Source organism: Gigantopelta aegis, chromosome 4, assembly GCF_016097555.1.
Source record: "Gigantopelta aegis isolate Gae_Host chromosome 4, Gae_host_genome, whole genome shotgun sequence".
NCBI classification, from domain to species: domain Eukaryota; kingdom Metazoa; phylum Mollusca; class Gastropoda; order Neomphalida; family Peltospiridae; genus Gigantopelta; species Gigantopelta aegis.
Genome location: NC_054702.1, coordinates 84,951,199 through 85,239,556, shown reverse-complemented (window position 1 = coordinate 85,239,556; position 288,358 = coordinate 84,951,199). Strand labels below are relative to the sequence as shown.

The window sequence follows — 288,358 nt, the reverse complement described above, 5'->3', positions numbered from 1 at the left end:
ATTTTTTTTTGATTTTTTTTTTTTGATTATCATATGAGAGAGTTGTATAAAACATATCAATGTATTGTGAGACGAAAGTATAATGAATAAAAATCAGAAACGCCTGAACCAGCGGTGGGGTCCAGGCGGATCCCATATGTACGGATTAGTAAGTTCTGGCAACAGTACCGATGAGAAAGAAAGAAATGTTTTATTTAACGACGCACTCAACACATTTTATTTACGGTTATATGGCGTCAGACATATGGTCAAGGACCACACAGATTTGGAGAGGAAACCCGCTGTCGCCACTACATGGGCTACTCTTTCCGATTAGCAGCAAGGGATCTTTTATTTGCGCTTCCTACCGGCAGGATAGCACAAACCATGGCCTTTGTTGAACCAGTTATGGATCACTGGTCGGTGCAAGTGGTTTACACCTACCCATTGAGCCTTGCGGAGCACTCACTCAGGGTTTGGAGTCGGTATCTGAATTAAAAATCCCATGCCTCGACTGGGATCCAAAACCAGTACCTATCAGCCTGTAGACGGCTGGCCTAACCACGATGCCACCGATGCCGGTAGGTACCGATGAGGGTTAAAAATATAAAAAGAGCTTTCATTTATTTAGCTCTAAAACTTCTTGAAAACACCAATATGCTACCCTTTGCGATTAACAGCGTTTATGCACAAATGCCCAGACAGTAGAGCACACATCATTGTCTTTAATATACCAGTCGTGGTGTACTCGTTGGAACGTGAAAAAGTCCAATGAGTCCACCGAGAGGAACAATCCTACAACCCATACTACTGAGCTAGAATTCCAAATCTTAACACTTATCCATAATTATATAAGGATATTCTGGTTTTAACAAAATTGGCATAATATTAAATTTCAAATCAGAAAAATATTGAAATAATAATAGCAAAGACAATATTACTTAAAGGGACATTCCTGAGTTTGCTGCAATTTTTTAAATGTTATCCACTAACAGAGACTTTTTAACAATTATTGTAATTAAATATCAAATATATTTTTCTGCATAAAATATTAGTGGCTGTATATTAAACGTGTTTCTGATCGTTCTAATATTTGAATTAGGTTAAATTTCATTTTATTTCTTAAAATATTTTTTTCGTACGTACGACATTATTTGAAGACAAAATCAGTTTCGGCTTCTTACAAATATTAAGACGACCAGAAACACATTGAATAAACAAGATACTAACTTTCTAAACAAAAAAATATATTTAATATGTAAATTTAATCGTAGAAATATTTTATTAGTCGAAACATCTTACAATCCAGCAAACTCAGGAATGTCCCTTTAAGAGGTGGAATAACATTTGTTTTACATAATTATGGTCTTGTAAAATTTATGCAGTTCACCCCCTTCTTTCCCCTCTCGGTCTGTCTGTCTGTATGTATGTGTGTGTGTCTGTCTCTCTCTCTCTGTCTGTCTGTCTGTCTGTCTCTGTCTCTGTCTCTCTGTGTGTGTGTGAAATTTAAATATGTCGTTGCTTATATATTGCCTAATGTGAACCGAAATGTGTTTGTTAGTAAATAATCTTTTTACTTAAACATTCACTTTACCTAGTATTCCTACAATAACAGAAGACATCAGCAGGTTTATAGTTAAACTATGAAGTGCTCACGGACTTTCGGAAGATGTCAGTTATATATTAATTTGCTTTTCAACGGATAGAGGATAGATAATAGTACGCAATACTCCACCCCGCTTCCGACTCCTGTATAATAGTAATACAGGCCTACTTTAAAAAGATATTTTAATTTGTTAAAATTAACAACGTTTATGTGTCAAACCTATGAAATGTATAACAACTTTAGGGAATCGTATTAAAATACAGTATGACTGTGAATTCGACAGCATTTTCTTCACGAAATATGCATGAATACAGAATACTCTTATAATCACAGTTAGTACTATACTGGCATTTGAAACGGTCGCAAGTGTTTACCATGTGATACGATCGATGATGTAACGTGATGTCAGGCAATTAGTTACGTGATTCTGGTGTCGCATTTAAAATAAATTAATACAATTAACTACAATAATAATAATGATCACCTCATTTCTCTCTCGTGCCAAATAATGGATGACAAATTCCCGCCATATGTCTTCCTCTGACACTGCCTTGTAACCAATCGTCGGTCTCGGAAGTCATGTCGGGTTAAATGTGGTTTTAATAGGAAAACAACAAACTCATTATGACCGAGCTACCGGAGCGTTACGAGATTCAACAGAATACCAAATCGTACCTGGTTGCCCCTGCCAATTAAAAAAAAACCCAGTTTAAAAACCAAAATGTGTCATTTTCAGTTTAAATTTGTCTTCTTTCTTTTGTCTCCCTGGCGTAGCCAGGACTTTTATACTGCGGGGCTCCAACATTGGAAAGGGTAGGTTACATGTGTTATGGTGCCACAGGCAAATTGGGACGATGTTCCAAAAAAAATAGATGAGATTGCACCCATGCACCCCTGCCGTACCCCCCCCCCCCCCTCCCCTCCTACACACACTCGGCTACCCTATTGTTTTGTCTAGATGGAGTGGAAAAAACCTTCAATTGAAGTTCTTTCCTGGGGTTTTTTACTGCCTTCCCCACCGCCAATTATTTTAGGCAAGGATTTTGGGTTGGGTTTTTTTATATGACACAAGACCATTCCGTTGGGATTCAGTGTTAATCGACTACTCCCTGGAATAATACAATTTAGTTTTTAATAATATTCAAGAGATGGATTTATTTACGTCTTCTTGATGTTACCAGAAAGCGAAACCCTCCTTTAAATATTGTGGCTGGATGGTGGAAACTTCAAAACTAATGTCTACGATCCCCATTAAGTTTCACTACGTCGCCAGGTTAGGATATTTAAAATGTTTAAAACTGCGGTTATGCTAAATACATGTATATACTTTCTTTGATAAATTGGCGACCACACATTGTAGAAGTATCATTCTTGTGTCGAAAACGATTAACATAATATTAATAATGTTTGATAACGCATGCTCTTAAATTGTGTAAACTGATAGTATTTTGGGCCAGAGGCCTTTTACTGAATAAACTGTTTGTCTGTTTGTCTGTCTGTCTGTTTGATAAGAGATCAGAATCAAACGAATAAAGTTTTCCTACAAAGAAAACTCTTTTCAACAAGTGAAAATTAAATCAGGATAATTATGCACAGTCATCAAATGCACTGTTATTAGCGGTGCAATGCTTATGTCATGAGCTATAAAACTAGTTAGTGCTTAGTTTGTATTCCACTTCCGGCACCAACCCGGAGCAGTGCACAACTTATTAATGTGTAAAAGCGCTGTATACAATCATGGCTTGTTCTAACCTCCACCCAAACCTCCACCCCAAGTAATTGCTAACCTGTGTACTAGACAGAACACCTTGATTTCATTTGTTTGACACCCAATAGCCGATGTATTTTTCGTACTGGGGTGTCGTTAAACATCTATTCTATTGATTTAAAATTTGAAAATTTCATTTGACCTTATTTCCGTGCTTATATCCGCTGTCCAGGGCACACACCTCAGTTATCTGGGCTGTTTGTCCAGGACAGTGGGTTAGTTGTTAGTTGTTAGTGGTTAGTGGGAGAGAAGAGGATTGGAGCCGGTACCGGGCTGCGAACCCAATACCTACCAGCTTAATGTCTGATGGCTTAACCACGACATACATCGAGTCCGGTAAAAAAAAAAACCCCCACCCACCTTGATTACTGATGTGCACAGATCGGCGCATTTATACTTACATATTTATCAAGCGTTACTAATAAAAGAAAGACATATACATATATATGCATAACTATTTAAATTGTAGCATTAATACAAAACACAATAACGTTAAAGTTTGTTTTGTTTAACAACACCACTAGAGCATTTTGATTTATTAATCATCGGCTATTGGATGTCAAACATATGGTAATTTTGACATATAGTTTTAGAGAGGAAACCCGTTACATTTTTCCATTAGTAGCAAGGGATCTTTTATATGCACTACCCCACAGACAGGATAGCACATACCACGGCCTTTGATATATCAGTCGTGGTGCACTGGCTGGAACGAGAAAACACAATAAAGTGATATTGTGCAAAATTTCAATCTTCGGTAATACATATTTTTTCCCGCTATTTAACTTCAAAAAGGTTGAGGTTTATAAAAAAATATCATCTGATAAATATGATATGAACGTCTTGTGCCATTTAAGTTTAAACTGAATAATCCAGCAACATCATCAACCTTAACTTAAAACATTCACCACATTAAAGCCAACAATGACTACCAATAAGAGACTATTCTAATATGAATGACCGTCACTCTGATACCGCCATTGATTGCCATACACGTGGAAGGTATAAGAAAATATCGCAGTACTTGACATACACATACGACTGTTTTAAAGAAAACCCCTCAATATTGTAATTATTTGTTTTTACGGAAGGAAAATTGATATATCTCACACACATGTATCTGAGGTAACAGCTGATCTCTGAATTCACAAGAATGTAGCTGAGTTCAATGTTAGAACGCTAGTCTGATGTATGATGGGTTGCAAAATCGATCCACTCAATGGAATCTGTCGATTTTCCCCCTTTCCTAACTATAGCCTTTATTATCATCGTGTCTGGGGTCAGGTACTCTTTGATCGCTAAAGGTCCACACACTGCCACCGCAAGTCCAAGTTCTGGTAAATCTATGGAAGGTTCTTATAAAATATTCCTTTCCACTTTCTGGAATAGCATGTGTGGCAACAATGGGTTTCCTCTTTCTCTGTCAGAGAGAAGTAATATAATTGTAGTGGCCCAATAACACCTCCCGATTAATCCCTGTACTTATTTAGGGTCAGAGCGAATACTAGCCAGGATGCAAACCTATCACCCAGCAGACTTAAACTCGATGACTTAAAGGGACATTCCTGAGTTTGCTGCAATTTTAAAGATATTATCGACTAACAGAGACTTTTTGACGATTGTAATTACATATCAAATATATTTTCTGCATAAAATATTGGTGGTTGTCATGGGCGTCATTTGCAAGGAAAAAGTGGGGGGGGGGGGGGACAATTGGGTTCTAACAATATTTCGTGCGACTAATCGCGAGCGCCCTAGGCGTGAAGCGACTCTAGGGGGGTCTGGGGGCTGGTCCCCCCCCCCCCAGAAAATTTTGAAAAATGAAGGTCATTGTGGCTGTCTGAGAACATTATTTAGAGTAAAGTGGGGGGGGGGACATCAGATATTCTGTCCCCCCCACTGCTAAAAGTGGGGGGGGGGGGCATGTCCCCCCTGTCCCCCACCAAATGACGCCCATGGTGGTTGTATATTGAACGTGTTTCTGATCGTTCTAATATTTGTACTTTGTAATTTTATTTCCTAAAAAATATTTTTTCGTACGTATGAAATTATTTGAAGACAAAATCCAGTTTGGGCTTCTTACAAATATTAAGACGACCAGAAACACATTGAATATACAGACACTGATATTCTAAACAAGAAAATATATTTAATATGTAAGTTTAATCGTAGAAATATTTTATTAGTCGGAAACATCTTACAATGCAGCAAACTCGGGAATGTCCCTTTAATAACTGCGCCATCTGGTCTGGTCTTAGGGTTTAACGTGCACATTCAGAGCAAGCTGTTGTAGTGCACGCCTGCCATGGGTGCAGGTTTCCACTTACGCCGGCTCCTTCGTCCAGGACTGGAAAGGGGTTGGGGTGGGTGGGAGAAGGGAGGCATTTGTGGTACTATTGAATTTTGAATGTCCCGTAGGATTAATTGCAATTTTCATGAGGTAATTTAACGCACCATCAAAATATAACCGTGTTTTTACATTTGTTGATTATGACGACGGCTACTCCCCTAGTGATTGTATGTGCTGATGCTGTCGTATTTTTCTCCAAATCAAATTAATGCAAGGGCGTCGTCGGGGGGGGGGGGGGGGGGGGGGTGTGTCAGGGGTTTCGTACGACCCCCCCCCCCCCCCCTTTTTGAGCCAGCATGATTTTTTAAAACCAGAAATGGCAAAAATCTAACATTATTTTTGCACATATCTCGATTTGTGATTTGTATAGGTTAAATTTCGGTCATCAAATAGTTGAATGACTTTTTCTGTTTTATATTGCATTTTGTAATATAATGTACCATTTCCATGTCAAATACTGATCTGTATCCTGAATAAATTGCCTAAAATACCTTAGCAAATGAGCTGTAAATTGCCTTCCAAAACACACTAGAATGCAGCATTTGGCTGCTAGAAAAAAAAAAAAAATTGTGGGGTGTGGGGTGTGGTGGGAATATGCCCCCGGACCCTCCTAGCAGCTTCGGCTGCGAAGCAGCCTCAATTATTTTCGACCCCATTCCCTTCTGAAAAGCTGGCAACGCCCCTGTTAAATGGGAATTATTGTAGTTTTTTAGTTATGGTATTTTACGTCGAATCTAATTCTAAATATAAAACATGACTAATACAGTCTTTATAAGAATTAAGAATTTTAGAGTATACCCAAAATGTTTAGGGAGTTGCAGAGTTTTCGATTTCGACCCGTGACCAATTGCAGCCAACACAGCAGGTCTTCATGGTATGAAATCTCCGAAAAACTGAGGGTGGAGGGAAAGACGAACATATTACACAACATGCACCAACTCACACATGTAGAAGCAGGTGTTTCTTTTATAGCATAGACTCAATTTCCTCTCGTCATTTTAAACATTGTACATATGTAGATCACAAACACAAGAATCAAAGCTTATGGAAACAATCGCATTTTATTCCTGATTATCTGCTGGAAGCATTTACACCGCATGCATATAAATACGTTTTAAAAAACCTCAAACCCCACATTTTATCAATAAAAAAAATAATGCAATCATTAAATCATTTCAGAGATGGTTTTAATGGGGCGCGATCATAGGCCATTAATTGCTGCATTCTCCGTGATATCACTGGCCCGTGACAGTGGATTTACACCCAAGTAATGTTTGTTTACTGCTCGTGCTGGTTGTCGTACATTTCCAGTGTGTGTTAATAAACACGGTGAGTGCATTATCATTCTGACACAAACGCGGCCATGTGATATTATCAACGTATATTATAAACACAAGCCAGCTGACACGACGTGGGTAATGCAGTGGGTGGCATAAGCACCAGATATCTCGATCACAGCCATAGTTAACAATTGCTAAACAGTTATTCCAGGGGAAATGTTACACTTGTTGCGACCAGGTTGGTTGAAAACATAAACGAGGGGGCGGCAACTGCCCCCCCCCTAGTGCTGGAGGAAAACCTCAAATTCGGGCAAAAATTATACAAATATTTGGGGAAAATGTGCTAACCTGATACCTTTTTGCGATGTATTTCCATCATTCTTTCCTCAAAATTAGTTGTAATCCATGTAAAAATGCGTAGTGATTCATTTGCATTTGTATATAGTAACCGGCCTCGGTGGCGTCGTGGTTAGCCATCGGTCTACAGGCTGGTAGGTACTGGGTTCGGATCCCAGTCGAGGCATGGGGTTTTTAATCCAGATACCGACTCTAAACCCTGAGTGAGTGCTCCGCAAGGCTCAGTGGGTAGGTGTAAACCACTTGCACCGACCAGTGATCCATAACTGGTTCAACAAAGGCCATGGTTTATGCTATCCTGCCTGTGGGAAGCGCAAATAAAAGATCCCTTTGCTGCCTGTCGTAAAAGAGTAGCCTATGTGGCGACAGCGGGTTTCCTCTCCAAATCTGTGTGGTCCTTAACCATATGTCTGACGCCATATAACCGTAAATAAAATCTGTCGAATGCGTCGTTAAATAAAACATTTCTTTCTTTCTTTGTATATAGTAATGCTAATATGAGTAAATGTTGCTATCCAGATTCGGGCATTTTGGTAAAATTCGGGGAAAAGCCAGCCTGCCCCCCACACCCAAGTACAAAATGGGAGACCGTACGCCTATGGTTGAAAATCGACATTTTCATAAATTAATTATTTAGTCTTAAAGTAACAACTGTCAGGCCATTCATGTAAAATATGATAAATATAAATCGGCAACGGACTGCATGGGCACTAGTTTTCAAAAGTGATATTAGAAATTAAAACATACACCGTAACAGAAAAACCCGACATGAGAAGCTATTTTAAACTAATTTTATTTAAAATTGAAAAACATAAATATTTACTTTATTATAAAAAGGAGAATTATCTTGTATTTATTTAATAGTAATTTTAAATTTTACAAAATAGACCTCAGCGTAGCCTGTACATTTAATAATTTGTATTACTACATTTTACTTGGAACCAGTTTACTAAAATATACAATACGACTAATTTGACTAATTAATAATAAATTTAGCAATGACATTATATCTATATTATATATACTCTGAACTGAATATTTTATAATTAAAATAAAATAACTTCAAAAACATGAATTGCAATTATGTGTTTTGTTAAGAATTCACGGAGTTATTAATGGAGCCAAAATATTATTGAAATCTGAAGAACATAATTATGCATATTATAACCGTGATTATTTTGAACCATTGGGTTTTGTATAACCGAGTGGTTTAACAATCTGGTTTTAGGACTACTACTTTGCTTTGGAGCTAATTCTGAGTGATATAACTAAGGCGCAAATAGGAGTCAACCTAAAAACAAGAACAAGATATGAGTCACTGTGGGTCCACCATTTATTTCTCAGTCAGATGTGTCTAGATCTGAGCTATACCCAATTAATATGGGACCCGACTCAATTCGGTTACGTATGCATCTAAGTGGATATTTGATTGTTATAGGTTTTAATTGCATACTATTTCTTTATGCCGTAATAATATTGTTAAATCAATTAATATCGCTGTTTAATGTTTATATTCGTGACAACTCTTAAATCATCATAGATAATATGTTAGTTTAAAATGTCTATAGTTTACTAAGACTGTTTGCACGTACTTTCTAATATTATAGGTAACACATAAAATAAAACAGTTGCGAGAACAAATCCGCAGAAACGAAATTTACCAACAGGTTATCTTTTTATGTAATCTCCGATGCCAGTTTCGTTATGGAAGTTCACCCTATTTTTGGATTTTTTTTTAAATACCTGGGGCCTAATTCACAAAGTTCTCTGCTAGACAACAAAGCATCCTCTTTGCAAGTCGTTTAGCATTGCACTGCGAGATCGCAACGTTGCGAGTCTTTAGTGAATTAGGCCCCTGGGATCTATTACTAGTTTAATGAGAATGCAGTTTTCATATTTATTGAAAGAAGTAAACAGTACTGTAAATCCGTCATATTTTGATACATTATTATAGATAAAATATTGTTTAGATTGTAAAACAGTTACGGAAATTGTTTAAATCTGATATATCATATGTAGTGTTGAGCAAATAGAGTATAATATTATTAAAGAGTCTTGAATTGTATTACATTACTAATGAATATTTGGAACTGACATTGCCATGTTTGATTGAAGTAGTTTGTATATTATATATCTTATTTCTGATATAGCAAATTTCCGTTATGGAATTATTTCAATTCTGGTGAGGTCATTGACAAAACAATGTTCATGTTGGAATATTTGCCAGATCATTCAATTTAACTTAAAGGGACATTCCTGAGTTTGCTGCAATTTTAAAGATGTTATCGACTAACAGACACTTTTTAACTATTGTAATTACATATCAAATATATTTTTCTGCATAAAATATTAGTGGCTGTATATTAAACGTATTTCTGATCGTTCTAATATTTGTACTACGTTAAATTTCATTTTATTTCCTAAAAATATTTTTTCGTACGTAAAAAATGATTTGAAGAGAAAATCCAGTTTGGGCTTCTTTCAAATATTAAGAAGACCAGAAACACATTGAATATATAGACACTGATATTGTAAACAAGAAAATATATTTAATATGTAAGTTTAATTGTAGAAATATTTTATTAGTCGGAAACATCTTACAATGCAGCAAACTCGGGAATGTCCCTTTAAATTGTCTCGGTTAACGGCATTGGTATCGGACTATATCTCTTGGTGAGACGTCAGTGTAATGCTTGCAGTTAGGTACAGACAACGTGCACGCCGCTAGCTCTTCCTATGAGCCATATTACACAAGTTTCTATAAATACGTCATTCTTAAATGTACTTTAATTATGATTTTATCCACAAATTCTTGAGAAAAAAAAATATCTAATGGTTATCCTCCGTACGTTTTTGAAAAAGGCATTCCGTGCATTTTGCATGTTAACACCCCCAAATGTAATGAGTACTGGGGTTTTATTTAAATTGTTTAAATATGTCAAACTCGGATCGCCAAGTTTTTATTATAATTATTATAAAGATAATAGTGGGTTTTCGTATATAATCGTGACGCGATCACGTTACACAAGCGTGTTTTATTCGGTACACGTATATCACAAGATGTAACCCCAGTCACAGGCTAACACGTAAAGTTATATTGGTTGTGGCACTTTCATTACAATCTTGGCCAATCTGAGGGCAATAGCACGGGATGAGAAGGTCCACGAATCGTCAACAATGTAAATATATCGAGTTTATCACTGTATACGAGTCGTTTAATACGATTCAGCTCAGATAGGCCGGCTGGTTTATGGTCTCACTTAAAAACTTTTGTTGACTATCTGGCCAGAACATCTGGGAGACACGTTGGTTTTTATCGCCTGTAAGAAGACCGCGGGTCAAAGGTCGACAGATTCCGAAGACTGTCACAGAAACGTAACCGCGGTGGTCGACAACACCTGCAGAGAGAAATTTTAGATCTGACCATACTGTCAGTTATTCTGTAATTCAGGAATGTGATTTTTCAACTTTGACACACACACACACACTGATTTTTCAACTTTGACACACACACACACACACACACACACACACACACACACACACACACACACACACACACACACACACACACATAAATTGGATTTAATCTGAAATGCTAAAAAAAAATTACCTTTAATTAAGTATGGTATAATTTTAAAAACAAATGGGGAAAAAGAACACCCCTCAAAAGAACAAAACAAAAAACAAACAAAACACAACAACCGAACTACATAATCGCTCACGGTCAGTTGAAAATTAATTAATTAATTTACATACTATACGTTCATACACGCATCCTTTTTCCATCCACGGAGCGTGATGTACCTATAGTGTTAAAGTAATCATAAGTCTTGGAAATTGCGAGAACGATTGTTTCGTTCGCGCGTTGTAAAGGGAGTACTAACAAGACAAAAGTCGCAAATAATAATTAGTATTTTAATAAAATATCTAAACCTAAGTATTTGAGGAATTTGAATGTTTTTTTTGGGGTTTTTTTTTTTTAATTTTTTTTTTTTGGGGTTTTTTTTTTTAATTGTTGAAACCAGCAGATAAGAATTCGAGGAATTGCATGTATATATATTCTAAACTTTCTGCTTGGTCTTGCTGAGGAGAAAAAGAACAGGGGCTTGACCCCAAATAAATATCCCTGAACTGAAAGATCGACGTAAGAGGAGTATTAAGGGCTGGACGAATAACTCCCGAAACGGAGAGAAGCACCGAAGCACACACTTCCTTCATGGGTCCTGATACTTTTAAACTCTTGGCCTAATCGTTGCCATCTTGTCATAATTATTATCCCTTGACACCAAAAGCAAGGGTGGTCTTCATAAAACATATTCTTCATAAATCTGCACGACATTCCGTGCACTCATTATCTCCCAGTTGTCTCGGCTTTCTCCGTGTGTTATGTCATTAAAACGGAAATAATTTCTGATAAGCCCAGCTTATTCATTCCGCGTGCACCGTGGAACACCGCACGTAGAACTGTGGGGCTCAAGCTAGCATGGACGACATGGAAACCAATTAGGGTTATAATAAATTTCTCTTGAGCATCATTGCAATGGACCAAGTATAACTGTTCTGCCATTTCCCACCATATTTATAACACATGACAAACATTTAACCGAAGTCCTTAAAGGACGGTTCTGATTTAAATTATATATCCACTATGTTGTCCTTTGCATCACGTATTTTTAAGACCAATTTCTTATATCCATGGCATATAAAGATTTTTTGATGACACTGATCAGATTTCCTCTTTTATCTCTGAAATAGTTGTTAATTTTATTTTGTCTCGAACTTGTTAACTAAAGTCCTGGAAAAACTGACACTGTAGAATATTGTAATAGAATATTAAAACAACGAATACCCGTTGGTGAAAGTTAAGTGTTTTGGGTTTCTTTCTTATGATTATGAACTGGATTCAATTACGGTGCAAGAAACTATTTACCGATTTTGTTCCAATATTTATGTACAAGTGTCAAATCACATGAGACCAGCGATGCTTTGTGTCAATCATCATGGGCAACAGTACAAAACCAGATCATACCACTGTATTTATTAAACATTGATTACTCAATGCTTCAAACCCAGATGATAATTGAATATGATGAGCTCAGTTGATCATATGAGATTACTTAGTTCCATATGATTTATGCACTATCAAATATTTGGTTTCATGTACTTACATGAAGGAATTATATATTTATTAGACACCTAAAATGTTACTTCCATCAATCAAAGTCATTGTAAATATGATTGGAATGCATGCAGCTATTGTGAAGTCTTGCACAGTGAAAGAAAGAAAGAAATGTTTTATTTAACGATGCACTCAACACATTTTATTTATGGTTATATGGCGTCAGACATATGGTTAAGGACCACACAGATTTTGAGAGGAAACCCGCTGTGGCCACTACATGGGCTACTCTTTCCGATTAGCAGCAAGGGATCTTTTATTTCGCTTCCCACAGGCAGGATAGCACAAACCATGGCCTTTGTTGAACCAGTTACAGATCACTGGTCGGTGCAAGTGGTTTACACCTACCCATTGAGCCTTGCGGAGAACTCGCTCAGGGTTTGGAGTCGGTATCTGGATTAACAATCCCATGCCTCGACTGGGATCCGAACCCAGTACCTGCCAGCCTGTAGACCGATGGCCTAACCCCATACAAACTGTATATATGTGTGGTCATTTGAGATTTGAGTCTAGTCTCTTAAATTCTATAGGCATAGTGTGTATGTGTATAATAAATGAATGAATGAATGTTTAACGACACCCCAGCATGAAAAATACATCGGCTATTGGGTGTCAAACTATGGTAATTGCATCAATGATATGAAGATCAATATCAATATAAAAAATTAAAAATTTCAAATAAAACACTAAAGAACTGTAAAAAATATATAAATCACAGGTAAATTTAAAATTTGGCATAAAATTCACCATCTCTTAAAAATTTCAACACAAGTTCAAAATGGAATCGAAATGATTCCATCACACTTCTATATTAGTGTTTCAGATGATTGCTAACATGGGCCATTTATACGGACTCATTCATTTATCTTGAACAAGGATCCTCCACCTCAGTGTGAGCACTGTCATTGTACTCTGACCAGTTGTCAGATTTTGGTGGAATGCATGACATGACCATTTCTACCTTCTTGCACTGGCTATAGGACTGCCACTCTGCCAGGAAATCTTGTCAAGTTAAAAGATAAATTGATTAATAGTATAATAAAAAGAAAGAAATGTTTTATTTAAAAATGCACTCAACACATTTTATTTACGGTTATATGGCGTCAGACATATGGTTAAGGACCACACAGATTTTTGAGAGGAAACCTGCTGTCGCCACTACATGGGCTACTCTTCCGATTAGCAGCAAGGGATCTTTTATTTGCACTTCCCACAGGCAGGATAGCACAAACCATGGCCTTTGTTGAACCAGTTATGGATCACTGATCGGTGCAAGTGGTTTACACCTACCCATTGAGCCTTACGGAGCACTCACTCAGGGTTTGGAGTCGGTATCTGGATTAAAAATCCCATGCCTCGACTGGGATCCGAACCCAGTACCTACTAGCCTGTAGACCGATGGCCTGCCACGACACCGGTAATAGTATAATAAAGTTAGTTTGTTTTGTTTGAGGACACCACTAGAGCACATTGATTTATTAATCATTGGCTATTGGATGTCAATTTGTTATTTTTTGACATATAGTCAAAGATAGGAAACTCTCTTCCTTTTTTCATTAGTAGCAAGGGATCCTTTATAGGGGTGACTATTGTGGTCAGTTTTACTATTGCAATAGTTAAAATACTATTGTGATAGTATTGTAATAGTGATAGTACTATTGCAATAGTATTGTAAGTTCTTAAATTGCTTGATAATAATATGAATAGATATTTCGCAAAACTATTTACCTCAGTCTTCAAATATGTGTGCGTGTGTTGGTTTATGTTTATGTGCATTTGTACATGTGAATGTACGTGTGTATGTATGTACGTATGTCTGTGTTTGTACTTAATTATTTGTAATAATGTCACTAGGTAGTGAAATCATCCGTTGGTCGTAGACTATATTATTGGACTATGCATACTATCAAAACTATCGATAGCTGAGCAAACAATTGCAATAGTTATCGATAGCTGAATTAACTATCAATGCATTGCTATCGAGGAAATGACTATCGCAACATATCGATAGTTCAATGTATTGTTACACCAGTAATCTTTTATATGCACCATCCCACAGACAGGATTGCACATACCATGGTATAGCAATTGTGGAGCACTAACTGAGACGAGAAATAGCCCAATGGGTCCACTAATGGGGATCAATCCCACACAAACTGTGCACCAAGCAAGTGCTTTACCACTGGGCAAGATCCTATCCTATTCCCATATATGTAAATGCATAACAAAACAAATGTTATAATGTCGAAATCCTTTACCACTGGGCAAGATCCTCTCCTATTCCCATATATGTAAATACATAACAAAACAAATGTTATAATGTCGAAATCCTTTATTTGCACGATTCAATCTGCATATAGGTGAGGTCAGTATATTTTTTATTAACTTTTGACAAATAAAACATGGTGGTCTTCAACTGAACATTTGCATAGATGGTGAAGAACTTGCATCTTTCAGACAAAATCATCATATAATATAATCTGAATCTTTTATGATTAACTCAAGATAAATGCACAATTCACAGAGAAGAAATAGTTACAATACAAACAAATGTTGTAAGACAATAAAGATGTAAAAGTTAACACTCTATTAATGTAAGAGCTGGAAAGGGTAAAGACCTGTTAACTCTTTCCAAATGTTTATTACTGAAACAAAAATTAAAACATTCTGGTCTCTGCTTGGTGGGTTATAATAAGCTTGTACCCACAGTTGTTTTTTCACTCAGGGTAAATGTTATTGCTAGATAGGGTACCGTAGGTTTGCAGTGTAAATAGTTTTACAATTTATATGCAACAGTTGATTTTAACAAGTGTTGAGGTGGGATGTGAGTGGGGAAAAGTATGACTTGCTTTCTATACAAGAAGACAACACAACCCACAATACACAGCGCAGAAGGTTTGAAATATTCTGTCTAATAACACATGTATTAGTAAAACCTACAAACTCCAGTCTGGATCCATATATGTTCATGCTTGTTGTTACTGGTAGTGTTACTGTTAGTCATATTAATTAAAAAAATAGGTATATTAATTCAAGTATCACATACTCTCTTATTACGGAATTCTGTACCTAAGAAAATCTAGAAATTAATGGCATTCCAACAACAAATTATAACCTGGCCTAACACTGTATTTCCATGTGAGCTTGGAATGGAAGTAAGAACAGTTACATGAAAATTATTAATTGAGCATCACAGGTACTAAGCAGAATGGATAATCTATTGATTTTAAAGAAAGAAAGAAATATTTTATTCAACGACACACTCAACACATTTTATTTACGGTTATATGGCCTCAAACATATGGTGAAAGACCACACAGATAATGAGAGAGGAAACCTGCTGTCGCCACTTCATGGGCTACTCTTTTCGATTAGCAACAAGGGATTTTTTTATATGAACCATCCCACAGACAGGGTAGTACATACCATGGCCTTTGATATACCAGTCGTGGTGCACTGGCTGGAACGAGAAATAGCCCAATGGCCACACCGCTATTGATTTTAAAGATTAAAAATATTCTCAACGTTGCAGCTTTAGATTATAAAATATTTAGGTTTTATTCAGTGAAAATTGTTTAAAAGCGGAATACCGAAATCTTAAAATTAAAGACAAACTTTTACAATATAATCAACTCAACTTTTCTTCTTTCACATTCTTAAAGATAGCAAAAATATAAATTTATGACTTAACTTTCTAGTAAAACTTGAAGTGTCAATGTCGCCATTCTTTTAAATGTTAACAATAAAAGTAATCAATATGTAACAAAACAAACTTAACAAAGATTCTGAAAACTGTATGCATAGAGCATAACAACAATAAAACTCTGGAATGCATAACACTGAATAAAAACTTTTAAAAGTTAAGTTTTAGTTTCATTAACAAGATGCTGTATTAACGTTTAAAACTTCTATTACACTTCGAACAGTGGGAAATACTTCATTAACTTTTGGGAGACTGGAAACTGACTGACTGCTCCTGAAATAAAGAAAACATTAAAACTAGAAATAATATCAAACCATATACCCAATAAAAACAGTCACATCTTTTAAAAACAACAAACAAGCCAAACAACAGCCCCCCCCCCCAACCCCCCCCCCCAAAAAAAACAGAAGCAATACCACAAGACATTTTTATGTTAATTTAATATGATGAAAAACAGTTTGTTAGTAATGTATTCAACAGCACTACTTCCAGTTTTCAAATTCACAAAAACAGATTCTTCAAAAAATGAATATCGGTTATCAATTATCACCTGACCAAATGACCACACATTCAATACAGTTATTGCATCGAGTTCCAGGTTCTACATGGTTTCCCAGGAGATCATCACCTACTCCTGATGAAGTTGCTACAGCTGTGACCAACATTTGAAGATTATTTTGTAGTTATTTATCACTAATAAATGTAAAAAAATAGCAGAATATGGCACATCTATGATAATGAACCTTTAATGCACTAAAATAAATAAATACTATCTCTCATAGTTTTTTAACATAAAGAAAACAATCAAATTAGTTTTTTTCTCCACTATTGTTGTTTGACTAAAGAAAAACTACCAAAAACAAGATTACCGGTGAGGTTCATGATATGCCCGTCAGGAGTTTGATGGAAAACCATATGATGTTCAGAATATAGACAAATTATTTTATTTATTTGTATCACAGAGACCTAGTAATTGTATGTAACACACCACCATCCCAAGTTCCTAAATGTGAGGTTTGATGGTCATGTATGCATCTGTATGCAAGATATGGTTCAGACAAGGATTTACTGTTATGTGCCGCAGACCATGAAAAGTAGGTCATAGTGACCTAGTAATTGTATGCGACACACCACCATCCCAGGATGTTCCTACATGTGAGGTTTGGTAGTCATGTATGCATCTGTATGCAAGATATGGTCCAGATAAGGATTTACTGTTATGTGCTGCAGACCATGAAAAGTAGGTCACAGTGACCTAGTAATAGTGCGCGACACACCGCCATCCCATGTTGTTCCTACATGTGAGGTTTGATGATCCTGTATGCATCTGTATGTAAGATATGGTCCGGACAAGAAACAGTTAAGAGACTGACGTACAGATGGATGGACAACGCCATACCATATAATATGATCCATCATAGACGGGCGTATAAAAAGAGGCTCACCGTTTTACATTCATCCACTGCTTCGTTACAATGATGAATGCATCAGGAGCTCCAGATAACATAGCTTCAAGTTCTAGCAACTAAAATATAAAACTACATGTAAGTCAAATGTCTTCATGTCATTAAAGAGACTAAAATGAAAATGTCGGATTAAAACTTGTAAGTAACATGAAGTGAAATTCCACCACACTATGGCCTTTGATATACCTCTGTATCACTGTTTTTTAATTTGATGAGTTGCAAGAACAAAATGGCAAAATATCAAAACAAGTTGATTCTTAATAAACCAGATTGTCATATGGTAATTTGTTATGCATTTATAAATTAACTTTGCTTCTCTAGATATAGTCAAAAAATACTTTTAAATCATGCATTTAAAAAACAAATGAAACCACAAATAGTTGGTAACAATTTTAATCTATTTAAAGTAATTTTGAATTTCAATAACATTAATTTTATTATCACTTGTAACATAGTATGAATGTCACCAGGGATAAAAATATACACTATTCTGCTATTCCCCCAAATAGTTATTTTTAAAATGGAACAATGAAACAGTGGTTAAGCCATCAGACTACAGGCTGGTAGGTTCAGGTTTCACAACCCAGTACCGGCTCCAACCCAGAGCGAGTTCTTAAGGGCTCAATGGGTAGGTGTAAGGCCACTACACTCTCTTCTCTTTCAATAATCACTAACTAACTAACAATTAACCCAATTTCCTGGACAGACAGCCCAGATAGCTGATGTGTGTGCCCAGGACAGTATGCTTGAATTTTAATTGGATATAAGCACGAAAATAACTTGAAATGAAAAATGTTCAGTCAGCAAACATTAGGTTTTTTGTTCAGATACCACTTCAAGAAGTCTTATTGAAAGAGACTAGGCAGCATTATTGTAATTCTTTAGAATAGTGGGAAAAAGCATTTATTTGACCCCAAGTGACATGAACTGTTTATAACCATGGGTAAGTAATAAAGAGTATTTACTTTTCCTGTTGGTATTTTGCCAGTCACTTGTCTTCCTAATGACATAACCAGACCTAAAGCCATGGAGTATGCCACAACACTGGAAAACAAAAAGGTGGTGTTTCAGACATTAAAACATATTTTGTTCAAACTTACAATTAACTAAACATGCAAAAGCTTGCTAATATACAGAAACATTATGTGGAGGTAGACAGCGAAAGAAGCTGAAATATAGGAGCTACCAGACTGGGAAAAAATGAGAATGAAGTCAAGGGGGCAGTTGGTTAAAATAATAAAATACAAAATATACAGAAGAATTTAAGAGTTTATTAATCTGATCTTGACTTCTAAAAATAATACAATGGAGGCTAAAATAAGTATCAGTAGTGTTCACAATCAGAAAAATTAAATTAAATGACTTGACTTAATTTCATTCAAGCAATCCCATTAGGTTAACAGCAATAATTTTTGTATCTCCAAGACATTTATGGTAAACAACAGATCAAAATAAACTACTTTTACACATTTCACTTGGATCAAATTATTCATAACTTTGTGAAGAATAATAAACACCCAATTTCATGTACTAAACTGATTGAGCTTCAAATTGAGCCATATTTTCTACATTATATTGCAACGTAAAACAAGTAAAACTACAGCTATGTTGGCAAATTGAAAACAGTAGGGTTGTTCTCTATTCTAATGAAAACATACGGAATGCTTACCTTGATCCTCGTGTGAGTGGCATCAGGTTATACAAGTAGTAAACCAGTGAGAGAATCAAGTTCATTATGGAGTCCACATCCTTAATAAAGAACAGATGAGAATAATGACAAACTGTATTCATTCGTTCAAGAAAGGGTTATGAAATATAATTAAAATAAATTTTGAAAATAAGTTCAAATTATCTTAAACGCGCTCTGTCACGGATGGATGACCTATTACTGACCCAACAAAATAAGTTCAAATTATCTTAAACGTGCTCTGTCACGGATGGTTGACCTATTACTGACCCAACAAAATAAGTTCAAATTATCTTAAACGCGCTCTGTCACGGATGGTTGACCTATTACTGACCCAACAAAATAAGTTCAAATTATCTTAAACGCGCTCTGTCACGGATGGTTGCCCTATTACTGACCCAACAAAATAAGTTCAAATTATCTTAAACGCGCTCTGTCACGGATGGTTGACCCTATTACTGACCCAGCAAAATATTATATGACAATATATACATTTGATTTGTACCTAAAAGTACTTTATTGAACCATCTACATAACCACCATATCACACTTATTTTTGATATTTTATAAAAATAATTGAATTATGGGTACGGTCCATAATTCTGAGAAAAATAACGGCTATTTGGAGACCAGAGGTATGACGTATTATATTGAGTCACGTGACGGGCATTCCCCGAATAACCACAGTGCCAAAATGACTTGCCAAGCTCGTGTAACGAGAACGCTTGACCGACCTCTGCAACGTAGGGTAAATAGAAGAAAAAAAAACACCAATGAAAATAAGTTATTAAAAATTAATAAAAACATGTACTGAATGATATTAAGCTTATACATTGATTTATTTTAGTAACAGAAGCATGTTAAACATCGATAATCCCGACTAGTTAGGCCTTTGCATCTATAGGTAAATTTATCGTTAGTCGTACGCGAAAAACTCTAAACATCTGGATCACAAACACCGTCATTTTCCACCTTGTCAAATTCATTATTATACAAAATATGCCACAACAGCTGACTTGGGATAGGAATTGTTACATTTTTAAAGAATACTCTGAACTAGACAGTGTTTATATACGATGTGACTATATATACAAAGGCCGTGTCTATAGCCTCCACTAACGTGGGCTGGCTATATTCACAGAAAAAATTTATATAGGCGGTAAATAAGTACATGTATTTTATTGATCCATATTTCCGAACCATCTGGAACAGGAGGAATACATACTAAGTACTATACGAACAGTGCATTTTCTGAACAGGGGACAGGGTGGGGGAGTATATGAATTTAGTGGACCCTTTTGTGTACGTTTTCCATAGATATATGAATAGCATCATATTGTCCCTACAGTACTAACAAAAAATTAATTATAATAAATAAATAAATAAATAAATAATAATAACCATAACAATAATAATATGATGTTGAATAAATAAATAAATAAATAAAAATAACAATTACAAATTATCAGCGGCTGAGGTAGATTAACTGAAAGAGAAACTAACTACGGACAGTACACAAACTAACAACAGGGCTTGAACTTAATAATTTTTCACTGATTGCAATTTTGAGGCTGCTTACGTAAATTTTATAAAAAAGTTAATTTTACTGTAAATAAATATGACTAAAAGGTTATTTTGCTGTATTTAGTCACATTTCAAATGCTCAAAATTGCAAGGGCCAATAAAACTCAAAATACATTTTTTTAATAGGCTACTAGTAAAGCTTAGACCACTCCCGGGTCCCCCTCCAAATTTATGTAACGTTTCTGTAAAACCGCCCCCACCCACCCCACCGCGACGTGATTTTACCAACATTATAATACATGTAATAATAATAATAATAATACACAATTACTACTACTACTACTACTACTACTACTACTACTACTACTACTACTACTACTAGTATTATTATTAGCCTACTACTACCTTTTTGGGGTGGAGGGACGGTGTTTTATCTGGAGGAGTTTTGGCTATAAAAATGCAAGATTAACATGCGTGCACACACACACAAATGGCAGGCTGAACTTGTCCCTGCACGTAGAACTGGATTCAACTGGGTTAAGTAATAATTAGCCAACCTTTGGATGACAAAACATGCAACAGTACACTGTTTTTTTACGCTATACATTAAAACCGAAATACCACTTTGCGAACCAGTCACAATAATTTGCACACGTGCCTAATAATAATAATAATAATAATAATAAATGGTGAGTTCATGTTCCAACTGTTTATTATTTTATTTCAGCGTATTTGCAGTTATTCTCGTCATGCAATAATATATTTTTTATAATTTGCCATGTATACTACTCAAAAGAATTTAAGGGTCAAAAATGTATAACCAAATAAGTTTTAGAGTGTATTAGATTGATGATGTAAACTACACCAAATTTTTTATTTATTGTTCCATATTTACAAAAAAACACAAATAAACGTCACTGTATACAAGAAAGTCACATGACATGCTGTCAAAGTTGAAGGTTGTCAAACATGGATTTTACACATTAGAACATTCGTTTAATAGTGTGTGAATCCACCCCTGGCGCGAATACAATCAACACATCGTTGCCTCATGCTGTTGATCAGACGTCTGAAGAACTCTTGGGGAATGGCCTGCCACTCTGCCATAAGAAGTTGACCCAGATCATGAAGGTTGGCCGGAGGGGCATAGTTATCCCGAACTCTCCTGCCTAATTCGTCCCAGGCGTGCTCTATTGGGGCCAAGTCAGGCGAATATGCTGGCCAATCCATCCTGGCGATACCTTGTTCTCTGAGAAAGTCCGTTACCACCCTGGCGCGGTGGGGTCTGGCATTGTCATCCTGCAGAACTGCCCCGCCGCCAATCTGCTGAAGGCCTGGGAGAACCAACGGCCGGATAATCTCATTCAGATAGCGGATTCTATTCAGATTGCCATCCACCACATAGAGGGGGGTCCTGTGGTGGATAGAGATGCCGCCCCACATCATGACGCTGCCACCACCGAACCGGTGACGTTGTCTAACGTTAACGTCAGCGAAGCGCTCCCCAGGACGTCTGTAGACACAAACCCGACCGTCGTTGAACTGGAGACTAAACCTGGACTCATCAGTGAACATCACTCGACCCCACTGAACACGTTGCCACCGCAGATGAAGCGTGCACCAGTGACGTCTGGCCGTTCTGTGACGTGGTAGGAGTGGTGGTCGAACAGCCTGGCGACGACAGCGTAGATTATTGGCTCTCAGATGATTGCGTATGGTTTGATCAGACACTCGAGTTCCAGTCGCAGTCCGCAGATTGTCACGTAATCGGCGTGCAGTGGTTGTGCGTTGACGTAGAGCCATATTGGTGATGTAGCGGTCCTCTCTATTTGTACTGCTTCGGGGTCTTCCCGAACGTGGACGATTTCGAACAGAATTCGTTGCTTGGTACCGTTGCCACAGTCGGCCAACGACACTCTGACTGACACCAAGTCTCAGAGCAACATTTCTTTGCGTATTGCCATCCTGAAGCCAAGCAATAGCCCTTCCTCGATCTTCGATAGTCAGTTGAAGTCGTACCATTGTCAAATTTGGAGTGTGCACCGTACACGAACGCAAGCTCCAGTTATACGGAAATTCAGCATTGGGAACATGGAATACACATGCAAAGCGTGCAAATGAAGCGCTTTGTGAAAAAAGCAAGTTATGGGCACTTAGCAGACCTTTCGCTTTCACCCTAATTTACGTGCAAATGTAAGCATGTTTTCGCCATTAGAACTAGTCGATAGTGTCAATGACAGTGGATTTTAATTCATTTATGGGTTGCTTAGACCCACTTTCGTCAAAATGGAACAATACCATGCGTGACATTATGGTCTAGCTAATATAATTGACATTCAGAAAATAATGTCGAAAATATCGTCTGACCCTTAAATTCTTTTGAGTAGTATATATAGCCGGCCCTCATTTGCCAAGTCTCTATACATGGCGATCGTTTATATAAAATCCACAAATACATTATACGGTTGTCGTATATATAGCCTCATCACTACGAGTCTGTTTTTCCGTATTTGTATGACTTTTTACAAGAAGACTTCCACATTTTAAAAATGAAGTGTGTCGTGGAATTCCCTCGATCGTAGTTCAATTAAAATGTTTTGGATCATACAGTAACTAGGTTTGGTATTCCAAATGAATGTAATTTCCATTTATAATGCATATTTAGAGAAACAAGGCCCATTAAATCTGTAACTGAGCTCCTTTAAAGTTTCCTTTTTCTGAATTAATGAGTGCAAAATTACTGCAAATGAAAATTAATAGAAAGATTAATTTGAAATTTGTTTTGGTGAACCTACTAAATTGTCATAAATTTTATAACGAGCTATAATGAGGTAACTGCAACATTTGTATTGAAAATGAAAGGAAAAAACCTGTTACCTGCTACTCTTATTAGAAATTAGCATAAACAGATAACATACCACATACAGTGGCCTTGGATGTACAAACATTTAAAATGGGAAACAACTCAACAGACTATATTCAGCTTCTCCAAAGTTAGTTTTCTTTAACAACACCTCTAGATTAATTAATCATCGGCTATTGGATGTCAAACATATGGTAATTCTGACATGCTGTCATCAGAAGAAACCTGCTACATTTTTCCTAATGCAACAAAAGGATTTTTTATATGCGCTTTCCCCACAAACAGGAAAGCACATACCATGGTCTTTAACAAGTTGTGGTGCACTGGTTGGAATGAGAGAAAAAATCAGCTGAATTGATCCACCAAGGTGGTTCGATCCTGTGATGCAAGCACCTCAAGTGAGCACTCAACTGAAATGCCTTGGGTGTACAAATGGTGGAGTACTGGTTAGAATGGGAAACAACTCAACAGCCTATATTCAGCTTCTCCAGAACAATGCAACACCAGAATACTAACTGCTATCTTGCTGACCCCTGTACGTCGAATCTCGTCCTGTATCTGATTGAAGATGAAGTCCAGTTCTGAATAATACGTTGTCATCCGCTCTTGAGTATTAGCGATATTCAGGGAAAACACTATCTTACCATTTCTGAAAAAACAAAACCAAGCCAATTGTTTTTTTAATGATATCTGTTCTGAAAACAGGGCTGCAAATGTGTTAAAAAGTTAGAATAATGCAAATTTCAGAGAGCCCAAAAAATTCAATTGATTTTAAAAAGTTTGATAAATAGAGGTTATTACCAGTGTTTTTAAGTATCGTCAATATCATATATTAGGAATAAAACTTGTATTATGCCAGCCTCTGTAAGAATAATACATTATTTTTATTCCTAATATATGATATTTATGATACCAAAACACACGAGGGTAATAATCTCTTTATCATATAATCTCAAGCTTAATGTATGTTTTTGTAAACTGTACACAAAACTTTAATTCCAGTCCGTCATTACTAGATATTCAAATGACGTAAGAATATGTGGCATGGAGTCTCTTTGAATGGAAATAACTTCATACTCTAATGACATCATTTTGGATGTCTTTACATCAAAATAAACTAGTGCATAATGTTTTTTGTTTTCTGAACGCTGGACAGCTTTCAGTGTAAAATTACTATTGAAAAGTTTTTATTTGATGACTATTGATGCATACGTCAATTATGGAGTGTCACCCTAGTACGTTTGCTTAAATGTCAATAAAATTAGTGCCATGACCTCAAATTTTTCAAATTCTTAAAGTATATGATCTGAAAAATATCACATACTTCGACTGCACTGAAAATGTAAGATATTATATGATAAATGTATTTATCATATACTCGCATATCATACAATATTATAAAAATATTGTCTGGGTAAATCGACATGAAAGTCAAACTTGATAAAGCTGTACACAAAATTTCAGCTCAATATCTCAAGGCATTGTAAAACAAGCATTTCTGAGAGTACTGATAAAGCAATACATGTCCCCTGTACAGTGTTATGCCTCTGAAATGATAAAAGGTAATGTGTCCCTTTAAACACATCATTACTAACACTTACAAATCTTCTGTGAGTATAAGCATTGCTCCATCCAGTCGGTCGGTTTCTTTGGCTTTCATTGTACTGGGTACCTGAGTGGCTACTAGGAATCCATGGGGATTAATCTTCCGCTTCTGAAACAATCAGTTACATATGTAAATAAACACCACACCACAATCAATTTTCATTACAGTATTTCGAAAGAAGGAATATTTTAACATATTTTAATTATAATTATATGGTGTCGAATACAGTATTTCATCAAATGCATGACTTTCTATGATACTTTAGTTTGGTATGAGAATTCATGTAATGCTTAAGTTAATTGCTAAGATTCCTAATTTAAAACCATAAAGCTTTAGCTTACCTCACATTGTAAACTGACGGTGAGTGTGTTCTGTATTGTGATTGGTTAATTACATTCTTTTTCCGGGATCAAATGAAAATAACACCTGGAAAGCTATAACATTAGAAAGTAACGTCATTAGAAATTGGAACAGGCCAAGTTGACAGTTCAAGGGCCTACAGTTAGATTGTATACAGGTATTTTTTTCAAGAAATACCAAATATACAGTTTAAGAGTTAGTTTCATAGAAAAATTATTCAGTTTACAATGGACATAACCATATGGAGTTTTTAGATTTGAAGGTGTTATTGTCTATTTGATGCATGCAAAAATGACATTTGCGGGATCAAATAGACAATAACACCTACAAATCTAAAAACTCCATATCATTATCTCCTAAATAGCAGATTTGGACATACCATATAAAACAAGTATTACTGTAACAGAAAACCAGCTACAACCAACAAACATTATTTCATATTTTAGAAAATAATGTAATAATATTTAACTGTAAAACTCCTTACTCTAGCAACAGTCAAGAGATCATCACATGTCTTTGCTTTACCGATGTCTTCCTTTAGGTTGGAGTAGACTACTGCACCATCACTGAATAACAAATTATAAAGCTTTATTATCATGTGCTTAGTTGTCTATCACACTTTAATAATTAAGAAATAATTTTGTCCATTATTTATTTTGAAACAAACCCTGTTTTTTGTTTTTGTAAACAGAAGCTTTTCTACACTATTGTTTTGGATGCATTACATATAAATAGACAAAGATCACCATAACCAGTTTTAATATCTCTAAAAAAAAAACCCATTAATAACACTCATTGCATAAAAGTAAAATAAAATTTAGTGATTGCACAAATTTAGTGTATTTTTTTAAATAATAATTTTAACCTAAAAGCTCAACTTATTACTAGTGCAACCAAACAAATCTGTTCACTCAGTAGTTTCAAAACAACAAATTAAAAAAAAAATCTCTTATTTAATACATACTAACCCTGTATAATGTTCCAGCATTGTTTTAGCTAATTTGAACACAAGATCATAATATGGCATGACTTTTAAATTCATAACAGAACCCCTGAAAAACACAAAAAATACATGACTTAAATTCATAACAGAACATCTGAAAAATAACAAAGGAAGGAAATGTTTTATTTAACGATGCACTCAACACATTTTATTTATAGTTATATGAAAAAGATTTCTAACATAACAATCTGAAACCAATTCTAACCAATGCTAAGATAATAAAAACTATTACTTATTAATAATATTCAAAATCACAAAACTGGTACACTTTTCTTACATATTGTTATAATACATCTGCTCTGAAAGAAAGTGAAAACAAGAAGTTTTTTTGTTAACAATGTTCACCATTAGAGCACATTTATTAATTGTAGGCTTCTGGATGTCAAACATCTGATAATTAATTGAGACATGTAGTCTTTAGAGGAGACTCAAAACATTTCCAGTAGCAGTAAGGAACCTTTTATATGCACTTTCCCCACAGACAAGACAGCACACAAAAAATGTATTCAAATTGAAGGGGCACTGATTACAATAGCAAAAATCACAATTAGTCTTTTGAGGGTGTTTGATTCCATGACACGAACACCTCGGACAAGTGTTCTAGCAAAGTTTGTTTTGCTTAATGACACCACCAGAGCACCAAAAGGGATCGATCCTAGACCGACTCCTACAAGGAAGTAAGGCTACTGACCTGACAAATGTAATATCACTTCTAAAGCCATCAGACAACAAATGATCTGGTAAGGAATCCACCCAAAACAACGGCTGGTCCGGGTCAACAAGTCGGCGATACTGGACTCCAATCCGGTAGACCTCTCTCCAGTTTATCGGTTTATCTGCTTCAATATAGTACATAGTTCAGTTACAATTATTATATTAATATGTTTGTGATCCTTGCCAATCTTCAGATAGTTAAACTGGGATCACATGAATGTACAAACATATCTTGGGCTAGCTCTGGGTAAACTAAGTATAGAAAGTAGAAAATTGGAAACATCTACTTTTATAGCAGTAAAATATCTATTATTACAAGAAATTTATGTGTCAAATTAATATAAAATTCACTAAAAGTTCTTTAAATTCTCAGTTAGCAAACCTGGCGAGTGGTAGAGAAATCCCTGCAATATCATTCCTCCAAAACCAAACAAATATTTTTTTTAATTTTAGCATGCAAGTTCCGATGTATAGTAGAAAAATAGCAATATGTAAATGTATTCACTTAATTTTACAAGTGTTCAATAAATGAATTGATTCTTTTTAACTCTTTTATATTCTGGTATATGTGACAATGCAAATATAGAGATAAACATGAAAAATATTGGCATAAAATATGTTTGTTTGACAGGTAATCATAAAGACATATATATATATATATATGCAAATGCTGTTTACTCACAAATTCTTATTTACCTGTAGGAGTTTTATTTTGTTTAAAACTTTTCCATCTGGCCTGCAAACAAAAAACATACAATGAAAATGATTACTTTGTTTTATGCAAAAAATATTTCAAATACAACATATGATTAATGTTTTAAGAACTCTATTTTTGTTATCCATACTGAATATTTAATTACACATATTTCATTTAGTGATGATTGAAATATTGTGTAATATGATTATCATTAATAAAACAGTTTGATTTGAACACAAACACAAATATATTATGCAAGATGGGTGGAGTCCAACTTAATTTTGCAAATCATTTTTAGTTAGCAGCAGTTAGCAGTAAATGCAAATAGTTTACATATGAAGACATGATAATACACAATATGAAACTTATGCCTGTTACCCAGACCCACGCCGTACCCCCAAAAAGGGTGAAGTGTACAAACAGTACAAAAACTAAGCCAACAGTCTTCTGAGAAAATTATATTTTAACTGCAATTCTATCCACTCAAATTACCTCTAAGTACTGTGCAATGTGTATTGTTGCCAAACCCATGGCTAAATTGAGACGCTTGTTGGAAGTAAACCCATCGGAATTCACTTGTGTTAAGCCGCCCACTTTTTCTGCTTTGCATATAAGAGAACGAACATTGGATGGGTAATCTTGTAAACTCATCATACTGATGTCACTGGAAAAAAACAAAAACCCATATACGAACTAAAACAGAAACAAGGCAATTAAAACAAAGAGTCCACTTAGATCAATGAAAGGTGACTTAGCAATCTAGTAAAGAAATAGTCCAAACCTAAGACTGAAAAGAAACGTTATTAAAGATATCGAGATAAAGGCTATGGTAATTATGACACTTGGTCTAGAGAATGAAAGTAGAAACCAATTTCTGCCATGTAGCTGCAACAGATCTTTTATATGCATTCTTTAACTAACCTAAACTAACATGTTCTTCAGTTTTCTAAACTACCTAAACTAAACTTCAACTGACAGGATGAGGTCGTCCATTGAGGAGGATTGATCTGATGACCTTTAGACCCCAGATCAGTTAGGTATCTCTTTTGATCTAAAATAGAATATTTTTGCATGTGTGATCTAACTTTAATGAGTCATTCAACAAAGTAACATAGCATCTATAGTAAAATCAACGGATATGGAAGGAAGGAATGTTTTACTTAATGATGCACTTAATGATTATATGGTGTTGGACATATGGTTAAGGATTATAATGATAAAGGAAACCCTCTGCTGTCATGCAATGGGCTCTTTTAGATTAGCATTAAGAGCGTTATTTATATGCGGTATCCCACAGACAGGATAGTACATAACACAACCTGTTATACCAGTTGCGGAGCACTGGTTGGAACAAGAAATAGCCCAATGGGCCCACTAATAGGGATCAATCCTAGACCAAACGTGCATCAGGTGAGCACTTCACCACTGGGCTACATCCCACCCCATGCTTAACAGACAAACCTATCTTAACAGCTAGGCATATACGTGACAACTAGTTGAAGACAAACCTATCTTAACAGCTAGGCATATACGTGACAACTAGTTGAAGACAAATCTATCTTAACAGTTAGGCATATACGTGACAACTAGTTGAAGACAAACCTATCTTTAAATCTAGATATATACCCGATATCTGGTTGAAGACAAACCTACCTTAACAGATAGGCATATATGTGACAACTAGTTGAAGACAAACCTATCTTAACAGCTAGGCATATATGTGACAACTAGTTGAAGACAAACCTATCTTAACAGCTAGGCATATACGTGACAACTAGTTGAAGACAAACCTATCTTAACAGCTAGGCATATACGTGACAACTAGTTGAAGACAAACCTATCTTAAAAGCTAGGCATATACGTGACAACTAGTTGAAGACAAATCTATCTTAAAAGCTAGGCATATACGTGACAACTAGTTGAAGACAAACCTATCTTAACAGCTAGGCATATACGTGACAACTAGTTGAAGACAAACCTATCTTAACAGCTAGGCATATACGTGACAACTAGTTGAAGACAAACCTATCTTAAAAGCTAGGCATATACGTGACAACTAGTTGAAGACAAATCTATCTTAAAAGCTAGGCATATACGTGACAACTAGTTGAAGACAAACCTATCTTAACAGCTAGGCATATACGTGACAACTAGTTGAAGACAAACCTATCTTAACAGCTAGGCATATATGTGACAACTAGTTGAAGACAAACCTATCTTTAAATCTAGATATATACCCGATATCTGGTTGAAGACAAACCTATCTTAACAACTAGGCATATACGTGACAACTAGTTGAAGACAAACCTATATTAACAGCTAGGCATATACGTGACAACTAGTTGAAGACAAACCTATCTTAACAGCTAGGCATATACGTGACAACTAGTTGAAGACAAATCTATCTTAACAGCTAGGCGTATACGTGACAACTAGTTGAAGACAAATCTATCTTTAAATCTAGATATATACCCGATATCTGGTTGAAGACCTGGCTGTTCTTGATAGGTGTTCTGCAAAAAGTATAACTATAATTTTAATACATACAAAGACTTTATTGACATTAAAAACATATGTACATAATTCTTATCAATGATTAAAAGTTTCTACACACTAATCTTTCACCGTTTGTTAACAATAATTAATTTAAAAATTTTAAAAACAAAAACCAATACTAAGCATAAAAACATGCCAAAAATCAAGTGACAGGTTTTTTGCAATGAAATAATTTTCAATTAATGACCATATCACATACTAACAACATTTGAGGCAAACATTAACAATGTTTTAATAGATGTAATACACTAACTTTGAACTGAAACTGTAAAGATTTAACCCAGTGATCTTTAAATTCTTCTTTTAGTTCAAAATCTGGTTTCAGCTGATCTAAGGTTAGATCAAGTCTTGCATGCAGATATCGACCATATTCTGTAATAAAAAAACATAAATGGATTCAAAAACAAAACAAAAATGTATATACCCATATTAGAAAAGTTTCCTTTCTTTTTTTCTAAATAAAAGATTTTTTTTTATATAACTAAATATTACCAAAGTCATCACACACAGAAATAAAGCAGAAATCTGCCAGACTGGGGAATCCTCAAGCTTGATTAAAAGAATTCTACTTTCTAAAGAAAATTAAATTATATTAATCATATATAATAAACAAAATAGTTTTGACACTATTATTATTATATTTTTTCACTTAAGTATTAAAAAGGAAAGAAACAAGCTTATAATTTGTCATAATACTGACCTCTTAAATAATGAGCTTTCATAAATTCAGGTGACATTTTCAAAGCTCCTCTGTTGTTAACCATCACCTAAAAACAAAAAATTACTTCAGCTCTTATGTTCTATTATAGGAAACATATTCAAACATCAGTTAAAAGTGACAAGATTTCTCACAAACTGTCATTAAAAGACATACTATGAGAACACACCTTCGACTAAGTGATGATTATGTAGCATAACATAAGAGAATCTAACTATTTTTCTGCAAAATAAAGACTTCTAGTTACTAGATATATTACAATTTCCTGTAAAGTTAACGTAACACATTATATATAACCTTTTGTTTAAATGATCAAAATATGCAAATCTACTGTTATTTCTAATCGCACTAAATTAATTTTATTTCAAACAAATTAGGTATATAACAAACTAGGGGCCGGAGTTTTAAAATATAATTCTAAAGCAAAACACCCAGAACAAATATACATGGGGTTTTTAATCATTAACTTGAAGGATGAAGGAAGAAGGATGCAGTGGTATATATCTGATATAAATAATCAAATTTAATTATTAATTCTACTATCAGATCAGTAAAACAAACCTTTGTTGAAGCTTTGATTCCTTCATAAAACTTTCCCATTGCAAGATACGACAGCCCCTGCATATACTGACAATGAATATTCTCAGAATCAACACTTAAACATTTCTGAAATATAACAAGAAAAAACCCCCAAATATATAGATGACATCATACCAAGACAAAACAAGTGAATGATTAGCTGAGGGCTGTTCTTCCAACAATGATAACAGAAACAGTTTGAAAGTACTTTTGAAAAAAAAAACCCTAGCTATTGTTATCATTTCTAGAGCAATCATAAGTAAGTGATTTATATAAGGAATGTTTGCAATTTTTTGTGAATTTATCAGTGTATAACAGTCACAAACTGTATAAACTTTTGTGGCATAGCAAAGTGATTTTTTTTATACTAAAATGTTTTCTGTTATATATTGAACAATTCACAAAAAAGTACAAACAACTCTTATAATTACAAATAACACAACTTATTATCCACGTAACAAGATATTCAGGGAAATATAACCAGTATGACCCATGTGTGTCATAATGATTTCACATGCACAACAAATGATGTAATTTTGTGAAGCGACGTCATAACTTAACGCAGCTTCCTCAGTGTAAACTATGACATCATTTCGAAAAAAGACGTTTTGTCGTCTCTTTTTAGTTACATTTGAAATGTTTTGACATGATCCTAGCTTGTTATTCATGAAAATAATATTTTGGACAATGTGGATAATTAGGAAAGTATTACACTCGCGTGTGAATCGTACTGATTTTACGAAACTCGTGTCAGGATTCATGTATTACCCTCACTCTCGTTCGGGTAATACAATAATCCCGACACTCGTTTCATAAAATCAGTACGACACACAAGCTCATATAATAATCTCTATTTATTTAGTTACAAATACACATAAATCACTTTCTAACATCCTTTCTGTGGCCTGTTTTCCATGACATCTCACTTGATGGAATGGTGTAATTTTCTGGGTTTTGTGTTTCTGACTGGTGACAGTGCAAAATATGAAATCAAATGAAGTACTACTGAATCAGCTCCATCTATCTAGACCGTGTTAATAAATAGAGGATTCGTCACAAGTATTTTTTAATATGGAAAATATCAACCGAGTCTATGGTAATCGGTATTTGTCGAGGCTCTGCCAAGACAAATACCGATTAACTAGACGAGGTTGATATTTTAAATATTAAAAAACACGAGTAGTGAATTCTATTTATCCTTCTAAAATAACATTTTAAATAAAAATTTTTAGTAAATCACAGTACTAAAGTCGCAGCCATCAATAATATGACATCATTACGATTAGTCTGACGTCACACATTTTAAACAAATCATTGAAAACGTTAAGCCCAGGTACATGGGTCGTTTTGGCTTGTAAGCAAATGACCCATCCACAACAACACATTACCTAGAGATCTTGCAAATTTGCATACCATTATTAACCGGGTTAATAAAGTAAATTATCACATGGGTTTATGACATAGATATCATGGGTAAGTTACAGGATAAATATATTTAACCAGGTTTCAATTAGATTCTCTTACTTGTAGTAAGTGATGACTGATAGTTAATACATGTAGTTTTGTGTAGACAGTGTTAACTCACCTGAAAGTGCGTAAGGGCAGATGCTGGGTCTCCACTATGGTACATCATACCACCAAATAGTTGAAGTGACAGAGGGTGGTTAGGTTTGATATTCAAAGACTGATTAAATCGGTTCCTTGCAGCTTTTAAGTTCCCAAGTTCCCTGAAAAGGCATTGGTTTGAACATTCATACACCAGATGTACATGTATTCTAATAAAAGGAAAATCATAATTATTTTAATGCATGTCCTTCTTCACAAAGTTCTGTAAATAAATTAAATGGTAAAACTGAAGGAATAACATAAATGAATAAAATGTTAGAAAACTTTGATTGTTTTCTTTTTTGTGAATACTTAACGTGTGGCTAAGGAGCTCAAAAGCCACATTAACAACACAAATCTGCTTTAAAAAAAGCTTTATTTTTGTTAGTTCTTGAAATAATGCCAGATACAAGTAAACATTCTAAAAACAATTATAGTTACTTGAAGGCCTGAGCTAAACTGGTACACGCATCAATATGGTCAGGCTGCAGTTTCAAAACTTCCTTGAACACTTCAATAGCATTCTGAAATAGTTCAACATTTACAATATATAATCATGATTCATTTCCTTTCCATCATATAGTCTTTTATTTTAAGTTGGCTTTAATCAATAATCCAGGTCAACTAAAAATACACTGATAGTCATATTGAAAAACCGAAATCCCTTTGTGCTAAAAACAATGGTGACAAGTGTTGTATGTTGTATCAGTGCACTTGAAAATATCTGTTAAAAACGAAAACACACAAGTTGATTACAGCTGCGAGTTATGCATTCATAAATGATATATTGGATAGGAAGGTAAGATCGCATCTTTAAAATACTAATAACTCACTGCAGTCAGTAAATAAAACTCACAAAAAGGCACATTTTAAAAATTAGACTCTCTAGAAGTACAAAACATTTTAAATGGAATACTTCTGTGTTTTTCTTCCCAAACTGCATGTATGACTAGTGTCATATACAATTATACAAAGTAGTCTTTAAACAAACTACACAGCTACTGAACTGTACTTACTCTAACCCTGCCTCTGTAGTAAAGAGCAAGTCCTAGATTAAAGTATGACGCGATATACATCTGACCCTCAGATTCAAGGTTTCTTCGGAAGTCTTTCTCGGCATCAGCATAATTCTAAATGTTAAGAAAACAATATTTAGATTAAAAACAATACCAACTTAACACATATTGTATTCATTTTATATAATACAACAAACTTTACATATTAATTGCAATGTAGTTTAAATTACTTTTTGCAAGACAGCTTATAAACAATTTACACTATTAATCATTTCCTTCTGAACATCCCAACCTGACCGTACACCAATAAGAGTTACAGTTCAACACATCCAAACATGTCATTTATTTTGTATGCATTTAATAAATAACAATATATTACTACCAGAAAATGCTCTTTGCACTATAAAATACACATAACTAATTTTCTAAACTGTAATTTTATTCTAGAAATAAATCAGTTTTAGAAAACCATGTTTAAAATACATTTACAAACAAATAATGAATACCCCTTGCTTTTAATAATAATTTTTAAAAATGCTGTGATTTCAAGATGAATTTACTCTAAAACAAAGAAGACCATTCTGCTTACTTCAAGTAAAAGGTTGACTACTCCCCTCATGAAGTAAAGTTTTTCTGTTGGCCGATGATTAATAGCCACTGTCATGTCATCTAAAGCTTCTGAATAATGACCTAGACCCATGTAAACCTAATAAAAGAAAGAAATCAATTAAATTGTAACTGGAAAACCGGTCAGCAAAATAACATTGTGCAAATGTTTAAACAATTGTGCAGAAATAATTCTCACCTCTGATCTTCTCTCATATGCTTCGTATCTATCTTTGTCCTTTTTAATAGCTTCAGAAAAATCAGCCAAGGCTAAGACAGCATTTTCTGCAAGCTAAATAAGGGAAACAAATCCATAAAATAACTGGCAGTTATAATGAACTAATTTTCACACCTAACTGCATTATTAGGTAATGATATGACATATGATACAGCATGTTAAAATTCACCCACTTGACAAACAACAGCACAATCAATGTTCAATATTTTCAGACATGAAAATGGCATTGGAGCAAAACAAATTTTTAAACATTTGAAAGTTCTTTAAAAAGTTAATGTGAGATTTTCATCAAAGACAAAGACAGAAACAGTTTCAAAATAGAGCTAATTTCCAGTATTATATAAATTCACCAGACCTTCATCTCAGGACCCATGCTTATAAAACTTTTAGCGTTTAGGTCAGGCTAGGTCAGAGTATTTAACATGCACTTTCAGAGCAAGCTGTTGTTGCGCACGCTTGTCCTGGGCACAAGTGCTGGCCTCGGCCGGCTCCTCCGTCCAAGACAGGAAAGGGGTTTAGTGTTTAGATTAAAGACTCTAATATAGCTTGAGACCTTAATGTCATGGCAACACCATCAGGTCTAGCTCTGGGTGAGCAAAACATTTCGCCAAATTATCTTTTAAAAATGCAAAAACAACAGTTATTTTTCAACAAAATACCAATTATTACATGAAATTTTTTCACCAAATTATAATAAAATTTGTAAATTATTCCTAAAATGTGTGAGTTTGGCGAGTGCCAGAGCTAGCTCTGACCACACAAATGTGTGACATTATAAGAGATTTAAATCTAGACTAAAGTTTTGTAAGCAAAGGCCCTAATAGTTTTTACTATATATATTTATGATGACAGGATCAAACACAATCAGCTGAATGGATCCACCAAGGTGATTCAATCCTGTGACAAAAGCACCTGATATGAGCAACTCTGCAATATGGACAGAGTTGACAGGGTATGTGTGAGTTGTTGAGCTCAGTCAGTCGAGTGCTCATAAGAGGTGCTTGCATCGCAGGATCGAACCAGCTCGGTGCATCATTCAGCTGATTGTGTTTATTCCCGTTCCAACCAGTGCACCACAAATAGACAAAGACTGTAGTATGTGCTTTCCTGTCTGTGGGAAAGTGCATATAAAAGATTCCTTTCTGCATTATGAAAAAGGTAGGTTTCCTCTGATGACTATGAATCAGAATTACCAAATTAATCAATGTGCTCCAGTGGTGTCGTTAAACAAAGCAAACTTTATAACTGTCAAGTGTGAAATCTTTCTCACGTGTATCATACCATATTTAGTGTTTACGTTTAAAACATAAATAACAGGGTTCATATACTTTGTTGTCAACCAAATTTCTTGAGTTTCCATTACTTTCAAAAAGGTATTTTCAAGGATACATTTTGGGGAAATTTTCAAGGATTTTTCAGCATAATCTAATAATATCAAAGTATTTTGATGGAAATTGCTAATCTTTCTGTATTATTTTAAATGGAAAAATATTTATTTTTAATTTTTCGTAACTTTCTATCCTCAACTCACAATTCTATGACTTTCCAGGCCTGAAATTGACATTTGCAAATCCCACAACTTTAAAAGGATTTCCATAATCTGTATATAAACTCTGATTAAAACAATAATAAATTGGTAGATGATTTAATCCCACATCTGATTGAGTGAACAAATGGAACATTTAGTTTGGTAGTTTATTCATGAAAATAGCCCCTCTCCTCTGCATCAAAAAAAAAAAAAGAAAGAAAGAAAAAGAGAACCTGTATGCTAAAACGAGAACAATGCTTGTAACCAGTTTTTCATTTATACATCAGTAAAGCTGGCTCCAAATGATATTTACAATACCTACAGCTGAGCAGGCTACATATCCAGCTGTACAATCCCAAATGTAATTAGAGAAACAGATACATGCTCACATTTAAACCTTTCCTTGCATAAGCAACACCTCTTCCATAGTAAGCAGCCACAACGTCCGGATGTTTCTGAAAAACAGTTAACCATTTTAAATCTGGGAAAAAAATTCATCCACCAACTGTTTCAAAACATAGATTTCTTTTCAATTAAGTTTTAACCACCCATGCCACCCATGGAAACTGATATAAACTTACATGTACAAAATCAAAATCGAACATGATTTTCTAGTGCCCTTTGGATATATTTAACAAGAATGATAATGCATATATATCCAATTAAATTAAAGCATATGTAATCTTAGGTATGCACATCTGAGGCCTGTTCAGGAGGGCGAGTGATTGCAGTTGCTCGGTTTACTGGTTTTTGCACCTGGCGTTAAATGAATATGATGTGACAGAAGATGACAGTATCATTCAAATTGTTCACGAGAGCTCAGAGAGAAGTTGATACTTGACATTACACCTGCTTCCCATCAAATTGCACACCCACTTTGGGTTAATCATAGCTATCCATCAGAGACCAATATTGCACAATATATGCCTACCAACCGGTAATACAACAACAATCCTATGTATGATGTTAAATTGATTATTTTACGAGCTCCCCAATAAAACAAATTTCAAATATACACACACCTCAGGAAGAAACCCGACAGCACCCAATGTTCCGGCTAAACACATATTTTTTGGTGAAAGGGCAGAGATTGCACAATATTGATAAATGATTGTACTCTGACAGTTAGAGCATGATAAATGTCCAAATATAAAATGTCCGTCTAGTTCTCTTACTGTCGTACTCAGGCTAGGTTAATCACTATGCAACCAACATGCCAATGCTGCTCCAGTTAAATTAGTACACCCATAACAATTTTACAGCTTATCAAAATAAACAGATATTAATTGTGTAAACTCACCTTTAATATATCTGTGAAAGTACCAATAGCCTTGCTAAATGACCCCAGATTTGTAAGAACAACAGCCAGTGCTATACAAACAAAAAAACCATTAAATGCAATTAATATTTCTTTCTGTAAGTACAGTGCTGCATGTAAGTATAATAATGTTATTTATCATCCATTAAAGGCTTTTGTAGGAGATATCGCTGGCACTATAATTTGCGATATCTCTGCAGGAGATATCGCTTCTTATAATCTTGATTGGTCAAATTTTAATCACAAGACAATGTTTTGTTACGTCACTGTGTTTGTTTCAGCGCTAAACCTACCATTAGTGATGTCACGCCACTGCCGTTCTGCTAGTTAATGAGTCTAGCGCTGACATTCAACCCACATTAGTGACATTGTTTACAACTGTCGCAGATGAAAAGAATGATAATGGATGATAAAAAGAATACCCCCCTCGTGTCTTGTGATATCATAATTTATCAGCACTCGTTGATAAAAGTATAAAATCCTTGGCAAGCCTCGGATTTCATACTTTTATCAACTTGTGCTGATAAATTATGATATCACAGATACTCGGGGAGTATCCTCTATATATTTAAATCAATTTATTAAGGTATAGATAAAAAGCAATTTAAAAGAATTGAATACAGGTATATATATATATATATATATATATATATATATATATATATATATATATATATATATATAAGTATAATTACCAATTTTTTTGTCGATGTGATCTCTCCCTGTTGCCATAGGAACAAGACCCTCATCAACTATCCTATCAGCTAATGCCTAAAAGAAAAAAACAGAAAAAAACAACAACTTAGTTACCAAGACAAATGTACACCCCCAACCCAGTTAATCTGTTACCAGGGCTTCTAGATTATAGTAGCCCCACTCCCATGGCTAGTGATATTCAGTGTTGGGTAGTAAATAATTACTATAACTTAGTAGCCCGACGGCTAGTGGAAACAAAACCTTGTCAAATGCTGCATTTACATATTTTGTAAATGTGAATATCCTGTCCCCTCTTTCCACCCCAATCTAAGGATTTTATGCTCTAGCTCTCTCTTTAGGTGACATATCTGATTATTACTATTAGTAAAATTATATTTATTTAAAGTACGGCTTGTGAATTTTTAATCATGGCTAATACATTTTTAAAATCACTGATACCATGGTTAGTGAATTTTTATAAAATTCTAAAAGCCCTGCTGTTACATGTCACAACTAAAAGTACAAGATTATTTACAATCTAAAGATGTTGTCTAAAAGCCCTGCTGTTACATGTCACAACTAAAAGTACAAGATTATTTACAATCTAAAGATGTTGTCTAAAAGTTGTAATATGTACTAACAGTATCAATTTGAACCCATCAAATTCCAACTTCTTTGAATTAAAAATTTGTGTAACCCATGTATGGGTTAATCAAAAACAAATAGAGGTACATGTAATCAAATTCCTTTTTGCGAAACCTGTTGTTATGTGCCATGTAAATTATGTCTTAGTTTCATGCACAATAGCCAACGCAAAATTCTAGATTTGCATAAGTGATAAGATTTTGTAAAGCATCTGGGTTTTTTTTTTTACCAATTGCAGAAATTTTGAATAATTTGTTTAAAAATATTTTTGAAAAGTGGTTCATATTCCTAATTTATCAGACATAAAATAAAATGGCTACTGAGAGAGTAAGTTACATGTAGTGCTCAGTTTGCATGTACCTGTGGATTTTGACAGGATCCTGTGTCTTCACTCAATGTTGCATCTTCCTCGGAACAGGAATTGACTTCCTTTGAAGCTGCACAAAGACCCACTGGTAAATTATGCTTAGCATCATCTGTAAATACATTCAATTGTTCATTTAAAAAGTATTCTACATCTACAACATCTTTACAAGAATTCTAGTAGAGACCGCACAGGAAGACTGGTAGTGCCACCAGTCCATTTAGTGTTTCTTTGGTGGAAAACCACATGTTCGTTGGCAATAGTTACAACATTTATCTGTAGTACTACAAGAATACCAGTAGTTGTAATTGATACAAAATACATTGAACTAACTGTGTACAAAATACAGAACTCATTTCAGTTGCTAATTTTTATTTTATTCAGTGGAAAAGTCAGAAATTAAAGGAAATTAATTATTGAAAAATAATAGTGTCTATTTTTGTGATACAACTGTTGTTAACTCATTGCTGATTGACTACAACACAAAATTTAGATGTTTAAAATTATCAGATAACTTTAAATTTTTAATCCACAGATAAGTCCATGTTGGTGCATTTTCTGTGGATTCAAAATGGCTGACGTTTGTTTATGTTTTAATTAAGTACTTAATTTCAAGTAACCTATCCATCTGATAAAGTTAACGATCCAAAAATGACCTGTTTTAGCGAAACATGTTGGGTTAGCATACATATTATTTCAATATGAGCTATTTTGTATAGACATTTTTATCTTCAATGTCTAAGATCTACAGTTGACTTCAACTGTACAAGTATATGAAAATGTTGGTAATATCAGTCATTGTATTCTTGGACTGGACCATATACATAACATAATGTATATTATCAGGGGTGGATCCAGGATTTTTTTAGGGAAGGGTGCAAGGTTTAAAAAGTGCAGCTATAGTACTCATAGTGTGGATGCAACATTAACTTGCCTTACATAATAAATTTCTGCCAAAACATCAAGCTAACCAAGATATTACATATCCCCAGTAATTAAAAACAACAAACAATTGTACATATTAAAAACTACACAGTGAATTTTCTGGGCATTTTGAAATTGGAGAGGGGGAGGGGTTACACACCACTAAAACCTTTCCCCTGGAACCATGGTTGATTATTATATATGTATTATGCATATAATGTCAAATTACATTGACTTAATTAATTTAGAAAACTTATTAAAATGGAAATACTGGTCTGAATTCATGTACCAATATACTTGAGGGAAGTGAATGGTCCTTTTTTGGCATTGAAAAAGCATTTGGGGATATTTTAATGACAATTTAATGGAACTATTTATAGGGTAAATGCTAATAAAGGTATTTTAGCCTAAAATAAGGCTTAACTTTAAAAACATTTCACTGTGCCAATTTGTTTAGGTTTTCTGTCAAGTTTTGCTGAACAAAGTTATTTCCCCTTAATAGAAAATTTCCATTTTAAGGAGTTAGGGTCAACTTTATTTAGGTTTTTAAAAATAATTCTTTTAAAGGTATTCCATCAGTACAGCAAAAAATTGTTATGATTCTTGTCATATTTAGAAAGTGTCTGTGGTCCCTAATTCTAGTAAATATTCTGAAGTGTTGAATGTGGGTGCTGTTGGGTTTCATCCTTTAGTTAGTAGTGTAATGAACCATGTTTTTATCCATTTAACTTTTCTGTCCTAGTTTCTTTTTTTAGTTGTAATTTTATTTTGTTATATTCTCTATTTCTTCTGTATTAAGTATACTAATCACTATTTACTAACTGAATAATACTGCTGGGATAAAAACATGGAATTCATTGTTATTAAGATAAAATTTTAAGTAGGGTAATATTTAAAGGTTTTACAGTAATTTAACAGGAAGTAAAATATATTTTTTTATTTGTATTTTCTTTTAATTAATTTTTTTATTTTGTTAAGTGGATACACTACTGTAGTAATAATAGAATATTTTGGTGAATTTTAGGCATAATTGTTATGGGTAATAATTTTTATATGATTGTTTATTTGGGATGAACCAATGAGATACGATTTCGTCCTCGTATTGCCCATGTGGTCAAACTTGGAACTTTACTTTTCTGATGTGTTTTCATAGGGTCAACACTTAAGTTATTATGGTTTGGGTAAATTAATGTTTTAGGGGTGTGTTAAAGCCTAGATTCTAGAGTTTCTTTCTCTCTCTCTCTCTCTCCGTTTCCATATGCTTTATTACTGGCTATGGGGTTAATCGTTGTACATTGTTAGTAAAAGAATTGTTGTCATTTTGTTGGTTGTGCATGGGGGTGCACGTCATTTATTTTTCTTGGAAATATTATTTCTAAACATGCAGACAAATTTTAGTTATTTGTTTTCCGATATATGTTTGTTTGAGGTTTGGGAAGTGTAGTGAACTCCGTGATAATTCGGCTTTCAAACCAATTGTTGAATTTCTAGGTGGGATATTCGCATTTGTAATAGGGGCTGTTGCGGAAATTAATTGTAACATGGAAGAATTGTAGTTTTGGGATTTTGGTGTAAATCATCTTTCAAATCAAATTGATAGTTTCTGATAGGGACTATTTTATTTGTAATAGGAGTTGTAGCCTAAATTACCGATATTATAAGTTTTTCATGTAGACCGGTGTTTTATTTGGTATGGAACTTTCAAATAAGTATATTTGTCGGAAATCTCAGGGTAATATTATTGTATAACTTGTCAAATGTCCACAGTATTTTGTTAAGAGCTCTTTGTCTTTGTGTTGAATAAATGTTTTAAAATTGTTGTGTTTTGGTTAACCTTGTGGCAGGTCGTTAGATTACTGGACAAACCATTATTATAAAATGTATTAAGTTGTAGAACCTTTTGGAAGTCCACAACCGAAAGGGGTGGCCGGACCTGGCGTGGAAATTTATCCTTTTTGTAAACACCGAGTCACATGATTTCAAGTGAACTCAGGGTTTCGTTTCAGTAGTACAATATGCATTACACTGGTGGCACCTAAGTCTGCGCACCTAAGCATTTGTGTTATATTTTAAAGTTAAAATATTTCTTTAAAAATATTTGTTTCACCGCCACAGTACAATGGAACAATAAACGTGTTCCAACTAAAGTTATTTTAATTTTAATGTTTTTTAAACTCAAGTAATGGGCACATCTTTAGTAGGACCCCCTGCATTTACTGGTCTGCATGACGGCACATAAGTCTGCGCAGCAAACAGTAAAACAACCACTTCTGTCGCTAATGTTTACATAAAACAGCAACAAACAATGGATCCGACCTTTGTAATTTCTAAATAACAAACACTTCCTGTTATAGTCGTTTCAGAAACATTTAGATTGTGCAAATGAAATAAATATAAATGGTGTTCCATGTTTAGTTTGGACAACACAAAATGACAATATAAAAAAAGCCAATGTAAACATATTTGATCATTATTCAACAAAAATTGTCTGTTATTAACTGTGTAAATGAGCACAAATAGTGTTTGTTAGACATATAGAACAATCAATGATAATTTTGAAACAGACTATAGCTAAAATAGGTCATGCTGTAAGTACAATCTTCAAAGTCTGTGTGCAGCCATTTTGCATTGTGTCACTCGGAGGGAAATTCAAAGTATTCTTGGATGTTTACGTCAAAAGATAAAATAAGACATTCATTTCATTTATGAATTCATAAATTACAATAAGGTATGTATTGAAGCTTCTGTGTAAATTTATGTAAGTTGATATGCAAGGTTGATCATTACAATGTTGACAGACACGTGTTGACAGGTGATAGAAAAACATGTTGATCGAGGCTGGCAAAAGTATACTTTTAGTGCATTAATTCAGAGTTTTTTGTCAATAAAAGTGTTATCGACCAGTTTTATACATATATTCACAATCAAGATGTGTTGTTTTAGCAACATTTTGTGAATTAAATTAACGTTGTTTGTTTGTTTACAAACATACCCCAACACTTGTTTCAAGACGTAATGTAACGTCATTAACGTGCGCAGACTTTTGTGCCACGCAGACTAAGGTGACATGAGTGTATAAGATATGTATTGAAGTTTCTATGTAAACTTGTGTAAGTTAATATACAAGGTTGATCATTACAGCGGTGACAGACATGTGTTGACAGATTATACAAAAACACGTTGATCGAGGCTAGCAAGAGTATACTTGTAGTACATTAATTCAGTTTTTTCAATCCAATTACCTACCAGTTTTATACATATATTCACAATCAAGATGTGTTGTTTTAACAATTGTTTTATGAATTAAATTAACGTTGTTTGTTTACAAACATACCCCAACACTTGTTTCAAGTTGTAATGTAATGTAATTAACATGTGCAGACTTTTGTGCCGCACAGACTAAGGTGACATGAGTGTAATCGGACTAAATAAATATCAGTTTAATATCCCTTGGAAATTACTGGTACCGGGAATCCAGGTCTATGTTATTTAGGTTTGTTGTTTTTTTGTTTGTATTTTGTATTTTATTATTTATTGTTTGTACTAACCACATTCAGCTACCACTTCTCCAGGAGTTAAAAGCAGACTGAATCTGAGTGGTGACGTTTCCCAGGTTCCGCTACTGGATTTCCAAGCACAGAGCAGACATGGACCTCCTTTCACTGGCTCTATGCGCTTTAGTTCAAACACCTGTCGTCTGCCATCTTCGTTTTCTATTTGAACGTTAGCTATTTCACAAAACTGACTGTCCCCTTGTGAATTAATAAACAAAATGCAAAACGTCAGAAGTGAAAGCACCACCATGGTACTTCGGAGATGTTTACGTCTTCTTTTTTAGAAATGGGACACAAGGGAGATAACTCTAGAAACTGAAGTTGAAACGCAAAGTTACAACGATGTTCCATACATTTTTGTCAGAAATTTTCATATCAACATCAAGTTAAATCAATAAATGGCACAGACCACATATTTAACGACCATACGATGATCTACCAAAATAGGCAAACGTATAATTATTTATTTTAACACCAGATTCTATTTAAAGGAGGGGACAGTTAAGGCATTTGGCCTGGTATGCATATTCGGTATCCGGACAAAATCTCACAGGACAAAATCCTACAGTACAGGGCCGTACCCTGACCAAAATCCATAGGGGGGCACTAAATTTTATAAATAATTTTTAACATACTATAAAGATTAAACATTTCTATGCTATTACTGGATAGATATATATAAAAAAAAAAGGACAATATTCTCAGGGGGGGGGGCAGCTGCCCCCCTGCCCCCCCCCCCCGGAGGGTACGGCCCTGCAGTACGAAATCTACCCGGAAAGAATCCCACAGTACAAAATACCACAGGACATAATCCCACAAAGTGAAAATAGGGACAAATTCCCACACTCAAAAATTAAATTACATAGTAGTTAGTTCTATATTTATTTTCGTGCTTACATCCAATTAAGGTTCAAGTACGCTGTCACGGGCACACAGTTCAGCTTCCTGAGCCGTCTGTCCAGGACAGATAATAATGTTAGTAGAAGAGAGGAAACCCGCTACCGCCACAATGTGGCTACTCTTAGCACAAACCATGGCCTTTGTCAAACCAGTTATGGAACCAATTGCAATTTATATTTCAATGGGCTCCAATTACAAACAAATTTAACTGAGATTGCTTGAGCTGAACATTCCCCTTCCTTAGGAAATCACATAGTTGTAATAAGAGAGCAAGTCTATTGTCTGCTTAATTAGCATCTTGCTTGCCCAGGCGTAATTTGGCATCATCGGGAAGATCAGCGAGCATCTGGGCAAAGAGTTGACCTGGTTTCTCTCTGGTCTGTGCAGCTAAAGATTTCAAGTTTGCCTTGGCCTTGGTCATACAAACACTAGCTGGGTCAGGGTCATGATTGTGGGAAGCACCAAAAACAGGTGTATCCAGGGCCAGAGATGTCTTCAGATTTCCCTTGCAGTGGAGTGAACGGCATTGCACACATGTCCACCATATGTGATTCTTCCTAGTAGATTTTTTGTGTGTACATATAACCATCTAGCAAAATTTTCTGACCGCCCTTGTTACTGGGTATGACCTCCATTGGATGTAAGCACGAAAATAAATATAGAACTAACTACTATGTAATTTAATTTTTGAGTGTGTCCCTATTTTCACTTTGTGGGATTATGTCCTGTGGGATTTTGTACTGTGGGATTTTGTCCTGTGAGATTTTGTCCTGGATTCGCATATTCAACGATATATAATGCACATTACTGCTTAATATCAACAAGTATAATCGTATAGTTAATTAATAAAACAGTTAAATGTGACGGCTATTATATAAAACGGGCGCAGCCATTTTGTACCATCCCATTGAATACGCCCTCTGGTGAGCTGGTGGTTATGTAATACCTAACGTGTCGAACTGAAGAAACAAAACATACCTTATTTTTGCAGATGCATCGCAATGTTCTGTAATAATAGCCATCCCAGTAAGCCAGCAACATATATATATATATATATATATATATATATATATATATATATATATATATATATATTATTTTTCAATACAAAATAAACCACCATGTCAAAGTGTTGAAATAACTGTATTATGTTTTGTACATACATTAACCCATGCACTGAAATAATAATCGGAGTGTTTTCTTGGTTAATTGGTCTTTTCTTTCCGTGACCTGTACCTGTGCTTCCTGATTGGAAGTGTATATTTAGACGGTCCCCAGACATTGTGTCTAGACACACTAAAAAGACGTGCCTCTTTTATTAAGATCACAGGGTATTGTGTGATAACCGCACGGATATCCCTCAAATCGTAATGGACTTATCAGCCTTCCTGCTTTATTACTGTAAGTAATTCTGTAAAACCCTTGATGAAGTAGACTTTCCCATCTAAAATCACAAAACTGACCAATTACGTCGTCCCAAAGAAAAGAAAAGTATCACTTCGGTATCGTGAGTGGTCATTTTTGCTCGAACGTACCCCCCCCCCCCCCCCCCCCCAATTATCAAATAGGACTAATAATATGCATTTAAAAAACATAAAAAAATACTATAACTCCATTTCGTTCTATTGATGCAAATTGAAATATATTTAGTTAAATAGTTTATTATACTATCAAGTCATTTATGTTGTTTTACAAGTCAGGCTGATGAAAGCGAAGCGCCTTGTCGTAAATTAGAGCGTTTGTTTACACTGTGCATAGAGGAGATGGACGAAGCTGATGTCACTTCGCCCCAAGCTATATCACCGGACGTCACAAAAAACGAAACAAAATGGATGCCCCCAGTTAACAGGAATAATCATGTTTTTTTATTAACTCTAAAATTACGCGTTTTTCATTTGTTAAAGTGTCAGTATGTGTTGGTGGTCCGGGTATGTATCTTTCCAACACATAAGGCTCTTGTTTGAGTTGACCCTACCTTTAGGCTAATGGAGTAGGCCTACCGAGGGTAGGCTATATACCGGGGTTATGTTTCCCACCTCCTATTTTAATTTTAGACACAATCTCTTTTCTAAATCAACGTTCCTTCATTTAAAAAATGAGATGATCTTTAAGCTTGATAATGATATATAACTTTATAAACTTAATAAACAACATTATTAGGTACACACGTGTAGTCTACGTATGCGTTGTTAAAATTGTGACGTCATTGGATAAATATACACAACGTCACACGGTTGGAATTTACTGCAATATTTATTTTTACTCTGCAGGCAAAATGAAACGCTAAGTAGTATCAGATACACATGACGGTTGGTTTATAATGCAGAGATCAAGCAGGAATAAACCCATTGCCATTCGTTTATTAATTATGCAAAATTAAGACATCGTAATGGGCATACCACTGAACGATAAAAACCGCACAATATGTGCAGTTGGGTCAGCAGTTGTGAGTCTTTTGTGTACACTCGTATCTATACTGATACTAAGTGTAGGTGCTTTTATTCAAGTGGTTATAGAATCAAAAACTCATTTTATAGAAGGATTGGAGACAACAGTTCTTCCTGCATTTATAATGTTCATAGGAATTTATGGAGTGATTCAAAACTTGATTTGTGCCGTAGTACATTATAAAATCAGGAAGGAGGATCGCCGAGAGCCACTCTCGAAGTTCTTACTAGCAATAGTTATATCTGGTATACTGTTGTGCACGCTATATTTGCTGGTAGGAATCGTGTGTTTTGTCCAGATCGACAGGCTAGATAAAGCGTACGGCAAGGGGATTCTCAATGCGTTAAAAAAATACAAGAAGCACAAAACGATAAAGTATGAAGTCGATATGCTGCAGATTGTCTTCGACTGCTGCGGGAGTAATGACTACCGGGATTGGTTTGGTATCAACTGGATTGACCACAACTACATTGTCAACAAAAAGGGAATACATATGTAAGTTTGCTGATTTAGAGTAAACATTTATCTCGGTTAGTAGTGCTAGAAAGTATATAGCATAAATTAAAGCGGCAGTATCCGGAATATTTTTATTGTTTAAGCATATAGAACAAAAAATCCAATTACGTTTGGTGCATATATATGACACCGCACTTCGCATTGGTTTCACTACGCTGGCTTATCCAGGTCAAAAACAAAGCCAGTATTTTGAAAGTGGGACACTTTTGACGGGCTCGTACCGATCTCGGTTTTCATTGGCTTATCACAAGTATAGAATTCCCCAACGAGAGATCACGTGAGATTTCGCAATTTTTAAACACATTTAACTGTCTTGATTGAGGGGTCGTCTCATATCTCCAAAACATATTTATATCCATAGAGGTGTGGTACAACGCCTTTCCAGGGGTCGGTGGGTGGGGGATTTGCATTGAAATTTTGACAGTGGGCAGCTGTTGGCATACGCGTTACATGTAAGTGGGTGCTACTAATTACGTAACGCTCTAGAGGTAGAGGAAGAGGGTACTGTGTTCGATTTACGTAACATTTTCCAAGACTATATGTTATTTTTATTCATTACTTAGACCTAAAAAGGTGTTTGTTTTTTTTGGAAATGCGCGGTCAGTCTAGGATCGATCCCCATCGGCGGGTATATAAAAGACCATGGTATGTGATATCCTGTCTGTGGGATGGTACATATAAACGATCCCTTGCTAAAAATAAAAAAATAAAAAATGTAGCGGGTTTCCAAGGCGCGTGTGCAGGGATTTCAGCGGGGTTGGGGTTATTGACTGTGTTGAGCGAAGTTTATATGGGGCCATGCTCCCCCCAAAATTACATTTCAATTTTTTTAAAGCTTGGGCAAGTAAGGGTTTCGACCTCCAATACCCTCCCCCTGCACATGCACCCGATTCCTCTCTAAGATTATATGTCAAAATTATCAAATGTTAGACATCCAACAGCAGATGGAAGGAAGGATAGGATATGTTTTATTTAACAACGCACTCAACACATTTTATTTACGGTTGTATGGGGTCGGATGATTATTAAATAAATATGCTTTATCTTTGATGTCGTTAAACACCCTCCCCCCTAACTTTACCCTTTCCAAACGAAATAATATTTATTTGAATTTGTCGATTTTAACACGTAAAATTAAGAAGTGAAAACGTTCATTGTTTACTTAGTATATTTTACTTTAAAAATATATACATGATTAATGTGTTACTAGTATACGAACTAAACTTTGAAAGTTCTACTAACACTTTATAAAATATCAATTCTGAAATAGGAAGGTACGACTGTCGATAATACGTTGTCAAGATCAAACCGGTTTTAACTAAAGACTCTAGTACCGTCTTCTCAACCGAACGTTGTTCGTACAGCGCAAGATTTCTCTTTTAATATTTTGAGACGAACCCTACAATTTGAAATCGGCAAACGCACGTGTTAACTGAAACTGACAACAGGCTGTCGTGTGTGCTATGCCGAGCTATGGCGGCACAGGCGACTAATCAAGCGTATACGTTTGACGATATCCGTTCATAGCGAAAACACTCGATGTTTTTTAAAAGTGTATTTGAGCTTGTATTTTACATTTGTACATGGTGTTATAATATGGTAACCAGAGAATGTAACTTTAATAGGAGGGTTGGGGGCTTAAAATTAGAATTGGGGTAACGGATATTCTCGAACTAGACAAACGGAACACTTTGAAACGGGCTCTAATGAATATTCTTGACAATTGATAATTTATCAAAAGATCACATTGAACGAAATCCCATGTATATGTTTGTTTCTCCATTTGTTCGCATTAAAAAGAAAGAAGTGTTTTATTTAACGACGCACTCAACACATTTTATTTACGGTTATATGGCGTCAGACATATGGTTAAGGACCACACATATTTTGAGAGGAAACCCGCTGTCGCCACTACATGGGCTACTCTTCCGATTGGCAGCAAGGGATCTTTTATTTGCGCTTCCCACAGGCAGGATAGCACAAACCATGGCCTTTGTTGAACCAATTATGGATCACTGGTCGGTGCAAGTGGTTTACACCTACCCATTGAGCCTTGCGGAGCACTCACTCAGGGTTTGGAGTCGGTATCTGGATTAAAAATCCCATGCCTCGACTGGGATCCGAACCCAGTACCTACCAGCCTGTAGACCGATGGCCTGCCACGAGTCACCGAGGCCGGTTTGTTCGCATTAAAGTCTTAAGTAGGGCCATAGGCGTTCTGGCTCCCGTTTTTGTAGGGGGCTTTTGCCCGAATTAAACGAAAATGCTCTAATCTGGATAACAACATTTATTCATATTAGCAGCATTACCAAACAGTTCTATAGAGCTGCAAACGAATCGCCAAACGTTTTGGCACTGGAGGGGGGGGGGGGGGCAGTTGCCCCTCCCATGGCCCCTGTCTCGTACGCTAAGTTATGAGCAGGGCCATAACTAACACAGGTCATAATTTAGAAGTGCCCCATTTTGTCTCTGAAGAAAAGCATAAATTAATATGTCCAAGCAAATTTTTTTTTTTTTTTTTTTTTTTTTTTTTTTTTTTTTTTTTTTTTTTTTTACTGCACCCCTAGATATTTTAAGGTAGGTATCGGCCTTGTTAAGACAAAAAACTTATTTTTGTATATACATTACATTTATAATCTCTAAATACCTATGTAAAATACAAATCATTAGAATGACACACAAAAAAATCATCCACTCTACCTTGTAGGGATTCAAAGATTGGCTACACAAATGATGATGTGCCGTTTAGTTGTTGTAGTGCTACAGCAAATCGCCCGTGCATTCACCACCACGTGCACGACAACCACGTGCATTACAACTACGACTACAAGGTGGAGACGACCATCAACCGGTTGGGGTGCAAACAGGCCCTGACGACGTATTACGGCAATGGTATACTCACCTACGTCGGGATACTCATTTTGTCGTCATCCTTCTTTCAGGTACGTTTAACAGTTGATGAAAATACACAACCAATTCCAAAGAAACCATTCGAATAAGTACTGAAGACTCTCAGGATCGTGTCATCGGACCGCCCCCCCCCCCCCCTCCTGCCACCTACTATAGTCTCCCAGGGGCCCATTCCACGAAGCGATCTTAGCACTAAGATCACCTTAGGTGCATAAAGTACCTTATGCACTTGGATATCTTAGCACTAATATCGCTTCGTGGAACGGGGCCCTGGAAAGAAGTGAGCATCTTTGGCGCTTGGCCTCTCCTCTACTTAGTTCTTAAAAAAACTTACTTTTGACCCCCTCTTTTCAAAATGCATGTATCCACCATACATACTACATTTACGTAACAACATCAAAGGTAGTTCTCGTTGCACAAAAATTAAGCAATATTGAGCTTCGTTCATGTTCATTGTACTTGAATCAACGCTTCAGGGACGCCAAAATATATGTACTTAACCAACATTGTACCAATATTACATTGTAGAGCTTTGTCAGTGTCCCAAAATATAGAAATTTATCTAGTAATCATATCTTGCCAATATATAGAGATTGCAGCATAAATATATGTTTATGGTCCCATTATATCTTGCTTGAGTTTTAGGGCCTTAAGCCATTGGACATAAGACTGGTAAGTACTGGGTTCGCATCCCAATACATACTTCCATCCAGAGCGAGTTTAACGACTCGGTGGATAGGTAGCCACTACACTAAATTCTATCTTACTAACACTAACCACTAACCACCAATCCACTATTAGCTGCGAGGTGTGCCTAGGACAGCGTGATTGAACCTTAATTGGATTTAAGCAGCTTAACCACTGCGCCAGGGTTTTTTTTATTTTCGGGAAAAAAAAAAAAAAAACGGCGCAGTGGTTAAGCCATCAGACTACAGGTTGGTAGGTACAGGGTTCGCAGCCGGTACCGACTACAACCCAGATCGAGTTCTTAAGGGCTCAATGGGTAGGTGTAAGGCCACTACACCCTCTTCTCTTTCTCACTAACCACTAACCAACTAACAACTAACCCACTGTCCTGGATAGAGAGCCCGGATAGCTGAGGTGTGTGCCCAGGACAGCATGCTTGATCCTTAATTGGATATAAGCACGAAAATAAGTTGAAATGAAATTAAAATGAATGAAATAAGAAAAAAAAAATGAATATAACAGACAACACATGTCTCGCAACTATCCGCTTCATTATTAGGCATCACCAAGTAACCCCCTCCCCCACTCACACCCCACCCCAACATAGTACAGATTCATATTTCCCGTTAAGCGATAAGAGTAGCACAATATGTGATATCTGTTAGTGTTTGCCAGGGTGAATAGATAATTTGTTTAGGTGTTGTTGTTGTTTTGGGGCGAGGCGTAGCCCAGTGGTAAAGCGCTCGCTTGATGCGCGGTCGGTTAGGGATCAATCCCCGTCAGTGGGCCCATTGCGCTATTTCTCTCTCCAGCCAGTGCACCACGACTGATACATCAAAGGCTATCATGTCTATGGGATGGTGCATAAAAAAGATCCCTTGCTACTAATCAAAAAGAGTAGCCCATGAAGTGGCGACAGCGGGTTTCCTTCCACAATATCTGTGTGGTCCTTAACCATATGTCCGACGCCATATAACCGTACATAAAATGTGTCGAGTCGTTAAATAAAACATTTCCTTGCTTATATTAAAGTTCAAAATGCTTTTCCATTTTTCTCTTTAAAAGACAAACATAAGTTTTATATGTCCATGAACAGTTTTGAAAAAAATAATTACATTTGTTCCAATTTGCGCTTCATGTTGCAAAAATATTTAATTTCCTGTTGTTTCCAGATATACTACTGTTTTGTAATATTAATAAATGTACATGTATGCTACTACTATAGGTCACTAGTAGGTTCTTTTGAGAACATTTGTGGTAAACATGTATGGTTTCTCCATTATTAAGCCACTGGCGCTTGGTCCAAAGCTATCATCAGATAGAAGATGAAAAATACTATTAAAAATAAAGAAAACAAAGGAAAGGGGAAAAACAGAATTATAGTCCACTTTTTTGTTAGTATGACACAAATGTTTACTTATGGAACTACAGATGTTTAAAAAATATTACCACCATCATCGTTTATATTATTAAAACTATTTCATTATATTTTTTAAGATTCTTATAGTTCTGGTGACACGACTCGTGCAAACGTCGTTATTGACAGCCATACAAGATGGCGACTCGACCGACACAGCTGATGGATACTTGTTCACATCCAAATTTAAACGAGGTACTATATATAAAAATATGTATATTAATGTCAAAAAAACTATCCCAAAAACTTCAACAAAATAAAATTATGCATGCTGTGTATTCAAAATATGCAAATAAGGAAAGGATCAATGTGAATGCTTACATCAGTATGGTTTAGGATATTTATGTGGATGTTAAAAATGGCTGTCCGAAAACGACAGTGCGTTTTGTGCAAAAACGGAAAACATACAATAATGTTGATTTGTTTTAGCCAATTGTACAGCTCATGTAAGCAATGATAATATGTTCCGGACATAAACTATCCCGGCTGCAACGTAATTTCATTATTACCGAAATACACGGTCAGTTTTAGACTTAAACATATTGGAGTACCATATGTAACGTGTAGCCGAACGTAATTCAGGCAGACTTAAAGGGACATTCCTAAGTTTGCTGCACTTTTTAAGCTGTTATCGACTAACAAAGACTTTTTAACGATTGCAATTACATATCAAATATATTTTTCTGCATAAAATATTAGTGGTTTTATATTAAACATGTTCCGGATTGTACTAGGTTAAATTTCATTTTATTTCCTTCTTTTTTTTCAGTTTGGGCTTCTTACAAATATTAAGACGACCAGAAACACATTGAATATATAGACACTGATATTCTAAACCTGAAAATATATTTAATTTGTAAGTTTAATCGTAGAAATATTTTAACATCTAACAATGCAGCAAACTCGGGAATGTCCCTTTTAATATACCACGACACCTACATGCTGATTTATGTAAATAATGAATCAGTTGACTGATTTATATTTTCAGGTAAAAAGGGAAAATCAAGCAAACCTTTGCTTGAAGATAACAGCTCGGGTGAGGACTCTGATGAGGACATGAGCAGAGCGAGAAAGAAGACGAGCATAGTACCTATCTTGCCCGTAGAGCCCATTTACGATGAAATAAATGACGAACCCATATATGCAAATATTGGAGCAGTCAACAAAGCCAGAAGAAATAGCAGTTCAATAAAATCCGAACCCATATACGCAAATGTTGGAGCAATCAACAAAGCAAGAAGAAATAGCGGTTCACTAAAAGACGAACCCATATACGCCAATGTTGGAGCAATCAGCAAAAGTAGAAGAAACAGTGAAGACATCTACGCAAACGCCGAAGCGTTGGGCGAATAGACCATCATTAGACTTACAACAATGAGCGGTACAGGACAACGCTTGATTGCCGCCTAATGAATATTAATCCTCAATCTCGGTCTGAACCACACATCTGATAAGATCGTTAAGTAATGCAACAAAAAAAAAATACAACTACGATTTAATAAACTCGCCAGTGTTCGTTATTAACGCATATCGTCAAGTGCCTTGATGCAAGAACAACAACAATAACAACAACAAAAATCGAATTGCCATCATTCTAGTACATTGATCATCTAACGCACATGTATGCGATACTCTCTAGCCACTACATTATGATTGACAGTGGGTGGATTTTTATATACATGTATAATATAAACCGGTAAAATAAATGTATTTAAACTGTAAAACAAAGTATTCCTAATTTCTCATTACAAACAATTATTATGCAAGGTTCCTTTTATAGCAAATTCGGATGCATATAATATAACGTTATTAACTCACATTATATGCATTACAGTTTGTAGATTCATGTATTTTTTGGTCCAAATGGAAATGATTACAAATTGCTTGTTCTATTATGTAGCCTATGTTTCTAGCAGTAGCAACGGATAAAGGCTGACCACCAACAAACAAATTGAGAAAGTCTATCACTCATATGTCTTAGAAAACTGCCTACGCTTGTCTTCCACTGACGTGTTAAAAGGTCATGTTTAGATTTTGTATAAAGTTGACAGAAATCCTCGTCGTCGGTAAACACTTTCAAAATGGCACTGGGCGTTATCATGGTATGTCTTTGTTCCAGTCTAACAGTATAATTATGCGCGGTGTCGAAGACCTCTGCCAGAAGGTACTCGAGGACACCGCTCAGGTAGATTGCTGCACCAACACTAACATGTTTCCCAGTCCTCTCACGCAGATCCGACAGAACACACTGATGAGGCAGGCATTCCAATGGTGCTTGTGTCCGTTTCAACTTTCTTCGAAGATTTATCTTCTGGTGCTGAGACTTCCTGGGCTTCTCGGGTTGTCTCCTCAACATATTAATTTGATGTAGTATTTAGCTGTTTCCTGTATAACAAATAGAGCATTGTTATGACTGTTTAATAACGAGAAAAGACTTAAACAAAATGAACTAGTAAACTGCAGGGTCACACCCACCTATAACCCTCTGTTACAAACAACGTTTTTCACTCATACAAATATTAATATTTGAATCGTAAAAATAATAAATAAATAAATGAAACATCATTATATTCATTACTGTAATAAACAAATTGTAATATGTTGTTGTTCAATGTAAATGTTGCTCGCAGCTCTTTCGAAAATGCCCCTGCGCGTGCTGTAACCTCATCGTGGTGCAGGGATGTAACATTCTCTTTGAGAATGGCCAATACAGCACAAATTGAAATTTTGAGTAAAAGTCAGTATCTATCTGTGATATTTGTATGTTTGCACAGTTCTTTACACTGTTTTAATTTGGATCTTGAATTTTTGTATTGATGTTGATCATCACTTTATTTGTTTGCATTACCATAGTTCGACACCCAATAGCCGATGTGTTTTTCGTACTGGAGTGTCGTTAAACATTCATTCCATTCTTTAGAAAATGTGTCCTATTTAGTTCAAAGATGCCCTTTATGTTTAGCCGTATAACATCCTATATATTAGTTAATAGTATGGCCTAGTTCTCTTCTTATTTGCCCCTATTTTATTGCGCTAGGTAAATAAATGTCTGCTTTTAAAACATTTACAATTTATTAAATAGAGAATAATACATGAGTGGCCGTTAGATATCATTTATCTTACAACGAGTTGTGTTAAAATGTATCTAACAAGACAAAGCGTGTTTGATGCGGTTTTAAACAACGAATTGTAAGATAAATGGTATCTATCGGCCACTCATATTATATTCTATTTAAACATTTTTCAAATGTCAGTTTGATAAAAAAAAACAAAAAAAAACAAAAACAAACAAACAATGGGCTTATATTGTCGAGCAATGAATAATTATATGAACAAATATTAATCAGTTAACGAGTAATACCGTGGCACAATTCATATTAAGTTATATTAAAACACACATAATTATTAGGTAGTTTAAGAAATGTTAGTTTTCTAGATTGGTAGTTGTAAATGCACATACGTATAATTATGTATAAACAAAATTTATGGGTGGGAGTATATGAAATGTTTTTGTTTTTTAAAACAAAGCTACAATATCTACAAGAATATATAGGGTGGGGGTATATGAAATGTCTTTTTTTAAACAAAGCTACAATATCTACAAGAATATATAGGGTGGGGGTATATGAAATGTCTTTTTTTAAACAAAGCTACAATATCTACAAGAAACTATAGAATTTTATTTAGAAAACTCACCTGAATACATACGTATATCGCCTTGTATCATACTATACAATCTGCTTTTGATACACGATCATCAACCATCTAACTATAAAATAGGCTGTTCACTAATTAATTAGCTGACCATTGGTCAGTTGCTGACAAAGAAGGGCGTACAAGTCCTGACATGTTTGATCATTTCCATGCAAGTCTGACCCAACTGAGCCTGATCTAATTACCCCCATAACCAGTTAGAGTAACTTAAGACTTTAGGGGACAAACGGAAGAATCCAAGCGTGGTCAGGCTACAAAACCAATACAAGATAATGTGACCCAAGGGGCGAGGCGTAGCACAGTGGTACAGCGCTCGCTTGATGCGCGGTCAGTTTGAGATCGATCCCCGTTAGTGGACCCATTGCGCTATTTCTCGCTCCAGCCAGTGCACCACGACTGGTACATCAAAGGCTGTGGTATGTGCTATCCTGCATATGGGATGGTGCATATAAAATATCCCTTGCTGCTAATCGAAAAGAGTAGCCCATGAATTGGCGACAGCGGGTTTCCTCTCTCAATATCTGTGTGGTCAGTAACCATATGTCTGACACACTATAACCATACATAAAATGTGTTGAGTGCGTCATTAAATAAAACATTTCCTTCCTTCTAACAGCAATACTAAAGCGGCAGCAACAGCAATAATTGTTATTGCTGAAAAAAAAGTATGTATGAATATATGTGATTGTTTATGCGGTGGCACGCGCTTGCACGTGTGTATATGTGTTTTAACTAGGGTCTTTTTCAAATGTTATTTAAATTATTAAATAGTATTATTAATTAAGGAGTGGGACATAGCTCAGTGGTAAAGCACTCCCTCGATGCGCGGTCGGTGTGGGATCGATCCCCGTCGGTGGGCCAATTGGGCTATTTTTGGTGCCACTGCACCACGATTGATACATCAAATGCTGTGGTATATACTACTCTGTATGGTGATGGTGCATATAAAAAGATCCCTTGCTACTAATAGACAAATGTAGCGAGTTTCCTCTCTAAGGTACCAAAAGTTTGATATGCAATAGGCGATGATTAATAGTAATCAATGTGTTCTAATGGTGTCGTTAAATAAAACAAACTTTACCTTTGATTACACTGGTCTACAAAAATATTTTTGTTTTTTCTTGCATGGACTTTGGGCTAATTTTGGGCTGCTGAATCCAAATCTGAGCTCAGATTTGCTCTATCACATCAATTTTTTGTGCTATCTGTATGCTCTATATTCATGGAGTTTTACGAAAGTTGACCATCCAGTCCGGCAGTTTTTGGGGGATAAAACAGCAAAAGCTTGATTATTCTACCCAAAACTACTTCATTTATGGCCTTATTATATTTTGTTCACCAATATTCTAAGTCTTTGTTCATGTGGTGAAGTTGTTTTTATTATTTATTTATTTATTTATTTATTTAAGTATTTATTTATTTATTTATTCGTTATAGTGTTCTAATGTTGTTTTCTTTTGTTTTTATTATATGATTTACAGATGTGAAGTTACCTAATTAGCTGTTAAGACTACCTTTCTGTGACTACGATTCTCACTGGGCGGCACAGCTGACTCAGTGTAGTTATTTATACCAGTACCTGGTACCTTACACTGGAAGCTAGCTATGTCTACACCTTCACAGAGAAGAAAGTGCTGTATCGACCCAGATATTTTCTGCTATATCTGTGGATGCTTCACTTTAGCACCTCAAAGGCGTAACATCACTACATTCGTCAAGAGAGTGTACCGTGCCTACTTTAAAGTACCGCTTGGAGACCAGGACAAAAACTGGGCCCCTCATAAAGTATGCACGACTTGTGTCGAAACTCTGAGAGCATGGTCTCAAGGAAAGAATGCTAAGCTCAAATTTGGTGTGCCGATGGTTTGGAGAGAACCAAAAAACCATTTAGATGACTGCTACTTCTGCCTTGTAAATGTCAAAGGATTCAATACATGCAATACATGAAATACCCTAGCATACCATCTGCTATAAGGCCAGTTCCTCATTGTGACGAAATAATTGTACCTGTTTTTACCGAGCTCGCAGAGATTGACGAGGAAGCACCTACTTCATCCACATCTTTATCCGATGATGATGATGGAAAAGCAGATGCAGGGTACAAGCCATCGAATTCGTCTCTTGATCAACCTTCTCTGTTTAGTCAGCCTGAATTGAATGATCTGATCCGAGATTTGAATTTGCCAAAACAATCTGCTGAGTTATTGGCTTCCAGACTGAAAGAGAAAAACCTTCTCGAACCTTGCACAAGTGTTTCATTTTATCGCAACAGAGAGGCAGAACTGAGGAAGTACTTCCATTCTGATGGTCAGCTTGTATACTGCAATGATGTTGAAGGGCTTCTTCTCGCTATGGGATTGCCTGCATATCATTCACGTGAGTGGAGACTCTTTATTGACAGTTCAAAAAGAAGTTTGAAATGTGTTTTACTTCACAACAGGAACATCTATGGATCCATCCCTATAGGATACTCAGTGACCCTGAAGGAAGAGTATGCAAACATCAAAGTTGTACTTGATCGATTGAGGTACCATGATCATGAATGGTTGATCTGTGTGGATTTGAAAATGATTAACTTCCTTTTGGGGCAACAAGGAGGATACACCAAATATCCTTGTTTCCTATGCTACTGGGACAGTAGGGCTAATGATGAGCACTGGGTGAGAAAGGAATGGCCAGCAAGGAATAGTCTGATACCTGGTGACAAGAACATCATTAATGAACCACTGGTTGATCGGAAAAATATCATCCTTCCACCACTGCATATTAAGCTCGGTCTAATGAAGCAGTTTGTGAAAGCTCTTAATCACACTGGAGACTGCTTTAGCTACATATGTTCTACCTTTCCGAGTCTTAGCACCGAACAGAAAAAAGCAGGCATATTTGACGGACCTCACATCAGAACATTACTCAAGGACACACACTTCATTACGACAATGACTGCAGTCGAAGCTCGAGCGTGGAATGCATTCACTAATGTGGTGCAGAATTTTCTTGGGAACAAGAAAGATGACAACTACCAAGAGATTGTGGAGGAACTGCTCCTTAGTCTGCAAGCATGAGCATCAAGGTGCACTACCTGCATAGTCACTTGAGCGAGTTTCCAGATAACCTTGGAGATGAAAGCGACGAACAGGGCGAACGGTTCCATCAAGACCTTAAAGTGATGGAAGAACGCTATCAAGGTCGTTGGAACTCGCATATGATGGCAGATTACTGCTGGAGTTTGATGAGGGATGTCCCAGGTGCGGTTCATAAAAGAACGTCCACAAAGAGGAAGTTTACTATGTTGTAATACGATTACACCTGTGCCTTTCAATTACCGGATATGGATACTTGCTGCATTTTGAATGTTGTGAAAAGTCTCAAAACTCGTGTATGAATATGTGAGAAAATGATGTGCAATAAATGATTAAATATTGTACTTGAATTAGGTACCTTTTACTGTGAACATTTCTGCATCTATCAATCCTTTAATGCAACATAATTTAAAAATCTGATGTGATAGGCAAAAACTAATGATTGATTTGGATTCAGCACACAAAAGTTAGCTAGAATCCGTTGGAATACCTTATGCAAGAAAAATTGTGTTGACCAGTGTTATATATGAATACGAAAATGTACGTGTTTTTTGTTGTTGTCCAAAAACATATGACTTGTGCCCCCACCCCACTAGAGACTGTGTCCCCTCCACTGGACCTGGCGTTATTTTAATTCTAACTCCCTTTATCTCCCCCCCCCCCCCCCCATGGAACCGGGGAGCTTGTGTCCACACCCCGCCCCACCCACACCCACCCCCACACACAAACACAGACGTGAGGCTAACTCCTTTTTTTTAAAAGGTTAATTCTAAAATTGTGTTTGTGCCCATATAACGTATATCGTTCCCACGGCCTTGACTCTTGTAAACTGAGATTACAAAAACAAAACAAAACTCAAAACAAACATTAATCTATTTTTAGACACAAGGAAAGAGAAAATCCCCGGAAATGACGTTTTTAGTGCTATAAATAGAATATAAGGGAATTCTAGTGAAGATGGCCTCTCTGTGCAATCGTGTTGCAAAAACAATAATAAAACAGCCTTTCAATGCAGCATTTTTGCAGACTGTTAGATTCATCAAGGTAAATGATTGATTGGCTTTCCTGAAATCAGCTATTTAGTTTTTAAATGTTGCAAATTATATGGGTCAGTGATGGGTCACGTTTTATGATCCAAACTGGGACTCTGAGTTGGACAAACTAGAATTGTCATTATTGTGTCATCGAGTTGTTGTTGTCCAAAAACATATGACTTGTGCCCCCACCCCACTAGAGACTGTGTCCCCTCCACTGGACCTGGCGTTATTTTAATTCTAACTCCCTTTATCTTCCCCCCCCCCCCCCATGGAACCGGGGAGCTTGTGTCCACACCCCGCCCCACCCACACCCACACCCACACACAAACACAGACGTGAGGCTAACTCCTTTTTTTTTAAAGGTTAATTCTAAAATTGTGTTTGTGCCCATATAACGTATATCGTTCCCACGGCCTTGACTCTTGTAAACTGAGATTACAAAAACAAAACAAAACTCAAAACAAACATTAATCTATTTTTAGACACAAGGAAAGAGAAAATCCCCGGAAATGACGTTTTTAGTGCTATAAATAGAATATAAGGGAATTCTAGTGAAGATGGCCTCTCTGTGCAATCGTGTTGCAAAAACAATAATAAAACAGCCTTTCAATGCAGCATTTTTGCAGACTGTTAGATTCATCAAGGTAAATGATTGATTGGCTTTCCTGAAATCAGCTATTTAGTTTTTAAATGTTGCAAATTATATGGGTCAGTGATGGGTCACGTTTTATGATCCAAACTGGGACTCTGAGTTGGACAAACTAGAATTGTCATTATTGTGTCATCGAGTCGTGACGATGCAGTTGTCAGATTGTGACAGTTTATCTACAGACTAGTTTCATTGTGCTGAGGTCTAATGATTGGATGTCTTGTTGCCAAATGCAACAACATTTTCGACTTGCTGCATCAAAAAAAAAATTAATAGTTAAAGTGACATACCTAGTTTTTAAACACTAAGGCATATTTTTTACTATTAAAGCCATTTTGATAACTGAAATCATACTTTACTTATATTTTATTGTTTATATTATCCATTTCGGTACATTCGAAGTGTTTTTAGTGATCCTGGTATATTTAATATCACAAAATGCATTTCTCATATTTTTAAAAATAAGTGATCATCTGAGAAGTAACAGTTATGGAGTCGAGTTTTAGTCTATTTTTAGAGAGTATTTCACCATTTCAAAGTCAGAAACTCATATTTCACTCAATTGTAACTTTATCCAAATGTGTTACAGGTTTGTAGATTAACTAAACTTAGTGTGCATTTTCATAGGCTGAAACTAGGGTATGTCCCTTTAATTGTCTTTGGCTCCTAACAGTAACATTTCAATTTTTTTTTTAATAACCACTGTAACACTAACAGTCAGTGACTGTAACACTGGAATCCCAGTAGTATGGACATATGCTGCTGTGTGTCGCAGATTCTCCATGGAACCGATTACGTTTTCCTTCAGTAGTTCATCTGAAGACCTGACTGCTTTCCTCTGCTCTTGATCTTAATTTGTAAATAATCATCATCATGCATATCATAATCATTAATATATAGTCCATTGCCCTGTTTCGGTGAGGATCCTGTTTTGGTGGTTGCATCATTTATGTGCAACAGTATGTACATTTGAAAATTTCTGACATTGTTGACTTTGCATGGGGAAAGTAAATAAACATTTCACAACTGTCATTCCCAGTCTGGAGCTCCACGTGGTAAGACGTGTTTGTTTCGCTTGTGCACACTGCACGTGCTTTCGTGTGCTCGACTTGGGGGTCCTTCATTTCGTTGTTTTTGTCATCGAAATGAAGTTTTCTACTGGGATGTATGCGGCCATTGGAACTGATTGAACGCTGGAACACTTCTCGTTTCAACAGCCTGCACCATCAGGTTGGATTCTTTTTTAGCGAGATTCCTTGCCTCCAAGTCATTTCTCTGTCTGACTGTCGACTTGGTTTTTTTGTGACTCGTATGACGGCCATTCTGCAGAACGCCATGGTTGTTTGCGCTTAGTCTCTACATGTCCGAGCCTGTCCTAGCAGCACTGAAAGATTGACTGCCCCATTCTAAGAAGAAATAGGAAGCGGGGTCGCCCCTACTACTCTTTTTCTAGACTTTACCTTGCTTTATAGTGATACCATCTCGTATCCTCCGGAGTCGGGCCCGTCCGCACCACTATACCAACCCATGACGACTGGACTGTACCCTAGTCTGATACTTTCTCTCGTTCAGACGGATCCGGCTTCTCAAGATCTGTATTTCAGCACAGCACTACACCTTCAACGTCTATCGACTGTCAATCTAGGGGTTTTCTTGATGGGATGCAACCCATCTCGTCCCTTTAAGCTGTGCACCCAAATGGCCTTAACGAGGCCACTCACGTGGACATATCGATCGGACTTTAAACTTTTTTTTAATATTATTAAATAGTCCGATCCTCTCTTTCTCTTATTTAATTTTGGACTGTCCTTCTAAAATGCTCCAAATTATATAAATATTCGGCCGAGCAGTCAATTCCTTTTTATTTTTGGCTTGTAACCTTTTTATTTTTTTTATTTAATCTATTAACTTCTTTACTAATTGCAATTTTCAAAATTCTGCCCATTTTCACCCCCCTCCATCCTGAATCAGGCCACCGATCTTATCGGAGGTCAGACTCGGGATGGGCATGTTCGAAACCCTAGTGGTATATGGGCACGTTAAACTAGTTATCATCATCATCATCACTAACTGTAGTGAACAATATTTACGGCTGATATATGCTACAATTTTTGACACGTGCGATAAACTTTCCTACATAGTTTAGTGCTAATTTGAAGCATAGAAATACTAATAATAAGGTAGCTATTTGGATAACAGTTGTCTGTTTATAAATATTGATATGCTTTAGAACCGAATGCTCACCAAAACTGGTCTCCCTTTGATAGATATTATTATTATTATTATTATTGGATAACCAGTTTTCGACACTTTAATGAAGAACACACATAATGTTTTGCATGTTCTTATACTATGAAAACCCCTAATCCAAATTAATATTATTTACTAATAATTATGATTATTTTCTATAATATAGGTATCAAATTTATCAAAAAATTATGAACCAAATAACTATGCTAATGTGTATGGAATGTAATCGTATCACCCAGCCAGGGCGAGTTTAATCACTGAGTGGGTACCGGTAGCTGTAAGGCCACTACACCAACTTTTCTCTCACTGTCCTGGACAGACAGTATAGATAGCTGAGGTGTCTGCCCAGGACAGCGTGCTTGATCCTTAATTTGATATAAGTACAAAAATAATTATAAATGAATGAATGAATTTAAAGTAGCAGACTCTACTTTGAACTTGTGAAAATAAACACTAAGTTTAGTTAAGTTACAAACCTGTAACACATCTGGATAAAGTTATAACATAGTGGAACAAGAGTGTGTAACAAAATAAGAAAATACCCTTTAAAAATATACTGGAGTTTGTCTCCATAACTGTTACTTCTCAGAGGTTAATGCATTTTTAGAATTATGAAGAATGCATTTCATGGCATTACAAACACCATGACAACCATAAACACTTTGAATGTATGGAAATGGATAATGTAAACAATAATATGCCAGGGTGTGCACTTTACGGTGCCCCGATCGCCCGTGGCGAGTCCAAATAGCGTCGGGCAAGTCAAACCCTTATCATGTGTCGCCTGCTTGGTGACCGAAAATTTCCGCATATTGTATTATGTATCAAAATGCAAATAACTAATGTTTGTAAGAGATCTGAAAGTTACTTTTTATTTATTGTTTTCAACTGATTTCCTATTAATATCTGTGCAACCAAACCCATGTAGGATATAATAGCAACCACTTCCCCAGTATATTGAACAGTCTAAAACCATTCGGAATGCCTCGGCCGGTTTTGATTATGTATTTGGAAAACCTCGGCCACGTAAATATATTTGTAGGTTCAATCGGAACACCCCGGCTTTACTTTCCATTTAGTTACAATCCGAACAACTCGTCACATTCAGCTACACTATATTTCGCGAAAAGATTTTGTTTACGAGCATGAGGTTTTCCGAAGTTACAATTTATTAAAACGTTTTCGTTTCTTACGGAATATACCGAGTCTTCTATATCAAACACCCAATCGTCACTGCCAATGATGTCAATAACAGCTATCATTGTCTGGGCACGTGCGAGTGTTAAATAGGAATGCTGGTCAACTCGCCCCAAAGCCAACTCGCCCCAAACTTTACTGTCCATAAATAATTGTGACAAAATTAAAAATCGACACTGCCAATGATGTCAATAACAGCTATCATTGTCTGTGCACGTGCGAGTGTTAAATAGGAATGTTGGTCAACTCGCCCCAAAGCCAACTCGCCCCAAACTTTACTGTCCATAAATAATTGTGACAAAATTAAAAATCGACGTCTACAACTTTGGTGTCATTTTATTTATTAATATCACTGCAGTGAAACTCTGCTATTACCACTGCTTATTAAATGGTTTTATATTGGGGAGATCTTAATATTGGATAAATAATAATCTATTACAATGAACTGTCAAGCCTAATTTAACGACGTTTGTGAGTTTGTCCGTTATTTCCTTAAAGGAATGATCAGGCAAGGCTTTTGGACTCCAACTGGTGTGCATATTCAGCAATATTTAATGCACATTAGCTTAAAATGTTGGCATATTAATTTTTAAACAGTGTAGGGCGAGTTGACCCAACATGGGGGAGTTGGTTTTGGGGAGAGTTGATCTGCTCCCGTTAAATTGTGATAATTATGCCTTTAACTTGTGTTGTGTCTTTATTTCTCTAGAGGATGTGATTATTGTTTGTGTAGATTGCTTTCAGCTTAGTATGTTTTTAATTCCTCGTCACACAGTCATAAAAGCACCAAGACCGAACCTTGGTAAAACATTCCAGATGTTTGATTGTGTGGGTCCCATTACAACATAATAATTATAATTTAATTACAACAGTTTGTAATAAAACTAAAACAAGTTCTGTTTCATTCTTTTGTGTTGTTATTATTGTTTGTATGATATGATAACATGTTTTTAAAGTGCAATTTAAGTAAGTTCTTTTTTAAAACGAAATTCGGTCGCGGGCCATTCAAAAATTGTACAGGTGAGTCAGTGTTGCTGCAAGTGGCCCGATTGGCCAATCAAAAAAATCCCAGGTGCATACCCTGATATGCAAGTAATGTTTGATTTTTGTTGTCAAGAATGGCTCTAATAGTGAAAATATGCATTAGTGTTTAAAAACTAGGGTCTGTCACTTTGAGGAATGCTGGAGAAATGACTCCAACACAGTTTTGTTCATTTTTATATGAGAGATAGCCCAAACAAATATTCATTCATTAAAATTCCAAGTTATGTATTACATGATGGCTTTTTTAATATGGTTAGCAGCTTCTATCATTGTCCATAATTTACATGTGATACCATAACAAGCCCATCAAGGTAGGTGACAACTGACAACATGTTCGGAAATCAGGCATATATGGTGTAACTCTGTACCAGCTCTCACATATCTAATTTTGTGTAATCTGGTTTTCATTGTGCATAAAATCTAGGACATCATTTGCATGGACATAATTGGTTATGCAAAAAGGAATTTTGTTGCCTGAATTTCGCAACCCTTAAATGTTCCCAGAAGCTTGATATATATACCCAGGATGGTGCCCATGAATTAGCTTCAATGTACACGGAGTAGCCTAGTGACAAAATATATACAGGATGAATGTTACATTTTTAATATTATTATGGTAGACACCTAATATCAAATGACTAGTGTTAACAGTTTCTTACTAATGGTACTTAAACAGTATTTCATGTAGAAAACACCCCATGGTTACCAGTAGTATTCCTTTATCCTTGTCTTGTAGGTGGGTGAACCTCTGCCAGATGTTGATCTATATGAAGGTACCCCAACAAATAAAGTAAATATTCGTCAGCTGTACAAGGGGAAAAGAGGTGTCCTGTTTTCTGTTGTTGGTGCATTTACTCCAGGTTGTACACAGGTAACATTATAAAATGCATGTAATTATTTTCAACAGTCATGATATTTAATATTTATTGTGAGAGTGAAATGAGAGAGAGAGAGAGAGAGAGAGAGACAGAGAGAGAGAGACAGACAGAGACAGACAGATAGAGACAGACAGACAGACCGAGAGAGAGACAGAGAGAGAGCATTTATTACATAGAGACAGAGACAAAGAGAGCATTTATTACATATTGGTTGTAATTTGATGGACAATTTGTCTAGGAGAAGGAAAAGTCCAAAACCAACTCAGTACTTTCCAGATAGGGTCTTGATCCAGGAACTAAGGTTGAGTTAACCCAACGCAAAAGCTGGGGAACTGAAGACAAAGACGGAGGTGTTGGGATGCTTGTGCTCTTAAAAACCCCAACATACAATACAAAAAACACTAAATGACTACACCAACAAACAAATGTCTGGACTACTGGTAGCTTGTAAAGAAGAAGAAGAAGGAAATGGTAAAAATATGTTTTTGCCAACACATTTTCTGATGGTACAGATTCGTATTCTCAAAATTGTAAGGACATTTTTAATTCAGAAAAAAAGGGGAAACAATGATATAAACATTCCTGTATGCTTTTCAAGGAACACGCAGCAGTGAAACAGTTAATATAATATGCTCTCTCATTTGTTTTTCAGTCTCACCTACCAGAATACCTGTCTGTCAGTAGTAAATTTGTGGTGAGTTTGTGAAAGAATTATTAATAATTCCCATTCTTAAAAAAAAGAATATTGAAATTGTTGCCAGTATAGTATCAAGGGTAATATCAAAACCTATTTGCATAGTGTAGTGTAGATGTATTGGTTAACTATACCAGGTAAATCTTTTTATATTATTTTAATTAACCTTTTCAAAGAAAGCATTCAATAACATTATTACATAATGAAAATATATCTGTATTCTTATTGGTCAAAAACCAGTCACATGACCGTCCGTAAATAGTGATATTGCCCTGAGACGGTCTCACCGGTTCATCAAAAGTGATATTGCCCTGACCAATGAAAATAAAGATGAGACAAATTTCTATCCAATTAATGAGTAGATAACGTAATGCAACGTCAACTGCTAATTCCAGTGTAAACAAGCACAAACTTGTGACAAAACGCTTTGCTGTCCTTCAGCAAAAAGATAACATCTTTAGTCATACCGAGTTTATTTCCGCAAATACGACAAAAACAAGGTCAGTAATTGTCAAATTGTGTATTGAAAATATCGCAGATTTAGAAACGTACAAAATACATCAAAATGCAGTTGGAATCGACACTCAGGATTTTATGTTACAAATAAAAAATGCATTTGAAGGTAATCGGTAACTGTTCAGTATAAATATATGTTCAGATTTGTCACATTTTAATTTTTATTTTGCTATTAATATGATTTTGGCACTCTTGCTGGTTATAATATCTCGAATTTGATATATTTTTTTTCCTTGGTAATGTTTCAACTGTTTATTTCCACATTCCTCTGCGTGTCATACAACGTCATAGGATGACGTAACGTCAGTAAATCCCATCAGTTTTAACGCATTGCGGGAAATTATAAGCGTTGGTATATTTCGATTCTGATAAACAAAGCAGGAATGTACGAGTCTTATGGATGACATTATGTAATAAAACAATTATTGACCGCATTTCAGGCAGTATCCTGTTTTATGGACCGAAGAACATGATATTGCCCTCAATGACGGTCAATACCACAATATCGATATATTCATGATAACAAGAAATGATATTTGTATCAAAGTAAACCATTTTAATTGTGTTCTACCTATTTCATTGATCTTCATTTTTGAAAAAATTAAATTAGGAAACAATATGGATTCTCCTACAGATGTCAGCTGGTGGTTATACGAAAAACTTACTAACATTCCCCTAGGTTCAGGCATGCTGTTCCTGGGCCCATCTTCTGACTTTGTCAGTGATCGGGTCCAGGGGTGGAAGATTGTTTCCTCTCATCCTTCCTGGTTAAAAGAAGCATCAGGGAACCCACCAATTCGTTTTTCACATGGTGATCAATTACATGACAAGGTCACATGAATTATTGATAAAAATTACAGTTAATGAAATATTCTGATGGAAAGACATACAGGTTCACAATAATAGTATCAGCGAATAATTTCTGCAACCAAAACCGATAATCCAGTCCATTATGTTGTATGTTGGCCCTGTTACTGGCAGTCAATTTGACACTACTAACAACAGTTTTACAAGTCTGTATGAAATAAAGACCTTATTATGCTAGTAGTAAATTAAATTTGGTCTTCAAGTCCATGTGTTCCCTTCTTTTCATTAACATGTTTCCCTTGTGGGCAAAAAATGGGGAAAATTTTTCACTTTTAAACCACCAGAAAAACTAGACCAGATGTCTGAAATTTTTTAAACGTATAATCTAGGTCTATTTAGACTCAATTTTTTAATATGTAATATGTATGGTGTTAATATCTAAACTCTCAATGTGACACTGAATCTAGATTCTAAAAGATTTACAAGCAATTCTAGCCTCGATGGTGTAGTGGTTTAGCCACTAGATTTAAGGCTGGTAGGTACTGGGTTCACATCTTTGTCCCGGCTCTCACTCATAGCAAATTTAACGACCACTACACCAACTTCTCTCTCACTAACCACTAACAAACTGACCACTAACAACTGTTCTGGACAGCTAGCCCAGACAACTGAGGTGTGTGCCCAGCATGCAAATACAAAATGTAAGTATAAACAAACAATTAACAAACAATTTGTGTTGGCTGGTTTCACTGATTTATGTTTGTGTTTCAGGATGAAGGATATGATCTCATCACGTGTGTTTCTGTCAATGACCCATTTGTAATGTCAGCGTGGGGCCAGAGTCTCAAGGCAGAAGGAAAGGTATTGATATTTTATATAGTTGTGTCTAGAAAGTAGTATTATGAATATATATTTGTATATCCAGTGTAGAAATATTGGTATTTCATAGATATTGTAGATATGTACCTGTGTTTATAAAAGGTAGTAATTTGAATATACCTCACATATTACAGTATAATTACATTTGTATATCTGGAGTAGAAAATATTGTTTTTTCATAGATAGTAACTGTGTTTAGAAGGTAGTATTATGAGTATATTACAATACCTATTGGCATGCCTGGTATAAAAACATTTAATAATAATATTAGTTAAAACATTCGGCATTGTGAAAGTACTAATTTAAAATAATTACAAGATCTGATCTTGAAATACTCTTGTTTGATTACCATCAAAGTCTTTTTATGTGCAGGATATCGTCTATACAGTTACCTGTCCATAGAGTGCTTGGTTATTCACAACTTACATTTTGATCTTTGTCAGATTCGAATGCTCGCTGATCCGAGGTGCGAGTTCACAAAAGCTCTTGGAATGGAACTGGATTGCACAAAACTTCTTGGTGGGTGGAGGTCACGCAGGTACGTGTTTATTCCTTTAATCGGTTGTTATATTGGAAGCAAGTGTGCACAAAAAGACTAATCCAGAAATTAATATACATTGAATGCATTAGCTTTTTTTCACCTCACCATCTGCTTTATTGATTTAATCAATGGTAAATCAGATATGAGTGAGTGTAAGTAATACATTCACCACTTCTCAGTAGGATGTAGAGCAGGAGGCTGAGAAGATGATTAGGCATGATGCTAAGTATGCTGTTGAGAAGATGATTAGGCATGATGTTAAATATGATGTTGAGGAGGTGATTAGGCATGATGTTAAGTATGATATTAAGCAGGAGGCTGAGGAGGTGATTAGGCATGATGTTAAGTATGATGTTGAGCAGGAGGCTGAAGAGGTGATTAGGGTTGATGTTAAGTATGATGTTGAGCAGGAAGCTGAGGAGGTGATTAGGCATGATGTTAAGTATGATATTGAGCAGGAGATTGAGGAGGTAATTAGGCATGATGTTAAGTATGAGGTTGAGCAGGAGGTTGAGGAGTTGATTAGGCATGATGTTAAGTATGATGTTGAGCAGGAGGCTGAGGAGGTGATTAGACATGTTAAGTATGATGTTGAGCAGGAGGTTGAGGAGGTGATTAGGCATGATGTTAAGTATGATGTTGAGCAGGAGGCTGAGGAGGTGATTAGACATGTTAAGTATGATGTTGAGCAGGAGGTTGAGGAGGTGATTAGACATGTTAAGTATGATGTTGAGCAGGAGGTTGAGGAGGTGATTAGGCATGATGTTAAATATGATGTTGAGCAGGAGGTGATTAGACATGATGTTAGGTATAATGTTGAGCAGGAGGTTGAGGAGGTGATTAGGCATGATGTTAATTATGATGTTGAGCAGGAGGTTGAGGAGGTGATTAGACATGATGTTAAGTATGATGTTGAGCAGGAGGTTGAGGAGGTGATTAGATATGTTAAGTATGATGTTGAGCAGGAGGTTGAGGAGGTGATTAGACATGATGTTAGCTATAATGTTGAGCAGGAGGCTGAGGAGGTGATTAGGGTTGATGTTAAGTATGACGTTGAGCAGGAAGCTGAGGAGGTGATTAGGCATGATGTTAAGTATGATATTGAGCAGGAGATTGAGGAGGTAATTAGGCATGATGTTAAGTATGAGGTTGAGCAGGAGGTTGAGGAGTTGATTAGGCATGATGTTAAGTACCATGTTAAGCAGGAGGTTGAGGAGGTGATTAGGCATGATGTTAAGTATGATGTTGAGCAGGAGGCTGAGGAGGTGATTAGACATGTTAAGTATGATGTTGAGCAGGAGGTTGAGGAGGTGATTAGGCATGATGTTAAGTATGATGTTGAGCAGGAGGCTGAGGAAGTGATTAGACATGTTAAGTATGATGTTGAGCAGGAGGTTGAGGAGGTGATTAGGCATGATGTTAAATATGATGTTGAGCAGGAGGTGATTAGACATGGTGTTAGGTATAATGTTGAGCAGGAGGTTGAGGAGGTGATTAGGCATGATGTTAATTATGATGTTGAGCAGGAGGTTGAGGAGGTGATTAGACATGATGTTAAGTATGATGTTGAGCAGGAGGTTGAGGAGGTGATTAGATATGTTAAGTATGATGTTGAGCAGGAGGTTGAGGAGGTGATTAGACATGATGTTAGGTATAATGTTGAGCAGGAGGCTGAGGAGGTGATTAGGGTTGATGTTAAGTATGATGTTGAGCAGGAAGCTGAGGAGGTGATTAGGCATGATGTTAAGTATGATATTGAGCAGGAGATTGAGGAGGTAATTAGGCATGATGTTAAGTATGATGTTGAGCAGGAGGTTGAGGAGGTGATTAGGCATGATGTTAAATATGATGTTGAGCAGGAGGTGATTAGACATGATGTTAGGTATAATGTTGAGGAGGTGATTAGGCATGATGTTAATTATGATGTTGAGCAGGAGGTTGAGGAGGTGATTAGACATGATGTTAAGTATGATGTTGAGCAGGAGGTTGAGGAGGTGATTAGATATGTTAAGTATGATGTTGAGCAGGAGGTTGAGGAGGTGATTAGACATGATGTTAGGTATAATGTTGAGCAGGAGGCTGAGGAGGTGATTAGGGTTGATGTTAAGTATGATGTTGAGCAGGAAGCTGAGGAGGTGATTAGGCATGATGTTAAGTATGATATTGAGCAGGAGATTGAGGAGGTAATTAGGCATGATGTTAAGTATGATGTTGAGCAGGAGGTTGAGGAGGTGATTAGGCATGATGTTAAATATGATGTTGAGCAGGAGGTTGAGGAGGTGATTAGATATGTTAAGTATGATGTTGAGCAGGAGGTTGAGGAGGTGATTAGGGTTGATGTTAGGTATAATGTTGAGCAGGAGGCTGAGGAGGTGATTAGGCATGATGTTAATTATGATGTTGAGCAGGAGGTTGAGGAGGTGATTAGACATGATGTTAAGTATGATGTTGAGCAGGAGGTTGAGGAGGTGATTAGGCATGACGTTAATTATAATGTTGAGCAGGAGGTTGAGGAGGTGATTAGACATGATGTTAAGTATGATGTTGAGCAGGAGGTTGAGGAGGTGATTAGACATGATGTTAGGTATAATGTTGAGCAGGAGGTTGAGGAGGTGATTAGGCATGATGTTAAGTATGATGTTGAGCAGGAGGCTGAGGAGGTGATTAGGCATGATGTTAAGTATGATGTTAAAAATAAGTAGGGAATATTCAAATATAACACAATATTGCAATATTAATTAATGGTAAAACACAAGCACTCGTGTGACAAAGGATGTAGGTCTGGAGGTGACAGGGGTAGTGCTTGTCAATTTGACGTTTTCAGTATTTGCACTAGTAACGGGTATAACCCCCGCTGTTCACCAAGCACGCATGAATCCGACATGGCATGCTCCTGATTAAAAGTCCCATAACATTTTGGGGGATCCTCTCCCATTCCTCTTGGAGAGAGGCACCTAATTCAGCCAAGTTGGTTGGCTGATGTTGACGTTCTTGGTGACATTGACGTTATCGGAGACGTCGTCTGATGATGTCACACATGTGCTCAATGGGTAAAAGGTCTGGGCTTAGGGCAGACCACGGTAATGTGGTGATGTTCTGTTGCTGCAGTTAGGCAATGACCAGTAGACTCCGGTGACCACAGGCGATCTCGTCCTAAAAAACAAAATGGCATCCAGCCTGACGTGCGAAGGGCATTAAGAACAAGCTGTTGTAGTGCACACCTGTCATGGGTGCAGGTGCTGGCCTTGGCCGGCTCCTCCATCCAAGACAAGAAAAGGGTTGGTGGGGGATGGGAGAGGGGACCACCCATGCTGACAAGTGCAAGGGAGCAGAAGCAGCCCGACTGGGGTTGGTAGTGGGTGGGGATTCCAACTCATCAGACAAACTCTTTATATGTATAGACCATCCAGAAAAGTTTTCAACCAGTTGGTTGGTGGGCACAAAACAGGTATGTTAAAAAAACACAATTAAAATAGGAATAATGGCTGAACAAAGTTTAACAGTCAGGGCAGTTTATATGAGTTGGTGATGTTTTTTGTTCCAAGTTGGTGAATTTTTTGTTCCAAGTTTGCCCTTATAGCACTCATATCTGATAAAGTTTAACATTTATTTTTGTTACTACCATGATATTTTGGTTATATTTTTCTCTTAATCCCACACTACCTGAGGCTAATGTATTCTGTTGTTACATTTGCTTTGAAGCTAGAGTTACCTTGTCTTTTACTTAAAAAAATTTTCTTTGCAGGTATTCTGTTGTTGTTGATGATGGAGTGATCCGGCAGATAATAGAAGATCCAGACAACACTGGCCTTGTGTGTTTACTGTGCATCAAGAACATGAAAGCTCAGGATGCAAACCTAACATGATGCAGTGATCACTCCTGGAAACTGACTTTATAAGACACTTGGAAATAAGAATATATTTATTTTTAGAGATACTAATTATGATGCTGTGCTGCTGATAATACCCACGATATTGTTTACTTCTGTGAAATAACTGATGGGTTCTTTAAGATATGTACATTTATTATGCAAATGTGAGAAGGAAAAGAGTACTTCTAGACATTAAAATGGATGGAATCAGCTGATCAGAATAAAGCTTGCATCGTAGTTTTAAACCAGGTTGTAACAAATATTTATTCTGTAATTTCTAACCACTATAATGCTATATATCCTATATTAATCTTAACCTAATAATTAGTTTAGTGTTATATTATGGTTAAACTAGTTTACTTCACCGTGGATTAATCACAGTTTTAAAATAATTGCTCTTTTTATATGCCTGTTTTATATACTCTTGTTTGACAGGTTGTATTATAGTATGACATAGTATGCCCATCCAGCCTTCTGTCCGTCTGTCTGTCTGTCCATCTGTCCATACACATTTCACCTGGGGTTTATCTTTCTTATAAATCATATAGGATCAACAAACCTTGTATGCAAATACAACTTTGGATGGTGGTGTGTTGTGTACCATAACTAGGTCACCATGACCTACTTTTCACGCATTACACACATTAAAGGAAATCCTTGTGAGGGCACTATCTTCCTTATCAATTCTTATAACACATTCAATAATTTGTGTGCTTCTCCATCAAACTCCTAGGTCCATGCTTATTAAACTTTAGAATCTAGACTCAAGTCTTTAATGACATCAAATGTATACAATTTGTATGGCATTGCCTTAGCTTTAAAATCTGAGATTCTATTAGAGACTTGAGTCTGATCTCTAAAGGTCTGATAAACACTGGATGTGATGGGTGTATATGTACTGCACTGATACTCTTGTTATTGATCTAATCTGATCAAATGTTTTGAGACCTTATTGTCAGCTATGATTTGTCTGAGGTATATCATACAACAATCAGATCTTATTTTAATGTTCACAGTTCTTGTTTCAGTAAATATGGCATTTTCCATTTTAACACATTTGTCATAAGTTGTCCCACTTGTTGTAAAAGTACACTACGACAAATGTTTCAAATTTAAGATCTTTTAATAGAGTTGTTATTCATTCAGTAGAAGATTGAAATGACTGAAAAAAGTAATAAATTGACTTTTTCTAGTTTTTCAGTTTTATTTGCCAATGAATGGACAAATAAATAGTAATACCTCAGTGGCCTTTAGATACCTTTTATTGTTTTAGTTGTTTCAAAATGTATCTAATGAGTAAAAACAATTTGGATACATTTTTAAATGATGGTGTTTTTTTTTAACATATCCTATAAAACCAGGTTAAAAGTTAAATGTCCTTTCCAACTAAAACTTAGTTGTGGTGCTTGCGCTTGAAGTTAACTTATGTGTCACAGAACAATCAGTTTTATGTTAACTTATATTTTGCAGAGCTGTCAATTTTGATTGTGATTATTTGATTGGATGGTATGGCTGTGTTGACCAGGTCATCACCTAGAAGCAGCCAATCAAATGTATTTAAATCAGTGTCATGTTAGATTATAGATAATGCATGGGGTTCTCACCAGTGGCTGTGTGCTTGCCATACTAGATAATCTATATAAAAAAACTGATAAGACATTCAGCAAGTTTGAATTTTTCAAAAGTTTGCTTATTAAGTTAAAATGCTTTATGAACCACAAGTGATAATATTGCAGAGTTTATTGATATATTGTTAAACATCTAATCAAATCTAAGATTATTGATAGATGTATATCATAAGAGTGTAGAACAATTTGTCAATAAATCAGTTTCTTTGTTCCAAAGTATCACTGGTGATACTGGCAGCTGTACACTTCAGTGTAAAGTTTGTTTCTTTTATGTATTAGGAATGTGAGCTGATGTGTGTATTCTTTTTGACGTGGTTAATTGTTTTGGGTTTGTTTTTGTTTTTTTCAAGATGTAATTGTTGTTGTATTAATAATCAGTACTATATGGGTGAACGTTTATAAAGTATAAATGCAGTTTGTAAAGGCATCTCATAGTATTAATTAGTTAATATGGCAGTGATGCCAGTATAGGTTGTTGTGAGTTAGACATTCCTCTTATTGGAATAGAGTGCGAGTGCGAATAATTTATACATGCTCATATACCACTAGAGTTTTGAGCATGTCCGTCCCGGGGCCTGTCTCTGGATAGCCAGGGACCTGTCCCGGGACAGAAAAAAATTAAGCGGACAAGTTTGAAATTTGCATCCAGAAATTAAATAGTGGGCCTTTAAAATTTTGATGCACATCTCTAAATAATATAATTAATAAAGAAAATATTGGAATAGACTTATGTTTGTGGGGAGATGAGTATAGATGTCAACAAAAGTACAAACTGACCCGTGATTCGTCATTTAGTGATTGAGTTGTCACCATGTTATAAATTTTGCACAAATTTATGCACTTGTTAATAATTTTGATGTTGAACATTTATTCACAGTAATGAATTAATGGAATTTAATAATAAATAGATGTTCTAATGAAAGCCTAGACTACCCTTGTACTTCTAACTAGAGATTTTACCATCTCATACTAATTAGTAATCTCTTTTAATTCTATTTACATGTATCAATATTACAGCCAAGTTAAGGTAAATTTAACACGATCTCTCTTTCAGAAATACTGCCTAAATAAACTTTATCTAACTAGATGTAACAAAAACTATTGGTTTACTCACAATATAAATTGTTTACTAAAGTTATTAAGTTGGATGGTAAGTATAAAATCAACCAATTTATAATTACCTCTGTTTGAGTAATTATAATTAATAACTCATTATTTGTAAAATATTTTACTTTTATTGGCTGATAAAATTGGTGCTATAGACTGTTTTAATGGTCATTTTTAGATAATATGTTTAATAAAGATTGATTATATTTTTGATTGTTTGTTTTGTTTAATGTATTACGATGTATTAGAAAAGAAATTATATTTTTATGTTGGTTGAGCGCTTACCTGAGGTGTGCTTTGGTCGCAGGATCGATCCTTCTTTGTGGACCCATTCTCTGACTGGGTTTCCTTCCATCTCAACCAGTGCACCACTGTATATCAAAGGTCATGGTATGTGCTCTCCTGTCTGTGGTAAAAATGCATGTAAAAGATCCCTTTCCACTAATAGAAAAATGTAATGGGTTTCCTCTAAGACTATGTCAGAATTACCAAATGTTTGACATTCAATAGCTGATGATAAATAAGTCTAGAGGGGTTGTTAAACAAAACAAACTTTAACTTTAACTTTACATTTTGATGTAATAGTATCTGGATTATTACCAGTATTGTTGCAAAATATCAGAAGTTGAAACGGTCTAGAGTGAAAAATTAGGCACCTGTTTTTACTATATTATTTTGAGGCATTTAACATTTTGTTTTAAGCAGACTAGGACATACATTGTACCACAGCTATTGTATATACAGAATGGTTAGCACTAATGGATTAGAATATATTACAATGTGTCTGACTTTCTGTCTGTGACCATCAGTCTTTGACACCCCAAACATCACATAATCAGTTGCATAGCTAGAAGACCTAATTATTTATTTATGCCTTTGGTCCATTCAGGGATAGGCCTATAGATCACTGACAACAGCTCTTCAGAGTCATCTTTCCTAGGCCCTTGTTTTAACCTGTGTCCAGGTGTATCCCATGTTTGTTGTGTGTGCCTGGAGGTCACTTTGCCACATAGTGTGTGGGTGGCCTCTAGTAATACACATGCTGGTTTGAGGAGCATATGACCAATCCAACCCCATCTTCGTCGTCGTCTTCTTATAAAATTTCATATTTTACCATGATAGTAAGCCTAGTGATTCATGTAGTAATTATGATACATATCTTAATTTAGAGATGGACAGAAGAAACCAACTGGCCAGGATCTACGTACATCTTGTTTGGTTGGTTGGAACAATGTTACCTATTTCCATACCATATCCAGTCAAAACAGTTGAAATAGAATTAAAATAAATAGGGACCTAATAATAATAATAAAGCGTGTGTTTAAGTAGGGTTGTTGGGAATCAACTCCCCCACCCCCCACCCCCTACTCCAATCAAATTATCTTGTTTTTAAAATGTTTTTTCTGACCCAACTAAACCTAAAAAATCATGTACCTCAGTCTAGACTCCACTGCCCAATTTTCTGCACACATGCCTATGATTCTACATATTTATTTACCGTACTGTAGTTATGAAACACATTTTTATAGCAAATACGGTAAGTGAATTTATACACAGTTATCTGCCCTTTAAATGAACTTTTGCCCCAGTTGGAGAAGTGATCAACCAAACAAGAAGAGAGAAAAATGGCAAAGGTGTTGAGCGGAAAAGATGCTTCAGCGTAAGATATTACCTGTAACAATGATACAGCCTTGTATTTAGGCATACCTGGATGATGTTGGTAATATGTACAGATGTTGTCATACTAAACCATGTGCAACGTATCGATGCAAAGCCTTGACCTATGGTGCTTTTTAAATGGTCACTATCGGATTATCGTCTACAGTAGAACCGTGAATATCGGCCACCTCCACCATGCCTGTACAATCGATATTTGAAGTGGGGTGGGTGGACAATCTCAATCTTTAGTGGTGGGGCACAAGTCATTATTATCTTTATTTAGAGTGGGACAAAGAAACCCCCCATACATATCTGTCCTCAAGTGGGGGTGGGGTCTGTAGCAAGTGTTTGATAAAGCCATTAGGCTTAGCCCTCACAGAAACTTTGACTTGTCAGGCCCGTAGCATGGTAGAAAAAAGAAAGCCTGCTTGTGCCCTATATATTATAATCCAAAACAAAAATTCACTAACCAGCATTGAGAACTAATGGATTTGTTCAAAGGGGGCAGTCTCAAGTGGTGGATGGCAAAACTGAGTGTCTGGTAAATCAGGACTTATAGAATTTTTATAAAATTCACTAGCCATGGGATCAGTGATTTTAAAAATTTACTAGCCACAATTAAAAATTCACTAGCTCTACTTTACTTTAAGTTAATACAATTTTACTAAATAATAGTAATAATCAGATATGTAACCTAAAGAGGGAGATAGAGCTTAAAAATACACTAACATTGGGGATTGGGGTTGGATTAGAATATTCATATTTACAAAATAGACTTAATGTTGCTTAACTGCAACATTTAGCAGGTTTGTTTCACTAGCCATCGGGCATGGCAATAGTAATTATTGACTAGCCCAACACTGAATATCACTAGCCATGGGAGTGGGGCTACCATGCATAATCTAGAAGCCCTGGGTAAATGGTCAATTTATTAATGAAGGCAAAAGATCACCAACAAACTTCAATAACATTTATTAATAACTTATAGATTTTAACAGGTTAACGATTTCTTGAATGTATATGTATATGTCTCCTTTAGTAATTAAATAATCAATAATAGTTAGGCCTAAATATACTAACACTAAATTATTCCAGGGCTAAATAACTAACAATATATTCTACTCAATGTATAAAAGCCAGATTTTTATCTTTATTTCTATAGAGTATATGTCTACAAGGACACCCCCCAAAAAAAATTGTCCTTGAGTGGGGAGGCAGACATCTAACAATTGCGATAGTTTCAAAACTTTTGTATGTGCAGCGTTCACATAAGTATAGTTTGCATAACTCATTTTTTTTTTTGCATTGAATTTATGACATCATTTACATGGTCATGACGGGTTAAAATAATTTATTTTGGGTGACAAATAATATATACACTGCCTTTACAAAAACAAAACTTTTTATCAGCTGGCGATATCAAAGTGATCGATTTATTCAATGAAGATGGAAATAAAAAACTCATGTTATCCCACATTAGGGGATGTCTTTACAAACATATTTATTGTTTTTCATAATCGGTATCTTGAAATTTTTATTAAAATAATCTTAAAACTTTGATCGGTTCAGCAAAACTGAAACTGCCCGTGAATGTCAGACTGACAGCATCTTTGTTTCAGCTTGTATTTCATATCAACTTTTTTGTACCAAATACTGAGAGGCAAAATAAGGAGTATGTCTTTCCATTAAGTCGACCAACACACAACGTTATTATATGGCAGCCAAGCTCTCCCACTTTTTTTGTTTTGAAATGGCGTGGTGCTGTGCAGCCACCCTCCTTTAATTTTCACCCAGCGAGAACACTGTAATCAGTCCTAATAAGTCATAAACATTTCTTCTTGTGATCATGCCATTTACTGTCATGTTTGTAAACGTTGTGCTCCACTATGTCGGGGACCTTTATGTCATACATTTTAAACTGCAACAAAGGTCAACTATTTTCTGAGTAAAAGATTAAGGATTGACATTAATTGCATGTATGTGTTGATTCATTCAGTAATTTTAGATCATGTAAAAAGTGTGTAATATTACTAATGGAAGGGCCATAACAATATGACTGAAGATATGCCTTTAAAAGTTTATTCATTATCAAATCCTGCACAAGACAGATCCCAAAAGATGTTTATGACAGAGTTGTGAGGATATGCAGCAATGAATCGCTTGTCAGGTACTTTGTCCTTAGAAGGAAAGCTACTTCACTTTATTTTGTCAAGTAATTGTTGTATATTTTTTATTTGCATGGTCATTTTTGTATTCTAATTTTTAATTTTTTTAATTACGTAATTTAACTATGACTTTTTTTATCTATGTATATACTGGCACATTATTTAATGTGGTTTGCATTATAAATATAAATTATAGTTTACTGGTACTTGTAATTTGTTGCATTATTCTGTCGAAGTCTGGCCTGTTTTTATAGCATTGAGTACAAAGGTCATTGTATTATTTTGTTTCAAAACTGACAGGTGCATTTAGAATATTTGCTGTTCCATTAACATCAAATTCATAAAAAGATTTAATATTCATTTTATAGGTTATTACAGTACAGGCATACGTTTAAAATTGAAAAAGTAAGTTACAAAAGATGTGTAGATAACATTACTTTTGTTAAAGCAAACCTAACATAACTAGTTGCTACAAATTACTAATAACATTACATATGTATTGATTCATTCATTTCAATTTATTTTCATTTATATATCCAATTAAGGTCCAGGACAGTAGGTTAGTGGGAAAGAGTTCCGAACGTTCCAGCATGCATGCTAATACTATCACTAAGCCTAACCCTGAGCCTAACCCTAAGCCTGAATGAACTGAATGCTGGAACGTTTGGAACTCTTGCCGGTTAGTGATTAGTTGTTAGTGAGAGAGAAGTTGGTGTAGTGGTCCTACACTTTCTCATTGAGTCGTTAAAACTCGCTCTGGGTGTGAACTGGTTCGGGCTGCATTTCATTTCAACTTATTTTCGTGCTTATATCCAATTAAGGTTCAAGCATGCTGTCCTGGGCACACACCTCAGCTATCTGGGCTGTCTGTCCAGGACAGTGGGTTAGTTGTTAGTGGTTAGTGAGAGAGAAGAAGGTGTAGTGGCCTTACCTACCCATTGAGCCCTTAGGAACTCACTCTGGGTTGGAGCCGGTACCGGGCTGTGAACCCTGTACCTACCAGCCTGTAGTCCGATGGCTTAACCACTGTGCCACCGAGGCCGGTTCCAGGTTGCAAACCCAGTATCTACCAGCCTTATGTCTTAACCACAACATCATTGAGGCAGGTTACAGCTTGTAATGATGTGATTCCAATGTATTCCCCTCCCAGCAAGTGATTGGTGTCATGTAGTTTGGTTGTAGAGCACTCACCGGGGTGTGATTTGTTACATATGATCAGTCACATTAGTTGTACCAGTCATGTTTTTTCTCCATCTCAAGTAGTTCCCTAAGAATGACAACTACCCATATATTGTCAGGGTCCCATGTCTGATGGAATTAGGAAAATTGGTGGGAGTAAGTCATACTTGGGATGTTTTTTCTGGTCACCGAATGATGCAGTACATCACTGTTAAATTACTCTATTACAACAGACATATATTAAATATATATATATTGAGAATTTTTACCATAGAAATTGATAATTTTCAATGCCTCTTTCCTTTGGGAAGGGGCCCATCTTCGGACCCACAGAACACATTGATAAATTACTGGTACATGATTGCTGCTATTTTGTAAGAATATAGCATGTGTCGCGGCCACAAGCCACAAACCACCACATATTTAGATAATTTTTTAAATAGCATCACATATTTAGACATAGTGTTTAAATGATCAGAACAGAGTTAAAATTGAAATGTTAGAATAACAAATATTACAGGAGAAATTTAATTTTACCAACCCACCCCCCACCCCCCCCAAAACAAACAAACAAACAAACCCAAAACAAACTTAGAATGCAAGAGACTTGTTAGTCTCAGTTGGGATTTGAACTGCTGTCTTCGGCTTGGATGTCCAATGTCCAAACCCGTAGATCACAAAGCTCACTTTAAATATCCCTTGATACTTGATATCTACAGATCTACATATTCAGTATACATTATGTATTATGTGTTTTAAGATCATGCTCATATTACGTTTAATCTTTTAAAGCAATAATGTAAAGTATCATTTGACCTACATTTCTTTCCTGTTAGATCTATTATTAGCCTGGCTTACTTCCGCTGATGAATTATTTTTATTATACTCAGGTCATATACTACTCTGGTAATACATAACTAGGTCATGCAGACACTAAAACTAACATCTACATATCTCTGTATCATTTCATATTGTAGAGAGGTAATAAATTGCCTGTCCTGTCCCACTTGCAGAAGACTGGAGTTCCAGTATAATAGTACTGGACATACTGTATGTCATGCATGAGTACACATGTTACATCATACATATAACTTATGAGCTTAAATATTTCATATACGTCAAATATGCCCAAGGTAAATGCTTATTTAGTGATTTCTCTAGAAATTTAGCAAGGCATGTTAGACCAAACACTTTTGGGTCATTTTCACCATTTTTGGGGCACTTGTTTTTCATTAAAAATACACAAAAATTAATTGAAATAAACATTAATGTAATTTATGTGTTTGCTTTAATAAATGAATGGCAAAATATATAAAAGGCATATTTTATTAATTAATAATACCTTTTTGGCTGTTTTATAAAGGCAGTTTTAGAATTAATTAGTGAAAAAGGCTTGTTTAATTCAGGGCAGCATGGTGCTGATTAAGGCAAGATGGTTCTAGACTATCGAGGCATGGTGCTGCACCATGCTAAAACAAGCTAGGGAAAACACTATTATTTGTATATAGTGAAAATATTCATAACACCAAATAGCAATAGTTTGAAAGTATCCTCAAGTGTTGTTACATATTCCTTTCTTTTTCATTCATCCAGTGATATAATTCTGTTCATCGCTATACTCCAAGGTATACTGATTGGGCTATTTCTCATTCCAGCCAGTGCTCTACAACTGGTGTAACAAAGGTTGTGGTATGTACTATCCTGTCTGTGGAATGTGCATATAAAAGACCCCTTGCTGCTAATCGAAAAGAGTAGCCCATGAAGTGGCGACAGTGGGTTTCCTCTCTCAATATCTGTGTGGTCCTTAACCATATGTCTGATGCCATATAACCATAAATAAAATATACTACTCAAAAGAATTTAAGGGTCAGACGATATTTTCGACATTATTTTCTGAATGTCAATTATATTAGCTAGACCACAATGTCACGCATGGTATTGTTCCATTTTGACGAAAGTGGGTCTAAGCAACCCATAAATGAATTAAAATCCACTGTCGTTGACACTGTCGACTAGTTCTAATGGCGAAAACATGCTTACATTTGCACGTAAATTAGGGCGAAAGCGAAAGGTCTGCTAAGTGCCCATATCTTGCTTTTTCACAAAGCGCTTCATTTGCACGCTTTGCATGTGTATTCCATGTTCCCAATGCTGAATGTCCATATAATTGGAGCTTGCGTTCGTGTACGGTGCACACTCCAAATTCGACAATGGTACGACGTCAACTGACTATCGAAGATCGAGGAAGGGCTATTGCTTGGCTTCGGGATGAAAATACGCAAAGAAATGTGGCTCTGAGACTTGGTGTCAGTCAGAGTGTCGTTGGCCGACTGTGGCAACGGTACCAAGCAACGAATTCTGTTCGAAATCGTCCACGTTCGGGAAGACCCCGAAGCACTACAAATAGAGATGACCGCTACATCACCAATATGGCTCTACTTCAACACACAACCACTGCACGCCGATTACGTGACAATCTGCGGACTGCGACTGGAACTCGAGTGTCTGATCAAACCATACGCAATCGTCTGAGAGCCAATAATCTACGCTGCCGTCGCCAGGCTGTTCGACCACCACTCCTACCACGTCACAGAACGGCCAGACGTCACTTTTGCACACTTCATCTGCGGTGGCAACGTGTTCAGTGGGGTCGAGTGATGTTCACTGATGAGTCCAGCTTTAGTCTCCAGTTCAACGACGGTCGGGTTCGTGTCTACAGACGTCCTGGGGAGCACTTCGCTGACGTTAACGTTAGACAACGTCACCGGTTCGGTGGTGGCAGCGTCATGGTGTGGGGCGGCATCTCTATCCACCACAGGACCCCCCTCTATGTGGTGGATGACAATCTGAATGGAATCCGCTATCTGAATGAGATTATCCGGTCGTTGGTTCTCCCAGGCCTTCAGCAGATTGGCGGCAGGGAAGTTCTGCAGGATGACAATGCCAGACCCCACCGCGCCAGGGTGGTAACGGACTTTCTCAGACAACAAGGTATCGCCAGGATGGATTGGCCAGCGTATTCGCCTGACTTGGCCCCAATAGAGTCGCCTGGGACGAATTAGGCAGGAGAGTTCGGGATAACCATGCCCCTCCGGCCAACCTTCATGATCTGGGTCAACTTCTTATGGCAGAGTGGCAGGCCATTCCCCAAGAGTTCTTCAGACGTCTGATCAACAGCATGAGGCGACGATGTGTCGAGTGTATTCGCGCCAGGGGTGGATTCACACACTATTAAACGAATGTTCTAATGTGTAAAATCCATGTTTGACAACCTTCAACTTTGACAGCATGTCTTGTGACTTTCTTGTATACAGTGACGTTTATTTGTGGTTTTTTGTAAATATGGAACAATAAATTTAATTTTTGGTGTAGTTTACATCATCAATCTAATACACTCGGAAACTTATTTGGTTATAAATTTTTGACCCTTAAATTCTTTTGAGTAGTATATGTTGAGTGTGTTGTTAAATAAAATATTTCCTCCCTCCAAGGTGTACTGATGTCAAGGTCACGTACACATGTAAATCGTGGTTAAAGTCTCTTTAATTGTCTTTACCTGACAACTAAGTTCTGTAACGGATGGTTCCTGTTTGGTATGGTTCTGTTAGGAATCGGTTGGAATTTCATCATCAATCATCAGTTATAATCGGTCTGCACCAACCAATCAACATTTGATTACATATTCAGTTATAATTACATGAACATGAGAAAGATTTGAGTTATTATGACTATTCACCTGTTGTCATGTTCATTTTACAATTTAATATCTATTCAATCTGTATCTGTTTTCTTTACATACAGATTAAAAGACCCCCAAATCCCAACATGTTAACATTGAGTCCATCTGTAAGAACAATTACAATTAATATTCCCTACAGCAGTTGATTATGAAGTTTTTTTTACTTGATCCTTACATCAGTCACGCCCTAACTAATGTGGTTTTGATTATAATCAATCATTACAACATCACTAGTTTGAAGTAAGTGGTAGTTTTGCAAGTGCCCACTACTGATACGTGTAAACAATTTCTTTATTTAATTTTTACTTCTGAATTTGTGTGATAGCCTTTCCATTGGGCCTCAATATGTAACCCTAGATGAAGGTCATTCAGATGTAAACAATTCTTTACTGGATAACTTGCATAGTGGTATAAATTGTTAAAAAAATGGTAATCTTTCAGAAGTCCACCCCTAGATCTGAATGTTACCGCAGGTCTAGGTCAGTGTTATCTGCAATTTGGTTGCCGGTGGGTGCTTGAATTACTTAATGGTCCACTTTCATATTTAGTATGGATGGATGTTTGGTAATAACTGCACACACTAAGTCCAGTCATTGTGATAACATATTGATATATATTTATATTTTGTGTGTGTTTTTCAGTGACATCCGTGCCAAACTGAAGGAAGAAATTGAATCAATTCAAGGGAAATATCCCGACTTCAAGCCATGTCTTGCCATTGTACAGGTAACTAAGTTCATTTTTGTGTTCCATTATTCAACTAGCAAAGAAACACATGAATTAAATAAAAAAATTTTTTACACAGATACTTAGTTATTTCTTGTTTAAAACATCTTAAAATATTGTTTAATTCATGGCATATTACTTTATTTCATTATGCAGAGATTTGATTTTTCAGCTTTTTATCTGATTTCAGCTTTTTTGTGTAAAATAATTTTTACAAAGTTTACTCTGAAATGCTAAAAAAAATACCTTTATACAGGTATGGTACAGAGGTTTCAGCTTTTTAAAATCAGTTCAGCTTTTATTTTTAAATGCGTTTCACATCCCTGTTATATTCATTTGACTGAATGATGCAGTGTGCATTTATTGTAAAGCCTTTTAGTCCATGCATTTCCATCTAATTGTGTTAAAATTATTTAGTTCATCAGTGTCCTATGAACCTATTTCTAGTTACTTTATGGGGAATCAAACATTTATGTTTGTCACATTTCTTTGCAGCACTGAATGAATAATGTGTATGTGAATTATTTTGATTTATGTGTTACAGATACATGTTTATTAATAAGTTATTTGGAAGGAATCTTTGATGTATGTCTTCAAAAATACTTTGTGATGTTATTTATGCATTAGTGAAATATATTTCTTTAATTCTATTTTTTTTCATATGGATACAGGTCGGGGGTCGAGAAGACTCCAATGTGTACATCAAAATGAAGTTGAAGGCCGCAGCAGAAGTTGGCATCAAGGCTGACCACATTAAGATTCCAAGAACAGCAAGCCAGAATGAGGTGATATATTAAACAGCTGTTTGCACAGTCACATTTTTATGGGCACCATTCATATTCATTAGTTTGTTCTTTTAGTATAGTGAGTTTTTATTAAAATTTAAAGACCAATGAAACTGAATGTTAACATTTTTTGTTTTCCCTTCATTCAGTTAAAAAATACTCTCTAGTGAAGATTCAGAAACATTTTAAAGTACTTTTTTAACTTTAGAATCCTTTAAAGTAAAACTTCCAAAAACAAGTCAGTTTATTTTATTTAGTTTCATTTGTGAGAGTTTATTTGAAATATTTGTTTTGTTTATTCAGGTTGTAAAAGAAGTTGAACGCTTAAATAATGACAGCAGTGTGCATGGAATCATTGTTCAGGTAATTGAAGTTTTTTTCATTATAAAATCATTAAAGCTTGTTAACATTTAAAATCCAGTTTAATCCTGTTAGCTTGAACCACGTCGATGCTCGAGAAAGTCTTCGATCCATCAGGTAGTTCAACCTAACCATTTGGTCAACAACGTGTAAGTGTAACTTGGGACTTTGTTTTTGGTTCGAGCATTGCGGTGTATTCGACCCTTCCGAGTTCGACCCAACAAGATTCTACTGTATATCATTCTAATTACCAAAGTTCATTGCACTAAAAGTCACAAATATGTCATTGTTTTGTGAAGTAAAAAAAACTATAAGATGTTGGGGTTTTTTAATATTTACTTTTCCAAATTATTTATCTTTGCATAGTAAAAAGTCTTTAGTTTTTTAATTACGTGATGTAATATAAAACAAACATTTTTCACATAAACTGTACAGTAGCATGATTTTATTGCCTACCGGTATATAATTCTTATTCCAGCTGCCTTTGGATTCTGATAATGAGATTGATTCCAATCTGGTGACCAACACAGTGTTACAGTGTAAAGATGTAGATGGGTGAGTGCAGGTCAACATGTATATATTGTTTATCCTTTATGGTACAATATTCAGGGTTTCTAGAATTTTAATAAAATCCACTAGGCATGGGATCAGTGATTTTAAAAATTTACTAGCCATGATTAAAAATTCACTAGCCCTACTTTACTTTAAGTTAATACAATTTTACTAAATAATAGTGATAATCAGATATGTCACCTAAAGAGGGAGATTGAGCTTAAAAAGTTTAACATTAGGGGTTGGGGTGGGGCAGGATATTCATATTTACAAAATAGACTTAACTGCAACATTTGACCATTTGTTTTCACTAGCCGTCGGGCATGGCTGTAGTAGTTATTTACTAGCCCAACATTGAATATCACTAGCCATGGGAGTGGAGCTACCATAATCTAGAAGCCCTGATAATATTTAATGCAAACCAATGTTCTGTTTGTGTGTTGGTTATGTAACTTTGAATCCATGCAAACATACAGATGGTTATGTGGTAAACAGGTTTTTTTTGAAAGTCACTTTTAATTATTAAAAAACCTGTTCTTTAATGATTAGGTTACACAAAAGTAATCACATAACTGAACAATCAGTTAATAATATGTAGGCAAAAATAATGTGAACAGACTTTAAAATATCTCCTGCTTCAGGTACCATTTCTGTTGCATCATAATTTTGACGTGGTAAGATTGACATTGATTAGTGGCCATATAAAGATATAATATTTTTTAAATAAGGCCACCGTGTACAGCAATTGTGATACACCATTATCATAGACATACTAAGTTCGTTAGTTAGAATGATTAATATGAACATAACCTTTTGTCATGGCATCATAGCCTAGATTGCCAGGGATTGGTGTTGAGTAAATAGGCTGAAACTGTGTCAAATCTATGATAAATGGATGTTCCCTTAACAAAAACCCAGTGAAGATGATGATTATTCTCATTGTTACTATATCCAATAATAGAAACTTGGATATATGATTCATAAAACAAATTCTGAATTTTGTAATTATAAGAGAAAAGACATCGCTTAACAACACTAATTCTGAGAGACAACAGTTTATGATAGTTAGTATTATTTTTTAGGTTGCACCTGAACAATGCAGGCCGGCTGGCTCATGGTGACCTTCAGTCTTGTATCTTGCCGTGCACACCTAGAGGCTGTTTGGACCTCATTAACAGGACAGGTAAATATTCTGGGAATTTGGTTCATTTAAAAAAAACAAAAAACATTATGTAATATGTTTTATACAGTTGTCAAGTTTGCCATGTTTATGGCATTCCTTTTGATGTTACAAGGACGAAAACTAATTATACAATGGCTCAATTCCCTTAAAAGTTTCATCTTTATTAGTCAAACCAGAGGGGTCTTTAGATTTTGTCTCTACTTGTTTCCATCTTTCCATTATCAATGTACAGTTTTCCAGACTTTTTAAATCACGATGCCTTAAGGTTTTGATCAAATTTTGTTTTCATTGGGTTTGGCCCAATATCGAGTTTGCCCTTAAACTTAGGAGATGTGAAAGTTTGTTGGGCCTAGTAGGGGACATGAATTGCTTTAGCAATACTCCCAGAATGCTTGTAGTTATGGTTAATATTACATTTTTGTATAAATGACAAATCCACTTGGTTACAATAGGTTTAATATGATTAGGATTGATCCCAGTTGGTGAGCCCATTTGGATTATTTTTTGTTCCAGCCATTGCACAGCTGATATATAAAAGTCCGTGGTATGTGTTATTCTGTCTATGGGATGGTGCGTATAAAAGATCCCTTGCTACTAAAGGAAAAATTAGCAGGTTTCATCTGTAAGATTATGTATCAAAATTACCAAATGTTTGATATCCAATGTGCTTTAGTGGTGTTATTAAACAAAAGAAACTTAAACTTTAATTGAGATAAAAAGAAAAACTAAAACACAGTCAATATAACGAGTTATCCAATAGTATTACTCTTACCTTTCTTTGATCCTGGTTTAATTTTGTTGTTTCAGGAATAGAAATAAAAGGAAAGAAAGCGGTAGTGCTGGGACGTAGTAAGATAGTCGGTGCACCAGTGGCAGACCTCCTCCTGTGGAACCACGCCACAGTCACTCAGTGTCATTCCAGAACAGTCGATCTCAAAGCAGAGGTTTGTAGACTTCAACATGTCTCGTTGTGTTACTATAAATGTCTTAGTGTTTTCATGAGATATTTGTCAAGGCATGGTAGACTAAACACTTTGGGGCATTAATACTATTTTCTGTGCACTTTTTTCACATTTACAACAAAAAATAAAAATAAATTTAATTAATATTCTTGCTTTTGTAAATGGACTGCAAAGTATATGTAATTTGATATTTTATTAGTTAATAATGCATATATCGTCACGTGAGAGCTAAAAGGTCGTAAGTGGCAGATATGACCTAAAACGTCTTTTTTGCATATGCAGAATCACCATCCCTGATCACATATTGTCACAAAAAATTGTAGCTTTGTCCCTAATTGCATCGGTTATACAGAAGGATTTAAATGGTCGTAAGTGAATCACAGATACCAATTTGCATGAAAATAGACGTAACTAACACATACGACTTTCCTCCGATTTGCTTGCTGTCCATTATGTGAACACGACTGGTCGTGTATGGTAGATACACCCTTTTTAAATACAGTTCGTTATATAATTATGTCTGACATAGGTTGTATGTGCCAAATACGACACCTATGTATTCTTTGTTATCGGTCTGTGATAGAAATTACAAATGCGAAGTACAATAGAGCATAATTATATCAATATTTTTATGTGCTTGAATCCTAAAAATAATATGACTTTTGTCATTGTGAGAGCCCGGTCTATTTAAGAAAAATATTTGGTACTGCATGCAAACGAACCATTTGGCAACAGACAAGAATGGTGTCTGTATATATAAATAGGAATTGCAGTAACATTAATGTTTGTATGGTTTGCTATTTTATGTGCACCATAATTATAATAATAAACATGTTTTGGTGAATTTTCTTGAAAAACAAATACCATATTGTTCCTATTTGTAGCGCCCCCTCTAATATAAGCGCCCCCTATGATCACGAGAAGTGTATCATGAAACGGTACCCGTAAAATAGTCAAACTGCCGACTTGCAATGACAATAATCGGTAAACAAATAAAATCCAAACAGGTGAAGCACTACGACACTAGTATGGGCGAACAGTATGTCACACATGTCGTTTATCAAATGTATGTCGCTGTTATCTCCACGCAGAATGAACGCACGACACTCCGTTAACGCTGTTCAAAACCGGAAGTACAAACGTACCGGTAGGTATTTACACCGACTAAAATATATTCAGACTGGGTGACAAAATGAAGTGGGCGAGTATGAGGGGTCTCAATCACACACCCCTCCCCCACCCCACTTTCAAATACACTCCGCAGGCCCTATATGCCTACGTGCACAGTACCATGTATTTCGATAAATCAGCTGACGATGTATGGTACGCTACGTCATTTCAACAAGAAAACGTCACTGGTGGAGTGACTCGGCCGCAAAGCTTTTGATGTCTAAGCGAGCCAGACGCATTGACAGTTTGATACGAGAATTTTTCACACGTATTACGAAACGTGTTCTAGTATTCTAATTAGCGCGCCCCCTTTGTGTTTTGCATCGCGCCCGGGTGCTACAAATAGGAACAATATGGTATCTACATGGTACTGTGCACGTAGGCATATAGGGCCTGCGGAGTGTATTTGAAAGTGGGGTGGGGGAGGGGTGTGTGATTGAGACCCCTCATACTCGCCCACTTCATTTTGTCACCCAGTCTGAATATATACTCTTCAAAAAAAGAAACGCAAAAGGGTACAAATGGGTTATAACTCCGATTTTATGTTTCCTACCGGTTCATGCTTTGTGAATATAAGGTCATTGCATGTCCCAAACACATTCCCACGGTTACATTCGATAAAACGCAGCTACTGTACAATAAAGTTCCAAAATGTGAATATTCGCAAAAACGCAGCCACGTGCAAACCATGTCACCACTGCACGTGCGTTGTCTGCACGTGCAACATGAACACCGACAGTATAAAAGTGCAGGGTGTTCGTTTGCCTGGCCTCTGTATCTGGCCGACAGTTGACAATCCAGGACATGCCACGTCTCAGTGAACCGCAGAGAAACAATGCCATCGGCCGACTAGACGCAGGCGAATCCAGAATGGCCGTTGCCAGGGCATTCCATGTGTCCCCAAGCACCATCTCCAGACTGTGGGACCGTTACCAGCAACATGGATCAACACGTGACCTCCCTAGATCCGGTCGACCACGGGGTCACTACCCCCGGGCAGGACCGCTACATCCGGGTACGCCACCTTCGGGAACGATTGACTACTGCCACCTCCACAGCCACAGCAATACCAGGTTTGCGCAGGATATCCGACCAGACCGTACGGAACCGCCTATGTGAGGTAGGAATTCGTGCCAGACGTCCAGTTCGAGGTGTCATCTTAACACCACAACACCGTCGACTCCGACTGCAGTGGTGCCAGATTCATCGACAATGGCCTCAACTGCGATGGAGACAGGTGTGGTTCAGTGACGAGTCCCGATTTCTGCTCCGACGTCATGATGGAAGATGTCGCGTGTATAGGCGTCGTGGTGAACTTTATGCGGCAAACTGCGTGCAGGAAGTGGACAGATTCGGCGGGGGTAGTGTCATGGTGTGGGCAGCCATCTCACACACTGGCAGAACTGACCTGGTCCACGTGCAGGGCAACCTGAATGCACAGGGCTACATTGACCAGATCCTCCGGCCACACATCGTTCCAGTTATGGCCAACGCCAACGCAGTGTTCCAACATGACAACGCCAGGCCTCACACAGCACGTCTCACAACGGCTTTCCTAAAGAACAACAACATTAATGATAATTAAATCAATTCTCCAAATGTTACGACAATGTGGTTTTGCGTTTCTTCTTTTGAAGAGTATATTTGACTCCAGTTTTAAGTTTAGTTAAAGTTAAATTGTTGACATTTGACTGCAGTTTGCAGTTTAGTTAAAGTTATCATACCCGTTTTTTAAACGGTGTTACAGTGTCGGTATAAATACCTACCGGTATGTTTGTACTTCTGGTTTTGAACAGCGTTAACGGAGTGTCGTGCGTTCATTCTGCGTGGAGATAACAGCGACATACATTTGATAAACAACATGTGTTACATACTGTTCACCCATACTAGTGTCGTAGTTCTTCACCTGTTTGGATTTTATTTGTTGACTGATTATAATCATTGCAAGTCGGCAGTCAGGTAAGCCAGTTTTACTATTTTACGGGTACCGTTTCATGATACATTTCTCGTGATCATAGGGGGCGCTTATATTAGAGGGGACGCTACAAATAGGAACAATACAGTATTTTGAAATGTTTTTAATTGAAGCAAAGTTTCCAACATGTAATTTGTATCTGTAGATACAATTTTAATTCATAATAATGTTGTATGTGGCATATACGACCAAAGTGCAAGCATAATCACACTGATTTTGGATGTACATGTATTTAATTATATGTTACGGTGATCAAGTTCCGCCTTTCAGCTGCCTTTGAAGATGTACAAGGATTGCCATAATGTAGGCATTATGGATTAACAATATTGCACATACAAACATCAATGTAAGTTATCCAGGACAAAGTCCAGTAACAAAAGACAGTGTAATCAGATGTAAAGTTAAAAGGCGAATAAAGTGAATGTGGCCTCAACATAAATGATAGCAAGATCTATGAACTTAAATTAACTTTACAGTTAACAAATATTTGCAACAGAATATCCCTGTCCTGAGTGAGACCCCCAATCCTATCGGAGGCCGGATTCTTGATAGGCATGTTCGAAACCCTAATGGTATATGGACTATGGACACGTTAAACCAGTTACTAAGCTGAGCTAAGCAACGGAATGTTGAATGTGAACATGACACAACACACACACCAAAACATTAGCACAACATAGCACGCACAACAGAAGCTGAAAATGACATAGCACACACAACATAAGCTGAACATGACATAGCACACACGACAGGACATGAACATAACATAGCTCAAACAACAGGACATGAACATGATATATAGCATACACAACAGAACACTTGCGACAGTTTATTTGTTTATTTTGTTTAGAGCACATTAATTAATTAATCATCGGCTATTGGATGTCAAACATTTGGTAATTATGACTCATAGTAATCAGAGGAAACTCGCCACATTTTTCCTAATGTAGCAAGGTATCTTTTATATGCACTTCCCCACAGACAGGACAGCACATATCACGGTCTTTATCCAGTTACTTGCGACAGAACCTGAACATGACATAGCACTCACAACAGAACCTGAGCATAATAGAGAACTCACAACAAAACCTGAACATGACGTGGCACACACAACAGAACCTGAACATGACATAGTATGCACAACAGAACCTGAAGAAGAACATGACAGAACACACATGCAACATACCATGATCATGACATATCACACACAACATCACTTAACACTCAGCAAAAGACAGAGAGAACACTGCACATAACATAGTCTGGAGGTATCACTGAACACACATCATACATAACCTGGAGAGATCTCTGAACACAGTAGAACCTGAAAAGATCACTGAACACAATAGAACCTGGAGAGATCACTGAAAACACAACAGAACCTGGAAAGATCACTGGACTCACAACAGAGCCTGGAGAGGTCACTGAACACACATCATAACCTGGAGAGATCACTGGACACACAACAGAACCTGGAGAGATCACTGAACACACAATAGAACTTGGAGAGATCACTAGACACAACGGAACCTGGAGAGGTCACTGAACAACAGAATCTGGAGAGATCATCAAATACACAATAAAACCAGGAGTGTGCACTGAACACACAGCAGAAAACGAAGAGTACACCCAACACACAACAGAACCTGGAAAGAACACTGGACACACAACAGAACCTGGAAAGAACACTGGACACACAACAGAACCTGGAGAGATCACTGAACACACAATAGAACCTGGAGAGACCACTGGACACAAAGCAGTATCTGGAGATATCACTGAACACACATTATAACTTAGAGAGATCACTGGACACACAACAGAACCTGGAGAGATCACCAAATACACAACAAAACCAGGAGTGTGCACTGAACACACAACAGAACCCGGAAAGTACACCCAACGCACAGCAGAAGCTGTAGGGTTTACTGTTCACTCAATATAACCTGGAGAGAATCCTGCATACTCAACAGGTGGACATGGTATAGTGTTCACTACTTCTGGATTTGATATTCAGTACACATCCTCATTGGAAATGTAAACCCTATATTCCTTGAATGAACTTCATTCCGGTGTATCCCAAACCAATAAGCTGCTAAACATAGTTTCTTCATTAAAGAATACCAGTTTCAGTTTGCTTAACTATTCTGGTTTGTCTGTTGCACTAGCTGATAAACCAGGTATTCTTGAAACCAGTGAAGTACACCCTGAGGCAGCAGAACCAGGAACTATCTGCAAAAGGATTCCCATGGCGCAAAGAACACTGCACACATGACATCAGCTTTTCTGATGACTCATCAGGAACAAATACTTGCCTAGAAAAAGAGGTTTTTGTATGGACAAGTCGTTTGATTCAGATGCACCGTCATCAAACAATGAACATGGAGCACTACCACCACAGTGTTTCTACCAGATAGAAATTTTTGGGTATGACTCTATGGAACTGAATGCAACCACAATCAACAGAGATATAGGGGGTCCTTGCTCAGAAAGAAAGTGGGTTAAGTTTAGGGTTAGGATTAAGAAAATCATACAGTAATAATAAAGAGTAATTAATTTTGTCAAAAAGTTAACTTAAAACAAAAATTCTGCAAAAATATTTGGGTATGGTACCATACCCATTTTACCCTCTGGCAGAAACCCTGCACCAGATAAGGTCACACAAAATAAGGGGTGGGTCAAAGAAAACAAAGATTTCATGAGTCAGAATAGTTTTTTTCACATTATTATTTTGTTCAGTTGGTGATTTTATTTATCATATTATTATTAACAAAAGTAAAATTACTTTTTTCATGTAATATTTTGTTTAAGCGGTGATTTTATTAATACGTACTTCTACTTCTATTCCTTTTTGAATGTTTGCTTCTGAATATTTTAGCAAATAACTAAAACACCTAATATGCTATAAATACCGTAAATATGTTCAGCTTTCATTGTCATTAAAACAAATTCGACATCTGAATTACTGATCAAGAAAAACAGTTTTCCTTCATTATCTTGGCTGTTTAAAAGTGAATTTTGGTGCACTTACGTCCTTCTGTCTCTCACGTGGCGATATATATATACATGTGTATTACAAATCAGTTCCCGAGTATTTTATAAAAGGCATTTTGCAATTAATTATTGAAATGGGCTTGTTTAATTTCAGGGTGTTGATTAAGGCAAGACGATGCTAAAATAGGCTAGGGAAAACACTATATATGTACATCCCATTAATACATACTGTCTGGCATTATAGGGCACAGTTGTTCATGCAAACTGTCATTCTGGAGTGGGGGTTTTTACTGTCCTCGGTGACGTCGTGGTTAGGCCATCGGTCTACAGGCTGGTAGGTAATCAGTTAGGATCCCAGTCGAGGCATGGGATTTTTAATCCAGATATCAACTCCAAACCCTGAGTGAGTGCTCCACAAGGCTCAATGGGTAGGTGTAAACCACTTGCACCGACCAGTGATCCATAACTGGTTCAACAAAGGCCATAGTTTGTGCTATCCTGCCTATGGGAAAAAAAAGAGTAAAGTTTGTTTTATTTAACGACGCCACTAGAGCACATTGATTTTTTATCTTATCATCGGCTATTGGACGTCAAACATATGGTCATTCTGACACTGTTTTTAGAGGAAACCCGCTGTCGCCACATAGGCTACTCTTTTTACGACAGGCAGCAAGGGATCTTTTATTTGCGCTTCCCACAGGCAGGATAGCACAAACCATGGCCTTTGTTGAACCAGTTATGGATCACTGGTCGGTACAAGTGGTTTACACCTACCCATTGAGCCTTGCGGAGCACTCACTCAGGGTTTGGAGTTGGTATCTGGATTAAAAATCCCATGCCTCGACTGGGATCCGAACCCAGTACCTACCAGCCTGTAGACCGATGGCCTGCCACGAGTCTATGGGAAGTGCAAATAAAAGATCCTTTTCTGCTAATCAGAAAGTGTAGCCCATGTAGTAGCAACAGCGGATTTCCTCTCAAAATCTGTGTGGTCCTTAACCATATGTCTGACGCCATATAACCGTAAATAAAATGTGTTGAGTGCGTCGTTAAATAAAACATTTCTTTCTTTCTTTTTTTGCTGGAGTGTTTTTGTGTTATTTTCTTGTTGAATGGTCCTAGTATTATAGAGCTTGCCTAAAAATGATATGTAATTTCTGTTTTGTCAGGTTCAAAATGCTGACATTTTAGTGGTGGCCATTGGAAAACCTGAATTGGTCAAAGGAGATTGGATCAAACCAGGATGTGTTGTGATAGACTGTGGAATAAACTCCATACCAGGTACAGTACCAAAAAACATTTGTTTGGGCATCTTTTCATCATTTCATAACTTCAGTGCTACTAACACGGATTTTACATTGTCTTTCTTGGCATTTGGGTGCCGGATGTAGCTTAGTGGTGCTTGCATGAGATGCAGTAGGTTGTAGGATCAATTGTCCTCAATGGACAAATGTGTTTTCCTGTTCCAACCTGTGCTTTACAATTGGTAAGTCAAATACCAAGGTATGTACTATGGGGAAAGTGCATATAAAAGATCCCTGCTGCTTATTCAGTAGATACAGTCTGTGTGGTAGCTGGTTTTCTCTCTTTCTCGACACATGTTGAAATAACCATATGTTAGACACCAAATAGCAATAGAAAAAAATGTGCTGAGGTGTCATTAAACAAATATTCTTTTCTTTTGTTTCATTATGTTTTTGTTTTTTTAATTAAAACATTTTCAGTACATCCTCATTAAAAGACCAACTTTTTGTCTAAGCAAGTTTGACAGTTGTATATTTAACACCTTAAGGCTGGCAGGTACAGGGTTTACAGCCCAGTACCGGCTCCAACCCAGAGCGAGTTCTTAAGGGCTCGATGGGTAGGTGTAAGGCCACTACACCCTCTTCTCTCTCACTAACAACTAACCAACTAACAACTAACCCACTGTCCTGAACAGACAGCCCAGATAGCTGAGGTGTGTGCCCAGGACAGTGTGCTTGAACCTTAATTGGATATAAGCACGAAAATAAGTTGAAATGAATAAGACTGCTTAACCATTCTCTTTCCATTTCATTTCTTTTGCTGCTAGATGCAAGCAAGAAGTCAGGCACCCGACTGGTAGGTGATGTGGAGTACAGTTCAGCGAAGGAAGTAGCATCATGGATCACCCCTGTTCCTGGTGGTGTGGGCCCCATGACAGTCGCCATGCTCTTACAGAACACTGTGGAACAGGCCAAGAGAGCTGTAGAACAATCCGGGGTATAATATACTATAGTAGGACTCGCTATCAGTATATACTCCCATTATTATGGTCGATTGAAATACCGAAGAAAAAAAAAATGAAGTGAAATTTATTGTTTGTTGATTTAAGCAGCAGCATTTCAACAAGTTATCCTTTCACAACAGTTAATAACAAAATCTTAAAAGTCATGTGTTATAAGATGATTAACAAAAAATTATTTTAAAATATTTGGATAAACTTTGGAATCCCAAGTTCCTATCTTTTAAAAACTTACCTTTTTTCTTTCAATTTACTCTATGAGATTACATTTAACACACAAAAGCCGATATATTTTTCTTGCTGTGATGTTGTTAAATATTCATTCATTCATTCATTCATTCATTCATTCATTCATTCATTCTTTGAGATTACAATTATGCACATTAGTTGTTTACCAGAGGATTTTATTGGATCAACTGCTCAAAAAGTGACCTTTGTAAATAAAGGAACTGACAAATTTAAACTTGTTTTCAAGTAAATGAAAAATGAAAAATTAAATAATTTTATAATTAATTCTTAAGTGGGTATTTGTTTGTTTTTAACTTTGTTGAAAGTTTTATTTGTCAATTGTTACTGACTCAAAATAAGAAAATAAAAATGTAAACTTCAGAAAATTGAATGTGTTATTTTATTTTTAAAAGTTCTTTCATTCAACTCTATCTAAATTAATGTTTAAGTTGATCATGTTCATGTGGTTTGTACGGATTTAAGTGTTGTGAAGTTTTTCTTTTTAATTTCCAGTAAAAACAGTTGAAGAAATTTGTTAACAGTTGTTATTACTTCTTATGTGTCCACCTTCTGGATTTGTGAGACAGTATATACATTATTGTAGTTGGCAAACAGAATATGATTTTATTGGTTAGTTTACTATGCTATTAGCCATAACTCTTTATTTTATTCAGTAGTTAGCAAGAAAAACATGATTTAATTAGTTTTACTGTGATATTAGTCATAACTGAATTATTAAAAGGAGACTGAAGTTTAAAGAATATCTGCTCAATAATTTCCTTGGAATGTTTACTCTGTATCTTAAAATAACATAAACATTATTGTTACAGTTGGGCCACTATACATGAAAGAAAACATTACTTGATGCTCTCCTACCATGTCTGTCCATCCATCTGTCCCACATTTAGTTTCTTTCACAATGCCTTGAGATATTGAGCAATTTAGTGAAAGGTTTTATCATGTTACTGTTACAAGTTCGACATTCATGGTGATTTACCCATTTTTGACAGAGTTATTTCTTAGGAGATACATAATTTTGTTTTCCGGATGTTTTTTATTTTTTTCAGAATGCTTTGAGCTATTGAGATGAAAATTTGTGTATAGCTTTATCATGTTATGGTGATTGACCCATTTTTGAAAGTTAAAAAAACTAGTTTTTTTTAATGACACCACTAGAGCACATTGATTTACTAATCAGCTACTGGATGTCAAACATTTGGTAATTTTGACATATAATCTTAGAGAAGAAACCTGCTATATTTTTCCTTTGGTAGCAAGTTATCTTTTATATGCACCATCCTACAGATAGGGGCGGGACGTAGCCCAGTGGTAAAGCGCTCGCTTGATGTGTGGTCGGTTTGGGATCGATCCCCATCAGTGGGTTCATTGGGCTATTTCTCATTCCAGCCAGTGCACCATGACTGGTATATCAAAGGCTGTGGTATGTGCTATCCTGTCTGCGGAATGGTGCATATAAAAGATCCCTTGTTGCATTAGAATAAAATGTAGTGGGTTTCCTCTGAAGATTACGTGTCAGAATTATCAAATGTTTGACATCCAATAGGCGATGATTAATTAATCAATGTGCTCCAGTGGTGTTGTTAAATAAAACAAACAAACCATTCTACAGACAGGATAGCACATACCATGGCCGTTAATATACCAGTCGTGGTACACTGGATGGAACAACATGGCCCAATGGATCCATCAATGGGGATTGATCCTAGACTGACCGTACATCTGGTGAGCACTTTGCCACTGGGCCACATCTTGTGCCCTCCCCCCATTTTTGACAGAGTTATGACCTTTGAACTTAGGAAATATGAAATTTGTTTTACAGATGTGTTTTCACACTGCCTTGAGATATTGAACTAAATTTTGATGTATAGCTTTATCATGTACTGTTACAGATCATTTGACTTTCATGGCGTTTTACCCATTTTGTACAGACATAAGAAAACTTGTTGGGCCCGGTAGGGGACATGCATTGGTTTAGCAGCACTCTCAGAAGGCTTGTTTATAATGAAATTAATTTAATTCTTCAATATCCTTTATTTTAATGGGTTATCCCAACTTAAGCTTGGACCAATGCCAGTATATGCATGTCTTGCCTTGATTTATTTCAATTTTTAATATTTTGTTAACTAATTAGAGAATATACTGATAGCGTTAATGATGAAGGTAGTATTATTTTAAAGATTGCATCATGTCAATTTTTGTAGCTCTACGTTCAATTTTATACCCAACTGCCAAATAGAGTAATGAGTTGCATTCCACGAATTGAAATATGGGTATCCAAAGGTTAGAGACAAGATTGTTTATTTTTATTATATCTCGTAGAAAAGTCTTCCATCATTACATGGTTTGTGTGTGGTCACTACCAATAAATCTTTTCTTTCAAAAATGGATCTGTGGTTTTTGATTGTTTTAACATACCTTGCAGGCATCTGGCACATGGCATCTGACATATCTTCCACTCCATTTGAAAGTTCCTGTTCCAAGGTAGGAATCCTATCTGTTTGTAAATTACATGGAAGTTGGATATCACAGAAGTCAGAATATCCAGAATTTTAATTTTTAAAAACTCAAAATCTGTGAATAAAAGGATTGTCTGTACATGGGATGCATTTAATATGAAAATTCTGATTTTATTTACTAGCGTAGTAGTTATCTCCTCTTGCAACTACCACAGTCGAAGCAGCAGTACTAACTGTCTTGTCATGTTGGATGAAGACTTCAGAAGTTAAAGTTTGTTTTCTTTAATGATAGCACTATAGAGATCATCGGCTATTGGATGTCAAACATTTGGTTATTCTAACATTTAGTCTTGGAGAGGAAACCCACTTTAGTTTCCCATTAGTAATGAGGGATCTTTTGTATGCACCATCCCACAGACAGGAAAGCACATACCATGGCCTTTGATATGTCAGTCATGGTGCACTTGCTGGAATGAGAAATAGCACAATGGGCCCACTAACAGGGATCGATCCTAAATTGACCTTGAATCAGGATAACACTTTACTGCTGAACTATGTTCTGCTTCAAGGGGACATAAGATTTATACGACACAATGACTTTGTTTCATTTGGTTTTAGTGATATTGATATTGCTCAATCACAGACACCAAAAGACATTGATCTGCTTGCAAAGGAAATCAACTTGCTGCCAGAGGAAGTGGATCTTTATGGGAAGAAAAAAGCCAAAGTTTCTCTTAAAGTTATAGACCGGCTCAAACAGCAGGCAAACGGACGCTATGTAGTGGTTACAGGGTAAGAAAAAGAAAAAAGAACATTGATTATAATAATAGGAAAGTTCATTTCTAATTCAACATTAAATATAACCCCACCCAAAAATGATATTGAAAATAATCCCCATTATTAGCTTTAAAGCAGTAGTTTTGAGTTTATTTTAATATTTTAGCATTTATTAAAGTCACAGACCCTAGTTTCAACCCGAAAAAATGGACACTAAGTTTAGTTAATTTACAAACATGTAACACTGTTGGATAACGTTATAATAGAGTGAAACAAGAGTTTGTGACATTAAAACGGTGAAATACCCTTTAAAATAGACTAAAACTTGACTCCATAACCTTTACTTCTAAGACGCACGTGCATTTTTAAAAATATAAAAAAATGCATTTTGTGGTATTAGAAACACCAGGATGACCAGAAACACTTTGGTTGTACCGGAATGGATAATATAAACAATAACATGTAAGTAATGTTTGATTTCAGTGATCATAAACGGCTCTAATAGTGAAAAATATGCTGTAGTGTTTAAAAACTAGATTCTGTCCCTTTAACATTTTAATCTGAACAAAATCATCATGTCTTTGGTCATCAATGGATATTTGACTGGAAAATAGTTAAATAGTGTGCAGGTCCTAACTGGAATAATGATTTGCTTGTTTTAAATGTTTTTGACAAAAATGTCTAAATGTTTATTCTTATGGTAAGCCTTCTGTTAAAAGTATATTATTGAAAAGTGTGTTATTTGCAGGATTACCCCAACTCCTCTAGGTGAAGGCAAGAGTACCACAACTATTGGTCTTGCTCAAGCACTAGGTTCCTGTCTTCACAAGAATGTGTTTGCTTGTGTCAGGCAGCCATCACAGGGACCTACATTTGGAATAAAAGGTAAACTTAAATTATTAATCTGTGAATAAATGAATGAATATTTAACGACACCCCAGCACGAAAAATACATCGGCTATTGGGTTTCAAACTATAGTAATGCAAACAATTTCGGTGATGATCAACATCAATATAAAAATTCAAGATTTAAATAAAAGCAGTGTAAAGAACTGTAGACAAATACAAATATCACAGATAGATACTGACTTTTACTCAAAATTTCAATTTGTGCTGTATTGGCCATTCTCAAAGAGAATGTTACACCCCTGCATCACAGTGAGGTTACAGCATGCGCAGGGGTATTAATCTATGAGGACTCCATACAGTTTTCATCACCTAATACTGATAATTGTTTAATTTGCAAGGACATAATGCTGATTTCTACAGTTGATGTATGTTTAATGATGGTGGTGTAACTGTGATACAGTATTTGATTGTGCAGTGACCATACGATGGTATAGTTGGTTTAGCTTGGTGTTAATGCACCTCAGGGTCGGTGCTTAGAAAACATTCCCTCTCTCATCTGTGTGGACCTTAACGATATGTCCAACACCCTATAACTTATAAATAAAAATGTGCATCATTAAATAAAACCTTTCCTTCCTTCCCTTCCCTTCCCTTCCCTTCCCTTCCCTTCCCTTCCCTTCCCTTCCCATCCCATCCCATCCCTTCCCATCCCATCCCATCCCATCCCATCCCATCCCATCCCATCCCATCCCTCCCCCTCGCCCTCGCCCTCGCCCTCGCCCTCGCCCCGCCCCGCCTCACCTCGCCTTCTCATGCCTCCCCTCCCCTCCCCTCCCCTTCCCTCGCCTCGCCTCGCCTTGCCTTGCCTTCTCGTGCCTTCTCATGCCTTGTTTGAGTCTAGAATTAGGAATCTTTATAAACAATTGCCCAAATATTTAACATGGCTGAATGTATTGTTACAGGTGGAGCTGCTGGTGGTGGCTATTCCCAAGTGATTCCCATGGAAGAGTTCAACCTGCACCTGACTGGCGACATTCACGCAATCACTGCGGCTAACAACCTGCTTGCCGCGGCCATTGAGGCACGCATGTTCCATGAGGGAACCCAGACAGACGAGGCTCTCTTTAAGAGACTGGTGCCGGAAAAGAATGGCAAACGAGAGTTTTGCAAGATACAGTTCCGAAGACTGAAGGTTTGTGTTGTGATATGGAAATGAGCAACACAGTTCAGTCAAGAATAACTCTTTTTGTGGAACTGTTTATGTCTGTGTATTCTATATAGAATACTAAACTAGCTTTCCTGTCATACCATTTTTATGAAATGAGTGAACAGTTTTGGTATCTGATTAGCGAAAGCGAGTCAGATACCAACACTATTCACGAGTTTCATAAAAATGGTATGACAGGTAAGCTAGTTTAGTATTTTATTTATTACAAACCAACTGCAAACAAGCCGCATTGCAGAAGTAAGATATGTTAATAGCCTCTGAACAAAACATTTTCAACAGCAATTTGCACTGAAATGTTTTTTAGTGTTTGGGAAAAGGATGTGTCATGCACCCAGTTTATCTTATTGCAGGGAAATACAAAGTGACGTCATTCCAATATCGACGTCATTCAAATTATAAAATTACCCCGCCAGTCTGTGTGTGCCAATATTACACTAGTTACATATTGAGTAATTGTTATGACATGAGTAATATCTTACACTGGTGTGTAATAAAATGAAATTTGTCTATATCTGCTCCATATGTCATATAACATTGTAATGAAATGAATGTTTATTAATACTGCAGTATACTGGTTAATCATTAGCAATTATTTTATTAAAAAGGATGGAATGTACCTAGTTGAAAGTCGGGGTTGGGAATGGTCCCTGTCAGTGCGATGGCCAAAGGGATGAACCTACCGAGACAGGGAAAGTGATTATGGTGGACATGGCCCCCTCTGTTCTGTGGCTAAATTTAGGCTTTGCAGCAAGGAATTTTATATTGTAAGCACATTCAGTACACTGCACTTTTTTAAACCTGTGATGTTGTTGCTTACTTCATACTCTTGAAGAATTCTGTAGTATTCAGACAAAATATTATTGATAATCATAGACCATCTTTTGTTGGTGTCTTGCAGAAACTAGGCATTACAAAAGAAAATCCCAATGATCTCACAGCAGAGGAGATAAAGAAGTTTGTACGCTTGGATATCGATGCAGCGACCATTACCTGGCAGAGAGGTATGGTGATATAGTTATCATATTAGGAAGTTTTCAGTTATGTTATTTATTGAGGAACTGATTTTTTTCTTCTGGCAATAATGTTTTAATATATTCTTGCTTCATGTTCTCCAAAATCTTAAAATAGCTCTTTAATAAAACAGCACTGGGATGTATTCACATTTCATGATTGCCTCAAATTTACAACTTTGATTTGAGTGTTAAAAAGGCATTTGATGTATCTGCCAGATATTATTGTATTGGGGAAAAGCAAAATGTTCTTTATTTAAACATAGTAATTTATAAATGGTACCAAGCAGTTAAAGTGATGCATTTTGTATAATTAATTTTCAGTCATGGATACAAATGATCGCTTCCTTCGGAAGATCACAATTGGTCAGGGACCACAAGAAAAGGGGAGGACAAGGGAAGTAAGCTGACATGAGAAACGTTACTAACTTACTGTATGGTGCACTGTGTAGCTGTTATTGTGCTGCAAATGGCACACTGTTTGTTTGTTAATTAAACATGAAGGGTCATTTCTTTTCAACTTAACCTGGCCTTAACAAATGGTGTATTCCCCCTATGTAAGTAGACTGGTCTGAACACCCCAACAGCTAATGGAATGGCTTAAAATCTTCCACTAAGTCCTCTGCTTCCTGTTCCGGTCACATGACTAATAAAAGCTTTCTACTTTCTTCGCTGATATGGTCTGAACATTTTAATTTTTTTTACTTGTGTTAAATCTAAGCCATTGTAGTTTTTCAGTTGGTTTAATCAAGTGTTTTTAATGTGGTTTGGGGGAGGGATTTAGCTCAGTCAGTTGAGTGCTTGTGTCGCAGGATCGAACCACGTCAGTGGATCCATTCAGCTGATTGTTTTTTTCTTGTTCCAACCAGTGAACCGCAACTGGACAAAGGCCATGGTATGTGCTTTCCTGTCTATGAGAAAGTGCATATAAAAGATCCCTTGCTGCATTAGAAAAAATGTAGCAGGTTTCCTCTGATGACTACGAGTCATAATTACCATATGTTTGACATCCAATAGCTGATGATTAATTAATCAATGTGCTCTAGTGGTGTCGTTAAACAAAACAAACTTTTTTTTTAATGTGGTTTAGTTTTAAACATGAAGGGTCAAATTTCATATGTCTGGGTTTCATAACACTGAGTTATTTTGAAACCTTTGAGCTTTTAAATACATCTGTGTGCAGGTTCTGGCCTGCATCACCAAGCGTGTCTATATTAACAGTTATGTCCAGCACTAGTTTTGTGTTTTGTTCCAGACCCAGTTTGATATCGCTGTGGCTAGTGAAATAATGGCTGTGTTGGCATTGACTACGAGTCTGCATGACATGAGAGAAAGGCTGGGAGCCATGGTGGTCGCCTCCAGTAAAGCTGGGGATCCTGTTACTGCAGATGACCTGGTCAGTTCTCACTTACTTAGACATCTATTCATGATTTGTAATTGTTTCACAAGCATACAGTGTGTGTCTGTGTGAGTGTGTTTATCTGTGTGTGTCTGTGTACATGTATGTGTGTTTGTGTCTCTTTCTCTCTGAGTTATGGCCCTTGAACTTAGGAGATGTGAAATTTTGTTTTCCTGACTTTTTTCTCAAAAGGCTTTGAGATATTGAGTTGAAATTTTGTGTATAGCTAGCTTCATGATGTAATGGCACAGATCAAGTTTGACATTCATTGCAAATTACCCATTTTTGGCAGAGTTATGGCCCTTGAACTTAGGAGATGTGAAATCTTTTTTTCCGGACCTTTGTTTCAGAAGGTCTTGAGATATTGAACTGAAATTGTATGTATAGTTTTATAATGTACTGTTACAGATCAGGTTTGACATTCATTGCAAATTACCCATTTTTGACAGAGTTATACCCCTTGAACGTAGGAGATTTAAAAATGTGTTTTCTGGACTTTTGTTTTACAATGCCTGAAGATATTGAGATGAAATATTGTATATTTCTTTATCATTTACTGTTACTGATAGTGTTTATCTTTCATGGTGATTTACCCACTTTTCACAAAGGTATGTCCCTTAAATTTAGGAGATACGAAAAATTGTTGGGCTTGGTAGAGGACATGTATTGCTTTAGCAGTACTCTCATAATGTTAGTTTGTCTATGGGCAAGTATATAGACAATGTATTAGTAGGTGTAAATGTATACAACTGTATACATGAGTGGATGTGTATGTATATCCTTTGTGTGAAACTGTGTATACTATTTGCCTGTCAGTAGATTATACACAATTTGCCCATATACAAGTTCATAAATCAGTATGTGTACAGATGTTTAAATAACGATGTGGATTGTGTTTGTGTGTGGACATCTGTAGGAGTATATGTATTCCATTTGTCCATGTAGAGGTGTATACATAAGCATGTATATATTATTTGTCTATATTATAATACAGCATCATGTGAATATTTTGCATATTATTAATTTGTCTGCAGGTATATACATCAGTAGATGTACCTGTATAGTATTTGTCTATAGGTGGATGAATGTATGTATGTATGTAAGAATATATGTAAGCATGCCTCTGTGTGTGTGTATGGACTAATCTGTATTCATGTATGCTATAATTGAAACCTTATGACTTTACATGAAATACTAAGTATGTATGAATGTATGTATATATGTATGTGTGTTTGTAGATATCTGTATTTATATATGCTATGTGTATGTATGTTATAGTTGAAACATGACTTTACATGAAATATATATATATATATGTGTTTAACAGTGTGTGTGTGTGTGTGTGTCTGTGTGTGTGTGCGTGTGCATGTGTGTGCATGCTAATAACATTAATAATTTACTTATAGTTTATCTACACACCCATTGTACAAAGTAACGGTTTGTAATGCAATTTCTCTTTATTGATTTCTTTTTGTTTATATTATTTTATATCCTTTCATTCACATTTCTTTCTACTGACTCAGTATTTACTTTTATGTCAGACAGTGCCCAATGGTTTAAATTCATTTTCGGCTTGAAAATACCGATAGGCCTCTTTGAAACTGAATATATGTACATCTACATCTACATGCGCACACTTAATGATGATACTAATAAACAAATATTTAAGCATGTTCACAAATACATTAAACAGACACAACGATTTGACTAAGAAAATATCTTGTGGTGTGAAATCATTTATTTATGTGTTGTTAGTTTTTACTATTATATTGTTATTACTTACCAGTTGGGCTCGCATCGGTCATACATATTTGACCCATTCATTTATCTTGAAAAAGGATCCTTCACCTTGGTGTGAGCACTGTCAGTGTACTCTGATGGTGCGCCACATTTTGTTCGAGTGCAGTCATCTCAAAGAAACTAGAAAATATATTTTTGGTCAAAGAAATGTGATGGAATCCTTTCGATTCCATCCAGAACTTTTATTACAATTTCTACATGATACTGACTTTTATTCACAATTTTAATTTTACCTATCTGTGATATTTGTATTTTTTTGTACAGTTCTTTACATTGAGTTTTACTTTAACTGTTCATCTGTTTAACTGATCATCACTTAATATTTTGGATATATCATAGTTTGACACCCAATAGCTAATGTATTTTTCGTGCTGGAGTGTTAAACATTTATTTTATTCTGTGTTAATAATGAATACTATTAAACCATCAGTTACTTTTATTTCTCTTTTCCTTTTCTGTTCTTTCAGTTTTTAAAATTGTTTTTCACTAATTTTTACTTTAATTGATTTATTGATTTATTTATTGAAAATTGCAGTTGCCATTATTGTACAATTTAATGTTTGTAATTAGGAGAGGGCCTCATCCTTTTGTATATATATATATATTATATGCAATAAAATATGTTTTTAATCAATCAATTAGCTTAAATGACACTTACAATAAGCATTGAAGTAATAAGCTTATCATTAGAGCTGGGTTTGAGGTTCGATATCGATATCAGTATTTTGGGTGTGATTTACGTCAGTATCGGTACGGTATTCGGTATTGACATGATACCGATATCGAGCACTACTTTCGGTTTATTTGGCTTTAAATGCACGCCTGTGTTAAGGCTCACCCGCTAATTTCATCTAAATACAATTAAATTAAATACACAAGGCTCTCGTCTGATTTATACCAACCCATTTTGCGTTCGTCGGGTATATTATTAGTGCTTTCCGGGAAATATTTTTCAATACCGAAATTGCAGTATTTTGAAATTTGCTCCCTACGGTAAATTGGTATTGAAATAATACCAATACTGAACGGTATATACGGTATACCGCCCAGCTCTACTTATCATTAATAATCAAAATTAACTTTAAGAATTTGTATTTGTTTTGTGCAATAGATACAATTAAGCCTTTACAGTTTGAAAATATTACCAGAACTAAAAAAACATGTTAATGATATTTCTCTCATTAAGCATTCAATAACATTTGTATTATAAGACTCCATCATATGCGGTCATGTGGGATAGAAAAAGTACACACGATTTTGTCCTGGGAAGAGGCTTGCCTAATCCCAGGGTTGAAATTTTCACCACCAATGGTGTACTTTTTCTATCCCACATTACTGCATATGATGGGAGCCTTTTTCTCTCATTTATTTGATAAATAAACCATTATTTTACACAAACAGACAAAGATGGTTGAAAAAGTAATTTTTTTATTGGACCATTTTTTCATAAATAAACTACACAATTGTGTTTGTTTCATGTGTTAAATAAAATTTAACACTACAAATTAACAAGATAGCATTTATAATGAAGGTTTTAACAACAAAATATTAATTTAAAACGTGTCTAATGACCTCACGTCACCAATATTACATGTACCAATGATGTCATGTTAAATGCAAATGCATGACATTCCATGTGAAATAGAAATTTCTTGCATAGCTTTCTTTCGTGGGATAGCTCTGTTCCATATACCTGAGGATGAGAGAAATAAAATGTATTGTATATAGTTCAAGCAAGTCTGTTTGATTTTTGTGTGTATTGTTAACAGTGTTATTGTTGTAGGGTGTGAGTGGTGCATTAGCAGTCCTGATGAAAGATGCCATCCGACCAAACTTGATGCAGACTCTTGAGGTAATCATTTATGTTGCTCTACTTTTTTCTTTCTTTCTTTGGGCGTTTTGTTTTAACAAAGTCAGGAAGTGAAATAAGAAGTTATGTTTTTGGTAATAAAATGGCAATAACTTTTTATTTAGCTATATGCCACTCATATTGTCTCCCAAATTATCTGATGATTATCTGTATTAAGCAGCCACCTGTCTTTAAAGGCCACCTTTTGATACTGTAAACTGTGAAAAAAATGTGTGCATATATATTTCGTGTCATTCGCGTCCAACCTTATGTCGCGAAATTAATACGCACACACTATTTTCCAGTTTGAAGTGTGCTTAAAGTGATGTCTCAATTTTCGGGTACTAGTATCATCCATCAATTTCACAATTTCACTGTTGGCCGATTCCATTGCGAGTGCTTCGTCTGTTGGATCCGGTAGCATGTGGCCTTCAATTTTAGGATCATCATTCGTTTTCTGCAGATAGCGATACATGTTGCAACAACAAATTTCCAAGCGTTTTTGATAAACATTTTGTATTTATTTCATGTATATCAGTACTCTCATTTCAGAAATGAAACTCAAAATTATGCAAAAATAACATGTTTATTGAACAAGCTGACATACACTGTGACTAATTTGTTTTGTTTTGAAATATTTTATTGAGAATAAAATTAACAAAAAGATTCACTCAACAGGCACAGCCTATACATGAGCTCTCCTTGATGGCGACTAATTGTTAATTGTTTTTTGTAACTTCAATCAATGGCGACAAATCGTTTATTGTTTTATCTACCAAAGGGTGTTAACAGTTAACAACTGAAGCAGTGAGTTGTGATTCTAATACAGGTGAGGTGGGTAGGGCCTAATCCCCTCTATAGACTCTGTACCAGGCACAATTGCTTGATGTAGGATAACAGAATATTGATTTACAGACAGTAACTTTTTAACAATTACAGTGAGCTGTCTTCATACACTTTTTTTTTTTAGCTGTCAACGGTCGTTCGCGAAATTTACACATCGCGAACATGCGTTAAGGTATACATTCGCGAAAAAAACGTGTCGCAATATTAATACGATTTACAGTACTCTTTGGTGGCTGCTTGACTAATTTCTTACACACTATAAGCTGTACTGGTGGATATTCATCTTGGTGTGGGGCGGGATTTAGCTCAGTTGGTTGAGTGCTCGCTTGAGGTGCTTGCTTCACAGGATCAAACCACCTCTATGGATCCATTCCACTGATTGGGTTTTTCTCGTTCCAACCAGTGCACCACAACTGGTCAAAGGCCGTGGTATGTGCTTTCCTGTCTATGGGGAAAGTGCATATAAAAGATCCCTTGTTGCATTAGGAAAAATGTAGCGGGTTTCCTCTGATTACTTGTCAGAATTACCAAATGTTTGACATCCAATAGCCAATGATTAATTAATCAATGTGCTCTAGTGGTGTCATTAAACAAAACAAACTTCAACTTCATCTCGGTGCAGGGTAATTTAAATTAAAATTAATTTGTCTCCATCCGTCCATCCATCTGTCCCAAATATGGCTTTCTGGACTTATTTTTCTTCAATGCGTCAAAATATTAAGCTGAACTTGCTAAAATAATATTATAATTTTGAGTTACAGATAAAGTTTGACATTCTTGGCAATTTACCCAATTTTAACAGTTATGGCCCTTGAACTTAGAAGAAATGAAAATTTGTTGGGGTCTGATAAGACACATATCTTGCTTTAGCAGTATTTTCAGAATGCTTATTATTTGTACTAAATTTACTTACGTTACTTTTCTGTAAATTATGACTTTGCAGGGCACGCCAGTGTTTGTGCACGCTGGGCCATTTGCCAACATTGCTCATGGAAACTCGTCTATACTTGCGGACATGATAGCACTCAAACTAGTCGGGGAGAAGGGATTTGTGGGTAAGTGAATCAAATCTGTATAAATAAATTAAGTCAGTGAAGTAATCACTGAGATTCAATGAGTCATAGGATTGACACCCCCCCCCCCCCTTGCCTTTAATGTCAAAAGGCATTTTATATATATATATATATATATATATATATATATATATATATCTAGGAAATCCATTTCCGATGGTGTTAACATTTGCGATTAGCTCCAACATTAAGATTTCTCCCAGACCAATCAAACCTATAGTTGCACCTCAATGTTAAGTTTTCGTGTTTATGTCTATTTCTCACAATCTATAAGTCCTAGACCAATCAAACCTATAGTTGCACCTCAATGTTAAGTTTTCGTGTTTATGTCCATTTCTCACAAGCTATAAGTCCTAGACCAATGAAGCTTGTTTATAGTTGCATCTTTGAATATTAATCTTGGTGCATTTTTAAAGTATAAAATGTATTAAACTAGAACTATATTAATTCTGAATGTCACATCACAAATTATTTATTAATCGAATAAGTTTGATAGGTGAGGCATTTAATTCTGCAGAATTCTTGTTTTAATACAAATGTATTTTGTTTCTTTCATTCTTAAGAATCTGTGGCCAAAAAAAATTAAGGTTACTCAAAAAAGCATTCAGGTCCTTCATTTACCCACACATGGTTCATGGGAATCCTGAAAATAAAAGTCATGGAATTTGCAAAGGTCATTTCTAATCCTGAAAAGTCGAGGAATTTTTAGTTGGGTCATTTTTTTCTCCATTTAAAATAACACAAAAAGTAGTATATCAACATAAAAAATTGTAATATTAAGTTGATGATTGCAGAAAATTCTTTTAAAATTATTTAAAAGCACATGGAAAATGCCTTTAAAAGTTTATGGAATTCGGTTTATGACAAAGTGTATGAACTTTGACACAATGGCCAGTGTTTATATCTTTGTAATGGTATTCACATTAGTGTCTAAAAATGACACTACACTACACACATTTATATAAAAATAAATGCTTGTTCTTTCAGTCACTGAAGCAGGATTTGGGGCAGACATTGGAATGGAGAAGTTCTTCAACATCAAGTGTCGCTACTCGGGGCTGGTTCCCAGTGCAGTTGTTCTGGTGGCAACAGTGAGAGCTCTCAAGATGCATGGAGGTGGTCCTACCGTCACTGCTGGTGTTCCGCTGCCCAAACCATACACAGAAGAGGTTTGTACTGTCTTATTAAAGACTGTCAAACATTTGCTACCAGTTTAATATAATATATTATTAAAATAATCAAGAAATGATCATAAATAATTCTGAAATTATTAGTCATGGATATTTTAGCCATTATTTGGATTTAATCATATGTATACTGGTTTAGTAATTTTTAATCCTGTTTGATTGTAGTATTATTTATAGTATTTTCTTTTTATACATTGACCTACCTCTTAGTCTTACAAGGTTGTACCATGCCTAAAATAACTAGAGATCAGTAAAAATAACAATTATGGCACAGTATTGGTTCTTCTTCAGTGACACTAAAAAAAGGACTTCTAAACTTAAAAGGAAGGAAATGGTTTATTTAACGATGCACTCAACACATTTTATTTATGGTTATATGGCGTCGGACATATGGTTAAGGGCCATACAGATATTGAGGGAGGAAACCCACTGTCGCCACTTCATGGGCTACTCTTTTCGATTAGCAGCAAGGGATCTTTTATATGCACCATCCCATAGACAGGATAGCACATACTACGGCCTTTGATGTACCAGTCGTGGTGCAATGGGCCCACCGATGGGGTCTAAACTTAAAAGGGCACATATTCCCCCCCCGGCCATGTTGGAAGTTTTCCTCAAGTGTTGATTATCCTGCTTTAATACTTGATAAACAAGAGTTCAAGATAACAAATATAAAAATATTGTAATTTACTTATTATTTATTGCAGAATCTTGAGTTACTAGGTGCAGGCTGTTGCAACTTGGCGAAACAGATAGAGAATGCTAACAAATTTGGTGTTTCTGTTGTTGTTGCTGTCAATGCCTTTGGGTGAGTTATTAACATTTTCTCATCAGTGGTAATGCATTGTGTATTTTGTGCATCGAAAAAAAATTGTTAAAATATGTCAGTGGTAATGCACTATCCTGTGTATCAAACTATTTCTGTTTGTTTTCTTTCAGAATATAATATACTACAGGGCTAGTTCTGCCACTCACAAAATTTGCTAACTGCAGATTTTTACAACAAATAGAGAATTTTATTTTAATTTGGTGAAATAATTTCATGTAATAGATAATTTGTCAAAATGTTCTACTCACCCACAGATAACCCTTATTTACATAATATATCATATATTACAAATTAATTTATAAAATAAAACAAGTGGTTTTATAAGAACACCAATCACAACAGCTCAGGAGCAAATTAATGGCAAAAGGAATTTAATTAAAACAAAACAAACAAATAAAAATTAAATATATAAATAAAATTATACGCGATTGTTTGACAGGGTGTACAATCCCGTAAGCCCTGTCTAAAAACAGTGTAACAAATTTATTACCTTTTAGATCTTTTTTTATAATTAAACTAAAATTACACTAATAGTCAAACTTTTAAATAAAGTACACACACATTTTGAGTTTGAGTTTAATAACATAATGTCATCAAATTCCAAAATATGTTTTGGATTTTTTTGTTAACTAATAACTATGTAAGGTATATACAGCTTTTTTGTTAGCTGTTTGGGTATTAAGAGTGTCAACAAGGATTCCGGGTGGTTTCATCCTGAAATCAATTTGAACCCTGTGTTTCGCAAGGAAGACAACTCTTAGCATCTTATTATCTTGCGGTCTTTAAACGTTTATCATTATGTTGTAATCATATTGGGAAAACAAAATTGAACCTCCACAGCCGAACAAAAATATTTGTTGTGTTGTACTTGTAGAACCTGTAAAAAGCATGTTAAGTTATTACTTGAAATATTTTCGTGATAATTAGCATAAGTTCTAACACATTAACTGATTACGCAATGTTATGTTCTAGCATTAGCTTTTAATACGCAAAAAACTACAATCTAGCACATTTTTTTGCCAAAGGTGCTCGAATAATCTTCAAATAAACAGGAATTTTTTTTTTAACAAAATTTAATCAGGGAGGCGTGTTGGAGAAAATTTTGTCGGTCTCTTCCGCAGTTTGTATTTTTGTATAACCAGTCGAGCAAATCACGTGACATTTCGTACATGCCGGCAAATCCTGTATTCTCCCGCAAATGACACGGTGTACTTGTGGTTTGTATTAGCTATTGACCAATCAAAAAGTATGAAATTTATTTAAAAGGTAATAAAGGTCAGTACAAATCAATAAAAATATCTTTATATTAGTAACATTCCAATCCAATGTCATATTAAAAAAACTGATATCCAAAAGCAAACCTAATGTTGATTTTTAGTTTACCATTAATTGTCGAAACCACAAGAGTAGATTAGCTGGCGACAATTGGTGGGTATATATACAGTGCACACACAGAGTTTTTCCAACAAACTTGTGGTTTGTTTTGTTTTTCTCAGCACCGACACCTTGTCAGAATTGGAACTAGTCCAACAGAAGGCTAAAGAGGCTGGAGCCTTTGATGCTGTTATTTGCCAACACTTTGCGGAGGGCGGGGCAGGGGCAGCCAAACTGGCTGATGCTGTAGATCGAGCTACTCAGCAGCCCAGTAACTTCAGGTTCCTGTACGATGTCACGGTAAATAGAACATTGATTGATTAGAAACATAATTATTACATACCCATTTAATCTTACTATGGTAATAAAGGCAATTCTGACCGTGCAATAAATAATTCAGCAACCTTTCCAGATGAAGTAAGTTGTGTTATATACACAGTCTTAAGGTATAATATTCTTGTGCTTAATAAAATTGTGCATAAATAACGTGGCAAAACAGCTTGTATGTGGTTCTGTCTATTTATTGCAGACATAACAACAGGATTGGGCACAAGTTTGCCCAATTACAAGGCCTTTCCAAATTAGAACATTTTTAAATGGTCGTTCAAGCCTTTTCCAGATTAGAACATTATTAAGTGGTCATTCAGGCCTTTTCCAAATGAGAACATTATTAAGTGGTCATTCAGGCCTTTTCCAGATGAGAACATTATTAAATGGTCATTCAGGCCTTTTCCAAATCAGAATATTATTAAATGGTCGTTCAGGCTGTTTCCAAATTAGAACATTTTTAAATGGTCATTCAGGCCTTTTCCAAATTCGAGAACAGTACTTCATTTTCCATAAAATCTTATTAAACAAAAACTACACCTCATAATATGTGTCACACATATACAAGAATCGGTGGAAGAAGTAATGTAAATGAATACAAATTTCAGTGTCTGTGAAGGGATTTTATAGCTATTGGATGTCAAACATGGCCATTTCAACAGTCATAGAGATGAAACCCACTACATTTTTTCCATTAGTAGCAAGGGATCTTTTATATGCACCATCCCACAGACAGGATAGCACATACCACTACCTTTGATATACCAGTTGTGGTGCACTGGCAAGAGCAAGAAATAGCCCATTAGGCCCACCGATGGGGATCGATCCTAGACCGACCGCGCATCAAGCGAGCGTTTTCCCACTGTGTTATGTCCTGCCCTTGGATTTTATAGTAATAACAATGGGAATTGTAAACTTGATAAATGTGTCATAATCTAGAGGTTACCAAACCCATGATTTATGGTAACCTGTACATGGTTTACCATATGCTATGCTTATTTCTGTGCCTGTTATAGCAATGAAGACCTGTTCCATTACTGAAATATTTGGTCAGTTGTTCATGGATTCTTTCTTTTGAATTATTTTGACCACTACAGATGCAAAACAGCTGGTATATCAAAGGTTGTGGTATGTGCTATCCTGTCTGAGATATAAAAGATCCCATGCTACTAATGGAAAAATATAGTGGGTTTCACCTCTGAGACTATATGTGCAAATTACTCAATGTATGACATCCAATAGCCCATGATTAATAAATCAATGTGCTCTAGTGCTGACTTTAACAAACTTGTTTTTTGTACAAATATTTTTCCATACCATTTGATCATTTCAAAGAACAAGATTAACAACACGTGTGTATTTATTATCTTAGCTGTATACCATTAGATATCTGTGGATCTGATATATCCAGGGCGAATGTGCATACCGTATCCCCAGACATTCATTTGACCATGTAAATCCTCTATAAGGCATGTTAGTTTTACTTTGGAATACTGTAGGTGCCGTTTTTGGACATTACACTCATTCCCTAGAAAAATCTTGCAGCCATCCATGTAGTATCTAATTTAAATAAACATGGTCTCAATGATGTAATATGTTATTGTTCTTTTGCCCACTCTTAACTGAGACACTGTCTTCGATAACCCAGTACTCCTTGATTTCAGCTTCCAATTGAGGAAAAGATTAAAATAATAGCCACTCAGATTTATGGAGCAGATGATATAGAGCTGCAACCAATGGCTCAGGAGCAAATAGAGCGATACAAGAGACAGGTAATTTGTGTCAAGGTTGTTGTTTTTTTATGAGGGAACATGAAGTATAAAACTATTTTAATAGAAACAGTGATGCATGCAGTGTACATTGGATGAATAAGCATTACAGGGTTAATGCTAAGGACAGCTTACCAACTAATGTGCACAAACAAAATATTACGTGAAATTATATCAGTTAAATATGTCCACATAAGTAATTTATTCAGCCATGTCCCACTTGTTGTCGGTATTTTGATATATAAATGTTCCCATAATTAAACAAGATACCATTGCTAAATTGTGTAGCTATAAATGGCAGTATTTATGGATTCGTGTAGCAAGCATGGTACTGAAGATGCATCATTTTGAAAGTTGATTTGGAAAGTCATTTTTGCATCTCATCAGGGAAGAGAATTTTTTTTAACTAATTGTTTGGCCCTATTTACTGTAAAGCAAAGTTTTATTTTAAACAGGGTTTAATTAATTTAATTTTAAGCTTGGATATGTATGTGTAGGCTTTACATCACTAAATGAAAATGTATTTTTCTTCCAGGGATTCAATGATTTGCCGATCTGTATGGCCAAGACTCACTTATCCCTCTCTCATGACCCCACACTGAAAGGATGTCCAATCAACTTCACACTGCCGATCAGAGAGGCACGTGCAAGCATTGGAGCAGGCTTCATATACCCACTCGTGGGAACAGTAAGAGTCTGGTTCTCATAGATTCAAAGCTGTTGGATATCTTCTTCTTTTTTTATTGTCCCAGATCACAAACATAGCAATGTCAGGGATGGAAGCCCTAAATCACTGCTGTACATATAATAATAGTATAACATATGTCCACACACACAAAGACGTACACATGTGCCCTGATGGCCTCCGATACATACACACACATACACAACATATGTATATACTTTAAAAAAAAAAAAAAGAGTCCACTTTCATCACATAAATTAATTATTATGATACACAGCTACGGGTCTTGTATGTACTTTTCCAGGCTTTTATCTACTGTATTAAAAAAAAAGAACTTTACATTCAAAGCTCACACAAGGTATTTGGACTGCTAAAATGTGGTGTTAGAGATCTAAGTTGGGGTTTTGTGTCTTATAAGTGGTTTTATAGGATTGAGACTTAAGGCATATTAGGAGGCCAAGTGCTTGCAGTCATTTACTAAACTGGTTTTTGCATCTAATGTTAAACGAATGTGATATGAAGGTTACAATGGAAAGCAGTTAAAATATTCACAAGTGCTCACCCTCTTGAATATGTAACAGGTATTTCAATTGTTTTCTCATGTGTCCTTGGAGCTTTTATACTGAGAGGGTTAATGAATATGTCATTCAGTTATTGAAAATGTGTTGTTGAAGTCGGCAAGTATCTCTTCACTCATCTCTGATATTCTGTTGATGAATATATCATTTAGTTATTGAAAGCGGTATCAGTGGTTAAAGCTGCAGTCCCTGGAATATTTTTATTATTTAAGCATATAGAATAGATGATTCAGTTCTGTTTGGTACATAAAAGGTCCACCACATCGCTATAGTTTCGCAATGCTCGCTTATCTACATTATATAGGTCAACTATAAACGCAATGGCTAGATTTGTTTTTCTTCAGTTAGCGGGATGCCAGTAGAACTGGGACTTTACGCAATTTGCGCAGGTGCTGAGCTTCTCACGTGATTTTGAGCAAATTTAACTGTCTTGATCGAGGGGTCGTCTCATATCTCCAAAACATACATGTATTTATATCCATAGAGGTATGGTACAACACCTTTCCAGGGGTCGGTGGGGGATTTGCCAGCGGTTGGCATACACGTTATATGTAAGGGGGTGTTAATAATTACGTACCGCTCTAAGGGTAGAGGAAGAGGGTGTTGTGTTCAATTTACATAACATTTTTATTAATTACTTAGACATAAAAAGGTGTTTTCTTGGAAATGCGCGGTCAGTCTAGGATCGATCCCCATCGGTGGGTATATAAAAGGCCATGGTATGTGATATCCTGTCTTTGGGATGGTACATATAAATGATCCCTTGCTAAAAAAAATAATTAAAACATGTAGCGGGTTTCCAAGGCACGTGTGCAGGGATTTCAGCGGGGTTGGGGTTATAAACTGTGTTGAGCGAAGTTTATGTGGGGTCATGCTCCCCAGAAAATATATTTCAATTTTTTTAAGCTTGGGCAGGTAAGGGTTTCAACCTCAAATACCCTCCCCCTGCACATGCACCTGATTCCTCTCTAAGATTATATGTCAAAATTACCAAATGTTTGACATCCAATTGATGTCGTTAAACAAAAACAAAAACAAACAAAAAACACACACACACCCTAAAAACCCCAACTAACTTCACCCTTTCCAAATGAAAGAATATTTATTTGAATTTGTCGATTTTAACACGCGTAAAAATTAAGAAGTGAAAACGTTCATTGCCTACTTTAGTATATTTTATTTTAAAATATATACATTATCAATGTGTTACTAGTATACAAACTAAAGTGTAAAAGTTTTACTAACACTTTATAAAATATTAATTCTGAAATAGGAAGGTACAATTGTCTATAATACATTGTCAAGATCAAACCGGTTTTAAATCGGCAAACGCACGTGTTAACTGAAACTGACAACAGGCTGTCGTTTGTGCTTTGCCGAGCAATGGTGGCACAGGCGACGAATCGAGCGTATACTTTTGACGATCTCCTTTCATAGCGAACACACACGTTTTTTAAAAGTGCATTTGAGCTTGTATTTCATATTTGTACATGATGTTATAATATGGTAACCAGAGACTATAACTTTAATGCTGGTAATTACTAGGTTCATATACCAGTACAGGTTCCCACCCAGAGTGAATTTAACAATGTGTAGGTGTAATGCCACTATACACACTCTTAACTAACCACTAACCCACTGTCCTGGTCAGCAGGGCTGTACCCTGATCAAAATCCTAGGGGGGTGGGGGCAGAGATTCTGTGGGGGGGGGCAACTGCCCTCCTCTCTCTCTCTCTGATTGATATGCAGGTTAAACTTGAGTAATTGTTGATGTTTCTGAACTAAGGTTTAAGAATATTTTGTTTCAGATGAGCACCATGCCTGGTCTTCCAACACGGCCTTGTTTCTTTGACATCGACATTGATCCAGACACAGAGGAAATTGTAGGTTTATCCTAGACAGAAGATGGAACAACAAAAGTGACCTTATACAGACTTTATAAAGACTTTTGACAAAAGAGTAAGGATGCATGCACCAAATCAGACAATGTGTTTTGATTCACATGCGGAATTATGTTTAGCTGTTAGTGAATTAAATAATGCTGGATTGTGAAGGCAGCCACATGGAAGTTTGTAATCAGTTTCTGTGATCAAAATTGTCATACATGTAGTCTGCTTTCAACGATGCAGTCTTTATTTACATGATAGAGAATATTATAAAGAGTACAACTATTCTTTAACATATTTTTATATAAAGATTATAAAAATATAGTATATATGTACAGAATTATATTCAATTTATGTATAACTTTTCAGTATTAATTGAGTATCTTCATTTAACGTGAATACATGTATCAACTGAATTGGAGAATATAATCATATTTTACTTGTCACTGAAGTAGTGTTGTTGTTTTATCATCTGCAACATTTACACAGAATGTTACCTAGAAGAAAGGATGTATTGGCTTTTTTGTGTTAGTCTCCTTGTATTGTGAAAATGTTGTCTGAAATCTCCTGATGCTGAGGATGCTTTACCTCTTTACTCACAGATGACAGTATGTAATAGTAAAAGCAAAGGCATAGTTATGCACAGGTAGTGTTATCCTTTATAGTTTTAATGTTGGACATTTGAGCAAGTCAAACTTTATGGTATCGAATTTGTGTGCGTTACTTAGTAACAGATTACATGTCTGCCAAGTACTAGTAACCAATTGTATTCTATTCAAAGCTGATTCAAAGATTACACTGAATAGAATGAATGAAATTTTGTTTTCTTCTAGTTATTTCCCTAGAAATTTGGCAAGGCATGGTAGACCAAACACTATTGGGGCATTTTGACCATTTTCGGGGTACTTGTATTTCATTAAAAATAGACAAAAATTAATTGAAATAAACATTAATGTAATTTATGTGTTTGCTTTAATAAATGAATGGCAAAAGATATAAAAGGCATATTTAAAAAAATTAATAATACCTTTTTTGGTGTTTTATAAAGGCAATTTTAGAATTAATTACTGAAAAAGGCTTGTTTAATCTAAGGGCAACATGGTGCTGGTTAAGGCAAGATGGCACAAGACTATTGAGGCATGGTACTGCACCATGCAGAAACAAGCTACGGAAAACACTATCTTATATCCTAAATTCAAGGGTAACTCATGAAAGTCAAACTTGATCTGTAACAGTACATGATAAAGCTATACACAAAATTTCAGCTCAGTATCTCAAGGCATTGTGAAAAACACATCCGGAAAACTGTGGGACGAACAGACAGACAGAGAAGGACGGAGATGAAACCTATAGTCCCCTCCGGTTGGATTTATAGAGACCAAAAATAAATAGAATGCACAAATATTGAAAATATCTCTACCCATGGTGGGAAAAGTGTTCCTGATATATTAAGCATTAATCTCCAAGTTAAAGTAGCACACTATGATGAATTTGAGACTAATTTCTACAAATGTTAGTAATGTCAACATTCAGTCATGTTTCAAAGCCTCTTTTATGGAAAGGTCAGATAACTTTGATCTGTTCTTGGCAACAAATGTTCTGACTGCATCCTTGTTGATATAATGATAATTTCGTAGAGCCCATCCGATAGCTTTCCTTATGAAAAATTCCTTCTCATCAGCACAAGTCGAGCAGTATCTGAAACATAATATACTGGAAATTTATATTCCGTGATAAAAACTTGAAATTTGCACTTCAGTATTCTCGTTCCGCAAATAAAACTCAAAATAATACAAAAATAACAGGTTACTGAACAAGCTTACTTAAGTGGTTGGGGTTTCTTCTCTACTATTTACTAATGAGCACCACACCAATCAGTGGCAAATAAACGTTAATTGTTTTGAATACCAAAGGTCCTGGTTTATTAATTGTTAATACCTAAAGCCGTGATCAGTGTTTCTGTTACATGCAAGGTGGGTAATCCTATTTACTTGGTACCAAAGACAATTGTTTGATGTCAAGTAACAGGAAACACTGCTTTTCCGACAATGAGGTGTGTTTTTCAAGACCGATATGGGCAATATTGGCCATTTAGGTTTGGGGGTTTTTTTACAGTTAAAGTTTGTTACTTTTGTTTAACTACATTACTAGAGCACGTTGATTAATTAATCATTGGCTGTTGGATGTCAAACATTTGGGTTTTTGGGGGGTTTTACAGAATAGAATAGAACAGAATGGATGTTTAACGACACCCCAGCATGAAAAATACATCGGCTATTGGGTGTCAAACTATGGTCATTATTTTTTGAGATGCCAACTGTTATTCGTGAAATTTAAATGTCGTGAACATGCGCTAAGGTACATATTCGTGAAAAAAATATGTTGCAATATTAATATGGTTTACAGTAGTTTATAATATTGGGCCATAATTCCAAAATAAATCCAGTTATTATACTAATTAAACAATTATAGCACAAATGAGTGAAGACGATTTAGAAGCATGTTATGCCAAAATCATAAAATATTAAATTGTTCTAAAATGATTTAATAATAATTTATTAACCCACAGTCCCATTAAAGGTCTATAGTCAATTTAAAAAATTTAAAATCAGTTAAATCACTTATTCTCATTTGAAAAAAACATAAAAGCCAGTGAATTTTGAAAAGACAGATGGGATTCATATTTGAAAATTATGAAGTTAAAAAAAAACCCCCAAAACATCAGCTATTGAGTGTCGAACAAAGGTAAGAGGGCAGAATGTGTGTAAAGCGCTCGCTTGATGTTTGGTTGGTTTGGTATTGATCCCCATCTGTGGGCTTGTTGGGTTATTTCTCGCTCCAGCCAGTGAGCCACGACTGGTATTTCAAAAGGCTGTAGTATGTGCTATCCTGTCTTTGGGATGGTGCATATAAAAGATCCCTTGCTACTAATGGAAAAATGTAGCGGGGTTTCCTTTCTTAGACTTTGTCAAAATTTTCAAATGTTTGACATCCAATAGCCGATGATTAATAATGAATGAATGAATGAATGAATGAATGAATGTTTAACGACACCCCAGCATGAAAAATACATCGGCTATTGGGTGTCAAACTATGGTAATGCAAATAAATAAATAAAGTGATGATCAACATCAATATAAAAATTCAAGGTTTAAACAAAAACAGTGTAAAGAACTGTGCAAAAATACAAATACAAATATCACAGAATTTTACGGACACTGAATTTTATTCTAAACTTCAATTTGTGCTGTATTGGCCATTCTCAAAGAGAATGTTACACCCCTGCACCACGGTGAGGTTATACAGCACGCGCAGGGGCCGATGATTAATAAATCAGTGTGCTCTACATGAAATCTTACAGAGAAAATACACTACATTTTCCCATTAGTAGCAAGGGATCTTTCATATGCATCATTCCACGTAAAGAGCTGTGCCAAAACAATATTTAATTCATATAATTTATACAATAAATGTTGAATAAATTGTAAAGAAATTTAAAAAACAAAAATTGGGGGGGTAACGACACCACTGGAGCACATTGATTTCTCAGCTATTGCATGTCAAACCTTTGGTAATTCTGCTACATTTTTTAAATTAGTAGCAAGAATCTTTTATATATACCATGGTATTGGTATACCAGTCGTGGTGCACTGGCTGGAATGAGAAATAGCCCAATGGGATCAATCCCCGACAGACAGCACATCAGGCAAGTGCTTTACCACTGGGCTATGTCCCACCTATAAAGAGAAAAACCAACCTGAAAAGCCTGTCCTGATCGGTTTTGTTCTTGTAGCCCAGCTGATGAAGAATGGCCGTTCTCCTAAGCCACATGTTCTCATCCTGGATCCAGGCATCCATTACCGGGTTTAGTTTAGTTGGACTGTGAGATACTAATCCACCAACAACTGCAGAGAAAAACAGAATCCAATGAATCAGGAGATGATATTTCAAAATTTTATGTAACCAGAAGTTTGTTCTCTTTTTTTTGTTACCCAGGTAACCGACTGTTCGGTTGTATGAATTATGTTTGAGTAATTGGTGAATAATCTAACCGTAAAATGTATACTACCGTTCTGGCTTATATTCACTTTTTAATAAAAAAAATTAAAACTCAAATATCTGAAAAACAGTGGAATTTTTTTTGAAATAGCAAGTTAATTTTAATATATACGTGTTCACCACATAACCTTTCTGGAAACAGCAACTGTTCATTTTAATATGTAAGGGTTCACCGCATAACCATGCAAAATCTGCATAAAATACATCCGACCACACACACGCACACAAACACACACACCTCAGTGTGGGCCACAGGCATTTAAACAGTAACAGATAAATTTATCCCACTGAGGGGATTTGAATCACAGATCCTCTGCATGAGAGTCCGACAGAAGTAAGAGACATTCCCACCAGCCACTGGTAGTAGGAGCACTTTATACCAACACTACTACCTACAGGTAGCCCCATCAATCAGCTAATGAGGTCACTGTGAGAGATGAGATATATCTAATAACATCTATCCAATCAGAGTTTAATACCTTTACTAGCTAACAAGTCTACTGTGTCCCACCAACTCTTTGTAGTGATGATGGTTTTCGTCCACATCAGGGACTCGAGACAGTCTTCATCTGTTTTTCCACACAGTACAGGCAGACTCTTGGCACACAGATCTAGCGCTGTTTGTTGAAATTCCCTCTCGGGCTGTTCCCACATCAGGTCCACTAACATTTTAATCTGAACAGAATCTAGTTTCTTGCACTCTGAAATGAACTAAAACCAGATTGTTTGACATTATATAAAGTACCATGTTTGCATTAGAGGTAAAAAAAAAATTGGTCCAGATTTAAATCTGAGAAGTAAATATTGCTTCCCACTCCACAAAAACAAGCATTCTGGGCCCAACCAATTTTCATATCTCCTAAATTCAAGGCCCATAACTCTGTAACATTTTTTACAAATCATTATGATGTGATACACAAAAGTTCAGCTCAATATCTCAAGGCATCGTGAAAAACCCCATCTGAAAAACAAATGATCATATCTTCTATGTTCAAGGGCCATAACTGAATTTTTTTTAAATTGCCATGAAAGTCAAATATGATCTTTAACAGAACATGATAAAACTATACACAAAATTTAAGTTCAATATTTTGAGGCATTGCAAAAAAGTGAGGAAACATATTTTCATATCTCCTGACTGTCAAAAATTTATAAATCACCATGACGGTCAAACTTGATCTGTAGCAGTACATGATAAAGTAATTCACAACAGTTCAGCTCAGCATCTCTCTTTTTTTCTAATCCCACTGCCCCCTTTCCTTTCTCTCCTTTAAATTCTATCTCATTTCTCCCCAATCTGGCAACTCCTCCTATCTTTCAACTTCTTTCGCTGTCCACCTCCACATCCCAAACCTTGTTTCTCCAACCGTGACAGGTGCTTCTCTCTTGTGGCTATCCATGCCACACACACCTGCCATTCCCCATCAGCTTTTAGCTGTGGCTTAGTCTGACCATTTTGGGGAGTGTTCCTTAGTTACTTCTGTCATTGTTAAGAGGCACTTGTAACCAACATACACCCCTAATGCTGGCGGTCATTAGTGCCGTGGATCAGACCAGCTTTATTAGTGGCAGAGGACGAGGATGCCCGGTGGGTGCAGTGAAATACAGAGACCCCACCCGTGAAGGAAGTTGGGACAGGTAGGCAATGGTGGAGCAGCTCAGAAGACACAGTCAGAGGAAAGTGACAGAAAGTATCGAAACAGATTGAAAATTGTGGGAGAAATTGGAAAGTTTTTTTATCTTAAGATATGATAAGAGAATGACAGGCAGAGAGTGATAGATGAGAAAGATGAATGAAAGTGTGAGCCAGCTTTGATGAGATTTGAATCACTGTCATCAGCTTGATTGTTCAGCAGCTTATTCACTAGATCACAGAGCTCATTTGAATATCTCAAGGCATTGTGAAAAGAAAAGAAAAGAAAAGAAAAACATCTGAAAAACTAATGTGGGACAGATGGACAGACAGAGTTACTTACTTGTTTGGCTGCAGCACGTCGGCCTGGTGCCTGGATTCCGAGAAATTCAAACTGGCCTCTCATGTAGCCCTTCATAGCCACAGCATTCTTTTGATTGGCCAGTGGCATCAATTCACGTTTCAAACCATTAAACAGCCGCTTAGTAGGACTGTTCAGTATTCTATTCCCAACATCTTTTTCATTGCTTGTGGAGTCCTCCACAAGCTGACTGGTTTTTACATTCTTTTTTCTTGCTTTTGTGGGAGTTGTTCTTCCATAGTGAATATTTTTGGCAGCAGCTAGAGCTTTTCCCAACACTTTCTTATTTGCCTTGGGCCGTGGCATAGCTATAATGCTAACTGTAGTGTGGTATCTGTTGGTGAAAAAAAATAAAAATATAATCATTAATTTGAAAATAATAGCTCGTTGGGAAAAACTAATTTTTATACATTTTGGTTTTAATAATTATCTGAATTATCTGGATCTTGTAGAGGTGGGATGTATCCCAGTGGTAAAGCGCTTGCTTAGCTTATGTGCGGTTCTCCCCCCCCCCCCCTCCCCCCAATAATTCTGAATAAAAAATACTAGTAGTAGTAAATCTTACGGCAAAGATGAATTGTACTTGAAGTGCATCACGACTGGTTATCACAGGCTTCTGAGAATTAAAATTTTGTACAAACCAATTTTATGAGTTACGCAAAACCAAATTCAGGTAACCCATTTTGTTTTTACGTAACCTGTCATGACCATGTAAATGAAGTTAAAGTTTGTTTTTGTTTAACGACACCACTAGAGCACACTGATTTATTAATCATCAGCTATTGGATTTCAAACTTATGGTCATTTTGACAAAAAAACTAAAAAAAATTCATTAGTAAGGGATCTTTTATATGCACCATCCCAGACAGGATAGCACATACCATGACCTTTGATATACCACTCCAGTCGTAGTGCACTGGCTGCAATGAGAAATAACACAATGGGCCCACCGACGAGGATCAATCCTAGACCAGATGCACAACAAGCGAGTGCTTTACCACTGGGCTACTTCCTGCCCTGACCATGTAAATGATGTCATAAATTTAAAGCGTCAACAAAAAATAAGTTACGCAAAACTATATTTACGCAAGCGACACACAAATGAACCTATCGCTCTCACATTTGTCAGAAAGAAAGAAATGTTTTATTTAACGACGCACTCAACACATTTTATTTACGGTTATATGGCGTCAGACATATGGTTAAGGACCACACAGATTCTAAGAGGAAACCCGCTGTCGCCACTACATGGGCTACTCTTCCGATTAGCAGCAAGGGATCTTTTATTTGCGCTTCCCACAGGCAGGATAGCACAAACCATGGCCTTTGTTGAACCAGTTATGGATCACTGGTCGGTGCAAGTGGTTTACACCTACCCATTGAGCCTTGCGGAGCACTCACTCAGGGTTTGGAGTCGGTATCTGGATTAAAAATCCCATGCCTCGACTGGGATCCGAACCCAGTACCTACCAGCCTGTAGACCGATGGCCTGCCACGACGCCACCAAGGCCGGTAACATTTGTCAGAGGCCTGTATAAAAGGCAGTGGTATGTGTTATGCTGTATGTGGAATGATGCATATAAAAGATTCCTTGCTATTAATGAAAAAAAATGTAGGTTTCCTAAAACTGTCAGAATTACAAAACGTTTTGACATCCAATAGCCGATGATTAATAACTTGTGCTCTAGAGGTGTCGTCAAACAAAACAAACTTGAATAAAATTTTTGCAGTTTATTTAAAGGAGGGATGGGGCAGTCAGTGTGATTTTAAAGGGGGAGAATGCACTGTCAGTCTGGTGGCCCAGGGTAAGAAAAGTAAAAGGATCTGTTATTAATGTTTCGAGAGCTTAACCAACAGTCAATGTGTTTTTTCTGCTGGGGTCTTTGAACATTCATGCTTCCCATGAAAAAAAAATTGTCTACAAATATGGCACTTGCAGCATTCTGAGCATAATAACAGGGAAAAGGTGGCAGGGGTGTGTGCATGGCTTCGAAGCACCTATTTACTTAAGTTTGAAAACAGGATGTCCGATGTAAAAAAAAACCCACACATTAAGTCGAAAAAACACATTAAGTTGAAAGAAAAAAAAGAACGAAATGTTTTATTTATCGACACACTCAACACATTTTATTTATGGTTATATGGCGTCAGACATACGGTTAAGGACCACACAGAAATTGTGAGAGGAAACCCACTGTCAACACTTCATGGGCTACTCTTTTTCGATTAGCAGCCAGAGGTGTTTTATATGCACCATCCCACAAACAGGGTGGTGCACTGGCTGGGACGAAAAATAGCCCAATGGGCTCACCGACGGGGATCGATCCCACATCGAGCGAGCACCTTACCACTGGGATACGTCCCGCCCCACTCATTAAGTCGAATACACAGTAGGCCTACAAGTAGTATAACTGACAACTGAAAGTTGAAACAGTACCCTAATATAATGTGTACTGTCATATGAAAAATCACATATAAAACAAATTAAATGTGAACTCGAATACAATCTTCAGAGAACACTTTTTAGGCCTCTGAGAATTGAAAAAATGCGTGACCCATTTATCGGTTACGCAAAAATAAATCCAGGTAACCCGGGCCATTTCCTTTTTGCGTAACCCGTAATCATATGGTGCTCTAATTTTTGTGAAACCAAAAAAACAGGTTACGCAAATTGATATATCATTTTGCGTAAGCAACGCGCAAAAAAAACGATCGTTCAGAGGACTGCTTTTACGACCAACAATGAATTTTGTATCATGCGGGGGGAAAACAAACAACTTGCATGTTCCCTCCTCTCAAAATAGACCGGTCTTTCCTGTCATCATTGCTCACACTCGGAGACACTCGACCACTCGGAGCCACTCGGCCGGAGCTTCCGGAAATCAACGTTAATTTCCGTCGCAGTTTTGTGCAGTCATAAAAGTTTTTTTTTGTTAAACGACACCACGAGAGGACATTGATTTATAAATCATCGGCTATTGAATGTCAAACATTTGGTAATTTTGCGAGTAAACCAGCTTTATTTTTCTATTAGTAGTAAGGGATCTTTTATATGCACTATCCCGCAGACGGGTTAGCACATACCACGGCTTTTGATATACCAGTCGTGGCTGGAGCGAGAAATAGCCCAATGGGACCACCAGCAGGAATCGACCCTAGACCGACTACGTATCAAGCGAACGCTCAGTTTTGTACAGAGCCTTATTTCTTTAATATGGCATCAAGAACATAGGCGTACGGGCTCTCAATTTTGTAGGGGAGGAGGATGGGTGGGTGAGACAGGCTGATTTTTGCCCGAATTAAACAAAAATGCCCGAATCTGGATAACATTGTTTATTCATACATGGATTAGGCCTACATCTAATATTGTGGGTAGAATGATGGAAATGCATGATGAAAAAGGTTTAGTTCTGCTCATTTTGCCTGAATAACTGTCATTTATGCCCGAATTTAAGGATTTGCTCCAGCACGGGGGGGGGGGGGGGGGGGGGGGGGGGGGGGGGGGGGGGGGGGGGGGGGGGGGGGGGGGGGGTAGGTGCTCCTGCCCCCATCTTGTACGCTTATGGTCAAGAGCAGCAACTAGCTTAGTCGATAGGACGCTAGTTTCAATTGCTCCACCCTTGTATTTCGAATCACCTTAGTGGAACCATTCTCTGGTCGTTTCTTTTTCCGTCGTAACCAATGCCCCACGACACTGATATATCACAGGCGTCGGAAAATACCGGAAGGGTGGGGACAAACTGGAGGGGCTAGAATAATGTAAGCCCCCCCCCCCCCCCCCTCCGGCACTGCATGAATGGATGAATGTTTTAATGACATCCCAGCATACAAATACACATCGGCTATTAGGTGTCACAAAAGGTAAGTATATAAAAATATTATTTACATAATTATGTAAAACCACAGTGTAAGGAGCTGTAGGGAAAAGTATAATATAATACATAAATCAGGGTAAAGTATATTTTAAAATTTTGTAAAAAAAATCAGTGTTTTAAAAACTTTAAAATTAATTCTGGGTGGAATTTTAAAAATTCCAAAACATTTATGTTACTAAATATATCATTTCTCGTCAGCTTCAGATGATCACACTCCACCAAAATGTGGCGCACAGTCAGTGTACACTGACCATGTTCACACTGAGGAGGATGGTCCTTTAAAATAAATGAATGCGTCGAATATGTATGGCACGGCACAAGACTACTTCATCCTTTCTGCACCGCCTGTAGAATATTTAAAATCACTGCATGGGACACCAACACCGACATGGGGCAAATTGAAAGCACTGCCCCCCCCCCCCCCCCTGCTTCCGACGCCTATGTATCAAGGACCGTGACATGTGCTGTCCTGTCTGTGATAAAGTGCATTTACATGTATACTGCTAAAGAAAAATGTAGCGGGCTTCCTATAAGATATCCGGTAGTCGATGATTAATAAATCAACGTTCTTTATTGGTGTCGTTAAACAAAACAAACATTTAACTTTTGCACTACTACAGCACATTGACTATTGCATGTTAAACATCTGATTAATCTGGAATATAGGCTAATTTTAGAGGAAACCAATCCATGGGCGGATCCAGGGTTTTCTACGGCGTGGTTCACAAAATTCTAAAAAGGGCAAGTCTCAGTTTGCTATTAAAGGGAGCGAGATCTGTCAGGAGTTCGGAGGTATGCTCACCAGAATTTTTTTAAACAAAGATGCTCAGTGACGTGTTTTCGGAGCAATTCAGTGTTGTATACTGTGGATGATATTAAAACAAAAATGTATTATTACAATTTTTATTTTTATTTTTATTTTTTAATGGTACTCTAAATGGGCGGGGATGGGGGTCACTGGGTCCCTGTGAGTGGGGTGCATAGAAGCCTAAAATCTATGTTGGAATTCCAGAAAGTAGGCCTACTCTTTGTTATTCTGTGTGTTATATTTCACAAGGGACAGTCATAATATAGCAAGTAATGTTTTAGGACTGAATATTTGTGTAGGCCTATCACTATAAAGAGTCCACAGTCGATTAGGTACCTATATGGTGACAATTCAGTATGCAGTTAACCCATTCTCCTTCCGCACCCAACCCGCACCCAATCCCGATTCCACGATCCCTGCAATATACTCGCATCCTGTGGAGTCGCGGTCTCTATTAAGTTGCGACATTTGAGATTTCATTCAGTGAACGGGGCTCGGTCGATTGTAAAGACGTATGCACTTTTGATTGTATCAGTTCTATTAATTGTTTTGCATTGTTGGTTCAGGTAACAATTAAAAAGTTTGTTCAACTAATAATAATAATAATAATAATAATACATGTGCAAGGCAGTTGTAAAATATACTAATACAATTATCAAGTGCCGTGAATTAACAGGGAACCATATGGTAATAAATGACCCTTAAATCGTCTGAAATTGCAGGCATGTGTGCAGCGGGGAGATTTTGGGGTCAAATTTTTTTTTCAATATATTTTTCAAGGTAGCATGACTTGACCCCCTATAAACTTCGCTCGCTAGAGTCTAGACCCCTCTCCACTAACATTCCTGCACACGCGCCGGAATTGACTGTTTTTACCAACACTATCCCTGAGGACTTAGGCCAAAAAGGCAAGTAACTATAGTTTGTCCCATCATCCAAAAATGTTTTTTGTAAATAGTTTCAGTTTTGTTTGACGTAAGACGAAAAGTAACTGTTTTGGAAATAAAAAACAACAACTATTTGTCCAGTTTAGAAAACAATCGGCTCAGAAATAAATAACTTAAATCGTCAAACTCTAATGCGAATATATAGTACTTTCTTTCGTCCCGTTCTAGAGTATGCTTCAGAGGTGTGGGATGGCTGTTCCGAATTAAACGCAGATAATGTAGAAAAGGTACAACTAGAAGCTGCAAGAGTAATCACTGGCATGTCTAAATTTGCTTCACGTAATTCGCTATACGTGTATGTTGAAAGCGGTCTTACAACACTTAGTGAAAGGATAAAAAAAAAGCAAAAAAAAGCTGTGTACAATGTTTAAAATAATGAAAGGAATGACTCCTGATTTCTTAACTAATTGTATTCCACAAAGATTAGAAAAAAGGGTTCCTTATATGTTAAGAAATCGGGAGGCCATATCTACACCTTTTGCTAGAACCTGCTTATTAAAATCATCATTTATTTATTCAGCAATTGATTTATGGAATAATTTAAGTGTGAAACAATATCGCCTTTCAAAAAAGCAGTAACACCAGTGGTAAATAAAGTTCCATATTATTTTTCCTGTGGAAAAAGAATAAAAAATATATTACATACAAGATTACGATATGGATGTAGCCCTTTAAACGCCGATTTGTACAGATGTGCACTTACCGCAGACCCTTCGTGTAACTGTGGATACAGATTAGAAAACAATATCCATTTTTTCTTTCAATGTAAAAAAAATATGAACAACAGGGACCGATTCTATATAATTCTTTACAGCATTTTCAACCAATTGATTTACAATTACTGTTATAGGGTCGAAGCACATTAAACGATGCTAATAATAAAGAAATATTTACTTATGTTCAAATATATATATTAAAATAACTCATCGTTTTGATTAATGAAGTATTATTTAAATTATCATAAGAATTATTTGTAAATGTGATGATAGCGAGTTTAACTGCACGTGGTGTACTATTTGTGTAATCTTTTCATTTCCTTCCACTGGTTATCCTTATGTCATGTCATGTCTTAGGGTTTTACGTGCACATTCAGAACAAGCTGTTGTAGCGTACGCCTGTCGTGGGCGCAAGAGCCGGCCTTGGCCGGCTCCTCCGTCCATGACAGGAAAGGTGGGGGGAGGGGAGAGGAGGGACCGCCTGCACTGACAGGTGCAAGGGAGCACCAGCAGCCCGATCAAATCGGTAGCATGCGGGTGGGGGTGGTGCTATGGAATTTGAATGGAGCAGTTAAATGCCAAAGAGAAAAGGGTGCGCAATTTTGATTGAGGGAATTTGGCGCAATTTTGAACGGTCGGTCGAAAGGTAAATGGCCGAGCTAATATAGGTTTTGATATTAGTGAATCGAGAGTAGCTCGTTAATTTTAGACCTTTACGATGCTGTGGTGTCTCCCTAGGTTGCCCATAGGGCCCTTATAAGGGCCTGATCGCTTCTGGTCGAGGCATCACCAAGTACCAAGTTATTACCAGCAGCAAGTATTGGGGGTTTGGGTGGGGGAGGCCGATATTCTTTTGTTCAGCTTCCCCCGGGTGCATTGCAATTGTGTACTCGGAACGGTATTCTTTTGTCCGGTTCCTTATTAAAGTACGTTAAATGGGGGCGGGTGCATTGTTATCATTAGTCAATGCACCCTGTGTACTGATGCAGTGAGCGTGTAGTCTGTGTGTGAATCCTAGTTTTGTGTTACGGTTGTACCTATTGTCTTAAGTCCCTATTCTAGTGAGTTCAGCGGTCATTCATGACCACCCATCCCCCTCCGTCCTTGTATAGCATTGAATACAATGACGGAGGGGGGAGTTGAACTAGCCTAGCTATTTAATTTGAAGGGTTAAACCCTTATAGTGTAGGTATTGGTTTAAAAGCCTAGTGCTTGGCATACTTAACTTTATTACCAATGCAATAAAACGAAACTAACGGTGGCAAGTAGCAATTGTATACATATATACACCGATCTAGGTACTTAGTTTGAAGAATTTTGATTCCCGCCCCCTAAATATAGGATTTTAGTAGGCTTACTTGGTTTGTCTTCAGGCTATCTGGATAGTTGGGTATAGGTTTTCCTGCATGTCTTAGCTTCTGGAACCCTAGTTGACTTACCTTGGTTATCCTTGAATGTAGGCCCCTATACATGTAGTTTGCATTTACAGTTATGTAATATAGGTCGCTAAGTATATTTTATGAATATAGAAGAGGGCCTCGTAAGTTGTCAAACTTGTGCCCAATTCTTTTGCTCTTTGTACAATAAAATATGTTTGCAATCAACATAAAAAAAAAAAAAATTTATGAAATAAATTTATGCGTGTGTATTTATAACGCAAAATATATGCCGGTCCAACGGGACGGAAGGCGATAAAATCTTCTGATCCGATGTCATGTTGACATGTAAAACTCGGCCGGTACAATATTTCTACCACTGAAAGTAAGGTTGAAAACAAACAAAATGTGTACTTTTCAGTGTTAATTATGTATGTTAAACTAAAGGGACACAACTCTTGAAGTAGCATTAACAGTGACGTTAACGTTGGATGTGTTTATCCATTTCATGAATTACAAAGAACATTCATTTGCCCACACACCCTTTTTTTTTTTTTTAATGAACCAAATTCAACCTTTTTCAATTACTATAAACCAGCAAACAATCACAATGGAATGTGAGGTAGTTAGTTAACTGGCCTCGTTTTCAATTATTGAACTCTTTTACAAAGAAAAGAAGAGGCAATTTCGAATATCTAAGCAACTGGTCGCTTAGAAACGAGCAGCATAGCCTAATAATCATTTAAACGGTCTTAAGCAAATTCCAAAACAAGGATACAGTTTGGTACAAGAAATAATTCCAAGTTTAAGGTAATTTAGCTGTATTGTGTGGGTTGCGATAAAACGACAAGCAATAACTATTGAATCAACTGATAGCCTACATAATAATATCTTACGGTCAACAATGACATGGCCAAGTAAATTAAACACGGTGTATTGGAGCGTCCGGTGATTCGGCGCACTCGGAATTTTGCTTAAGTACGCTTAGGAAGTTGTCATGTTGTCGGTGTTTTTAGCGAATTAAAGCTTAATTCTTTTTTCAATGGTAAATCAAGTATCAAAATATTTATTGTTAATGCAAGGTTCGCATACGCTTGAATAGACCCTAAATATGAAGGTTTGCCCTAAAAAGTCCCTATTTTGATGATTTAGCCCTAAAAAGCCCTATTTTTTTACGGGCAAGTTCACAAAAGCCCTTAATTGGGCCATATAAGCCCTGAAATTGATACGCATATGTCTTCTTCCGGAAACATTAAATAAATTGCCAAAACTACATCGATATCTACTTTCATTTGTTGATCTCTGTGTTCGCTCAAACGTTGGTGTGTAAACAATGCCAAAATTATACCAACGATTCATTCGTAAAACATCGTCAATGTTCGTTATTGTTCGTAGGAGGATTGATTCATAACTTTCGGGGAGCGCTGGATTGGTCAGTCCATGTGAGATACTGGTGTGAAAACAAAGTAGTTTCTCGTTACCTGGTGTTTGTGTTTATTGTCCATGGCACAGCCATCGACATGGTAGAACATTTTTATAAAGGAATAAAACATATAAAGCATCATAAAAAGATTAGCAGCAAATTTCTATGGATGGACCTACTGTTAATTGGAGTTTTTTCGAACTCATTAACAAACAATTTCAGAAGGATTATGATGTTACTCTGGTAAACAAAAGATCGTATGGCTTGCACATAATGCACAATTCCTTTAAAACTGGTGCACAAGCAACAGGATGAGGATTTTCTTCTTTATTATCGAGTCTACTATCTTTTTAAAGACAGTCCAGCTGGAGAGGACTATCAGAGAGTTACAGGTTCTAGTGTTATAACCCTAAAATTTGTCGATCATCGGTGGATGGAAAATGTCCCTGTGTGTGAGAGGACCCTTCTCATATGGGAGCACCTTGTTACATATGTGAAGAAATTTGAGGAGAAAGTGTTAAGCAGACCAAGTCCTATGAAGGGAAAGGACAAAAGAAAAGATGGCATTTTCTCTTGATTTGGAGGTTAAACTGAAGCAGAAACATGAAACATGAAAATGTCCCTAAATTTTACTTACATTGACTCTAAAAAGCCCCAAAATTTAGGTTTGAAATTTCTGTATGAACCATGTAATAGTGCAATTAAGCATTATTAAAATTATCAGTAATTATACTCTCACCCAGTTGAGTCCACAGGTATCCCCAAACAAGAACGTCAGATATGTTATAGTAACGTCATATAATAAACAATATATGTAACTATAGTATTTGTATTAGGGGTTTCTGTTTGGTGGTACCTGTGGTTGAGTCGTTGTCTCTATTAAGTCGTGCATTTGGGATTTCCCCCCTTTTTAAAGTAAGACGCCACCTATCGTTTGTTTAAGTTCCAAGTCTCACAGTAAGATGTGTAGACAGTCAAATAGCTAAGAAATTTTAAGTATAACCAATTATTTGTTACATTTTACCTTTAAAAAAAAAATTCTACACAGGAACCAAAATAGGTAAAAAAAACCCCACATGACCCGTATTCCAATTAAAACATTTGTATTTTTTGTATTTTATGGCGACCATGCCCAAAATATATATCGAAATGTTGTCTGCATGTGTATGTTTATATTTAGTGAGTGACGTCAGTAAAAATGTGAGGTAACACGTCAATCGTTTTTCTATGCAAGGAAATAAGGGCGCTAAAATTTGGAAGCAAACTAAGGATGTAGATCAATACAATTTTACATTTAAAATGTGGCTATTACTACAGAGTATTATACTTAAATAAACATTTAAAAAATATTTAGATAAAAAATACAATTGGAAATAACCAAAGCTATTTAAAAAACAAAAAATAAATTTGTCCGACCTTATCTTGCAAGCAATATTTTAAACACCATGCAGAAATCTGCCGACTGCTAAATCAATAAAAAATGTTTTTCATAAAAACAGTTTTTTTTTTAAATTGTTCTAGACATAAATTCAACCAAGAAAATTGCAGCTATATAATTTGTTCTTATGACGTTTTGCGCTTCTATACTTGAAAATAATAAATAACAAACTCAATAGTTATGTTTTTTTTCGTTTAGTGAGTGGGTGTAAGCACGTGTGTACTTTTGATTTCATCAGATATAGGGCCTATAGATTTTTTTCTGCATTGTTGGTTCAAGTAACAATTAAAAATTTTCTTCGACAAATAATTATAATAAAATTACAAAGCAGTTTTAACATATACTAATACAATTATTAAGTACCTCGAATCACCAGGGCCCCATGCTATATCATAATTAAAAAAATATATATAATCATGTGTTTTCGTGTATATAAACGCGAAGTAGTTCAGCTTTCCCCGCAGTTTTTAAATTATAGTAAACGGTATAGTTAATTTTTCGGTTATGTTTTTTTAGGCCTATTTAAACTGAAAAGGAAAATACAGAAAACTGCAAACAAAACGAACGTTTTAATACCTTACTTCACAGTCAGTCCAGTTCACAATTGTCACATTGTTACAAAAAAATAAAAACGAAATAAGATCCACGTGTGTGCACAATCTACCCAAGAAAAAAAACAACATTTAGGGATCTTAGGCATGCATGACAATAAACATTCATCTACAGTACTGTGCCACTCAAGAAAACGATTCCGAAACCGATCATGAGATGGGTCTTGTGTGGTTGTTCATTTTCACAGCAATATTTTTAACAAGACAAAACAAAAAAGTGCTCAAATAATTCTGGGACAACAGTGTAGCATTTATGTAGATGTGGCCTGGTGACCCCGCTATTTATAGCCCATGACCTCACGGGCTATAAATAGTGGGTCACCAGGTCACATCTACTGCGCCGAATCACCGGACATGCAAATAATTTGGAATACAAGGCGGTGCCTACATTTATGCACAATTTTAAAATGTTTATTTACTACAGACATACATTCCCAGTCTGGAGCTCGACGCGGTAAGGCGTGTTTGTTTCGCTTGTGCATACTGCACGTGCTTTCGTGTGCTCGACTTGGGAATCCTCCATTTTGTTTTGTTTTTGTCAGCGAAATGTAGGTTTCTACTGTGATGTGTGTGGCCATTGGAACTGATTGAACGCTGGAACGCTTCTCGTTTCGACAGCCTGCACCACCAGGTTGGATTCTTTTTCAGCGAGATTCCTTGCCTCCACGTTATTTCTCTGGCTGACTATGTCGACTCGTTTTTCCGTGACTCGAATGACGACCATTCTGCAGAACGCCACGGTTGTTCGTGTTTAGTCTCTAAATGTCCGAGTCTTTCCAAGCAACACTGGAAGAGTGACCACCCCCACTCTAAGAAGAAATGGGAAGGGAGGTTCGCCCCTACTACTCTTTTCTAAAATTTACTTTGTTTTATATTGATACCATCTCGTATCCTCCGGAGTCGGGCCCGTCCGCACCACTATACCAACCCATGACGACTGGACTAGGCTATGCCTAGTCTGATACTCTTTCTCGTTCAGACGGATCCGGCTTCTCAAGATCTGTATTTCAGCACAGCACTACACCTTCAATGTCTAATGACCGTCAATCTAGGGATTTTCTTGACGGAATGCAACCCATCTCGTCCCTACAAGCTGTGCACCCTAACGGCCTTAACGAGGCCACTCACGTGGACATATAGATCGGACTTCTAAATTTTAGCTCTTCCTTCAAAATGTTGTCGAAATTACTTCTTTAAAAAAATTTTTTTTATTAAATAGTCCGATCCTCTCTTCTTTCTCTTATTTATTTTTGGACTGTCTTTCTAAAATACTCCAAATTATATAAATATTCGGCCGAACAGTCAATTCTAGCACGTTAAACTAGTTATCTATCTATCTAACTACAGACATAAAACAATTTGTAGTGTATTTCAGATTATGCAGTTTCATTGATGAGAGTCACATTTTATTAAGTATTGACAGTGTTCACATAGAAAATGGTCTTTGAATGCTTAGCTACGCCGATACACCGAGCAGCACAGTATAGCTCTTCCCAAAAGGAATGCCTTTTTTTTTTTTTTTTTTTTTTTTTCATACTATGGAATTTACTACAAGTTATTTATTTCAGAGCCAATTGTTTTCTAAATTGCACTCAAAAATAGTTAGGTTTTGTTTCTTATTTCCAAAACACTTTTACTTTTTTTTTTTTTTTTTTTACGTCAAACCAAACAAAAATGATTTACAAAAACATTTTTGTAGGAGGATGTAACAGACTATAGCTTAAACCATGCTAAACGTAAAAACAAATCATGTTTAAGGCATATGCACATGATTAAAAGGCAATTTTAATTATTTACGGTTGCTCGACATATACTCTTCGAAAAAAAGAAGAAACTTGACATTGATTTTCAAAGTTTAAGAATAAAGAAAACCCACCTGGTAGACATGATACAAGCAACTAAAGATCAAGACGCCATGGGAAGGGGATTACTCTGTACATGTCCGAAACAATATCTTTGGGAATCCACCTGAAACATGTACACAGGCATATGTGTGACATAGGGGTGAGCAAAATGTCAGTATCGGTTATGACCACCACGAGCCCTGATGACAGCTTGACAACGGAGACGCATGGAAGCAATCAAACGTTGCACAACACGTTGTGGAATGTTCTGCCACTCATGCTGCGGTGCCTAGAGTGGTGGATTCCTCCGGCGCACACGCTGATCCAGAGCATACCATAGATGTTCTATTGGGTTTAAATCCGGCGAACGAGCAGGTCAAGGACGTTATGGCGCTGCAGAAACTCCTGACTAACGCGTGCTGCTGCAACGTGGTCTGGCATTGTCATGCTGAAACATTCCACTGTTGATATTCATGTGCGGAATGACGTGATGCTGCAGAATCTCCTCTCGATATCTGATGCCCGTCAGTGCATCTGTCACATGCACAAGATCCGTCCTACCAGCATGATGGATTCCTGCCCACACCATGACACTGCCACCACCAAAACGATCGACTTGGTGCACGCAGTTTGGAGCATAACGTTCCCCTCGACGTCTTTAGACACGCGTGCGTCCATCAGAACGTGACAGGAAAAAACGAGACTCATCTGAGAACAAAACAGTTCTCCACCTGGCACGTGTCCATCTCACCCTCTGCTGGCACCACTACAGACGCTCCGCTAAGTGTCCTGTGGTCAAAACGTTACGTCGCACTGGTCTTCTGGGGGGAAATCCCTGCCTCCCTCAGCTGATAGCGAACTGTCTGGTCAGAAATTCTGCGTAGTCCAGGAATTTGTGTCGCTGTGGTTGTAGCTGTTGTGGTTCGATTTCGAAGATGAAGCACCCGGATGAATCGATCTTGAGCGGCGGTGATTACTCTGGGATCCCAAGTAGCCTGCCATTAACACTGAGTGGTTTTGTACCGTGCCCATAAAGCAGAGATGGTCTGTCTGGAGACGACAAAGTGCCTTGCCACAGCTTGTTGAGTTGCCCCTGCTTGCAATCTCCCAATGGTATTATTGCGTTGAACTGACGTCAATCTTGGCATTATTGCATTACCCACAGAGTCGTTATGCGGCCAGTTTGAATCACTGCTAATGAGGTATTTTATGCCCCACCAACGGAGGATTCGACATGCAAAGTTACAGAACTTCTTTGTTTCAGTACAAACGTTGACTATGGCTACGTTTATGCGGATCGAACGTCTTGGTGTTTTAGCATCACCATTTGCTCACTTGCTTGATTGTCTTTACAATGTCTTTCATTCTGTAAAAATTATCCGATAGTATTATTTTTATCAATGTCGTTTCTTTTTTTTTTCTTCTTTTTTTTTGAAGAGTATACTTGAGCTGTGTATAACTGTAGCCTTATTTCCGTCCGACTAATCCAAATGATCGCAAATGAAAGCGAAATTACCCAAATGAAACCCAAATGAAAGTGAAATTACCCGAATGAAAGTGAAATAAACCAACTGAAAGTAAAATTAACCAAACGAAGATGTTTTATCTAAAAGTAAGTTGAAATGCTCTAATAAAATGTGAAATTCTAAAATGGACCCAAATGAAAGTGCAGTTACCAGAATGAAAGTGCAATTACCCAAAGTTAAAATTTGCTTTTTTTTAAACGATACCACTTAGGGTCTCCACGAGTACCCAAGTGCTCGGACACGGGCCGAGTCTAGCAAGACTCGAGTCCGTTTACAAGACTCGAGTACCTGTGCAAGGAAGAGAACTTTCATTTAATTATATTTTTTAATGTAATTTTATCATTATGCTTGTCGCCGGTTACATTACAGGGCTATGAGACATGAAGTGAAACAAAAGTTGAATGCGTGGAATACAGTATTATCAATGGGATGATTTGGTATTCATGTTCAGCACTGGAATTAAGGAAGGAAGGAAGGAAGGAAGGAAATGTTTTATTTAAAAGACCACTGGGCTATTAAGATGCATAATGCTATTTTACTTTATTCCTTAGTCTCATTATCATCTAGTGTCGGGTACTCGGGTCCTGGTCGAGTTTGACCCTTGTGTACTCCGAGTCCAGTATTTTGGACTCGTTGAGGCCCTAATACCACTAGAGCACATTGATTAATCGTCAGCTATTGGATGTCAAACATTTGGTGATTTTGACATATAGAAGAAACCTGCTACATTTTCCCATCAGTATCAAGGGATATTTTATAGAATAAGAATAAGAATAATTTATTTGCATAACACCCGCATATGGGCAGAGCAAAAACAACATATGCACAATCCCACAGACAGAATGGCAGACACCACGACCTTTGATATACCAGTTGTGATGCATTGGTTGGCACAAGAAATAGCCCGATCGCGCACCAGCTGAGTACTATACCACTACGTCCCGCCCATAGGACGATATTTAGAGTTGAGGGGTGGGTTGGGGTTGCGTCACAATATCTAGTGAGGGGGAACGGCCTCAAATGGAGGGAGTCCGAAGCCATATTTTTATTTTTATTTATACAGAGTATGAAAAAACACAGTACATTTTCGTCCTCGAGTCTCTTATGTTCACGTGTGTGGTCTCGTTAAGGCCGATAAGGTGCACAGCGTGTAATGCCCGGCGCAGACGAGCGTTTTTTAACGCATGCGTCTGCGTTAAAAAAAACGCACTCTCAACGCAGACGGATGCGTTTCGTGTGCGCCTACCTGCGATGCGTTCCTGCGATCCACTGACGATTTCTTTTATTAATTAATTTATTTATACTTTACTCTAGGAAAAATAACAAAGATTAAATGTAATTTATTAATACATTTTAAAACAAACTTTATTTAAAACATTATGTACAATATACTATTACGATATAAATTTTCTTATTTCACAATTGTTTGTTTTAATTATTATTATTAGGCATAGTACAATGAATGCAATAATTTATATTTTTTAATTTCATCTATTTAGAAATGTCATTAATTACACATGCCTAGTCTTTGTTTCAAAGATGAGCAGTTGGAAATTATTTTGTTGAAACATTTACATGTTAGTCATTTTTAATGGTCGGGTCTGTTTTCACAGTTCTATTCATCACTGAAACCAATAATTGTTAATTTCGTTATATACAGATATACAGACAGATGATTGGTCAATATAAAAATGTGAACGCAACGCAGACGCAAGTAGGCGTACACGTGCGTTTTTCGATGGATGCGGCAGGAGACGGATGCGTTGGTGCGTCTAAAATCAAACATGTTTGATATTTGAAAAATCGACGCAGCGCTAAAAAAACGCAACGCAGAGGGGGTCGCACACGATGCGTTTTTACTGCGTTTGTATGGATGCGTTTTTTAACGCAAGACGCATACGTTAAAAAACGCTCGTCTGCGCCGGGCATAAGGACGAGATGGGTTGTATCCCGTCAGGAAAACCCCTAGATTGACAGTCATTAGACGTTGAAAGTGTAGTGCTGTGCTGAAATACAGATCTTGAGAACATCAGACTAGAGTATAGTCCAGTCGTCATGGTTGGTATAGTGGTGCGGACGGGTCCGACTCCAGAGGTTACGAGATGGTATCAATATAAAACAATGAATGAATGAATGAATGAATGAATGTTTAACGACACCCATCACGAAAAATACAATATAAAACAAAGTCAAGTCTAGAAAAAGAGTAGTAGGGGTCGACCCAATCTGATTAAAATTGGCTCGACTGGTCCGTTTCCTATTTCTTAATAGAGTGGGGCGGTCAATCTTCCAGTGCTGCTAGGACAGGTTGGGACATGTAGAGACTAAACACGAACAACCGTGGCGTTTTGCAGAATGGAAGGTAGGAAGGAAATGTTTTATTTAACGACGCACTCAACACATTTTATTTACGGTTACAGAGATTGAAAGGAAACCCGCTGTCGCCACTTCATGGGCTACTCTTCGATTAGCAGCAAGGGATTTTTTATATGCACCATCCCATAGACAGGATAGCACATACCACGACCTTTGATGTACCCGTCGTGGTGCACTGGCTGGAGCGAGAAATAGCCCAATGGGCCCACTGACGGGGATCGATCCCAAACCGACCGCGCATCAAGCGAGCGCTTTACCAATGGGCTACGTCTCGCCCTCTACAGAATGGACGTCATACGAGTCACGGGGGAAATGACGACAAAAGTCATCCGGGAAAAACACGTGGAGGCAAGGAATTTCGCTAAAAAAAAACCAAGAAGAGAGAATCTAACCTGGTGGTGCAGGCTGTCGAAACGAGAAGCGTCCCAGCGTTCAATCAGTACCTATAGCCGCATACATCCCAGTGGAAAATTTCGTTGACAAAAACAAAACAAAATGGAGGATTACCAAGTCGAGTACACGAAAGCACGTGCGATATGCACAGGCTAAACAAACACGTCTCACCGCGGCAAGCTCCAACCTGGGAATGCTATTTACATTAAGTAATTTTCAAGTCTCCGAGGCCTGTTTTGTTTGTTTGTTTGTTTGTTTGTTTGTTTAATAGTACGTGTGAACATACAATAATTGATTACAACCATTTAAAACAAATATTGCAACGATTAAAAAAAGAAAATATATATATATATATATATATATATATATATATATATATATATATATATATACCACAAAAGACGGTTTCATCGATTACGCAAAATCATTCACTCTCTATATTTTATATTTTTAAAGACAGGTCTATATTTTCGAGGTTGTCAAAATCTAAAAAAACAGCTTAGTAGTGTATAATATAACGATAAAAACGCTTTCTTTATTCGTTATTTTTGATAACTCGCTTTCACTCGTTAGATATGTTTTTAAAGAACTCTTAAGATAAATTGTATCCAACGGCAACTCATGTAGTGTTCTCTATGTAATAGACGAAGCTATTTTATACTGCGGTGTAAAAATAAATAAAATAAATAAAAATAAATAAATAACCAAGAACAGCTGGATTAATTTTTTTTTTTTTTTTAAAGACGAACTGCGCAATACAATATTAGGCGCCTATGCGGGGATTTTAGCAATGTGTGGAGGGTTCTAAACTGGCGTGCGAATCTTACAGGGGTGAGGAGAGTGGGTCATGAAAATATATTGAGAAAACAAAATGTTTAAGAAGGGGGGAGGTCAGACCCTCGTCCCTCCCCCTCCCCCTCCCCCATACACACGCCTGAACATTGTTCTTGTTGTTCATAGTTCATATTTAGTACCAATATTGTAGTTAGCATATATTTTGCGTCCCAAACAACCTACCTTACCCCAGCCCTTTCACAAAAAACCTGTATTTGTTATTTCAAGATAGGAACGGACAAGGCAGTTGGGCATCATTTATGTCATTATAGCGGAGACCTGTTCACATATTGAATTCATGAGGTTCAGCACCCAGTCAACAACATTCTCTTGAGTCATTTGTTTGGAAGAAACCCATTACTGGCATTAAACTGATAGATCTGTTTACCGATATAATTTCCTTTGACACTGGTATGCATCCTATCACCTAGATCACTACTAAGCCTTATGTCATAGAATCTGACCTCTGGGTCACCCCTGTGACCGGAACTGATGGAGATTGCTCCAGCTTGGATATACTATGTGAGTGTAGGCCTGAGCTGCTTGTCCCGATAAAATGTTAGCAGTTTGTAGATAATTCTACCAATAGCAATTGCGGTAAATTCGATGTACATTATAGGGATTGTATCATGTTTTGGACTAAAGTCTTAACGACTATAATATATAATAAATTGTGTTTATTGTTGAGAATATTAGTGTCTTGATACCCAGTGTTTTCCTGACATTACATCAATGTCAGGATTCAATTAAATGAAATAGCATACGAATAGTGTAAATAGTAACCAGAAATACATCCATATCCCTTCCAAACAATACACCCCTGGCTCATACAAACCCCATTCAAACTATTAACTGGACCTTTTGAAACTAATTTTTTGGTGTATCTACACGAAAGTTTATAGTGGCGCGTATATGTATGCAGGGAACATTTGTTTTTGAAAATTTTAATTAGCGACATTTCTAGTCAATTGAAATTCAGTTAGCAACTATTGTTTAATGATTTAAAATTGTGTAATGATCTCTGAAATTTGCATAGCAAATCGCGGCGCGATACTCAACAAAATGTTCTCTTATATGGATTTAAAGAAATCTGACTGGCTGCACTTTGGTAAGGACTTTATATGTCAAATCTAAACCATACAATGGAATTAACACTAGAAGACGTTAAGTTTATTGATAAGAGCAAGTACTGTCATAAATAGAGAATACTACATGAGTGGCCGTTAGATACCCTCCCTGCTTACAGCAATTTTTCTTTTTTCTCAATATATATCCGGAGGAGCATGACTCGACCCGCCTATAAACCCACCTGCTAAAATTCATGTACATGCGCCTGGGTATCTATCGAGCAAATCCTTAAAATTGGGCAGAAACGATGGATATATTCAGGCAAAATGAGCTGGCTAGGCCTGAAACCTTTTGATCCTGCCCCTCCTCCATTATTCTACCCCAATAATAGTTGTAGACTGCATGTAGTCCATATAAAAATCTAGTGATTCGTTTGCAAACTTATATATAGCTGTTTGAATAAATGTTGTTGTCCAAATTCGGGCATTTTTGTTTAATTCGGGCAAAAGCAGTCACCTTCCCCCACCCTTCTACAAAATGGGTGTCCGTACACCTGTATTGTAAGCAATTAGGCTAGTCCAAAACGGACGTAGAAAGTGTGGTTTAAAGGGACATTCCTGAGTTTGCTGCATTGTACGATGTTTCCGAAAAATAAAATATTTCTACGATAATTTTCTTGTTTAGAATATCAGTGTCTGTATATTCAGTGTGGTTCTGGTTGTCTTAATATTTGTAAGAAGCCCAAACTGGATTTTGTCTTCAAATAATTTCGTACGTACGAAAACATATATTTTAAACCTATTACAAATAGTATAACGATCAGAAACACGTTTAATATACAGCCACTAATATTTGTTGCAGAAAAATATATTTGATATGTAATTACAATCGTTAAAAAGTCTCTGTTAGTCGATAACATCTTAAAAATTGCAGCAAACTCAAGAATGTCCCTTTAAGAAATTTATTCGCTTGTTAGTGCGCCTTTTATTCATTGTGATTTTCATGTAGTTAATGTCAGGCGCGGTGGAAGCCAGTAGACATGGGGAGGGAGGGGGATTGAGGGCTGACTTACATCGAGGACGCAAAACAAAGTTTCTAGCGGGTTCGGTGGGTATGCTTCCCCGTAAACGTTTGAATACTATAGTCCATCCCACAGGGAATGCCTTTATATATATAAAGCTCGTGACACCTGAAAAGTATTTCACTCGGGACATAAATTTTATAATAACTGGTAACTCGTTTATTATTCTGTTTATTACCTCAGCTATGTATTATCTAAAAGCCTTTATTTTTGACGCACACGCACGAAGGCCAACCTGTATAGAAACGATGTAAACTACTTTACGCACTGTTCTGAGAATTACTATAACTTTGTAATTTAATCACGTTCATAGATAATTTTCAAAAGATGCTATTCAATATGTTTAATGGTGGGATTTATTTATTTATTTATTTATTTATTTATTTATTCATTCAGTCATTCATTTATTCATTCATTTATTTTATTATTATTATTAGTAGTAGTAGTAGTAATATTTTTTGCATTGCATCATTCTGTCAAATTGCCCCCCCCCCCCCCCCCCCCCCCCACCCCCCACCCACCCACCCATCATGCTTGTCTCTGATGGGTGCATCAAAGATACGGTAGCAGTAGCTGTATTCTAACCTGACGCGAGCGATTATTTTAGAAAATAATTGATTTCAATCGCCGTATCCTAACCGCACGCGTGCGACGCGACAGACAAACCGGTATACGGCAATTGAAAGAAAGAAGGAAATGTTTTATTTAACGACACACTCAACATATTTTATTTACGGTTATATGGCGTCAAAAATATGGTCAAGGACCACACAGATATTGAGAGAGGAAACCCGCTGTCGCCACTTCATGGGCTACTTTTTTCGATTAGCAGCAAGGTATCTTTTATATGCACCATCCCACAGACAGGCCTTTGATATACCAGTCGTGGTGCACTGGCTGGAACGAGAAATAGCCTAAATGAGCCCACCAACGGGGATCGAGCCCACACCGACCGCGCATCGAGCAAGCGCCTTACCACTGGGCAATCAAAGGCCTGTCTGTGGGATGGTGCATATAAAAGATACCTTGCTGCTAATCGAAAAAAGTAGCCCATGAAGTGGCAACAGCGGGTTTCCTCTCTCAGTATCTGTGTGGTCCTTGACCATATGTTTGACGCCATATAATCGCTCGTGTCGTTCGCGTCGCTCGCGTCAGGTTTGGATACAGCTTTAGGATACGACGATTGGGATCAATGTTTTCTAAAATAATCGCTCGCATCGCTCGCGTCCTGTTAGGATACAGCTTATGATTGATCGAAACGTTTTGTCACACATTTCGATTTATGAAGAAAATGAAACCAAACCAGGGGCGTAGCGTGATCTGGACTTTGTTGTGTGTGTGTGTGTGTGTGTGTGTGTGTGTGTGTGTGGGGGGGGGGGGGTGGGTCGAATATTAACCAAGTGGACCTTTTTCTATTTTGTTTTTGCACCACCAGAAACTCCATATGTATAAACCTGTATGTTTTAGTTCTAAAAGCGGACCATTTGCTTGGGGGGGGGGGGGGGTTCGTTCGAACCCCCGAATCCCCCGAGCCTACGCCCCTGCAAACCTACTAATATCAGAATTTTGGAGTGCAGTTAAAAAGAATAGAAAATTCCATAAAGTAACTTAAAAAGATATAATATAAAGGTAATAAGGCGCACTATTATATTATCCGCGAATTAGGCCCAACCTAATGTTGTGACGTAGATGGAACACTTTTGCAAAGAAGACGAGCGCTAAATCTGATTGCGTATATGGTAGCGTAAATGCAAGTATTTTAATCATGTGTGCTGTTATACTAATTTCAAACTCGAGACGTACCTCATGTATATTTTTTTATAATGAAAAAAAAAGCGAAGTTGAACGTCAATTCAAATAGAGTTTATTAGTAAAATTGTAGAAAATGACCGTTACATAATTTTGACAAATTTCTGTAGAATAACAATGTCACGGTTCAATGTATCTTGATTAACTATAGTCCGTCCCATCATTCTATTAAAATGTGGGGTTTTTTTTGGTAAATAATTTCAGTTTGGTTTGACGTAAGAAGAAAAGTAAAAGTGTTTTGGAAATAACAAAGAAATACAATTTGTGTGTGCAATTTACAAACAAATCGGCTTGGAGATAAATAACTTGTAAATTTCATACTAGGCTACATAGTATGAAAAAAATGCGATCCCTGTTGGACGGACTATAAATTCATTGTGTCATGGGGAATTGTTTGGTCAGCTAATTTACAAAAAAAGAAGAGAAGAAGGTGTTACATCAGGCCATAGGAACGATATCAGGATTGGGTGTGTGTGTGTGTGTGTGTGTGTGTGTGTGTGTGTGTGTGTGTGTGTGGGGGCACAAGCCACATTTTTGTCCTTGAGTAGGCACAGGCCCCTACGCCACCCTCGCCCTCACCCCCATCCTCCAGTTCATATGGACCTGTGTGTCGATATATACACATGTACATTAATAATAATACATGTATAATTTGTACTAATTATTAGCAAAAACTTTCACTCAACATTTGTACAACAAACAGAAAGATAATGGACATTTATAGTCCATCCCATCATTCTATAATTTTTAAATGTTTTCGTTAAAGAATTTTAGTTTAGTTTGACGTAAGAAGAAAGGTAAGTGTGTTTTGGAAATAACAAAAAATACTATTTTTGTGTGCAGTTTACAAATCAGACGGCTCAGAAATAAATAACTTGTAGTAAATGTCATCGTATGAAAAAAGGTGTTCTCTGTGGGACAGACTATAGTATTATGTGAGATACTAATGTAATGGTCAAGCTTGAATGGCACTATGATGTTAGGATGGTGACTGGTTGGGGCCTGTCATTTGAAATACATGTATAATAATTTTTATTAAACGTTTTAACTGTTTCACATTTCAGGACCTAAACAAATTAACAGATATTGCAGTGAGTATACCAAATAATTTAATTTGAATTTTTGTTTGATGTTTGTGTATATGTTAAACAATTTTTAATAACTCATCAAGTCTGTACATTGTAATGTATCCTTTTTGATGCTAGTAATGTCACAAATCTGATCTTAGTTTTCGTTGACAAAGTTTATTGCATTGCATGACTTTTTCAAAATGTATTTCATGTTTGTTGTTTAGACTAAACACCTTGTGTTCTTATTGTACATGCTAGTAGTTCCATGTCTGTTTGGTTCTTAAATTATGTCTAGTATTTTGCCATATGGAAACAAGTAAGAAATGTTTTATTTAATGACACACTCAATACATTGTATTTATGGTTATATGGCATCAAACAGATGGTTAACGACCACACAGATTGAGAGAGGAAACCCGCTGTTGCCACTTCATGGGCTACTCTTTTCGATTAGCAGCAAGGGATCTTTTATATGCACCATCCCATAGACAGGATAGCACATACCATGGCCATTGATATACCAGTCGTGGTGCACTGGCTGGAATGATTGCCATATAGATGTCAATTATATATATATGTCCAACTATTGCATTTGTCCGATGTTCATAATAAAAAGCCAAAGGTTTAAAGGTTAATTTTTGGCTGTTATATTTGTTGCAAATTTTGCTGGTTTAAAATTGCAGTGGGCAGGTTAAAAATTGTTGTATTTGAGCATTTTGCTTGAGGAAAAAACATTTTAAATTTCTGTAGGTAACAAAGTCTTAAGTTTAAGCCCTATATATTAGCAATAGTATTAAGTTTATACCGGGTAGTGTACAAATATAAGCCAAGAATATGTTTTGTAAATTGTTAGCTTGACTTATATTATTGGCCATCTTTGTTCTGCATAAAGTTTTTTTTAAATTTCTTGCAAGTGCCAAGGAAGCATGCACGCTAACTCCATGAACTTGTACAGAAGAAATTGTTTTGTAGCATTGCTTAATGTTATGAAGTGTTTTTCACTTTAACTGAACTAATGACTGGTTAGACTGTGCACATATTTGCATTGCATGCTTACTGTGCAGTAGACACTGGATGCAAAATTTCATTTCCTTCTTCAAATACTTTAACATAGAAAACATGTTTACAGAGTAAACTACATTTCGTCTAAAATTCTATTTTTATCACCACATTTAAATGTCATGAAGGCTATGCTGTGTAACTGATGTACATGTGTGTGTGTATGTATATATACTACTGAAAAGAATTTAAGGGTCAAAAATTTATAACCAAATAAGTTTCAGAGTGTATTAGATTGATGATGTAAACTACACCAATTTTTATTTTTATTGTTCCATATTTACAAAAAAAACACAAATAAACGTCACTGTATACAAGAAAGTCACATGACATGCTGTCAAAGTTGAAGGTTGTCAAACATGGATTTTACACATTAGAACATTCGTTTAATAGTGTGTGAATCCACCCCTGGCGCGAATACAATCGACACATCGTTGCCTCATGCTGTTGATCAGACGTCTGAAGAACTCTTGGGGAATGGCCTGCCACTCTGCCATAAGAAGTTGACCCAGATCATGAAGGTTGGCCGGAGGGGCATGGTTATCCCGAACTCTCCTGCCTAATTTGTCCCAGGCGTTCTCTATTGGGGCCAAGTCAGGCGAATATGCTGGCCAATCCATCCTGGCGATACCTTGTTGTCTGAGAAAGTCCGTTACCACCCTGGCGCGGTGGGGTCTGGCATTGTCATCCTGCAGAACTGCCCCGCCGCCAATCTGCTGAAGGCCTGGGAGAACCAACGGCCGGATAATCTCATTCAGATAGCGGATTCCATTCAGATTGCCATCCACCACATAGAGGGGGGTCCTGTGGTGGATAGAGATGCCGCCCCACACCATGACGCTGCCACCACCGAACCGGTGACGTTGTCTAACGTTAACGTCAGCGAAGCACTCCCCAGGATGTCTGTAGACACGAACCCGACCGTCGTTGAACTGGAGACTAAACCTGGACTTATCAGTGAACATCACTCGACCCCACTGAACACGTTGCTACCGCAGATGAAGTGTGCACCAGTGATGTCTGGCTGTTCTGTGACGTGGTAGGAGTGGTGGTCGAACAGCCTGGCGACGGCAGCGTAGATTATTGGCTCTCAGACGATTGCGTATGGTTTGATCAGACACTCGAGATTGTCACGTAATCGGCGTGCAGTGGTTGTGCGTTGACGTACAGCCGTATTGGTGATGTAGCGGTCCTCTCTATTTGTAGTGCTTCGGGGTCTTCCCGAACGTGGACGATTTCGAACAGAATTCGTTGCTTGGTACCGTTGCCACAGTCGGCCAACGACACTCTGACTGACACCAGTCTCAGAGCAACATTTCTTTGCGTATTGCCATCCTGAAGCCAAGCAATAGCCCTTCCTCGATCTTCGATAGTCAATTGACGTCGTACCATTGTTGAATTTGGAGTGTGCACCGTACACGAACGCAAGCTCCAATTATACGGAAATTCAGCATTGGGAACATGGAATACACGTGCAAAGCGTGCAAATGAAGCGCTTTGTGAAAAAGCAAGTTATGGGCACTTAGCAGACCTTTCGCTTTCGCCCTAATTTACGTGCAAATGTAAGCATGTTTTCGCCATTAGAACTAGTCGACAGTGTCAATGACAGTGGATTTTAATTCATTTATGGGTTGCTTAGACCCACTTTCGTCAAAATGGAACAATACCATGCGTGACATTATGGTCTAGCTAATATAATTGACATTCAGAAAATAATGTCGAAAATATCGTCTGACTCTTAAATTCTTTTGAGTAGTATATACCGGTATGTGTGTGTATATATATGGGTTTGGGAAAGGGTGTATATTAAAATATAAACTGATTTTCACTTTCATTACTCATATATATGGTACTTTTAATTTTAGAATATAATTGCTCAACACGTAGGCCTAACTGATTGGCGGTTCTCGTGATTTTAAAGTTGCATAACTGACATGCGAACAGAAAAACGGTTCTCGTGAAATATTGTGCCCTGGGTTCGGATCCCAGTTGAGGCATGGGATTTTTAATCCAGATACTGACTCCAAACCCTGAGTGAGTTCTCCGCAAGGCTCAATGGGTAGGTGTAAACCACTTGCACCGACCAGTGATCCATAACTGGTTCAACAAAGGCCATGGTTTGTGCTATCCTGCCTGTGGGAAGTGCAAATAAAAGATCCCTTGCTGCCTGTCGTATAAAAGTAGCCTATGTGGCGACAGCGGATTTCCTCTAAAAAACAGCGTCAGAATGACTATATGTTTGACGTCCAATAGCCGATGATAAGATAAAAAAAAATCAATGTGCTCTAGTGGCGTCGTTAAATAAAATAAACTTTACTTGTTTTAAATTTTATGAATGGATAGTAGAGACCAGGGGCCTAATTCACAAAGGTCTCTTAGGCTCTGCTAGACAACAAAGCATCCTCTTTGTAAGTCTTTTAGCATTGCACTGCGAGATCGCAAAGTTGCGAGAGTTTAGTGAATTAGGCCCCAGTAGCGTTACTATAAGGGGTCATTTGCTATTCTGTTTTGTATATTCATCGAACTACAGACATTTTGGGTATCACTACCCTAATTCCTTCATGGTACAGATTTCAACAGTCATTAAAAATATCATCATTTTTAAAAATCGGAATAGATTTGGCAACTAAGAAACCCCATTCCATAAACTACATTTAACCCTATAATTTACCCATGATATCCATGTCATAAACCCATGTGATAATTTAGTGTATTAACCCGGTCTCTAGGTAATGTGTTGCTGTGGATGGGTCATTTGCTTACAAGCCAACATGACCTGTGTACCTGAGCATGACGTTTTCAAAGATTTGTTTAAAATTCATGATGTCAAACTAATTTGTGTTAATCGTGATGACGTCATATTACTGATGGCAGCGACTTTAGTACAAAGAATTGAATTAAAATATTATTTTAAAAGTGTTATAGGATAAATAGAATTTGTCTTGACAAATATTGATTAACATAGACTCAGTTGATATTTTCCATATTAAAAAGTACTTGTGACGAATCCTCTATATACCAGGGTATTCAAAAACACCCTCAGACTTTTCAGACCTTTTCAAAAATATTTATTGACAGTCACAATAGAATGACTGAATGTTCATATTTATATTCATCGTAGTGATGTACGGTTAACTGTGAAATCAGTTCGGTTTTGGTTACAGAAGAAAAACAAAACTGTAACCATGGAGATAGAAACAAACTGTACAAGTTTTTCGTTTTCCAAATTTGCCATTTTAAAGGCATTTTTAGCCCAGCCCATCTGAAATGAGGGGGAGAATCCTAAGCGGGTCAATACCAAAATCCACTTCTGGCAATAACCTACCGAACGACTCATATTTTTGCATTTTGTGATGTTGATTTGTGAATTTGGTGCATGTTTTGAACGTCGTGCAGTGTCGTTTGCAATGCAAACTCGTCGCTATTTTATTGGCAAAAATTAGGCAGAGTTCGGAAAATCCTCTTTGTCTGTGAACATAATGCCTATTTTACCGCATCCATGTAATCTTTTCTTATGCGCGTATGTCTTCTGCAAAAGTTGTCCATGTTTATTATTTGTTTGAACCCTTCATTTGTACCCATACATTATTATTTGTACCTGTAAGGTACTTCCAGTGGGTTTTTCAATATCGGCTATTTTTTTTAATTCCGAGACAAGATAGATTTACTGTTAACACCATGATTGGAAAACATTTTCTTTGCATCAAAATGAGAATTAAGAAAAATTGTTAAAAGTTAATCCGGATTACAAATGAACAAGTTACCATGATTTTGGCCATTCTTATCGTATTATGTAACATTACCTGAGGACTACCGATATTGACCCATTTGAAACAACTCGGCTGTTTGATTCTTACTTACACTTCGGTCGAGGTGTTCTGAGTGAGTTTGTTTTGAACTATGATTGTTGGTTGGGTTTTTTTTCACTACTTTTTTGTTTTAGTTGCAAAATAAAAGCATGATGACAAATAGTTGATTTTATATTTTATATGTGGGGGGAAAAAAAATTCACAAAATTTGAGGGAAAGAATCTCGGGCTAGTGATAATATTCATAGGCAGTCAGTGGAATGACTATAGATGTTAAGATACAATGTATATGAAAATAATGTATTGAAGGAAGGATTGTAATCTGCAAATCTGTAATCGGGTAGAAGATAGGATTGTAATCTGCATGGCTAATGATGTTTTAAGTGAATGGTATTTTATTTTATTGACTGACACTAAAATATTGTTCTGTGTCCAAAGTAAGTGTTTTCTCACAATATATTTTGTTTGGATATCGATAAATGTATTTACTTTACAGTTTGAAAACGTTTAAATTGGACAAGTGAAAAACCCTAAGGGCAAGTGAAAGACCTAATTATTGACCCAACAAAGTATTATATGACAATATATACATTTGATTTGTACCTAAAAGTACTTTATTGAACCATCTACATAACCACCATATCACACTTATTATTGATATTTTATAAAAATAATTGAATTATGGGTACGGTCCATAATTCTGAGAAAAATAACGGCTATTTGGAGAGCAGAGGTGTGACGTATTATTTTGAGTCACGTGACGGGCATTCTCCGAATAATCGTAGTGCTAAAACGATTTACCAAGCTCGTGTAATGAGAACGCTTGACCGTCCTCGGAGATGTAGTGGTAAATTGAAAAAATAACCCTAATGATAATAAGTTATTAAAAATTAATAAAAACCAGAGCCCTCAAAAGTACCCGGTCTCCGGCGGCAAAAGCTGATTCAGGCGGCGATTTGCCGCCGCCTACTTTTCGTTGATGGTAAAAAAAAAAGTGCTTTCTCTTTAATAAAGTCTCCTACAAAAGGGATCCAAACATGTTTCTTGGGGAGGGCCCCCAGACCCCCCGCTTTGCCCCCTGCTATCATCACTGTTGTAGCCTGCTACTTCTTAAACTATTGAGGGCGCTGAAAAACATGTACTGAATGATATTAAGCTTATACATTAATTTATTTTAGTAACAGAAGCATTGTTAAACATCGACAATCCCGACTAGTTAGGCCTTTGCATCTATAGGTAAATTTATCATTAGTCGTACGCGAAAACCTCTAAACATCTGGATCACAAACACCGTCATTTTCCACCTTGTCAAATTCATTATTATACAAAATATGCCATAACAGCTGACTTGGGATAGGAATTGTTACATTTTTAACTAGACGGTGTTTATATACGATGTGACTATATATATGAAGGCCGTGTCTATAGCCTCCACTAACGAGGGCTGGCTATATTCACATCAAAAATGTATATAGGTGGTAAATAAGTACATGTATTTGATTGATCCATCCCTGATCGTGCTGTAACCTCACTGTGGTGCAGGGGTGTAACATTCTCTTTGAGAATGGCCAATACAGCACAAATTGAAATTTGAGTAAAAGTCAGTATCTGTGATATTTTTATTTTTGCACAGTTCTTTACACTGTTTTTATTTAAATCTTGACTTTTTATAGTGATGTTGATCATCACCGTATTTGTTTTCATTACCATAGTTTGACACCCAATAGCCGATGTATTTTTCATTCATTCATTCATTGATCCATATTACCTAACCATCTGGAACAGGAGGAATACACTGTACGAACAGTGCATTTTCTGAACAGGGGACGGAGTGGGGGAGTATATGAATTTAGCGGACCCTTTTGTGTACGTTTTCCATAGATATATGAATAGCGTCATATTTGTCCCTACAGTACTTACAAAAAATTAATTATAATAAATAAATAAATAATAATAAATGATAATAAATAATGATGATGATGATGAATAAATCAATAAATAAATAAATAAAAATAACAATGACAAATTATCAGCGGCTGAGGTAGAATAACTGAAAGAGAAACCAACTACGGACACTATACAAACTAACAACAGGCTTGAACTTAATAATTTTTCACTCATTGCAATTTTGAGGCTGCATACGTAAATTTTGTAAAAAAGTTAATTTTACCGTAAATAAATATGACTAAAAGGTTATTTTGTTGTATTTAGTCACAATAAAACTCAAAATAATTTTTTTTTATAGGCTACTAGTAAAGCTTAGACCACTCCCGGGTCTCCCTCTAAATTTATATAACATTTCTGTAACAACCACCCCCACCCACCCATTATAATACATGTAATAATAATAATAATAACACACAATTATTACTACTACTACTACTACTACCTTTTTGGGGTGGAGGGGCAGTGTTTTATCTGGAGGAGTTTTGGCTATAAAAATGCAAGATTAATGTGCGTGCACGTAGAACTGGATTCAACTGGGTTAAGTAATAATTAGCCAACCTTTGGACGACAAAACATGCAACAGTACACTGTTTTTTTTTACGCTATACATAAAAACCGAAATATACCACTTTGCGAACCAGTCAAAATAATTTGCACACGCACCTAATAATAATAATAATAAATGGTTCATGTTCCGACTGTTTATTTTTTTATTTCAGCGTATCCGCAGTTATTTTCGTCATGAAATAATATCTTTTTTATTATTTGCTATGTATATAGCCGACCCTCATTTGCCAAGTCTCTATACATGGCGATCGTTTATATAAAATCCACAAATCCATTATACGGTTGTCGTATATATAGCCTCATCACTACGAGTCTGTTTTTTTGTATTTTTATGACTTTTTACAAGAAGACTTCCAAATTTTAAAAATGAAGCGTGTGGAGGAATTCCCTCGATCATAGTTCAATTAAAATGTTTTGGATCATACAGTAACTAGGTTTGGTATTCCAAATGAATGTAATTTCCATTTATAATGCACATTTAGAGAAAACAAAGCCCACTAAATCCGTGATTGAGCTCCTTTAACAGAGTATGACAAATATTTTGAAAAGTCACTAGCCACAGGGCTAGTGGGTTTGTGAAAACCACTAGCCCACCAAGATAAAGCACTAGCCCAAATTCTTGATCAATTATAACTGGATTTTTATTTAATTTTTGTAAGATTACACATTTACGATTATAACAGTAAAATGAAACAAGCACTTAAATTATGTTGTAACTTTCAGTTTTGTCGTGTTGTACATGTACGTTTGGTCTTTTGTCAAGTGTGATCCATCATTATTGTCCCATTTTCGCTTTTGCCCTCTCCCGGGGAAAAATAATTGATTAAACTCATGGTTGGTATCTAAAACCACTATCAAAACAATTAAATTTAAATGAGGGTACGACAGTGTCACACGATAATAGATGGTTCAGTGTATTTGGTAGTGGGTTATGTTTTTAGGGCCTACTATTCATGTCGCCAGGAATGGTACTGCCAATTGCTCAAATACAGGGCATTATCCCATGTCAGACCGATATCAAAAGACTGTAACGGCGACATCTAATCCGTTGTTAATTGATGAACAAAAAAGGTATTATCTTGTATCGGCAGCTGTGAGACATTATCCAAACGTAATAGCCCATGCCGAGTCATTGCATGTGCGGTTAGCATTAAAGTAAATTGTTTTCCTGGTTGCCGATAACCATATGTAAGCGAAGTGTTAAATTAGAAAACAATAGGTAAATAAAACAAACACTGAAATTCAAAGCATGACTGGGGTTTACTTGATTGAGATTAACCTGTCGTCGCGATTGGTGATTTCCAAGTTAGCCTAAAACATAATTATGTGCGCGATTAACTACCACGTGACGTGTCCAACCAATCAAAACACGCATGTCATTAGACTTATTTCCTGTGCCAGAAACTTGAAAGGGAAAAGTAAACAATGCATGCTGTAACCGTGACGATGTAGAGATAGCATGTTACTGCAGTTTGCAGACCTAGTTCAAGTGGATTATTATTATATATACAGATGATGTTGTTGATATTATTCTATGACAAACGTCACAATCAAATTTATTAAACGAAATTTCAGCCGAGAGAAAAAGAAGAAAAAACAAAAAACACGATCGAGCGATAAGGAGAGGGGGTGGGAAAACCACTAGCCCGCAGGGCTAGTGGTTTTGCGTTTCTCACTAGCCCGAACTTAAAAACCACTAGCCACGGGCGTCGGGCTAGTGGATTTGTCGAACTCTGCCTTTAAGTGTGACACTGGTATTGACTTCATAGAACATAACATTCTTTGCACTCAGACAATTCCACAATGGCATAGAACAATATATATACCGGAAATAAAGTAAATATAGGACAAGTTGATTTACAGCAGGATATATACAATAAAATATGCATTGCTTGATACAGTGTACAGCCTTTAGGTATTCATTGTTTTGAGTAACTTGAGTTGGTAATTACACTAGATATAAGTATCTTATGGAGAATGTTGATAAATCTTATGTTACGGTCTTAAGTCTTATGTAACATTTTAGGTTTTTTGTTTAACGACACCACTAGAGCACAATGATTTATTAATTATCATCTATTGGATGTCAAACATTGGATAATTTTGACATAGTCGTAGAGAGGAAACCTGCTACATTTTCCGCATTATTAACAAGGGATCTTTTATATGCATTATCCCACAGACATGATAGCATATACCACAGCCTTTGGTATACCATTTGTGGTGCTGTGCTATGTGCTATCCTGTCTAGTATACCATTCGTGGTGCACTGGCTGGAACGAGAAATAGCCCAATGGACGCAGCGATGGGAATCGATCCTAGACCCGACCGCACATCAAGCGAGCGCTTTACCACTGGGCTTGTGAGCAAAAGTTGGGGGTCCAAAAACAACATTCAAAATTTTTTCTTTGTATTGGAAAGCCCAGGATTGGTCACGAGGATTTTTATATGGAAAATGTCAACCAAGTTAATCGATATTTGTCAAGTCTGCCGAGACAAATACCAATTAACTAATTATCTAGCGAATTCCATTTTTTCTACAACGCTTATAAAATAACATTTTAATTTGATATTTAGTAAATAAAAATTCCGAAGTCACCTCATCAGTAATATGACATCATCGCTATTAGCACAAATGTTGTTTGACATCACGCACTTTTAATTAAATCTCATCAAAACATACGCTCAAGTATAGAAGTCTTGTTGGCTAAAAACAAATGACCCATTGATGGCAAAACATTATTAACCAAGTTAATAACATTTGGTAAATATTTGGTGTTTATAACATGGATATTATGGTTAAGTTGTAGGATAAATTTAATATTATAATATTTGACCACAATTTTTTTTTTTTTGTACATCCATGTATGTTTTTTATTTATATACATGTACTTGGATAAACCAAACATAATTAATGTCAGTTCTTAAATTGTCAGATGGTTGACATTAAAAAACAAAATATATCAAACGTTGAATCAGTCGGTGCTTAGCCATTTGCTATTTTAATATTAATACCTGATTATAAGTTAACCAGCTTCAAGGCCAAATCTGCCAATGCATGTCAAATATCTTGGTGACCTCCACTAATCAATAGAAGGTTTTTGCTGAGCATCCTTGATGTGTAGGGTGTGGCCTTAGCTTGTAGAGCCTCCGATACCTAACCAGCAGCAGCAGCTATCTGCTTGGTGTCATTTGCTGTAGGGTGTGGCAGGTTCATGGTTTAACAGTTGTTTCTGAAGACTGCTATAGTAAGTCCTGTTTAGCCATATATTGTGTAGTTGTAAAATAAAACTAAGGTACCTAAACTAAATTATGGTGTTTATCTTCACATTGTAAGTTGAGCATTTACCTTGGTTATTGGCTGTCTACAGGTGATGAGTACTTGTCATATTGACCTTTCATAGTGTGTGTCCAAGTGTTGGATTATCCTGGTGTTTGTTCTTCGTTTGGTTCATTATTTGTGAAAACTTAATGTGGTCTTCTTGTTTGCAAAGTTGATAATGTGTGTTTGTCATTGCCTGTTAGACTAATTCATGTATGCACTGTGTAGTTTTATGAAATTTATTTATATTGCATCCAGTATACATGTGTGTATTTTTTCCTAATATATGCACACATTTGTCTGTACAATATATTTGTTATATAGGTTTAGGTTGTTTATGCAAGTTATTATATTCAGCAAAGAATAACCTGGTTTCTGCAGCAAATTAAGTCTTGTTGAATTTTGTCGTTTTTCATATTTGAGTTTTATTTGAGTTTTAAATACATTTTCCAAATCTGAAATAATTATTTTCTTTAAATAAGTGTCTCCCCCCCCCCTTTCCTCCCTCCCAAAAAAAAATCATGTACAATAATAATGAAGGAGGGGGAGGTACTATCCTTTTTTTTCTCTCTCCCATCATGTGCATTTAGTTACCTACTTGGCCACTACTATGTCTAGTGGTAATTTTTGTGCCATGATCTGTACACACATGATTTGAATTTTAATAGCAGTCTGTTTGAATTCGAATGACAGTCTGTTTAGTAATGTGATACAACTTTGTTGTCATGAAGTAATCGATTAACTCTCCTAACTTGTACATCTGGTTGTAGAGTTGATGGTACTGGTAGACAACAGTCAGTGTGACCAACATTCTACCTTTAGTATTAGAATTATATATAGAGTAGTGAAAAATATTAAACTTGAGTGTTGTACATATCATTCTTCATAATCATTCAGAGCTTCTTGTACCTACTATGTCCTAATTTACGTTTTTATTAAGTAAAACATCAAAGTTGCAAATAATAAAAAAAAAATCTGCATTTGGTGGAAAATAAAGTAACAAGATACTGTATATATTTTTTAAGTTCCTAACAATAGTATCATGTGACCATTATCCAGACATTGAATTTGAGGATTTGTTTTTAGGATTCTACCCGAACCATAAACACAAGATCCAGCACAAATAATTTTTGAGATAACCCTTTTAAATCATGCTTTCAGAGTAGCACTTAGAAAAAAAGACAGCCAGCAGCTGGTACCTGTATATTATTCTGCCATATTTCCATCCGTTAATCTGTTGTTGCCATGCCCAACATAAAAGATGCACCTGGTAAAGTGTAAACTAGATGTTTGAACTATAGCATTTTACAATGAATGTTTTTATCACACGAACAATCTCAAGTTGGTAATCTACCCAAAGTATAGAGATTACACAGGCTTTGGAAGTAAAGATGGTGGGTAGGTGTTGGTACATGTAGCTGATACATGTACATACCTACAAGTTGGGTGGGGTTTTTAAAACACAAACCCTGAAAAATCCTTATTATGCTTTATTTAGAACAGACTTGCCCTACAGTACATTTATACTCATTGTATGTATATCTTGACTGAAGTAATACATGGGACTGGATTCTAGATACATACATGTATTTGTTTTTTAGGGGATGTGTGTGTGTGTGTGTGTTTGTGTTTGTGTTTGTGTTCTTGATGAAAATATTGTAAAGTCAACATACAGGTTTTTGAAGCATAACCTCATGCCTAAACACCATATCAAAAAACATCTCCATGCATAAAATAAAAATCAAACTCCCAAAACATGAAATGAGTGTTTATAGCTTTGCAATTCCTTTGTTCTTTACTGCGATTCCTTCACTAATATTTTAACCAAGAATATATGAAATAAGTTCCTCTTGCACTGCAAGTTGCAGCCACTTTGTATTTGCAGATGGCCACATTAATTTCCAGTTTGTTCATTTGCATAAAATGTTGTTATCTTTGGGATGAAATATTTAATACTAGTCATTAATACTTGACCCTTTCAGGGAAATGAATAGCCTCAATTGCTGGTTTCCAGAAACAGTAATTGCTTTAGCTTGCTGGTTTACGCTATTATTAGACTTTTTCTGGCAATATACAGATTGCATTTTCACCTAATAGTTAAAGTACAAATAGCAACTTAATAAGTAAGTTGTTCAGATTAACATCATTATGACAATGTAAGTAACTTGTGTAAATGTTTTAATATTATTTTTAAGTTGTCATTAAACTTTGAAACATTACATAAATTGATGTAAAATCCATTACCGGTAGATTGTCTGCATTTTAATGTATGATATAAAATGAACTATTGAAAACATTAGATAGTGATATAAAATTAATTTGAATGACTATATTTAGTAATTTATGAGTCAATTTGAAATAAAACCACCAGTGAATACAATAATAAACCTATTTCCATCATATAAAGTTAATTACTAGTATTCTATTTTTGAGTAACATTCTGTTAAGCTTTAACAGACCAGCTCTATTAGTGGAGAACCCAACCATTTGGCCATCAATTTGGCATCCCAAGAGTCGCCCATAAATAGATTTAGCTGATCTGCCACTCATAAACAGAGCTGAAGATAAAGAGAACACAGAATCAAGTGTATGGTCAGTGGAACTATTAACCTTGCTTTCAAGTTATTAGGAAAGTTTTACTTGCCTATTTGAGTGCAGGTGAACTGGGTTACTGAAGAAAAAACAATTAAAAGTAGTGGATTTTTTTATATTATTGCACAAGCTTTTATTGAGATGTTAGACTAATGGAAAAGTAAACAGTATAAATATATACTACACCAAAATATATTATGTTCAAATATTTAAGGCCATTAAACAAGAAGTCATTATTTCATGAGCATGTATATTTAAAAATACCAAACTAAAACAACCTGAGATTATTTTGTTTACCCCCAACCCCCTTCACACACACGAAATTAATACAGAGTGCAGACATCAATTCATTAAAAAAAAAAAAAAAAAAAAAAAAATATATATATATATATATATATATATATTATAATTAATAATATTTATGAAAGTTATATATATATATACAGTATAAACAAGAAAAACTATTTTTAGATAATTCTAACATCAAGAAAATATAATGTTGTAGTTAGTTGTATAAGATATGCTTGCTATATGTAGTTACTAAAAGGTGTAACGATCGTACACCATCCCATTAAGCTGTTGAAATTAACACTGCAGTGGGAATTGGTATTATAGGCGGGCGGGACGGGCGGGAAACTCTATTAACGTGCCCCTATCCACGAAGGTTCAGGCACGCCCACTACGGATTTAGCCTCTGACTTCGCCAGTGACTAACTCCAGAGCAGGGGGGGGGGGGGGGGTAAGTTTGAGGTGGGCGGAATTTGGAAGAAAGTATTATAGGCAACTGGCAACTCATTTTGCGTGCCCCTATCCACTAAGGTTCAGGCACGCCCACCCCGGATTTAGCCTCTGACTTCGCCAGTGACCGACTCCGGGGCGGGAGGGGGGGGGGGGGGGGGGGGGGGGGGGGGGGGGAAGGGATGCAAACTCAGTACCTACCAGCCTTATATAGTCATTGGCTTAACCACTGTCATGCAACAAAGTCTCTAAATACTTCTTTTTATCTTTAATTTATATTGCACACTAGTTGCCTGAAGATAATGTCAGTGAAAGAATCTAAATGAGTTTTTGAGCAGTTGTGAATTGGGTATGAGATTGGAGATCAATTCCAAGGCTGAATGACTGCCTGCACAAGATGACAGACCTGTGGTTTGATCCCATGAAGATGGTAATCAGCTCGGCTGGGGACATAGGTTTACCCACACAACAATATGGGCGATAATCAAGCATGCTCTATTTGTACAACAAGTGGCTTGGCTCCTCTGTTGGTGGCTTGATGGAGATGACTGCTTTCAGCTTGGGAGGATCAATAGTTAACTTCAGTGAGGATTAGATCATGCTGTCTGAATGAGAAGTCCAAATTGATTTCTTAAGTACAGAATTTGTTCTTATATTACTGTAGACACTGGTATTTGTGTCCATCTTGGAAGCCGTGATTAGAAATAATTATATTTGTAATCAAACTAAATACAATACTCTTTAAGGATAAGATATTGGATTAATTTGTGTGAGTATAGTTGTTTTGTTTTTGTACCTGCATGCCATTTCTTAACTTGATTAGCTAAAGTATATGTTATAGCAGATAAATGTATACATATTTGTATTATTAATATATGATTATATAATATTGGGTACAAATTTCAGGGCATGTGAGTGGTAACTCAAAATGGCTGACAAATATGAAAGAGTTTTGATCTCTTACAGGTGTAAATTGACTTAATATATTGGTTATGCCATTAGCCTTAAAGGGACAGTGAACTCAAACAAGAGCCTTATGTATTGGAAAGATGCATACCCGGACCACCAACACATACTGACACTTTAACAAATGAAAAACGCATAATTTTAGGATTAATAAAAAAACATTTTGTTTCGTTTTTGTGATGTCCGGTGGTATAGCTTGGGGACAAGTGATGTCAGCTCCGTTTAATTCATCTATGCACAGTGTAAACAAATGCTCTAATTTACGACTAGGCAGTTCGCTTTCATTAACCTGACTTGTAAAACAACATAAATGACTTGATAGTATAATAAACTATTTAACTAAATATATTTCAATTTGTATCAATAGAACAAAATGGAGTTATAGTATTTTTCAAATTTAAAAAATCCAAAGAAAAAAGGCATATTATTAGGCCTGTTGGTAGGGTACGTTCGAACAAAAACGACCACTCACGATACCCAAGTGATAATTTTCTTTTCTTTGGGACTATGTAATTGGTCAGTTTTGTGATTTTAGATGGGAAAGTCTACTTAATCAAGGGTTTTAGAGAATTACTTACAGTAATAAAGCAGGACGGCTGATAATGTTTATTATGATTTGAGGGGTGCCCGGATGTTTATTACACAATACCCTGTGATCTTAATAAAAGAGGCACTTCTTTTTAGTGTGTCTAGACACAGTGTCTGGGAACCATCTAAATATACACCTGCCAATCAGGAACCACAGGTACAGGCCACAAAAAGAAAAGGCCAATTAACCAAGAAAACACTCCGATTATTATTTCAGTACATGGATTAATTTATGTACAAAATATAATGCAGTTATTTCAACACTTTGACAATGGTGTATTGAAATATAATATATAATTATTGCTGGCTTACTGGGATGGCTATTATTACAGAACATTGAGATGCATCTGCAAAATCAGGTATGTTTTGTTTCTTCAGTTCGAAGACTAATTCCTGACATGACACGTTATGTATTATGTAACCACCAGCTCGCCAGAGGGCATATTCACTGGGATGGTACAAAATGGCTGCGTCCGTTCTATATAATAGCTGTCACATTTAACTGTTTTATTAATTAACTATACGATTATACTTGTTGTATGTGCATTATATATCGTTGATTATGCATACCAGGCCAAATGCCTTAATTGTCCCTTCCTTTAAGGCTGGTATAGCTGCTGGCTTTACACACCACTGGGTCCATATTTTCAAAGCTATCTTAGTGCCACAAAATCATCGTAGGCTATGACGTCGTTATAGCACACGCCATAGTGATTTCATAGCTTACAATGATTTTACGATTTTGTAGCATAACGATTGCTTAGAAAATTTAGTCCCTGGACCTGTTTAATAATAGCCTATTGTGAATGTATAATGTTAATGTTTAAGATAAACCAGTGAAATTGTGTAATTCTTTGCATTCAGTATTAACCTTATTGTCATATATATGACATGACAATAACCAGATATACTTACATTTTCACCTGTTATTTCTATATTGTTAATAACATCACTGATATTAAACCACACTATATATGTGGAATCTTTGTCATTCCGTCTATCCATCCATTATATTTATGAATATTTTTAAAAATTATTATCCATCCATTCATTTATTTGTCCATCCATCCATTCTCTCTTCCTGTTAGTTTGTTCTGATATACATCTATTCATACACATGAATGAGTGTTCATTATGTTTTAATGTAAGATGAAAGTTAAAGTTTGTTTTGTTTAACATCACCACTAGAGCACATTGATTTATTAATCATAGGCTATTGGATATCAAACATTTGGTAATTTTGAAGCATAGTCTAAGGGAGGAAACCTACATTTTTCTATTAGTAGCAAGAAACCTTTTATTTGCACCACACCACAGACAGGATAGCACATACCACTGCCTTTGATATACCAATCATGGTACTCTGGCTTGAATATGAAATACCCCAATGGGACCACCGACAGATGCTGCTTATTCAAGTAGGCACCTTTTTGAACAATGTTATTAATCTATAATGTAATCTGAAAAGTAGCCACTATGAAAGCTACAGTTGTCAATGGGATTTGCTGGTTACAGAATAATTTTGACAAACCTGGTGAATCATTCCTCCAAAACCCAATCCATCTCCATCTTCCTTTCATCTGTCAATCATTTTATTTTTCCTCCAGTTGTTCATTCTGTTTTCCTTTCATTCCATGCATGATACAGTGCTCTGTGGTACTGGATAAAAAAAATGCGCATGCATTTAGTACTCAACTAAAACAATGTTTGGTGACAACAATCACTATCACATTTATTGTGAATGGAACTGACATATTAAATATTATAGACAAGTTTGATCTTTGACCCAGCTCTTAATTCATTCATGTACTTCCTCTGTTTAACACCCAATAGCCTATGTATGTTTTTGTGCTGGGGTGTCATTAAGCATCCATTATTATTCATTTATTGACCCAGCCATTTGGTATAGTTCTTTATAATTTGTGTCCAGTATCTTTGACACAAGTGCAGTGGCCCAACACTAACTTTGGTATGTTTCTAAAATTTGTTTTGCTACAATCAATTATCCATCCATCCATCCATCCATCAACCCAGCCAAATACTATTTGGTATAGTTCTCTATAACATGTCTAGAATCTTTGACATAAGTGCAGTGGCCCACTGGTATGTTTCTGAAATTTGTTTTGTCAGAATCAACCAATAAACGAACCAATTAACCAACTATCCATACATCCATCCATAATTCGTACATCCATCCATCCATCCATCCATCCATCCATCCATCCTTCCATCCTTCCAATCATATATATATAACCATCTTCTATCTTTATTTTGATATAAGCACAAATCTGTTATGTTTCCATCCATCCATCCATGCATGTATCCATCCATCCATCCTTCCATTCATATATCTAACCATCATCTATCTATATTTTAGTATAAGCACAACTCTATTATGTTTGTGAAATTTGTTTTGCCATAATCATCCATCCAACCAACCATCCATCCATCCATCTTTCCATTCATGTATATAACCATCATCTATCTCTCTTTTGGTATAAGCACAACTGTTAGTGTTATGTTTCTGAAATTTATTTTGCCACAATCATCCAACCATCCTTCCATCCTTCCATCCATCCATTCATCCATCCGTCCATCCATCTGTCCATCCGTCCATCTATCCATTCATCCAATCCATCCATTCATCCATCCATCCATCCATCCATCCATCCATCCTTCCATTCATATATCTAACCATCTATCTCTATTTTTGTATAAGCACATAAGATGTTTCTGAAATTTGTTTTGCCACAATCATCCAACTAACCAACCAACCAACCATCCATCCATCCATCCATCCATCCATCCATTCACCCTTTACTATGTTTCTTTAAACCATACAATTTATTCATCCATTCATTCATCCAATCATCCATCTATTTTCCTGTCTTCTGATGCACAAACAATGTCCATTCCATCCCATCTTTTTATCCATCCATCCTCTCTAGCCCTTTCATCATTCATTTATTTTATGGCTGAATGTTTAAAATAAAACAATAAATCATATTATTTAAACCATTAAAATATTATATACTCATTGAATTGCATCATGCAGTAATTCAGTTGAAGATAATGCTAACTTTCTATCATCCCAGTGCTAATCTAAATAAGATAAACAACCTTTTTAATGTTCCACTTCAAGCACATCATTGGAAAACTATGTTTGTACTGGTACAGCATGTCACAAAATCCTGAAGTGTTTGCAGTAGCTGACTATTGATTTTGTGATGAGTTCATCTGAGAGCCACAAAGTGGCCAGGGTGATCGCATGTGCCCATGAGTCTCATCTGTAGCAAATTTCTTGTAACTAGTTTATAAAAATCAATTTTTTTCAAGTATCTGAATAAAGCTACAAGCTATAGGTCACTTTTCAGAGGTTGCTGACTGTGGTGTCCCTCCGTCTTTGCATATGGTTCAAAGACTCAGGTAGGTTCAAGCTTATTTTCAAATAATGTCTTTGTCAGTGATTTGTTTATTTATTGTTTACTGGATGTCATAACATGTAGTACATAACACCAAATGTCACATACTTTCATGGAAATAACTTTCCTAGTTAAGATTTGTATGTTAGCAAAGTATCTATACATAATGCTATTTCTTCTCTAAACATATACATATACTACCATAAATTCAGTTGTAATGGATGGGTGTGATGTTACAGTTGCCTTCGTGACATTTAACAACAGAATGTCAAATTCTTGTGGTTTTGTTATGCTGCCAAGTTGTTATCTAGTTTAATCAGTAAAGTGCAGTCACTATTAACAGTTTAAAACAGTTTGATTTGTTTTATCATTGTTTGTTTTCAAAATGGTAATTGCAATGGATTGGTTGTTGTGAGATTAATTTAGTTCAGTTCTAGCATCTATAGACAATAGACTTACATCTTGAACCTATCCAGATACTGAGACTTTGCTGACATGTACACTGTTATAGCAGCACTCAATTTTTACGGTCCGGTCGTCTGTGTCGACCTAATATTCAGTCGGGCAACTTAATTCTATGATACTAGTTGCCCGTCGGACGACTGACTTTTTTTTTTACACCAAAAGGTGGGTTGTGTCGCATAATAATGTGCAGTTTCCTTGCCCACAATTGCTTTTAAACTGTCGTTAGCTAAAGTAGAGGGGATGATTTTCCGCGATCACGGAAAAACGGACAGAATCGCGGAATTTAGTAACTGAAACTGAATTCGCGATTTAAAAAAAAAAAAAAACTTCAAAAATTGTATTTCTGGTTCAAGCACCATTATAAATTGTTTTAGTACTTTTACGATTCAACATTAATAATATACGCATAGTGCTTTTGTATGCCAACTTTCGTGGAGCGAACTGTATACCTAAACACGTCCAGAACCGTTAATTCTCAGAAGTTACGCTTAATTGCCGTAAGCTTGCAACAAAGCATGTGACTGTTACCCTAGCCCGAGTACTCTGACTGTAAGAGAGCTAGACGGACATTTGGACACAAATACGCTCTGTATTTATGTCCAAATGTCCGTCTAGCTCTCTTACAGTCAGAGTACTCGGGCTACTGTTACCCATGTCACTTTACACAGTGAAGGAAGGAAGGAAACTGTATTTACGTGCCCATATCCAACTTAGGTTCAGGCACGCCCACCCCGGACTTAGCTTCTGACATCGCCAGTGACCAATTCTGGGGCAGGAGGGGGAGGGTAAGTTTGAGGTGGGCGGAATTTGGCTAAATTTAGTAAAGTTGAGAATAACCATGTCCGGTTAAAATTAAGGCCAAACAAAAAATTTGACTGCTCATCCAAAATTGACGGTGATTGGAGCAATTTAGACGGACTGCCAAAAATAAAGGGTGCCAGACTATTTACCCCAAAAAAATAAACAAAGTTTTTGAAATGGAGGCCAAAAAAAGTTTAAAGTCTGACTAAGAGGTTGGTGAGAGGAAACGTCTATGGTTCCCTATGAAGTCGGAGACGTCGAGCTGCGGTATGAAGTCCTTGAAGGCGGAACTTGCTACTACTTCTGTTATGGCATGGTAGTCCTTTCCCGCGACGGTCTTCAAGACTCGGTGTAGTGTCGGGTTGTCCATAATTGTCAGTAGCACGCCCTGGTGGTATACGCTCGGATGACGAACAATCAGGCAGATGGCGCTCCTTCCTTCGGACATGCGGACTTTGTGCAATGCAAAGTCGCCCTCGGCACGGCTGGTTGGTAGCGGTTGGAAAGCTTTGTACTTCGGCATGCTGATCATCTGTCTGACGTCCTCGATGTTAGTCTTCACAAGCTGAGCCATTCCCAGTCTGGAGATCCACGCGGTAAGACGTGTTTGTTTCGCATGTGCACACTGCACGTGCTTTCGTGTGCTCGACTTGGGGGTCCTTCATTTCGTTGTTTTTGTCAGCGAAATGAAGTTTTCTACTGGGATGTATGTGGCCATTGGAACTGATTGAACGCCGGAACGCTTCTCGTTTTGACAGCCTGCACCACCAGGTTGGATTCTTTTTTAGCGAGATTCCTTGCCTCCACGTCATGTCTCCGTCTGACTGTTGACTTGTTTTTTTCGTGACTCGTATGACGGCCATTCTACAGAACGCCACGGTTGTTCGCGTGTTTAGTCTCTACATGTCCGAGCCTGTCCTAGCAGCACTGGAAGATTGACCGCCCCACTCTAAGAAGAAATAGGAAGCGGGGTCGGCCCCTACTACTCTTTTTCTAGACTTTACCTTGCTTTATAGTGATACCATCTCGTATCCTCCGGAGTCGGGCCTGTCCGCACCACTATACCAACCCATGACGACTGGACTATACCCTAGTCTGATACTCTCTCGTTCAGACGGATCCGGCTTCTCAAGATCTGTATTTCAGCACAGCACTACACCTTCAACGTCTATCGACTGTCAATCTAGGGGTTTTCTTGACAGGATGCAACCCATCTCGTCCCTTTAAGCTGTGCACCCAAACGGCTTTAACGAGGCTGCTCGCGTGGACATATCGATCGGACTTTAAACTTTTAGATCTGCGTTCAAAATTTTATGTCGAAATTACTTTTTAAATATTATTAAATAGTCCGATCCTCTCTTCTTTCTCTTATTTAATTTTGGACTGTCCTTCTAAAATGCTCCAAATTATATAAATATTTGGCCGAGCAGTCCGTTCTTTTTTATTTTTGGCTTGTAACCTTATCGGAGGTCGGACTCGGGATGGGCGTGTTTGAAACCCTAGTGGTATATGGGCACGTTAAACTAGTTATCATCATCATCACAAGCTGAGCGTAGCGAGATGGTAACTTGCTGGCCTGCAATGACCACTGCTCAGCTTGCTGGATGTTCAGTAGCGGCGGCTGCGATGGAGGGCCTGGCTTTGCTGGTTTGTCGCTTGGAGAAGCGGTTGCCTTACACAGTGAAAGGTCTCACTACACAGATCACTTCCGGGTGAGAGTTCATTCATCAGTCCACTATAGTTCCTAATTGTGACACATGATATGGTTCACATATTCACTTCTAGGAAATGGTGAAGAATTAAAACAATGTGTATGTTTAATGGTAGGCCTTCTGGCTGTATTTTACCCATGTTATTTTGTAATATTGTGCATCAACCTTTTGGGACATGGGTGTACAGCGCAAGAGACAGCCGGAGTGAATCGGTTAATGAACCACCTGTTCGGACCGGTACTACAGCATGGGTCATATAGCAAAAAACTGAGACGGAAATGTTCTCAATTTTGGAGTGAAAATAAATGTTTATATATAATGTATGTTCGCAATGGTGTATGTTGTTAGTGCCAATGAGAACCCGTTCTATTGGCAATCTTCGTTTGAAGTTGGGCAATTTAACATGGGTTTCAATAGCAGATGACATCTGTGTAGTGAGACCATAATGTAAAACATGAAATTACTGTTTATCCCCCCCAAAAAATAAGTTTAGCAAGCCAAAATGAAAATGTACTATATAGCATCCTTATAAAAGGTAATTTCATTCATGTGGATTTGAGCCAAGCTTGGGTAAATATTGCAAACATGTCAATTTTTTTTTTTTTTTTTTTTTTTTTTTTTTTTTTCACGGGGTGTGTGTCAAAATCTATATTCTAGTGTTCTTACATGTAATATATAAATTGATCTGAGTGTCTAACACTGAGTTTCTCATTGTAAAAGGTCAAAATTCAATGTCACAAGGTCAATATCCAAATTCACCCTAATTCTGTGATTTTTTGCATAATGAATTTTTTCGAATGTACATTCATAGTGACAAACAGTTTTGATGGCATTGTGAATATATACCATAGTATTCTACTATAAAAGTAGAATTTGTATCTGCCATTAATAATGTGTGGATCTTCAGGTTGAAATCTACAGAAAAAGACAGGATTTCAACACTTCACTATGAAACAATTGTTGCCCATAGCAACATTTGATGAAAACTAATATTTTTAATGAACTAACTAAATAATTAGCTTCTTTGTATGTTCCCTATATCAGAACTACCAACAAGGTCATACATTACTATATAGTGGCTGTTTGTTTGATGGCCATATATTGTGTGGATGACCAAGGAGTAACAATGTGATATAAAGTTTTATTGGATGGTATGGTGCATCTATCTTTTGGTGTATTGTTTAGAGTTCACAAGTTACACTGGTCTAGTATAACTTTTCATGGTGTAAATGACCCAAATTATCAAACTGACTTCAAACCAAATTTGACAAAATCTGTTACTAGACTTTAAGGTCTCACTACACAGATCACTTCCAGGTGAGGGTTCATTCATCATGGTCCACTATAGTTCTTAATTGTGGTTCACATATTCACTTGTAGGAAATGGTGAAGAATTAAAACAATATGTATGTTTAATGGTAAGCCTTCTGGCTGTATTTTACCCATGTTATTTTGTAATATTGTGCATCGATCTTTTGGGACATGGGTGTACAGCGCAAGAGACAGCCGGAGTGAATCGGTTAATGAACCACCTGTTCGGACCGGTACTACAGCCAGATGCGGTCATATAGCAAAAAACTGAGATGGAAATGTTCTCAATTTTGGAATGAAAATAAATGCTTATATAATGTATGTTCGCAATGGTGTATGTTGTTAGTGCCAATGAGAACCTGTTCTATTGGCAATCTTCTTTTGAAGTTGGGCAATTTAACATGGGTTTCAATGGCAGATGACATCTGTGTAGTGAGACCAAATTTAACTTGAAATATAAAAATAAACATGTACTTATACAATTTTAGAATGTTGATTATATAACATTTCTAGTATGTTGAATTTTGATATTTTTTAATAATACTTATTACAATTCGTAAGCATAACCGATTTACACGATGCTTTCATTGGAAAACGTAATTTCCTAAAACTTCGGGCATATTCGTTAATCTGTACGGAAGCAATTCGCATTTATAGTCTGTCCCACGGGGAACGCCTTTTTTATGCTATGGAATTTACTACAAGTTGTTAATTTCTGAACCGATTTTTTTCTAAATTGCACACAAAAATAGCATTTTACTTTTCTTCTTACCGGTTTATTCTAGTAGCACATGCTACGTGTCCCGCACTTCAGGGGGTCCTGCGGTGAGGCATTGTGTACATTTATTTTCCCCTCTCCCCGAGTGGGTTGCAAAATATATATCTTGGGAATTGGGCCCCGCTGTTATATGTGCTACTGGCCCCGCGGATCATTAAATCAGCTTTGAATATATAATTCTAGGCAAATATATATTTTGTTTAAAGACCGTCATTTAAAAGTTATAAAACAATGTCGAAACTGTAAACAATCGACCACCAGCTTGACCCGATCACGTTTGAATATGTAATTTGTGCACACAGCACGCTAGTTAGGTAACAGAGACTCATACATGTATAATCGAGTGAGTACTAGTAATTCTTGTGCACTTTTTTTTTTGGTTCACGCTTTGTAATCATACTGGAACAAATAAAATGTTATCATGTATTTATTTATTTATATATTTTTTGGCAACTAATGTATATTACGAACAATGCATTACCAAGTTCTTGTTAATATTTTCATGAAAATAGCGGGGTTTGTCAACGGTGTGTTTTGTTTACGAAACTTGCCCATAATCCATTAGATGAAATGAAACTGAAAGCCACACAATCAACAATTAATTATTGTTTGAATTTAAGGGAGAATGGATCTCTTTATTATTATTAAATACAAACAATAATTAAGTTTGTGACTTTGTTTTAACTGCAGCTTAGTTAAAGGTGCGGTTTATGTACGGACGAAGGTCGGAACTTTGCGGTTTATACACCAGTGCATGTAACAGACCAGAAAATATGGTACATCACTTTTTTCTTTTCTTTATTAGTGGCATATGTAAACATTACTTAACTGAATGTGGCAAAATCTGAAACGGAAAATCATTCCCTTCGCCAAAGCATCAGTCAATTAGTCGAAATCATGTGGGTTTATATATGCCGCTCGGAACTCGGTGGCTGATTCTGTGAAACATCGGGGGAAATCGTAATCGGCTGAAGTATTCTGAATAGTAAACATTCCAGTGCATTCGATTGGAACATACAATGCATTCGATTGGAAAATAGCTGATGTGTCGCCAAATCACAAAAATCTTAAGCAATTAGGCCCTATGTGTACATGTGTATAACTACAAACATTAATTTTTTGTTATAAAAAAAGTAATGTATTTTATTGTCAAACAGTACATATTACATTGACAACATAGTAATTCCAAACCTGTTGGTTGCTGTTTTATTGGAATATAAATATAACTCTATTTTCAAAACACGGATGAAATCAGGGCAACCAAATTAATGGAGGGGCAACCTCAATGTGAACCCATACTTGCCCTCCAGGCAAGCGACCAAAATCCTTAAAATTGAGCACTGTACAGTGTTGCATTATGACAAAATAAATTATTGCATTATTGATACCACTATGTAAGACTTGCTTTGCATCAAAGCATGCTATCAGTACTGTATAGAGGTCGGACTTCCATCTACATTAACATTTAGGAAAAATGTGACCTTCGTGTGATAACTAATATATCTCACAAGCAGTCTGCAATAATGACCTTTGTTGAATAGCCAGCCTAACACTTTGTGTCTTATGTTAACTGGTGAGCAGGAATTCTTCAAATTTCTTCCTTAATTGTGAAGAAGTGTAGGACAGGAAGGTAGGTAACTACTCTAGGCTTGTGGGAATTGTAGTACAGCCATATTAAAAACAGGTGTGGTATTTATTAAAAGACAGGTCAGTTAATATTTGTAAATAAAATATTCTTTGGGTGTATAATATTGTATTGGACAAATATAATTTTGTAATAATAATTTTAAAAATTAATATAAAATGACACCACAACTCTGTTAAATTTCTTGCACAATTTGTCGGACATGTTGTAGGTACAGTTTTTGACACATATTTCAAGTAGCAATAAGAATATTATTTTAATTTTAATTTAATTCACTACTGTATGTACTTTTTAAACTAACTGGTTATTAGTACTAAGAGGAGACCTGTTGTAAGTGCTCATTAATTCTATAAATAATATATTGGATTGCTTATTAAAGACTTCTGAACCAAATTCTACATGTTTTAAATATTACAACCACCTTTAATTATGCATACTGTTTATATAATGCTCCATAATACAAAGTACAAATATAAAGTAGCATCATCAGCTGAGATATTTCTTTGACAACAACATTTTTTACATTCATCAAGTAATAAACAGTACCTTAACAACGTTTTTTTTTACATTTATTGAGAAATAAACAAATGTGTTGCTATACCTGGATCAAAGGGATTGCATTAAATTGTAAAATATATAATTACTATATGTTATCAAATCTTATGTTATTCATATTTACCATAATAACCACTGTATTTAACACGCGCATGCACACACAGACACACACACACACACACAGTCTTAAAATTAATTAGTGTTTGATTTTAAAATTTATTGGTGTTTTGTTGACAACTTCTTGAAAATGATGCTGTTATACTAGTAATTAAAAAAAATTGCAGACAAGAGCTAGAAAAATATATCCATAATATGGCCCATTTAGTGGATCCATTTATTGCATGCATTAACCTGTCACACATACTTTGTAAAACTAACGAACACTTGACTGTTGATTCAGCAAGTAAAGATCACAAATTAATTATACAGTACTCATTTAAAATTTTCATTACGAAAAAGAAAATGTGTTTCCCAACTTGTTGATGAAACACCTGTACGATGATGATAATTGATTGGTTTTGTTTGTTTGTGGGGTTTTTTCTTTATTACAATACATTTGTCTTGTTTACAAATGTCCTCCCACACATTAAGACACTTTTATGAGTTGTTTTAATTAAGAAAAGATATCTTTTGGATCTCTTATTACTTCTTCAGTGAGGTCACTTCTTCAGTTCACTATGTGATTGGGCCATTCGTAACATGACATCATAATCAACGAATTCTTGTTGTGTTAACAGCACATTGATAGACCATTTTTAAACACAGTCTGAAACATGGGGTAATAGTATCCAACAAATATGTCGGAGAGATATGTGGGCTATTTTCACAAAAGGGGGCAAATAACAGTAAAAAAAACCTTAAAAATATAAAATGTTGTTTTTCATATCTTTAATAGTAAAATCTAAAGCAGATATATTTAGTGGTGCATAATATTAAGTAGCAAAACTTGAGATATATAACAAAAAATAAATGTACATAAAAATATTTTTTTGTTTCTGTTTTTACCCTTAATCATAAGGCATAATAGTAAACAATTGTTTTTACCCTTATGTCTTTACCATTAATTTATTAATAGCAAAGAAAATTAATAAAGGTAAATATTTTAATAAATGTATATAGATATCTATAATTGTTACTATTACAGGCATATGTATGATGTAATGCTAGACTGGATGATTGTGAAAAAAGTTTCAAATCTGTCTTTGCCATTATTCAACATAGATAATGGTAAAGACAAAAATTATAACGGTAAAGACAAATGGTTTTTAAAAACAGATTGATTGAACGAAAAACTATAAATTTTAAAAAAAGCATGTGCATTTGAGAAGTAACGGTTATGTAGTCACATTTTAGTCTATATATTTTAAGAGTATTTCAGTGTCACAGACTCTTGTTTCACTCTGTTGTATCCAAATTGGTTACAGGTTTGTAAATTAACCATAATCCTATTCAAATCGCCCAACTTATATGACAACATTCGTTATATTTCAAGTATGTCCGTATTCCTTAACCGATGACAAGTGTTATCTATGCTAAAAATAGCATGACCCAGTCTTTTGCAGTTACTATGATTATGTAGTTATTTGGTGTTTTCTTTTGCTGTTGTTTATAATAAGCTCAAATATCATTTGCTACGCTGAGCTTGTCATGAATGCTACTCTCACTTGTGGCTAGGGGTTGGCAGCTCTGTGCTCTAGTGGTGTCGTTAAACAAAATAAACTTCTTCTTTTTGTAGATAATATAACGGTAAAGACAATAAAATCAAAAACAAAAGGTGCAACTTAAAGTTGTATGCAGTATAATTTTATTTTAAATTGAAATTTAAGAAATTAAGTATTTGTGAGTGGCATACTTACATTATGCAGTATAAAGGGACAGACCCTAGTTTTTAAACACTAAGGCATATTTTTGCACTATTAGATCCGTTTAGGATCACTGAAATCAAACATCACTTGTATTTTATTCTTTAGATTATTCATTTCTGTACATCCGAAGTCTTTCTGGTCATCCAGGTGTTTCTAATACCACAAAATGCATTTTTCATATTTTTAAAACGCACGTGCGTCTGAGAAGTATCGGTTATGAAGTGTGTTTTAGTCTATTTTTAAGGGTATTTCAACGTCACAGACTCTTGTTTCACTCTGTTTTATCCAAATTTGTTACAAGTTTATAAATTAGCCAAACTTAGTGTCCATTTTTACGGGTTCAAATTAGGGTCTAGGTGAAAAATATGCCTTAGTGTTTAAAAACTAGGGTCTGTCTCTTTAAAGGTAAACATTTAGTATTTTAGGGAGTTTTACGATTCCATAATGATAACGTGTTTTTGTACACCATAACGGAGTGGACATTTTGGGTATATAATTTTAATCACAAGCTTTTTTAATTCTGCATGGCCAAATATCATATCCAGTGCATCAAGTGATGATGCTTTTCATGTGCATTCCTGTTTATTTACATTGTATGCTGTTTTGTGAAAAATATTGCAGCTGTAATGTCTTTACCGTTATTTGTGTATTTTTGTAAAAATAGCCCATGTGTCATTTTCCATTAAAAAAAAATCACTAGATTGAAATTGTCCATTATTAGATATGTTTTATGGACAACAAACAGATGCAGTAAACAGATCATTTATGGATATATGCATTATTAGCTTAAAAGACAATCAAGTTGTCACGTTCAGTGTTCGAAATAAGCACTTGTCCGTTTGTCCTGACAAGCGAAACTCTGCTCGGACAAACAAAATGTACCTTATTGGTTGTCCAGTGGACAGGTGAAAATGTTCAATGAAGTTTCATTTTGAGCAATGAAAAACATTGTTCTTGTACTTGAATAAAACAAACTATTTATTTGGACAAGTAAAACATTTTTCGGACAAGTAGATTTCTAGATGTATTTGTCTGGTGGACTAGTGAAGAATTCTGCTTTTATTTCTATCACTGACGTTCACAAGTCCAAGGGTAGTTTGATTGGTTCACTAGTACTCACTGTTCAAGTGGCTTTTGGCACCTATGTTTCCAGACTTGGTTGATGATGTATTTGGTAACACATTCAAAAGATGTCAAACAACAAGTACATGTATGCTTCATTACTTGTGATGCTCATCTGCAAACTAGATTTGTGTTGGCTACCCAAGTTTAAATAATATCTTTAGTGTTTCATGGTGGTATATATCCACTAAACTGTTGCTGCTGTTTAATAATAGCCATAATATCTGATTGGATTTGAGAACATACTGAAAGGAAACCCAGCTCTTTTTCTTATTCTGTACTGTTTATATCTGCTAGCCAGTCTAGTGTGCATTAATATATCATGCAGTGTTTAAAATGCAGTAACAAGTGAAACTATCAGTCAAGTTTACTGCATGGTTTGCCGTTAAACTTTGTCAGACATGGTTGGAATTTCTGATGCAGGCTGATTTATGTCATCATTATGGTATGTGTACAGCTGAATGTTGACTTCCAGTGCTTATTTCTAAGTGGTCTGGTGTGTAAATGGCCTTTATTCAAGACTTCTAGATTAAACATTGGAAAAATGAGGCATACCCTTGAGCTAGTTATCAGTTACTGTTTTGGAATGGCATTTATTAAGTTAATTTATTTGTTTTCATTTTGTTTTATGATAATCTATATGAAATTAAACAGCTAGGACTTTTGGCACTAATGAATTTAATGTTAAAGAATATTTCTAATGACCTTATTCATGACTGTTCATGGTAGTTTTTAGTTAATTTTTAATACTCATTGAAAACGTGAATTAAAAAACATTTATATAAATGTTAAGTCATAATGCATAAAAAGTATTTTATTTAAATATCAAATAAATACAAATCTAATTACTATATATCTTTGATCATGTGATTATTATCAACATGTATACCAGTAAAACTTTAATATATAGATTACATAAATTAATTTTTCATTGTAACAATCCTCTAAAATTTAAATTATTTCAGTTCATGATTGGTGATTTTTCTTCTATATGCAGCCTATTATATATCAAACACATAACCAATCATAAACTGAATTAAGTTAAATTTTAGAGGATTGTTATTATAAACAATTTATTTAATTAATCTACCGGTATATGAAGTTTTATTGTCCTACATGCTGGTAACCATCATATGACCAAAGATATAATAATATGGATTTGTATTCATTTGATGTTTAAATAAGATACTTTTTATATAAATACAAAGCATCCACTTGGCTTGACATTATGCATGGCCTTTGATTTACCTAGATATGGTATACTCCATTGGTACATACATGTATACATACAACACACACAGCAGATACATCAGACCAGCTAAGGGACAGTGCCAACCCTTCTCCTCTGTAATGTTAACACTTGTGCTGTTCATGTAATGATGCTTATCTGCAGGCAGCCCATTGTGAAACAAATCCTAAACAAGTAATTGCCACTGGAGCCCCATTCCTGTTAACACTGGGGAAGGATTCCATGTTTGAAGAAAATGTTTGCTCTTAGAAATCTTTGAACTTAGGCATGACATAAGACTGAAGTAAACTGGAAAGTGATCGCCTGTTTATTTTCATGTTTGATTGCAAACTGTCACTGCTGCACTCAGCTACATGAATGTGTGTGTTTGCCCGACATTCCTTTGTTTATAAAACAGTTTAAAAGGTAATTAATTAAATCAGTAGATGACATCAAAATGCAATCCTACTTTCATTTCATTTAGTTTGAATTTAAGAATTTTGATAAATAAAAGTAGAAAGCTTTAAAACTTTTAGTTTTTATTAACATTCAAATTTGAACAAACTATTTGAAATTGACAGTAAAGGATTGCATTGTTACACCTGGCCATAGTGATCACGCCTGTCAGGTGTAATGTTGTCACATGTACTATATAGTTTGTTTTAAAGTGTCTGTAAATTGCCAGTGTGTGGTTCTTCTTTTGTCAATGTGTTCATGATTACAGTAAAATACACTTAGAACAAACTACTGCATAGTACGAACTGAACGTAAAGTCCCATTTTATATATGCAAATGTGTACAACGAACTACTGCTATAACAACTAACTATCATAGTCCCTTCTGATTTGTTATAAGAGTACTTTAGTGTATTTGCATTTATATAGATTTTTGATGTTACCATGCATGTTGTTTTTATATGGTAATAGGTCATTAAAATTAATGCTAATATAGTTTTCTTGTTTTCATTTCTGTGATTTTCATGAATCACATGTAATGGGCATAATTAAAACAGATATAATTTTAATTGGAAACTGATGGCAAATATGTTTTGTATTGTGATTAGTTAATTACATTCTTTTTCCGGGATCAAATGAAAATAACACCCGGAATGCTAATGACATCATTAAAAAGTGATGATGTCATTAGCAATTGGAACAAGCCAAGTTGATGGTTCAAGGGTCTACAGTTAGATTGTAGCCAGGTATATTTTTTCAAGAAGTACCAAATATACAGTTAGTTCCGTAAAAAAAGATTCAATTTACGATGTACATGACCATATAGATTTTTTAGATTTGCGGGTGTTATTGTCTATTTGATACCTACAAATGTTTATTTTTTAACCTCAAACTAATTAAAACATTTGCAGAATCAAATAGACAATAACACCCGCAAATCTTAAAAACTCCATATGGTTATCTCCTGTCTTCCATTGTATTACCATTTTTGACCAATTCATAATGTATGTATATGTTCTTCATACATAAATACATATATTTAGGTGTAATACCCATAAATCCAGTTTATAAAATCTGATAGCCCTGCATGTACAACCATGCTTAATCAAAATATTTTTCCACTTGCCCATCCAAAAGATTTGCTTGTTTAAGTGAATAAATTAATAATACTGGTACTGGTATTATATGTCATATGTAGTTATTATAATAATACATTATACCAGCTTAATATATGTATGTATGTATGTATGTATGTATTTTATGTATCAGTGTTCGAGATTAAAAAATTGGGGCAGTATCCCAGTTGGATACTAACATTTCAAAATCTGGTATCCCACCTGAGAATTTAGTATCCCACTTAAACGAAATGCATAAATAACATCGTAACAAACTTGGATGGCACTGTTCTCATTAAGCCGCAATCGATATCGTGGAATTCGTGAAATTTACAATCAAACGGAATCGGCAAAACAATTTGCTGCATCTATTTCTGACATTACTAATAATAAACCTACCTGTATCAATTTCTGCAGATGTGGAATCAATACTCCAAATAAAATTTGAAGGGGGGAAACATCCAACAAAAACAATAGCGACTTAGCAGTTTTCAGTCTATTGCTACGTCGCTATTTCTCCAGTGTAGCATTAGACTGGGTACGAGTTGGGGGAGATATTGTTACGACATAGCATTGGACTGGATACGAGCTCGAAAATACTGTTACTTAACTTCACCAGTAAATGACGACTTTCATTGTTTCAGCAAAAAATAAAAACGCAGGATTAATAAAACAAAAAACATTATATGGTATCCCGGTGGGATACTGGGTTCTTGAAGTCTGGTATCCAAAATTAAATTCTGGTATCCCCGGGATATCGGGATACCGTTAATCTCGTACTCTGTGTATGTATGTACATATGTAAGTATGTATGTATGTATGTACGTACGTACGTACGTATATGTATGTATGTATGTATTATTATATTCTATGTATCTGTATCTTGCAAAAATTCTAACACAAGCAATCCGAATGCTGTGGAATATACAAATGTATACAGAAATGAAAGGAATAGTATTTCTTGGCAAATGAACTGTCCTGTATCCAGCCACTACTCATTTAACAACTGCATATAATACCCCTGCAGGCCTATGACTGTGTATATGAACAAACAACAAACATATGGGGGTGGGTAGATGTTTGTAGAGTGTTTTGAGGTTGTTGTTTTTTTAAATAACAGTTTGAGAGCATTTTTTCCAAATGCTTTACTTCGTAATTCTTGTTTGTGTATATTAGGCTATATGAATAAAATATAATGAAAGTGAAGTTTACAGCGTATATTTAAAACACAGCTAACTATTGACAGTTTTGTAATGTCATCTCACAATATTATAAATATAGTATTTTATCTCACAATTGTTTTACTCTAATTTGCCAAAATCAAGAGACTGAAATATTTAGCCTGCACAAAACTACAATTTAGTATACATTTATGCAAACAACGGTTTATCACAAATGTGGGCGGGACGTAGCCCAGTGGTAAAGCATTCACTTGATACGCGGTCGGTCTAGGATCAATCCCTCTCGGTGGACTCATTTGACCATTTCTTGTTCCAGCTAGTGCTACACAACTGGTGTAACAAAGGCTGTGGTATGTACTATCCTGTCTGGGATGGTGCATATAAAAGATTCCTTGCTGCTAATAAAAAAAAGTAGCCCATGAAGTGGCGACAGTGGGTTTCCTCTCTCAATATCTGCATGGTCCTTAACCATATTTCTCCCATCCCTAGCCATGCAAGACCGGCATATTCCATGACGTCAGCCCATGCAGAATAAATCGGTCTTGCATGACCAAGTGACTTCTGTTGTTTGAGCTGATATTAACATTGGGTGACGACACGTAAATGGAAAAATAACGCAAGAAATGCTTTTTATATTTTACAAAAACAAGGAAACCTGCTGTTACAATGAAATTATACTATCATTTTCAGTATAAACCATTTTTGGGTACAATCTTTTCAATGGTTATGATTATTTTATTGTAAGATAAAAAAAATTTAAAATGTAGGTTTTTCACATTTTCCTATAATGCTTGTTTTTCATCTACTGGATGGGAGAAAAATAATCCTCCATTATGTATCCCTGTGGGACAGGGCTATTCCACCCTTGGGTACATAATACGATGTCAGGGACAAGGCTTGCCGAGTCCCTGACAACAAATTATGTACCCTCGGGTGAAATAGCCCTGTCCCACATGGACACATATTAAGGATTCTTTTAGTCTTGACGCCATTTAATGCATCGTTAAATAAAACATTTCCTTCCTTCCTTCATCACAAATTTACTTCAAGATTAACTTGTACGTGATGAAAGTGTTTAATCTGTGTCTTGACTACAGTGCAGTCTCAGATGACCATAAAGCGTAAGCTATATAAATGTACAGGTTGTAGTGCTTGCCATCGGCCCCAAATGAGCATAATATATGTATTAAAAAAAATTCACTCTCTACCAGTTTTTATTACTTTGGTCAAACAATTTGAATAACAATCTTTAGATTTTTGTTTCCATACATGTTGAGCACATGCTGTTGATTAATAACTGTGTTGATTAAAATAACCAAGCACTGGATGACATTGTTTTCTTGTTGCCATTATAGCGATATTGCTAGCTGAACATTTGGAAATATATATGTTACAACTTTCCAACTCCGACTTTCATTTATTTCCACCTCTAAAATAACTTATTGGATTTTGAGACAAAGGATCATTTATTTCTTAGACTGATCAAAACTCACAATCGAGCCCGATTTATGTATAGACCAAAGGTAAATAACTCTAATATTAACTCTTTTGTACACAATCGCAAAAAGTTGGCTATTCCCGTAACCGGTTAGAAGACATTTGATCATTGCACACACTAACAAGATAGTGAAGCAAATTGATAGAAATATATTTATTTTTCGACTGAATACAAAATTAATATTTTACAGACAGGTAATGCCATTTTATTGAGAAGTTCATTTTTAATAGTTCACAATTTTGAGATCTTTGCCTGACTGTCATATTCCACTTGCCTTGGGCATTGGGCAATGACATCTGAATTTTCACTATTATAATTAATTTAACCATGAAATATGTTGATGTGAATAATTAATACTTAGCTTTATTTAAAAAAAATTAAAAACCAATAAAATAAATAAATAAATAAATAAAATAGAAAAATAAACCAGCATTCTGAGAGTATTTGCTAGTGCAATACATGGCTTCTACTGGGCCAAACAAATGTTTGTATTTCCTAAGTTCATGGGCCATAACTTAATGAAAAATTCAGAGTAAATCGCCCTAAAAGTCAAACTTGATCTAAAAAGTTCAGAAAACTAATTTTCGTATCTCCGAAGTTCAAGTGTTACAAATGGGTTAAATTGTCACGAAAGTCAAACTTGATCTGTAAAGATACATGATAAAACTATATATAAAATTTCTGCTCAATAGCCTGATCGATACATAATGAAAAAAGTCTGGAAAACTATATGTGGGACAAATGGACAGACTGACAGGACAGAGACGAAACCTACTGTTCCCTCAAGTTGGACCGGTAGATGACTAAAAACATTTCTATTATTATATAACTCATTTATATCACATATTTATACAAATCTATAATCATATATTATGCTAATTAACCTGTCAAAATTAGTAAAACTAATTATGAACAGGATGCGTGTGCTAGTAAATTTAGCTTAAGAGTTTAAATTGGTGAATGTGGTATTAGTATATGTAGATCTGAGTACATGAAAGTTCCAACTTGCGATATCACTTCTTCTTTTTTTAAATCGCAACAAATGCATATATATATATATATATATATGTTCTGTCCTCAGCCACTGGATTACGTGTGATGGATTTTAATCAGTCATAAAATCCCTGTAAGAGACGAATACACATTTGTGTTGAAAATCATGCTGCTCAATCTACACCTTCTGTTCAGAGTTGGAGAGAAATTATCACTGTATTTCCACCTCATAATCTTATGTTTCTGAACCAAAATCTGGGGTTCATGGAAGCATGGAATCATTCCAAATTTGCAGCCTGTAAAACATCCCTTGCTGGTACTGGAAAAATATAGTGGGTTTCTTCTGAAAATTATGTCAAAATTACAAAATATTTATCATCCAATAGCTTATTCGGTGTGCTCTGGTGGTGGTGTTAAAGAAAACGTGCCAGGCTGAGGTGAGGGCAAGCATCTTTCCTGATGACAAATTAAGTATCCTCAAATGAACAACCCTACCCCACATCAGTTATTATGAAACATACATGTACTTGTATATGCAAAGTAATAGAAATCTCTGTATCATATGTGTTAATCTCTGACTCAGCATTTAAGCAGTGTGATTATAATGACAGCCATGGAGGTTTGTTTATCCTAATTAAGTGAGAATTATAGGTCCAATACTGCCGAGAGCAGGTTACTGAAGTGTAGATTATGAATCACACTTGTTGGGGAACATGCTCAGTCTAGTTGTATGTGTGGACTATTGATCTGTGAGCTTGAGGATTCATACATACGTTTTACCTACGGCAGTAAAGTGTTCATGCTGACTCACATGCATGTACATGAAATCATCTGCCTGTAACATACTCATAGAAACTTCAGGTTTTCTGCTTGGTAAGTGCATGTCATTGTGATCATTAATTATTTTGTTATAGATGTTGAAAAAATATACATTTATTTCTTTTGATTAGTTTGATACATTATATATATAGATGTATATTAATTTTAAAGTTAAAATTGTTTCCTTTAAAAAAAAAAAAAAAAAAAAAAAAAAAATCATTCTTTCAATGGAATGGGAAGTGGGAACACTCATTGTATATATATATATATATAATAGGTTAGGGTGGGAGCTCATTCAGTTGGTAGAGCTGTAGCCTGAGGTGCTTCATACAGTCGCAATCCTTCATGTTTGAAAATTTATGTGCAGTGATAAATCACTCTCCTTGTAACTCTAGGCAAGTGATTTTTAGAATAGTACATATTGAACAATCACTGAATCAGTATAGTTTAATGATAAAAAATACTTCTGCATGAGATCAAATAAAAGGTGCACCTGGGCATGTAAGTGCAATCACTCACCTCAGTTATGAAGGACTGCAGTCGCAGGATCGAACCCCTTTGGTGGACTCATTCTCTGATTGGGTTTTTCTGTCCCAACCAGTGCCCAATAACTGGTATATGCTGTTCTGTCTTGTTTTGTCTGTTCTGAAAGTACATGTAAAAGGTCCCATAAGACTCAAAATTACTGCATATATTTGACATGCAATAGCCAATAATTAATATATCAGTATTCTTTAGTGGTGGTGTTAAATTAAAGAAACTTTAACTTTGTATAGGTTAATATTGTATGTATGTTTTTCATTCAATCATGCATGCAACTGAAGTTTGAGCCTTGAAATGTGATGCATAATACATGTGCCATTAATACATGAAATGTTTTTGCTAAAATTGGCTTGTTCAAAGTGTGGAATAACCAAACATTTTGTATATACAGTCAAACCTGTCTTAAGCAGTCACACAAAGGAGTAGATAAAAGTGGCCACTTAAAACAAGTGGCCACTGATTACAGGTTGCCACTTTAGTCTTTAAAGCATTTCTTGTTGTTTTTGGTTCTGCCATCTGTACTGCTAATTAACGGATGTGTGGTTTTTTTAAAGTAAAAAGCAACTGAAATGTGTTAAATTTATCATTCTCAACAAGTTTGTTTTCTTTTTCCATTTAATTATTTAATTCCTACTTCATGCATACTTATTGTCATAGTAAGTCATATGTCAAGTGTAGCCTGCCCAGAGGTAATTAGATGCATTCCAGTGTCATACTTTCTTAACTGATACACAGTTCAGATGTCGGGACTGAATGAGTACTAGTATTCCTGGTGCACCTTATCGCTGTTGTTAAAATATTTGTTTTATATAACGGTAAACATTTACTGTGGCCGCTTAATACAGGTATTTTTGCAATTTGGGATCCGATTTAGGTGGCCGCTGGCCGCGTTAGACAGGTCACCTTCTTATTACAGGTGCATTTATATTATAAATCGTTTGGGAGGGGGAAAATGTGGCCATTTAAGGCAATTGACCGCTGATTACAGGTGGCTGCTAAGACAGATTTGACAGTATGTGTCGATGAAGAGTTATTTCCAAAACATAATATATACCAGTTTCATGTCATGTCATGTCATAGGGTTTTATGTGCACATTCAGAACAAGCTGTTGTAGTGCACGCCTGTCATGGGCACAAGAGCCAGCCTTGGCCGGCTCCTCCGTCCATGACAGGAAAGGTGGGGGGAGGGGAGAGGAGGGACCGCCTGCACTGGCAGGTGCAAGGGAGCACCAGCAGCCTGATCAAATCGGTAGCAGGCAGGTGGGGGTGGTGGTGGTGGTGGTGCTATGGAATTTGAATGGAGCAGTTAAATGCCAAAGAGAAAAGGGTGCGCAATTTTGATTGAGGGAATTTGGCACAATTTTGAACGGTTGGTCGAAAGGTAAATGGCCTAGCTAATATAGGTTTTGATATTAGTGAATCGAGAGTAGCTCGTTAATTTTAGACCTCTACGATGCTGTGGTGTCTCCCTAGGTTACCCATAGGGCCCTTATAAAGGGCCTGACTGCTTCTGGTTGAGGCATCACCAAGTACCAAGTTATTACCAGCAGCAAATATTGGGGGTTTGGGTGGGGGAGGCCGATATTCTTTTGTTCAGCTTCCCCCAGGTGTATTGCAATTGTGTACTCGGAACCGGTATTCTTTTGTCAGGTTCCTTATTAAAGTATACCAGTTTCCATATTTTGGAGTTTATATAGCCGTGCAATTACATTTATGTATTTTAGATAAATCTGACATAATGCGCTCTTATCAACATGATTAGATGCATAAAGATACTTATTTCATCTTGATCAGTTAAAACGGCATAAAATTTGAATTTTTCAGACAATCAATATGTGTGGTTTTAGTGTTTATAAGTCAGTTTTGATTTGTTGGAAATGAGAAATTCTGTAAAATGCTATTCATAACGATGGAGAAAAAGCTGATTTGAACGTTACCAACAAGCACATATGATGTACATCTAGGTTAGGGATATCCCACTACACACAGTTTTCCAAAACATTGATGATATATAGCCAACAGTTTGTTTGGATTTTGAGTGATTACAGCTTTTGCACGAACAATCCATCGTTTATGTAGATATTGGTTTGTATAACCGATAAACGAATGACAAAATAGTTTGTGCCAAGTTTTATGCACTGCAATAATAAAACATAATACACAATTCAGGGAATAATTTGTACAGAAAAAAATGGTTAGCAGTTTTGTGATTTGATTAGCACATTTGTAAATTTAATTAGCAGTTTCCACGTAGGCTCAAGCATTAAGTTATGGACAGCACAATGAATCCCTTTAGAGCCCAAGAGATTTTGTGATCTACTGTATGTCTTCAGGATGTATTCTAAGCAATAAGATATATTGCAGAGTGTGAATAAATCATCATTTGATGTGTACCTTAATAAAATGATTTGTGTACCTTGATTGAAAGTTCCAGTGTTATCAGTTTTGATGTACATGCTAAGTATTAGAGGACGTATCCACTTCTCCCTTGGGTCAATTCCTCAAATCCAAGCGTTTACCGTTGACAAATTAACAACCATTTTGATCCATGTTTTGCACAAGTAACGTCAGCACAAAAGTTATTTTTAAAACACAGAAAGTCAACTACCAGTATTAATTCCGAGTTTTACCGAATACACATGACGTCATTGATATTTTTGATTGAATACTGAATGTGACATTCTAACATTGAATTATTCAAGCCGAACTTTGCCAATTGAAAGAGTAAAAAACCCACGATGGTAATTTTGCTACAACCGCGAAAACGTTTAGATTATTTGGTTCGCAGTAACAGTGATCCATAGAGCGAAATTGGTTCGCATGTGAGCTAGAATGACTAGCAAACTGCGATGCGAACCCCAACAATTTATTCCCTGCAATTATACATTTAAAAATGTCCTGTCCTTTGATAATACTTACAGTAATTCCAGTCTTTCTACAATTATAATTGTGTGCTAGAATCAGTTATCATATTATAGCATCATCAAAGTATAACCAATACAAAAAAATCAAGGCAGCCAGAGGCATACTTACTTTTAAGCCAAGAGGCCTATATAGACCTCAATTTAAATTTAAAGTTTGTTTTTGTATATATTTTGGGTGTCAGAATTATAATTTTGGTGCTACACCAAATACGGTTTCGCCAATGCCCATCAATTCACTTTGAATTGGAAGTCAATAGAACTGGAAGCTGATCATGACGTCATTGACATACTGACCACGAAAGCACGTCGAAGCATTTTGGAACATGCTACACCAAATATGGTTCTCATGTAACAGGAGGGTTCTGTTGGTTTCATATGACGTCAGGTAATTTACCTGTGTTTTTGCTTCCATATGACATCATCCAGTTTTCCTTTACCTTTAAAGTACAATAGTGACCTGCAAAATGGAGGATGTGAATGGCCTGTTTTGCTTTTGTACGATGTGACGTCATAAATAGAACCGAAATGAACTGGAATGGGTTTGAAGCAATTTGGTGTAGCAACAACTAGAAGTAACCATATTCCAGTGCATCGATGCGCTTTGGGTGTTTGGTGTAGCACCAACATTAGTTTCCACCCCTTCTTGCCAAACCATTACTCTGCTGTGCCTGACACAAAGTCTGTATTCTACACTTGATTTTTACTACTATTTTGGATATAGTTTGCTGTTTAAATAAAATGTCCTGTTCCAACCTGTGACCCATGACTGGTATTACAAAGGATATGGTATATGCTGTCATACATATGGGAAAATGCATTAAAAGATCCATTGCTGCTAAAAGAAAAAGTGTAGCAGATTTACTGTTTTTTCCAAGACACAATGTCAGAACTACCAAATTTTTAACATACAATAGCCGATGATTAATAAATCAATGTGGTCTAGTGGTGTCATTAAACATTATAAACTTTAACTTTAACCAAAACATTTTTTTTTTAACAAAACCAAACACTGGCATTGTTAACACAGGAAGCTGTTTTATATACATATTTTCAGCCGTTGTTGCTTTAGGCAGCATAACAGTTGAAGATGAGTAAATTCTCATTGCTGACTCATGTATTCATCACAGCAGACATAATTGTTGCCAATGTAGTCTTCGGGATTTAATGAATCAACTAATCAAGTTTTCCAGACTGGATGCACAAAGCTGGCAACTGGCCACTTGTTTAGTAATCTGAAATAGGTAATCACTGCATTTATGTGTGTGTATTGAAGGTTACTTAATATTCTTTAAATATTTGTATAATAATTATATATATATATATTAACCAAAACCCTCCCCCAAATCAAAGCTAAATTCTCAGGCATAAAAGTGATGGTTATGTTGTGGGTAGGCATGGTAATCTATAAAAAGAAAACAATGGATCTCTAGAGGGGGACGTATACCAGTGGTACAATGTTAGCGTGAGGTGCAGTCAGTCTAGGATCAATCTGCATCAATTGGCCCATTGGACTATTACTCGTTCCAGCCAGTGCACTGTGACTGGTATATAAAAAACCATGGTATATGCTATCCTGTCTGTGGGATGGTGCATATAAAAGATCCCTTGCTACTGTTAAATGTAAAAATGCATCAGGTTTCCTCTCAGAATATATGTAAAAATCACCAAATGTTTGACATCCAGTAGCCAATGATTAATAATCATTGTACTCTAGTGGTGTCGTTAAAACGACCCCAACTTTAACTTTAACTTGTGCAAGGTTCTTAATTACCATTGAGCTACAACTTGACACTGTATTACAGGGTATAAGAATGGCCCACTGAAGCTCCCTGAGAGTGTAATTGTGTGCATCTATGTAAACAAATAATATGTAAACTGGCACTGAGCATTATGATGTAACGTGCTGCACTGTCTGACCAACCAATCCCAGAGTGCAAATACATGAATCTTGCAAATCACCTGGATTTCGCTTCTTTATTGACCTTTTGCAGTGTAAATACCTTTAAGCTTTTCTGTGCTAGTTTCTGCATGGCATATATAGTGGGATGAACTGAAGAGGATGTCATGATGTTTTACAAACAGGATCATTATACTTTTTGATGTTTTATTTCAGTAGATAGTTTAGTATTCAGCACTGAGATTTTTTCTTTCCACATATATATTTATAAACATATACATACTAACTGGTATACTAGCTGATGGTGCTAAATAAAAGTAGTCATTACTAATTCACAGTACTATTTAAATTTAAATAACAAGAATACAAATTTAAGGTGAGAAATGCTAGTTGTTAATTGCTATTGTTTTCAAAATCTTAATTATCGATATTTCAAGACAATTGAAAATTGATTAACAATTATTGTTTATTGTTTTAAAATTGTGTAGCGATCTCTCAAACATCATGCATGGTAAACTGGGACACGATATTGAACAAAATGTTACTTGTTGATTGTTATAAACATATATCTGTAATTTTCAGTGTGCATACTAGTATTATTGTACTATAATTGTGTTACAGTTTAACAATGATTATGGTAATATACTGATAGGTTTAATAGAATAATAGATTTAGAATGTACACTGAAATGAGCAAATAACCACATATTTTATATTTTGTTTCTGTAGTATAGTCATTCATTTTGTATCAAAAGTGTTGTCAGCACTGTCACTATAAGCAAAACAAGCTATCATTTAATTAGGACACTGAAAAATGCCTGGGGCTATACATATATTGGGCCGAATTTACTGTTTTTCTTAAACACAGGTGTTTAAGCATTGTAAATGTATGTAGTTACATGTGGGTAAGATATAAACAGGCTTTGTAAATTCAGCTCATTATATTTATACCTACATGTTAGCAAATCGGCCTTAGTGGTGTATTGGTTAAGCCACCATTGTTATAAAGATTGTATGTACTGGGTTCACATCCTGGTACCAGCTCCCAACCAGACTGAGTTTTAATGGTTCAATGGGGAGGTGTAAGGTTATGCACTTGGTGACTAACAACTAACCATTAACCCACTTTAATATCCTGCAACCATGCTTTCTGAAGCGATTGCTCGATGCGTAGTTGGACTGGGATCTATCCCCGTTGGTGGACCCATCTGGCTATTTCTCATTCCAGCCAGTGCTCCACAACTGGTGTAATAAAGGCTGTGGTATGTACTATCCTGTCTGTGGGATGGTGCTTATAAAAGATCCCTTGCTGCTAATCAAAAAGAGTAGCCCATGAAATGGCTACAGCAGGTTTCTTTTCTCAATATCTGTGTGGTCCTTAACCATATGTCCGATGTCATATAACCGTAAATAAAATGTGTTGTGTGTGTTATTAAATAAAACATGTCCTTCCTTCCTTCCATGCTTTCTGATACCTGGTGACCTCTAATAATTTGAAGTGTTATTACATCACTGCCTAATAACACCTTCATTGCTAGCATTGCTAATTTTGGAATGCTATGTGTTATTAAGAAATTAATTCTGTGCATGACAAGGAAAAAGATAAATGTTTTCTTTAATGACACACTCAATACATTTTATTTACGGTTATATGGCGTCAGACATATGGTTAAGGACAACACAGATATTGAGAGAGGAAACCTGCTGTTGCCACTTCATGGGCTACTCAACATATTTTATTTACGGTTATATGGGCTACTCTTTTCGATTAGCAGCAAGGGATCTTTTATATGCACCATCCCACAGACAGGTAGTACATATCATGGCCTTTGATATACCAGAAGTGGTGCACTGGCTGGAACGAGAAATAGCCCAATGGACCCACTGATGGGGATCAATCCCACACTGACTGCACATTAAGTGAGTGCCTTACCACTGGGCTACATCCCGCCCCCTCTGCGCATGACAAATTCACAATGTGTTATCAGTTTATTAGAAAATTAATTATGTTCATGATTGTGTTGCTCATTTTTCAAACATCCATTTTGAATACCCAGTGTATCATATAAATACAGTGTAAAAATTTTAATGTTATTTTAACATGGGATTAAATTTATATAATCACCCTCAACTGTCAACATTATTAGCAGACTGGAAAAAAAAGAAAAAAAGAAGAAAAAAAAGTTAGTGAGGTACAATTTACGATGTGCAGGGACATGCTTAGCCGCAAACTGTATATTTTCCTAGCATCTGGAGAACAATGGGTAGAACATAGCCCAGTACTCCACAACTGGTGTATCGAAGGCCATTGTATGTACTGTCGTGTTTGTGGGATGATATGTATAAAAGATCCCTTGCTGCTAACTGAAAGAATAGCCCATGAAGTTGAAGCAGCAGGATTCCTCTCTTATTACCTGTGTTGTTCTTAACCATAAGTCTGATGCAATATAACCATGTAGACAAAAATATTTTTTCAATGGGGGAAATGCATAATCTTCAAAGTTGGGGGTTGGGGGCAAGACCCTCTACTTCACCCCATATTCTCAATGCATATGAAAGGCTATAGAAAGGAATATTTTAAACTACAGCTATTTGGTGTGGTTATTTTGACACTTGGTCATGAGATGGAGGCAAAACCTGCTACCACCATGCATTACATTACACGTTTCAAAAAGTAGCAAGGAATCCTTTACATTGCACCATCCTAGTACAAGTATATAACTGTGTATTTCACTTAAATTGTTGTCTATCATTCCAAGCACATCATTCAACATGAACTGAGGTTTATATAATTATGGTAGAGATGATGAAAATTCTGAAATGATGAAATTTTTTAAAAAGAAGTAAATACTTTAATAATAATTTAACACCTATCCCCGACGCATTAATAAAAATACGCATTTATGTGCACCCATGAACGGACGCAATAATATCATGACGCAATAATTTCATGATTTACAGTATTCACTCCACCCCCAATAGTTAAGAACAACAAAAAACTCCAACCCAAAACACATTTGAAACATTAGTTAAGGAGGAGGGGTAAATATTACTTGAGTTGTATAGAGAAATGCACTTAAACTGTAATTGTATAGAGAAATGCATTTAAACTGTAATTTCTAACTACTAGATCATTTTCAACTAAATTTGGTGGGATGCTTCTTTGACCCATGTAGAACCAAAATTGTGAATTTGGTCATTTATCACCACATTCTGACACTACCCCGTCGAAAATCGTGCATTCCTCGAGTCTGGTAGACCGCATCAACAATTTACTTGGGTGACTGTTATAGTTATTAAAACTAACGTGTTGGCATGAATACCTAATTGGTTTTTAAAAACTTTGAAAATTACCTCCATCCCAACCCGGCAGTTATAGATAACAAAAGAATCACTTTGTGGCTAATTAGTGTAATACATAGCTCATATGAACATGTTTTTTCTTTCAGAAACCAACTAGAAGGTTGAGGCAGTCATCCACATTCAGAATTACTTTCTGTGTGGGGTAATTCATCTGTTTGAGAAACATGGGGAACAAAGGCAGTAGTGAAAAGAAAAAGGATAAGGACAAGAAAGGCAAAAAAAGTACTGAAAAAGTAAATGAGCCTGAAGCAGAGACAAAGGAGGTATATATATATATATATATACATAGAGAGAGAGAGAGAGAGAGAGAGAGAGAGAGAGAGAGAGAGAGAGAGAGAGAGAGAGTGAGTGAGTGAGAGAGTGAGAGAGAGAGTGAGAGTGAGTGAGTGAGTGAGTGAGTGAGTGAGAGAGTAACTGGTTACTGTCTTAAGATATCAACTTTATCCTGTGATGGTTAGAATGACTAATGCTGCAAGGCTTTGCCCAGCAGCATTTGCCAGTTGACCTGGGCAGGATAAATATAGAATATCAGGTATTCTGGATATTTGATATTGTGGTTATTGGCGAGGTTTAGATAACAAGCGAGCCTGTTACACCGTTATCGAACCGAGCCAAATAACCATGATATCAAAACATAGTAACCTGATTTTTTTTTTTATCATGCAACCCCTTTCAAGTTATATTTTTGTAATATGTTTCAGTTGAAAGTGGTATAGAAAGTATTAGTTTTATTGTGTAGAAACTACTACCAGAAGTCTGACAATAGCAGGTGCCCAAAAGCCTATAAGTTATGTGTTTTCAAATTTTAAATAAAATACTTTGATTATATTTCAAAGTCTTTTGTGTCACAACATTACAATTTTTGTACCTTTTTCTGTGCAAATAAACTCAAGTTTATGTGTTACCTAAAGAAGATCTACATCAATGGCTGCTAGTGACTGTGATGTCAGACGCTGTTCCAATGTAAACATTCTTTGCAGGAAGCTACTTGCTTTTTTGTTTCAAAATGTTTAATTCAAAATGCTGGCTAGTTCCGAATGGGAGCAAATAATGGAGAATTGAAAAATAAGTGGTAGTTTGACGTTACAGAAAGTGTAAACTTTATATTTATTTATGCAGTTCAACAAATACTGCTGTAAATGGATGTTTGAAAAATGAGAAAATTACCTACCTGAAAATATCCATCATGCACACGACTCATTTTCTAGTGACATGATAACACTGCAAATTATCAGGTAGGGGTTATCAGGTCAATATTTTAAGGCAATAACCAGTTATTTTGTTTTCTGCAATTCAGCAAGAATAATCGGTAAAAACCTATTTATTCCAGTTTTTCTATGCAAAATTAGTACCATTAATCTTGCAAGGCTTTTACAATATGATGTCATTCTTTGTTAGAAGCTAGTTACATTTGGTCACATTCAAAAAGCATTTTTAAACACAACATGTTATATATGTAGAGGATACTCCCCGAGTGTCTTGTGATATCATATTTTATCAGCACGAGCGGAGATATCCCAGGAGATATCACAAATTATAGTGCCAGCGATATCTCCTACAAAAGCCTTTAATGGATGATAAAATATAATATGCAAGCCCATTTTAACAGCTCTCGATGTTTATGATCACTTCTCTCTTGGTTTGCCCTGCCGACTGTCATATTTGTACTTGGTCGAAGCTCCACCTTGTAGAGATCCTTCCATACCGGTGTCCAGTAAGGGTGTAACGATATACTCTAATATTCGGTGAAATGAACAGAGATCTGTATCTTAGTTGCATTCGTATTCGTCACTTGCTAAACCGAATACACAAATACATGTACAATGTATGTAATGCTAACTATACAGTTAATATTTGTAATTCACACTAACTAAAATACAATACCGAGATTGTTTTGATAATGCCTAGACCTGTTTTGTATTAGACCAAGCACATAGACCAATCCTTTTTATTCAATGCATTGGACTTGTACCCTGCACTTACCTTGATTTCGCTTCTGTCAAAAAACCCTGTAGGACATCGCATAATCTTGTTCAACCAGCCTTATGAGTTACGTTCCTAACGTGAGAATCATGGGAAAGCAAATTTTGTTAGTGTATGCAATGTAACTTCAGTATACAATGTTTAAATAGCTGATTAAAGCAAAATAAAACTAAAAACCAAATAATCGAGAATGAATGAACAAGATTTAAGGCAGACTGGGTTAATGACTGCACTCTTGCATTGTGGAAACATCATGTGTGTTTTGTCCTCATTAAGCCATACAGCCAAACATCTCTTATTCATCCAAGCAACAAGTGTGCCAAGCAAGCACATGTTCAGCATTGCTGAGGATGTGGTAACAGCACAGAGAGCTGCACTCTCCTCTGAAAATATGGACATCTGATTCTGGACTAGACAATAGATAGACCCATAATTAATGAGTTTTTAGTTTAAAAAAACAAAGAAATTCTTCCTTTCTATAAAACTTTCTCACTTTTGTATTGATGGACGTGACTACACATTCATATTCGTCACCAACATACTTATGATATGTATTGTATTCACACATGTGTATTCGTTACACCCCTAGTGTTCAGTCGACTGCTGCACATACATAGTGCTAAAAATTGCGTTCAAAATTATAATAGTTACAATTTTCACTGTGGGTGCTGACATCTTCGTTATGACATGACTAGACGCACTTCTGTTTGTGTGACATTGTTTATAGGTCAGTTTACAGTATGCAAGATAATATGAAAAACTCATAGTGAGGCATCATTGCAATCTTGTTTGGAGATAAGTGATATGTTGAGCACTGTTCTGTAGTTTTTGTCACAAAAATGGCAGATGATTACTAATTGGCATTGTCAACTCCTACGGGTCTGCACTGTTTTAATATTTCAAGGATTTGACTAAAAGAGTAGAATTGGCAACAGTGTGGTGTAAGTAGAGAATAATACATGAGTTTCCATTTGATACCATTTATCTTACAACAAGTTGTAAGATAAATGTTATCAAACGCACACAAATGTAGTATTCTATTTCACTCGAAACAATGAAAATGTAAACAATATAATGAACTAAATTATGTTGTTACAGAACGTAGCCTACCTGGGTCATGGCGTATGGAAACAACGGTGATCCCTACACGGGTGTGTAAGAATAGTATGAAAATAGAATATTGTTACAATGTAAAAATCCTGAATGTGCATGTGTGTCATGGTGTTCTGGTGTGGATCCAGGAAATTTGGAAAAGTGAGCGCGTAATTGAAAATTGGAGGCTCATTGTTTTACATTTTAAGAAATATTTAACAAAAGGACGCACTCCTCGGCACCTCCCCTGGATCCGGCCTGGTGTTGGGAAAGGCCAGTGTAAGGCCACCATACACCATTCAAACTTTCCCGTGCAAGGCATGGGTTACACCTGTATAACACGGGTTATAACAACATGGGTTACAATGGGTTGTACAAAACAGTTTACAGCATAGGTTATAGCCATTACAGTCTAAAAATGGAATATTGTAGCAATATAAAAATTGTAAATGTGCAGATATGTTGAGAAATCCCAGTCAGGGGTGTCGGAGCTGGGGAACACACGGAGCTGGGGTACACACGGAGCTGGGGAACACACGTGAGTTAATGTGTTACACATTAACTCAAGTGTGTTCCCCAGCTCCATGTGATATCTTGGATAAAATTTGTCTTGTTCAGATTTGTAATGCCATTAGTTTCTCTTATTGTATGTAGCTAGATGTCAGGACAATTTAAAAATAGATTTTTAAAAACCTTTATGCTAATTGATATCATATGAATGGAAGTTAAATATATATATTACAGTGAAACCCCGCTATTAAGACCACCGGTGGGACTTAATAAATATGGTCTTATTAGCAGGGTGGTCTTATTAGTGGGTTACTATAATTTTAAGTTGAAACCAAATTATATACAATTATAACATAAGAAATAGACTGCAAATATAATTTATTTGAATTATTTCAGGGCTTCTAGAATTTTTATAAAATCCACTAGCCATGGGATCAGTGATTTTAAAAAATGTACAGTACTTAGTTAGCCACAATTAAAAATTCACTAGCCCCTACTATACTTTAAGTTAATATTTTTTTTTACTAAATAACAGTAGTAATCAGATATGTCACCTAAACAGGGAGATGGAGCTTAAAAACACTAACATAGGGGGGTTGGGGTGGGGAAAGGATATTCATATTTACAAAACAGACTTAAATTAACTGCAACATTTGAGAAAACAAATTTACTAGCCGTCGGGCATGGCAATACTATTTATTTACAAGCCCAACATTGAATATCACTAGCCATGGGAGTGGGGCTAACATAATTTAGAAGCCCTGTATTTACATAACACAATGGAATCCACTGAATATGCATTAAATGAGCACTAAAATAGAATTAAGAACTAATGTCTTAAGGTGGATTTTTTTCCTGCAATCTCGTTTATTAAGTTCACTTTTTGCTTCAAAGTTTGTTTGCAGTGTGTTTTTCCTTTCTTTGGAGTTCCCATTTCTAATAGCAATGTTGTATACAAAATTATATCGAAACAATGATAGTACAACTACGACATTCATGTTTGGTTTTCATCACTTTGACACAACTCGCTCAAAATACACAAACTCACACTTGTTTTGTTACCTATTTACCGATTTTACAATTGTGTTTAATTAGCATGTCACTGTCATCAGAATGTGTGCAGGCTTGTGGGTCAAGCGTTACATTGTTCATTAATATTAACTAGGTGACACTGTTTTCCGGAAACTGAAAGTACTGGTATCCTTTTTTGATTTTAGACATACTCCACATACTAAGCCAACATGATTACTCTTTGACTGTATTACCTGTTATTTGATAACAATCAGTGAGAACAAAGAAACCATTAGATATGTAACTTTTAAATTGTGTAAACAAAAAATGCTAAAATTTGCTATCATAATTTATGGTTGCTTTGACGGGATCGAAATGCACTAAAAATTATCAGTGGGACTGACATTACTGGTTGTAATCCGTAATACCAGGGTGGTCATAATACAGGGGTGGTTTTACCTATAAAATAATAAGTAAGTATTCCGGTCTCTGAAAAAGTGGTCTTCATAGCAGAGTGGTCTTAATACCGGGGTGGTCGTTAGGTGGGGTTTCACTGTAGAAGAAACTGATGTCAAAACTGAACGATAATCCTGTTAATATTGACACTTTATGAAACCATTGGTAAATAATGAAAACATTGTTATACAATCATGGATAAAGGTATAATGTCACAGCACCACCCAGGATAACTTTCAAGTCGTGAAGATGATAAGATTCCTCAATATGTTAATTCTAATCCTAGCAGCAGAAATCCAAGGGTATAGGAGAATGTTCTAATCCCAAGAACTTTTGCACAAGATCCAAAGCATTCTCAAAGGGCTGCAGTTAATTTCCCTTGATGATTTCTTGCTGGGTAGGTTTGTAACAAACAAATCTGAATGGAAATTTGTTGCACAAGTCATCACAAAAATCAAGAAAGATTGAAGTTGCATGTCTTAGAAAGACAATATACAGTGATACATTTTTCACATACAACATATAGAATATTTCCAACATTGGCAGCTAATCTGGAAACTAAATGGTTGGGTGACCCACTGTGGATTTGCCTGAATGATACAGGACTAATCGATGCTGAGTGAATTTGTATGGACCTACACGTATATCTGAAAAATCCAACTAAGTACTGTACATGTATTATGTTGTCTTCATTGCTTGAGAAGGTGTGGGATCTAGCTCAGTCGGAATAGTAATTGTCTGAGGTTCTTAGTCGTTGGATCAAATACCATCGGTGAACCTATGCACTAATTAGGTTTTTTCCCCGTCCAAGCCAATGCCCTACAACTGGTATATCAAAACCCATGGTATGTGTTGTGCTGTTAATTGGAAAGTGGTTATAAAATATCCTTTGCTGCTAATGGCAAAATGTAACAGGTTTCCACCAAGACTACATTTCAAAATTACTAAGTGTTTGACATCCAATAGCCAATGATTAACATGTATTCTGAGAGTACTGCTAACTCAATACATGTCGCCTACTGAGCCCAACAAATTTTCATATCTCCTAAGTTCAAGGGCCATAACTCTGAAAAATAGGTAAATCGTCATGGAAGTTAAACTTGATCTGTAACGGTACATGATATAGCTATATGAGCTATTTTCACAAAAAGGGGCAAATAATGGTAAAGACATTGCAGCTCCAATATTTTCCACAAAACAGCATATATTGTAAATAAACTGCACATAAAAAGCATCGTCACGGATATAATTGGCCATTTAGATGCATTAGAATCCAAATTATATACCCAAAATGTCCACTTAAACTGAACAATGTAAGTAAAACACTCACAAATACATAAGTTTTCTAAATTTCAATTTCAAATATTAAAATAAAACTACACTACATACAACTTTAAGTTGCACCTTTTGTTTTTCACTTTATTGTCTTTACCGTTATATATTATCTACAAAAATTACCAAAAATAATGATGAGTTTGAAAGTTATCCACCAGATGGCACTGTAACATCTAGGTCAAGCTTAAATCAACATGTTAAGTACATGAATACTAGCTGGGTATCTTTATAGGCAAGTTATTTTTAATTGTTACAACTCTTTTCAATGTAACACTTATTATCTGTCTTTAACATTAGTTTAATAAAGTATCCTGGAAGCATAAGGAATCCATGTTTTATATAATTTTCATTGAGTAAATCTGTGTTTAAAAGCCATTTGCATGATTGTATTACTGAAGTATATTGCAGATGGCACAAATGCCATGTTATGTGTTTTTACTATTATAATTTTTGTCTTTACCGTTATCTACACGTTGAATAATGGAAAAGAGAGATTTGACACTTTCACAATCATCCAGTCTAGCATTTCATCTAACATATGTCTGTAATTGTAACCATTATAGATATCTATATATACATTTATAAAAGTATTTACTGTTATTAATTTTCTTTGCTATTAATAAATCAACGGTAAAGACAATGCCTTACGATTAAGGGTAAAAACAGAAGCACGAAAGTATTTTATGTACATTTATACAATTTATACTTCTCTAGTTTTGCTACTTGAATATATATGTTTGCACAGAGGCTATGGAGGTTTATGGCACTATATATAGTGCCATAAAGTATGAAAAGTATTAATTGTATATATTCAGAAGTACTCAAGGAATACGTGTATGGGTTTTGTGTGTGTGTGTGTGTGTGTGTGTGTGTGTGTGTGTGTGTGTGTGTGTGTGTGTGTGTGCATATCTTTAAAAGCTGCTTGTCAAAGACTTCTCATCTGTTTAAAAAGAAGAGAACATTAGTTGTTTACCATGGGAATATTAGAATTAATGTTTTTGTGGTTTGTGTTTAGAATGCTAACGAGGATGCACAACTGTCTCCAGTAAAAGAAGATAATTCTAAACCGTCTGTTACAGAAGAAGTAGCAGAAGAAAAACCAGAACCTGCAGAAGAGGAGGTTAGTGCTTTTTTGTTGTCTCTTGCCAGTCAGTGTTGTCTTTTTAGAAACTCTAATTCCACCTTCAGAAATAGTCTCCCAGTAGCATAACTGAGGTGATTGCATAGCAGGATCAAACCACCTTGGTGGATCCATTCAACTGATTGTTTTTTTTTTCGTTCCAACCCTTGCAGCACAACTGGTCAAAGGCTGTGGTATGTACTTTCCTGACTGAGAAAGTGCATTAAAAAAATCCCTTGCTGCTAATGAAAAAAATGTAACGGGTTTTCTCTGATGACGAAGTGACAGAATTACAAAATGTTTTACATCCAATAGCCGATGATTAATTAATCAATGTGCTATAGTGGTGTCGTTAAACAAAACAAATTTTAACAGAATGTTTTTTCTTGCATGGATAAAACATATGTGTAATTCGTTGTATCCACTAGGCTTTCGTACCCTCTGCCACTAACAAATCAAGCCTGCCTCACAGCACAACTTGTGATTAATAGGGACCATGCATATACATGTACAGTGGGTTCCATGTATTTGCATAGCCTCTGTGCAAACATATATTCAATTAGCCAGACTAGTCGGTTAGGCAATTTTTATATTTTATATTATATTTCATAGGTCCCAGCATTGTCAGTCCATCCATCCGTCTGTTAACTTTTTCTTGTCCAGACCATATCTTGCATACAGATGCATACAGGACCATCAAACCTCACATGTAGGAACAACTTAGGATGGCGCTGTGTCACGTACTATTACTAGGTCACTGTGACCTACTTTATACAGTCTACTGCACATAACAAGAAATCCTTGTCAGGACCATATCTTGCATACAGATGCATACAGAACCATCAAACCTTACATGTAAGAACAACTTGGGATGGCGGTGTGTTGCGTACTATTACTAGGTTAACAGACTTCTTTTTCTTGCATGGATAAAACATATGTGTAATTCGTTGTATCCACTAAGCTTTCGTACCCTCTGCCACTAACAAATCAAGCCTGCCTCACAGCACAACTTATGATTAATAGGGACCATGCATATACATGTACAGTGGGTTCCATGTATTTGCATAGCCTCTGTGCAAACATATATTCAGTTAGCTGGTCTAGTCGGTTAGGCAATTTTTATATTTTATATTATATTTCATAGGTCCCGGATTCTTAACAGACATCATGTGATTGCCACCAGCAAGCTGTCTCGGTTACCGATCATATGTGCAAGGCCAAATTGAATGAAAGCTTCACTTACATGCTTTGTTTTTTATTGAAATAAAAATTGCAATCATTTAATTTTGTTAAGCATGTTTTGCTAAATAAAGAAAAATGTTACCAAATGTCTTCATTTTGCGTTTTCCATGGTTAGTTTATTGCATTTGTTCCATAATTAGTACAGTTATCTACTAACATCACCACCTTTCTTTGTTGAATTGCCATGTTCTTGTTGAAATCTTTTATCCATTCTCTAAAAATGTCACCAGTCATCCACATACTTTTGTTATTTTTTGTACACCACCAACAAACTCTTCACACCTCTAAAGCACCTCGGATCCTTACTCTTTCGCTTCCAGACATGTTAAAGGCTACCAGCACTGACTCTCAAGCTGCATTTTACTACCACTGACAGGTTCCTATTTTTTTGTTATGGTGCCATCGGGTAGCGCTCTGTAATAGACACCAGTTTCATCAGCACTGTAGATGTTGTCTGGGCTGTATTTTTCTAGTAAGTCGGGTAAGACGGTTGTCATCCAGTTGTCGGCTGCTGGCATATCTTGCATGCAGATGCATACAGAACCATCAAACCTCGCATGTAGGAACAACTTGGGATGGCAGTGTGTCGCGTACTATTACTAGGTCATTGTGACCTACTTTTCACAGTCTACTGCATGTAACAGGAAATCCTTGTCCGGACCATATCTTGCATACAGATGCATACAGGACCATCAAACCTCACATGTAGGAACAACTTGGGATGGCGGTGTGTAGCATACTATACTAGGTCACTGTGACCTCAGGGTTGAAAGTTAGCAGTCGTCCGTGGCGAAGTTTATTGGCTGTGGGCGACTAAAATTTTTACAAAGGTAGTCCGTTGGGTGACCATCAATTTTAGGATCTGGCGAGTAAAGTACCAGTTGAAAAAGAAAGACACTGAAACTGAATCGAATGTATTGAAGACACTGCATGTATTTTTAAAATCTGGAAGTGGTCGGCTTATTGGAATGGACTGGATACACCATAATTATCAGGTAGAGCTACTATTTGACAATTGTTGTACATTGTTATGGTAAAAAGTCATATTTAATTAGCTTCTGGGACAAAATCTAAACTCACACTAACGTGAGTGCATGTGCACATATAAAAATAACAATGAAATTTTCCATTACTACAGGGCTTATTCCAAAGGTCAATTAATTGATTGTCGTTGTCAGCATTGTTTTAAGTTTAAGCAATTTGCATGAAATAAGAACAGATTAGATCTAAAGTGACACCAAGACTTACATGATGACATGACCGTTCAAATATTACTGTAATAAACAGTAAGTACGTTTTTATGCTTTGTAATATAACTAAGTACATTGTATATTTTGGTAAAATGTTGTTTTGTGGGGTTTTTACAGATTTATTTTTCTTTCAGTATTTATTTTATTAACCTACTATACTGCAGCATTTACAGTATCCAAGTTAAGTGCACACATGTGCGTGCTTCATCTATAGGATGGCCATTCCCGAAGAAATCCTTTACTGAATATTTTACTCATGCATTGCCACAAAGTTTATTTCATCTCTTGCAATGCCACAAAGAGGACTGCCACCTCAACACCAGGTTATATATTACATCATGCGCAGTTCTACCTTTATTCTCTTTGTACTGCATTATTGTTTTACTTCAGAGACAATACAAGTCAATTTGCATACCTTGGCTGTTCTAACTTTTTTCTTTCACCACTGTATTAAAAATAAGATTTAATCTGTATAATTTAATGGTAATTTTTATTTATACTGGATTTCTTTTTTCTAAATTTTTTATTTAAGTTGGTATGGGTTTAAAACTTAAGAACATGTTTTTATATGAATTTTAAATTGATTAATTTTGAAGTTATATGCCAATTCATTGGTTTCCTTTTGAATCAAATGGACTATATACGGTGAACACATGGTTATTATTCAATAAAGAACATTCTAGTTTTGATTTTGGCTGCACAGTTAAATTTCAATTTGATAATTGGAGGGCTAGTTGAATTTGAAAAGGGCCAGTAAGTTGATGAACAAAAAGTAAGTGCTCTGTGTTTAAGCTTAGAAGAAGCTATGGAATTTTTTTTTTTTTAAAGTTAATTTGTCTGTTGTGCAAAATGTTTAGTTGCAGTGAAGCTAAATATTTATGCAGTGGGTTTCTCTTAAGAGATGGGGATGCTTGTGGTGGCTACTTTGGATAATTTTCACATAGGCTGTCATGTCTACCAACTGCCACTTGATTGTGATTTGTATGGATGTGAAGTTCGTCAAAAATCTATTACAAATCATACCTTTTGGGGACACATTTTGGAATTTGGGCCATATTATCATGGATTAATACAAAAAGATATCTCAAAATATACTCTTCAAAAAAAGAAATTTGACATTGGTAAAAATAATGCTATCAGATTATTTTTACAGAATCAAAGACATAAAGACAATCAAGTGACTGAATGGTGATGCAAAAACACTAGAAACATGTTCGATTCGCATAAACATAGCCATAGTCAACGTTTGTACTGAAACGCAAAAGTGCAACCCTCAGAGAAGCACGTGCATCATGAAGTTCAGTAACTTTGCATGCTGAACCCTCTATTGGTGGGGCGTAAAAGGCCACATCAGCAGTGATTCAAACAGACTGCATAACAATACTGTAGGTAACGCAATAATGCCAAGATTGACGTCAGCTGAATGCAATAATGCCATTGGGAGATTGCAAGCAGGGGCAACTCAACAAGCTGTGGTAAGGCACTTTGGCGTCTCTAGACAGACCATCTCTGCTTTATTGGCACAATACAACACCACTCCAAGTGTTAATGACAGGCCAAGGTCAGGTCGTCCCAGAGTAACCACTGCCACTCGAGATTGATACATCCGGGTGTGTCATTTTCGAAATCGAACCACAACAGCAACAACTACAGTGACACAAATCCCTGGACTACACAGAATTTCTGACCAAACAGTTCATAATCGGTTGAGGGAGGCAGGAATTTTCCCTAGAAGACCAGCGGAGTGTCTGCAGTGGTGCCAGCAGAGGGTGAGATGGACACGTGCCAGATGGAGGACTGTTTTGTTCTCAAATCAGTCTCATTTTCCTGTCACACATGTCTGTAGATGTCAAGGAGAATGTTATGCTTCAAACTGCATGCAACAAGTCTACCGTTTTGGTGGTGGTGGTGTCATGGTGTGGGCAGGAATCCACCATGGTGGTCATATGGCTCTTGTGCATGCGGCAGGTGCACTGATGGGCATCAGATATCGAGACGAAATCGTGTAGCATCACGTCATTCCGCACATGAACGTCAATGGTGGAATGTTTCAGCATCTGTTAGTCAGGAGTTTCTGCAGCACCACATTGTCCAGACATTACCTTGGCCTGCCCATTTGCAGGATTTAAACCCAATAGAACATCTATGAGATGCACTGGATCAGCATGTACGCCGGAGGAATCCACCACCCTAGACACTTCCGCAACTTCTTACAGCACTGCAGCATGAGTGGCAGAACATTCCGTAACATGTTGTATGTTTGATTGCTTCCATGCGTCGCAGTTGTCAAGCTGTCATCAGGGCTCATGGTGGTCATAACCGATACTGACATTTTGCCCACCCCTATGTCACACATATGCCTGTGTACATGTTTCTGGTGAATTCCCAGAGATACTGTTTGGGACATGTACAGAGTAATCCCTTTCGCATGACGTCTTGATGTGTGGTTGCTTGTATCATGTCTACCAGTTTCTTTTATTAAACTTTGAAAATCAATGTCGAAGTTTCATTTTTTTTGAAGAGTATATTTAAAATGAGTCCAGTTTATAAAATATGACCATGGATATTTGTTTAATTCCTTGAGAGAAAAAACAAGTTCCTTGATATTTAAAACAAAAGTGCATTTTTGATGTCATAAATCTCAATTGAATATTCACAAATAACTGCAGTCTTCTACCTTAAATGTATACAAAAATTTAATTTCCGTTTTGGCAAAAACATTCTCAAATATAGTCAATAAAATCAACTTTAATAGTTTGTTGAGAAAACAGCTTAAAGTATAGACTAAACCCTGAGTACCAGGTACTTGTTTCTTCAAGTTTACGCAGTTTAATGCAGAACACCATAGAAAACTAATATATTTAAATGCATTTTTATTCTGAGTAGATGTATTAAGACTGTTGCTAACTGCACAATAGAGATTGAAAATTTACTGAACATATAATAAATTGCTGATGTATAACAAATGTTATATTTGTGTGGACAGTCAAAAAAGAGTGTTACCAAAGTGTCAACATCAATCGAGTGGAAAGGTGAAGGAGAGTCGGTCCAAGTAGAAGGATCATTCAACAACTGGGAAGAGAAAATTACATTGGAGAAAAAGTAAGATTTGTTTGAGTAGATTTAAGGTTTAAAAGTTAAATTTTAAAAACCTGAGTTTAATAAAAGTTTATGCAAATCACCAAGAAAACCCAGAAAGTCTGATTTGTTATTTTAACTGCCTTAAAAAGTCGATGGTAATAAAAGTGACACAAAATTGAAATGTCCACAAAGTGTATACTTGTGCATGTTTGTCTGATATTTTGTCAGGTTGTGGTTAAATATCCACCTTATTGGACACATGTACGTGATGTTTGAAACATATTGTATTGCAGTTTTGTTTTGGTCTAAATTTCTGTAGTGGGCTATTCGATGACTTCCTGTCAATGTATATTATATTATGTCGAATGTATTACAAGAGAGAAGACTGATGTAATTGTATAGCACAGATTTTGCCACTAAAGGCATGTGTTTTAGACTAAATTAAATATGCTGAACTCCTAATGTGAAGTCAGAATTGTCCCAAGCATGTCAGGATTTTTGGTTATACATATGGTCCATGTAGGCATGAATGGGATGTAGGAGTCAAAAATTATTCTGAAAGTGATTAATTACTCGGTTCATAAGTGGAACATTTGTGGTGATGTAAAGGTGTTTCTCTCCATGGGACTACAATAGACTTCTTTCACATTCCCATTGTGCATGTATGCAAAGAGTACCTTCCCTTGCCAAATTGGACGGTATCGAGGCTATTTACAAATTGGGGGGCATGATCGACAGTTGTCATGAGCGTCGTGAGTAGCTTTGTAGGAGCTCTGAATCTCTAGCGACTAACGTACATATTTCGTATAAGATGTTAAAATGGCTGCAAAAATGATCTACTAAAGTTTACATCGGAATGCGTTAAGACCAAAAGCAATGAAACATTAACTTAGACGAAGTCTCTGAAGCCACCTTCATACAATAAAATTAACTTTAGTGGAATGTGTTTGCTACTTTTAACAATTAGAATTATAGTTAAATATTCATGCAGATTTACCAGTGATGTTTAATTCTCCACATGTATCAGTATTTAAAATTTAATCAAATATGCCTCCCCTTCCCCCCAACCCCCCCCCCCCCCCCCCAACAAAACCCCTAACTCACATAGACCTTTATCACAGCTCTATCTTCCCCTTATCGTTTCATTAAAAAAAGACAGTCGTACAACTACTAATCAATGTTACATGTCTATCCACAAATTATTTATTTATCTTATTTTATTTATTATGTTATTTTATTTTATTTTCACTATCATTTATATCAGATACATACAACTTCACTTGAAATAATATCTGATATTTACGAAGTTTTAAAACATATATGAGCTGTCACACGCGAAAACCTACAACTTAGCATGACGTCAGAAACCGAGTAAACGCGGCTCAGAGTTTGACGTCGCATGTAAACGCAGAAGTAAAAGTTGACATGCTGTTTGCGTTGTTTGTTTCGAAGAATTTGGAAGATGACATCTTCTTCTTTACATGAAGATCAGTTTGAAGTAAACATATATCTGTATGTACAATAGTGTTTGGTTACTATTTTGTATTTTGTACCTGAGTACATTGGTCGAGATCATTAGCGATACCATCAGTACTTTGATACACATTTACAAGCATAGGGCGAAGTCCTATACATGTATATCGATATGGTATGCAAATATCACACGTTTTTATAATGTACATGATTATACATAACAAAGTTCAGCAACTTTTCCAGAGTGGTAGACCAATGCAACCCGATACGATCCTAATTTGATGTTTGGTCTAACTTATGAATATTGTACATAACCTCAGGCCCGTAGCCAACATGATTTGGGGGGGGGGGGGGGGGGGGGGGGGGGACATCAAACGCGAGCGGAGCTGTAGACGGGGGGGGGGGGGGGGATAGCATACACGACGTCCTTTGATGGATCATTGGTTGGGAAGGGAAATAATCAAACGGGCTACCTGAGGAGGATCGAAATGGAACCTCAGACAGACGTTCTTGCTACGTTATCCCGGTCATTTGGGGACAAGGACTTTTATATGTTAAATCTGATTTATTTTTTTTGCATTTGAGGGGAACTCTCAATCCTGCGTGTGGAAGATTGTCTGATACCCCTCCCCCCACTCCCCCCCCCCCCCCCTGACATGGTACTTAATATGTTTGCTTCAAACATTCAAACGAAGTACCTTATGACTGGTACCTTATAACTGCGCATAATAAACCCTCCTGAGTTTATAATAAGGTAACCATCCTGAGTTTGTAGCTATATTATCAAGCTGTCGGCTAGTCTAATCTGTTGTAAATAAAACTACATCTTTCTTAGGTTTTGCACCCACTACCCCCCCCCCCCCCCACCCCCCACCAACTAGACTGTGTCCCTCCACTACAGATTGTGCCCCTTCCTCTCCCCAACTCCAGATATCATTCCTATGGGCCTGATTCTAATGTTTTATATACCATAGCTCAAATTTCATATGTATTATTTAATTTTATTCCAAATACCGAACAAAATTTTAAATAACTTGGTGAAAAGAAATCCCGACAAGAATCCTGAATGTATTTATCTGTATAATGCTTTATAAATATTTAAATCATGTTAAATACAATAAATATCTGCATACATACACGCGCGCGCACATTAATATTATTTCAGCCTATATCCGATGTTTATTGCGTATGAATGCGAAATGATGGTTTGTCAGGCGTTAATAACCAAATATTTTTTATTTCGTAATAAGCAATAATTCACAAATGTCTCCAATAAGTCTTGTTGGATGTCAACAGAATTTTCGGGTTCTCTACTGATAGAATAATTAATCATGGAGATATTCACATTCCTATTGCATGGCCTCCCATTATCTATGCCCCCCAACTTGTCCACAGGTCTATTTTTGCAAATTCACGTGTGAGTTCGCGTTTTGCGTCCTCAAGTTACCTCGCAACGGGCACATGCGCAGTGGAATGTGAAAGATGTCTATTGGGTTATACAAAACAGGTGTTTCTGGTGCCTATAAAACAGCTATGACGACAGCTACCATTGTTGGAAAGACTAGCCCAAAAGACAAGACCACATAGATGGTCAGTACAATGTGTAGCATAAACCAATGTTGATAACCCCTCAGAAAATCTACCTTCTACAGCTTAACCTCAAACTTGGTCTCATGAACAGTTTTGTAAAGACAGTGGAACATGATGATTGAGACATTCAGTTTGTTAGAGAGAAGTTTGGCGCAGAGAAAACTGATGTTAATCCTCTGCAACATGGGGCCCAAGATCCTAAACTGATGTGTGAATGCAAGTTCAAAAATAAACTGAAATCACTCAAGTTGGCAGCATGCATGGGAGCATTTGGGTTAGTTGTACAAAATATGGGTGAATGCTGCTGTTGTGGCCTTGCATTATCCTGCTGTAGTTGACATCAAAGATTCTCTTCCGCCAAGATCCTGGACATTGTAATTCGCTCTTAACTTCTCAGAATTTCTTAAAATTATCATAGATGGTAGACTTAGGTTCATGTATGTTTGTTATATCACACAAAACGTTTGCTGATTGAACTCCACTTTCATATAAATTGAGAAGACGTTTTCTATTTTGTGTCTGAGATATTATCCTAACTAAGAAATATGTCATTTGCTGAGCACATCATCATGTGACATATCGTAGCAAGAAGGGAAATCACTTGTAAATATCCTACTAATTGGCTAATGTTTATTCATTGCGTAAATATGTTTTATTTTATTCTAATTAAATAAAACATTGATATTTGCAAAATTCTGGATTTGTTTTGCACAATTAATACTATACATAACTTGACATGTTAATGTCTGACTTCAGTTTTGGAATCAGCAGCCCAGATTTAGTCCAGAACACTTGTGTAGCAGACGAAAGGTTTTGTTATTGTACTGTAGCTATACCAGGCCTCTGCATTGCGACCATTTGTTTTGTTTGGCGACTATAACATTTTATACGATTGCCCCCCCCCCCCCCCCCCCCCCCCCCCACCCCCCACCCCCAGAACCAAAGTTGATACAAACAGACCAGCAATAGTCACACTAGTCAATGTATACCACTAAACTTCACAACCGTGTTTTTGCCAAACAATCAGAGTCAAATTTTAACAAGTATATAATATCAGAGTAACATATCTAAATAGTTATAAAACATTTCTTGATACACCTTAAGAAACACTTTATTTAAAAGGAAAGTAAAAGTTTGTAACAAAACATGACAATCTTATCAACAACTTAAAAAAAAATGAAAAATCGATCGCGTGATGAACATAGACTTGAATCTCTGTCAACCTTTTATATGTAGCATGCAAACATATCACCTTAAAGTAGAAAATCGGTTAACTATCAGCGAATCTCGAATATATACAAAGATTCCATTATGTTATACTTGCAATGTTACGACTATGCGGCACTTTTCCCCCTTTTCCATGGAAAATAGTACTTTTTTTTTCAAATCGGATTTGTTACAAATATTTTTTTTTATTAATGCATGAATTAAAAAGTAGAGGAAAATAACTTTTAAATTTGTATTTCTGTTTATCACATATTTATAACAGCGTACATCAATTAATTTAAATACTGTTTTGCTCAGGGTTTTATTTCTAAAATTTGACATGACACCCATGGCTTTGACTTTGGGAATTTTATTGTTGGTTTACAAAACATTTGGAATTCTCAGTTTCGTTTTAAAAAACATCTTAGTAAGCCTTGTTAAAATCGAAAATACTATTTATTCAAATTAATATCTAGTCTTATGTATTGTTTTCAAAATATGCCTTTATATAATAATAAAAAATGAGAATTATTTACATTGATTGGGGATTTTTTACTCCAAAATTGGGAATAAAAAATAACATAGCTTTTGAGGAATGGTAGGGAATGGTGCCGACTATCAAAGTCTGGAAACATAGGTGAAAAAAATAAGATTACTGGAATTTACTTGCTGATGTAATATTCAACAGACAATTACACATATAAATACATAATATATAAATTGCACAATTGTTTCTCTGATACACTTCATGCTTTTCAAAGTTCTTTAATATTAGTACCATTTACACACACTTACATAGACAAGCACACACAAATGCTCAAGATACACATATGCACGTTCATATATACACTATATCAGTATATAAACATTGCTCCTAATTTTGCTATTTGGCACATAAAAAAATAAAAGTAGGTGCCATCTGGCTCCTGGACAAAAAAGTTAATGTCTTAAATGTAGGATAATACCTAAAGATGTGACTTCTTTATATATGTTTATGGTTTCTTTTATTTCTTAATTAAGGTGAAGTAATCATGTTTGGAAATCTGTTTACTTGTAGTTAATAAAATTTCAAATATTGGTTGTTAAAGCATGGACAATTATCTGATAGTTAGACGTTTTAAAAATGAAATTGTAAGAGTTTATATGAATAGTGTTCACTTGTTTTATTTCAGAGATGATGTATTTTCTGGGTCAATAAGCATGCCAGCCGGAGAAAATCTGTATAGATTTTTTGTTGATGAAAAATGGATGGTCGATAAGGATTTAGTAAGTTTATTATTTATGTTTCTAAATAAATATTGTAAAATACCATATACAGTGGAGTGTTAAATGGGATTGAAGTGGGACTGATGAAATGCACCGATATATATAGAGTTCCCAATTGGACAGATTTTACAGGGCTCTACACTGCGAGTACAACACTCTTACATTTGCGAGTAACTTTTGTTCACAGGTGACTGTTAAAATATATTATTACCCCAGCAGGCACTCATAACGTGGAAAATAAAAATCAGTAAATAGAATAACAAACTCGGTACCAGTTATTAACAAATTTATGTCCCTCATGAAATAATTTTCACTTGTCACGAGTGTTAACAATTTCAAGACATACTACTGGCTGCTCATAGGTGATGACCAGGTCACCAATGCCATGCATCCAATGAAAAACAACACAGTGGAAATAGATTACACTGTGGCGTATAGTTTACCTGACATCCATGTGCCTGTGACCCGTAAGTTAGCTACAAGTGCAACGGCTGTAAATAACTTTTAGTCGAAAAAGATGTTAAAATTTGCTTAAAACCTGATTTTTGAGGATATGTAAGAAATAGAATAATACATTTGTGTCCGTTAGATACCATTTATCTCACAACTTGTTTAAAAATGTATCAGACTCTCTTTTGCACATTAGATACATTTTTATTTTAAAACAACTCATGAGATAAATGGTATCTAACGGTCACTCATGTATTATTCTCTATGTAGCCAACTGGCGAGTACAAAATATTGGGCCTAGTAATTAAGCATAAACAAGATGATGATGCCTATGAAATCATCAGTTATTAATATCTTAGTAATTAATATAACGGGATTTCGAAACAAAGCATATTTACTTCCTATATTACTTCGCCAAACTCCAGTTAAGATCAACTGAATGCGTTATAGATTTTTATTTTTATACTTTTTTTTTTTCTTCACTTGAGCATGTGCAGTATGATATTATGTACAGGAAGTTTAGCCGACGATAGAGTAGATTGATTGTGAGTCTGACAAGTAATGTCCGTTTTTATCTTTGGTGCATTAAATGATTACTATACAATACAAAATGTAGCTAGTGCATTTAGAAAATAATCGGCTCTGAAATCCCATACCGGTAGTATGAAAAAAGGCGTTCCCTGTGGGAAGGACTATACCAGTAAATGAACAGTAGGCCTACATAGACTAGATTTTCTCAAAGTATTTTGAACATTTGCAGTAGGGTAAACAATCTTTCTTCCAAAAGTGCTATACATCAGATGATAAACGTATGTAAATATTCATAACTTCAGAGTTTTGGTCAAGTAGAAAGTGGTTGAATAGCCTACTGGGTCATCTGATCAGTTATTGCGTACTGCTCATGCAGCTCTCAAATTATTCTCTAACTAGGGTATAATGCATAAACAAAACGTGGATCCATTTCTGTCTTTTTGAAGTTGTAGAATACTGGGGGCATTGCCATACATTTATTTTATAAAATTATATATTAAGTAAACCTGGCGAGTAGACGAAGAGATTTGGCTAGTGAATATATGTCAATTACTAGCCAGGAGCAAGTGAAATAAAATCATTTACATTATTAGTCTAGTATTACAGAGTGTTGTACCTATGTATATGTATAAGCTTTGTATATGTAGGTAATAAGGCATTGAATTTAAGGAATTTTTTATTTAATTTTTAATTTTTTGTGTGATTCCACCAGAATCATATGATTTAAATAGACTGTAGATACTTTGGGATTCTGTCTCATAATCTTAGGCTTCCATCCCAAAATCTGGGATTCGCAGAAGCACGGAATTCTGCAAAATTCACAACCTGGTTATTAACAATGTTAAAATTCTGATAATTAAACTCACTGAACAAATAAAATTTGACAGTGACAAGGGCTACTTATAAGGGATTAATGAATGAATGAATGAATGTTTAATGATACCCCAGCACAAAATGTATAATGGCTATTGGGTTTTAAAACAGTATCAATATAAATTTTGTAAAATTAAGTTAAAAACACAGTGTAAAGAACTGTACAAAAATATAACTATCACAAGTATTTTAAAATTTTGAATAAAAATCAACATCTTGTAAAAACTTCAAAAATAATTTCAGGGTGGAATCAAAATGATTCTATTACATATGGCCACCAAATACATATTTCCTTGTTGGTCTTAGAATGATTACACTTTTCAAAATGTGGTGAACCAACATTGTACACTGACAGTGCTCACACTGAAATGGAAGAAAGGTTTTATCAGGTATGTTTCTCGACTCCAATAATCGGCACTATTCCCCAGCATTCCTCAAAGGCATTGTCATATTTTATTCCCAATTTTGGAGAAACAATTCCCAATCTGAATTTAAATAATTCCCATTTTTATTATTATATAGAGATACATTCTGTAAACGATACGTAGAACTTGACAAACACCTCTTCCCTCCCTATAGCATTTCATAATGCAAAATAGATGTATTAATTTGTATAAATACAAGTGCATGTATAATATTACTCTTTTAAATTCTAACTTAGCTTAATGAGATGTTTTTGAAATGAAACTGAAAATTCCTAATTTGAGAAATAAAAACCCTTGGAAGATACTTCTTCAGAATAAATAAATGTGTCAGCTAGATATGGCTGATGCAAGCATAACACAAGACCACTTTACCCTTCCTGCACTGCTGAAAGGAGGACTGCCACTTCCAGGACTGGCTTGACAAAATGATGCTTTAATTTCACAACTGCATAGTTCCAAGTAAAAGATATATTGGTTAATATCATGTTTAAAGGGACAGTCAACTCAAACAAGAGCTTTATGTGTTGAAAAGATGCATACCCAGACCACCAACACATACTGACACTAACAAATGAAAAACGCATAATCTTAGAGTTAATAAAAATAAACCCATGATTATTCCTGCTAACTGGGAGCAGCCATTTCGTTTCGTTTTTTGCGACATCCGGTGGATAGCTTGGGGCGAAGTGATGTTAGCTCCATCCAATTCCTCTATGCACAGTGTAAACAAACGCTCTAATTTACGACAAGGCGCTTCGCTTTCATCAACCTGACTTGTAAAACAACATAAATGACTTGATAGTATAATAAACTATTTAACTAAATATATTTCAATTTGCATCAATAGAACGAAATGGAGTTCTAGTATTTTTCTTTTTTTAAAAATCCAAAGAAAAAAAAAGCATATTATTAGGCCTATTAGTAAGGTACATTCGAGCAAAAACGACAACTCACGATACCCTAGTGATAATTTTCTTTTCTTTGGGACTATGTAATTGGTCAGTTTTGTGATTTTAGATGGAAAAGTCTACTTAATCAAGGGTTTTACAGAATTACTTACAGTAATAAAGCAGGACCACTGATAATGTCCATTACGATTTGGGGGGTGTCCGCATGGTAATCACACAATACCCTGTGATCTTAATAATCTCTGTACTTCTCTTGAATTACCATGAAGTGTTGTTTATAAATATATAATTGGAGCTGTGCGACCCTTTTTTCAGATGCACAAGATTTAATACAATTTTGGGTGGTTTGATACACCAAGGTCCATTATTTATTTTCAGTTTAACTCTTTTTTTTGGCTTATATTCAATTAAGGTTCAAGCACGCTGTTCAGGGCACACATCTCAGCTATTTGGGCTGTCTGTCCAGGACAGTGGGTTAGTTGTTAGTGAGAGAAAAGACGGTGTAGTGGTCTTACACCTACCCATTGAGTCGTTAAAACTTGCTCTGGGTGGGAGCTGGTACCAGGCTGTGAACCTAGTACCTACCAGCCTTATGTCTGATGGCTTTAACCATGACACAACCAAGGCCTGTAATGTCCATTAAATCAATGATGGTACTTATAAGGGAGATCACTTTGGAATTCAGAGTTGATTTCTATATGTACAATGTATTATAGTTTATTAGTTCCCTACTCAGGCTACTGGCAGGAGGGTAAAATTACCTACCCAAATTTTTTTAAACTTAAAGGATATATTTTTTTTTTTTTTTTATGTGGATGATCGTAAGAGGACTGCTGTTCAAAATTTGTCAAAGCACATGAAATGCATTGACCAATTTTAAACATTCAAACCCATAACCACCAAACAGAGACATTTATGCTTTGTTTTGTTTTTATTACATACCCTCCAAACCGGAGGGGACTAGGTTTCATCTCTGTCATTCTGTTGCCACATATATATATTTTTTACAATGTCTGAAAACATTTAGCTGAGATTTTGTGAATAGCTTTTATCATGTACTGATACAGATCAAGTTTGACTTGCATTGTGATATACTAATTTGAGTTGTGGCCCTTGAACTTAGGAGATACAAACATTTGTTGGGCTTGGTAGGGAACATGCATTGCTTTAGCAGTAGTCTCAGAATGCTTGTTTGATTTTCTATACACAGTATGTTTTTATTGAGATTTCATTAATGCAGTATAGTTTTACCTGGCCTGTCCATTGTTTTAGACCTTGCAGGTGAAATATAAATTCATTTGCTGAAACCTAAAAAAAATAATTGGTAATTTTTCAAGAGAGATGCAAGCCATATTTTTTCTAAGCAGGACATATTAAAAAAAACATAACGGTTGGTTATATTTTGTTTCCTATTTTGAGCCCTGATATACTCTCTCTAAACTCCAGATTGGATCTTGTTGGTGACCTAATATTTATCCGATTTAGACAGCTTTCACTGTACAGTAAAGTTTTATGTCAATTTTGTACGTACAGTATAGTTTTATTTCAATTTTCTATATAGTATAAACATTTATTTTAATTTTCAATGTACCATAATAGTTTATTTAATTTTTCTGTATATTGTATAGTTCTATTTGAATTTTCTTTTAACAGCCAGTCAAGAATAACGATAACGGAAATGAATGCAATGTGAAAGAGGTTGCTGGATAAGTCATTTATGGCGACTAGCAGAGATTCATCCATGTGTAAATTGTAGCTGTCCTAGAAAGAGCAAAGAAATGGGGATACATCAAAGAAGCTACTTCTTACATTTCCAATGTATCTATGCTGTTGTGCAACAAAAATAATTTAAACTTAATTCATTTGTTAATGATTGATAAAGACATTTACTATAACATGTGCAAAGCTCATACATGTAGTTTGTTGGTCTGGTGGTTAACTGAGGACTTTACTCACAATGTGGTAACTAGTTTGATCCTTCACACGCCTAATTCTGTCCATGTATTTGGTGCTCTCTACTGCTTATAAAACAGTGTATGGATAGTCTATTGATGGAAGATAATAAAATAATAAATTTACTTTATTTATAAAAGTGATGATATTTTTGTTAATTTCATATGCAGTTTGTACAAATTTAACAAATACTGATATGACACTAAGTCAATGTTCAGAATGCTAGTGTTTTTGAAAAATATATTTGATCCATTTTTAGACAAGCTTTACTTATCTTAGTTCATGTTTTTGCATCCCCATTTCCCATAAAACTGTAGACAGTGTAGTGATTGCAATAATTGATTAAATTAGAATATCCAAATTTGTTATATTATAATGTTTATATTTTCTGCATACCAAATTTAAGAATTATTAGTTGTATTTTATTTTATACACTGATGAAAAAATAAACTAACAAATTATACAGAACTTTAATTAAATACTACGTTTTGTTTTTGTTTTTTTTTTTTTTTTTTTTTAAATATTAACTTGGTGTCGTCATTAGTTTTCATTATTTTATATTAACACAAAAAAGAAAGGCCTATAAAAAACATCACAGTAAAAATCTACATACATGTATTTGCATTTAGTGAACTAAAATACAAATGTTTATAATATTGAATAAATAATATTTTAAGACAACAACTGTCTGTAGGCAAAATCATCAGATTGTTTTTAAAATGTTTGTTTTACATAACATGTATTTCTTTGGTGTGGGGTAGTTTATATTGTATTAGCTTTAAATACTTTTAAAATGTACTCTGTTGCTTGTCACAATGCTCATATATAACAAATAAGTTGATCTTAACTAGTCAATTATTAAAATGCTCAATATTTCATTTAACACCACACTGTTTTAAAGTGTACTCTGTTTATGCTTGGTTATGTTTATACTAAATTCCTACTGCCAGTCACTGATTTTAGTGCAGTTTCTCTTATTTCAATTGTGCCATCATAGTTATATACCAAATGAATTGTACTGTTAATGAATTGTGCTTTAAGTATTTAGAATCCAAAAGGTGCTGTTACATCCTCATATTACTGATTTATCAATACAGTTATTTTCACTGAAACTGTAAAATGGAATCTTATAAATATTGTGGATCTGTGTTTATGTGTTTTATTGGAAATAGTCTGTGAATGATTTTGCAGCTACAGACTACCAGATGTCCAAAGCTTCTAAGTCATTTTTTACTTGGCCTAGAAAACATTCAACTATGCAAAACACTTTTTAAAACAAATACTGTGATTTAGACCAAACCATTATCAATAAATAAACCATTCTGTTAATAAATTTATCCTTCATGATGTGCATTCTAAGAGTAATTAAATTCAAATTCAAAATCTACCATCAAAGAAGGATTTCTTGACATAAGATACTGCCAGCCTATTTCAATTATTCTTTAAAAATGTGCCTAATTGCATTTGATTGAAACTCCTGTACATTCTATGGATGTGATCTTGTCATGGTTGAGATGTTTGTTAATTGTATCCAATTTTTAATTATTATTATTATTTTAGTTTAGTTCTTATTCCCTTACTTGCAAAAGTGGAATATCACCTTGCTGTTCGTGTTTGTGTACGTGCATGCATGTGTATATTATGTGTGTGTAAGCTGATTAGATTCGGTGCATTTTTGTCACCCTAACCAAATTACTTCAGACCTTTACCATAGGACCTTCATACAAAGTGGATGTATACATATGATTGTATTTTGGGCTCACTAGCCAAAAGGTCAGTTTTAATATACGTGGCACAAAAAATAAAGGAACCCCAGATTTACTACTGGAAGTTAACTTTATTTGAGAGGCAAACAAAGAATCACTACGTAATGTTCTCAGTATCTTGTGTGTCCACCACGTGCAGCAACACATGCACGACGTCTAGATGGCATGCTGGCTATCAAGCGACGGATTGTCGCCCTTGGAATGCGCCGCCATTCCTCCTGAAGTGCAACACTAAAGTCGTCACGATTGACTGGTTGAGGCTGTCTAGCACAAACAGATCGGCCTAAAACATCCCACAAATGTTCAATAGGGGACATGTCAGGAGATTTGGCTGGCCAGGGAAGTGAAGCGATGCCTTGCTGTGTGAGGAAGTCGGTAGCAACACGTGCCCTGTGTGGACGTGCATTGTCATCTTGGAAGACAAAGTTCTGTCCAATCCTGTTTGCCATAGGAGCAACTACAGGTCGTAAGATCGCGTTAACGTATCGCTGCCCTGTCATGTTACCATGAATGACAATCAGATCAGTCCTCCTGTCGTAGGTGATGCCACCCCGGACCATGACACTACCACCTCCGTAAGAATCGTGTTCCATTATGGTTGCTCTGACATAACGCTCACCACGCCGCCGCCAAACACGTTTACGTCCATCAGACAAAACCTGGATTCGTTGGAAAATATGACGTGATGCAAAGCTCGTGTCTGGTGGTGTTGAGCCCATCGGTAACGTTGACGTCGGTGATTCAAAGTCATGATCACGCCTTTGAATGGACGTCTTGCTTTCAGTCCAGCAGCACGAAGTCTGTTCCCCACAGTAGAGTTGGACAGTCGTATTCCCGTGGCAGTACGGAACTCCCTCTTAATCTCCAGTGCAGTGACGAACCTGTTCCTGAGAGCAACAGTCCGTATCAGCTGATCTTGTCTGACGTTTGTCTTTTTGGGTCGTCCCCTTCCTCTCCTCATTGTAACGTTACCAGTCTTGCGGTGTAACGTTACAAGCCGGGAAATCACGCTTTTTGATTTTTGAAAGAATCGAGCCACCTGATTCTGGGACTGTCCCGCCTGCACCATCCCAATTGCTTTGCCATTTTTGTTCCTCTGTCAGGTATTGTCGTGGAGGCATTTTTACTGCAATGAGGAGTGCAGGTTATCGTGTCCAATGTATACCCTACAACACACGTGCAATGCATGATTCTGCTGAACCATGAAGGGTAAGGAACGCTGCATCTGTGTGGGACAACACTTATGGCCAATGGACCTGGGTTTGGATTTGGCTGGGTCAAGTGTAACATGGTCCTTTCAGATGCAAACTATACAGATATAGGAGTTCCTTTATTTTTTGTGCCAAGTATATTTAAACCATAAAAAATTGGTTTCTGTGTTTTTCAGTCTGAAATCGGTCACATGGCCCTTGTGCAAAGAACATGTATTTTAAGTCACTACTTATAAAATTGGTTTAATCCAGTAAAAAGCTTCCATGCACAAGTGAATTCATGTAGAGATGTCAGTGTCATATTATCAGCAGTACATTATTGCTTATATCAAAAACTAAACATTTAAATTTACTGCTCTCTGCGGGTATTGTGGTATAGGGTGCTCAAGATATTGCCTGTATCACTGAGACATCAGTAATTGTCATGCTAATGCCATGTTACTTTTTAATAAGTATTGTGTTTTTAGCTTCAATGCATTATGAAGGATGTGCATAATATGCTTTAACATAGTGGTGAAATGTTAACAATAAATAATAGTTATTATTTTAGAGACATTTATATTATCAAACCAAACATAGGAATAAATTCTGACACATAAATAGTCAACTAGTTGCAACTGTTTTGTCTGCAACATTTGTTAGATATCTATAATTAGCCGGGCTTGTATGGAGATCGATCTCTAATTGGGCCAGACCATTTTGCTTCAGATGGTATAGTTGACATTTTTTCTCCAAAATGTTTAAATGGAATGTGTTTTTCAGAATTGCAGCAATGTTTTATTAAACTCAGTAATTATAGATAGTAGCATGTCTTGGTTACAGGTTATATTTTGCAGGAAATACAAAATATTCCCCTGGTATTGAATAACAACAATAAACACCCATCGTGCATTTAGATACAAATTTAGGGTTTTATTGTCAGACTGCAATATATATACAGAACTTCACATACGTTGTTTTTGCTTCCTATTTATTGCACAAGTTTATTTTGCACAAGAATATATTACCACGAGACGCATAGCAGTCAAGTTGTATGTTCTTTCGCAAAATAAACGAGTGCAATAAATAGGAAGCGAAAACAATGTACCGGTATGTGAAGTGTTGTATTTATTACATACCTTCTTTTATGTTTTACAAAAACGGTTTTTAATTTAACATTATAACAACTTTCTTAAATCTATGATCAAAACTCCTTTTATGGATTTACTTAACGTTAAGAATCATACTCTGCAGCAGCCTTGTAATGTTTCAAATACAATGTGATGTCATTTGTAAATCATATATGACATCAGTAAATAAAAGGCACTAACTGCAATAAAAAGAAAAAGGGAATTCCTCATTTAAAAGTTCCGGTCCATGTAGCACTTATGTACCATACAAAATACATTGATCACACGGTTTCAAAATGTCTTTTATCACTATAGTAAGATTGAACAGCTATGTAATAAACATACTGTATGCACACTATAAGATAATCATCTAAATGATGAATAACAATATTTGTCTTTAGGTTTTGTGATATCATTTGCTTGCCTTAACTTTCAGTAGGTGCTAAATGTGCAGATGTGTAGATTTTTGTGTGTATGCAGGTTTGTTTGTAAAGTAGCTGTATCTATATAGTAGGAATATATGTACAATATAGCACGCTGGTCTGTTTGAGATGAGATGGTTGCATGCAGTTTCAATTTTTTTTTTTTTTACAAAGCAATATATGCATTATTGAACATATCTATTACCAACTGGTATATAAATGACTGCATCTTTGATTATTTATCCATTTTTGTAATTTCAATTATGAATTTTTATATAAATTACTATAAAATCAAATGTTATTAGGTTTAATTTTTCTTTCATTTAAAAATATTACAGAAATTTAATAGAAACATGTTTATTGTTGAGCCAACACAGCTTTAAGTAAACAGCATGCTTCCATAAAGCCAAATATTGTAGTAATTTCAAAAGTTATATATTGTATTTAAAATTATTGCATACAATTCTTCCTCCAAACTTAAATAACAACACCACCTCCAATTATAATAATAATGAGAGAAAATATATTTCTAGTCCATGCCTGAGAAAACAATCTCCTAGGTGTAATTTGAGTAAAACCAAAGCAAAAACTACTAATGTTTATTTTTCATATGTCAGCATTAGCTAAACAAATTTAGTCCTTTGTCCAATAGCTTTTGTAGCATGCCATATCTATGCAAAAATGTATATTTGTCTGAACTTGGAACTGTTTGCCTTCGATAATGAGTCATACTTATATAATTTTAAAAATCAAAATATTCTGGCAGCTTGCTCATTTTTAGCCTATAAGGAAAGACTGCATTCCAAGTTTTAAACATGTTATTCTTATGTATATTATTAAATTTCATTTGTTGCCCTTTTATGCTATAATATAGCACAGTCTGCTTGTTGCAGTTATTTTGATGTAATTGTTACACTGGTTGAAGTCGCAGTTTCATATGCAATGCAAAATTGCACTTTAAAAGCTGTGTTCATGACAGGTGCCACTGGAATGACAGGATACATTCACTTTTCATGAATTGTTCCTGCCACCAATATTCATGAACACAAATAATGTTTTGAAAATATCCCGGGATGGGTGTTTTGTGATTTTAGCCAGCATTACGGTTTGCCTTTTTGTAATTTTTTATACCAATAATATCATGTTTAGAAGGAAAAAAAAAAACGGGCACAAAATAACAGCATTATCATCTCTATGAAAGAACCAGCTTCTGTCGTGCAACGAAAGCTATTGTAAATTGATCAATTTTTAATAATTACAGTGTTAAGTATTTATGTTTTTCATTTTTGTTGTCATTTGATTCATAATATAATTCATCAAAAGTGGTTTAGGTTTTTGTTTTACTTCATATCATCAATGATCATTTGTGTACAAATCATGTGTTGTCAATAAAAAATATAAAAAAGTATGCATTTGTTTGTGCATTTTTGTCAAAGTTTGAAAAGGGTGCATAAAAGTTTATCAATCTCTTTTAATTCAAATATGGTATCTAAAAGAATACATATCTATCATATATATCATTTTTATATGCCCGTCTATGATGGGTCGTATTATGGTAGTGCGTTGTCCATCCGTCTGTTAACTTTTTCTTGTCGGGATCATATCTTGCATACAGATGCATATAGGACCATCAAACCTCAGACGTAGGAACAACTTGGGATGGCAATGTGTAGCGTACTATTACTAGGTCACTGTGACCTACTTTTCACGGTCTTCTGCACATAACAGTAAATCCTTTTCCGGACCAAATTTTGTATACAGATACATACAGGACCATCAAACCTCACATGTAGGAACAACTTGGGATGGTGCTGTCACATACAATTACTAGGTCACTGATAAAAATAAATCGGATAATTTGCCTATATTCACATGGTTTGTATTCCTCTTGTTAATAAATGACAGAAGCTCATTACATTTTTAAAATGCCATTTATCTTAAACATTTCAAAGATTTACAAAGTAATGCTTCCCAAACAGAACATTCGTTTGAATGTGCATGAGTTAAAAGAAAGCTGTTCACTATTTGATGCAGTCCTTTGGTGGAATAAAGGCTTCTGGGTCGGAGATTCCCACGGAGACGTCGTAAAACCTGTAATAAATAGTAAATTGGTTGTAGTTTAAATCCCTAATTCCAGATCATTCTAAGATGTTTGTACATTATCAGCTGAAAGAGAACAAAAGGGTGTGTGTGCCCTATTGTATACACCCAATTCAGAATGTTTATAATCTAATATGGTTGTATTAAAACAGAGTTCTAATAACTTGGAGAATTATGAAAATCATTCTTGGTATCTGAGTTTTAAAAAACAAAAATTCAAATCCAGATTGCCTTTCAACGGGGGGGGGGGGGGGGGGGGGGGGGGGGGGGGGGGGGGGGGGGGGGGGAAACGCATATTCTGGCGCTTCCCATTTCGGAGTTAGGTGGTGGGTGGGCAGTGTCCTACTTATGACACCGACTATAGTAACTACAATACAAATTGTCAATTATCGTTCATGATGTAATTGACACAATTTAAAGGGAGAGACCCTAGTTTCAACCCGTAAAAATAAACACTAAGTTTATTTAATCTACAAACCTGTATCACATGTGGATAAAGTTACACATGAGTGAAACATGAGTCTGTGACTTTGAAATGTTGAAATACCCTCTAAAAATAGACTAAAACACGACTCCATAACTGTAACTTCTCAGACGCACGCGTGTTTTTAAAAATATGAGAAATGCATTTTGTGATATTAAAAACACCAGGATCACCAAAAACACTCCTAATGTACGGATACTGATAATCTAAGCCATAAAATCTAAGTAAAGTATGATTTCAGTCATCAAAAACGGCTATAATAGTCCAAAATATGCCTTAGTGTTTAAAAGCTAGGGTATGTCCCTTTAACAAAATGGAAGTGATTTGATATTAATGTCAAATTAGCAAATGTTTAACATCCAATAGCCAATGATTAATAAATCGATGTGCCCTCGTGGTGTTAAACAAAACAAACTTTGAAGTTAATGCATCGTCATAAAAAGAGGTGCACAGAATTAAGTTGTCCGTGATGATCACTGACATTAAAACTAATTTGAAGTCTTATATAATTTACGTTGCTGCTACTACTACCACCACCACCATCGGTACTACTGCTGCTGCCACTACTAGTACTACTTCTACTACTATCATTACCATTACTACCATCGTTACTAATAAAATATAATAGGCCTAATAATACATTTAAGCAACTTCCATTTGAGCACATCAAATAATAATGACTTACTGCCTATGTTTTACAACCCGTGTGCTGTTTTTGAAGAAAGATACTTGAACGGGAATGCAGTTCGGAGAAGTGTGGAACATTTCGAACTGGACTGAAATAAGAACAGTATAAGTAATTATAGGCCTACTATATAATACAATACATTTGTCCAGGGCCATAAATTATTCCCTGGATGAGAGTAATGGCGAGGACTGAATTTTAAGGAGGGATGTGTTTGAATATGCCCAAGTAGATGCTTAACAAATCCTTTGCTATAGCATGAGCAAGTTTTCTCTCACACTAACATTAACTTCAGTTAACAGTCACACTTATAACAAACATGAATATTAATGCATCTGATAATATATATGTCTGGATAGTGTGTCACCGTCATAAATATAATTACCATCCATTTGCGATGGATGATTGAAAAACATCCCAAAGAATATACCGTTACAATGGATCACCTTTATTTCTGTGGGGTACGTGCGTATATGCTGAAGATGAAAATGAGTGAGTAGTTGCTGATTAGTGAGTGAATGTTTTCTTACGTTCTCCCATTTCTCCTTCAAATCTGTTGAGGTTGACGTGTTGATTGGGTATCCCGGCTGCTCCATACACAACAGCACCCTTGAACTTTGCATCAGGCGGGATAGCGAAAGGACGGAATGGCGACGTAATGGCTGTCACATTGCATTTCCTTGTACGAAGATCAAGTTTGTATTCTAAACCCTAAAATAATCACAGTTTAATGAAAAAAAATAAAAATGCTACCAATATATTTTTGCTACATTTACTGTTACTGTTACTGTTATTGCTAAGTGCTACTGCTATTTGCTACTAATACTATGACTGTCATTGCTACTGAAACGGCTACTGCTGTAGCTACCGTTACTACTAGGGTAACCCATGAGTGATACTGATGCTACTATTACTGCTAATACTACTAGCACTGTTACTGTCATTGTTGCAGCTACTGCGACGGCTGCGGCTATTGCTATTGCAATTGATATTCCTACTGTTACTGATATTGTTGGCTACTGCTAGTGATACTGCTGCTGCTGTTAATAAAATAATTTTAATATACGTTTTATTGCCTGTCATTCGTGACTGAGTTTAGTTCAGTTCTTTCGGTACTATCTAGGTGAGTTATAAAAGCAACGAGGTACATTATTTATTAAAGGCACTGGCGCTAGTTATTGGTGCTGTATGTTATATGTTAGGCTATTGCAGCTTATTGCCATTAAAATACACATTAGTTACAATTTATGCAATTTGCCTATACATTTTGTAATATGTTTCTAGTTGTCCCGAACTGTATAGCAGCACAAACGATGTTTATAAATACAAAACAGAACATATATATATATATATATATATATATATATATATATATATATATATATATACTTCGTGAAAAATAGGTCCAGTTCCTTTAAATGACATTAAAATCTAGTAAACATTTAGAAAACGTTGTGAATGTTTACAAACCACATTATGTAGGTACAGTGTGTCGTAGAAGGCGTGTTGTTTACCAAACTGCTCTATTTCAATCTCACGAAATCGCTTCTCGATGTCATCGTAGGCAAAACGAGCGAAGATCTGACTTTTTCTTTGGTGGTCAAACTAAAAAAAAGAGGAATAAACCAAATAACCAAATATTCACAACAAAAGACAATAGGCATAGATGATATAATATAAAGTATATTTTAACTTCAAATTTTAAAATGGTATAGTTAAGTAAATATACTAATACAACTATGTAATTGATAACGTTTTCAATTGATATAATTCATAAATAGATTGTTCTGCTATACCCTGCCGTGGGTAGTTTTCCTGCATATGTCTGAACTTTAGCCCAAGACGGTCTTGCCCGAATCTTTTAGTGAATAAAGATACATAAACAGAATGCCCCACAACGCCCTCTACTACAGCTGTAGTTCCTGTATTTAAATGTTCTTACCATAGACCCCCAAGGAGTGTGGTCCGTTTTCTATATATAACTAGATGGAACCCTTGAGTAGGTGTGGAGGGGAGGGGGTTTACACAAGACTTTTCACACGCCAAAAATACCCCCGCCATGTAGATGGCTAGCTCTCAGGTCAGGTCATAGGGTTTTACGTGCACATTCAGAGCAAGCTGTTGTAGCGCACGCCTGTCGTGGTCACAAGAGCCGGCCTTGGCCGGCTCCTCCGTCCATGACAGGAAAGGTGGGGGGAGAGGAGGGACCGCCTGCACTGGCAGGTGCAAGGGAGCACCAGCAGCCCGATCAAATCGGTAGCAGGCGGGTGGGGGTGGTGGTGATGCTATGGAATTTGAATGGAGCAGTTAAATGCCAAAGAGAAAAGGGTGCGCAATTTTGATTGAGGGAATTTGGCGCAATTTTGAACGGTCGGTCGAAAGGTAAATGGCCGAACGGCTAGCTCTCATTAGCCGCGGGTGTATATTTATGGAATTCAGCTTTGTACGCAATATTTAGCACGATTTGTGTTCGGTAGTCGACTGGACATGAACACAAAAAAGATCTTTTCTAAGTGCTGCATCGAGTAAGTTCATAGATCAGTACGGTCAGATACTGTTAAAACGGTTTTGCGTGTTATATTATGGACATCAGCTTAAGGTATCAGTATAAACTGGATGTATCAAATTCATTTTGTAATATAAAAATAAATTTAATGTAAGCTTCAAACAAATCATTTAACTGTTAAGGACTCTAAATCTGTGGGAGCCTGTCTATCCACCACCATCACCACCTACCTACCCACCCTCACCCTCGGGGCAAGTTCCATCCAACACCGTGATTTACTTACAGTTGCTTGTCTCCCTTCAAATTGCTTGGGACTTTCTGAAAAACAAGATACCTGCATGTTTACGCTTGAATTTAAAGTTAAAAGTTTCTTTTGTTTAATGACACCACTAGAGCACATTGATTTATTAATCATCGGCTATTGGATGTCAAACATTTGGTAATATTGATATATGGTCTTAGAGAGGAAACCTGCTACATTTTTCCATTAGTAGCAAGGGATCTTTTATATCATTCCACAGACAGGATAGCATAGATCACGGCCTTTGATATACCAGTCGCGGTGCACTTACCGAGACGACAAATAGCCCAATGGGCCCACTGACGGGGATGAATAAGCGTATTCAACGAAGCTGTGGGGTCTGCGAGGTTGCCAACGTTCTTGTAAACATAAACTGTTTGTCATTCATCATGTCACTGCCATCACATGGTAGATTTCTGGAGTTGCACAATAGTCTACACTATGTATTGGGAATATATTTATATTTATTAGCAAAACAGTCAAAAATATATTTGTAGTCATTCTTGTGTAAAACACGAAACAAACAAAAAACCAACAAAACAATCAAATCTATCTATAAGCATACGTTTCAGTTTTCACACAAATCACTAGTCATTAACCCTCGTCAGGCACAGGCATTCGTGATAGATAATGATGTGTTGTCTTGAAACATGACACCCTGCTTGAACCTTAATTTGATATGGATCCGTAAAACAATGACTGACTGAATAAATAACTGACACTTACCGCACGGGTGAGGTTCTTGGGCCCCCACTATCACCACGGTAACCAAGACCGCGAGCAAAAACATGGCAGACGTATTTATTCGGGAAAAAAACCTTTTGTCCTTATCTTTTGGAGGCACTATCTAGTTTTCATTTTTAGACAGGTGACACCTGTTAATGTTATTTAGCTGACTTTGCTAAACGTATCGTATGCATGAAATGAATGTCAAACATGTCGCTGTTTTAAATAAAATACTTTGTTAAGGGTATCTGGATGAATGACGAATGAAAGAACAAATGAATCAACCAGCCATCCCTTTCCCTTCATCCGTCGAGGGCGGGACGTAGCCCAGTGGTAAAGCGCTTGCTTGATGCGCGGTCAGTCTAGGATCGATCCCCGTCGGTGGACCCATTGGGCTATTTCTCGTTCCAGCTAGTGCACCACGATTGGTATCAAAGACCGTGGTATGTGTTATCCTGTTTGTGGGATGGTGCATATAAAAATCCTTTGCTGTTAATCGAAAAGAGTAGCCCATGAAGTGGCGACAGCGGGTTTCCTCTCTCAATATATATGTGGTCCTTAACCAGATGTCCGACGTCATATAACCGTAAATAAAATGTGTTGAGTGCGTCGTTAAATAAAACATGCCCTTCCTTCCTTTCGTCGATCGATCGATCCATGGATCTATCCACCTATCCATTATCAACACATGCATGCATCAATCCAACAACCTACCAACCTACCACCTTAGAACCATCGACCATCTGGGCCCAATTTCACAAAGCATAGTAAGCCTAGTTTTGCACGTAAACGTAAATCTACGACTAAAACACAATTCTTATTATCATAGTACAACAAACATAGTTTTAAAGGGACATACCCTAGTTTTTAAATAATAAAGCGTATTTTTTTACCGTTTTTGATAACTGAAATCATACTTTACTTAGATTTTATTGTTTAGATTATCCATTTCCGTACATTCGAAGTGTTTTTGGTCATCCTGGCATTTATCATATTTTTAAAAACGCACGTGCGTCTGAGAAATAACAGTTATGGAGTCGACTTTTAGTCTATTTGTAGAGGGTATTTCATCATTTCAAAGTCATAGACTCATGTTTCACTCAATTGTAACTTTAATCCAAATGTGTTACAGGTCTGTAGATTAACTAAACTTAGTGTGCATTTTCGTGCGCTGAAACTAGGGTCTGTCCCTTTAAGCACACACATTTTCTTTTGTCATTAAAATGCTCCATCTTCCATTATGATGTAATTTTCCATGTTAAATAGATGCCAAACACGTGTAAACGTATTCCCGGTATAACTGCTAGTCGCAGAAGAAAACTTATGATGTTTAGTGAAATTGGCCCTTGACTTCCCTACCGACCAAGGTACTGGGTTCGGATCCCAGTTGAGGCATGGGATTTTTTATCCAGATACCGACTCCAAACCCTGAGTGAGTGCTCCGCAAGGCTCAATAGGTAGGTGTAAACCACTTGCACCGACCAGTGATCCATAACTGGTTCAACAAAGGCCATGGTTTGTGCTATCCTGCCTGTGGGAAGCGCAAATAAAAGATCCCTTGCTGCTAATCGGAAGAGTAGCCCATGAAGTGGCGACAGCGGGTTTCCTCTTAAAATCTGTGTGGTCCTTAACCATATGTCTGACGCCATATAACCGTAAATAAAATGTGTTGAGTGCGTCGTTAAATAAAACATTTCTTTCTTTCTTTCTTTCCCTACCGACCAATCAATCAATAAATCAATTACGGTATTTTATTAATCAGTTAGCTAAACAGTCAGTCAATCGATCAAGCTGGTACCAAATTCAGTCAATGTGTAACGACACCCAAAATAATTTAAAATGGCAGAAAAAGTTGCTTTAATAGTATAGACCAGAAAAAATGCAGACTTATTGAAAGTATAATCTGCACATGTATGTGCATGCACACACTTAATATAATTATGCATTTTGATATCACTTTTCTATTGTTATTGTAATTACGTATTGGTGTTAGCATAGTTGATTACTTTAATGTCTACTTCTAGTTCGTAGGTCCATTTCAGATTAATGTAACTTAAAAATATCTTAGGCTAGTTCATAATTGTGTTAATTGTGTAAAACGGTATCCCAAATGGTTCATGATCGGATTTTACAAAGCTAGAGGCACAATCCACATTTTTAAGATTTCGTTCTACCTGGCAGAGTCAAATCGACCACCATTGTTATTCCATGTAGGAAGATGTACTGCATCACATTCCAGTGGAGGTCAACTTTGAAACGTGTTTTGGGGGGTCACAGAGGTCATTAAAGGTCAAGGGTACGAATTTGAAGAAAACAGTAAATTTTCATTTTGTTCATAAATATTATTTACCCAGTCATACCTTTTATATGGGATTACTTATAAACACAAACGACACACTGAAATAGCCAAACTATTTGCTTTAAAATTTTGATTTGCATAGTATAAAAAATCAACTTTAACGCCACTTTTATCAGTTCGCCTGATTTTTCAATCGTATTATACATATACTCTTCAAAAAAAGAAACGCAAAAGGGTACAAATGGGTTATAACTCCGATTTTATGTTTCCTACCGGTTCATGCTTTGTGAATATAAGGTCATTGCATGTCCCAAACACATTCCCACGGTTACATTCGATAAAACGCAGCTACTGTACAATAAAGTTCCAAAATGTGAATATTCGCAAAAACGCAGCCACGTGCAAACCATGTCACCACTGCACGTGCGTTGTCTGCACGTGCAACATGAACACCGACAGTATAAAAGTGCAGGGTGTTCGCTTGCCTGGCCTCTGTATCTGGCCGACAGTTGACAATCCAGGACATGCCACGTCTCAGTGAACCGCAGAGAAACAATGCCATCGGCCGACTAGACGCAGGCGAATCCAGAACGGCCGTTGCCAGGGCATTCCATGTGTCCCCAAGCACCATCTCCAGACTGTGGGACCGTTACCAGCAACATGGATCAACACGTGACCTCCCTAGATCCGGTCGACCACGGGTCACTACCCCCGGGCAGGACCGCTACATCCGGGTACGCCACCTTCGGGAACGATTGACTACTGCCACCTCCACAGCCGCAGCAATACCAGGTTTGCGCAGGATATCCGACCAGACCGTACGGAACCGCCTACGTGAGGTAGGAATTCGTGCCAGACGTCCAGTTCGAGGTGTCATCTTAACACCACAACACCGTCGACTCCGACTGCAGTGGTGCCAGATTCATCGACAATGGCCTCAACTGCGATGGAGACAGGTGTGGTTCAGTGACGAGTCCCGATTTCTGCTCCGACGTCATGATGGAAGATGTCGCGTGTATAGGCGTCGTGGTGAACGTTATGCGGCAAACTGCGTGCAGGAAGTGGACAGATTCGGCGGGGGTAGTGTCATGGTGTGGGCAGCCATCTCACACACTGGCAGAACTGACCTGGTCCACGTGCAGGGCAACCTGAATGCACAGGGCTACATTGACCAGATCCTCCGGCCACACATCGTTCGTTATGGCCAACGCCAACGCAGTGTTCCAACATGACAACGCCAGGCCTCACACAGCACGTCTCACAACGGCTTTCCTAAAGAACAACAACATTAATGTCCTTCCTTGGCCATCGATATCACCGGATTTGAACCCAATTGAGAATCTATGGGACGAGTTGGACCGACGCCTCCGACAGCGACAACCACAGCCCCAGACCCTGCCCGAGCTGGCAGCAGCCTTGCAGGCCGAGTGGGCCACCATCCCCCGGGACGTCATCCGTACTCTGGTTGCTTCAATGGGCAGGCGGTGCCAGGCAGTTGTCAACACACGCGGAGGCCACACCCGGTATTGACTCCAGATGACCTTGACCTTGGTGGTGTGTCCTATCACTTACTCACAATGGACTAGAGTGAATTGTGAACAATCCTGCAACATTTGGTAATTATCGGACTCACCATTCAATAATTAAATCAATTCTCCAAATGTTACGACAATGTGGTTTTGCGTTTCTTCTTTTGAAGAGTATATATGCCACATATACATCTGTAAGTACAAATACAACTTTACAATATTGTGGAGTATCTTACACACATTTTGAGAAATTTAAAGTAAATTCAGTCAGTGGAAAGTCACCACAAAATGTCTTCATTTTGTTATAATTTGTTTACGTGTGGTGGTGGGAAGAGGGATCTATCCCAGTAAGTAAAACGCACGCCTGAGGGTTTTGCGTTGTAGGATCGAACAATCTCAGTGGATCCATTCTTTGATTGGATTTTCCCTCATCCCAACCAGTGCACCACGGCTGGTATATCAAAGACTGGTATGTAATGGGAAAGTGCATATCAAAAAAGTTTTTTTTTTTTAACGACACCACTAGGGCACATTGATTATTAATCATCTGCATCTGACATATAGTCTTAGAGAGGAAACCCGCTACATGTTTTCATTAGTAGCAAGGGATCGTTTATATGCACCATCCCACATACAGGATAGCACATACCACAGCCTTTGATATACTAGTCATGGTGCACTGGCTGGAACGAGAAATAGACCAATGCGACCACCGACGGGGATCGATCCCAAACCGACTGCACATCAACATGACTTTATAGTATATGTACTCTTTCACAAATTTCATTACAGTTTAAATGTAGTAATACTAGTTTAAAAGTGAGAAATAGTATATTTGAGAAATATAGTAGGATTCATGTTATTATAATTATAATTTCACGTCCTGAATAGCTTAACAGTTCAGCTATTTGTTTTAAAGAACTAAAGTCCATTTGCGTCAAAAAGGAACCAATGAATAGACGCGTGTGCTGGGTGGTGGGGTGGTGGTGGAATTGTATATGCACTTTCCACAGATCTATATGACATACAGTTTTTGATTTAACAGTCGGTCGTAGAATTTACTTGTTTACCAATCCTTCAAGGGGGTGATCGTTCCTATGCGTATGGCCTACAGAATCTCAGACAAACTTTTATTCACTCGTCTATATCGTACCCTCACTAACATACGAGAAAAGTCTTCGGTAGTGATTAGAAAGTCTTTATTTAGTGAAGAGTAGTGAAGAGTAAGTCTTTCTTTATTACTGTAGACATTCCTTTGGGGGTATCCAGACATTGGGGTCCACTATCCCTATTTGAAGATCGTAAAACCTGAAACATAAGAAAAACTAAATACATATCATGTTATTCATGTACCTGTATACTTTAAAAAAAAAAATAGCGACATGAATGAATATACCATTTCAGTAACATGAATGTGAGCCATAAATGTTAATTATCTTCCATATGTAATTATACTCTAAAAATCGGATCACACCCTAGAAATATGATATTAATATTATATTATATTATTAAGACTTTATTTTTAATATTATATTACGTAAGATAATTGTTTTCTGTGTAAGATAACCTTTATTACTTGTGCAATGTCACATGTGGAACCTTTACGGTAATAGTAAAGTCGTTGCTGCAAACCATCATTTGTAGTTATACCTGGTTAATATGCTGCTAATATCACTTTGTTAGAAAAAGTCAACATTATCAGCCATGGAAATTGATTTTGTAACCTATATGTCACCCTATAAAATCAGTAAACAGTAACTGTTATCTTTTGAAATTCAATGTCCATGTCTCAAACGCTTTGAATCTGCTATTAGATTATATTTCCATTATGTTTTGTGTGTAGTTTTGCTTAGGTCTAAACCTAATTTTACTTATTTTTAAAAACATCATAATTAAATACATTCAGTCACTATATGCACATTCAGTATGTCATTATTGTGCATTTGACATTGTGTATATTTGCTCACGTCATATGAAATCCATCACCCGTGCTGTTGAAATGGACGCCATATTGAAGTGGAACGCAGGAAGGAATAGTTACCGCACCCCAGAAAAAGTCTGAAAGAAAATTTCTTAAACCTTATTTATGGAAACTGAAACGCGACTAGAGTAGATTACCCAACATTTTGCATGAAAATAATCATCATATAAAATAATGTCTAATATTATTATTCACTGTCTACAACTGTCAAACGAAATATAATTATACAACCTCGTATAAGAGATGCTACTCATTAGGCGCATTTACTCCCCGTTGACCAGTTTGTTTTTGTTTAACGACACCACTAGAGCACATTGATTGATTAATCATCGGCTAATGGATGTCAAACATATGGAAACCCACCACATTTTCCCATTAGTAGCAAGGGAACTTTTATATGCACCATCTCACAGACAGGATAGCACATACCACGGCCTTTGATATACCAGTCGTGGTGTACTGGCTGGAACAAGAAATAGCCCATTGGGTCTACCAACGGGGATCGATCCCAAACTGACCGCGCATCAAGCGAGCGCTTTACCACTGGGCTACGTCCCCCCCCCCCCCCCGTTGACTAAAGTGCACTTTTTAGGACCACTAGAATGATATTCATTCATTCATTTTACTTCATTTCCGTGCTTCAATATTCATTTAAGGCTCAACAATTCATCTCAACTACCATACAACGGATGTCATGTGTAAAGAACCATTTTAACCTATACAAAGTTTTAAAATATACTTACCTTGATTTTATGTATTGTATTATACTTTTTCCCCACAGCTCCTTACACTGGTTTTACATACATATATCTAAATAATATTTTTATATACTTACCATTTGTGACACCCAATAGCCGATGTGTATTTTGTGTGCTGGGGTGTCCTTAAACATTCGTTCATTCATGCATTCCTACGCAACTCTGTATTTGATTATTATTTTGTTAATCTGTCTACTTGTTGAGCACACGACATCCTTCTCTATGGGTAAGTATTGCTGTTTTATTTATAACTTGACGACAAATGCTGTCACAAACTACACATAAACAGTGGGACATTTTTATTATTTTCAAAACACTTTTCATTTATATATTATTATGTTTATTTACTAGTATAAAGTATAGTCTACTATTGTAATACTCACTGCCTTCGTGTGTCCCCTCGAATGTTGCGGCGGTAACCTGTTCGTTGGGGTTGCCCACCATCCCCACCACGTACGACCCTTGATACTTGGTACCCATGGGGATTCCCAGAGGCATGAAGGATCTGCGAGGAACTGTCACATTACACGTCTTGGTCTTCAGGTTCAACCGATATTCCTTATTCTGAATAACAAAACATACATCGACGTGGTAAGCTCGGCGCAGAGCAGTACAATCACTATCTCCAGAAAAGGCAGGGTGGAGTAGATGTGTGTATAGGCGTACGGGCTCCCATTTTTGTAGGGGGGCAGGCTGGATTTTGCCCAAATTAAACGAAAATGCCAGAATCTGGATAACAACAATGTCATTTATTTATATTGACATTACTACCAAACAGCTATATAGGGTTGCAAACGAATCACTACGCATTTTTACATGGATTACAACTAATTTTGAGTGTAAAATGATGGAATTACATGGTAGCACATTTTGCCCGAATATCTGTATCATTTTCGCCCGAATTTGAGGTTTTTCTCCAGCACTAGAGGAGCAGTTGCCCACCCCCAGCCCACCCCCTGTCTCGTACGCTTATGGGTGTGTGTACTGTAAAGTGGCACGATTTGAGTCTTAAAAGATTCACTACATTAAATCATATATATAGCCTAACTTTTGATATATATATATATATTATATATATATATATATATATATATATATATATATATATATATATATATATATATATATATATGGACAGAGGCACTTTATTTGAATAAGCTCTTTATCATCATTATCCATATAATAAAATTAGTTAGTTTAACGTTATTTGCTTTAAAGATTTACTAGGCTGTTAAAATTAGTTTGTGGCTCCCATCCATTCTTTGACCATCATGGACATGTATGTGATCGTTTTTGAGACAGTCTTATATTTACTTACACATTTTTCTCTCGATTCCCCGGTTATTTTATATATTTTCTATTCTTTTGTTATAAGAAAATAAAAACATATATTGTGTTGAAATTAATATACCATATATAGGGACAAAAACATTCTCTATTTAATTGCAGAACCAACAGTATTCATATGACGATCCACAATTGTATAAATTCATTAGGAGGACCATTTAACATCAAAACATATTAACCTCTTTATGAAGAGTTAGTATGTCATAGAAGTTTGCCTTTGAACCAATCAGAAGTTCCTCTCGTTCTCGGGTTCTCTGGTTGTTTTCGTCATAGGCTACGCGCGCTTCCTGAAACCACTTCCGCTCATGGTCCCACTGAAACAAAAACCCAACAACAACCACTGGATATCAGAAATCTCTAGATGTTATGCTATTTTCTTCAAATGCAATTCACAAATGCATCTAAGAAAAATTGTAATACACCATGAAAATTTAATACATTGAAAGATTCTGTATCACTATTTCGAAAAGGCATTTAACTCTCTTTCTTGGAAATTTATCGAAAAAGTGTTAGAATTATTTAATTTTAAAATATCTATTAAAAACTGGATAAAAATCCTCTATAACAATTCAACTTCAAGAGTACTTCAAAATGGATTTTTATCAGAAAGCTTCAACTTAGAACGTGGATGTAGACAAGGTGACCCTCTCTCACCATATATTTTTATTATATGTGCAGAAATCCTCGCAATATTAATCAGAAATTCTAAAAATATAAATGGTTTAAAAATTAGTGGAGAGGAATTCCTCTTATCTCAATATGCAGACGACACAACCTTTATTCTAGATGGATCTCCCAAATCCCTTGAGAATACCTTAAAAATCCTAGACGTGTATGCTAATGCTTCTGGGTTGAAGATAAACTATTCGAAATCGAAAGTCATTTGGATAAGCAGTAAAAAGTTCTCAAAAGAGGTTTATCATCAAGTAAGATGGAAATTAGAATGGGGTGCAGAACATTTTGAATTGTTAGGGATAAAATTTTCAGTTGACCTGAAACAAATTACTACAATTAATTTTGAAATAAAAATTAACGAAATAAAAATTTAACAAAACTTTGGACAACAAGAAAACTGACTGTGTTCGGTAGAATAGTTGTTTTAAAATCCTTAATTATTCCTAAATTAACACACTTATTAATTTCACTTCCTAACCCACCAGACAAAATGATAAAACAAATAGATAAAATGTTTTCTAACTTTATCTGGCAAAATAAACCAGACAGAATAAAACGCGAAGTTTTAACTCAAAGTTACTCAAATGGTGGCCTTAAAATGCTAAATATTTTGAATTTTATGATAGCTTTAAAATCCACCTGGATTAGCAGACTGTTTTCAACTAACGCAAAATGGAAAACATTTTTTGAAATTACTACAAAATTATCTGTGCAAAAACTTATTACGTGTGGGGATTATTTTATCAAAATACAAATAAAAAAACTAGGTAACTATTTCTGGGAAAATATTTTACATAGCTGGTGGCTAATTCAACAAAAACTCATTCCCGAATGTAAAATTGAAATAATTAGAATTAATATTTGGTTTAATAGTAAAATAACTATTGACCACAAACCTATATATTATGAAAACTATATTAAACATGTAGTTATATTTATTCAAGATTTAATGGATGAATTTGGTAGATTTTTAACTTTTAAACTTTTAACCTTTATGCATTGCACATTGTCAAGTATCAACAACCAACAGGTTAACACCTTAAATCCTATATTTCTTTTTAAATTGGAGTTATGTTTTAAAACTACTAAAGGGTGCAAAGAAATGTATAATATTTTAAACAAATCGACAATAGTGCCAACTTCCCAAAGAAAATATTACAATTTAGGTTTCATACTATCATTACAGGAGTGGTAAAAAGTGTATAATTTACCATTTATATGTTTAAAAGATACAACTTTACAGTGGTTTCAATATAGAATTCTACATCGAATAATCACGACAAACACGTTCTTATATAAAATAAAATACATAGAATCAAACGTTTGCGATTTTTGTCAAAGACAACCAGAAACATTGGAGCATTTGTTCTATGACTGCTCTAAAGTCTTTCTTTTATAAAAGGAAACTGAACGATGGATTCAGGACAAAGGTGAACATACACAACTCGATAAACAGACAGTCTTGTTTGGAATCATAAAGAGGGAAAAAAGCAAGATGGTATTTATTAATTGGCTCATTATCAATGTTAAATACTATATATATAGATCTAAAATGCAGAAACATGGACCTAACATATATGCTTTTTTAAATATTTTAAAAGATAAAATAGAAATTGAAAAATATATACTTCTCAAAAATTGTCAATTTCAAGAATTTGAGGAATATTGGGCACCTTGGTCCAGATACCTAGAAACAAGACATGGCAATACAATGTTCTAGAGGTATTTCAATACAAATATGTTTTCTCTTTCGAAATTAAAGTATTTAATTCACTCTTTCTTTCCTTCTTCCTTCCATAACTTCTCTTTTCTCCCTTTACCATTTCCTTCAAATCTTTCCTCTACCTCTATCGTCACTGTTAACCCCACATATTAGTGAACTCCATGTTTTCATGTATTCATGTTTATTAATATTATTATATTGATTCTAATTACACGATATTATATATATATATAAATAATGTTCATATGTACTTATAACATGGATGTAAGGTAGTGAAATCAGGGCCCCCAACCCTGACACTGTCTGGGGTCCAAAAAAAAAAAAAAAAAAAAAAAGATTCTGTATCACTGAACATATTCAAGTCCAGACTGGTCAAACGTTTATCCACGTCATTGCTTCCACCAAAAATACCAACTAAGTACGAAACAAAATCCGAAATTATTTAGTGGATATTTATGCCATATACAATTTTTATATATTTAATTTTTAAAATTATGTATTAATCTTTAATATCATGATAGACAAAATAATACTGCAACATTAAGATTATATTAAAAATGTTAAAACCTAAGTTTAAATTAAAAGAACACATGCTTGTTGTATATGCCAATGAGTAAAACATCTGAAGATGCATAAACAAACGTACCCTTATAAAATTTGCTTCAAACTCCTTTGGACTTTCTGTAAATTAAAAAAATAGATGGTTGTGAAATTAAAATGCACAATTTATTTTAACAAGCATTTATTGAAGTTTTGAAAAGTTTACCAACTAGTCACAATAAATTAAGGGCCAGTATCAAAGTTTAACTTACTTTTTCAAAAATTAAAACAAAAAACCAAGGGTGGTGATAGGTAATGAAAAGTAGGTTACAGACTTGAATAAAGCATTTCAGATTGTATGTGCATGAGCCTTTTACTCACAGCTTGTATGGTTGCCGGTAGAAAGCGTTTGGCAAATGCATAAAAAAATCCAAGATTGTTTGACTTTATAAAACCTTTTTTTTTTTATTAAGCAGGGCACCTGCCTGAAAACTGCATGATACACGTGAAACTCCCTTTTTTATATTTAACACTTTTCATGTTTGCTTAGGGTTGAGAGGGTATAAATGTCTTTGTAATCTGGCTTCGGATAACTACACCACCAAAACGTAAACTGGGCATTCTGGACTGTGGTCGAGCCCTGCCATCTCTGAATGATAGCACACTCATGAGACAAGTAGCGAGATACCTGCAAGTGAGCCATTCCGTCATCCATTAACTGCAAGAGCGTTTTCATACCACTGGCACAGACGCAGTGTCCATGTGGCCCTTAACTTCTTGTGACTAGTATATTTCCTTACATTTTTATGTTTGCAATGTATACGCACAAAATTAATTTAAGTTCTTGTAAAAGTAGAATTAAAATTGTAATTATATCAACTCACCACATGGTTTTGGTGTTTGCCCACTGGCTAGAGCCAAAATAGTCACTACAAGAACCACAAACATAACGGACCAAGTTCCACGTGTATATCTTCAAGTAGTCTGGTTGAATGACAACATAAGTTGTCTTATCTAAAAAAAAATAGGCCTGTATTAGCTGAAGTGGCATTTTGTTCACAGTTTTAAACAAAAGTGATAATAGTAGCATGTATTATTATTAAACTTTCACAATGCTGGCCATTTCAGCATATTTTCAAAATAATTATTAATACTATTTTTCTCTTTTAAAGTGTAGAAAAGGTTTTTGCAAGGTTCCCTCTTCTCCCGTTCTATTTTTCTTCTTTTTTTCTGTTCTTCCCCCACTCTTTTCACCTCAAGAAGAAAGAAACCCGCTGTTAGTATATACCGGGTATGTTTCCAGTTTTACACCTACAGCAAGTAGGGCCGCTGAGAGCCAATTAAGTCAAGGTCCAGGGCTCACATACGGGTGGTAACATCTTAAGTAATTAATTTACGCGTGCACGCAAACACACACACGCACACATGTACATACACGCGCACGCATGCACGCGCACACATACATACAATACACACAAAAGTCAAAATTAGAGCCCTTAGTAATTTTCTCCAGCTAGCCCGTAGTCTTCACATTACTGGTAGCAAGTTCCTTTTGTGATATGTGATTCATTGATCAAAGGTAAATAAGTAAGAAACTAAACGGGTATACTAAAGAAGATCGAACATTCGACCTTATGAACGTCAGGCCGACAATCTACAACTGAGCTAAATTCTGCATTCATATAATTATTAATTCAATTAATAAAGCATGAACCATCAAAATGCATGCTATATTTGTATGTCATTATGACTGTCTGTCGGCAGTGCTGGCCACGTGGCCCAGGCTAAGTTTATAAATGCAGTGTCCTGTTATCGGTATTAAGTTCCAGGTGGTCTGGGTTTCACGATGTTTAGACTTCTCGTCCTAGGTTCTGTATTTTGTATCGTGTTTGGCCAAAAGCCTCACCCTTGTGGTAAATATTACATTATATATAATATATATAATTAATTAGTATTTTTATTACTAGCAGTGGCAAATCTAAAGGGGTTTCAAGGCTTCGAGCCTCTTATTTCATTCGATTGAAAATGTCGACATATTTGTTTTCAAGCTGATTTGCAAATTCCGATCTATGGCTCATGTTTTATATATTTTATATATTTTAGGTTTTAGTTAATAATTGCTGTACAAAATGCCAATTTTAAACCTAAATATTCTCCATAGACTTGAATGTGCACCTTCCCCATTTAAAATCACAAAGAAGATAAAGCCAAGGGATTTTCCCCTGCCCTTGCCCCACCCCATCCTAAAGATGTCAGAATGAAATCCCTTCTAACAACAAAGTAATTATGTTTGAACTTCGATTTTCTTGAAAATACATGTACTAGTAATATAAGATATAGACTACTAGAATACTTTAATGTCTATAACAGTTGTTTTACTGACCTGAAACCTTGAATCCGAGGCAGGATTATTGCATTATTTGTTCTGCTTTTCAGAGAGTCCTAAACAATTTGAGGGACGCTTCAATGTGGTAAGTAGAAATACGACTACGCTACCAGTATCATAAATTAGTCAGACATTAAAAATAAAACCTTTAATTCTCTTTCAAGGTCGAAGAAAGGTAAAACATACTACTTGGTCAAAAAGCTAAATACTTGGTATTAGTTTGCAAAACAATATGAATCCATACAACAATAAACACCTTTTTTTTTCTTTCTTTTTTGTTGACTTATGTATGTGAATGTAAGATGTTCAGTCATTATATTCAGTGTGTCTGTATTTGTTTTAGTTTGACCCAGATAAGAGCGTGTATCTGATTGGTCGCCTGTTCTACTTTTTCCCCCAGTTTGCCCCAGATAAGCGCGTGTATGTGATTGGTCGCCTGTTTTAAAGTTTTTTGTTTTTGTTTTTTCAGTTTGACCCAGATAAGCGTGTGTGTGTAATTGGTCGCATGTTCTATTTAAATTATATCTTTCAGTTTGACCCAGATAAGCACGGGTATGTGATTGGTCGCCTGTTCTAAAGTTTTTTGTTTTTTTAGTTTGACCCAGATAAGCGCGCGTGTGTGTAATTGGTCGCATGTTCTATATAAAAATAATTTTCAGTTACAAGCGCGTGTATGTGATTGGTCGCATTTTCTATTTGTTTTCAGTTTTCAGTTTGACTCAGATAAGTGCATGTATTTGATTGGTCGCATGTTCTATGAGTATATATTTTCCAGGTTGACCCAGTTAAGCGCGTGTATGTGATTGGTCGCATGTTCTATATAAAAAGAAATTTCAGTTTGACTCAGATAAGCACGTGTATTTGATTGGTCGCATGTTCTATATTATTTTTCAGTTTGACCCAGACAAGCACGTGTATGTGATTAGTCGGATGTTCTATTTTTTTTTTCAGTTTGACCCAGATAAAAGTACGTATATTTGATTGGTCGCATGTTCCATTTTTTTTTTCCAGTTTGACCCAGACAAGCACGTGTATGTGATTGGTCGGATGTTCTATGATGACACAGGTCGACGGTTCAGGGAGATTGAAGAGGTCGACATCCGAGGAGGTCGGGACTACTACGACAGACTGTATCTACACAACCTAGTAAGTACACGCACAGGTTAAGCCATCGGTCTCAGGACTGGTAGGTATTTGGTTCACAGGACTAGTTTCCAGCCATATTTAGTTTTAAATTAATAACGGCTTATTGACATGTAAGACCAATACAAAGACTTCTCTCTTCCTAATCCACCAAAATTTAGTTAAGAGTTAAACTAACAGTAAGACAAATAAATGTATGTTTGTTTTACGACATTCCAAGGAGCGATACAGTCATACCCAAGGGAACGGGTAGATGAAAGTCAATTTTCCAGTAACGGTAATATGGAGATTAATTAAACATTCTCATCCGTCTCTAATATGACAATATACTAAATATGGTGTGTTACAGTAGGGTTCTTCTGTGTATCATTAATATCATAACTGATTAATTACAGGTGGTTTAATATGTATTTTGTAATTTCTAAGACAGAACATATACCAATGCATTTATAACTCGGTCTATGACGCACTGATGGGTTAAGCCTACTGAATTATATGTGTATAATACACAAAAAACTATTTTGTTGTTTAAACGTAACAAAACAAACAAACAAACAAATAGACAGACCAAAAAAAAAAAAAAAAAAAAAAAAATGAGAAAGAGAAAGAAAAAAAAATAAACTGATTTGATCCACACACTCAGCCTTAATCAATCTTCAGTATGATTTCACTCCCCAGAACTTAGAGTATTCTTTGAACCTGAAGACCCGGAAGTGCAACGTGACGACCTTAACCCGCCCATTTGTACCGATGGCCGTGCCTCTGGATGCGCGGTATCTTACAAGCGTCACCATTGGAGCCAGTGGGCTACCAGATGAACACCTCTCATTACACATCTTTGACGGCAAAACCAAGGAAGGAAGTACGTCTATTGATTGTTCTGTAGGACGAAACACGCCACCATAAAAACAATAACAACAACCATAAGGGCGGACCCAGCAAACATTTTAGGGAGGGGACCAAGGGCAAAAGGGTACATGGAGCAACTCCCTGAAACTGGCAGTTCAATGAAAATTGTAAATAAATTCTTCAAAAACATCAACTGGGAAATCTGGACTGTGGTCAAGCCCTGCCATGTCTGAATGATAGCATATTCATAAGACAAGTAACGAGATACCTGCAAGTGATCCATTCCGTCATCCATTAACTGCAAGAGCGTTTCTATACCACTGACACAGACCATGTGGCCCTTAACTTCTTGTGACTAGTATATTTTCTTAAATTTTTATGTATGCAATGTATGTTCACAAAATTAATTTAAGTTCTTGTAAAAGTAGAATTAAAATTGTAATTATATCAACTCACCACATGGTTTTGGTGTTTGCCCACTGGCTAGAGACAAAATAGTCACTACAAGAACCACAAACATAACGGACCGTGTTCCACGTGTATATCTTCAAGTAGTCTGGTTGAATGACAACATAAGTTATCTTATCTAAAAAAAATAGGCCTGTATTAGCTGAAGTTGCATTTTGTTTACAGTTTTAAACAAAAGTGATAATAGTAGCATGTATTATTATTAAACTTACACAATGCTGGCCATTTCGGAATATTTTCAAAATAATTATTAATACTATTTTTCTCTTTTAAAGTGTAGAAAAGATTTTTGCAAGGTTCTCTCTTCTCCCGTTCTATTTTTCTTTTTTCTGTTCTTCCCCCAATCTTTTCACCTCATGAAGAAAGAAACCCGCTACTAGTATATACCGGGTATGTTTTCAGTTTTACACCTACAGCAAGTAGGGCGCTGAGAGCTAATTAAGTCAAGGTCCAGGGCTCACATACGGGTGGTAACATCTTAAGTAATTAATTTACACGTGCACGCAAACACACACATATGTACGTACACATACATACAATACATACAAAAGTCAAAATTCGAGCCCTGGCAGTTCAATGAAAATTGTAAATAAATTCTTCAAAAAGGGGCATTTTAAAGAACCCCCCCCCCCCCCCACCTAAAACAAAACAACAACAAAAAAAAGAAGAAAAAAAAAGAATGACCCCCCCCCCCCCAAAACCCACACAAAACAAAACAAAACATAAAAAAACACCCTTAGAAGAAGACCCTTACATATACACATAATAACAAACCCCCAAATACAAACAACAAAATCACACAAAAAGGTGAACACTTATTTCGCATGTTTGATAAAAGGCACAACTTAGGCTTTTATACATCTTTGTTTTATGCCTGAAGAAATAAACGACCCTCAACAAACACACCTTCAGCAATTAAAGTATCGTTACAGAAAACTAGATTCTGTCAGAACAATTATATAATTTAGTTGTAAATCAGAACATTATATAAGTAGTTGTAAAATGACTGTAATAAAGACGTTGACTAATTAATTTCAGATCCATATTTCATTCACGTGACTGCAGAGGCTTGCCTTCCAACACAAGTCTTCTTTGAAAGTCCTCAAACTGGTCGAATTCAAAGAAAGTAAGTACTATAGACAGCATAGAACTTTCTTCATGTTCACCTGGGCTACTTTGCTCCATTATATATTTACTGCACATTTACATTGTTAATTGAGTGTAATTCTGTGAAATCAAAGGCATTACAAGTTAGAGGGAGGAGGACATAGCCCAGTGGTAAAGCGCTTGCCCGATGTGCGATCGGTCAAAGTTCGATCCCCGTCGGTGGGGCCATTGGACTATTTCTATTTCCATCCAATGCACCACGACTGGTATATCAAAGGGCGTGGTATGTGCTATCCTATCTGTGGGATGGTGCATATAAAATATATTTTGCTACTAATGGAAACATGTAGCGGGTTTTCTCTCTAAGACTATATGTCGAAATTATCAAATGTTTGACATCCAATAGCCGATGATTAATAAATCAATGTGCTCTGATGGTGTCGTTAAACAAAACAAACTTTAACTTTACAGGTTAGGGCCATAGGAAACCATGTCGCTTACCCACCGTTTTGTCACAGACGTTCAGCCCGGGACCCTGCCTGAACATTAATTTCATATAGACAATAAAGAGACTGTGTCTATGTCTTCGTCAATAAGATCTGACGTTAAACAACGTCATTTGCTGTCCACGTGACTTTTTCTTGTGAAGCTGCTGAGCAGATTTGATTAGTCAAATAAAAAGTCAGCTCTAAGAATTATCTTAACTTTGTCCACGTTAATTCCAATGGCTAATCGATGCATCATTTCATTGATACACATGATGGTAATAAAAGAACATAAAATAGTTATTTACAATATATAATATATCTCATTATCAAAATTTACTGTTAGTTATGTTTGTTTGTTTTTTTGTTTTTTTAATTTAGTTTATTCAGATTCAACAGATAATATATGTGTTATGCTGTTTTCTGTTTCCAGCATCTATGACGTCACCTTGGGACTAAGAGACCCGGATGCATTTATTCCTCCGCGAGAGTGTGTCACTGTGTGATGTGTGCGCTGTATTGTCATGCATTGAAAATAAATGTATTTTACCAAGGCCACTGTGGGATGTTGTAGTTTTTAATTGTATGGTATTAAAAGCGTTGTAAAGATACGAACATATTCCACGTGCATCATTGCCATCAATATAATAGTACTCGTAGAATAGAATCGAATGTACTAGGTGCTTAAAGGTATTCGCAGTGATAGAATTTTTTTAATTTTCTATGCTTTTTATACAGTTGTGGAGCACTGGCTAGAACGAGAAATAGCCTAAATGGGCTTACAAAAAAAGAGAGAACATAACATACATAAATGTTAATCCACCATGGTGTTATTCTAAGCCATTAACCTCTGTTCAGGAGAGAAATAAATGCGCGTACCTTGCATTGTCGTATATATTGACTACAATTAATCGTTCCATCGAGTGGTACAAACTAAACACCCATAAACTCCAACCAGGACCCGAACGTGATACCGAGGTAACTCGTCGAACTGCAAGCATGGAGCATGTCAAGTAGTACCATACCGAAATGAAAATACTGCAGCTTCAACATTCATTTTATCATCATTTATGTTTTGATGTTCTAATTAAAAAATGGCTTTGTCACTGTGTTATATGAATGTGGCGTCTTTAAAAAATTAATTCGTACACAAATAATAAAATTAGAAAAAACCCTCATAGACATTGAATTTGCAATGTGCTTACACGTGTAAACAGAGTCGCCTTCAATATGACTTGATTTCTACTTTATCACATATAGGAACTAGTTTTATGAAATAGGTCATTTCACAAAAATCTTGCAAGTTGACTGTCCGCAGCTAGATACTATCTAGAGAATGTGCAATTCAACTGACTGCCCCCCCCACCCCCCCATTCCGCAAAATATAATCTATAGATTCTTCAGTAAAACAACTTTAAAAATAATTGTACTAGCAAATTAAATTATTCAATTGTAATTTTATATGTACATATTATGCTGAACGTATTATGTATGCATTACAAAGCAAAAGTTAAGTTTTGTGCTTTTTTGTGTATTTGTTTTGTTTGTTGTTGTTGTTTGTTGTTTTGTTTTGTTTTTGCGGGAAACCACCATTATGCAATTTTAAGACCTGCTCCTTTAATGGCCTTGTCGATTTTTTGGTTCCCGATGTGGTGAAGCATAAAAGCAGACAATTTCCCTCCTCTGTGAACTAGAATTAGATGAACAAAGGAAATTATTCAGGCTAGTCAAATGAGTGGTTTGTGCCATTTGTCTTAGAACTAATCAATAGTTATTACGTGTTAAAATGTATATATATAGTTTAGCAATTTGGTAAATATGCTTAAATAAAAGAACAATCGTGACTTACAAAATAAAACCAGACACTGGATTTAATTAAGGCATCATTTGTCAGCATACGTAACAGGATATTTTCAATACAAAATGAATGTGTGACTGTCACGTCGTTAAATGGTGCTTTGGATTTCATACACGAAAACGTGTCATTAGATTATAGAAGCTGGGTTGGGAGCTGTTTTGTTTCTAGCCTCCATCATCAATAGAATAAAATAACCTTTTATTATTATTAATGTGTTTTTTTTTTTAATTTCTCTCACAGAAACCTCAGGTATATCGCTCCTTGTTGCAGACCATGTTGTCGTCACAAAATGGTCTGTAATACTACTCAACACATGTCGACGCATGTGCTAAAATTCGTGGCACCGATGACCCAGTTATACAAGTACTGTAGTACGTGTTAAAAAGTACACGTTCGCTGATTCAGCACTGGACGGTATTCCAGCTAGTAACACATTGGGTTCGCATCCTGATGCCGGTTAACAACTCAGTGGATAGGTGTAAGCCCAGGGCCGCAGCTGGTTATTGACATTGACGTTTTAAGTATATAACATCCCTGAAATGGCTGCAAAATGATATTTCAGAGCCTCTAGTTTACAAAATTTCCCGGGGAGCATACCCCCGGAGTCCTTAGCGCCTTCCATGCTCGTTCGTTTCAAAAATATCATCTGCCTAAACCCCCGCCCCACCCCCCCCCCCACCCCAAGCTTAGCTACGGCCCTGAAGCACGAGTTATCTCTATGCATGATTAATTATGATATAGTTCCTGTGCACAGATCATGGGAGCGCAGACTCAAACTTTGTTTTTTGTTTGGTGAAGAGGGAGGTCGAGTCTATTTAATAGTTATTATAATAATATCCTAATTATAACAGAACACTGAATAACATTTAAATAATTAATGCATTGAAATTAATTGAAAAACAACAAATACATGCACATATACAATATACATACTACAGTCTTTGAACAAAAATATTGTGTTTATTGAAGGGGGTCGAACAATCGAACCATTGCACTTTATGCCAAGGTCAGTCTGTCATCTCGACGGTTGCGTTGTAATTTCACCAATCCTTACTTACAACGGGTGCGCTCAGATTAACAACTAATGGGTTTTACGACGAGAATCGAGTTGTAAGAGCGCTCTGACTAGCAACTGGACAGTCGTAGAAGTCGTGAGAGCAGAAGGTTGGCAAACGTTGTGCTGACAGTTGGTAGTCTGACACTAGCATTAGACGAGCGTTATACCGACTGGACTCAATCCGACCCCTACACCCATATACACTAGAAATGGACCAGTAGTAAACCTAAAAAATCTCCAAAAGTCTATCAGAGGTTCATTCATGTAGGTAGTACAATACCAAATAACTTCCGGCTGGGTCAAAGTTCGAGGTGCACCGAACTTTTGATAGAGAAGTGAACACCACAAGTCCTGTGATTGGTTATAAATGTGAGTGTGTTGGTTGTAAAAAATAATAGTTTCATCTGGGTAAAATAAATGTGCAATTTTATTTCATCTAGTACCAATGTGTCAAGTAGCCTTGTGCTTGAAACATGTATGGGGTACCTGTAAAAAAAAGTACTCAAATTTTGTGCGAAACTAGGGTAGTCATAGACGCTACCCGTTATCTCAGAAACGAGCAGCTTGACCCCCATTTTTTTATGATTCACTTTAAGTGTAAGGGGTGGTAGTATTTATATCTGTGGCGTTTATGTCGGTTGATACGTTGCAGGTAGGAGTTTTAGCCGCATATGTTACTATTGTCGTCTATGGGATTTGATTTGGTAGTATACACCCTGTAGCCAAAAAATGAAAATTGTATTAAAATATGGCTATGCACTAATTTAAAATTTAAAGAATATTTTGTATATAATCCCCTTTTCGACCCAGTAGAACGAGCTCACGATATGATCTGCATATGATAAGAATCCAAGAAATACTGCATGACACAGTTTATAATCAGCGAGTGGAGATAAGACTTCAAGTCACACTTGGACCCGGGACCTACAGCCATGAAACTGCTCGTCTTCACCCTCTGTGTGGTTTTTGTCGCGGCACAAAAACCACACCCTTGTGGTAAGATTTCTCATTACATGGAACGATAGTCGACGATTACTTTCGCATCTTTCTTAGCCAGTATTAAAGCGACTATGCCATACCTATAAAGTATGGAGAACATATATGGAACAGTAGTTTTTGCTTGGAAAAAAAGGCTTTTCCAATGCAGTCATTCAGTTAAATATATGTTATATGTACTTTTTTGTTTGTTATATATACATTTTTATTCTTGTAAAACAAGAAATTGCTTTACTTTTTATACTTAATATAAGTATATAAGTTCTTGGAAATAGCGGAGGTATATACAAAAATTTATATTTTGGCTAACAGTAAATATTTACGAAATATATTGAAGTAAAATAAGTTCTGACTTGTTTGTTACTTTTTAATAGTTTTTAATGTATCTACTCTAAATGCAGAATGACATCTGACAAATAGCATAGTTCATTATGAATAAAGCTTCATATCAGGTTTACAATTAATTGGGTCGACTAATTGTCTCTGTTGTCTTTGACATAAATGCGAAAACATTGTTAAAATATTAGGTAGCTTACAGAAGCATCAGTCAGTTTCTTTAAATACTAGTATATATTTTTATTTAAAGTTATAAATACTCATTTATTAACACCATATTAATTTATATTGTAGTATTATAGAATTACAGTATTATATCTGTTGTTTTGTTGTATTTAGAGAGTCCTAAACAATTCGAGGGAAGATTTGGCAGAGTGAGTAAAAACTGATTTATTGACTTATTTTCAAATTGCAAATCTTTAGTATTGTCAATCTACACTGGCAAAATGCACTAGCATTAAGTGCTTTTTAGACGCAAAAAACACAAACAAAAAAACACAAAAACAAACAAACAAACAAACAAACACAATTCCCCATCCCTACCCCCGAAACCTACCTAAACAAAACAACTCCAAAACAAGCAACAACAACAATAACCTAAAAAAAGAATGAAAAAAGAAGCAAAACAAAAAGAAACAGCAAATAAATAAATAAATAAATAAATAAATAAATGAATATATAAATAAATAAATAAATAAACCAGGTCATGATCAGCCTGTTATGTATACAAGTATATTTCCACAAGTGAATATGGAATTGTTTTACCGATGGACAGGTCGTTAAAGATAGGTTCCAGCCAAGGAAAAACTACCATTTTTCCCTATCAAAGTTTTCTCAGTGGGTATCTCATCCTGAACCATTGCTCTTTGAAATTAGCTTTTGGGCCACTTAAAATTTGACGTAAACTCCAAGATGGCTACAGACATTCAAAATGGCCGCCAAATTACCTGAATCCATACTTCTGAAGATTCCCTTTGCTCTATCAATTAATGTTTTGTGTCTAATGTTGGGTTTACATGTAATAACACAACCTACCGAACACCGCAAACAACCCTGTAGAGTTGTATTCCTTTTGGTGTTACTGATCTAAAAAATACATTGACTAAAACAATTTGTTTGTAATTATCTATTAACAATGTTTAAAGTAAAATTCATGTTTAAATTTTTAATGTTTAGTCAATATATACAGTGTTACATGCATTTCATTGTAGTTTGATCGAGTGAGGAAGCTCGAGGTATTTGGAAAATTTGCGTATGACGACATTAACCGACGATACCGCGAGTTTGAGTTCATTCAGACCGGAAGTAAGTCGGAATTTTACGACAAGCTCTTCTTACACAATGAAGTGAGTAAAACTTTAAAGTTTACACATTATATACTACCGATAGTCTATTAAGTAAGATAACTGACTAGAATAGCATATTTGGTTTCAAATAATATAAAATACGTTAGCCGATGATTAATAAATCAATGTGCTCTTGTGACTTCGTTCAACAAAACAAACTTTTAACTTTATAAAATACGTTACAAATATTTTTTTAAGTTCCTAATTAGTTATTACTTGATTTTTCTAAAATATATATACATATAGCAAATTTGAATGAAAATACTATATATATTTCAAAGTCAATTATTAGACGACCAAAAGAGGGGTGATCAAATTGTCATCGGTCTAATTAGTAAAGGACCGTGTGCATGACCGATACATAGCCAGTGAAGTAGGCATCTTGAAGTAGGACTTCAGAACACTCAGACAAATGTGCTGTCCCTGACGAAGGTTTCACGTAAGGTGTGCTGTTCCATCAGAACAGTGCACCTGCCCATACGCCGCTGGTCACCGTGGCGGCACTGCATGACTGGGGCTTCCAGCTGATCAATTACCGACCCTATTCCTCAGATCCAGCACCGTCTGACTTCTATCTATTTCCTAATCTGAAAAAAAGACGTTAGCAAGCGGGTATTCTGTAACTGATAACAATGTTATATCCACTGTTGAGACGTGTGTTGACCAACAGGACAAATCCTTCTACAGAGGGATCTAACAATGCAGTGCCGTTAGAACATGCCAGGGGACTACCTTGAAAAATAACAGTCCGTCTTGTTGAGACAGATAACTTTGATCACTCCTCTTATAAAATGTACATATCACCACTGGCGTAGCCAGGATTTTGTATTGGGGTGGTGGGGGTGGGGGCACACTATGTATGTATGTATGTATGTATGTATGGGCCCCAGTGCCTCACCCCCCCCCACCCACCCCCCCACCCCCGCTACGCCACTGCATATCGCATTGCGTTATAATATAATATCATATCGCGTCACATCACATCATAACATATATCACATTTTGTCATATATCATATATGTCATAAATGATATTATGTATCATGTTATTGTTATTTTATCCTGTTATAGGGCTTTGAATACTCCATGAATCTCCGAACGCGAATCTGCAACAAGACAGCGATCACGTGGCCATTCCGACCATATGCGGTACCTCCCGACGCCAACTTCCGTGGCACGAGCGTCCTGGGACCCAGCAACCTTGGACGGCAGCATGTGACCATCAACATTTTTGATGGGAAAACACCAGAAGGAAGTAAGTTCTTTTTTTTGGTCATGGTTTTCATAAAAATACGCGACGGAGAAAATCCCTGTTTTTACATCTTTCTACTCACAGTACTGGTTGTAATCCATGTAAAACGAGTAGTGATTCGTTTGGTAGTAATACAAATATCAATTAACGTTGTTATTTAAATTCAGGCAATTTCGTTTAATTCGGGCAAAAATAAGCCTGCCCCACCCCCGTACAAAAGTAGGAGACCGTACGCCTATGATGGCAGTATTTTGTTCCTTTTATGTGAGGCATTAGCTTATTAAAGATCTATATTCAATATTTAACCTTGTGTTTGTAATAAAATATGCTAACGTATTTTAGCTTACTAAATTAATACACTTGTGTTTTAAAGGGGCATGAAAGTTGCGTGATGACCAAATTATTTACTACTAGTAATTTGGTTTGTGCAATGTAAAGATTATACCTCGAATGACATGCCGACGAAATTTGCATCAAATAAATTTATTGACTACTATTTACATATCTTTATTATGGCAAAATCAAATATATGTGATCGACAGGTTAACAAGTGATGTAACAGCAAGAATGTAAATAGCATTTCCATATTACCATGACTTCTTCGTTTATTTTATCAAGTCATTTTCACTAGTTCCAGTATATTAAAAATCGATAATCAACCATATTATTTTATATTGAAAGTATAGAATGAAATAGTAGTAAATGTGCTGTATTCGACAGAGATTTCACTATTGATGTATTTCAAACCTAATATTACGACCTAACGTCTGACTAAAGGCGACGACACACAATACGAGTACTTCGTACGAGAATAGCGCATTGCATAAAAACCGACAAAATCATAATGTTTGTCCTATTACAATTAATGGGCTATTCACTTGGCTATTCCCGTTCGCGGCACTCGTATCGTGTAGCTTTTCTGTACATTAACAATAAGTTCACTGTTACTGTTTTTCAGACATATACTACGCAATAACCACCGGCGAAGATTGTTATCCAGTGACATTCACTTTCTTTGACAAGAAGACAGGAGAGACTGACCGCGAAAAGTAAGTAGCAAAATAGCTTGGCGCTTAACATATATTTACACAAAACGAACGTGCTCTAAAGTATCTCAAAGGTTACCATGATAATTATACAGAAAGCAAATGCTGTTCAAAGCAAGAAGACTATGGCTCAATATGAAGATAAAATAAAATTGGCATGTCCGTTATTATTAGTATTTATATTTGAGTTACAAAATTTGTCATTTTTATCTTTACAAAGAAGACAAAAACCGTTATTAATGCTATCATATTTGACTTAACAGCTGCGTAGGGGAAGGAAAGAAATCTCAGCCCATTGTGTAACCTACTGCTATAATGTCATTAAATGGTATCAGAGATATATGGTTATTTGTTTATGCATGGTCTATACAGGTAGTTAAATAAGACACCCACTGCCGTCATGTAGGCTACTTCTTTCGCGAACACCTCATATCATCACGGTTTTGACAGTGATTCATGAGTGCATGTCAACACAGCTATATTTATTGCAATGAGCTGTATCCTGTGCTAGTCTTGATCTACTAAACTAGTATGGGAGTGGCAGTCGTCTTTGAGCGATCAGGATGGATGTATTGTCCAGTGAAGAATATCCTCAGGGTTGGCTGTCCTGCTGTGGACGAGGCACTAGATAAATATTCATGAAATCAACCACTATTTTGCCAAATTCCCATTCGACTCTGCGTTGTGCACAAATCTGATTCTAATCATGGATAACGTCGTTTTCGGTGTATTTTTCATATACATATTACATGTGAAGGTGGAAGTGAGAGTGGAACAATATATACTCTAGAGTCTTTGATATTTATCAGCGAGAATGCATATGAACTTCTGCATATATATTTCAGACATAGTCATGTGAAGGCAGGGGTGAGGGTGGACCAAGTAGGGACTATATTGCCCCAATCAAAATATATTCCCACATTCATTTAGTTCTGTCAATGAGAATACGAACGAACTTCTACTGGTGTCAGACATATTACATTGGATCATGCATAGTTGAGTGTTGATTATTCTTAAGTATGTATATGTATGTATGTATGTATTGATGTATGAATATCTATATATTGTATGTGTGTCGAGGTTGACTGTTACATACATAGATATTAACGCACTGGCGCAGGGAATAATCGCCCGCAAATTGCAGACTAACCACGATGCTCTCTGAGCTATTGAGGCATCCATGTATGTATGTATGTACGTACGTATTTTTGAACAATGTATGGATATAATGCAAAGAAAAAAAAAGAAAAAAAAAGATATGTGTATTACTCAATGATAATTATTGTTATTATGTTTATGATGATATGTCAAATGTTATCATGCTGTTACTCAGTGATAATTATACGAAAGTCAATATTTATCATGTAAATTAATGTCAGTGTTATTTCTCAATAGTTGGTCAATGTTACGTTGTATTACTCAGTGGTATGTAATTGCCTTCACGTTTGAAATGATTTTCACTTATTTGTATACCCATTTTCATGTCATATTTTAAATGCAAACATAAAAAACTTATATGTTTATCTTTTCATTTATTAGCTTCTTCGATATTTCTTTGGGGATTTCTGACCCCGAGGCGTTCATTCCACCACGTGGCTGTCCCCCGTGAGCCGTTCAAGTCAGCAGACAAAACGACTGACAGTATTCACCAACCAAGACTGTCGTTACATGTTCCACACAATCTGTTTTCAGTTTGCTAATTGAACTCAATAAAAAGCGTACAATGAACTAAAAACTCTGTTTGTTCTAATTATATTATGTTATATTTAAATCTTCATATATTCATATGTATGTATGTATGTATGTATGTATGTATGTATGTATGTATATGTATATGTATATGTATATATATATGTATATGTATATGTATGTATGTATGTATGTATATGTATATATATATATATATATATATATATATATATATATATATATATATATAACAATTCTAACATAGCCTCCTCGCTGTAAGGTCATCTTCTAGTGTAGGCTTCCAAACGTTTATGTACGTATGGAAACCTCCTCCTTTCCTGTAGTTCTCGCCATGCAAAACAGGAGTGGCGACTATAATTAGGCCATTAACCTCATAAAGCTACAATAGCATAAACGGCTTTTATATTTTATATGCTCCTATTTTAGAACCACCAATAACAAAAAAATAGGGCTGAGCACACGAATGCAACTTATGGTCGTGTTTATATTAACTCAGATTAAGCACGCAGCCCTGGGTACGCAACACGACTGCCATGGCTGACTGTCCAAGACAAATTAATCTGTTAATATAGGACTTAACTATAGCTGGGGCCTGAGGGCAGCATTGAATCTATCAAAAACAATGTTATGGTAAAAGCTTATAACAATCCTCCTACAGAAAAGGTAGGAAGGATGTATAGTGATGGGGAGTGACACCTCTCCTATGAACGAGGCACATGACAGTGGTTCTTAGAAACAACCACGACCTTCTCAAACAGTCCTTTTGACCCACCCTTATACAGAAATTTCGTTTTGAATACAATAACGGCTGCTAAGTCTGCTTTGAATTTACCCCATGTTAGTGTTGGTGTTCCCTATAGTGATTTTAAATATCATATTAACCAATATATAGTTTTGACTTAAACAAGCTTCATTCTGTCAAATCAGTCCTGGGAGAGTGGCAGTCATCCTACAGGCGGTGCAGGAAGGATGAAGTAGTCTTACGCCGTGCCCGTATTGGCCATACATATTTGACCCATTCATTTAGTTTAAAGAAGGACCCTCCTCCTCAGTGTCAACATTGTCAATGTACACTGTGGAGTGTAATCATCTGAAGCCGATGAGATATGATATATTTGGCAACATAAATGTTATGGAATCTTTTAAATTCCACCTTGAACTAATTTTAAAGGGACATTTAAAGGGCAGAGTTTGCTACATTGTAAGATGTTTCCGAAAAATAAAATATTTCTACGATTAAACTTACATATTAAATATATTTTCTTGTTTAGAATATTAGTGTCTGTATATTCAATGTGTTTCTGGCCGTCTTAATATTTGTAAGAAGCCCAAACTGGATTGTCTTCAAATAATTTCGTACGTACGAAAAAAAAATATTTTAGGAAATAAAATGAAATTTAACCTAGTACAAATATTAGAACGATCAGAAACACGTTTAATAATGTAATTACAATCGTTAAAAAGTCTCTGTTAATCGATAACATCTTAAAAATTGCAGCAAACTCGGGAATGTCCCTTTAAAGTTTTTAAAACACGATGAGGGTGGTGATAACAACCTCTAGAGAATAGGTTATAGCCTCGGGGGGGGGGGGGGTGGGGGGGGGGGGGGGGGGGGGGGGGGGGACACAAGTCCTATTTTTATTTTTATTTGCAATCTAAAACTGATCTACTGAATGATGTACGTCTAATTTTAAAAATATTTCAATTAGGCTGTGATTCAAACGGTGTAAATTGGATATAATTCCTCCAGTCATCTTCCTCCAGTTCTCCTTTCATCCCTTCGGTAGAAGACCACAGTTATTTGTGAATCTTCAGCTGAGATCTATACATGCGAGCCCCTGGCATCCTAAATGCACACCTATGGTTTAAAAATAAAGATAGTTGAGGTATTTCTAGTCTCAAGGGAATTACAAAAAGGATCATAATTATAAAGTGGACTCATTTAAAATATTTTTAGTTAAATGTTTTTTGTTACTTTCATCATAATGTGCCCAAACTGCATGATTTTGGGTGCATTTTTGACAATGTTCACGCCCATACAAACCACACCCAAGCGGGAGTTGGCGGATATCACACATATATTTATGGAAACTTTGCTGATCAAACCTTACCAAAAATCTCATTTGAATAACGGTTTAGCTATTAAATGTTTCACAATATCAGCTTGTTTGAAAATTACACAAATTGATCGAGCCCCACTTTTATCACAATGAAAACCCGGTGTATGAATACAGCTAAACCGTTTGCACTGCTGGTGACAAACCAATTGTCATTATTAAAAATAACTCCGTGACTATCACTAACCTTAAGAATTTACTTCCTATTCTAAATAATTAGCCTTCAAACATGGATCTGTACAAAACCAATAAGCGAACCTGTCTTTTGTTGCATCTGTTTATCTACCTTCGTTCATTTATTTTCTGTCTGAGGGCGGGATCTAGCGGAGTTGGTAGAGCGTTTACTTGAGATGCTTGGGTCGATGAATCAAATTCCCTCGGTGGACCCATTCTCTGATTTGAGTTTTTCCCGTCCCAACCAGTGTCAGACTGATATAGGAAACGCCGTGGTATTAGCTGTCCCGTCTGTGTGACAAAACACATAAAATACCCCTTACTGTTAATAGCACGTTTTCTTTGAAGACTACGTGTCAGAATTACCAAATGCTCTAGTGTTGTTGTTAAACAAAACAAACTAACTTTCCTGTCTCTTTTTTTTGTAGTTTTTCCCCCCACCATTTATGTGAACAGCTATATTGTGTGTGTGTGTGTGTGTGTGTGTGTGTGTGTGTGTGTGCGTGTCTGTATGTCTGTCTGTCTCTCTCTCTCTTTCCCCTGCGTGTGCTGTAACCTCACCGTGGTGCAGGGGTGTAACATTCTCTTTGAGAATGGCCAATACAGCACAAAATTGAAGTTTTGAGTAAAATTCAGTATCCGTAAAATTCTGTGATATTTGTGTTTTTGTACAGTTCTTTACACTGTTTTGTTTAAGTCTTGAATTTTTATATTGATGTTGATCATCACTTTATTTATTTGCATTACCATAGTTTGACACCCAATAGCCGATGTTAAACATTCATTCATTCATTCATTCATTCATCCATTCTCTCTCTCTTTATCTCTGTGTGTGTCACAGTTTATGATATGAGACATGAATAAAACAACAGAAAGTAGAGTACAAGGATACTATGTGGGAAATATACCACCAGTCAAACCGATAAGATATACTTGAATCCAGGCCGGTTCTATCTAACTTTGGAAAGTAGGTCACGGAAGCCATTTTGTCTCCTCGAAGATTCAGCCAAGATGGACGTCGTGCTCGCCCTGTTGGTGACTCTCACTGCTGTCCTCGCCCAGGAACCCAAACCTTGTGGTCTGCTTGTTTATTTATTTGTTTATTATTTGAAAAGCAATTAGCATAGCCTACATGTAATGCATCAATAGTATAGTGAACCAGTTTAACGGATGAACCAATCGTTAATGTGACAGTTTAATTTAATTTTAATTATATTTCATTTTATAACATTTCAAAATACAAATAATATTTATAATAATATGTATGTATGTATGTATATATATTTATATTTATTAGCATTTTGGTAACCTACTGTAGTGTGTACACATTTAAAAATATTGTCATTTTGTGTGTCAGTGTATAAATGAATAAAGGCATCGTATGGATAAAGACATTAATTAAAGAACTTTGCTTCAGCAAATTCAGTTAGATATTCACAAGCTCAGAATTCAGGGTGGGTTTTTGGTATTGTTTATCAAAGAGAAGTTGTGAGACATTAGCATAATTTGAAAACAGAGTAGATTGGCTTATCTACAATCTCAGCTACAACACACCATAAAATTACATCCATTTGTTTTATAGTTAATCGATTTTTTCAGTTGTATTTATGACCAAATTTATTGATTGTTTTATCTTTCAGAAAGTCCAAAGCAGTTCGAAAGTAGACTTGTTACGGTAAGCTGACCATTTAATTAATAGTGAGTTTTTTTAATTGATTCAAATTATATTCAAATATTAAAAATACATTTTCATCTGTGCAAGTTTGCGCTCATCTTTAGCAAATACTTGGTGTCACTACGCTGTATAGTTATGATTTATAGCTGTTTCCTATTGAACTACAGATGTCATGTACATAAATACTGTTCTGAAAAATAACATTTAAGTTGCCATTTTTATTACTGAAAAGTGTATAAAAAAGATACATAGGAGAAATATAGCGGTTTTGATTAATCATTCGGTAATCTATTAATATCGTTAAATAAAACTAAACCGTTCTCTAGAGAGAGAGACCATGTTTACTGTCAGCAGGCACGTGTACAGGGGAGGGTTTCCGGGGATCGAAACCCCTCCCTGCTCAAGTATATATTTTCTGGAGGAGCACGACTTGACATCGTTATAAATGTCGGTTGCAACAGTCTTGACCCCGCCATGCTAAAATTCCTGCACACGCACCTGATCATATTTGTCAACTTCCATTTATTTGCAGGTAGATCCGTCCAAGCAGTTTATTCGGTTTGCGTACGTCAGTTACGATGGCGTGGACAGACGGGTGAGAGAGGAGGTGGAGATTGAGGAAGGTGGGAAGAAACAATTCTACGACTTCTTCTACCTGCACAATATCGTTAGTATGCAACGTAACGTTTACATAATACCAGCGAAGTATGACAGGTTTGCAAACACTTGTAGGCATGTAGAACCGACATATAAAGTGGGGTGGGGAAACACTATAGTGGACGATCGTGTCTTAATTACAAAGCAATCAGGATTCCCCAGGATAATTCAAAGCGCCTTTCAACAGTGTTAAGGTTACACTCCACCATTAATTACTCCACGCAGTTCAATATCATTTCTATGTAAGAATATATTGTGTAAGAGAGGTTCATGTGACTACTCGTTTTAGGGAATGCTCTCCTTGACAACTATCGTGCAAAAAAAATCATGCCAGAGCACCGCCTCATGTTGCTGTTATGCAAGGGGCAATATACCATACGCACAGCTGTTGTTAGTTAACACTTTACATTACAAGTAATTTCAAACCAATGGGTTATTTAAATACTACAGAGGTCAACCTACATGTAATCATGAAAGAAAGATTTCCAAATGTAAATAAGAAGTTTGTATTATTTTTAAGAGGAACTATTTTCTAAACCAGATTGTATTAAACTGTTACCACAAGTAATGACATGACACATGGTGGTGTGGTGCCTTCAAAAAGAAGTAGAAGGGGAAAAACAAAACAAAGAAACAAACAATCAAAAACAACAACAAAACGTTATTTCCGTATATGCCCTAGATACTATAGAATTACATGTAACAGTGTTCACGTTTAGTTGTAAAACTTAAAAAGCAAATAACAGAATAATGAATGTCTTTATTCTGTATTTTACAATATTAAGAATATGATTTGAAACAAACTAACCATAGCTTGCTTTGACCACATACCGTAATTCACATTACTAGTTCATAGTTGTTGGGGTTTTTCAGGGTGTAGAATACAAAGTGAATCTGCTCACCAAACAGTGCAACAAGACGGCCTTGACCCGTCCATTCATCCCATGGCACGTGCCGTCTGACGCCAAATTCCAGTGGGAAGGCAACATTGGTCCAGTTACAGGAGAACACGTCACTCTTGTTCAGTTCACCGGCAAATTTGAAGAGAGTAAGAATAAAAAAATTGCCAAGTCAGCTGTTTAATATTTATGTTTACAGTTGGTTTAACCGCATAATATGTTTTCAGATGATTTTACCACGCATGTTTTCATTGCAATTGACCACATAATTTAAAGGTATATGTTTCCGTTTAGTTTTCAGTTATTTACCATATTTCTAAAAAAAAAATCATTTCGCTTAACCATTCATTTTTTATAGCTGGTTAAACCACATAATAACAAGTGTTTTCAGATGATTTAATCACGTGTATTATGTGTTTCAGATGGATTAACCACGTTTAGTTAGTCTAATTATGTAAATGTTTTCACTTGGTTAACCACGTATATCATTTTGGATAGTTTGACCTCGTATGTCTTTCAGATGGTTTAACCACGTTATTGTTTCCAGAGGGTTTAATCACGTATACGTTTTTAGTTGGCTGGTATAGTTTACCAGTCACTGCTTCAGTATACTATGAACATTTTCGAAAATATATAGTTCAAGCAGAATATTTCCAATGTACCAAAACAATTGAACAAATTTTGTATTTACAAAATGGTTTTGTGTGTAAGGAAATGAGCCATGCTGAGCAATATTATGTTTGCACTGAGTGATAATATTACTGTTTTATTTCTAACTTCATTTGATCTCGGTCTTGTGTTAATATACTGCTACTAATAAGGGAGGGTCACTGTACATTCTATCCCATATGTCGACTTGGTTTAGGTATATGATGAGAATCGATGACGTTGCACGCTAGGATTTGATTATGTTATATAACAACATTAAATTCACGTTGGGGGTGAGACGTAGCCCTGTGGTAAAACGCTCGCCTGGTGCGCGGTCGGTCTAGAATCGATCCCCGTCGATCGGCCCATTGGACTATTTCTCGTTCCAGCCAGTTTACTGCATAAACTTGTATATCAATATTTATGTGCTTTCCTGTCCGTGTGATGGGGCATATAAAAGATTTCTCGCTACTAATGGAAAACTGTAGCGGACTTCCTATCTAAGGCTATATGTGTCAGCATTACCAAATGTTTCACTTGCAATAGTCGATGATTAATAAATCAATATGCTCCAGTGGTGTCGTTAAACAAAAGAAACTTTAACTTTATCTTTACGTTTATATTTCTCGTCCATGCACTGTAATTATTTCTTCACGTAAAGTTCTCCATACCCTGTAATTATTTAGTTATATGTTGGAACCGAGATATTGCATAACAAATTTCACACAGGATCCGTTTGGTTTTAGACTTCTACGCCATGACTGTGACTAGTCCCGACTGTGTGATGATCCGTATGGATTTCTACAGCAACAGAACTGGTTTCGTTCAGTCTGAGTAAGTCTTTAACAAAACACATGTTTACATGTATAGATCTGCATTGCCCATGATGCTAGTCTTAGACTATCAACTGGCACGACAGTTGGTCAACTCGACAGTTATATTGTAATCCCCCCCCCCCCCCCCACACACACACACACAAGTTACGGCGGATGTGCTCAGATTAACAATTAATTGGTCTTAGAAATTGTATGCGACGAGAATCGAGTTGTAACAGCGTCCAGACTAGTAATTGGACAGTCGTAGAAGTCGAGAGATAGGCGAGCTGACCAACTTCGTTGTGACAGTTGGTAGTCAATGCATTCATTCACCAGTTCAACTATTCACCCGTCATTCCATCCGTCCATCAATTTACCCATCCATCCAAGCATCCACCCTCCGTCGCTCCCTCCCTCCTTCCATCCATTCATCTATCCATCTCCCTCCCTCCTTCCTTCCTTCCATCCATCCATCCATGCATCCATGCATTCATCCATTTTTCCATCCATCCTTCTCGATTGATCCGTATCTACGTTGCTTATATGTGTCTGTCTCTCTACTGTCTGTTTGGACAAGCTTTTAAAATATATGTAAACTTAATGCATTTATTGTTTTAATTAAAAAGAAACTAATTTTTGTAAATCTTGTTTCAGTTTCTACGATATGACTCTTGGTATTCATGACCCGTCTCACTTCATCCCGCCACCTGAGTGCCCACCATAAACAAGTTACATCGCGTGACCTGCGTGAAAACTGTGTAATAAAGATTCTATTCTATTCTAGTTTTGAAACAGTTTCTTTATTCCTTATTTACCTTTTGCTACAGTATTGAAGTACCGTTTAGCATATGCTATGATTTATTTACGGAAACATGCCTGGCAAAGAAACTTTTAATAGTTGCTTATAATGGTTTAGATTTGTTGAATGAATGAACGAAGAATGAATGAATGAATAATGAATGAATGAATAATGAATGAATGAATGAGTGAATAATAAATGAATGAATAATGAATGAATAATGAATGAATGGATGAATTAATTTAACGACACAACAGCTCTAAAAATCAGATTTGTTTGTTAACAGTAAAGAAACATTGCTACATAATTAATAAGTTGTGAAAACCATCCTAGATCCTGTACCTGTCTATAGAGTGGTGGATTCATTAGTTTTCCTTCAGATCATCGAAGGTTTGATAGGTCTTGGAACCTAGAGTGTCAGAAGCGTAAGGGGAGAGGGGACATCATGACCTTCTCCCCCAAAGCCCCCAAACTGAAGATTATAATTTACTCCATAGTTGAACGGTTAATTAATATATAACTGGCCCCTTCAGTTGCTGGCATCTACGGACAAGTAGATTCATCCTAGTGCTAAACATCTCAAGCCATCCGGACATTTGCATTAAATTAAATGTAGCACATCGTAGCATGGCACGACATGACATAAATCGCATAGCAGGAAATAGCCGAACAGTTTAGAACAGGGCGTTGCATAGTTTAGAAGTTCTGAGTTCCAAACACTTATGTTGAAGACCGTGATATCAGGTTAAGAGTACTTTTAGAGTACCTCTATCCAGTCAAGATTTAGGTACACACGTTTATCTCGTCTCTCGTAACTCCATATGGAGTGGCTCAGTGCTATTTTATATATTATTGTTTTATTGATGTATGTTTTTAAAACTGAGGTGAGACTTTAATAAACAATTTGTCTGTCCGTCTTGTCTGTCATTTATCCCGGGAATAGTGTCTGACCTTGCCAGTGACTAGGCCCGGGACAGATTTAAGACCTCGATACGTGATGATGTTAAATTTAGTATACGACTGACTTGGGAAGGAACATGTGCCAGTCATCTTGGTTTCACGAGATAAGCAGATAAGCAGATAAGCAGTCGGTCATTTTGCCAGCACAGATCTCGGCGTGGACAAGATGGTTCACTTACCACCTGTCGTCTGCTCGCTCGAAACAGTCCGCCATCATGAGAGTGCTTGTCGCCATCGCCGTAGTCTGTGTCAGCACCCTCGCCCAGGAGCCGAAACCATGCGGTCAGTACACGCTAGAGATACACTACTAGGCATTAAACATACAATACAAGTTCAGTGGAAGGCATTAAACATGCAGTGCGATTGCAGTGACACATGCATGTAATAAACACCGAAAGCGAGCTCAGTAATAAACTGTGTTAAACGGCATTAAATTGGGTTCAGTGCACATGGTACATGTAGTTATTAAACATCAAATACGAGTTCAGTGTTAAGTAGGCTATTAAACATTAAATGCGAATTCAATGATAGGCATTAAACAACAAATGCGAATTCTGTGGTTGGCATTAAACATCAAATACGATAGGAATAGTAGGTATTAATAATCAAATGCAGGTATTAAACATCAAATGCGAGAATAGTAGGTATTAAACATCAAATGCGAGTTCAATAGTAGGTATTAAATATCAAAGTTCGAGTTCAATGTTAGGTATTAAACATCAAATGCAAGTTCAGTGGTACGTAACTAACATGAAATGAGAGTTATATGGTACGTATTAAACAACAAATGTAAGTTCAGTGGTAGGCATTAAACAACAAATTTAGGTTCGGTAGTAGGTATTAAACAAATGCGAGTTTAATGGTAGGGTATTAAACATGTGTTAGTATTACACATGGAATGTGGGTTCAGTGGTAGGTATTAACAGCAAATGCAAGTTCATTGGTAGTTATTTGTGATTCATGTTTGACAGTTCATTGGTAGTTATTTGTGATTCATGTTTGACAGTTCATTGGTAGTTATTTGTGATTCATGTTTGACACTTGTTTAATGGCAGTAGAAATTAAACAAATTTGCTTTAAATGGTAAACTAAATATTACATGTAATTTAGTAGCAGGCATAAAATTCTATTCAGTGTTAGATCCTGGTTTCATGTTACACATTTAGTAAACAAATACATAGTAGACTATACTTCTCCAAAATATATACATATTTAAAAACTGCATAATAATGTAAGAAAGCTATACAAGTATAAAGTGTAATCTTAAACAAAGCAAAACATTATAATTTTTTAACTTACAGAGAGCCCAAAGCAGTTCCAGGGAAGAATAGCTAGGGTGAGTTTACCAAAAGTTCTATGCATACCTTAGAATAATTTGTTCACATAATTAAGTTTAGTTTCATTATGTCACGCTCAGTTCTGCTTTGACAGTGTGATCGAATAAATTTAAATCAATACTTGATTTTAACAATGTATTTGTAATTACGAATGATGAATTTAAGTTGTTTAATAATAAATCTGAATGACAAAACCGTATCAAAATCGTATCTCTGCTCAAGGTAGAGTCGAATTTTTTTTTTAAGCAAAGTCGTAATGGCTTCCATTATCCACTACCAGATGCTTGTTCTTAGGAGGACCACCACTTCCCTGGGAGATCGTAACAGGATGGTCCATCACTCTTACACCACATGAAAGAGGACTGCCATTATCAAAGACTAAATTAGAAAACACAAACTGATCAAGATGACACATACAACTATATTTACCAACTTTATAAAATTATGTGCATTGGTATCGCAAATAATTTCTTAGCTCTCGTATTTTTACTTTTGTTTACTAGCTGTTAATTGATTAATGTACATGTTATATTCAACTGCAGTTCGACCCAAAAGACAAAGTGGCCGTGTTTGTTCGACTGAGTTACGACGCCGATAATCGCCGTGTTCGAGAACTGGAGGAAATAGACACCACCTCAACGAAAGACTACTACGACGTCCTGTACCTTCACAATGTTGTGAGTCCACTAGTCACAGGTTTCGTTTCTGGTATAACTGTAGAAAAGAAACCCGCTGAGACGTAGACTCATCGTGGTCATTCTGAATTGTTATATATCGTAATTATATGTGTGTCCCATTAAGGTTAACCTGTCCTTGGCGCACACAATATACTTTTCGGCATGGAAGATACCTCTCCTATATCCACAGCGGTGGTGAGCCCGTTATGTCAACAATACGCTTCATAATTAGTGTTTAGTGTTAGGGAGGGTGGAGAGGACATACTTATATGTAGCATAAATTGTAGGCCTACTCTATCTCTGTGTCCTCCCCCCCCCCCTCTCTCTCTCTCTCTCTCTCTCTCTCTCTCTCTCTCTCTCTATATATATATATATATATATATATATGTGTGTGTGTGTCTCTCTCTCTCTCTCTCTCTCTCTCTCTCTCTCTCTCTCTCTCTCTCTCTCTCTCTCTCTCTGTGAGTGTGTGTGTGTACGTATGTACGTACGTACGTACGCGCGCATTATAATTGCTGTGGTGTGTATAAAATAATGATAGGTGCGTACATATTTATATAATAACAATAAATAAACGATGTAAATAGGGAGTGAACTGCAAATTACATGTATGTACAATAATGACCAGAAAAAAAAAAATATTTAACGTGTGATTAAATTACATTCATAGGAACCCAGTACCTCAGGGGCGTAGGCTAGGGGGGTTCGGGGGGGGGGGGGGGGGGGTTCAGACGACCCCCCCCCGCTGAAGCAAATGGTTCGCTTTCAGAACTAAACCATACAGGTTTATACATATGGAGTTTCTGGTGGTGCAAAAACAAAATAGAAAAAGGTCCACTTGGTTCATATTCGATCCCCCCCCCCCCCCCCCCCAGGTCCAGATCACGCTACGCCCCTGTACCTATCAGCCTTAAATCTTATTCAGCGACAGGTAAGGGAATAAATTAAACATTAATCACAAATTAGAGTGATAGAAATGCGGTAAATTTCAAACAATGGTAAAAGAAATACTCACTATTTTTCACTCACAGGGACTTGAATATCGGTTAAACCTTCGAACCAAACAGTGCAACAAGACCGTGCTCACGAGACCGTTCGTTCCCATGCACCTGCCGTCCGACGCGCATTTCCGCGGAGAAGCGAGCATGGGTGAAGCCAGTAACCCGGATGAGCACGTCATATTGGCCTTCTTTGAGGGAAAATTTGAAGGCAGTATGTATCGATAATTTAATTTAATACCCTAGACATTTTAGACATTTTGATACACATGTTTTTGTGTGTTTTTGTTAACGTTCCTTATTAAGACAATCTGTTGAACTTATTAGTAGAATGGTCCAAATTACCTATACAATTATAACAAAAAGACTTTTGCATTGGAAAGGTTACATTTATTTTTGCTTACATATTAAATATATTATAATAATAATAATTGTGATGTTAGTATGAAGTTTGTGAAATCTGGTAGTGTATATTCCCAATATAACGTTTCTGCAAAATTGTTTAAAAACTTCTGTTTCTATTAAGTGGGGCATGATGCATATATGAATGAACGAATATATAAATTAAACGAACAATAATAACTTTTAAAAAGTGCATTATTTTATTTTTCATTCAGACTTCTATGCGGCAAGTGTGACCGTTCCGAACTGTTTCCCAGTTGCGTTTGACTTTTTAAGTAAACAGACCGGCTTGATTCATACAACGTAAATAAACCTGGATTTTATTTTTAATCGTTTGTAATATCTAGAACAAATCCGCAATAACGGTTAACTCACTGCGATTAATAGGTATATTCACTGGTGTATTGTCTATGAATAAAAATCAAGAACCATATAATAATTATTTTTCAGACTTCAGAACAGACCATCAACTTTTATTTTAGACTTTTAATGTGCCCATCTTCAAGTTCCTTTGGATTATATTTACAATCTAGGCCACATCCAAAATTAATTTTAGTGAAATTGACACCCCATAGTTGGATACTTCAGTGAAATTCCCATGTAAGAAATTGTGTAAACTGCGTGCAGACAAATTGAAATATATATACATTATATTATTTCTGAATTTTGCTTTCTTCATTTTATTGCCGAACTACAAGGGGATACTTACATTATTAGTTAGCTATTTGGAGTTTAAAGTTGCAAAATAACCTTGTATGTTGCATGGGAATGCGAGATTAGAGCATTAAACATTAAAACAAGCAACCAATTTATAATTAGTTTTGTTTAATTCGCTAACATGTGCTTTACGTTTCTTTCAGATATTATGATATCACCGGAGGTATCCATGACCCAAGTGTATTCATCCCACCCAGCGAATGTCCGCCATAACTTGCTCAACATTAACACACTGCTTGAGTTTAGCGTTTTGTATCCATATACAAATACAGTCACAAATAAACAATCTATTCCAACCTGATTGTAATATTAATTTGTTTTAGTTTGTTTCGTTCTTATAGTTAATGTTTAAAGGAACTTACGCGTTACTGGCAATCATAATCTCATATTTGGACAAAAGTTAATGTTTTGGCTATTAAAAAGTTTACTTTTATTTTATCTTAACAAATTAAAAAATAAGTTAGTTTTGTTTAATAACACAACTAAAGCTCATTGGTTAAGTAGGTATAATAATAGTAGGCCACTATTGGATGTCAAACATTTGGTAATTTTGACACGTAGTCTTCAGAGGATACTCACCACATTTTTCCATTAGCAGCAAAGAATCTTTTATATGCACTTTCATACAGACAGGACAGCACATTCCACCGCCTTTGGTATATCAGTCACAGGGCAACCCAATGTGAGAATAGATCGACTGATGGCGTTCGATTCTACGACAAAAGCACCTCATGCGAGCGCTCTGCCAACTGAGCCAGACCCCGCCCCTTTTCAATAATTAATCTCAACACGATTCCATATATTTCATTTCATTTCAACTTGATTTTCATGTTTATGTCTACTCAAGGTTCAAGAACGATGTCATGTTAACATCAGTTAACTGGGCTGTCTGTTCAGAACATGTCCATATCCCAAGTATCAAATATATTTTATTTGAAAACATTTATTTATTTATTTATTTATTTCTCTTTCTTTCTCTCTTTCTTTCTTTCTTTCTTTCTTTCTTTTATTTTAGGTTTTATGTTGCACGCCCACTTACTGACATAACTGGTGTCGCTGCTTTCTTAACACTGAACAAGTCCATGATTTCAAATAAATGTCAAAGGAAAATGATCAATCTGGAATTTGCAAAATCAGCGTTATGTACACAACACGTTTGACGAATCAGTTGTTCAGTAAAAGTAAGCATTATAATATTTCGTTTCGTGTTGTCCACCTTTAAAATGTATTCCTTGTCACAAAAAGACATTAATATATATTATCGGTAGATGTCAACATATGTTTAGATAAAATGTTTAAATAATTAACCAGAATGTTTACTTAACTGACTCATCAGTAAAGATCAGCGTACAAGATTTGAATACACAATAGCCACATCAATATAGAGACAAACTCTGCATTTGGAATTGTAGTAGTTCTTAGGATACATTTTTAAAATATCATTTAAAAGTAGAATTTAAGTGTATAGTCCCCCAACTCTTCACTGACATTAAAATACTATTATTATTAGTTCGCTGTTGAAGTAGCATTAATCCCACATGGAATCAAACTTCTGAACTATTTATAAGTTTTTCTGTACAATAATCGAATCCACACACTTACTTACATAATATAATCCAACCGAGACCAAAAAAGAGAAGATGTTTTGAATACTGTAATAGCTTGTTTTCACCCCCAAAGTTAAACCTTAATAAAAGCAAGGGATTAGCATTTCTTGTTATTTCGTAATGAATTTTCTTTTTTCTTTCTTTCGGTTTGTCTTTTGTTTGGACATGTCTCTGTTTAAAATAAATTACATAAGTAGATCCTAATTTGTACTAAAATATACGATCTTTATTTTTACCGCTCCCCGCCAAAAGAAATGCAAAACCCCAAAATACTTATTTTTGCAACAAAATGTATTTAAAATATAAAATTATAATTAAGTACTAATACTATATTATAATACAAACGAATACAAATATAAACGACAAAACCGTATTCCGTAATCAAAATTATATCTCCGCACAAGACAGAGTGGAAAGGATGTGTTAGGCAAAGTCGTGATTGCTTTCATGATCCACTATCAGATGTTCGTCCTTAGGAGGATCGCCACTCTAGGACATCCGTCATAAGATGTTTCATCTCTCAAGCACCATATGTAGGAGGAATGCCACCCTCAAGCCTAGCTTAGAAAACCCAAACTTGGACATGATAAGAGTTTAAACTCAACACAAATTTGCTAAACCATCGATTCTGTGAGAAATTGTTGCTTATTTTGCTTTTGTTAACGCAGCTGCTTGGATAATCTGTTTACGCTTTAAGTATAGTGATTGACTTTGTTCAACATGGCAGAAGTGACACGATATCAATATATTATTGTAGCGAGACAGTCTTGACCTTGGATTTATTTACTTATGTTAAAGGTACTTGGCCATTTCATGTAAGGGTCTCCATTTTATCCCGCCCAGAACACTTAGTTTACTACAAATAATTACGGTATTTACTTTCTTAAGATTATAGAGACTAAAAGCTGTATTTATACAGCACTGGGCCTAGGAATACATATTAAACTACACAAAATTCAATCAATGTTTTAATTATAAAATTATTTGCAAGCACAGAGTGTTCCAAACGGGACAAGAAGGAGATCGTTCTTTGAAAGGGTCCCATTTGATACTCACAGAGCATGGTACAATACATCCTTAACTGAAGAGTGGAACAATAGGTTTCTCAGTTTGATGGGTCACTACCATCCACAAGTCTGGGTAGTTATCCAGTGGCTTTTAAAAACAAACGGTGCATACACTCCATTGGAGTCCATCTTGCGAAGTGCATAGACAATGATCTGATCTGAAATGATCTGAAACAAGTCTGATCATGAGTGAATGTGCTTAATACAGAATATTTCAAATAATGAGTTTTTCCAAAAACGTCCGAGGTAAAGTTGTTATTAAAGACTACAGATTGTTCTAAGTAAGGAGTTTCTTCTCTTGCACGTGACCAAATATTAGTATATGTTTGATATCTAAAAACATTTGATGCATAATATGTAAAAGAGATGTACTTTCTGTTAACTCTGAATAAACATTACATGAGTGACTGGTGTTTCTGCCGAGTTGCACTGGGACACATATATATGTTATAGAGTCATTTGGCATCATTGTTTTATATGGTGTATCACATTAATCCAATCTTTGCAAAAGACAAAGTCCAATATATATATAATCTCATTGGCTCGAACACTGTCGGTGCATCAAAATCTGTTCGACCCATCGGGTAGTTCGAACCATGCATTCGGCCGTTATCGGGTGCTTCTGTAACACAAAAAGCAATCGGACAACGTCGCATATTTCCATAAAACCGGCTTGGGCAAGATGATCCGATTGACTCATGAGTAACGAAGTCGCCGTCAAATGTTGGATGAGATATATATTTGTAACAATTATTTATCAGCGTTAATAAACAAATACGACTGACAAATTTATATAATGGAGAATATATAAAACTCCATTCACAGTCGTGTCGTCATTAGAGCTGGAAACAAACTTGGCGTGACGGAAACAATTGGCTATTGTTTTGTGTGTCACCTACATCAAATACATTGCATCCAGTACCGTAATTAGCACGTCTATGTTTCTGTCTGCTGTATGGAGCTGCTTCATGATAGCAAGTTGTTTGTAGGGGCTTTTCAGGTTGTTTATCACGCCTTGGTCCATGGGCTGTGTTTGACTGGTTGTGTTAGGTGCCAAAAAAATCAGCTCAATAACTTTCAGACGTTTTTTCTACCGTTAGGCTGCATCCAGGTCGATGAAAAATTCCTACATAAATTTTTTTATATATATATTTCTTTGCATAGACTTAGCTGTTCGAGCTAAATATATTTAATTTTACAGTTCGGACCAGTAAATCGGTTCGAGAGAAAGCTTCTGTTCGACCCTAGGGGTATTCGACCAATCAGCACCAAAATAAAAGGGTTTAATAGAGAGAAAAATCGGGACTTTGTTCTTGGTTCGAGAATACCGGTAGGTTCGACCGTTGGGCGTTCGAGCCAATGGAATTCTACTGTATATAGATTTATATATATATATATATATATATATATATATATATATATATATATATATATATATATATATATATATATTTAAATAACTTATACAAGCTAGTATTTAAAAACACAAACGTGATAAAATACGCATTTGTATGTTAGCATGCATACCTTTCCCTTCATTCACACCTCTGACATTTCTTAGCAAAGGTGGGACAAAAATGTGATGTAAATAATACAATTTAGTAATTCAGTATTCATTATGTCACTACTGTCATAGAAAATATTAAATATTAGTGATAACAACGAGGACAGATAATGCAAAACATGTTACATTTATTCATGCATCGATATTTCTGTCACATATTTGCCTAATCCTTGTGATTTCTCGTGAAAGGTGTGTCCACACAGATGTATAATATATTCATCCTTAAATCAATAGGCATGACCATCGAATAGATGCTTTTATGTTCAAGTATATCTTAAAGTGCTGACACAAACCGCCAGGTGATGTCACGGTTATGCCATCATACTGTAAACCTAATGTCCAGACGATATACAGTGCAAAGAAGTAACACTTAGGACTACTGACAGACATTTCTTGTATATTACAAAATGACGAACATAGGTGTCAGCAATGCCATCAATGTTCCTTCAAAGAGAATATCAAATTTTAAAATAATCTTTACGTATTATTTATTTTTATACTTTATTAGTGGAATAGCATGTTCACAAGATCCGGGGTGTGAGCCCAAAGACTGCGTTTTACAAGAGTGGAATCAATGGGGAAAATGTTCAGAAGAATGTGGTGATTCTGGGATAAGGCAAAGGACACGGGTTATGTTGAGGGACGCAACATGTGGGGGGAAATGTAACTCGACGCTGAGTGAAACGGAACCCTGCAACAGACAGTGTTGTCCAGAAAACTGTAAATACTCGCCATGGGGTCCTTGGAACTGTTACTGCACCGGCACCCAATGCAAAGAACCAGGAGAAAGAAATTCTTGTACCAGAATCCGCCAACAAATTACCTTCCCTAAATGTGGTGGATACTGCGGCTATAACACAATAGAAGAGAACTGTGATGTTCTTTGCTGTTTCAGAGACTGTATTTTGGGTATTTGGTCTCCATGGTCATTTTGTGAGGCCCAGTGTGAACAGCAAGGCATTCAGACGCGCAAACGAAGCATACAACAACATGGACGGTGTGGTGGAAAACTCTGCAAAGTGGTAGTGGAGAGCAAAGACTGCACGGGTATGTGCTGCCCTGTCGACTGCGTGCAGGGCGAGTGGAGTAGCTGGTCACTATGTGACGCCACATGTGGTCTTGGCAACCAGACTAGAACACGATTTGTAGATCTCCCAAAATGTTACGGAAAGGCTTGCGAAGAACCCGTTTCGACACACTACAAGAAATGCGAGCGATATGTAAATGTTGACTGCGAGGTAAAAAAAAGAAAAAAAGTTGTATTATTGTCATTTTTTTTTATTATTTTTTTTTTTTTAATTATTATTATTATTATTATTATTTATTTTTTAATGAGTTTATTGCCCCCAGATCAGTTGACAGTGTCACGGTTGGGGAGCCTTGAATCATTGCCTTACAAAAATACATGTATATATTCATACCTTCTAGTTACATACATTTGAATTTGTTTACAAACAATACATAAATATGAATACAATAATGGTTTTGATCTGAGGGGGACAGGGGAGAGAGAATGGACAGATGAAATGAATGGTTGAAAAAAAGAGGAAAGATAAGCAGAAACTAAAAAAAAGAGAAAGATGCATGTATTATTTACTCGTATTGTAGATTAAGATTTGTTTTCTGGTTCTACTGAAGTTTTTGTATATCCAAGCAAGCCCAGATTTTCCTTTAGGTTAACAAATAATGTCAATGTATTGTACAGAGACTCAGGAGATCCATCAAGAGTGAAAGTAGTATCATCGGCATATTGAGAAATTAGATATTCTTCACCATTAGTAGTAATGCCTTTGATATTTGTTTTATTCCTAACCAAAATTGCGAGAATTTCAGCACAAATTAGAAAAATATATGGCAACAGGGGGTCACCTTGTCTACAACCTCTTTCTAATTTGAAAGTTTCTGATAAATAACCATTTTGTAATACACTGGACATTGAATTTTTGTTAAATGTTTTAATCCAGCTCTTTATTGAACTTTTAAAATTAAATATATCTAATGCTTTTTCGATAAAGGACCAAGATACAGAATCAAAAGCTTTTTCGAAGTCCACAAGTATTAACAGACCAGGTATATTGTATGTTTCAGTGTATTGCATTATATCATATATCAATTGTATGTTTTCTCCAATATATCTTCCTTTAATAAAACCTGTTTGATCTTTATTTATTATTTTATCTAAGACTGTTTTAATTCTATTTGCAATGCAGCCAGAAGCCATTTTGTAGGTGCAGTTCAAAAGAGTTATGGGTCGCCAATTATTATTGTCATTTATATTCTGTGGTAGAAATTAGGAACTTATGAATAACTGTTCACTTTACATTCTTACTAATTTGTGGTCCACGTATTAATTATCATCTTTCATTTAAGAACCCAAATACAATAGTGTTGGGGCAGGTTATTAGGGGCAATTGCTTTAGTGTTCGAGTCATTAGACGAGACTTGAATCCTACACCATAGTGTTGTGCCAGCACCTTTTAAATTCAACTGCTTGTTACCGTGTTATGATAAGCCACGGGGACCAATCCTTTATAGTGTTAATGAAATTAGCAAGTCCGGGCCTCCTCCTCGTCATTGTATGAGAAATAACAAACACAACATTATTTTACATTATTATTATATTAAATGTATATATAAATGGTTCTATATTTAATAGGGTTATCGGTTTTCTTTAGCCACCCAATATATAATACGGCTTATAGAATGATGGAACAACAATTGAACCACTTTATGTTACAATACGCATACAGGAGACAACAAATTATATCTCATTGATAGACAATGCTAATGGATTTCGGCGATTCCACGGTGACTGACATTACCTTTTCAGGCAATCTTGAATTTCAAATACCTGGATTTCGGTTACTTTTGTATCCATACATGTCTTTTGGTTAGGTTCATATCTGAAGACGTAATACAAAAATTCACCAGGCTACTAGTATCGTTTAGTGATCTTTGGTGACCATTTCATTAATCGTGACTGAAGTTTTTTGTAACGTCAGTCACAGTCAATTAAACGGTTACCGAAGTCTATGAATTTTTATGTTAGGAGCCTTTTAAGTAGCTTATTGGTAATCTGATATGAACGTACTAGCAAGCAATACTTGGGAACAAATACAGAGTGAAATTAAAGGGACACGCCATAGTTGTTAACCATTACGCCGTTGTTTTTCGCTATTAAACCCATTTTCTCACAAATAAAATTGCACTTTACTTACATTTTATTATTTAAAATATACATTTCCATTCACCTGAAGTGTTTTTTTGGTAATCCTGGTAATCCTGGTGTTTGTAATACCACAAAATGCATTTTTCGTATTTCTTAAAAACGCACGTGCGTCTGAGAAAAAAACGTTGAGCAGACATGGTCTAATCTATTTTTAGAGGGGATCTTCCCGTTTCGATGTCACAGACGTTGGTATATCACGTGACCGTTATCATTTTGGTTCGGTTTGTTTTCTCGTGCACGGTTCGCGCAATCAACATCCGATTTGTTGTCGTTTGGTTGTCGTTCATTTGTGAGGTTTTTCTCCACAGTTCGTGAACATTTTCATTAACATTAAAATTCAGACAAGTAAGTATCTCAATACAAAACGTTACAAACCCTTAAAACCAATAATTTTGCTAAGTCTTACGATATCTGGAGAGGGGATACAACCTTGGGTGGTGGGGGTGAAGGGCACAAGATATATTGTTACCTTTATTTAAATAGAGTAGGACCAAAAAACCCTTACATTTTCGTCCTGGGGAGGGGAAGTGCCTCCCCACCTCTGGTTCCTACAGACTGTACTACTACTACTACTACTACTACTACTACTACTACTACTACTACTACTACTACTACTACTACTACTACTACCACTACTACTACTACTACCACCACCACTACTACTACTACTACTACTACTACTACTACTACTACTACTACTACTACTACTACTACTACTACTACTACTACTACTACTACTACTACTACTACTACTACTACCAACAATAATAAACGGTGCATCTAATTGCTAATAACAATAGGTTAGCCACTAGTACCCGGTGCCGAATAGCAAATGTAGGCTAATTGCGGTTTATATATAAAATTTATTATTTCAAACACTGTAGTATAGTCAACATGGTCAGTGACGAACTATCATTGTCGTCTTATTCCGATTCAAGTATCATGATTGCTGCAGCAGCCACTTCCTCAACAGAAGCACCCATGTTGGTAAAGTAACTTCCTGTTCCAAACTTATTCCTTTCGCTGTCCAGGACAGAACAGTTGGAATATACCCAGGAGAGGTGAAAGGAACGCACCCCAAGTTTGTGTGCACTCTGGGAAATTTGTCATGACATAGGCATTTCTGTGCTTCGAGCGACATCTACCGGTGACATCAGAATACTAACTTTCAAAATTATTTCAAGTAATTGGGTCACGGGGATTCCCATGGTATTTATCGATATAAAACCTGCTTTTTCACTCTATTTTATAAAAACGTGATCTAAGTGTGTTACAGTTTTGTAGATTAACCAAAATTAGAATTAATTTTCGCGGGCTGAAACTAGGGCGTGCGACTTTAAATAAAAACGTAACATCAGTCACCATGGAATCACTAATTTGTGAATAATTAAGGTTTAGCGAATTCACTGGGAAACATACTGGAATTGAAAGTGTTCCAAAATAATTAAGTGTTAAGAGATTATTTGTTAGTCCCCTACCGGTCCAACCGGAGGGGACTGTAGGTTTTATATTCGTCCTTCTGTCCGTCTGTCTGTCTTTCTGTCTGTCCGTCCGTCTGTTTGTGTATAGCTTCATCATGTATATATATATATATATATATATATATATATATATATATATATATATATATATATATATATATATATATATACAGTCAAACCTGTCTTAAGCGGTCACACATGGAAGTAGATAAAAGTGGCCGCTTAAGACAGGTGGCCGATGAGTACAGGTTGCCACATATATAGTCTTTAAAACATTTGTTTTCTTTTTCCATTTAATTATTTAATTCCTACTTCATGCGGTGTATTGTCATAGTAAGTGAATCTACAACTGTCAAGCATAGCCTGCCCAGAGGCAATTAGATGCATTCCAGAGTCATACTTTTTTAATTGATAAACAGTAGAGATGTCGGGACTGAATGGGTACTAGTATTCCTGAGGGTGTGAAGACCGGTTATTTGCTGCACCTTATCGCTGTTGTTAAAATATCTCTTTTATATAAATGTAAAACTTTACTGTGGCCGCTTAATACAGGTATTTTAGCGATTTGGGATCCGATTTAGGTGGCCGCTGGCAGCGTTAGACAGGTGACCGCTTATTACAGGTGCATTTACATTATAAATCGTTTGGGAGGGAAAAAAGTGGCCGCTTAAGACAGGTGACCGCTGAGTACAGGTGACCGCTAGGACAGGTTTTACTGTATATATATATATATATATATATATATATATATATATATATATATATATATATATATATATATATATATATATATATATATATATTTAAGGTAAACATATTTCTCCTGTTTCTTTAAATTTGCCTTTGCTTTAGATTTATTATCAATAAAGGCCACATCTCCGACCTTTGCTACGCGGTACGTGTAATGTTTATTTGATTTAATCAAATCAAACCTACAAAACCCGTATCATATTTAAGTGAGTAGACGTGAGACGGGACTGGGTATACTTGGCTTTGTTCGAGATGTGTAACAGCTGGGGTATATGCATGTACTTGTCTAAGCTCTAGGATATTTGTATCGTCACGCGTCTGAAGTTAGAAATCAGCAAGTCTACATGTACACCACATGAACTAATATAGCCCTGCATGATCAATATAACTAACCTATATACTTTTATAGGGTGTATACTACCAAATCAAATCCCATAGAAGACAATAGTAACATATGTGGTTAAAACTCCTACCTGCAACTTGACATCCAATAGTCGATGATTAATAAATCAATGTGCTCTAGTGGTGTCGTTAAACAAAACAAACTCTAACCCACCCCCTACCTGCAGCGTATCAATCAAAAATAAACGCCACGGATATAAATACTACCACCACTCACCCTTAAAGTGAATCAGAAAATATTGGGGGTCAAGCTTCTCATTTCTGAGATAACGGGTACCCAAGTTCCGCAGAAAATTCGAGTACTGTTTTTTACAGGTACCCCATATATGTTTCAACTACAAGGCTACTTGACACAGTGGTACTAAATAAAATAAAATTGCATACAATTTTTGCCCAGATGAAACTATTTTTTAACAACCAACACACTCACATTTATCACCAATCACAGGACTTATGGTGTTCACTTCTCTATCAAAAGTCGAACTTTGACCAAGCCGGGAGTTATTTGGTTTAGTACTACCTATAGGTCTTAGTCTGGCTTTTAGTTTTAGTTTTTTTAAATCTTAAAGTTCAAACCATCAGCGTATTCAAACCCACACATCTGCACCAGACATTCTGTGTGATGTATTGACAGTCAAAATGGTTTGCATCCATAGATGAGTGTTAGGGAGTTCGACAATCATTCTCCAACACATGCAATGGAGTAGAACTGCCACACTTAAGATTGGCTAGTCAAATCTGAGTAGTAACAACGTATTTCTGCAAAAGACATAGTTAAAGAGATAATGTTATAATAGTGATGGCATCATAATAAAAATTGATGATACCTGGTTTTCACAGAAAGTAAGCACTGCAGAACTTATCATGCTGTCTGGGATTTTGTTTGTTAATTGTGTTTTTTTAATATAAACGATGAAAAACTATACTAGTATATATACAAAGTTTTAAAATAAACACATAAAAACACATGCACGTCGTGGAAATACATTGCGTCAAACATCATTTTAAGCAATAGCGTGTCATACCGGGAAATAATGTTTTTATGTCTAAACGGTTTGGAAGCATTCACGAGTGCTTGACTATCAGAACACTGATGAAACAACTTTTTAGCTAGAATAATATGATATTGTTTAAAACAGGAATATGAAAAGCACGCCAAAAGCGCAATCTTCTGCAAAAGAAAATAGTTAGATCAGTTTTTATTTATAGTATTTTGATTTTTAACATGTACTTCACAAGACTAGGCACTTAACCGATTTGATTTAGAAACTCATGACACTATTCATGTACGACCATGACCTTGCATAGCATCCGTCTCAACATCTGCTGTTTGTTAAGTTATGAACTGACCTGATCTAAAGAATTTCACTAAGCCTGTTTGTTGAACTGTGTTCTGCCCATGCTGCCTTGTGATGTGACCGGTCCTTACTTACCTTACCGTACTCGTATAGATATATCGGCGTAATATCATAGGGGAGGGAGGGGGCAAAACGAGTTTGAGGGTAAGCTTCAGCGTCATTTTAGGCCGATTTATTTAAGTTTATTACAGAGTTTTTTCTAAAGATGTGTGTGAATCTAGTTCGCCCCCAGTTCTCACATATTCGCATATATCACTATATTCAAGGCTGCTCCAGAATTGATAACATGGTTAAGTTATTATTTTATGCCTGGTGGTCTGGTGAAATACTTAAAAATGTATAGCATATTACTTAGTTTAAATAAAAATTTGATGGTTGGTATATAAATAATACCAAGAATTCATTAATTATTCTGAAGTGTGTTGATATACATTCTTTTACATCTGAATCTCTGAATCACAACATCTGTTTTATCAGGACGGGTTTTTCTTTCTTTCTTTTTCTGTTTTCCTTTAGTTTAATGAAGTATAGTTTTATTTAGCTGAACAGGTTTAGGTCTTAGAGTTTTTCATAATGCTGCATTCATGACAACTAAAGGGGTGGGACGTAGCCCAGTGGTAAAGCGCTCGATCCCGGTCGGTGGGCCCATTGGGCTATTTCTTGTTACAGCCTTGTCCACCACGACTGGTATATCAAAGGCTGTGGTATGTGATGTCCTGTCTGTGGGATGGTGCATATAAAAGATCTCTTGCTACTAATGGGAAAATATAGCGGGTTTCCTCTCTAATACTATATATCTCAATAGCCGATGATTAATAAATCAATGTGCTATAGTGGTGTCGATAAACAAACCAAACTTTAACTTTCATGAGAGCTCTTGTTTCACAAAAACACATATACCTGTGTTTCCCGTCTAAAGTTTGTGGTATAGGTGAATCATAGTCATTTCGTATCATGGTAGTGGTATATATCAGGAAAGACTTGCATGTCTTCCTTAAATGTGAGAAAATAATAATCTGTACGATAAAAGGGACGAGTTCAACTTTCCATTAGTCAATTTTCCCTGTATGTCGAGCAATGCACCTTCTGCTCCAGTTTTTGGTGTCTAAGATACCATAAGGCATGCTAATTGTATGCCGATTTCAAACAAAGCCATGTCATTCTGGCACAGAAGTTTTTTTTTATGATGTCCAGGCACTCCTGGGGACATTCTAAAAGTTTTATGGTAGACATTTGGAGGCTATATCTAATAAGATGCATCTCTGAACAAAATGATGGCTGATGCTATTCCGTATTTTGAACTTGTGCATACATTTTTTCCTCGTTTTAGATGAAGTGACGAACTTGACAGCTGTGGTGACAGTACTCATGACGAGTGCCACCAGTTTTAGATGAAGAGACGAACTTGACAGCTGTGGTGACATTACTCATGACGAGTGCCACCAGTTTTAGATGAAGTGACGAACTTGACAGCTGTGGTGACAGTACTCATGACGAGTGCCACCAGTTTTAGATGAAGTGACGAACTTGACAGCTGTGGTGACAGTATTCATGACGAGTGCCACCGGTGGAGCAGGATATGCTTACCTTTCGCAAACACCTGATATCATCACTGTTTTGACAGTGATTCGTGAGTGCATGTCATCACAGCTGTATTTTTTCCAACGAGCTAGTTTTGATTTAGGAGATGTCTAGGAGTCGCAATCATCTTTGTAGCGGTCACAAGGATGTATGGTCCAGTAAAGAATATCCACATGAGTGGTTGTCCTTCTATACACGAGGCACTAGACAGTGATGTATGGAATCAATCACTATTTTGCCATTCGACTTTGCATTATGCAGATCGCTAGATACAGACTTGATCACGGTTGACGGTTTTGTCGTTCTGAATAAAGTGAACTAAACAGGCTTTAGTATGAGAATTACGATCACACTAGCTGTATGTCACTGCATGGTGAAAAGGACAGCCAGATGTAAAGATTACAATAGATGACAATAGTGAATTTAAAGTCAACATATTGAAGTTACGAGGAGGCTGACACCAAGATTGAGCTATATGCCAAATAATAATGCTGTAGGAAAAGTGGCATAGCGCATTATTATAAGAAGTCCAAACATTGGTGTTCTCGTCTATCTCTTCTCTATCATAATAGTTGGAGCAAAGGAAATATGTTTGCTCATAGGCAAAGAAAATATGTCAGTCGTACCCGGTATATTACAATACTTACTACACGTGAATAGCTAAAGCAGAAGCAGCAGAGAATAATTATTTTCGTGAACTAATAGTTTTCGACACTATAGGGCATTTCTATAATCACGGAAAATGCTCCGTTTAATGCATAATGACGAAGATACTTTTTGTTTGTTAAGCAACATTCATTCTGCTCCTGCGTTTCGCAGTTACGTAACTTGAGCTACATAATTTTATTAATAACGGTTCAAATATTATCCAGATATCACAATGGGCGGTTTGGTCTGACTGCAAACTAACCAACGGATTTTGTGGGAATGGAACGAGAAGCAGGCAGCGCCAGATACTGGTTGACGTGAAGTGTCGGGGCAAACCGTGTCCGAATCTGACAGAAGAACAGGACTGCCAGGGACCGTGTTGTCGTCAAGACTGCGAGCTTTCCGCGTGGACTGAATGGTCCTTCTGTTCCACTGACTGTGGAAAAGGTATCAGGTCAGTATCAGTATACAGTATGTGTTCGGTGACGGCGGCAGGTCAGTATCAGTATACAGTATGTGTACGGTGACGGCGGCAGATTGGACCTTCGTCTTGAATTACAATTGCCATTTCATTCGTATATTATATAATGTGCAGGCCCATTGGAACCACGATTATGTCTGTCTATTACTCTCCCTTTCTCCCCATCCCTTCCTTTCATACCTCGCGTGAAAAACATTGAGGAGAGCAGGGGCGTAGCGTGATCTGGTCCTGGGGGGGAGGGGGGGGGGGGGGTCGAATATGAACCAAGTGGACCTTTTTCTATTTTGTTTTTGCACCACCAGAAACTCCATATGTATAAACCTGTATGTTTTAAATGGCGAGGTATGTTGTCTTTCTGCCACTCTCTCGCCTCCCCTCTCCCTTTGCTTTTCGCGTGTCTTCATTTCTGTTACCGGCCTCGGTGGCGTCGTGGCAGGCCATCGGTCTACAGGCTGGTAGGTACTGGGTTCGGATCCCAGTCGAGGCATGGGATTTTTAATCCAGATACCGACTCCAAACCCTGAGTGAGTGCTCCGCAAGGCTCAATGGGTAGGTGTAAACCACTTGCACCGACCAGTGATCCATAACTGGTTCAACAAAGGCCATGGTTTGTGCTATCCTGCCTGTGGGAAGCGCAAATAAAAGATCCCTTGCTGCCAATCGGAAGAGTAGCCCATGTAATGGCGACAGCGGGTTTCCTCTCAAAATCTGTGTGGTCCTTAACCATATGTCTGACGCCATATAACCGTAAATAAAATGTGTTGAGTGCGTCGTTAAATAAAACACTTCTTTCTTTCTTTCTTTCATTTCTGTTAAAATATGATATACCAATATTATATATTTCACAGTGAAAGAAATCGCACTGTCACAACTCCGCCGGCGTGTAACGGCACCGAATGCTCCAAGCTCCTGGAGAAACGCGAATGCACGATGACGGACAAACGTGACTGTATTTTCACCACGTGGTCCGAGTGGACGTTGTGCAACAACGACTGTGGCGTTGGAAACAGCACGAGGAGCCGCACCATCCTCACTCCCGCCTACTGTGGTGGCCAGTGTTCCGACCACAGCGTGGAGGAGGTGAAGGAGTGCCAGTCGTACTCGGCCAGGACAGACTGTAAAGTGAGTAGTCTCGCGGGATTCCTTATTTAAAGTGTCTGTCTACTTGTATTCATCTATATGTCTGGATGTCTGTCTTTCTGTCTGTTCATCTCTCCCGCTTTCTCTATCACTCTCTATTTCTCTCCCGCTCTCTCTGTCTCTGTCCGTCTGCCTCTCAACAACTTGTTAACAGCACCCACTGCGGTCATTCCCATTCATTACACACTGTTTGTAGAGGATGAAACACAAAAGTAAAACATTTTAACTGAAGCGAGGGGTGAGGGGTGTCACAAATAGATTAATTCGCCTTTCAACTGGTGGGCTGTGGGCAGTGCATAATCTTCAGACTTGGAGAGCGAGTAACTTCCTATATTAACCCCCTACACTGGCGTAGGAAGCGGGGGGGGGGGGGGGGCAAGGAGTGCAAATGCCCCCCACTTTTATGATATTTTGCTCCATATTTGCTTTATAATAGTGTAAAAGTGTGTAAATATAAAAATGTGCCCCATCCCCACTTTTTGGCACCTTCCTACGCCACTGCCCTACTTCAGATACATTTGTTTGACATGTATCCTATTTATTTAGTAGGCCTACTTTTCAATTTAATTAAAAATAAATTAAGTTTCTTCTAATGTTTGTGCTGATGTCGCATTCTGTACGTAGAAAAGTACGTTACATGGGTTTGGGTAAAAACTTATGAGGTATCCTTCAGTAGATCTGACAAAAGCAAACATTATTATAATATTCAGATGACAATATTAAATTTGACCAATCAAAACGTAGCTAAAAACATTGTTCATGGCATTAGTCTTAGATATTGCTTTGTGTCAAATATATTGATGGAGAGGAGTAGGTGAGTAATGAAAATAAAAGGCGGGATAGATATAGTACCGTAACACATATAATATAACTCTGGTCGTAATGCTATGGTTATATACATTAGTGTTTATTATATACGAATAACAGTAGCTTAACTCCGGACTTGTTGTTTGGAGAGTAGGCTACTGGTCATACTAATAGAAGTGTTTGTATACAACATGCTAATCGAAGCTGAGCCAGTGGTCCGAATGGTCCGTGTGTGTTCGGGACTGCGAAGAAGGCATACAGAGACGGAACAGAACCATTCTCGTACACGACGTCTGTGGCGGTGTACCGTGTGCCGGCGTAGAACTGGATGTGAGTTAGGGCAAGAGCAAGCGTTGCGCTGCGGACGCTGCTTTGTTGATGCGGCTTATTGCACTTATAATGTACATAAAATGAAAAATCAGCCAGCTTTTAAAATGAATGCTTTGTCAAAATATATACTATATTAATTTAATTTGTTTGCAGCATGTATGTTAATATATATTATATGTGGTCATTTGCTAATTGCTTATACTTGGTTGTGCATGGAATTTATAATTTTATTCTGCTTGGTGCCAAGGTGACTGCGTGGTCAGAATGGGGTGCTTGTCAGCGCAACTGCCAAACTGGTGTGTCTGTCCGATACCGCAGTGTGTCAACCAGTCCGGCCTGCGGGGGCGCGCCTTGCCCCATACCCTTGTCAGTGAGTGTTTTCCATGTATTTAGTTGCAAATGTTAGACCAGGAGCATCTAGTGTGGTATGTATTAACTGCAGCTTTATGCGCATTCAACTGGATTTGGTTTCACTTTTATTTTTTAACCAATCAGAGGCACGTGTGCGGGGGAAGTGATTTATTTGTTTTATTATTTGGGTGTTTTTTTGCTGACGCAGCATGAATTAGACAAAACTAGAAATTTCGCATGCCACAGGCTACAGATATTCCCCTGCATTATTTCCTGCACATGTGCCTGAATTATATTTGTGTCTTATATCATCACCATTAATTAGTCATACCATCATCACTTTTATAATCAGCATTAATATAACATAATATTATATAATACAATGTAGAGTAAATGTCTACGCAGCAGTTTGTAAATAACTGCATTGTTTGATTGGGTTGTTTCCTTTGGGTCAAATTCGAAAAAATACGACCACTCAGTGGCATAGCGTGGACGGGGCCACCGGGGCGGTGGAATGGGGGACCGGCCTTGGTGGCACCATGGTTAAGCCATCGGACTACAGGATGGTAGGTACAGGGTTCGCAGCCCGGTACCGGCTCCAACCCAGAGCGAGTTCTTAAGGTCTCAGTGGGTAGGTGTAAGGCCACTACACCCTCTTCTCTCTCACTAACCAGTAACCAACTAACAATTAACCCACTGTCCTGGACAGACAGCCCAAATAGCTGAGATGTGTGCCCAAGACAGCGTGCTTGAACCTTGATTGGATATAAGCACGGAAATAAGTTGAAATGAAATGGTGGAATGGACTCGGGGAGTGCTAACGGTCCATTGGTTAGGGGGCGCAATACTTGCCTTGCCCCAGGCACTGGCAACTCACGCTACGCCACTGTGACCACTGTCAATTTTGAAAAATAATTGAATTGATATGTAGTTGTAGGGGAAATATATGACGTATTATATGATAATATGACTTATATTGCATATTCAGGGCCATTGCTAGGAATGTTTATTGGGGGGGGGGGGGGGGCAACTGAGTAGTTAATAGTCTAAAACTCCTTGA

The 288,358-nt window shown here is 36.1% G+C and overlaps 12 protein-coding genes and 2 long non-coding RNA genes across 19 annotated transcripts in view; 10 read left to right on the top strand and 4 right to left on the bottom strand.

The window, feature by feature from the left end:
* Positions 1 to 15,913: 15,913 nt before the first annotated feature.
* LOC121371279 (tetratricopeptide repeat protein 13-like) lies at positions 15,914 to 44,748 on the bottom strand. 3 transcript variants are annotated; one of them, XM_041497051.1, is made up of 25 exons: positions 44,487 to 44,748; positions 40,011 to 40,126; positions 39,005 to 39,080; positions 38,292 to 38,362; positions 37,381 to 37,446; positions 35,425 to 35,517; positions 35,209 to 35,325; positions 34,620 to 34,733; positions 34,045 to 34,127; positions 33,584 to 33,725; positions 31,981 to 32,085; positions 31,402 to 31,468; positions 30,955 to 31,073; positions 30,618 to 30,658; positions 28,638 to 28,809; positions 28,145 to 28,184; positions 27,426 to 27,573; positions 26,700 to 26,783; positions 26,216 to 26,297; positions 25,367 to 25,479; positions 24,282 to 24,414; positions 19,361 to 19,440; positions 18,657 to 18,735; positions 17,671 to 17,750; positions 15,914 to 16,498 (listed from the first exon to the last, which is right to left on the bottom strand). In XM_041497051.1, exons 1-25 carry the CDS (start codon positions 44,740 to 44,742, stop codon positions 16,399 to 16,401), a joined length of 2,577 nt encoding a protein of 858 aa, XP_041352985.1. In that variant the 5' UTR covers positions 44,743 to 44,748; the 3' UTR covers positions 15,914 to 16,398. The 3 variants fall into 3 exon arrangements, with proteins under 3 accessions (XP_041352985.1, XP_041352986.1, XP_041352987.1); XM_041497052.1 differs by having other exon boundaries at positions 27,426 to 27,570; XM_041497053.1 differs by lacking the exons at positions 18,657 to 18,735; positions 19,361 to 19,440.
* A 2,869-nt stretch (positions 44,749 to 47,617) lies between these two features.
* Positions 47,618 to 55,094, top strand: LOC121372330 (peripherin-2-like). The gene is made up of 4 exons (XM_041498627.1): positions 47,618 to 48,335; positions 51,064 to 51,298; positions 53,451 to 53,565; positions 54,359 to 55,094. Exons 1-4 carry the CDS (start codon positions 47,782 to 47,784, stop codon positions 54,721 to 54,723), a joined length of 1,269 nt encoding a protein of 422 aa, XP_041354561.1. The 5' UTR covers positions 47,618 to 47,781; the 3' UTR covers positions 54,724 to 55,094.
* Positions 55,095 to 61,748: 6,654 nt separating this feature from the next.
* LOC121371278 (peroxiredoxin-5, mitochondrial-like) lies at positions 61,749 to 77,471 on the top strand. The gene is made up of 6 exons (XM_041497050.1): positions 61,749 to 61,845; positions 67,078 to 67,212; positions 67,872 to 67,913; positions 70,008 to 70,097; positions 70,559 to 70,653; positions 74,402 to 77,471. The coding sequence occupies exons 1-6, from the start codon at positions 61,759 to 61,761 to the stop codon at positions 74,520 to 74,522; spliced, it is 570 nt and encodes a 189-aa protein (XP_041352984.1). The 5' UTR covers positions 61,749 to 61,758; the 3' UTR covers positions 74,523 to 77,471.
* A 1,358-nt stretch (positions 77,472 to 78,829) lies between these two features.
* LOC121371275 (C-1-tetrahydrofolate synthase, cytoplasmic-like) lies at positions 78,830 to 121,590 on the top strand. 2 transcript variants are annotated; one of them, XM_041497044.1, is made up of 25 exons: positions 78,842 to 78,923; positions 81,456 to 81,492; positions 86,647 to 86,731; positions 87,403 to 87,516; positions 87,820 to 87,879; positions 88,355 to 88,431; positions 89,511 to 89,611; positions 90,419 to 90,555; positions 97,882 to 97,993; positions 98,784 to 98,953; positions 101,647 to 101,705; positions 102,299 to 102,472; positions 103,206 to 103,342; positions 104,269 to 104,498; positions 105,433 to 105,535; positions 105,869 to 105,945; positions 106,800 to 106,940; positions 110,527 to 110,595; positions 112,382 to 112,493; positions 113,499 to 113,680; positions 114,406 to 114,506; positions 116,024 to 116,201; positions 117,893 to 118,000; positions 118,533 to 118,685; positions 121,069 to 121,590. In XM_041497044.1, the coding sequence occupies exons 1-25, from the start codon at positions 78,914 to 78,916 to the stop codon at positions 121,156 to 121,158; spliced, it is 2,817 nt and encodes a 938-aa protein (XP_041352978.1). In that variant the 5' UTR covers positions 78,842 to 78,913; the 3' UTR covers positions 121,159 to 121,590. The 2 variants fall into 2 exon arrangements, with proteins under 2 accessions (XP_041352979.1, XP_041352978.1); XM_041497045.1 differs by lacking the exon at positions 81,456 to 81,492 and having other exon boundaries at positions 78,830 to 78,923.
* Positions 121,591 to 121,736: 146 nt separating this feature from the next.
* LOC121371276 lies at positions 121,737 to 167,583 on the bottom strand. 3 transcript variants are annotated; one of them, XM_041497049.1, is made up of 5 exons: positions 167,513 to 167,583; positions 127,182 to 127,533; positions 125,685 to 125,916; positions 124,904 to 125,051; positions 121,737 to 122,844 (listed from the first exon to the last, which is right to left on the bottom strand). In XM_041497049.1, exons 2-5 carry the CDS (start codon positions 127,503 to 127,505, stop codon positions 122,676 to 122,678), a joined length of 873 nt encoding a protein of 290 aa, XP_041352983.1. In that variant the 5' UTR covers positions 127,506 to 127,533; positions 167,513 to 167,583; the 3' UTR covers positions 121,737 to 122,675. The 3 variants fall into 3 exon arrangements, with proteins under 3 accessions (XP_041352983.1, XP_041352982.1, XP_041352981.1); XM_041497048.1 differs by lacking the exon at positions 167,513 to 167,583 and adding an exon at positions 127,765 to 127,909; XM_041497047.1 differs by lacking the exon at positions 167,513 to 167,583 and having other exon boundaries at positions 127,182 to 127,671.
* On the top strand, positions 135,610 to 204,507 carry LOC121371277. The gene is made up of 5 exons (XR_005957783.1): positions 135,610 to 135,731; positions 150,389 to 150,415; positions 195,759 to 195,935; positions 203,075 to 203,179; positions 204,324 to 204,507. It is a non-coding gene; the product is annotated as an uncharacterized LOC121371277 (long non-coding RNA).
* Positions 204,508 to 206,195: 1,688 nt separating this feature from the next.
* On the top strand, positions 206,196 to 220,576 carry LOC121371274. Its single transcript, XR_005957782.1, has 3 exons — positions 206,196 to 208,773; positions 214,194 to 214,287; positions 219,128 to 220,576. It is a non-coding gene; the product is annotated as an uncharacterized LOC121371274 (long non-coding RNA).
* Positions 220,577 to 225,847: 5,271 nt separating this feature from the next.
* Positions 225,848 to 230,805, bottom strand: LOC121372329 (mammalian ependymin-related protein 1-like). Its single transcript, XM_041498626.1, has 6 exons — positions 230,738 to 230,805; positions 229,994 to 230,028; positions 228,675 to 228,809; positions 227,735 to 227,915; positions 227,205 to 227,295; positions 225,848 to 226,026 (listed from the first exon to the last, which is right to left on the bottom strand). The coding sequence occupies exons 1-6, from the start codon at positions 230,799 to 230,801 to the stop codon at positions 225,957 to 225,959; spliced, it is 576 nt and encodes a 191-aa protein (XP_041354560.1). The 5' UTR covers positions 230,802 to 230,805; the 3' UTR covers positions 225,848 to 225,956.
* Positions 230,806 to 235,747: 4,942 nt separating this feature from the next.
* Positions 235,748 to 242,574, bottom strand: LOC121372328 (mammalian ependymin-related protein 1-like). Its single transcript, XM_041498625.1, has 6 exons — positions 242,474 to 242,574; positions 241,696 to 241,730; positions 238,831 to 238,965; positions 237,688 to 237,868; positions 236,533 to 236,623; positions 235,748 to 235,873 (listed from the first exon to the last, which is right to left on the bottom strand). Exons 1-6 carry the CDS (start codon positions 242,535 to 242,537, stop codon positions 235,804 to 235,806), a joined length of 576 nt encoding a protein of 191 aa, XP_041354559.1. The 5' UTR covers positions 242,538 to 242,574; the 3' UTR covers positions 235,748 to 235,803.
* An 854-nt stretch (positions 242,575 to 243,428) lies between these two features.
* LOC121372327 (mammalian ependymin-related protein 1-like) lies at positions 243,429 to 248,585 on the top strand. Its single transcript, XM_041498623.1, has 6 exons — positions 243,429 to 243,502; positions 244,026 to 244,060; positions 244,987 to 245,121; positions 245,797 to 245,980; positions 247,474 to 247,561; positions 248,461 to 248,585. Exons 1-6 carry the CDS (start codon positions 243,436 to 243,438, stop codon positions 248,531 to 248,533), a joined length of 582 nt encoding a protein of 193 aa, XP_041354557.1. The 5' UTR covers positions 243,429 to 243,435; the 3' UTR covers positions 248,534 to 248,585.
* Positions 248,586 to 251,823: 3,238 nt separating this feature from the next.
* On the top strand, positions 251,824 to 257,652 carry LOC121370294 (ependymin-like). Its single transcript, XM_041495432.1, has 6 exons — positions 251,824 to 251,938; positions 252,614 to 252,648; positions 253,486 to 253,620; positions 254,691 to 254,874; positions 255,830 to 255,920; positions 257,457 to 257,652. The coding sequence occupies exons 1-6, from the start codon at positions 251,875 to 251,877 to the stop codon at positions 257,524 to 257,526; spliced, it is 579 nt and encodes a 192-aa protein (XP_041351366.1). The 5' UTR covers positions 251,824 to 251,874; the 3' UTR covers positions 257,527 to 257,652.
* Positions 257,653 to 260,898: 3,246 nt separating this feature from the next.
* LOC121372398 (mammalian ependymin-related protein 1-like) lies at positions 260,899 to 265,390 on the top strand. Its single transcript, XM_041498700.1, has 6 exons — positions 260,899 to 260,996; positions 261,559 to 261,593; positions 262,126 to 262,260; positions 263,124 to 263,298; positions 264,544 to 264,631; positions 265,267 to 265,390. Exons 1-6 carry the CDS (start codon positions 260,930 to 260,932, stop codon positions 265,334 to 265,336), a joined length of 570 nt encoding a protein of 189 aa, XP_041354634.1. The 5' UTR covers positions 260,899 to 260,929; the 3' UTR covers positions 265,337 to 265,390.
* A 1,103-nt stretch (positions 265,391 to 266,493) lies between these two features.
* On the top strand, positions 266,494 to 270,798 carry LOC121372397 (mammalian ependymin-related protein 1-like). Its single transcript, XM_041498699.1, has 6 exons — positions 266,494 to 266,653; positions 267,673 to 267,707; positions 268,251 to 268,385; positions 269,417 to 269,597; positions 270,001 to 270,088; positions 270,646 to 270,798. Exons 1-6 carry the CDS (start codon positions 266,587 to 266,589, stop codon positions 270,713 to 270,715), a joined length of 576 nt encoding a protein of 191 aa, XP_041354633.1. The 5' UTR covers positions 266,494 to 266,586; the 3' UTR covers positions 270,716 to 270,798.
* A 4,574-nt stretch (positions 270,799 to 275,372) lies between these two features.
* The window catches only part of LOC121370037 (protocadherin Fat 4-like), a 66,086-nt gene continuing 53,100 nt past the window's right edge, over positions 275,373 to 288,358 (top strand). Inside the window, exons 1-4 of the mRNA XM_041495134.1 lie at positions 275,373 to 275,978; positions 284,414 to 284,643; positions 285,519 to 285,792; positions 286,822 to 286,947. Of these exons, the coding sequence (XP_041351068.1) occupies positions 275,373 to 275,978; positions 284,414 to 284,643; positions 285,519 to 285,792; positions 286,822 to 286,947 (1,236 nt within the window). The remainder of the gene's footprint in view (positions 275,979 to 284,413; positions 284,644 to 285,518; positions 285,793 to 286,821; positions 286,948 to 288,358) is intronic.

Bases quoted from the DNA above. Each gene is read 5' to 3' on its own strand.
- LOC121371279 (XM_041497051.1), bottom strand. From the start codon at position 44,742: ATGGTGGTGCTTTCACTTCTGACGTTTTGCATTTTGTTTATTAATTCA. The intron at 34,734-35,208 runs GTAAGCAGAATG...CTTAACATTTAG, and splicing joins TAGTCAACCTTTTACTTGAA to AATTATGCTGATGCCGAGAA. The intron at 25,480-26,215 runs GTAAGGAGTTTT...TGATTGTTTCAG, and splicing joins ATCTCTTGACTGTTGCTAGA to AAGCGGAAGATTAATCCCCA.
- LOC121372330 (XM_041498627.1), top strand. From the start codon at position 47,782: ATGGGCATACCACTGAACGATAAAAACCGCACAATATGTGCAGTTGGG. The intron at 48,336-51,063 runs GTAAGTTTGCTG...TCTACCTTGTAG, and splicing joins AACAAAAAGGGAATACATAT to GGATTCAAAGATTGGCTACA. The intron at 51,299-53,450 runs GTACGTTTAACA...ATATTTTTTAAG, and splicing joins TGTCGTCATCCTTCTTTCAG to ATTCTTATAGTTCTGGTGAC.
- LOC121371278 (XM_041497050.1), top strand. From the start codon at position 61,759: ATGGCCTCTCTGTGCAATCGTGTTGCAAAAACAATAATAAAACAGCCT. The intron at 67,914-70,007 runs GTGAGTTTGTGA...TTTGTGTTTCAG, and splicing joins CTGTCAGTAGTAAATTTGTG to GATGAAGGATATGATCTCAT. The intron at 70,098-70,558 runs GTATTGATATTT...GATCTTTGTCAG, and splicing joins GTCTCAAGGCAGAAGGAAAG to ATTCGAATGCTCGCTGATCC.
- LOC121371275 (XM_041497044.1), top strand. The intron at 104,499-105,432 runs GTTTGTGTTGTG...GGTGTCTTGCAG, and splicing joins TACAGTTCCGAAGACTGAAG to AAACTAGGCATTACAAAAGA. The intron at 118,001-118,532 runs GTAATTTGTGTC...TTTTTCTTCCAG, and splicing joins TAGAGCGATACAAGAGACAG to GGATTCAATGATTTGCCGAT.
- LOC121371276 (XM_041497047.1), bottom strand. From the start codon at position 127,565: ATGATTATATTTTTATTTTTTTTCACCAACAGATACCACACTACAGTT. The intron at 125,052-125,684 runs GTATTAAACTCT...TTTTCTCTGCAG, and splicing joins AGACTTGTTAGCTAGTAAAG to TTGTTGGTGGATTAGTATCT. The intron at 122,845-124,903 runs GTTGGTTTTTCT...ATTATGTTTCAG, and splicing joins GATCAGGACAGGCTTTTCAG to ATACTGCTCGACTTGTGCTG.
- LOC121372329 (XM_041498626.1), bottom strand. From the start codon at position 230,801: ATGTTTTTGCTCGCGGTCTTGGTTACCGTGGTGATAGTGGGGGCCCAA. The intron at 228,810-229,993 runs GTAAGTAAATCA...TCTTTTTTTTAG, and splicing joins TTGAAGGGAGACAAGCAACT to TTTGACCACCAAAGAAAAAG. The intron at 227,916-228,674 runs GTTTGTAAACAT...TGATTATTTTAG, and splicing joins CACTGTACCTACATAATGTG to GGTTTAGAATACAAACTTGA.
- LOC121372328 (XM_041498625.1), bottom strand. From the start codon at position 242,537: ATGTTTGTGGTTCTTGTAGTGACTATTTTGGCTCTAGCCAGTGGGCAA. The intron at 236,624-237,687 runs GTGAGTATTACA...ATTTTCTTTCAG, and splicing joins CGAGGGGACACACGAAGGCA to ACTTTTTCTGGGGTGCGGTA. The intron at 235,874-236,532 runs GTGAGCAAATAT...CTTATGTTTCAG, and splicing joins GGTGATGGATTTCATATGAC to GTTTTACGATCTTCAAATAG.
- LOC121372327 (XM_041498623.1), top strand. From the start codon at position 243,436: ATGTTTAGACTTCTCGTCCTAGGTTCTGTATTTTGTATCGTGTTTGGC. The intron at 244,061-244,986 runs GTAAGTAGAAAT...TTTTTTTTCCAG, and splicing joins TTGAGGGACGCTTCAATGTG to TTTGACCCAGACAAGCACGT. The intron at 245,981-247,473 runs GTACGTCTATTG...AATTAATTTCAG, and splicing joins CGGCAAAACCAAGGAAGGAA to ATCCATATTTCATTCACGTG.
- LOC121370294 (XM_041495432.1), top strand. From the start codon at position 251,875: ATGAAACTGCTCGTCTTCACCCTCTGTGTGGTTTTTGTCGCGGCACAA. The intron at 253,621-254,690 runs GTGAGTAAAACT...ATCCTGTTATAG, and splicing joins AGCTCTTCTTACACAATGAA to GGCTTTGAATACTCCATGAA. The intron at 255,921-257,456 runs GTAAGTAGCAAA...TTCATTTATTAG, and splicing joins GGAGAGACTGACCGCGAAAA to CTTCTTCGATATTTCTTTGG.
- LOC121372398 (XM_041498700.1), top strand. From the start codon at position 260,930: ATGGACGTCGTGCTCGCCCTGTTGGTGACTCTCACTGCTGTCCTCGCC. The intron at 260,997-261,558 runs GTCTGCTTGTTT...TTTATCTTTCAG, and splicing joins CCAGGAACCCAAACCTTGTG to AAAGTCCAAAGCAGTTCGAA. The intron at 263,299-264,543 runs GTAAGAATAAAA...GTTTGGTTTTAG, and splicing joins CACCGGCAAATTTGAAGAGA to ACTTCTACGCCATGACTGTG.
- LOC121372397 (XM_041498699.1), top strand. From the start codon at position 266,587: ATGAGAGTGCTTGTCGCCATCGCCGTAGTCTGTGTCAGCACCCTCGCC. The intron at 267,708-268,250 runs GTGAGTTTACCA...ATTCAACTGCAG, and splicing joins TCCAGGGAAGAATAGCTAGG to TTCGACCCAAAAGACAAAGT. The intron at 269,598-270,000 runs GTATGTATCGAT...TTTTTCATTCAG, and splicing joins TGAGGGAAAATTTGAAGGCA to ACTTCTATGCGGCAAGTGTG.